The following is a 242,635-nucleotide window of genomic DNA, read 5'->3' as shown; positions in this document are numbered from 1 at the left end:
TCCATTTGCAGCACGATGGAAAGGTTTATAACTACCGGAGGGGTCAATAGGACCCTGATCAATGTACAAAGGAAATGAGTCGGGAGTACAAAGCATTCTGCTATTGCTGCTGGTGCAGTATTGATCACACTGCAGCTCAGCAAACCCTCCCTGTTGTATCCAGCAGAACCAAATGAGCACCATTTCAGAGAAGTCCTATTTCATTCCTGAAGCAAGGCATAGCTAAGCTTATTGGATTTGACCTTTTCCTTGAACGTAAAGCTTTGTTTATACCTGGTGCTAACGTGTCATTTGTCCTGATCTTGTCCACATTGATTGCCCACATTTTCAGAAATATGTCTACACGTCATTAAAATGTGTTTAATATCCATCCTTTGTGTCTGCATTGTGACCAGAGTTCCAGGTCCCTCCCTATATGCAAATTATTTGACAGCTATTTTTTCAAAATAATATTGATTTGTTTTAAGACACATATTGATGCCATAATTCAATAGTGCCACCTGTCAGTGATTTTAGAAGGGATAATGATTTAAATGGTTTCACTGTCCAGAACTATCTACACTTGTAAGATATACTACCTCCGGAGGTGGTCAGAAAGATCTGATTACATTGAGTCTTTTAATCGTTTACACTGTCTGAAAATGTGGGCGCTATCAGAATGTGAACAAAATCAGGACAAGGATGGATGTTGGAACCAGGTATAAACGGGGGCAACATTTTGCAATGTTCAGAAGCAATCAGGACTCAACTGAAACTGTTCTTCTGAAGATGGAAACTCTGCTGAATAACCCAGTCCTTGTAAAACCCAAGGATGTAAGACCCCACAGTGCTTTGTACACTTGGCTCATACATGCAGGGGAGAAGCCAACAAAGAGTTGACATAAGTGTGACAATGAAGACAAAAAACAAAGGAGAATTGGAGACTTTTACCAGCACAATATTATATGTACAAAAATATCCATTGCCACCACGATACAAACCAATTACCTCTTTGGGTGAACTCACATCAATTAGGCTTGGCATCAAACTTCAGAAAACCTTCTTGTCATAGAAGACATCTACACCCATATTAACACAAAGAAAGTGAGAAAAAAAACACACAAAATAAAACAAACATAAAAGCACCTTGCGCAAAGGAAAAGGCCTGGTTTTTGCTAGCTTTAAAAATTGCATTTAGGGCTCGATTCAATCCATACCGCTGAAGTTGAACTCTATAGCGTGATTGAAATGTAAAGGTCATTTTTTCGATTGAGCCGACATATGCAGTGTTTACCGTGAACACAGTCTCTGTTAACGCGGGCACGTTAACTTTACACTTCTATCGCGCAGTGGCGCTGAACCTCCGTGACTTGGAACGTAATCGAGCCCTTTACGTTGTACTTAAATCGTACCTAATCATCTACAGACAACTTTCACTCCTGGTTCATTTCCATTAACTGAATTGTACAGTTTGTTACATAGTTTTTTTTTTAAATGGTAGAATATGAAAACAATTCTTATATGTAATACTTATAATGCCACACTTTGCTGCCAGTCAAATAGGGTAAGACAACTTCGCTCGGGTACAATTAAATTTCTTAGCATGTCTATCATTGCTTTCAGGTGGAGTACCACAGAGTTGAGTAATCGACTGGCGCAGTAGGTCCTCCGCTCTGCTGCCAAGGCCAAGTCAGCCCAGTACTGACTGGCTGTAGTGCATCTAACCAGTGCCCAACGTTCAGTGCAGCTACTCCAAACAAAACGCTGGATAGTAGCTACATCTTTTCACGTCCATTTAAAACATTACACATACAATTTCCTTTTCTTGTCTTCTTCTCCTATGACAACTTGATGAAACATCAATGCCCTTTCATAGGTGACCCCTTTCTGGTGTCCAGCCAATGGGGTTAAAGGTCAGGGAAGCGGCTGGGGTCCTCGTTGTACTCATTGGGGAGGGTGAAGATGGACTCCTCAAACTCGTCGTAGCGCAACTCTTGAAATGTCACCGTGGCCGTAATGGTTGGAAAGACGGGGATATCTTTGTGGAGAGACGACAAATGTAAACGTGTTATAACATCAGGGAATATAGCTGGTCAGCCAGTCTGCAGGCGTCCAACTGGATCTCTTATATTTTAGAATATGTTTCCCACTAAGCAGTATACTATACATAGTACTTACCCAGTTTGACAGGGAAACCAGGAGGGAGTTTCATTTGAACAAACTCTCTGAGTTTATTAAAGTGCTTGAAGGGTGCTATCACCTCCAGGACGTTTAATAACCTGAAAATAAACAACAAAAAAGAACAGTCTTTCGTTCTTACTCAATGAAGAATGGATTGGATGCATCACTTCATGCCAGAGAGTACAGCAGGTTACAGTCACTAGCACATTCAATTAGCGATGGGGATAATCGCGAGAAAATGAGGCCTCTGCACACCACAAAAGTGAGGGTTAACATTTTTGTTGTTGGTGTGATTACTGATCAATTCATTGATACATTTATAATTAGCAGGTGTTGTTTGTTTTAACAAACCTTTTTTATTTCTGTACTTATGTCTTGTATATTGTTTCCGTTGTGGTGTGGTTTTCATGTCAGCCCTTGGGCTTCCAACCACACCGCACACCGTTTTCTTTTAGTATTAATTTGTTTTTTTGATCTGTATTGTTGTCTATCGTGTGTTTTCTTTGGTGCAAATAAATAAATGCAACGTGCTCTTAAGCCCATTCATTCACACAAACGTCATCTCAGATTTCAATACATTATGAAGAAGAAAGAAAATACATTATTAAAATGTATCCCGCCTGGCAACTACTTGTGTCAGTCTAGACTTCCATGTTCATCTGGGCGTAATAGAAGAGGATGCTTACGATTCAATGCTCAGAGGGAAGTCTTGACTCATGGCTACGGTCGCTTTGAAGTTCTTCTTGCTCTCTTTGCATACCAGGTCTCTTCCTAGATGAGGCGCTCTGAAGGAGGGGAAGAGGGAGAATGCCCAGTCACAAAATGAGGTGAAATTACTTTTTTGACAGAAAAGAAAGGAAAGAAAGAATCCCCCCTGGGGAGGAGAGCAAGGTAGAGCAAAGTAGAGCAAGGTAGAGCAAGGTAGAGCAAAGTAGAGCAAGGTAGAGCAAAGTAGAGCAAGGTAGAGCAAGGTAGAGCAAGGTAGAGCAAAGTAGAGCAATGTAGAGCAAAGTAGAGCAAGGTAGAGCAAGGTAGAGCAAAGTAGAGCAAGATAAAGCAAGGTAGAGCAAAGTAGAGCAAGGTAGAGCAAAGTAGAGCAAGGTAGAGCAAAGTAGAGCAAGGTAGAGCAAAGTAGAGCAAGGTAGAGCAAGGTAGAGCAAAGTAGAGCAAGGTAGAGCAAGGTAGAGCAAAGTAGAGCAATGTAGAGCAAAGTAGAGCAAGGTAGAGCAAGGTAGAGCAAAGTAGAGCAAGATAAAGCAAGGTAGAGCAAAGTAGAGCAAGGTAGAGCAAAGTAGAGCAAAGTAGAGCAAGGTAGAGCAAAGTAGAGCAAGGTAGAGCAAGGTAGAGCAAAGTAGAGCAAGGTAGAGCAAAGTAGAGCAAGGTAGAGCACGGTAGAGCAAGGTAGAGCAAGGTAGAGCAAAGTAGAGCAAGGTAGAGCAAAGTAGAGCAAGGTAGAGCAAGGTAGAGCAAAGTAGAGCAAGGTAGAGCAAGGTAGAGCAAAGTAGAGCAAGGTAGAGCAAAGTAGAGCAAGGTAGAGCAAGGTAGAGCAAAGTAGAGCAAGGTAGAGCAAAGTAGAGCAAGGTAGAGCAAAGTAGAGCAAGGTAGAGCAAAGTAGAGCAAGGTAGAGCAAGGTAGAGCAAAGTAGAGCAGGGTAGAGCAAAGTAGAGCAAGGTAGAGCAAAGTAGAGCAAGGTAGAGCAAGGTAGAGCAAGATAGAGCAAGGTAGAGCAAGGTAGAGCAAAGTAGAGCAAGGTAGAGCAAGGTAGAGCAAGGTCTGACTAACTGTGATCCTGAAAGTAAATAACTGATGGGAGAGAGTGAATAGATAGTGGATGATAGGGAGAATATGGCAGATCACACAATTTTGAAAATAAAAAAACAGGAAGTAGAACAGCTCTCCACAGCTTTAATTGATGAGGTAAGAGGGAATAGCCTTAAATGGCACTATCCACCCTGTCACAACTGTACATAAGTGATCTATTAGTCTGTCCATCAATCCCCCTGGCAAGATGGCACTGCAGTGGATAGCAGCTGTCTTACGGGCTCCTGACCTATTTTGTGTGTTTTTTTTACGCTGATCATAACTTTTTTGTACATGTTTCCAGCATCATTTCCTATGACCGAAAACAGCTTCAGGGCATCAGAATGGATGAACATTCCAACTTAAACGAGATGGCACCTCTGGACATTCTGCTTCCTCCGGACCAGGAACTAATCCCCGGGACTCGAAAGCAGAAGCGGCAGCGAAAGAGAGACAGGCGAGGCGGCAACCTGACGAGAGTACATTGGCGAGCAAATAGACCACCATTGCCCTCCGTTGTATTGACGAACATGCAGTCACTCGAGAACAAACTGGAAGAGCTCCGTATCCTCTCAACGGTACCTGAAAAACTGTAATATCCTATGTTTCTCAGAGTCTTAGCTGAACAGGGGGAGGAGAGGTGTGTCTCTTTGTGAACAACAGTCGGTGCGCAATCTCCAATGTTAAGGAAGTCTCAAGTTAGAATACCTCATGATAAGCTGAAGACCATACTAATTTATCTAAATTTTTCGTAGCTGTCTAGTTACCACCACAAACCAATGCTGGCACTAAGACCGCCCTGCCTTTGGAAAATCAGACTTTGACTAAACTCAGCAAAAAAAGAAATGTCCTCTCTCTGTCAACTGCGATTCTTTTCAGCAAACTTAACATGTGTTTGCATGAACAAATATTTGTATGAACATAACAAGATTCAACAACTGAGACATAAACTGAACAAGTTCCACAGACATGAGACTAACAGAAATGGAATAATGTGTCCCTGAACAAAGGGGGGGGGGGTCAAAATCAAAAGGAACAGTCAGTATCTGGTGTGGCCACCAGCTGCATTAAGTATTGCAGTGCATCTCTTCCTCATGGACTGCACCATTTGCCAGTTCTTGCTGTGAGATGTTACCCCACTCTTCCACCAGGGCACCTGCAAGTTCCCGGACATTTCTGGGGGGGGGGGGGGCAGTGAGAGGATGTTTCTTTTTTTGCTGAGTTTATCTGTGACCAACAGATGCATATCTGTATTCCCAGTCATGTGAAACACATAGATTAGGGCACAATGCATTTATTTAAATTGACAGATTTTCTTTTCAAACTGTTGCATGTTGTGTTTATATTTTAGTTCAGTGTAAAAGAGCATATTTTCCATAACCGGTAGGTAGGTAGGTAGGTAAGAAGGCAGGAAGGAAGTGAGGTCTGGGGTCTGAACATAACCTGTAGGGAATACAATATATGATCTATACCTGGCATGTAGGTTTGTCACTATACGGAGGAGGGGAATGGGCAAGGTATATGCAAATTAAATACTGTAGTATTTACGACAGTTTTTTGTAAATGTATTTTTTTGTGGACTGTAGAGTTTTTACGGACATTATTGTAGCATTTACTACAGTTATTTTGTGGATAATACTATAGTATTTACTATAGTAATCTACAGTACGATACAGTTTACTACATAATTCTATAGTAAGTACTGTAGTATTCTACAGTAAACCATAGTCTTTTTTCATGTGGACTGTGACATGCTTAATAGTTGTCAGATGAAGCGGATGCTAAGATACAGGACAGTTTCGTTCCAGCACAGACTGGAATATGTTCTGGGATTCATAGGATATTATGGAGGAGTTTACCACCGTCTTCATTGTTAAGTATATTGACGATGTCCTCCCCACAGTGGCCGTACGTACATACCCCAACCAGAATCCATGGATTACAGGCAACAACCCAATGAACTAAAGGCTATAGCTGCCACTTTCAAGTAGCAGGATACTAATTTAAGGGATGCTTATAAAAAACCCGCCACGACCTCTGACGAGCCATCAAACAGCCAAAGCATCAATAGAGGACTAAGATCAAATTTTACTATGCTGACGCTTGACAGATGTATCAAGGCTTGCAAACTATCACAGATTACATAGGGAAACGCAGCCGCGAGCTTCCCAGAAATGCAAGCCTACCAGACGAGCTAAATGACCTCTATGCTCGCTTCATGGCAAGCAACACTGAACCATGCATGAGAGCAACCAGACAACTATGTGATCTCACTCTCCGTAGCCGATGTAAGACCTTTAAACAGGTTATTAACATTTGCAAGGCCACAGGGCCAGACGGAATACCAGGATGCATACTCACAGCATGCCCTGACAGCTTGCAAGTTTCTTCACCGACATTTTCAACCTATCCCTGAACCGGTCTGTAATACCAACTTGCTTCAACCACCATAGTCACCGTGCCCAAGAACGGCAGTAGCACTCACATCTACAGTATAGCCATGAAATGCTTTGAAAGTCTGATCGTGGCTCACATCAACACCATCATCCCAGACCTACTCCAGTTCGCATACCACTCCAAAAGAACCACATATGACGTATTGTATGAATGCTGTTAATTGACGACAGCTCATTATTCAACACCATATTCCCCTCCAAGCTCATCACCAAGCTCAGGACCCTAGGACTGAACACCTCTGCAACTGGATCCTGGACTTCCTGACGGGCTGGCCCTAGGCGGTGACTTTAGCAACAAAACATCTGCAATGCTGACCATCAGCATTGTGTGCTTAATCCCTTACTGTATTCCCTGTTCACCCATGACTGCATGGCCACACACGACTCCAACACCATCATCAAGTTAGTGTTCAACCTTCCCAAGTTCTCTCACGTCACCCCGCTCCTCCGCTCTCTCCACTGGCTTCCAGTTGAAGCTCGCATCTGCTACAAGACCATGGTGCTTGCCTACGGAGCTGTGAGGGGAACGGCACCTCAGTACCTCCAGGCTCTGATCAGGCCCTACACCCAAACAAGGGCACTGCGTTCATCCACCTCTGGCCTGCTCGCCTCCCTACCACTGAGGAAGTACAGTTCCCGCTCAGCCCAGTCAAAACTGTTCGCTGCTCTGGCTCCCCAATGGTGGAACAAACTCCCTCACGACGCCAGGACAGCGGAGTCAATCACCACCTTCCGGAGACACCTGAAACCCCACCTCTTTAAGGAATACCTAGGATAGGATAAAGTAATCCTTCTCACCCCCCTTAAAATATTTAGATGCACTATTGTAAAGTGGCTGTTCCACTGGATGTCATAAGGTGAATGCACCAATTTGTAAGTCGCTCTGGATAAGAGCGTCTGCTAAATGACTTAAATGTAAATGTAAAAAAGTTTGCTGACAACACGACGGTGGTAGGACTGATCACCGACTACGATGAAGTAGTCTATAGGGAAGAGGTCAGAGACCTGGCAGTGTGGTGCCAGGACAACAACCTTCCCTGAACGTCAGCCAGATAAAGGAGCTGTTCGTGGACTACAGGAAACGGAGGGGTGAGCACGCCCCCATCTACATCGATAGGGCTGGCTGTAGTGGAGTGGGTTGAGAGCTTCAAGTTCCTCGGTGTCCACATCACTAAGGAATTAACATGATCTACGCACACCCACACAGTTGTGAAGAGGGGATGACAGTGCCACTTCCCCCTCAGGAGGCTGAAAAGATTTGGCATAGGCCTCAGATTCTCAAAACTTTTCACAGCTTGGTACGGCAACTACAAGGCACCTGATCGCAAGGCGCCACAGAGGGTGGTGAGTACGACCCAATACATCACTGGGGCCGAGCTCCCTGCCATCCAGGACCTCTATACCAGGCTGTGTCAGAGGAAGGCCCAAAACATTTTCACAGACTCCAGCCACCCAAGCCATAGACTGTTCTTCCTGCTACCGCACGGCAAGCAGTGCTACTTACACTGACAACCCAACTCACACATACACACACACACACTGTATACGCCCACACACACATAACACGAGCACACATGCATACTGACGCCACACACACACACACACTCTTTCACAGTCACCACATACGCTGCTGCTGCTACTGTCTTATCTATTCTGTTACCTAGTCACTAGTCACCCCTACCTATATGTACATAGGTACCTCAATTACCTCATAATATATCTTCCTTGTTCACATGCATTGACTCCCGATTCGCCAGTCTCTAATTAACTATGTCCGCTTCTTAAGTAGGTGTCTTCTTCATTTGTTTGTACGGCACAGATGAAGGCATAAGTTCCTTGTTTTTATATAGCACCTTGCACTTCTTTCGAGCGTGGATTCAATTAATGATATTATTTCTGCATCTCGGGCCCCCTTGGGGTTTTCCTCTTCGTGGTTTTGAGTGCGTTGAGTACTTTTTCCGAACACTACATATATTTTCTCTCCCACACACCAGCCGCGGTTCATTCTAGCCTGAGCGCTAACCCTCATACTGGCTTCCCCCCCCCCCCCTGTCTATACCCATGTTGTTTTGACTCTTTATTGTTATTCACTGTGTATTTATTCCCTGTGTCACTATATCACATTTGTAACTCTGCACTGTTGGACCTTAACGTGTGCATTTCACTGTTTGTCTACACCTGTTGTTTACGAAGCGTGTGGCAAATAACATTGGATTTGATTCGATTTAACCCCGTATGTAGACATTTGAGACTAACAATGAGGAAGAGGGCACTCGTGAAAGGAAGCGTGTAAGAAGTGTACTTGTGAGAAGGTGATGGGTCACACTTACTTTCCGTTTTCTGCGTTAATGTATTCCTCCCAGGAGATATTGTTGGGTGAAGGGGCAGTTAATGACTGTCGCCTCACAGGCTAAAAAGAGAGTGGACATACATATGAGTGGCAAGAACAGACACCTGGCAATAGAGTTCTACACCGAGCAAAGTCCGACATCGAACTGAGCACAGAGTACACAAATCTCATAAACAAAGTCACAAGAAAAACAAAAACACATTCAGATATAACAAACAGCACACTAAAAGCATAAAAATCCCAAGCTAATCACTTCAATATAGATTATTTTTAATGAGCTTCTCAAAGTGGCTTTATTTTTTTGCTGAGTTGTTTGTAAGATTTTGCCTACAGTTGTGGCCAAAAGTTTTGAGAATGACACAAATATTAATTTCCACAAAGTTTTCTGCTTCAGTGTCTTTAGATATTTTTGTCAGATGTTACTATGGAATACTGAAGTATAATTACAAGCATTTCATAAGTGTCAAAGGCTTTTATTGACAATTACATGAAGTTGATGCAAAGAGTCAATATTTGCAGTGTTGACCCTTCTTTTTCAAGACCTCTGCAATCCGCCCTGGACTGCTGTCAATTTACTTCTGGGCCAAATCCTGACTGATGGCAGCCCATTCTTGCATAATCAATGCTTGGAGTTTGCCAGAATTTGTGGGGTTTTGTTTGTCCACCCGCCTCTTGAGGATTGACCACAAGTTCTCAATGGGATTAAGGCCTGGGGAGTTTCCTGGCCATAGACCCAAAATATTGATGTTTTGTTCCCCAAGCCACTTAGTTATCACTTTTGCCTTATGGAAAGGTTCTCCATCATGCTGGAAAAGACATTGTTTGTCCCCAAACTGTTCCTGGATGGTTGGGAGAAGTTGCCTGTGAAGCCCTTTTTTTGCAAAGCAATGATGACGGCCAGTGTTTCCTTGCAGGTAACCATGGTTGACAGAGGAAGAACAATGATTCCAAGCACCACCCTCCTTTTGAAGCTTCCAGTCTGTTATTCAAACTCAATCAGCATGACAGAGTGATCTCCAGCCTTGTCCTTGTCAACACTCACACCTGTGTTAACGAGAGAATCACTGACATGATGTCAGCTGGTCCTTTTGTGGCAAAGAGGGACTTTGCAATTAATCTGATCATGCTTCATAACATTCTGGCAAATTGCCATCATACAAACTTAGGCAGCAGACTTTGTGAAAATTTATATTTGTGTAATTCTCAAAACTTTTGGCCACGACGACTGTATATCCACCTGAGGTGAATGAAATGTAGGATGCACAACCGCGTTTGGGTCACAAGAGGGCCCAAATACATCAGTAATGCTGAGAGCGCGATTGACACCATAAACAACACAGTGCCCGTGTTAAAACCAACTTGATGATTTTACAGCTGCACACAAACTGCATGAATGAAAAGGGGTCATTTCAATATAGCACAGACTCAGTCGTTAATTCACGACACCTCGTTACCAACACCTTGACCTTAGGTTATCATCTCTCTGGACATCAAAGTAGCAACGGCCACCGAAATTGTTAAAAGGTTTTAATAAACGCAACAGTCAGACAATGGACAAAGATCCTCCAAACGTTTTGAATTTGTATAATCCATCAGATATTGACTGAGTTATAGCACATAAAACATTTTACTGGCACGGACAAATAACAAATGGAATTCAGGGACTTTGGTGGGATCTATTGAAACATTCATATTTTTTTCTCTTAGAATACACTCATATATACATTTTCTTACTGTATCAGCAAATCATTTTTATTCTCTGTTAAAAGAAAGAAAATGACATGTCCCTCATTTGCATAATCATACCAGGTGTGTTTGTATATATGCATACATTAACATAAAGGGGAGGAACAGAGCTGCAACCACCAAATACTTTCTCTGTCTACCCTACCTGCACTAACCTGCTCTGTCGACCCTACCTGCACTCACCAGGGCTGTCTACCTTACCTGCACTAACCTGCTCTGTCGACCCTACATGCACTCACCAGGGTAGTCTACCCTACCTGCACTCACCAGGGCTGTCTACCCTACCTGCACTCACCAGGGTTGTATACCCTACCTGTACTCACCAGGGCTGTCTACCCTACCTGCACTCACCAGGGCTGTATACCCTACCTGCACTCACCAGGGTTGTATACCCTACCTGTACTCACCAGGGCTGTCTACCCTACCTGTACTCACCTGCTCTGTCTACCCTACCTGTACTCACCAGCTGTCTACTCTACCTGCACTCACCTGTTCTGTCTACCCTACCTGCACTCACCTGCTCTGTCTACCCTACCTGTACTCACCAGCTGTCTACCCTACCTGCACTCACCTGTTTGGTCTACCCTACCTGCACTCACCTGCTCTGTCTACCCTACCTGTACTCACCAGCTGTCTACCCTACCTGCACTCACCTGTTCTGTCTACCCTACCTGCACTCACCTGCTCTGTCTACCCTACCTGTACTCACCAGGGCTGTCTACCCTGCCTGCACTCACCTGTTCTGTCTAACCTGACTGCACTCACCTGTTCTGTCTACCCTACCTGCACTCACCAGCTCTGGCTACCCTACCTGCACTCACCTGTTCTGTCTACCCTACCTGCACTCCCCTGCTCTGTCTACCCTACCTGCACTCACCTGTTCTGTCTACCCTACCTGCACTCCCCTGCTCTGTCTACCCTACCTGCACATACCTGCTCTGTCTACCCTACCTGTACTCACCAGGGCTGTCTACCCTACCTGCACTCACCTGTTCTGTCTACCCTACCTGTACTCACCTGTTCTGTCTACCCTACCTGCACTCACCTGTTCTGTCTACCCTACCTGTACTCACCTGTTCTGTCTACCCTACCTGCACTCACCAGGGCTGCATTCTGTAAGTTTTTACGTTCTGTAACGTTGAATTGAACGGTGGGTTGGAAAACGCTGTCAGCATGGCCACTGCCCTTAAAAAACGTCACTCATTGCTTCAAGCAAGAGTATGAACGAGTCACAGGAGTCAAATGAAAGCAATCAATCCAGCCAGATTTATTAAGTGACAAGTGGATTTTACGCGTTGCTAGCGACTGACCCACCACACAGGCTTACTCCCTCACATTGGCCAGGACAACTGGCTACTCAACAGTAGGCTACTGCCAATACTGAAGACTTGGCAAAATTGAGAATACCAACCGACGCACGTTCACAAATACGCACGTATGCACAAAAACACAAGCACACCCACACCAATACTGAACTCTCTCTAACTGACCCGTCACTATGAATGGCTGTGTTTTCTGAAATGTGGATTAAGAAGCATCCACTATAATGTACTGTGGGATCCTGTGTTTTACATTACAGCCAGTACCATATATATATGATTAAATATTATCTAATGTTGGCTGTGTGAAGTATCTGCATTTGTGCACTTGAGCATACTCATGAGAGTAAACAACTGCTTGCTACTTGCCTGTTTGTGTGTGACAAGAACTGAGTAACATGGTGTGACCTGCATGTTACAAAACTGTAGATAACAACCCAGCAGATGCTTTGTCCTTGTGTTTGTATGTAATAATATTGAGCACATGGTGTGACTTGCTGTATCTTACAAAGTTGTGGTTAAGCAGGCATAGGGAGGGGTGGTCATCACGAAGTTGAACTGAGATGGAAAAATACTGAACAACACAATAGCAGGAACTGAGCAACTGTTCTAACTAGGCTGCGATACCAGAACAGTAAGAATCTATACATCGACGGAGGGAAAACTCCAAGAAGCGCCAAGAGGCGGGGACCCGCCTGAGCGCCTGCAATAGGCTGAGCAAGTTTAAACCACGTCCAGCCTCTACTGTGATAGGCCAACAGACGGGTTGGAACTGTCTATCACAGTATAAAGAACACTGTTTACATACATCTCGTCAGTTCTCTGTTCTGCCCTGCGTGGCATTACAGTGAGCCCGTATATACGAAAGTTGCATTTGCCATTTATTACTGATCTAATAAAAAAATACATAGTATAAAATCGGTGACTCATTGTTATATTTATCCTGATACCAGATTCGAATTTACTCAAACTCTAACAGTACCTACGGCCTACTTCAAGAGAAGAAGGACGGAACTGGCACCGATGATACCGTCAGTGCCTCATCATTCAAACGTTCCCTTTACATCAAACTGGACAATGTTATTATCCCTATGTGACCCTGAGCGGTGGTGGATCACAGTGTTTTGATGCATTTGCCGCCGCCTCTGTTGTTGTGACGGGGGGGGGGGGGGGGGGGCAGAGTACACACAGCCTCCAGCCAGTGATCTCCTGGTATGCCAGTCCGTCTGTCGGCCAGTGCCACCCGTCGCTCCGTGGCACCAGGGGTTTTAGCCTTCATCCACCCAATCAATAGTACAGAGCCCTGCTTTAAACCCCCTGCTATCTGTGTCCCCAGGCGCCGCGCTGGCCCGCTCTGCTATGCCACCGCCGCCGGGAGTAAACAGAGGGGGACGTCAGTGCTGGGACGAACTTGGAATGTTATTTTTCCCCTCAACCTACTTCTGCGAAACAGTTTACACCGAGCAGGGAAGCACTTGTACAAACATGGATGGATGGGATGCACAGCGGACGGTGTAAGCAGTTTGTCCCGTTCAATACTGTGCTGACCTGACCTTGACCTATATGCTCACAGGTTTTAATACCGGTTAAATGCACAGTAAAAAATCTACTTTGGGCAACAGATGAAAAATGCTTAAAAGCATTTACCGTCACAGTACAAGGACAACAATACCACAAGAAGTAAATACCATAGGACACATCGACAACACAAAACCCAGTTCCTGACAGGACAGGACTAACGAAAACAACAGAGCCGTTAAAGAGCATTGTGAGGCAGTGACTTCCCTGTGTGGCAGCTTTATGCACAGTGCATAGACAGGGGCTCCCAAAGCAAACTCTCGAACGAGCTCGAGGCCGAAAGAGAGGGAAAGCACAGTATACTGTGTGTAAAGTTCAGCTGTGAGCTTCCATCACTAGAGGGGGGTGTTGTGCCTGGTATATATGCGCAAAGGTGGAGGAAAGGGGTAGGAATGCCACAGACGAGGATCAGTAGGGCGGTTTTCATTCCGACAGACGGTATGTCCATATAAAACTACAAAGAAACCCAAGAAGGGTGTGGAGTCCAATTGAAGTGTTTCCAAATAAACCATGCAGACGTGTTTCACATCAAAAGAGCCCGATGCTAAGGGGACAAATATGGCGCTCTCGTGGTCCATGTAGCATTGACATGTTTTGGTAGGAGTGACTGGAGGTGAGAGGAGATCCCATAGGATGGTGATAGGAGAGTGGCAAGCATTGAGGTCAGAGGGCGTACCCCGAGGGTCTAGCAGGAGAGGAGAGTTTCCGGACTGGACTCGCACTTAGGCTGCAGGTACAAGCAAACAGTATCTTCACTTAACACATAGCAGCCAGCTCACAACCGCAACAGGTGACATCATACCAGTAGGCCCCAGCAGAACGTTCTGGATATGAAAATATGGTTAAGAGTTGGGTGCATGTTTACATTGTGGCCATATTCCCGTCCTCTGCAGCCAGAGGACCTCAACAGCAGAGCTCACCTCATAGTTCTGCTCAATGAGGTTCCCTCCTTTGCTCAGGCTCTCCATGATGGCCTTGTTTCTTAGGATGTCCTCCTCGCTCAGGTGCTCCCGACGCTTCCGTGACTCCAGCACCAGCCCGTTCACCGAGTAGAAATCCGCCAGGAAATTTCCCACGCGCTCCTGGAGCCACAAAGGACAAGAAAATAAAACTTCTGAGTCACCAATTTCCCTTCAATACACCTCAAAGGACCGAGACAGACAGCAATACCCCCCCCACACACACATGAACTCTCCCCTCGGGTGAACACCTGTGGCTCTCCCAGGAGGCTTATCAAACACAACCACTATGTTTTGGTTACTCTGTTGCCCCTGAACTTTGTGGTGGAGAGATACGACGCGGTCAATGTGAGAAGGACATGGGCGTCCTGTACTGCATGGAATAACAAGGCCGTACTGTAGATCAGCAAAGGTCACATTTAGAGACGTAGAGGTAGTATTCGACAAAAGAGACGTATAAAATCCAACCGTTTTGTCCTCTCGGAACAGCCAGCCGGTCTGGGCTCTGGAGAAGGTGATGGACTTGGTGGAGAGAGTGGCAGAGTAAACATCGCTGCTCATTAGGATGTCCACCTCTTCCTCAGTCTCCATCTCTGACTCCTGCAACACAGGGAACACAGCCCTCTGGCACACACACACTCTTCACAGACACCGGGGATCATTTTGAAAGGCAAAATAGGAGACATCGAGCGTCACTAGCTCGACTTCTGCAAGCAGAAATGCACAACGGTATGTTTGCGTGCGCGCGCGCACGTATTTGTGCATCTGCGAGCGTGGGTGTATGCGCAAGTGTGTTTGTGTGTGCATGTGTCTCACCTCGTGGTGTATCCGCTGGTACACCTTCTGTTCATTGTCCAGCACCGCAAAGGACTCAGAGGGGATGGCGTCGCCATTAAAGATGAAACTAAGGTCACCACGCTGGCACTTCATATCTGTGAAGTCTATTAGGGTGGTGTCCAGTCTATGACCAATCAGAAAGAAAGGGAAGGAGGGATAGAATTTAAATTCAAACCACTTCATGGGCCAACATAATGTCAATAGCATCAGCAACAGCACATTAAAACAGCACATATTGCCTCTGGTTAATTTCTACACTAATTGCTTCATCACATCTACATAACCCCTCCACACCCATCAAAAACCAAAAGAAGACTGAAAGAAGCAAGGAGAAATGGAGAAAGAGAGAGACACAGTGAGGGACACACACACACACACACACGGAGTATAAGTACACGTTCTTGTTACCAAGCAACATACAGCGTAAAGGTAAAGCTTGTTTCAATAAAACTAAAGACCTCAAACTTGGTCTCTAAAAGCTCGGAGACAGCTTTTGTGTTAATAGTTGCCGTGGGCGACAACCCATTTCTATGTTTTCCGACAAAAGCTAGTTCATTGGAGTCGTGGAGGAATGGGGTGTGACAACAAAGAATATAACGGAACTACTTTATGGGCTGCACATAGACACAAAGTGGAGAGTGAGAGGTATGACAGAGCTGAGAATTTCAACCATTGGAATGTAAAATTAAGTTATGCCTAGGTCGGTTTCTTTCCCCACCTCAGGAATATCAAATAGACATTATGAAAGTCTATTAGACAGCTTTCAACCCTGGTAAATAAATGACAACCTACGCCCTCCCTTCACCACTTTCTCACCACCACACACACACACACAGTTTGATGTGCCTGAGAATGATTTGCCCTGAATCTCCAGTGTTGGATAGATTCAGAGAATGGTAGAGGGGGTGGGGAGGAGGGGGGCAATTTGTGAGGCAGGTAACCTAGCAACACTTTAAAACTCTTTCATTTGTCTGTGTGTGTGTGTGTGTCATTGCTGAGTGGGGTAAAATACAGGCCCTTTGAAGAACAAAACAGCCTAAACCTCGCTTCTCACTGAACACTGAAACTCAGTAGATCAACATACATTAACCAGGCTGCTAGCACATCAAAGCCAGACAAGCAAATTGTTTTTCGTTCTTGTTTTTTTTCTGTTTGTATTTGACCCTCTTGCCTCATCACTGCAACTCCCCAACGGACTCGGGAGGTGAAAGTCGAGTCATGCGTCCTCCAAAACATGACCCGCCAAACCACACTTCTTAACACCCGCCCGCTTAACCCAGAAGCCAGCCACACCAATGTGTCGGCAGAAACAACGTTCAACTGACGACCAGGGTCAGCCTGCAGGTACCCGGCCCGCCACAAGGAGTCGCTATAGCGCGATAAGCCAAGTGAAGCCCTTTCCTGCCAAACCCTCCCCTAACCCGGACAACGCTCGGCCAATTGTGCGCCGCCCTATGTGACCCCCGATCAGGGCCGGTTGTGATACAGCCTGTGATCGAACCCGGGTCTGTAGTGATGCCTCTAGCACTCAGACAAGCAATTCTAACCACACTGTGTATTCAAACGGTGAATCTTGTTTTGTTACTGGATGGGACTACTCGGCGCTGGTTCAATTATAATGGAGCCGGTAGGGGGGTAAATTTAAGGCAAACATACGTGCTGATTCTCTCTATCTACGTGTAATTATTTGGAGAGGGACGCAGAGGTACTAGATCTGCAAACAGATGCCGTGTTACTCAGTCACAGCAGTGCGAGAACGGATTTCACACTCTAGTTAACCAAGCTTGTCGTTAGCCGCCGTGCTGGGGCTGGCACTACAGCTTCCCATAAGCTGGGAGAGGGTGTAGTGTTCAAAGCCAGGGTTTTCTAATCAACTGAAAAAGGGCCCTAAAAGCCTGAAAGTGCTTCAAAAAAGGGCTTTGTCGAGGCATATTGACTTTTATTATCGTGGGTTTTTACCATATCACATTGTCCTTTTCAGTATAATACGGAAGGCTGTGGATATCACTCCGTAAAGGCGCCTGTCTAGTAAATGTTGTTGGCATGTCAATAGGGCAAGGATCAGTACCTGACACTTTTCCCATCCAATAAGACTGCATCTCTGCTCTGCCAAGACTCAGAACCAGATGGCTGGGGCAGAAACAGACTGGCACACAACCAGGACTAAAGATTGGTGATGATCAGTGTATCAACTCAGCTGAGGAGAACAAGCAACATTGTGTACTGTGTGTGTGTGTGTGTGTGTGTGTGTGTGTGTGTGTGTGTGTGTGTGTGTGTGTGTGTGTGTGTGTGTGTGTGTGTGTGTGTGTGTGTGTGTGTGTGTGTGTGTGTGTGTGTGTGTGTGTGTGTGTGTGTGTGTGTGTGTGTGTGTGCAAGCTGTACATAGGCTGTAACAGCTGAGAGAAGTCCAGACTGAATGATCTGTCCAAGGCATAGCCAAGGGGTCCATCAGTGATACGGTGTTGATACTTACGTGTGTGGTTATCTCGCTGACATGCTTATTTCTTACAATGATCTCACCTTACCGGCTTCGCGCTAATTATCGCTTGTTACAACTTCATGGAAAACAAGGGATTATTAAAAAGGATTACTTGACATACCTGATGTTGATGCCCTGTTTGTAGATCTTACACACGTCAGAGGGCAGGATTCGGGAGAGCAAAGGCACTGCAACATGGGGGGGAAAAGACATGGGGATAATCGATAGGCCAAGGCATTGAAACTCCACTTAGAATGAAAATCACCAACCACTTCAGAGCCCATGCCAGCAACAGAATATGTGGTTCTGCAGTTGAATATGTAATGCTCTTTTTACAAGTACGGTATGAGGCCAATTCAAACCCTTGGAGGGCACCATCCATGTTCCAATCACCACACTAACATACTATAATATATTGCTAAATTCTAATGTACAGTATATGTCGGTATGCTAGTGTGGATATTGGAACAGAGCCTGTGAATGCCATGTGTGCACTCAGTGCACCTCTCTGATAGGAAAACTAGTACAGACTGGACAATGTGTCTGTTTTGAGACTGTTCTACCCCCAGCATATTGAATAGGGCTGGTGGAGCCCTGGCTTCTCTCAATGTGTGTGCAGTGCATAACACTTGGGTTGTATTCTGGGAGGTGAAACGTTCAGAACATTGCAGATAGAAATGGAATGAATAGAGCTGGCACAATTCCCTATTATATCTGCTCTGCACTATACATTTCTATGTGAACGTTCTGTAACGTTTCACCCTCCCGAACAGTCCTAATAGAAAGGCATGTCCCAATACAATCTTTGGATTTGAGCCCTTGCCACTCAGGGGCCCTACAACCCCTGTCAAATACTACCAAACTAACACTTACACAATCAGCAACCCTTTCTTTACTGGGAAATGTTGACACACTGTTAGCATGCTCTCTGGAGTACACTAGACATTTAGCCAAAGAAATGTGGGACATTTGTAACAGCATTTCTTCTCTAATTAATTCAGTGAAATGGTAAGAAGTTCAATGGATCTAAAAGATAAGCTTAATTGAAGTAGGCATTCATGGGCCTTATTAATGCTGGTGGTGTGACGTTGTAATGATGTATAGCCACCACCAGGGGGAGGGTCTGCCTGTGTGGGGAGGCGAGGCCACTCCCTACAGAGGATTACCTCAGTGTTGTAAACAATCTCTCAGTATCACTCTGTCCCCAACCAGCCGGGCAGAGAGCCCTTACTGACACCCACATAATTGGGCTCTCAGAGATGCTACCACCTCTCTCTCTCTCTCTCTCTCTCTCTCTCTCTCTCTCTCTCTCTCTCTCTCTCTCTCTCTCTCTCACACACACACAACACCAACCATTCTGGTACTTCTAAGTAAACTTTCATCTGGTTAAATGCACTTTGTGTAGATGAAAATTGCAAAGAAACTGAACCGTTGTAGTGAGTTGACCTGCTCATATACTCATTGTATACCTGTATAGATGCAGAGCAAACTCACCCCAACTTTGAAAGTCCCAGTGAAGCTCAAGATAAAAGTCTCCCAGCTGAAAAAAAGAAAGAATTACAATATGATTAGCAAAATATACCAGAGAGAGTAAACGGGTGGAACAGGACATAAACATCTCTGTATCAAACATAGATTTTCTTGAATGAGTTTAGGATCCAATATGTAGTTCAAATGCTCTGAAATTACACAGCTGGCCCACCTAATCCCAGGGTACTACTGACCGGAAACAAAAACCCTCCAGTGACGTAATATGAATGATTGCGCATCTCTGAGGAGATATAATCCCCTCGAGTCAGGAGAAAAACTATTGGGGACATCGACGCCTGCTTCGTCACAAGAGTTACAGTTATGAATTCTCGTTGTCTAACACACGACAGGATCCAAGGCCTCAAGCGGATCTTGTATCCCTTTCATCTCCTTCCTCTTATCGCTCCCCTCGGGGAGTCAAAGTTAACCTGGCTGTGGCCTATGCCCAGAGCACCAGATGTTTATGCCCACAGAGAACCCTCAATAACATCATGCCGGCTGCAGCACTGCAATGCTCCCCAAAGCCCAGACTATCAACTGTGTGCGCACATGCGTTCGTGCGCATGCGTGTGTATGTGTGTGGAGTGGAAAGCATCTGCCTTCCCCGGTGTCATGCCATCCAGGGAGGTTTGTGAGAATGTCACCGCTCCTGCAGGTTGACCCTCCCTCCCTCCACCCCCGGGGCCCATGTTGCTGTCTGTTTGCATATTCGTTGAGCGTAGGCCTGGGGGAATGCTTACTGCATGCCGAGGGCTGTGCTATGGTTCCGCTCCACCAAGTCCATGTATGTGTCTGTGTGCGTGCCGGAGAGTGGCATTTCTGACTGGGAGGACTCTGCTGGCAGATGTGGAGTGAGTACACAGCCTGCCCCGCAGCGCATTGGATCATGCTTCATTTTGGGAGAGGAGTAAGATAGGGAGGGGAGAGGGTAGAGACGAGGTGGGAATACACAATATATCAGCCTTCATATCGGTTTCAGATATGAGGGATCAGGGATATTAAACTAGAGGAAGGTGGGAGAGAGAGAGAATGTACCGTACCTCTTTGAGGGCGTTCAGTAGCTTTGGCCTCTTGTCCTCCACACTCTCTCTGGACTGCTGTTTGAGCTTCCTTAGCAGCGCTGTGACTGACAGAGAGAAGAGAGGAGGGAGGGAGGGGTGAGACCACAACAACTACATACAGTAACATCAAGCATCATTACTGGAATCTCTACACTCTTAGGAAAAAAGGTATGGTAAGGGTACAGTATTGTTCTTGGGGGTACACAAAATGGAAAATGCACATAATGTACCATCCGATGTACACATGGTTAATATATACACTAAACTGACAGGGGGTGCTGCTTTGAAGCCACCGCAAATCCATCTTGGTACTCCCCCATCATTGTAAAACATATTTTGTAAGCTAGAGAAACACACTTTAAAAATATATACAATTATTTTCCAAAAATAATGAAATACATGTAATTTTGTCCTTCAAACATTTAATTGAAATACTGTAGAATTCCATTCATTCCTATTGAGAACTGCTTCTTCTGAGGAGTGCCTATATGGCCAACCGGTGGCTTCAAAGGCTCTTATTGGCCAATAGATAGCATTAGCAAAGGTTTATAGACATCATTGCACAATACTGTTTGGTACCTTTAAGGGTGTGGATAATGTAGTATAATGGTATATGTTTGTACCCAATTTTTTAAATATAAATGTACAACCATCACAATCTCATACCTCTTCATTATCATATTTCCCAGCATGCCCTATTGCAGGTAGATTTTTAAAAAATAGTTTGTTTCAATATGTGTGTTTTTGCATATACATTGATTAATTGATCTTATGCTACACAAATATAAATAACATACATCTTTCTAAACTAATACAATCTGTTAGTAGTTGGATTTATTGCACCCATTACTGAGATGGTTGTTCCCATTTAGATAGTTTAGGTGGTCTCATTTATCAACTCTCCCTACCTTGGCAATCATTCTAAGTATAGGTTGCATATGGCCCACCCTCACGTGCCTGAAGGAAGCACTGTGGTCCTCCCGTAACAAAGCGTAGAGACCACCCCCCAGGCAGTGGCCATGGTAGCCACGGAAGCCCTGGGGTGGTACGAACGGAAGGGGGCCTCGACCCCAGGCGAAGGGTCCCCCACAACACCCTAGGTCCCGGCGGCCACGGCCTGACAGAGCTGCGGCGCCTAGGGCGATGCGCCTAGGGGAGGGATCTCCTCTGGGCCCCGAAGGACGGGACGATGGTCTATTCGGGAGAGCAGGATGAGGCGAGTTTGATAAGGACTCACCCCGCTCCTGTACAAGCGATTGAAGACAGCCTTTTAACAAAGTGACTTTTTAACATGTTTCTAACGTCTTAAAAATGTTTTACCTTTGTTAGATCATCAGCACACATTTTAAATGGCTTTTACAGATTTGATGTTTTTACAAAGAAAGTACTTTTATTCATGGTTGTTTTCATTGATTTTAACAACATGTACTTTAACAAATTTAAATGTAATTGTCAAATGCTGTGTTTTATGCTTTGTTGCCGTTTTTATGTGTGTAAATGATGTAAAAAATGTATGAGCTGTTTTTTAAAGGAATTGTGTCAATAAAACTTTTCCAAAAGAAAAGAAAAAATGATTATAGTCCTTTTTCTTTCTTATTTGATTTAAAGTTCAGTTTTCCCCTTGTTTGTCCCGTTTTGTACCTCTCCTCCCCTTTGTATCCTACCCTCCCCCCCCCTTCAATTATTCCTACTGTTTTGAGTTTTGTGTTGCCTGCTGGCCGGAGGGGCTTTCTGGCTTGTCGGAACGCTAGCCTCCTGGCCCTTTAGGCGTGGCAGGCATCGCATTGTTGCGTGTTTGTCTGACTGTACTTTCCTTGTTCCCATCCACCTTGTACTCGTTAGTTCACCCCCTAAAATTGCCTTTTGTCTCTGTTTCTTGTTTTGTGTTGCCAACCGGGGGGACCTTTGCTGGCCGGCTTGCTAGCTGGTTGGCTTGGCCTGGTCTGCTGGCGAGGTTCGCTAGCTGGTTAGCTTGGCCTGGTCTGCTGGCGAGGCTCGCCAGCTGGTTGGCTTGGCCTGGTCTGCTGGTGAGGCTTGCTAGCTCACTCGGCCCTCAAGTTTGGCAGGTGTTGTGCTGGTCGGTGTTCCTTTTTGTTTTCCCCTTAATTCCCCTTACCTAAATTTGTTTGTTAGTTTGCCACCGCTACGAGGAGTGCTCAAACGGAAGGTCGTGCAACCTCTGTAGCGAGCGGTCCCACCATATCCGCGACTGCCCCTCCTCCTGGGCCAACAGGGCCAAGGCTGGAAGGAGGGAGTGGACGGCCGCGGACCTGGCTTTCGAGCGCCGGAGGGCTGGAACGGCAGTTGCCGAGGTGGTGGTGGAGGAGGAGGCAGTAGTGGAGCCGGTAGTGGTGGTGGAGGAGACAGTTGTGGAGCCGGTGGTGGTGGCTGTAGTGGAGGGCGCGGAAGGTGCAGTGGTGGAAGAAGCGGGAGGAGAGGACAAAACCCTCCCCACCCCAATCCCCCTGCCCCAGACTAATATGACCCCTGAAGGAGAAAGTGCCGAGAAAGACGGCTCCGGAGAGATGTTCAGCGAAAGCTCCCCAAGTGGGTCAAATATTATAGGGTCGGTGTCGGAAAGCACCATGGAGACGGTGTCAGAAGGTACTGGAGAAGAGGGGGAGATTCTGAAGGAGCACCTTTATGGCTTTTAAAATCACCACTATAAATGTGAGGAGTGTAAGAACAGCAACAAGAGCACAGTCGGTTTTATCCTTTTTAGAAAGGTTTAACTCTGTGTTTTTACTACAGGAGTGTGGTCTACCCTTTTTATCCTCTTACAGGAAATGGGAGGATAAGTGGCAGCACGGGCCCTCCATTTGGAGTGGTTCCAATTTTAACAAGAACGACGGTGTTGCCATTTTAATCAAGACCCCACAGGTGGTGGTGAAGGGGAGCACGTGGTGGTAGGCGGGCGTGCTCTTTTAGCCAATTGTACTTTTATGGGGAGGGATTGTAACATGTTAAATGTGTATGGTTTTAATGATAAACATGACCGGTGCACACTTTTAGAAGACCTGCAGTCCCACATGCTAGGGAGGGATCCTCTAGTGGTGGGGGGGGGGGGGGGTTAACTGTGTTTTAAGTAGAGCAGACAGGAGAGGGGCAGGAGGGGATTTTAAGGTGGTCAGGTCAAGTGTTTTATTGCAAGGGCTGTGCAGGGATTTTAAACTGACTGACTGTTTTAAAACCCTGCATCCAAGAGAGGAGGGCTTCACCTGGACCAGTGGTGATGGCACCAGAGCCTCTCGCATTGATTATCTGTTTACCCGGGACTGTCCCCCAACTGATGCTAGAATAACCCCTGCTTTCTTCTCAGACCACGTAATGCTGACATGCACCCTTTCACTAACTTCAGGTGTGACTGTGGGAAGAGGGCCCTGGAAATTGAACTGCTCCCTTTTAGAAGATGATAGAGTAGTTAGTCAGTACAGAGAGCAGTTCAGCCAGTGGCAGACGCTACAGGACTTCTTTGACACACGAGCACAGTGGTGGGAAATGGTGAAGGGAAGGACGAGGACCTTCTTTAGAGAGATAGGAAAGGAAAAAAGCAAAGAAAAAGAGACGCATGGTGGGACTGCAAAAGCGACTGGAAAGGTATTTTAACCTATGCCAACAGGGCCTTGATTTTAACCAAGAAATTAAAGAAGTAAAAAAGGAAATGGCATTTTTAGCAGAACAGAGAAGCAAGGGGGTTATTTTAAGAAGCAAGGAAAGGGAATTAGAAGAGGGGGAGAAGTGCACAAGGTACTTTTTAAAGAAAATAGTAAGGGTAGGTTAATGACTCGTTTAAAAAATAAAGATGGGGTTTTAAAAACAGATACAGAAGGAATAAAATAAGTAGATGAGGATTTTTATGGGGAACTGTTTGGGGTAAAAGATGTGTGCGAAGAAACAATGGGGGACCTTTTAACATACATCGACAAGACCCTACCCAATACAGACGACCTGACAAAAGACCTGACGAGGACAGAAATAGAACAAGGACTGAAACATTTTAAGAGGGGTAAATCACCGGGGGAGGACGGCCTCCCTTTGGAGTTTTAATTGACCTTTTGGGATGTTTTAGTAGACGAACTTCTGACTGTTTTTACCGACTTTGAACATCTTGACAGAATACCTGACAGTTTTAGAGTGGGGATCGTGACTCTTTTATATAAGAAAAACGACAGGACGGACTTCAAGAACTGGAGACCGATAACCCTTTTAAACTTTGATTGTAAACTTTTTACCAAGGTTTTAACATTCAAAATGTCTTCTGTTTTAGGGGAGGTGATCCACCCGGACCAAACCTGTGCCGTGCCCGGAAGGAAGATTACGGACAGCCTGATACTTATCCGAGATGCCATCTGTTATGCGAGAGACAGAAACATGCGGCTTGTAGTCCTAAATTTAGATTTTGAAAAAGCCTGTGATCGGGTCTCGCACCAGTACCTCTTTAAGGTACTGCAAAAAATGGGTTTCCCGGACAGGTTCTTAGCTTGGGTGGGACTGCTGTACGGGGACATCACCAGCAAAATCCTTGTAAATGGGCATCTGTCAAAAGTAGTGGGAGTATACTGCGGCGTCCGTCAGGGCTGTCCGTTATCTCCTCTTCTGTTTGTGGCCTGTATTGAACCACTGGCACAGGTCTTGAGAAGGGACCAAGGGATCAGTGGGGTGGGTATCCCGGGGAGTGAGGGGATGACCGCCAAGTGCGTCTTTTACATGGACGACGTCAACATTTTATGTACCGACCTTTTATCCGTCGACAGGACTCTGGACAGGACTCTGGACAGGACTGACTGGTACGGACGAGCCTCTGGGGCGAGACTGAACAGAGACAAGACAGAGGCCCAATTCTTCGGACCGTGGGCAGACCCAGACTTGACCAGACTACCTCTGACAGTTAAACTGACGGACATAAGGGTACTGGGGGTAAAGTTTGACCGGGGGGAGGAGGGAGCGGTAACTGGAGTGGAATCCTGGGGACTGTAAGACAGAGACTGGGTTTTTGGGGACTACGACAGCTGACTTTTGAGGGCAAGGTTTTAATCATTAAAGCTGTGATTTTACCTGTTCTTTTATTAATCAGTTCTGTTTTTATCCCCCCTCGAAGGAGTATTTTAGACCTGGAGCGAATGCTTTTTTACTTCCTGTGGGGAGGCAAGTGGGAGAGGCTGAGGAGGGAGGTGGTCAAGAGGCCCAGGTCCAAGGGGGGGAAAGGCTTGCCTGACCTCTACTTGTTCATGGGCAGCCGCTACACAACGTTACACCTGACTCTTGCCACCTCCCCGGTCAACAACAAGACTCAGGCCCTCGCACGGTTCTGGCTGGGATCTTACCTCAGGACTCTGAGGCTGATCCCAGTTGACCTGCGAGCCCCAGTCTCTTTCCTGCTACCCCCGCCCTACGTCCAGCTCAAGAAGTTTTTAAGACATTTTAAACTGGAAAAAGAAACAGTCACAGTCTTAACAAAACACTGCTCTCTTCTCTCTCTTGTGCAGGATCGGGAACCAGTATGTCCAGTGCGCGGGCTCGCTATAGGTGAGCCCACAACGGTTTGGCGCAACGTGGCCCATCCTGCTCTCCTGAATCGGCATCGGGACCTGTCCTGGATGGTCGCCCACGAGATCCTCCCGGTCAGGGCCGTTATGCACTCACGGGGCATGGCGAGGACATCCGCGTGCCCCCGACCAGGCTGCGGCCAAGAAGAGTCGGCGAGGCACATGCTCTGGGCGTGCAAAGCCGCCAGGGACCTGTGGAAGGAAGCAGGCCCCCTGATTACCTCGTGTCTGCCAGCAGGGGAGGACCTAACACCTCAGCTCGTGCTGTATGGGGTGGGCCGAAGGCCCATTCCATCGAAGACCTTCACCAAGCTCTGGCCCACCCTCACGTGTCTGAAGGAAGCACTGTGGTCCTCCAGTAACCTGCTGGTAGCGAAAAACATAGAGACCACCCCCCAGGCAGTGGCCATGGTAGCCACGGAAGCCCTGGGGTGGTACGAAAGGAAGGGGGCCTCGACCCCAGGCCAAGGGTCCCCCACAACACCCTAGGTCCCGGCGGCCACGGCCTGACAGCGCTGCGGCGCCTAGGGCGATGCCCCTAGGGGAGGGATCTCCTCTGGGCCCCGAAGGACGGGACGATGATCTATTCAGAAGAGCAGGATGAGGTGAGCTTGATAAAGACTCACCCCGCTCCTGTACAAGGGACTGAAGACAGCTTTTTAACAAAGTGGCTTCTTAACATGTTTTTTCATGTCTTAAAAATGTTTTACCTTTGTTAGATCATTAGTACACATTTTAAATGGCTTTTACAGATTTGATGTTTTTACAAGGAAAGTACTTTTATTCATGGTTGTTTTCAATGGTTTTAACAACATGTCATTTTAACAAATTTAAATGTAACTTTCAAATGCTGTATTTTATGCTTTGTTTTGCCGTTTTTATGTGTGTAAATGATGTAAAAAATGTATGAGCTGTTTAAAGGAATTGTGCAAATAACTTTTCCAAAAGAAAAAAAATGATTAAAAGTAGGATTTACTGTACATATCACTTTGCAAGCCAGCTTAATGTTACTTGCCTGATGTGACCTGCAAACTAGGAGTTTCAGACCACTGTGTTGGGGTAAAAACTAGGCTGTCAAAGTAGTAGCTTATGATATACAGTGGGGTCTGAAATGATAGACACCCTTGATAAAGATGAGCAAGCATTACTGTATAAAATAAATAAATCAAATACTGAGCTATATTGTATATGGAAATTGTATGGGGAAATTATATTATTTTATGCTAGTACAATTGCTCGGACAAAGATTTTGTGTTTAAAAAGTCATTTAAAAAAAATCTCAAATAGGTAGGATTCAAAATTATTGACAAACCTATTTTCAATACTTTTCATTACCTCACATTGTGAGGATAACGGCACTGCGCCTTTTTCTTGAATGTTTTATGAGTTTGAGAAAACATTGAGAGAGATCTTAGACAATTCCTCCATACAGAATCCTTACAGATCCTTGATGTCCTTCGTCTGCTCTTATCGACTGCCCTCGTCAATTCAAACCACGTTTTCAATGGGGTTCAAGTCCAGAGACTGAGATGGCCATTGCAAAATTATGATTTTGCAACCAATTAACAATTTCTTTGTGGATTTTGATGTGTGCTTGGGGTTACTGTCTTGCTGGAAGATCCACTTGCGGCCAAGTTTCAGCCTTCTGGCAGAGTCAACCAGGTTTTTGGGCTAAAATGTCCTGTTGACCTTAACAAAGGGTCTCAGGACTAGTGTAAGCAAAATAAAGATCAACCACAATTATTTTACAGAAGGTATGGGTTTATTTTCGGCAAATGCATCTTGATGGAAGAAATAAATGAAAGAGTATAATTTCGATAATAAAATATTCACTTCGGCACTCACTTGGTTTAGGCTACAGGACTGAAAGCCTTTGAATGCAACAACCAACTAGCAAACACAGTCATGGATGGTATTGGTAACTCAAATCACTTGAAAGGCACCCTGGGAAAAATGCAAACAAGGTTTTACACCCTACAGTGTTAAAACAACATCCAAAAACCTTTTTAGAGATACATTTCTGCCACTTAAAGGGAACAAACGGCTTTCTCACGGCGGTGGTCCCCTAAAAAGGCAATTTTTGACCTTTTCCAAAGGTCAGCTTTGTACCTGTACTATCTTGTCCCCTAAGGTACACTATTGGCTCTTTTAAGGTACGAACTGCAAGGGTACAATTACGTACCTATAACTAAAAGGTACAAAGGACTAAAGGGTACCACTACAGTAAGTAGTTTGTACCCATTTAAGAACAAATCTAAACCTTTATTTCTGAGAGTGTAGGTAAAAGTAATCCAGATAAAGTATCCAATCAACAGCATTGCCTATATTGCTAAACAGAGGACCACATTTCACCATGCAAACCCCACCTTATACTTTACGTGTGGAAGCTTAGTTGAGATGACTGAATCATTTGGCCGCCGTGTTACTAAATATCACATCATGCAAGACTTGATCACACAGTAGAGTATTCTGCAATATTAAAGCACATACAGGACTGTCGGTGAATTTCAATAATGGGAGAGGCTCGCCTAGCGTGGTGAGACTGGTATTTCTAGTTCCTGAGGTACACTATGTTGGCTTCCCGTGGTGAAATGGCATAACAGGACCCGCCCTCTACACCACCGCTAGGATCACATATTTATCAGGAAGTTCAAAGAGGGGAAGAGTCTGGGAGTAAACAACAAAGTTGACCGTTAATGAGATATGTCTGTAAGCGCTGACGGCCCAGCTTTCCTGACTGGCTGGCTAAAACGAGCTCGCTTTTTTCAAACAAATAAGACCGAGCTCAAACAGCCACGGCTGACTAACGTTTACCCAGGTTTTTTTGAGAGAGGTGGGAACAACAGCTAATTGCAGTTTTGGAGGTGCCGGGGGAATAAACGACAATGGGGTGATCCGCCTGTAATATGCTTTTAGAAGAAAACACAGCATTTCATTACATCAAAACAACAAATGTGTAATACAAGGTATGGAATTATGACTGATTGTCACAGATCAATTCTAGTGTTTGATATGGTCACTTCAAATGCAGGGGCTGAAGTAGGCCTAACCTACTGTAGCTATTCAATCATACAGGATGTTTTCCTATCACACATACATGCACAATACATCCCACAATAATGAGCTAACTGTAGGCCTACACTGGTACCCTTAATCCTGTGTACCCCCCAGTCCACGAACCCAAAGAGGCACACAAAGGGAGCTGGGACCTTGGTGCTGCTAATGAAACTAGGCCAAGGAGGACCAGGCTGGGACCAAACACACACAAATACACAAACAAGCGCTGGGCTCCACTCCTTACACACGCTGAGCTATGTTTTGGTGTTTTGGGGGCCAGGCGTCTCTCTCCCTCTCAGGCCTGGTTGTCTAATGAGATTTGACAGCCTCCTGATCCTTACCACCCATCGGCGGGGGAGACCAGAGGGGGAGAGGAGGGAGGACTAACTCACCATCTGCCCACGGACCACCCACCATATACGGGTGGCCCATCCACCGGACCTCCCCTCGCTACTTAGACTTGGGCCTATTCACCCTCATTCACACATCATGGCTATTTTGCTGCCATAACTTTCAGAAAGTGGTCTGAGGAGGCACATACAGTGCATTCTGAAAGTATTCAGACCCCTTGACTTTTTCCACATTTTGTTACTTTACAGCATTATTCTAAAATGTATTAAATAGCTTTTTTCCATCATCAATCTACACATCGTTACCCCATAATAACAAAGCAAAAACATGTTTTTAGACATTTTTGCAAATGTATTAAAAACCTAAACTGATATATTACATTGACATAAGTATTCAGACCCTTTACTCAGTACTTTGTTAAAGCACCTTTGGCAGCGATTACAGCCTTGAGTCTTCTTGGGTATGACGCTACAAGCTTGGCACACTTGTATTTGGCGAGTTTCTCCAATTCTTCTCTGCAGATCCTCTCAAGCTCTGTCAGGTTGGATGGGGAGCGTAGCTGTACAGCTATTTTCAGGTCTCTCCAGAGATGTTCAATTGGGTTCAAGTCCGGGCTCTGGCTGGTTCACTCAAGGACATTCAGAGACTTGTCCCGAAGCCACTCCTGCGTTGTCTTGGCTGTGTGCTTAGGGTTGTTGTCCTGTTGGAAGGTGAACCTTCACCCCAGTCTGAGATCCTGAGCGCTCTGGAGCAGGTTTTCATCCAGGATCTCTCTGTGCTTTGCTCCGTTCATCGTTCCCTTGATCTTGACTGGTCCTGCCACTGAAAAACATGATGCTGCCAACACCATGCTTCACCGTAGGGATGGTGCCAGGTTTCTTCCAGACGTGACACTCAGCACTCAGGCCAAAGAGTTTAATCTTGGTTTCATCAGACCATGTTTCTCAAAATATAAATTTGCAAAAATGTCTAAAATCCTGTTTTAGCTTTGTCATTATGGGATATTGCGTGTAGACTGATGATTAAAAAAAAGTATTTAATCAATTTTAGAATAAGGCTGTGACATAACAAAATGTGGAACAAGTCAAGGGGTCTGAATACTTTCCGAAGGCACTGTAGATGTAATAGAAGCAATAGAATAGCAACATGTCCTGTCTGAAAGGGGTCTGGAGTGTTAATAATATTAAATCATGTATAATTAATGCTAAATAATCACCCACATAACCAAGACATGAAATAGGCAAAAGACCTGAGGCAACCCCCCACTGGTGAAAATGTACTACAGCTAAATATTGACACAGTGTAGGCAGCACCAGGCTTCACTGCGGGCCATGGGCCTACTCATTATTGGTTACACAACTGCTAAAATGACAGCTAGCTAGATTACCTCCCAGACCAAGCTAAACTAGCAGTCAGTCACAGACAGAGCAGGCCAAGGCAGGCCAGGGTACTCCAGTTTTCCAATTCAGCTGCCACATCAGAGGCTATGGGACAAATCCCTTCCATCTCTACTGGGCTTTGATGGATAAAGTCCCCTGTTAGTCTCATCAAAGCACCCAGCAGGGCACCCAGCAGGACACTGGACAGTAAAAGCCCTATAGACAATTAGCCACCATAGACCCTCACCCCGGGGACCAGAGGCTGCTTTTGAACTATTTCATAGGCTACATGGCGATTGATGTGAGCACAATGTGAGTCATTAACTAATGACTTTCATGCAATTATCATGAGCGAGAACATTATGTTTTGTTAATTATAGATTTTTTTCACTTATTAGCAGGACGAACGGGGCATTTGAAATCAGCAAGGGGGGCACAATTAATTTGAGGACATAGGCTACAAGATAGATAGGGTAATTAACCTATTACAAACAGCCTATGGGAATGCGGCCGCTCACACAGCTGTCTTACCAAAATAATGCAAACTAAATGCTGAAGTTAGTTATGATGAAATATTATGAAACGTACCGATACATGGCTATAGCCATGGGCATCATTTGAGTTCCTGCATTGGAATTAGATTGAATTCTGCGTACATCACACTATACCAGAATAAACATAAAATGTCCAATGCTGAGACCATTTAGGGCTTTTGAAGAGACAGGTTGGCGCTAAATCTGTATCTCGGCTTGGTTGTATCAGCACCATAGAAAGGGTGTAGTACTGCCTACTCTACTGCCCATAGGCAGGGTGTAGTACTGTCTACTAGAGGTCGACTGATTAATCGGATGGACACACAGATGGACATACTTCTCACCCTGGACCAGGCCCTGATCCCCGAGACTCGGAGGAGGAAAAGACGATGTACAACACTCCGTTCTATTGGTGAACATACAATCACTGGAGAACAAACTGGACAAGCTCCGTTCAAGACTATCAGGCCTCCCGGGTGGCGCAGTGGTCTAAGGCATCGCAGTGCTAGCTGAATCAGGCCTTCACTACTAAAGGACAGCAATAATAAGAAGAGACTTGCTTGGGCCAAGAAACACGAGCAATGGACATTAGACCGGTGAAAATCTGTCCTTTGGTCTGATGAGTCTAAATGTGAAATGTTTGGTTCTAACCTCGGTGTCTTTGTGAGACGCAGAGTAGGCGAACATATTTTTTATTTTTTTATTTTACCAGGCAAGTCAGTTAAGAACAAATTCTTATTTTCAATGACGGCCTAGGAACAGTGGGTTAACTGCCTGTTCAGGGGCAGAACGACAGATTTGTACCTTGTCAGCTCTGGGATTTGAACTTGCAACCTTCCGGTTACTAGTCCAACGCTCTAACCACTAGGCTACCCTGCCGCCCCATGATCTCCGCATCTGTGGTTCCCACAGTGAAGCATGGAGGAGGTGTGATGGTGCTTTGCTGCTGACACGGTCTGTGATATATTTAGAATTCAAGGCACACTTAACCAGTATGGCTACCACAGCATTCTGCAGCAATACTCCATCCCATCTGGTTTGTGCTTTGTGATAATATATATTTGTTTCAAACAGGACAATGACCAAACACACCTCCAGGCTGTGAAAAGGCTATTTGACCAAGAAGGAGAGTGATGGGAGTGCTGCATCAGATGACCTGGCCTCCACAATCATCTGACCAAAACCCAATTGAGATGATTTGGGATGAGTTGGAGAGTGAAGGAAAAGCAGCCAACAAGTGCTCAGCATATGTGGGAACTCCTTCAAGACTGTTGGTAAAGCATTCCAGGTGAAGCTGGTTGAGAGAATTCCAAGAGTGTGCAATGCTGTCATCAACTCAAATGGTGGTTACTTTGAAGAATCTCAAATATAAAATGTATTTTGATTTGTTTAACACTTTTTTTGGTTACTACATGATTCCATATGTGTTATTTCATCATTTGATGTCTTCACTATTATTCTACAATGTAATAAAAATAGTAAAATAAGGAAAAACTCTTGAATGAGTAGGTGTGTCCAAACTTTTGACTGCTATTGTAAATACTTCTAGTTAAGGCCTATCCAATTGAACTATTGCTGTACATAGTTAATATACTACATATTATATCCATATACTGTCCATGTTGTCTATTCACCCCATTACATATATATTTATACTCCTAATATTTCTACACTTCTTAATTCCATTCTTTTACTTTTTAGATTTGTGTGTACAATGCGTGCACAATCATTAGGCAAGTGAGTATTCTGATCTTCTCATTATTTCTATGCACATTTTCCAACTCCAAACCATATAAACTTGAATGCTTATTGGATTTAATCATTTTCAGGTGATATGTATTTGTGTAATGAGTAATGAGGGAGGGTGTGGCGAAAGTGAATAACACCTTATATCAAGGTGTGCATAATTATTAGGCAGCTTCATGACCTCAGGTAAAATGGGCTAAAAAAGAGATTTAACTGACACTGTAAAGACAAAAATTGTAAAATGCCTTTCAGACGGATGCAACACTCTTGAAATAGCCAAACTATTGACGTGTGACCACTGGACAATCAAACGTTTTGTTGCGAATAGTCAACTGGGGCGCAAAAAAACGCATAGAGAAGGGCGCAAATTAACTGCAAAAGACTTGAGAATAATTAAACATCAAGCTACCAGGATCCCATTATCCTCCAGTGCCACCATATTCCAGAATTGAGAATAATTAAACGTCAAGCTACCAGGATCCCATTATCCTCCAGTGCCACCATATTCCAGAACTGAGAAGAATTCAACGTCAAGCTACCAGGAACCCATTGTCCTCCAGTGCCACCATATTCCAGAACTGAGAAGAATTAAACATCAAGCTACCAGGATCCCATTATCCTCCAGTGCCACCATATTCCAGAATTGAGAATAATTAAACGTCAAGCTACCAGGATCCCATTATCCTCCAGTGCCACCATATTCCAGAACTGAGAAGAATTCAACGTCAAGCTACCAGGAACCCATTGTCCTCCAGTGCCACCATATTCCAGAACTGAGAAGAATTAAACTTCAAGCTACCAGGATCCCATTATCCTCCAGTGCCACCATATTCCAGAACTGAGAAGAATTAAACATCAAGCTACCAGGATCCCATTATCCTCCAGTGCCACCATATTCCAGAACTGAGAAGAATTAAACGTCAAGCTACCAGGAACCCATTATCCTCCAGTGCCACCATATTCCAGAACTGAGAAGAATTAAACGTCAAGCTACCAGGATCCCATTATCCTCCAGTGCCACCATATTCCAGAACTGAGAAGAATTAAACGTCAAGCTACCAGGATCCCATTATCCTTCAGTGCCACCATATTCCAGAACTGAGAAGAATTAAACGTCAAGCTACCAGGATCCCATTATCCTCCAGTGCCACCATATTCCAGAACTGAGAAGAATTAAACGTCAAGCTACCAGGATCCCATTATCCTCCAGTACCACCATATTCCAGAACTGAGAAGAATTAAACGTCAAGCTACCAGGAACCCATTATCCTCCAGTACCACCATATTCCAGAACTGAGAAGAATTAAACATCAAGCTACCAGGATCCCATTATCCTCCAGTACCACCAGATTCCAGAACTGAGAAGAATTAAACGTCAAGCTACCAGGAACCCATTATCCTCCAGTACCACCATATTCCAGAACTGAGAAGAATTAAACGTCAAGCTACCAGGATCCCATTATCCTCCAGTGCCACCAGATTCCAGAACTGAGAAGAATTAAACGTCAAGCTACCAGGAACCCATTATCCTCCAGTACCACCATATTCCAGAACTGAGAAGAATTAAACATCAAGCTACCAGGATCCCATTATCCTCCAGTACCACCATATTCCAGAACTGAGAAGAATTAAACGTCAAGCTACCAGGAACCCATTATCCTCCAGTACCACCATATTCCAGAACTGAGAAGAATTAAACATCAAGCTACCAGGATCCCATTATCCTCCAGTACCACCAGATTCCAGAACTGAGAAGAATTAAACGTCAAGCTACCAGGAACCCATTATCCTCCAGTACCACCATATTCCAGAACTGAGAAGAATTAAACATCAAGCTACCAGGATCCCATTATCCTCCAGTACCACCAGATTCCAGAACTGAGAAAAATTTAATGTCAAGCTACCAGGAACTCATTATCCTCCAGTGCCACCATATTCCAGAACTGAGAAGAATTAAACGTCAAGCTACCTGGAACCCATTATCCTCCAGTGCCACCATATTCCAGAACTGCAACTTACCGGAGAGTCCAGAAGTACAAGGTGTCAAGTGCTCAGAGACATGGCCAAGGTCAAGAAGGCTGAGACACGACCACCACTGGATAAGATTCACAAGTTGAAGCGTCAAGATTGGGCAAAGAAACACCTGAAGACAGATTTTTCAAAGGTTTTATGGACAGATGAAATGAGAGTGACTCTTCATGGTCCAGATGGATGGGACCGTGGCTGGATCAGTAATGGACACAGGGCACCACTTCGAGTCAGGAGCTAGCAAGGTGGAGGAGGGGTACTGGTATAGGCTGCTACCATTAAGGATGAGGTAGTTGGTCCTTTTCGGGTTGAAGATTTACATTTACATTTAAGTCATTTAGCAGACGCTCTTATCCAGAGCGACTTACAAATTGGTGCATTCACCTTATGACATCCAAGTAGACACCCTTTGCCTTGATAACAGCTTTGCACACTCTTGAAGATGGACTGAAACTCAATTCCCAATCCTACTGCCAGTATCTGGAAGATACTTTCTTCAAGCAGTGGTACAGGAAGAAGTCCTCAGCATTCAAGAAGGCCATGATCTTTATGCAGGACAATGCTCAATAAAATGGATCCAAGTACTCCACTGCTTGGCTAGCCAGCAAGGACCTCAAAGATGCCCGAATAATGACCTGTCCCTCTTCCTCACCTGACTTAAATCCTATTGAGAATTTGTGGGCCCTTCTCAAACTTGAGATTTAGAGCAAGGGTAGACAATACACCCATTTGAACAGCATTTAGGAGGCTGTGGTTTCTGCTTCAGCGAAAGTTGATAGTGAACAGATTAATAAACTGACAGACCCCATGGATGGAAGGCTCATGGCAGTTATTGAAAAGAAGTGTGGCGTATTGGCCCAAAATGTTATTTAACTGTCATTTTGAGTTACATATTTGTTACTTACTCTAAAAATTGAGAATAAACAAGTGAGTTGGGAGAAATTATTTCTGTAATGTAGTTGCCTAATTATTCTGCACACTAATAGTTGCCTAATAATTGTGCTCACTTATATATTCTGGGACGGCAGCATAGCCTAGTGGTTAGAGCGTTGGACTAATAACAAAAAGGTTGCAAGATCAAATCCCCGAGCTGACAAGGTACAGAATCTGTCGTTCTACCCCTGAACAAAGCAGTTTACCCACTGCTCCTAGGCTGTCATTGAAAATAAGAATTTGTTTTTAACTGACTTGCCTAGTAAAATAAATGAAAAAGACAAAACTCACTTTTCCTTTGTTAAAAATTCAGTTTGGAGGTTCAATAACATTTTGTTTTGGATTGCATTGTGTTTGTCCAACATTAAAAAATAATCCTGATTAATACAATTTGCCTAATAATTGTGCACGCTCCACTATAATTGAGAATTTCAATAAGCATTTCTCTACGGCTGGCCATGCTTTCCACTTGGCTACCGTACCCAGGTCAACTGCCCGGCACCCTCCACAGCAACCCGCTAAAGCCCCCACCATTTCTTCTTTACCCAACTCCAGATAGCTGATGTTCTGAAAGAGCTGCAAAATCTGGACCCCTACAAATCAGCCGGGCTAGACAATCTGGACCCTCTCTTTCTAAAATGATCTGCCGAAATTGTTGCAACCCCTATTACTAGCCTGTTCAACCTCTCTTTCGTATCGTCTGAGATTCCCAAAGATTGGAAAGCTGCCGCGGTCATCCCCCTCTTCAAAGGGGGTGACACTCTAGACCCAAACTGCTACAGACCTATATCTATCCTACCCTGTCTTTCTGAGGTCTTCGAAAGCCAAGTTAACAAACAGATTACTGACCATTTCGAATCCCACCATACTTTCTCCGCTATGCAATCTGGTTTCAGAGCTGGTCATGGGTGCACCTCAGCCATGCTCAAGGTTCTAAACGACATCATAACCGCCATCGATAAGAGACATTACTGTGCAGCCGTATTCATCAACCTCGCCAAAGATTTCGACTCTGTCAATCACAACATTCTTATTGGCAGATTCGACAGCCTTGGTTTCTCAAATGATTGCCTCGCCTGGTTTATCAACTACTTCTCTGATAGAGTTCAGTGTGTCAAATCGGAGGGACTATTGTCCGGACCTCTGACAGTCTCTATGGGTGTGCCACAGGGTTCAATTCTTGGACCGACTCTCTTTTCTGTATACATCAATGATGTTGCTCTTGCTGCTGGTGATTCTCTGATCCACCTCTACGCAGACGACAGCATTCTGTATACTTCTGTCCCTTCCTTGGACACTGTGTTAACTAACCTCCAGACGAGCTTCAATGCCATTACAACTCTCCTTTCGTGGCCTCCAACTGCTCTTAAACGCAAGTAAAACTAAATGCATGCTATTCAATCGATCACTGCCCGCACCTGCTCGCCCGTCCAGCATCACAACTCTGGACAATTCTGACTTAGAATACGTGGACAACTACAAATACACGGGTGTCTGGTTAGACTGTAAACTCTCCTTCCAGACTCACATTAAGCATCTCCAATCCAAAATTAAATCTAGAATCGGCTTCCTATATCGCAACAAAGCATCCTTCACTCATGCTGCCAAACATACCCTCATAAAACTGACCATCCTACCGATCCTCGACTTTGGTGATGTCATCTATAAAATACCCTCCAACACTCTACTCAACAAACTGGATGCAGTCTATCACAGTGCCATACATTTTGTCACCAAAGCCCCATACACTACCCACCATTGCGACCTGTACGCTCTCGTTGTTTGGCCCTCGCTTCATACTCGTCGCCAAATCCGTCGCCAAAAATAAAATGTGTGTATTGTTGCTGCTGTGCATTGTGCACTGTTGGAGCTAGGAACACAAGCATATGGGTATGCAACCAATAACATTTTATTTGATGGCAAAATGCAGTAACTACGCCAACAGTGAAACTGAGAAAAATGGCGTTACATCTTTGGGGTTAGCCAAACAAATATGTTGTAGGTAGACAAGTGATAATTCACTGATGTATCATCTTATTATAAAGTCATTTGTATGCATATAAACCATAACCACTGATTTAATCTATGGCCCCTAAAATGCAAATACTGCACCTTTGTATGACCTTAAACAACTATATGGGTAATACAAAGACAAAGTGCAGTATCTACAATCTAAATGTGTTTTTTCAACTGTCTTGTTGTTTTTCTGTTTGACAGTTCTAACTATATTCCAACTGTATTTAATGGTTTTATGTAGTTATGTTTTCAAGTTTTTATGTTGTATTGTAGTAACCCTTAAGCATTTTTCGCCATAAGGTAAGGACTATTTCATGATGAATGAATGTTTATACTTATACTACTTTGTGCAGTATTTACAATCTTAATATGTTTTCCCAATTTTCTTGTGTTTTTCTGTTTGACTTATTTTTATTTTTTTTTACCTTTATTTAACTAGGCAAATCAGTTAAAGAACAAATTCTTATTAACAATGATGGCCTAACCCGGCCAAACACTAATCCAGACGACGCGGGGCCAATTGTACACCGCCCTATGGGATTCCCAATCACGGCCGGTTGTGATACAGCCTGGAATGGTAATGTATTATCTTAGAGGTCATAGGTCAAATCAGTAGTCATTGTTGATATGCATGAAAATGTACTTCATAATAAGATAATACATCAGTGCATTATCACTTATCTACCTACACCATATTTGGCTGGACAGCTAGTAAACTTTAAATACATTTTTCTCAGTTTCACTGTTTGTGTAGTTACTGCTTGTTGCCTTTGTATGGCAGAGCGGATAACGGATTACTTGGATTTTGAAGCTACTGCACATTTTACACTATATTTTCACTGGAACTGAGCATAATTGAACAAGGACACTTTATCACAAGATAAAACATATACTATAAAGCCTGATATCAGTCTGAAAAATGTAGTTACTGCGTTTTGCCTTTGTAGGGCAGAGTACTGGTCTTGTCTTTTTAGAAATCAGAAAGGGCACTTTGAATACGGGATTTTAGAACCTCTATAAAGACCAGACCAGTACTTCCTGGAAAAGTGTGATATCAGCATCTTTCAGCGGCCTCATTCACTCAGATGTTTCCATCCTCACACAGACAGCTCCCACTTCCCTACCAGATCCAGAAAAGTGCTGAACCTGCTAATGTTTCAGAAACACTGGGCAATGCTTTCTTGGCGAACCATGTTAACTACCGACTCCATTTTATATTCCTGAATAGGGAAAGCAGCCACTGTTTCCTTCAGTGCTACTCTCCTACCAGGTCATATCACAGGGCCAGGATTATGAGCTACTGTAATCATTTACAATGTGTAACATTCCCAGGAGTCATCTGCCAGGAATGAAAGTGATTCATTTAAGCGAGGATATCAGTGTGATAACAATACCCCATGATGCCTTGAAAATAGACCGATAGTGAGTCAGAAGGTAGGTACCAGTGGTGTAAATGAACTAAGTAAAAAATACTTTGAAGTACTACTTAAGTAGTTTTATTTATCTATACTTATATTTATCTACTCTATATTTATCTATACTTTACTATTTATATTTTTTACAACTTTTACTCCACTACATTTCTAAAGAAAATATGTACTTTTTACTCACATACATTCTTCCTGACACCCAAAAGTACTAGTTAAACTTTGAATGCCTAGGCAGGACAGCAATATCGTCAGAAATACGCACCTATCAATATAACGTGTTGTCATCCCGACTGCCTCTGATCTCACTAAACACAAATACTGTGTTTGTAAATGATATCTGAGTGTAGGAGTGTGCCCTGGATGTCCGTAAATAAAAATATCCTGCCATCTGGTTTGCTTAACATATAGAATTTGATGTATAGCATTTACTTTGACTTCTCACTTCTACTCAAGTATGACAATGGATGACTTTTTCCACCACTCCACTTAAGTACATTTAAAACCAGATACTTTTAGACTTTTACTCAGGTAGTATTTTACTGGGGCACCTTAACTTTTACTTGAGTCACTTTCTATTAAGGTATCTTTACTTTTACTTTTAAGTATGACAATTGAGTACTTTTTCCACCACTGGTAGGTGCGTGCATCGACCAACACAAGTCAAAGTGTAGCCGAACATCATAGTAATTTCGAAAAAGATGTGCAATTTTTGCTCCTTTCAAAACTGGTGGACCTAGTTGATTATTTAATTCTAGAATTTATTAAAAAATTATCCGTTTTTAAAATGAATGAGAGTGCCTCTCCTTTGAAACAGTTACTAAGTCACACAGACCAAATGGATGCTGGGTAGCCATGTTAAGTACAGACTACAGAGGTCAGCCATGGTGTACCCTGGTTCATACCACAGGGCATTGTCTGCAGCGCAACCAAAGACCCAAATAAATCCATAAAAGCACACTCCTCCTCTCATAGTTGTACAGTCAGGATCCATGTGGAAAAAAGAGGGAGAAGTATACAAAACCTCTGGCTTCTTACACACCCAAAAGACATCAAAGCCGGCCATAGAGGGTGTGTTCTTGAAGAGTTAGAAAGGTCAGTCAGAGAGTAAATTGATGCTTCTGCTAACTCAGCTATCATTATTCTGACAAGCAAAAGTTCACAAGGCTAGAGAGACAGTGATGGACAGCCAAATGAAATAAGGGGAAGAAAGAGGAACACCTTTCAAAATATACGTCATTCTAGTCCCTTTTTGAGTGCAATGTTCCATTATGGACACCTGCCTCTGTCTCTCACTCGCTTTAACACTTCAAAAGCTCCCTTTGTGCTGAGTACGGTCCATAACAGTGTCTGGCGGTTGGCCTCGGTCAGAGTGACAGAATAAAGTCAAAATGACAGAATGCAGTCCCAATCGGTGTCACCCGTGTGAAGCTGAATCAGTTTGGAGAAAGAAAAAAACACTAGTTTTCCCCAGTTTTCCTATTCCCGCAGCCAACATGACCAAGGGTGTCAAAAGACCTCTTCAAAATGGAAGACCAGTTCAGTTCCTCTCCCCATATAAAGGAATCTACTTTGATTCACAAGCCAAGAGTAGGACCAGGGTGACAACATAGGCACTTCACTGCTTTGCAACCGGACAGAGGTTGGAAATAAAAATACAAATATGGGGTCAGGATGATGAGACAGAAATATCTCTACAAGCTTGGGGGGATTGGCATACAGTGCCTTTAGAAAGTATTCACACCCCTTGACTTTTTTGAAACGCTGTCGGTTTACAACCTGAATTTTAAAATGTATAAAATTGGGACTTTTGGTCACTGGCCTACCCATAATACCCCATTATGTCAAAGTGGAAATATGTTAAGAAATGAAAAGCGGAAATGTCTCGATTAAATTATTCAACCCCTTTGAAAATATGCAAGCCTAAACAAGTTCAGGAGTAAAAATGTGCAATTACAAACCACAAAATAAGTTGTATGGACTCACTCTATGTGCAATAATAGTGTTTAGCATGATTTTTGAATGACTACCTCATCTCTGTACCCCACACATACAATTACAGTATGTATAAGAACCCTCAACCGAGCAGTGAATTTCAAAAACAGATTCAACCACAAAGACCAGAGAGGTTTCCCAATGCCTCGTAAAGAAAGGCACCTATTGGTAGATGGGTTAAAAGAAAAACATACATTGAATATCCCTTTGAGCATGGTGAAGTTATTAATTACACTTTGGAGGGTGTAGCCATACATTTTTACATTTAAGTCATTTAGCAGACGCTCTTATCCAGAGCGACTTACAAATTGGTGCATTCACCTTATGACATCCAGTGGAACAACCACTTTACAATAGTGCATCTAAATATTTTAAGGGGGGAGGGGGTGAGAAGGATTACTTTATCCTATCCTAGGTGTTCCTTAAAGAGGTGGGGTTTCAGGTGTCTCCGGAAGGTGGTGATTGACTCCGCTGTCCTGGCGTCGTGAGGGAGTTTGTTCCACCATTGGGGAGCCAGAGCAGCGAACAGTTTTGACTGAGCTGAGCGGGAACTGTACTTCCTCAGTGGTAGGGAGGCGAGCAGGCCAGAGGTGGATGAACGCAGTGCCCTTATTTGGGTGTAGGGCCTGATCAGAGCCTGGAGGTACTGAGGTGCCGTTCCCCTCACAGCTCCGTAGGCAAGCACCATGGTCTTGTAGCGGATGCGAGCTTCAACTGGAAGCCAGTGGAGAGAGCGGAGGAGCGGGGTGACGTGAGAGAACTTGGGAAGGTTGAACACTAGACGGGCTGCGGCGTTCTGGATGAGTTGTAGGGGTTTAATGGCACAGGCAGGGAGCCCAGCCAACAGCGAGTTGCAGTAATCCAGACGGGAGATGACAAGTGCCTGGATTAGGACCTGCGCCGCTTCCTGTGTGAGGCAGGGTCGTACTCTGCGGATGTTGTAGAGCATGAATCTACAGGAACGGGCCACCGCCTTGATGTTAGTTGAGAACGACAGTTTGTTGTCCAGGATCACGCCAAGGTTCTTAGCGCTCTGGGAGGAGGACACAATGGAGTTGTCAACCGTGATGGCGAGATCATGGAACGGGCAGTCCTTCCCCGGGAGGAAGAGCAGCTCCGTCTTGCCGAAGTTCAGCTTGAGGTGGTGATCCGTCATCCACACTGATATGTCTGCCAGACATGCAGAGATGCGATTCGCCACCTGGTCATCAGAAGGGGGAAAGGAGAAGATTAATTGTGTGTCGTCTGCATAGCAATGATAGGAGAGACCATGTGAGGTTATGACAGAGCCAAGTGACTTGGTGTATAGCGAGAATAGGAGAGGGCCTAGAACAGAGCCCTGGGGGACACCAGTGGTGAGAGCGCGTGGTGAGGAGACAGATTCTCGCCACGCCACCTGGTAGGAGCGACCTGTCAGGTAGGACGCAATCCAAGCGTGGGCCGCGCCGGAGATGCCCAACTCGGAGAGGGTGGAGAGGAGGATCTGATGGTTCACAGTATCGAAGGCAGCCGATAGGTCTAGAAGGATGAGAGCAGAGGAGAGAGAGTTAGCTTTAGCGGTGCGGAGCGCCTCCGTGATACAGAGAAGAGCAGTCTCAGTTGAATGACTAGTCTTGAAACCTGACTGATTTGGATCAAGAAGGTCATTCTGAGAGAGATAGCGGGAGAGCTGACCAAGGACGGCACATTCAAGAGTTTTGGAGAGAAAAGAAAGAAGGGATACTGGTCTGTAGTTGTTGACATCGGAGGGATCGAGTGTAGGTTTTTTCAGAAGGGGTGCAACTCTCGCTCTCTTGAAGACGGAAGGGACGTAGCCAGCGGTCAGGGATAAGTTGATGAGCGAGGTGAGGTAAGGGAGAAGGTCTCCGGAAATGGTCTGGAGAAGAGAGGAGGGGATAGGGTCGAGCGGGCAGGTTGTTGGGCGGCCGGCCGTCACAAGACGCGAGATTTCATCTGGAGAGAGAGGGAGAAAGAGGTCAGAGCACAGGGTAGGGCAGTGTGAGCAGAACCAGCGGTGTTGTTTGACTTAGCAAACGAGGATCGGATGTCGTCGATCTTCTTTTCAAAATGGTTGACGAAGTCATCTGCAGAGAGGGAAGGGGGGGGGGGGAGGAGGATTCAGGAGGGAGGAGAATGTGGCAAAGAGCTTCCTAGGGTTAGAGGCAGATGCTTGGAATTTAGAGTGGTAGAAAGTGGCTTTAGCAGCAGAGACAGAGGAGGAAAATGTAGAGAGGAGGGAGTGAAAGGATGCCAGGTCCGCAGGGAGGCGAGTTTTCCTCCATTTCCGCTCGGCCTTCCGGAGCCCTGTTCTGTGAGCTCGCATTGAGTCGTCAAGCCACGGAGCGGGAGGGAGGACCGAGCCGGCCTGGAAGATAGGGGACATAGAGAGTCAAAGGATGCAGAAAGGGAGGAGAGGAGGGTTGAGGAGGCAGAATCAGGAGATAGGTTGGAGAAGGTTTGAGCAGAGGGAAGAGATGATAGGATGGAAGAGGAGAGAGTAGCGGGGGAGAGAGAGCGAAGGTTGGGACGGCGCGATACCATCCGAGTAGGGGCAGTGTGGGAAGTGTTGGATGAGAGCGAGAGGGAAAAGGATACAAGGTAGTGGTCGGAGACTTGGAGGGGAGTTGCAATGAGGTTAGTGGAAGAACAGCATCTAGTAAAGATGAGGTCGAGCGTATTGTCTGCCTTGTGAGTAGGGGGGGAAGGTGAGAGGGTGAGGTCAAAAGAGGAGAGGAGTGGAAAGAAGGAGGCAGAGAGGAATGAGTCAAAGGTAGACGTGGGGAGGTTAAAGTCGCCCAGAACTGTATACATACACCCAGTCACTACGACGATACAGGCGTCCTACCTAACTCAGTTGCCGGAGAGGAAGGAAACCGCTTAGGGATTTCACCATGAGGCCAATGGTGACTTTAAAACATTTACAGAGTTTAATGGCTGTGATAGGAGAAAACTAAGAACTGATCAAAAACATTGTAATTACTCCACAATACTAGCCTTTTCGACAGAGTGAAAAGAAGGAAGCCTATGGAGAATAGAAAAGTCCCAAAACATGTATCCTGTTTGCAACAAGGCACTAAAGTAGTACTACAAAAAATATGGCAAAGCAATTAACTTTTAGTCCTGAATACAAAGTGTTGTGTTTGGAGCAAATCCAATACAACACATTACTGAGTACCACGCTCCATATTTTCTAGCCTAGTGGTGGCTGCATCATGTTATGGATATGCTTATAATTGTTAAGGACAGGGGAGATTTTCTGGATAAAAAATAAATGGAATGGAGCTAAGCACAGGCAAAAACCCAGAGGAAAACCTGGTTCAGTCTGCTTTCCACCAGACACTGGGAGATGAATTGACCTTTCAGCAGTACAATAACCTAATACACAAGGCTAAATCTACACTGGAGTTGCTTACCAATAAGACAGTACCTTTTCCTGAGTGGCCAAGTTACAGTTTTGACTTAAATTTACTTGAAAATCTAAGGCAAGACCTGAAAAGTGTTGTCTAGCAATAATCAACAGCCAATTTGACAGAGCTGGAAGAATTTTGAAAATAATAATGGACAAATGTTGCACAATCCAGGTGTGGAAAGGTCTTAGAGACTTACCCAGAAAGACTCAGACTCAGATGGCTGATAAAAATTCAGGCTGTAACACAACCAAATGTGGAATAAGTCAAGGTGTACGAATACTTTCTGCAGGCACTGTAACACTGCCAGGTCATGCCTGTGGGACACACAGGGCAGAGAGAGTGGCTTGTATTTTCTAATGTATTCTTTTTTTCATCTGAACACAAAAGCCTGAGATCCTTGAGGAATTTCCACCTCTCTGACAGACAAAGAGGACGGCTTGGTGCCCACTCTGAGAGCCATGTGGAGGAAAGCACAAAGCATCTGTTGATCGGAAGTGGCACAGTGTTTCCCCCTACTTGTTGTTTTCTCTCCCACACAGGTGGGGCCCTCAAGAAAAGATGCACTTCTGATACCAAAATCCTTCATGGAAACCAACTGAGGCCAAATACTTTTCATTAGGAAGGCAATAGACATTGGTGTGTTGGCTAGGCCCACCCACCCCCTTCTATAATAGGGGGAACAATTCTGGTCAGGATTTATGGTCTCAGTACAGTGACAATAGTGCCAGTATATGAGTCGGGGAGTAGTTGCTTACTCATTTGTCGCTCTCCGTAGCTGATGGCTTCGGCGAGGGGACTCCATCCCTGAGCGTTCTTCACCTTCACTGGTGCATTGTGGGCCAGCAGCAGATGGGCACACTCTGTGGGAAAAAGAGACAAGAGGAACCAGTCATTTACTTATTTCAGAGAGAGAGACAGAGCTAGTGGGAGAGAGCACTGCCTTGTTGGTTAACTGACAATTTGTCAATGGTTAATCTGATTTGCGCTGCTACATGACCCAGTGTAGACCGACTAGAGGAGACAAGGGTCAATCAAGCATGGAAAATACACTAAATTATTGACCTCCAAAATCTTTAACAACTGTGTTCTTTGTAACGGTTTCTTCATAGCCTGAAGCCTGAAACGAGCAAAGAATGACAAATCAACAGTACACCATGTTTCCCACCAAAAACGTTCCACCAGCCCTCTGCTGTGAAGTATTTCATTCAAACTCCACTGAGCTTTCCCATCAAACAGACAAAAGAGGCCCTGGAAGCTATTTTATCTCCAACCTGACACTAAGCCCATGTCGGAACAGGCTCTAATTTAGACTTTTAACTTCCCTTCTCCAGGGAAAGCTTCCAGAAATGGAATTTTGCAATAAAGTGAGACATTGTGTATGCTTCACTTCAAATAGAATTATCTTCAAATTCATATATTTACTTACAAAATGCAACATTTTGGTCACATAGACCTACGAAAAGGCCTCATAGGATTGTATCCCAATCCGACTATTTCATTCTGATTTTATAAAGGGGGATGTACTGTCATACATTCCACTGTGAGGCTCTCTCTTTCTGTGTACCAGTTTTCATGTTGAATAATAAAGGAGACAAATGCTTTTTAGCAGTCCAGAATCATTCATCTAAACCTAAGAATAGTGGAGGGTCAGATAGGGAGTAAGAATGGGATGGAAATAGAAGGGTCGTTCCACGAAATGAGTCCGTTTTGAGTCCCTTTGGTATTTTAAGTAGAGATTGTGCACCAATATTGAATTTTAAAAGCCTGTATATTTAATGAAGTGCTATTTAATGTAGAGACCGCATTGACAATTCAATACATCATGTTTATATTAATAAAGACTTGGTAATGTGTCAGAATTCAGCATGTCCCTCTGTGCAGTCTTTGTAACTTCTTGGAAGAGTTTAACCCACTTAACCCCAAAGTTTCTCCAGGTTTTCACCATCCCTGTAAAGCCCTAGTTATTTTGTTGCTTCGACAAAGTCATTTCTGAAGATCGAAATAGATGCTCTACACATACAGAGACAGAGAGGTGCTGTTTTGCTCGCTCGGATGCTGTCTCCGGTGAGATACATTCAGCCTATTGCGAATTGAATGAAATTTATGAAACACTGAGAGACGAAAGATAAATTATTTCAAATGTTTAAAAAACGTTTTTCCTGCTAAAAAATTTTTGGGGGGGAAGTCCGGCTTCCCTTGGCATCCATGAATACACGCCACCGGTGAAACTATTCATTTTTATTATAATGATCAAAATAAACATTGCACATCTAATAGTTAAATCATAGCGTAAAAGCAGGTGAGTTGGTTCTACTCTTTTTGGCAATTTTCTGGTGTTTTGTGGTGGAAAATTGAGTGGGTCGAACAGAACACCTCAATCCTGTTACCCATAGATAGCAGAACACCTCAATCCTGTTACCCATAGATAGCTGGAAATGTTTTAACATTTTTGTGAAGCTTGCATTCAATTGCCCTTCCCTGTTGCATACAACAAAGGTCCACTCCCCCTATCACAAGGGGATTTATGGCTGATTTAAGATGAACTTGTCAACCCTGTTACAGTCAACCCTGCTACTTTATTTGGCACTTAAAGAGGAATAATTGCATATTTTGGAAATTTGTCTAAGTGCCCTAAACCTTCTTGACTTACCATTGGACGGTCTATCACAGTACGCACCTCTGTCACCTCCCCTTATAGCTTTTGAGCAATATATTCAAATATTAGAACAAAAAACAGCAACACCACTTAGGAGATAAAGACTGCGAGTACAATGTTTCTGATTAGATTCGACAATTATCATTTAATGTATTTGTGTGTCTACAATGCCATCTTTAGCGCACAGCATATCTGCTTGGTTTCCAGATAAATGCATTGGAAAGAGAGAAATGAAATAGGCTTCTACCAACATTCTGATGGTGCTTCTGACAATATAGTAAAAGGCGTGTTGTGTTGGGTGATGTGCTAAAGTCTGATGCATTTTGAACACTTCCTAGTGTGTTGTGTTTATGAGGAGTTCCCTCGTGTGTGTGTTGTCCCATGAGCAGTAAGCTGCTGTGGGCTGCTGTTTCCTCCGTGTTAGGCACAGATCTCACAAAAGTTCAAAATTGTGACATTTATCACATAAAATGCATATGCCATATCTCACAACCGATTGGGCTTCCAGAATTTAGTATGATCGCTGTGACAACATTTTCCCGTAGATTTGCATTATTCCACAAAGTTCTACCTAGCGTTGCAGTAACATAACCTTGTGACATAGCAGGCTCTAGCTCTGCCTCCACTCTCCCTGAGTGAGAGAGGTGCGCACTGTGACAGACAGGCACATAGACAAATTTCCGGAATTTATTCCCCTTTAATAGGCACTTACTATAATCCATTCTTTATTTAAGCTCTTAAAATGGGAAAACATGTTTTTTTTCATTAAGTAGAACGTGTTCGTCGTGAAAAATGTTAAAATGAAGTGAATGTTTTTTTTTTTTACCAAGTTGAACTACCCTAAAGGGACTCATTTTGTGGGATGACCCAGAACTGTTCCGTTAAACCACATGACCTCATGCATTCATACAGACTTAGAACTTTAAAGCTAGGATCCCTTCCGATGAGCCATACACAAACAACATATACAACGTCAAACAACCATCCCACTGGGCACAGACGTCAGTTCAGCGTCTAGTTTTGATTTTGCATTTGCTTGGGTTTACAACTAATGAATTCAACGTGAAATCAACAACAAAAAAGCTCTCCTTGTCACTGCATTTAGGTTCAACGTTAGGCGGAATAAAGACGAGATCCCTTACACGAATGACTTTTTGCAAATCCAGTCAGTTTCCCATGTTGATTCAACATCATCACATAGATTTTTTGGCATCGAAATAACATGGAAACAATGTTGATTCAACCAGTTTTTGCCCAGCGGGATGAAGTCTGTAGGAAATTTGATTTTTGATCTCTGGCTTGACCAGAACATATCCTAGGACAGGAAATAAACAGACATCAATTAATGTGTACTCTGATGGGACGATACAACAGCCCAAACCCCCAGGCCTTGCCTATATTTATACAGGAAGCAGCACAGCAGTATGTGAATAACATAAGTTCTCTACTTCCTGGGTTGGGCAACTTGTCAACAACAATAGAGAGAGAAAATGGAGCCCGTTGTTCCGACTGTCAATATAGCAGTGGCATCTCTAATTAGAATGGTGGCTTCTATGCAACTATGTTTTTTGGCTAATGCCATTTATAGCACCAAACAAGCAGGTCAAATGCGGAAATTGTCAACAATCCGCTGAATGTAAAATATATAGGCCAGGTGTTTCATGGGCAGGAACTGGGTCTTTCATCACTCCTTGGTTGGCAACCTGCTACAATGGATGACTCTAATAATTGAAGAAAGGTCACATGGATGCTCTTCTGTGTGGAACAATAATATCCTGGGCACGTGTGTCAACCAGACAAACCTGTTACTCAACAAATTGAACCCAAGTTTAATCTCTTTCAATCAACTCTGCCTTCTGTCTTGTTACTCTGCCAAACGTCACAGAAAATGCCCAAGACATTCCTCCCTTAGTCATGAGAATGGGAAATTCTCCTCCTCGGCACATCCGTCAAAAACACAGTTTGTATTTTTAGAGGTTGTGTCTTCCACACAATTTTTATATATATTTTTTATTTAAATGTTTTTTTTAAACTAAGCAAGTCAGTTAAGAACAAATTCCTATTTACAATGACGGCCTACCCCGGCCAAACCCAGACGATGAGAAAGCCGTACTGATGCACTCACAGCGAATGCCTCTGATTTACAGTTAATTGCCAAAGTAAAGGAAACGGCAACATAAAGTGTCTTAATAGCATGTTGGGCCACAACCCAGAACAAATTAAATGCGCCTTGTCACAGATTCTACAAGTGTCTGGAACTCTACTGGGGGGATGCAACACCATTCTTCCACAAGAAATTCCACAATTTGGTGTTTTGTTGATGGTGGTGGAAAACACCGTCTCAGGCACCACTCCAGAATCTCCCATATAAGTGTTCAATTGGGTTGAGATCTGGTGATGGCCATGGCATATGGTTCACATTGTTTTCATGCTCATCAAACCATTCAGGGATCACTCATGCTCTGTGGATGGAGGCATTGTCATCCAATCCTTGCCACTCCTTGTCATTGCCAACATTCTATAAATAATGAGATCGAGGTAAACAGAGGGGTTGATCCTAATTCGATAAGCCTCACAACGTATCCTCCAATCACAACAATTATCCAAATATTGGAACTCTATAACTTTTTTTCTCTCCACAGAACAGTTGGTATCTGGTTGCTAAGCACACATTAAGCACATGTTTTTTGTTTTTCCCGACAAAACCAGTCAGTCAAAAGATGCTAGCGGAAGTTTAAATTAGTGGTGCACGACTCCTGTGGTTGGAGTTGCTAGCTCTCTCTTTCTTTGCTGTGAAAGATGTGAGAGTTTGTGTTCTCGAAGTAGACTACAGCAACTAGTCTCCTCCATTGCAAAAATACTGAATCTCAGGAGAAGGTTGACACCCAGAAATGGGAGTTGAAGGGCAAGGAGTCGCGGAATCGAATATTTTGAAGTAGACTCCCCACCACTAGTCTACATTCTCAAACAAAATACATACTGCAATTCCAACCACAAAACCTCCTTTGCTTTGATTTTAAGTCTCAAAATACAATAGCTTGCCTAGCTAATAGCTACATTTTTGTTTTTGAGGCTCCACATGTTGTAATTCAAAATATTAATGATATTTTCAACAACCATTGAGCAACTCCACTGTAAATCCAGCTGCATATTAATCATTGAGATTGCCGAAAGGCCAGTCTCTTTGGCAATGACATAGAGTGGCAAGGAGTGGAATGTTAGCCAAAAAAACTGGTACCCAGACTAGAGAAATTCAAACCCCTGCTAGATCAAGATCCCTGTTCCCTAAATTGTTTGGTGCATTAAAAATAAAAAGAGATGGACGCCTCGCTTCGCGTTCTTAGAAAAATGTGCAGTATTTTGTTTTTTTACGGATTATTTCTTACACTGTTACCCCAGGAAATCTTAAGTCTTATTACATACAGCCTGGAGGAACTATTGGATATAAGAGCAACATCAACTTACCAACATTACGACCAGGAATACAACTTTCCCGAAGCGGATCCTCTGTTTGGAACACCACCCAGGACAATGGATCGGATCCCAGTAGGCGACCCAAAACAACGACGCCGCAGAAGAGGCAGACGGAGCGGTCTTCCGCCCACCGCTCCCAAGTATACTATTCACCAATGTCCAGTCTCTTGACAACAAAGGTATACGAAATTGGAGCAAGGGTTGCCTTCCAGAGAGACATCAGATATTGTAACATTCTTTGCTTCATGGAAACATGGCTCACTCGGGATACGTTATCAGAGTTGGTACAGCCACCAGGTTTCTTCTGAAAACAAGGCTCCCTAAATTTTATCAGCATATCGAATGCGTGACCCGGGCTGGCAACACTCTGGATCATTGCTACTCTAATTTATGCAACACATACAAACCCTCTCTCGCCCTCCTTTCGGTAAATCTGACCACGACTCCATTTTGTTGCTCCCAGCCTATAGATAGAAACTAAAACAGGAAACGCCCAGCTCAGGTCTGTTCAATGCTGGTCCGACCAATCTGATTCCACGCTTCAAGATTGCTTCGATCACGTGGACTGGGATATGTTCCGGATAGCATCGGACAATAACATTGATGTATACGCTGATTCGGTGAGCGAGTTTATTAGCAAGTGCATCGGTGATGTGGTACCCACGGTGACTATTAAATCCTTCCCCAACCAGAAACCGTGGATTGATAGCAGCATTTGTGCAAAACTGAAAACGCGAACCACTGCTTTTAATCTTGGCAAGGCGACCGGAAACATGACCGAATACAAACAGTATAGCTATTCCCTCCGCAAGGCAATCGAGCAAGCTAAGTGTCAGTATAGAGACAAAGTAGAGTCGCAATTCAACGGCTCAGACGCGAGACATATGTGGCAGGTTCTACAGTCAATCACGGACTACAAAAAGAAAACCAGCCCCGTCGCGTACACCGATGTCTTGCTCCCAGACAAACTAAACAACGTCTTTGCTTGCTGTGAGGACAATACAGTGCCACTGACACGGCCCACTACCAAAACATGCGGGCTCTCCTTCACCGCAGCCAAAGTGAGTAAAACATTTAAACGTGTTAACCCTCGCAAGGTTGCTGGCCCAGACGGCATCCCTAGCCGCGTCCTCAGAGCATGCACTGACCAGCTGGTTGGTATGTTTACGGACATATTCAATCAATCCCTATTCCAGTCTACTGTTCCCACATGCTTCAAGAGGGCCACCATTGTTCCTGTTCCCAAGATAGCTAAGGTAACTTAGCTAAATGACTATCGCCCCGTAGCACTCACTTCCGTCATCATGAAGTGCTTTGAGAAACTAGTCAAGGATCACATCACCTCCACCCTACCTGACACCCTAGACCCACTCCAATTTGTAGTGAGGATTGCACAACGCATCACCGGGGGCAAACTACCTGCCCTCCAGGACACCTACACCACCCGATGTCACAGGAAGGCCAAAAAGTTCATCAAGGACAACCACCCGAGCCACTGCCTGCTCACCCCGCTATCATCCAGAAGGCGAGATCAGTACAGGTGCATCAAAGCTGGGACCGAGAGACTGAAAAACAGCTTCTATCTCAAGGCCATCAGACTGTTAAACAGCCATCACTAACATTGAGTGGTTTCTGCCAACATATAGACTCAATCTCTAGCCCCTTTTATAATTAACATTTGGATGTAATAAATGTATCACTAGTCACTTAAACAATGCAACTTTATATAATGTTCACATACCCTACATTACTCATCTCATATGTATATACTGTACTCTTACCATCTACTGCATCTTGCCTATGCCATTCGGCCATCGCTCATCCATATATTTATATGTACATATTCTTAATCATTCCTTTACACTTTTGTGTATAAGGTAGTTGTTGTGAAATTGTTAGATTACTTGTTTGATATTACTGCATGGTCGGAACTAGAAGCACAAACATTTCGTTACACTCGCATTAACATCTGCTACATTTACATTTACTAACCATGTATATGTGACCAATTCAATTTAATCTGATTTTATTTGAAAACAAATAGTGGCGATTGAGTGCACTTCCAGTAATACCGTATACCCTGGTAAGGTACCGCCCAACCCTATTTCTGGGTCAGCCTATAACAGCTTTGCACACCTGGATTGTGCAACATGTGCCATTATTATTTTCAACATTCTTCAAGCTCTGTCAAATTGCGCATTCCTTTTCTTTTGTATCATGACCCCCCCCCCCAAGTCCTTAACAATTACAAGCATAACCATAACATGATGCAGCCACCACTATGCTTGAAAATATGTAGAGTGGTACTCAGTAATGTGTTGTATTGGATTTGCCCCAAACATAACACTTTGAATTCAGGACAAAAAGTAAATTGCTTTGACATATTTTTGCAGTATTAATTTAGTGCCTTGTGCATGTCTTAGAATATATATATATATATATTTTTTTTTTACCTTTATTTAACCAGTCAGTTAAGAACATATTCTTATTTTCAATGGCGGCCTGGGAACAGTGGGTTAACTGCCTGTTCAGGGGCAGAACGACAGATTTGTACCTTGTCAGCTCGGGGGTTTGAACTCACAACCTTCCGGTTACTAGTCCAACGCTCTAACCACTAGGCTACGCTGCCGCCCCTTATACTGTACATGCTTCCTTCTTTTCACATTGTCAATTAGGTTAGTATTGTGGAGTAACTACCATGTTTTTGATCCAGCCTCAGTTTTTCTCCTATCGCAGCCATTAAACGTTGTAACTATTTAAAGTCACCATTGGCCTCCTGGTGATATCCCTGAGCGGTTTAGTTCCTCTCCTGCAACTGAATCTGTATCTTTGTAGTGACTGGGTGTATTGATACACCCTCCAAAGTGTAATTAATAACTTTTACCGTGCTCAAAGGGATATTCAATGTCTGCTTTCCTTCTTTTTACCCATCTACCAATAGGTGCCCATCTTTGTGAGGCATTGGAAAACTTCCCTGGTCTTTGTTGTTGAATCTGTGTTTGAAATTCACTGCTTGACTGAGGAACGTTTGGATAATTGTATGTGTGGGGTACAGAGGTGAGGTAGTCATTAAAAAATTATGTTAAACACTATTATTGCACACAGAGTGAGTCCATGCAACTTGTGACTTGTTAAGCACACCAACAGAATGCTCTCAATGGTGCATCTACAGAAGTTTGCGAGAGTCTTAGGGGCCATGCCAAATTTCTTCAGCCGCCTGAGGTTGTAGAGGCGCTGTTGCGCCTTCTTCACCACAGTGTTGGTGTGGTGGAACCATTTCAGGTCCTCAGTGATGTGCATGCCAAGAAACATTAAGCTTTTGACCCTCTCCACTGCAACGCCGTCGTTGTGGATGGGGTCGTGCAGCCTCCTCTGTCTCCTGTAGTCCTCCCTTGTTTTTTGATGTTGAGGGACAGGTTATTTTCCTGGCATCACTCCGCCAGGGCTCTAACCTCCTCCCTTTAGGCTGTCTCGTCATTATTGGTAATCAGGCCTACCAATGTCGTGTCTTCAGCTAACTTGATGATTGAGTTGGGAGTAGTGCGTAGCCACACAGTAATGGGTAAACAGGGAGTACAGGAGGGGGCTGAGCACACACCCCTTGGGGGGTTCCGTGTTGAGGATCAGCATAGCAGAGATGTTGTTGCCTACCCTCACCACTTGGGGTTAACCCATCAGGAAGTCTAGGACCCAGTTGCACAGCGAAGGGTTCAGAACACTGAGCTTAGAAACAAGCTTGGTGGGCACTATGGTGTTGAAAGCAGAGCTCTAGTTGATGAACAGCATCCTCACATAGGTATTCCTATTGTCTAGTTGGAATAGGGTAATGTGCAGTGCAATGGCGAATGTGTCGCCCTTGGACTTGTTGGGGAGGTATGCAAAATGTAGTGGGTCTAACATGTCGGGCAAGGTAGAGGTGATATGGTCCTTGACCAGCCTCTCAAAGCACTTCATGATAACAGAGGTAAGTGCTACGGGGCGATTTAAATCAAAAATGTTATTAGTCACATGCGCCGAATACAGACCTTACAGTGAAATGCTTACTTACGAGCGCCTAACCAACAATGCAGTTTCAAAAATACGGATAAGAAAAAGAGATAAAGGTAACAAGTAATTAAAGAGCAGCAGTAAAATAACAATAGCGAGACTATATACAGGGGGGGTACCGATACAGAGTCAATGTGCGGGGGCACCTGTTATTTGAGTTAGTATGTACATGTAGGTATTAAAGTGTAGAGGGGTTGGGGGGGTTACACTGCAAACAGTCTGGGTAGCCATTTGACTAGATGTTCAGGAGTCTTATGGCTTGGAGGTAGAAGCTGTTTAGAAGCCTCTTGGACCTAGACTTGGTGCTCCTGTACCGCTTGTAGCAGAGAGGTAAATCAAATCAAATCAAATATTATTTGTCACATACACATGGTTAGCAGATGTTAAATGCGAGTGTAGCGAAATGCTTGTGCTTCTGGTTCCGACAATGCAGTGATAACCAACAAGTAATCTAACTAACAATTCCAAAACTACTGTCTTATACACAGTGTAAGGGGATAAGGAACATGTACATAAGGATATATGGATGAGTGATGGTACAGAGCAGCATACAGTAGATGGTATCGAGTACAGTATATACATATGAGATGAGTGTGTAGACAAAGTAAACAAAGTGGCATAGTTAAAGTGGCTAGTGATACATGTGTTACATAAGGATGCAGTCAATGATGTAGAGTACAGTATATACATATGCATATGAGATGAATAATGTAGGGTAAGTAACATTATATAAGGTAGCATTGTTTAAAGTGGCTAGTGATATATTTACATCATTTCCCATCAATTCCCATTATTAAAATGGCTGGAGTTGGGTCAGTGTCAATGACAGTGTGTTGGCAGCAGCCACTCAATGTTAGTGGTGGCTGTTTAACAGTCTGATGGCCTTGAGATAGAAGCTGTTTTTCAGTCTCTCGGTCCCAGCTTTGATGCACCTGTACTGACCTCGCCTTCTGGATGATAGTGGGGTGAACAGGCAGTGGTTCGGGTGGTTGATGTTCTTGATGATCTTTATGGCCTTCCTGTAACAACGGGTGGTGTAGGTGTCCTGGAGGGCAGGTAGTTTGCCCCCGGTGATGCGTTGTGCAGTCCTCACTACCCTCTGGAGAGCCTTACGGTTGAGGGCGGAGCAGTTGGCGTACCAGGCGGTGATACAGCCCACCAGGATGCTCTCGATTGTGCATCTGTAGAAGTTTGTGAGTGCTTTTGGCGACAAGCCAAATTTCTTCAGCCTCCTGAGGTTGAATAGGCGCTGCTGCGCCTTCTTCACGACGCTGTCAGTGTGAGTGGACCAATTCAGTTTGTCTGTGATGTGTATGCCGAGGAACTTAAAACTAGCTACCCTCTCCACTACTGTTCCATCGATGTGGATAGGGGGGTGTTCCCTCTGCTGTTTCCTGAAGTCCACAATCATCTCCTTAGTTTTGTTGACGTTGAGTGTGAGGTTATTTTCCTGACACCACACTCCGAGGGCCCTCACCTCCTCCCTGTAGGCCGTCTCGTCGTTGTTGGTAATCAAGCCTACCACTGTTGTGTCGTCCGCAAACTTGATGATTGAGTTGGAGGCGTGCGTGGCCACGCAGTCGTGGGTGAACAGGGAGTACAGGAGAGGGCTCAGAACGCACCCTTGTGGGGCCCCGTGTTGAGGATCAGCGGGGAGGAGATGTTGTTGCCTACCCTCACCACCTAGGGGCGGCCCGTCAGGAAGTCCAGTACCCAGTTGCACAGGGCGGGGTCGAGACCCAGGGTCTCGAGCTTGATGACGAGCTTGGAGGGTACTATGGTGTTGAATGCCGAGCTGTAGTCGATGAACAGCATTCTCACATAGGTATTCCTCTTGTCCATGTGGGTTAGGGCAGTGTGCAGTGTGGTTGAGATTGCATCGTCTGTGGACCTATTTGGGCGGTAAGCAAATTGGAGTGGGTCTAGGGTGTCAGGTAGGGTGGAGGTGATATGGTCCTTGACTAGTCTCTCAAAGCACTTCATGATGACGGAAGTGAGTGCTACGGGGCGGTAGTCGTTTAGCTCAGTTACCTTAGCTTTCTTGGGAACAGGAACAATGGTGGCCCTCTTGAAGCATGTGGGAACAGCAGACTGGTATAGGGATTGATTGAATATGTCCGTAAACACACCGGCCAGCTAATCTGCGCATGCTCTGAGGGCGCGGCTGGGGTTGCCGTCTGGGCCTGCAGCCTTGCGAGGGTTAACACGTTTAAATGTCTTACTCACCTCGGCTGCAGTGAAGGAGAGACCGCATGTTTCCATTGCAGGCCGTGTCAGTGGCACTGTATTGTCCTCAAAGCGGGCAAAAAAGTTATTTAGTCTGCCTGGGAGCAAGACATCCTGGTCCGTGACTGGGCTGGATTTCATCTTGTAGTCCGTGATTGACTGTAGACCCTGCCACATGCCTCGTGTCTGAGCCATTGAATTGAGAATCCACTTTGTCTCTGTACTGACGCTTAGCTTGTTTAATAGCCTTGCGGAGGAAATAGCTGCACTGTTTGTATTCAGTCATGTTGCCAGACACCTTGCCCTGATTAAAAGCAGTGGTTCGCGCTTTCAGTTTCACGCGAATGCTGCCATCAATCCACGGTTTCTGGTTAGGGAATGTTTTTATCGTTGCTATGGGAACAGAGAGAACAGTCTATGACTAGGGTGGCTGGAGTCTTTGACCCCTTTTAGGGCCTTCCTCTGAAACTGCCTGGTATAGAGGTCCTGCATGGCAGGAAGCTTGGCCCCAGTGATGTACTGGGCCGTTCTCACTACCCTTTGTAGTGCCTTGCGGTCGGAGGCCGAGCAGTTGCCATACCAGGCAGTGATGCAACCAGTCAGAATTCTCTCAATGGTGCAGCTGTATAAACTTTTGAGGATCTGAGGACCCATGACAAATCTTTTCAGTCTCCTGGGGGGAATAGGTTTTGTCGTACCCTCTTCACGACTGTCTTGGTGTGCTTGGACCATGTTAGTTTGTTGGTGATGTAAACACTAAGGAACTTGAAGTTCCCAACTTGCTCCACTGCAGCCCCGTCGATGGGAATGGGGGTGTGCTCGGTCATCTTTTTGCTGTAGTCCACAATCATCTCCTTTGTCTTGATCACGTTGAGAGAGAGGTTGTTGTCCTGGCACCACAGGGCCAGGTCTCTGACCTTCTCCATATAGGCTGACTCATTGTTGACAGTGATCAGGCCTACCACTGCGGTGTCATTGGCAAATGATGGTATTGGAGTCGTGTCTGGCCGTGCAGTCATGAGTGAACAGGGAATACAGGAGGGGACTGAGCACGCACCCGAGGGGCCCCTGTGTTGAGGATCAGCGTGGCGGGTATGTTGTCACCTACCCTTACCACCTGGGGGCGGCCCATCAGGAAGTCCAGGATCCAGTTGCAGAGGGAGGTGTTTAGTCCCAGGGTCCTTAGCTTATTGATGAGCTTTGAGGGCACTATGGTGTTGAACACTGAGCTGTAGTCAATGAATAGCATTCTCACATAGTTTAGTTACCTTAGCTTGCTTGGGTACATGAAAAATGCTGGACATCTTGAAGTAAGAGGGGACAACAGACTGATATAGGGATAGGTTGAATATGTCCGTAAACACTCCAGCCAGCTAGCCTGCATTATGCACTGGGGACACAGTTTGGTATGCCGTCCGGGCTGGCAGCCATGCTTGAAAGTCCTATAATCGGGAAGTCGTAGTCCTCTTGAGCAGTGGGGGCCCACGATGGTGGCTCTGTGTTGTTTTCCTTGAAGCTGGCAAAGAATGTGTTAAGTTTGTCTGGGAGTGAGGCATCGGTGTCTGCGACATAGCTGGTTTCCTCTTCATAGTCTGTTATAGTCCCTGCCACATGTATTGTGTCTGAGCCACTGAATTGTGACTGCACATTGCCCCGTTAATATATTTTTGCTGCTTTGATTGACTTACAGAGGTTGTAGCTGGTCTGTTTGTACTCGTCCATGTTCCAAGTCACCTTGTCCTGGTTAAATGGGGTGGTAACGCTTTTATTTTTGCTCGAAAGCTGCCAATTACCACGTTTTTTTTGGTTTGGACATGCTTTAATCGTCACTGTAGGAACAACATCCTCTATGCACTTGATGATGAAACCAGTGACAGAGATAGTGAAGACGTCAATGATATTCCAGAGGCGCCTCGGAACATATCCCAGGAGTGATCTGATTTGCTGTAGGGCAGGCGGGGGTGGGCCTTGTAACCACCACAGAATAGGCAGAATAACATTGTTCAAGCGTCTTCTCTCCCCATGTGGCACAGGAGATTTCAGGAAAACTTTCCTAAGATTTCCTTTATTAATAATATCCCCAGCTACAACAAATGTGGCCTCAGGATGTGCGGTTTCCAGTTTGCTCAAAGTCCCGTAAAATCACTGTGAAATATATTTTATAGCTGTTTGAAGCTGGTTGACCAAAACAAAAGTTTGGTTTTGCTCCACCAGCTTCAAACAGCTAGCAATGTTATAATGTTTACAGAACGTTATTGAATTACCTCCAAATAACCTATAATTTCCAAATATGCACATTATCGAACAAAACATACATGTATTGTGTAACATGAAGTCCTATGAGTGCCATCTGATGAAGATCATCAAAGGTTAGTGATTCATTTTATCTCTATTTCTGCTTTTTGTGACTCCTCTCTTTGGCTGGAAAATGGCTGTATCTTTTTTTGTGACTAGGCTCTGACCCAACATAATCATATGGTGTGCTTTCGTTGTAAAGCCTTTTTGAAATCGGACACGATGGGTAGATGTAAAAAAAGTTACGCTTTAATTTGGTGTATTGCCCTTGTGAATGTATGAAAGTTAAATATTTCAAAAAAATACCCCTAGCCTCAAGAAGTTTTTAACCGACTCTTTGGAATTACTTCAATAGCAACAGTGAATCTATTAAGTGGAGATTTCAGTGACAAATATCAAAGCTATGCAGGGCTTGATTAAAACCATGGATGGGAGACCGAAGAGATAGCTGTAGCTATATCAACTCTACAGTAGGATGTGAGGTGCTGCCCAGTCTATTGTTTTTTTATAGTGGATATTATGTTGAAAATCCGACGTTGTTTCAAAGGCAAAAATTGAACATATTTTATACAAATGTGGTCTTTTGTTGAAAATTGGTTACCATAATGATGATGATTTTACCTTCAAAACAACAGTTGCTTTGACTTTTTCAAATCCAATGTGTTTTCCACAGTGATTCAATGTCACAACATATTGACAGATCAAGTTGAAACAACATTGATTTAATCAGTTTGTGCCCAGTGGGTTGGGTGTCCCCCTTGAGTGCAATTACAACCTAATAACGCAATAAGATGGGTTGGATGACTACTGAATGTAGGCTAGAGTGTGGAAGAAGGAAAATGGACATGATAAATTCAGAATAATTGGACAAATGGGAGGTATTAGGTACAGAGGACAGTTGGGAGCTCATCTTCCACATACTTAGAGAGAATTAGATCAGCATTTCTAGTCAATTCCTCTTGAAGAGGTCTGGAACTGTGAAGAAAGAGCAGAAAATGAGAACGGAAGAAAACATTTTAATGAGAAGGGGAACATACTACCCGTTTCCGAATACCCATACTAGCGTACTACATACTTAAACTGCATACTATTTACCCATCGTCAAATACTATTTAGCACATACTGTTTAGTAAACAGTATGCAGTATGCCACGGTCGTGACGCATTAGAAGCTTCTGGTTGGCTGAGTAGGTTGGGCGGGGCCCAGTGCTGGTGGATTCTTCCAAATTCAACAGACTGGCAAATCATTAACCAACCTGATAATAGCTCATTTTCATTTCCAAATCTGAACATGGTTTAGTATTTAGTTAAAAGGCTATGACGAAGCCCATGAGAACAAGAAACACTTTTCAATGAGATAACAGAAATCCACTTTGGGTAAAACATTCTTTTTTTAAGACTGTTTTCAGAAATGATTTTCGAAATGTTGCATACTATTAAAAATTATATTTTCGCATGCTGAGAACGGGTCACTCGTGATTCCGTTGCTTCCCGCTATTTGTTGATCGAACTGATTAGCTGTTGTCAAAGCAGAAGTTAGTATTTTTTTTATTTTTTTACCTTTATTTAACCAGGCAAGTCAGTTAAGAACACATTCTTATTTTCAATGACGGCCTGGGAACAGTGGGTTAACTGCCTGTTCAGGGGCAGAACGACAGATTTGTACCTTGTCAGCTCGGGGGTTTGAACTCGCAACTTTCCGGTTACTAGTCCAACGCTCTAACCACTAGGCTACCCTGCCGCATTTAAACTATACTTGATTTTCGAAATGTCGCATACTTTTAAACTTGATTTATTCCGCATACTCAAACAACCTACTATTTAGGATACAAATATAGGTATTCGGACAGGGCCAGTGTTTATATGAAAGTGGGTAATATAGCCTATTGCATGCAGTCATTTCAGTCGCTTGTAGTAGCTGACGTGTATAGTGAACTGAAAAGCAAAATGCTCACATGTCGGTGAGTGTTGCATCAGCATGATCTGTGCTTAGCCTCTTCTTGGCCCAGCGCCAGCTAATAAGACTGGTTAATGTAGAGCACGTGTCAAACTCATTCCACGGAGGGCCAACTGTCTGCGGGTTTTCGCTCCACCCCTGTAATTGATTGATGAATTAAAGTCACTAATTAGTAAGGAACTCCCCTCACCTGGTTATCTAGGTCTTAATTGAATGGAAAAAAACGAAAACCCGCAGACATTCAGCCCTCCGTGGAATGAGTTTGACACCCCCGATGTAGAGGAAACAGAGTTCCCCTGTCCGGCCACCGTGGTCCAGGCGGTTGAGTGCACGACTAGCATCCTCCCAGGTGACATAAGCCAGCCAGCACTCACCCCCCCTGGCCTATATTTCCCTGCCTATTCCCTGGTTGTGTAATAAGCACAGCATTTAGCAGAAATGCTTTATGTAAGCCTGAGCAAGCAAGCAGACCGGCTAGGCTAGGCAGGACAGGGCACGGCAGGGCATGTCTCTCTGGCAAGGCCCCAAGAGCAGGGCTTGGCATTTCAGGGAATAGGAGCACGAGGCTAGGGTGGGTTAGTCCTAATGAGTGGACCGATGCTGTACAACCTCATTGGTAAGATAAGTTATCTTATCGCAATCTCTACAGCACAGGTGTCAAAATCAATCCACATAGGGCCGAGTGTCAGCGGGTTTTTGCTCCTCCCTTGTACTTGATTGATGAATAAAGGTCACTAATTAGTAAGGAACTCCCCACACCTGGTTGTCTAGGGCTTAACTGAAGGGAAAAAACAAAAACCTGCAGACACTAGGCCCTCCACGTTTGTCACCCCTACTCTACAACATTTAATCAAGAATGAAATATATATGGCTTTCTCATTCATTCTCTTCTGTCTTATTTTCATTTTTTCCATAATCTCTAACAGAAGTGAGATGCTGCAACAGTCACTGGTTAGGGACAGGAGCAAATAAATATCTCAATTTATTGGTTGCACTCCTCAATAATTAGCCTAACTTATACGTATTTGGGCTTTCGGCCTTCTCATCTATCTTCTAAATAGATACTGTCCTTCCTGATGTTGAAGGCATTTCTCTGATTTGTGAAAAGTGTCCTTTTTATTGTGCCAACTGCCTATGATTTGATGCACTTGAATGTCAGATTCTGCTGTCTGTCGACAAGTTCCATCTCGTACCTTGGTGCCAAACACGCAACTCGTTATCCTGGATCTTATGAATCCATTTGAGATGGCCTATCATTTTGTCTCTCTGTGCAAGCACTACAGGACATGAGGCACAACAGGACATGAGGCACAACAGGACATGAGGCACAACAGGACATGAGGCACTACAGGACATGAGGCACTACAGGACATGAGGCACTACAGGACATGAGGCACTACAGGACATGAGGCACTACAGGACATGAGGCACAACAGGACATGAGGCACAACAGGACATGAGGCACAACAGGACATGAGGCACAACAGGACATGAAGCACTACAGGACATGAGGCACAACAGGACATGAGGCACAACAGGACATGAGGCACACCAGGACATGAGGCACACCAGGACATGAGGCACAACAGGACATGAGGCACTACAGGACATGAGGGACTACAGGACATATGGCACAACAGGACATGAGACACAACAGAACATGAGGCACTACAGGACATGAGGCACAACAGGACATGAGGCACTACAGGACATGAGGCACTACAGGACATGAGGCACTACAGGACATGAGGCACAACAGGACATGAAGCACTACAGGACATGAGGGACTACAGGACATATGGCACAACAGGACATGAGACACAACAGAACATGAGGCACTACAGGACATGAGGGACTACAGGACATGAGGCACAACAGGACATGAGACACAACAGAACATGAGGCACTACAGGACATGAGGGACTACAGGACATGAGGCCAAAGAAACACCATCCTAACAACTATGTCAGATATAGGCAGCTCAGTGATGTTCTGTTACTATACGCCAAATACTGGAATCCTCTAACACTTCCAGTATAATACTGCATTCAGCCCATAGCATTGTGCTGAGTGGATATGCACTTAAATGATCTGACTCCCCAGATAATACAGCATCTTCAGTACTAAACGTGTCTCCTACAGTCCCTCTCACCCACTGACTTTCATTAGTATTCATTATGATTTTACCGTGCAGGGAGAAGAGAGGTCAGGGCAATTCCACATTAACGGAATTCACTTAATGTATGCCAAACAAAAGCTTTCAAAAAGTAACAAACCACACCCCAGCGAGCACATTTGGTTCTTTGGAAGTTGTGGGAATGTGTCACACCCTGACCATAGTTTGCTTTGTATGTTTCTATGTTTTGGTTGGTCACGGTGTGTGCTGGGTGGGCATTCTATGTTACATATCTAGTTTGTCTAGTTCTATGTTTGGCCTGATATGGTTCTCAATCAGAGGCAGGTGTTCGTCATTGTCAATGATTGGGAACCATATTTAGGTAGCCTGTTTGGTGTTGGGTTTTGTGGGTGATTGTCCTTGTTCCTGTCTTTGTACCAGATGGGACTGTTTTAGGTTTTCGCACGTTTGTTGTTTTTGTAAGTTATCTCATGTGTAGTTTCTTTATAAAATAAAGAACATGAATAACCACCACGCTGCATTTTGGTCCGCCTCTACTTCACCTAAGGAAAACCCTTACAGAATGTATGTTTTGGTTTCTGTTGAAGGATTTTTATCAATAATGACTAAATGTATACATTTGGCGTAGAGTTATAACTCTGAGTTATCTGCTGTCTGTTGAAGAATATGTTGGCACATAAAGCCAAGAGGAAGGGTCAACAGACAACTCGTGATCACAGTGAAACTAACAACAGGAAAGATGTCTGGTCCCCAACCAGGGAGGGGAGAAACCATTGGGCGTGCAGTAGATAGTGTAACATATGGTAGCAGAAGATTTGTAAGTCGCTCTGGATAAGAGCGTCTGCTAAATGACTTAAATGTAATGTAAATGTATAAGCAATGTGTATGTGTTAGAATTGAATTGAAGAGCAGCTTTGTCATTGTCCAAGAGGAGGAGGGACATTTCATACGACATGACGCTATCTGTGATATATAAACTAATGTACATGTGATTATGTTCCGAGCTCTTGGGAATAAATGATATTGATTCATTTTGAGACTGATCTTTGTCTATTTTATGCAAATAAGAACCTTACAAATTCTTAGAAACAGACAGTTGTTTTGCTTTGTTATAAATTAATTGGTTAATGAACATATAGGAGTTAAATTCCTCTAACAGGTTCCCATTAGCTCTGGGAACGAAGCCATAAGTTTCCTGGCCGGTGGAATGCTCTAACAGAAGTGAACATTTAGCCTGTTCTGGGAACCTACATTTTTAGATTGCATGGAGGTTATATTAACTTTCTGAGAATGGAAATTATAGGTTATTTGAAGGTAATTAAATAACATTCTGAGAACATTTTCTAAATGCTGTGAATGTTTTGATTGCAATGTAAGGTTATTTGGAGGTTTTTTAATAACTTTTTACAACTTTCACAACATTTTTAATAAGACTTTTAATAACACTGCAAGCTTAGTTTTGGGTTGATGACACTGAACAAAAATATAAACCCAACATGTAACAATTTCAAAGATTTTACTGAGTTACAGTTCATATAAGAAAATCTGTCAATTTAAATGAATGCATTGGGCCCTAATCTATGGTTTTCAAATGACTGGGAATACAGATATGAATCTGTGGGTCACAGATATCTTATTAAAAAAAGAGGTACGGTAGGGGCGTGGATAAGACAACCAATCAGTATCTGGTGTGACCACCATTTTCCTCATGCAGCGCGGCACATCTCCTTCGCATAGAGTTGATCAGGCTGATTGTGGCATTTGGAATGTTGTCCCACTCCTTTTCAATGGTTGTTTGAAGTTGCTGCATATTGGCGGGAACTGGAACACACTGCCATACACGTCAATCCAGAGCATCCCACACATGCTCAATGGGTGACATGTTTGGTGAGTATGCAGGCCATGGAATAACTGGGACATTTTCAGCTACCAGGAATTGAGTACAGATCCTTGCGACATGGGGCCATGCATTATCATGCTGAAACTTGATATGATGGTGGCGGATAAATGGCATGACAGTAGGCTCCAGGATCTCATCACAGTATCTCTGTGCATTCAAATTGCAATCAATAAAATGCAATTGTGTTGTCCATGGCTTGTGCCGCCCATACCATAACCTCACCACCATCATGGGGCACTGTTCACAAAGTTCATGGGGCAAACCGCTTACCCACACAACGCCATACATGCTGTATGCCATCTACCCGGTACAGTTGAAACCGGGATTTATCCATTAACTTCTTTGGGATAGGGGGAAGCATTTTCACTTTTGGATGAATAGCAATTAGAAATTCTTCAGTTGCAAACCCCCAGTTTTATCAGCTGTCAAGGTGGCTGGTCTCATATGATCCCACAGGTGAAGAGGCCGGATGTTAGAGATCCTGGGCTGGCGTGGTTATATGTGGTCTGTGGTTGGGATGCTGGTTGGACAAACTGCCAATTTCTCTAAAATTATCTTATGGTAGAGAGATTAACATTCAATTCTCTGACAACAGCTCTGGTGGACATTCCTGTAGTCAGCATGCCAATTTCAGGCTCCCTCAAAACTTGAGACATCTGTGGCATTGCGTAGTGTGACAAAACTGCACATTTTTTGTGTTTTTTTTATTGACCCCAACACAAGGTGCATCTGTAATGATCATGCTGTTTAATCAGCTTATTGATATGCCACAACTGTCAGGTGAATGGATGAGCAAAGGAGAAATGCTCACTAACAGGGATTAAAGAAATGTGTGCACAAGCTTTTTGTGCGTATGGAACATTTCTGGGATCTTTTTATTTCAGCTCATGAAACCAACACTTTATATCTATATTTTTGTTTAGTGGTTTTTGAACTCCAAGCACAAAAAGGACACGTAGAAATACATTTTCTTCTGCATTAATCATGCAAACACATATTTTTAATTGTGCACAGCATCAGTGAGATTCAAACCTATGATCTTCTGTTTGCTATCCATGGAATTAGTCCACTGTGCCACCAGGATGGGGCTAGCATGCTGTGTTTTTTTTAAACTCATACAAAACTGTTCATTTTAGTCTATTCAAACAGACCCTACTTCAAAGGAAACAAGTACTCATTAAGATCAGGTGTGGTCAATTAGTGGCTGTGGACAAAACACCTGAACACACTTAACAAATAGAGGAGCTTTGATGAAGTTGAGAACGGAATGTATGTTTTGAAATAATGTATGTTCTTTAAATGTCACAGTGCTAAAGCACTGAAATTCCTAAAAAGCAAAGTGAGGAAACCTGAAGGAAATGTTATGCTGAAGTATTGAAATTCCCACAGAAGAATGTTGTTAGTTAACACTCTCTGAACAATTTGAGAACATGACTTTAAATAGAACAATGACGAAACATGTAGGAAACGTTATGTTGAAGTAATGAAATTCCCAAAGAAGAATGTTGTTTCTTAATGTTCTCCGAACAATTTGAGAACATGACTTTAAATAGAACAATGACGAAACATGTAGGAAACGTTATGTTGAAGTAATGAAATTCCCAAAGAAGAACGTTGTTTCTTAATGTTCTCCGAACAATTTGAGAACATGACTTTAAATAGAACAATGAGGAAACCTGTAAGAAACGTTATGCTGAAGGACCAAATCTGAACCAATCATAGATGTCTATATTTTACATCATAGATGTCTAAGTTTGGACATCAAAGTACGGCACAGCACTGTAGAGTATGGTAGAGCAGAGTACAGTAATGTACAGTATTGTACAGTACAGTACAGTACAATACAGTACATTATAGTGTACTCATCTTCAGTGTGCTCTACTGTGTACTGTACTTAAGCAATAAGGCACAAAAGGCATGAATACAGTTACAGATAAATGGCATTGTTCAGCCCGACGCCATAAAATTTTTAATATAAATTATTTATTTTTATATCAACCGAGAAATGTGTGCTTTAGTATTGTATTCTTTGGCAACTGTGGTATAAGCAGGATAAACACCTCCATTCTGTACATTACCTTAGAAAAATTAACTCCACAAAGGAACTCAGCTCTGCTTCATCCATTATTTCCAAGGTAAAGTACAGAACTTCTGTGTTTTCTTTTTACTTGACTTTACTGTATGTACTCTACTGTACTGTACTGTGCTCTACATACTTGTAAAACATAGACGTCTATGATTGGTTCAGATTCGGACTGGACCAAATCTGAAACAATCATGGATGTCTATGTTTGGGCCAAGTCAAGGCCGGTCCGGACTAGGGCTGTTGCAATGACCATATTACCACAACACTGGAGGTCACGAGTCGAGAAGGCAGTAAACTTCCATGTAACCGTTTAGTCACAGTAATTAGGCTTCTCCAAGCACTGATGCTGCTGCTGGTCATTAGTAGTCTACCAAACTTGCTAAATGCTCAGTACTCAGCACTCAATTGTACCTCTAATCACTCTGACATCAATGTAAATGTCTTCGAAAATCGAATCAAACACTTCATGAGAGCCCATGAGCTCATTTTGCGCAATATTTCTATAGGCTATGCAATTGCGCGAGAAAACAGAGTGATGGCCTCTACCAAAAAGAGGAGGATCCCATCAGCTTTCTATAGGCTAGGCCTGCTATATTTATTTCTCAACTTGCCTAATATTAAGCTCATTGCTTATATTTACAACAGGAGTATAGCCTACCTGGCTGGCATGAAAATAAACCACGGGGAAAAGCGTCCTCCATTCGCTATTTAAGTGCTATTTAGTATATGTAAAGACAAGATTCAATCAGGAATAGTCTGATGGGGGACAATATTAGCCTATCACTTGTGAATAATGCCCAGCATAAGAAAATATGCCTTATTTCCCCCCTTATTCCTAGCCTAGTCCAAAGGCCTGTATGCTTTAATAAGGTTTGTATCACAACTAAAGTGGCCAAATAACTTCTTAAAATTAAGCACGTTAATCCACTTTACAAGGGGTGTAGAGACTAACTGGCATACATAAGCAGCGCATGAGTTTCACGTTTGGGGAAGATCATTTTCACCATAAAAAATGCATCTTTATAATAAAAGCATTAAATGCATAATTACATTTACAGTCACTTATGATAATGGTGTTTTCCGCTAATGGAACATTCACACTTATAGCCTACTGCCATGTGCGCATTGCCAGATCAGGACCTAACATAAGGACAACTCAGATTATGCTATTCTGTTCTTCTGAAATAGACTACATTTTCTTCATTTCATGCTTCTTTAGACCGGTCTAAACTAAATAACAGATTTATTATGAAGGTGTAGGCTATATTAAATTGATTTATTAGACTTGTAGGCTATGTGGGGAAGCCAGGAGATGCTAAATGTGTTTATGTTAATTAGAGAGAGAGAGAGAGAGAGAGAGAGAGAGAGAGAGAGAGAGAGAGAGAGAGAGAGGGAGAGGGAGGGGCAGAGAGAGGGAGAGATAGGGAGAGAGGCAGAGAGAGGGAGACAGAGGGAGGGAGTGAGGCAGAGGGAGAGAGGGAGGGAGACAGAGGGAGAGGGGGAGACCGAGGGAGGGAGGGAGAGAGGCAGAGACAGAGAGAGGGAGACAGAGAGGGATGGAGGGAGGCAGAGACAGAGAGAGGGAGACAGAGGGAGGGAGGCAGAGAGAGGGGGGGAGACAGAGGAAGAGGGAGACAGACAGAGAGGGAGACAGAGGGAGGGGTTGTTCAGACTGTTTTCACACTTGCTTTGACCACCAGATGACAAAAAGAAAAATAACAGTACACCAGTGGAAGGGAGACGCCAGCGGAAGGGAGGCGCCAGCGGAAGGGAGGCACCAGCGGAAGGGAGACGCCAGCGGAAGGGAGGCGCCAGCGGAAGGGAGGCGCCAGCGGAAGGGAGACGCCAGCGGAAGGGAGACGCCAGCGGAAGGGAGGCGCCAGCGGAAGGGAGGCGCCAGCGGAAGGGAGGCGCCAGCGGAAGGGAGGCGCCAGCGGAAGGGAGACGCCAGCGGAAGGGAGGCGCCAGCGGAAGGGAGGCGCCAGCGGAAGGGAGGCGCCAGCGGAAGGGAGACGCCAGCGGAAGGGAGACGCCAGCGGAAGGGAGACGCCAGCGGAAGGGAGACGCCAGCGGAAGGGAGGCGCCAGCGGAAGGGAGGCGCCAGCGGAAGGGAGGCGCCAGCGGAAGGGAGGCGCCAGCGGAAGGGAGACGCCAGCGGAAGGGAGGCGCCAGCGGACGGGAGACGCCAGCGGAAGGGAGGCGCCAGCGGAAGGGAGGCGCCAGCGGAAGGGAGACGCCAGCGGAAGGGAGACGCCAGCGGAAGGGAGGCGCCAGCGGAAGGGAGGCGCCAGCGGAAGGGAGGCGCCAGCGGAAGGGAGACGCCAGCGGAAGGGAGACGCCAGCGGAAGGGAGGCGCCAGCGGAAGGGAGGCGCCAGCGGAAGGGAGGCGCCAGCGGAAGGGAGGCGCCAGCGGAAGGGAGGCGCCAGCGGAAGGGAGCACTGTAGCAGGTGACCCAACTGTGGTTTGTGACTATTATGATTTCTCATTGTAGCCAACTCAATTGCAGTAAATCCATTACAGATTTTTCTGAAATTCTATTACCAATTTGACTTTAATCATTCATTCATAAACCAAATAGATATCAGTCAAAATAATCTAACTATTTGTATGTCTACCTTTACTTGTTACTTCTGTGAACTTTCATTATCCTTAAATATATGTGGGTTTTTGGTAATGGAATTAATTCCAAGGCACAGGGCAATGTTTCTTAAACTTCCAAAAGGAAAAGTATTTAAATATAAGTTGTAATATTAGTTGGCATTTGTCTTTACTTCAAAATGATTGTGTTTTGATGTATTTCTAATTCCTTTTAAAACCCTTTCCATCTGTTTAACCAGAAATCAAAGCATGCAAAGAAATGGTTGAAAAATGTATATGCCTTCATTTCAACAACAAAAATATAGACTCTTAGCTTTCATTTCACACCAAATTTGACATGCTCCTATGAACTTCACATGTTGGTGCTCATGGGTCCTTTACATGGAAATGCCCATTACTCATTAGCTGCTATCAAGGCAGCAGCTACTCTTCCTGGGGTCCAGCAATATTAAGGCAATTTTACATTCAGCTAAAACATTACACTTCAAAACACATTATCACATACTTCTACATATGTACGTGTGTGTAGAGTGTGTGTATTAGTGTCAGTATCCAGCACCTAATCACAAACGAGACACATCCCTCACTGTATGCTACAGGGGCAATCATACATTACACACATACACACAAAGCAGTGCAGTGTCTCCTTCCAAACAGAAATCCCAATAGGAGGACCACACCCACAACATGAGATGTTGTTGCCGTCGCCTGACTAGCCAGGGAATCTCCAGAGGAATCTCCAGAGGAATCTCCAGAGAATGGGGTAGTGTCATTAGCTTGGGCTAGGGGGCTCATTACAACAATCAATTCAACCACTATACACACGTATTTGGCTAGAAAGCACTAAGCAATAACTAACGTGCCTTCAGAAAGTATTCACTATCCTTGACTTTTTACACATTTTGTTGTGTTAGTCTGAATTTAACATGGATTACACTGAGATTTTGTGTCACTGACCTACACACAATACCCCATAATGTAAAAGTGGAAATCAATTTAAAAAAATGAATAGCTGAAATGTCTTGAGACAATGAGTATTCATCCATTGTTATGGCAAGCCTAAATAAGTTCAGGAGTAGACATTTGCTTAACAAGTCATATAATAAGTTGTGTCATGACGTTGGCCTTGGGCCCTTTTTCCTCTCTCTACCCTACTGAGGTTACATTTGCAAAACCCTTGGTTAACATAGAGATTCTGGGAACGTCAGAAGGTGGGGGGAAATCAATATATTCTGGTAATCCAACCAATTGAACATATGCAGTGGTACTTAATGAATATGCTGTCAGTTTCGTTGTCATCTGAGACATTCTCATCAATGATAAGATGACGTAAACTCTACAGTGGAAAGTCTACACATCAGAGTTATCGGATTCACATGGAATTGTTGTTCAATTTAAATGTTTGAATATGAAATTATTCGTGATGGGATGAAATGAAATGTGATTTTAGCTTCTAAAATGTGAGATTTGGGTTTCCACAAGATAGGTCTCTGCTCAATCAGTGGCCCGCCCCTGTGAAGGGACATGGGCTATAAAACTTTTCAAAAAAGCCCTCCTCTCCCTTCCTATATAAGCCCTTGACGACAATATAACCTCCTGTTCCGAGGATGTAGGACGACGGTCCTCTGTCAGAATGGTTCAGATAATAACTACAGAACGAAGCCAACATCAGCATGAGCTTTGGGTGCGAATGGTGTGAACGTTGAACTCTTATTCACTACAGAAGTGATACCTCCTAGCCGTTGAGTTAGCAACAGCAGATGCAACGAGGGTTAGGAAGGAACAGACAGAGTATCCCGTCTATCACCCAACGACATTACTACAACGTATTCAATTGACAACCAGAGACATTCTTCAAAGGACTCGGTTGGGCAACACGGCCTTCCATCTACCACCAACCTACCGAAGCGCAGCTCAGAGTAAATATTTATTGCATTTTCCTTTTCCAAATGGGCGGTAATTTTGAATGCATAAGATACTGTATTTAGGATAGCACAGCTTCGCCTTTGTTCCTCAGTCTTCCCGCTCCTTCACTCAAACCCAACCCCTTTTCTTTTGTGTAACAAGCTGTCGTATTTGTTCCGCCCGCTAGGGACGTTTTCCTTTATGACGTAATTTGTAATCAAGTTATGATTTAATTATGTGTATGTGTGACTAGTTAGGTATTTAGTAAATAAATAATTAAACCCAATTTTGTATTGCTGATTCAACTTGTGAGCCAGGGTTCGTGCAGATAACCAAGAATTTACAACTTTCAGATGAGACTGAATTAAGATGATGATTAATATTGACTGATATTGATGTAAAATATTACTAGGTCTTTAAGAGTTTATTCGGAAATATAACAGCTCTATAAACATTATTTTGTGGTGCCCGACTCTCTAGTTAATTACATTTACATGATTAGCTCAATCAGGTGATATTAATTACGGATAAATTATTTTATAGAATAGCATGTCATATCACTTAATCCGGCATAGCCAAAGACACGACAGTTGCATGGACTCTGTGTGCAATAATAGTGTTTAACATGATTTTTTTTATGTCTAGCTCATCTCTGTACCCCACACATACAATTATCTGTAAGGTCCGTCAGTCGAGCAGTGAATTTCAAACACAGATTCAACCACAAAGACCAGGGAGGTTTTCCAATGCCTTGCAAAGAGGGGTAGCACCTAGTGGAAGATCAGTAAAAATACAAATAAATATCCCTTTGAGCATAGTGACATAATTAATTACACTTTGGATGGTGTATCAATACACCCAGTCAGTACAAAGATAAAAGCGTCCTTTCTAACTCAGTTGCCGGAGAGGAACGAAACCGCTCAAGGATTTCCCCATGTTGCCAATGGTGACCTTAAAACAGTTAGAGTTTAATGGCTGTGATAGGAGAAAACTGAGGATGGATCAATACATTGTATTCCAAAACATGCATCAAGTTTGCAACAAGGCACTAAATTAATACTGCAAAAAATGTGGCAAAGCAATTCACTTTTGGTCCTGAATACAAAGTGTTATGTTGGGGGCAGATACAAGACATTACTAAGTACCACTCTCCATATTTTCAATCCTAGTTGTGGCTGCATCATGTTATGGATATGCTTATAATTGTTAAGGACAGGTGATATTTTCTGGATAAAAAATAAATGTAATGGAGCTAAGCACAGGCAAAATCCTAGAGGAAAACCTGGTTTGGTCTGCTTTCCAACAGACACTGGGAGACGAATTTACCTTTCAGCAGGACAATAGCCTAAAAGACAAGCCCAAATCTACACTGGAGTTGCTTACCAAGATGACAGTGAATGTTCCTTTAAGTTTTTTACTTAAATCTGCTTGAAAATCTATGGCAAGACTTGAAAATGTTGTCTAGCAATGATCAACAACCAATTTCACAGAGCTTGAAGAATTTTGAAAAGAATAATGGGAAAATGTTGCACAATCCAGGTGTGGAATATTCTTAGAGATTTATAGCCTATTTCTGCTTATTCTGGAAAGGCTATCTGGAGGCACCATATGGAGGGTGTGACGCAATTGCGGAGGCCCCGGAGGCACACAATGGCCAAATCGAGCTCCTACCGCATTGCTGTGTGCCTCTCAAGTTTTTTAACAATGGGGAGAGCGCCATATACAGTTGAAGTCAGAAGTTTACATTCACCTTAGCCAAATACATTTAACTCAGTTTTTCACAATTCCTGACATTTAATCCTAGAAAAAATTCCCTGTCTTTGGTCAGTTAGGATCACCACTTCATTTTAAGAATGTAAGAATAATAATAGAGAATTATTTCTCTATTTCACATTCCCAGTGGGTCAGAAGTTTACATACACTTAATTAGTATTTGGTAGTATTGTCTTTGAATTGTTCAACTTGGGTCAAATGTTTCAGGTAGCCTTCCACAAGCTTCCCACAATAAGTTGGGTGAATTTTGGCTCATTCCTCCTGACAGAGCGGGTGTAATTGAGTCAGGTTTGTCGGCCTCCTTGCTCGCACATGCTTTTTCAGTTCTGCCCACACATTTTTTATAGGATTGAGGTCAGGGCTTTGTGATGGCAATTCCAATACCTTGACTTTGTTGTCCTGAAGCCATTTTTCCCCAACATTGGAAGTATGCTTGGGGTCATTGTCCAGTTGGAAGAGATATTTGCGACCAAGCTTTAACATCTTGACTGATGTCTTGAGATGTTGCTTCAATATGTCCACATAATTTTCCTTCCTCGTGAAGTCTATTTTGTGAAGTGCACCAGTCCCTGCTGCAGCAAAGCACCCCCACAACATGATGCTGCCACCCCCGTGCTTCACGTGTTCTTCGACTTGCAAGCATCCGCCGTTTTCCTCCAAACATAACGATGGTCATTATGGCCAAACAGTTATATTTTTGTTTTATCAAACCAGAGGACATTTCTCCAAAAAGTATGATCTGTGTCCCCATGTGCAGTTGCAAACCGTAGTCTGGCTTATTATATGGCGGTTTTGGAGCAATGGCTTCTTCCTTGCTGAGCTGCCTTTTAGGTTATGTCGATATAGGACTCGTTTTACTGTTGCTATAGATACTTTTGTTCCTCCAGTATCTTCACAAGGTTTTTTGCTGTTGTTCTGGGATTGATTTGCACTTTTCGCACCAAAGTACTTCATCTCTAGGAGACCGAATGCGTCTCCTTCCTGAGCGGTACGACGGCTGCGTGGTCCCATGATGTTAATACTTGCGCACTATTGTTTGTACAGATGCACCGGAAGGCAACGTATTCCCATTTTGAACCATTTATTGTGTCTGAAGGTGGAACTCCGCCTACCCGGCAGGCCCGGAGAGCAATTTAAGTGCACCTATAGGCCTACTGCTGGCCAATCAGAGAGCTCAGATCACCGTGTCTGCACAGTTTCCTCAAGTCATAGACTGTAAAAAGAAACCTCGAACTCAAAGCAAAGTTGATAATGGGAGATTTCAAAACTTTCAAAACCATGACTAGAGAGACTCAACGAATACAGCACAGGGCTGATGTTTCTATGAGTAAGTTCATGTTTAAGTTGTTATTCAGCACTGTCAACACTTTGTTCAACACTTCTATAAGCCATAAAATGTACATTCTGCCTACAGCCAGCACTGCAGCTGCAATTAATGAGTATAGCAAAGGGTTCCGATAAGCTTGCGTTGTTATTATTTGCAGCATGAATCCTTTTAATATCAAGGAATATTTCACTTTCTCTGGTCATAGGAGTAACAACATGAATTGGTGTATGAGGCAGAAATAATGCAGTGCGACTTGAGTTTCTCCATCAGCTGGAAGACTGTGTCCCATTTTCTCAGTGGAGGCACGGAGGGAGAGTGGAGGGATGGTGTCAGCCTCGGCGTTGCACCCTCTCTCCCCTCAGACTGACCATCAGATGCAGGTCATCAGTCCAGTAAATAAAATAAAAACTCATGATTACGCTCACGCAGCTGTGTCTCAAGTAATACAACAAATGATGTATTACCATTGTGGTCATATACTGGGGTGGCAGGTAGCCTAGTGGTTAGAGCGTTTGGCCAGTAATCGAAAGGTTGCTAGATCGAATCCCTGAGCTGACAAGCTGAGCGGCCTTTTAGACCATCATTGTAAATAAGAATTTGTTCTTAACTGACTTGCCAAGTTAAATAAAAACTTTGTTTTTAAAAATCTACCTAATTAAAAATATATATATTTCAAAATGGTCTGAGAGGAACAACATTGGTAGGGTAATTCAAGCATATCCAATATGCAGTGATAATTTATTTGGCCTAGAGCCTACTGCACAAACCTCATTGCTACAGAATTATTTTAAATTGGTTAACATTTTTTAAGTAAATCAAAGAAATTAATCTGAGCGGTAGAACTCAGCTAGTTCTACCACTCAGTGACCACTGTTGTACGGCCACTGCAGATGCCAGATTGACCATGCAGAGCCTTTTGCCCAGAAAGACTCATAGCTGATTCTATCATCATCGGGTTGAATACTTATCTAATATAAATATTTATTTGTGTTTTATTTTTCATTAATTCTCAGAGTATTTTGTGTTGACTGTTGACAAGAAAATGACAACTAAATCAATTTTAAATCACACTCTGTAGCACAACAAAGTGTGGAAAAAGTCAGGGAGTGTGAATACTATCTGAAGGCACTGTATACTGTAATGGGAATGAGAGTTCCATGTTAATTCAATCCAGTTGTGTTTAGATCTGACAAACACAAAGCAGTGAACAAGGAACATAATGTCATGCCCTGATCTGTTTCACCTGTCTTTGTGATTGTCTCCACCCACCTCCAGGTGTCTCTTGTTTTCCCCGGTGTTTCCTGTCTCTCTGTGCCAGTTTGTCTTGTTTTGCCAAGTCAACCAGCGGTTTGCCGAGGTCTTATTTTTCCCAGTTTCTGTTTTTTTCCTAGGCTTCCTGGTTTTGACTCTTGCCTGTCCTGACGCCATATCCGCCTGCCTGACCACTTTGCCTGTTATGACCTCGAACCTGCCTATCGCCTGGTACTGTTTGGACTCTGACCTGGTTTATGAACTCTTGCCTGTCACTGACCTGCTTTTATTTTACCCCTTTTGGTATTATAAATATCGGAGCTCAACCATCTGCCTCCTGTGTCTGCATTTGGGTCTCACCTTGTGCCCTTGAGAATTTCAATAAGCATTTTTCTACGGCTTGCCATGCTTTCCACCTGGCTATCCAAACCCCAGTCAACTGCCTGGCATCCCACAGCAACTGGCCCAAGCCTCCCCATGTCTCCTTCACCCAAGTCCAGACAGCTGATGTTCTGAAAGAGCTGCAAAATCTGGACCCCTACAAATCAGCCGGGCTAGACAATCTGGAACCTCTCTTTCTAAAATTATTTGCCGAAATTGTTGCAACCCCTATTACTAGCCTGTTCAACCTCTCTTTCGTATCGTCTGAGATTCCCAAAGATTGGAAAGCTGCCGCGATAATCCCCCTCTTCAAAGGGGGAGACACACTAGACCCAAACTGCTACAGACCTATATCTATCCTACCCTGCCTTTTTAAGGTCTTCGAAAGCCAGGTTAACAGATTACCGACCATTTCGAATCCCACCATACCTTCTCCGCTATGCAATCTGGTTTCAGAGCTGGTCCTGGGTGCACCTCAGCCATGCTCAAGGTCCTAAACGATATCATAACTGCCATCGATAAGAGACATTACTGTGCAGCTGTATTCATCGACCTGGCCAAGGCTTTCGACTCTGTCAATCACCACATTCTATCAGCAGATTAAACAACCTTGGTTTCTCAAATGACTGCCTTGCCTGGTTCACCAACTACTTCTCAGATAGAGTTCAGTGTGTCACTGTTGTCTGGACCTCTGGCAGTCTCTATAGGGGTGCCACAGGGTTCAATTCTCGGGCCGACTCTCTTCTCTGTATACAACAATGATGTCGCTCTTGCTGCTGGTGATTCTCTGATCCACCTCTACGCAGACGACACCATTCTGTATACTTCTGGCTCCTCTTTGGACTCTGTTAACTAACCTCCAGACGAGCTTCAATGCCATACAACTCTCCTGCCGTTGCCTCCAACTGCTCTCAAATGCAAGTAAAACTAAATGCATACTCTTCAACCGATCGCTGCCAGCACCTGCCCACCCGACCAGCATCACTACTCTGGACGGTTCTGACTTAGATTATGTGGACAACTACAAATACCTAGGTGTCTGGTTAGACTAAACTCTCCTTCCAGACTCACATTAAGAATCTCCAATCCAAAATTAAATCTAGAATCAGCTTCCTATTTCGCAACAAAGCATCCTTCACTCATGCTGCCAAACATACCCTCGTAAAACTGACCATCCTACCGATCCTCAACTTCGGCGATGTCATTTAAAAAATAGCCTCCAACACACAAATTGGATGCAGTCTATCACAGTGCAATCCGTTTTGTCACCAAAGCCCCATATACTACCCACCATTGTGACCTGTACGCTCTCGTTGGTTGGCCCTCACTTCATACTCTTCGCCAAACTCACTGGCTCCAGGTCATCTACAAGTCTCTGCTAGGTAAAGCCCCGGCTTATCTCAGCTCACTGGTCACCATAGCAGCACCCACCCGTAGCACGCACTCCAGCAGGTATATCTCACTAGTCACCCCCAAAGCCAATTCCTCCTTTGGCCGCCTTTCCTTCCAGTTCTCTGCTGCCAATGACTGGAACGAACTGCAAAAATCACTGAAGCTGGAGACTCATATCTCCCTCACTAGCTTTAAGCACCAGCTGTCAGAGCAGCTCACAGATCACTGCACCTGTACATAGCCCATCTGTAATATAGCCCATCCAACTACCTCATCCCCATGCGGTATTTATTTATTGATCTTGCTCCTTTGCACCCCAGTATCTCAACTTGCACATTCATCTTCTGCACATCAATCACTCCAGTGTTTAATTGGTATATTGTAATTACTTCGCCACCATGGCCTATTTATTGCCTTATCTCCCTTATCTTACCTCATTTGCACACACTGTATATATATTTCTTTCTACTGTATTATTGACTGTATGTTTGTTTATTCCATGTGTAACTCTGTGTTGTATGTGTCGAACTGCTTTACTTTATTCTTGGCCAGGTCGCAGTTGTAAATGAGAACTTGTTCTCAACTAGCCTACCTGGTTAAATAAAGGTGAAATATATATATATATATATATATACTTTAAAAAAATACATAAGCCTAGATCGTGCACTGAAGGTCCCCTGCAAAAATGCATAAATCTTTCAATAGCAGGTACTTTAGTCTCCCAGTGAAATTACATGTTGGCATCTAGTAAAGGGGTATTCCATTAATATTTTACTTAGAAGTATGTTTCCGGTCGAGCCAATATAACTCAACACAAAAATGTATGTACTAATGGATTCCAAAGCCTTTTAGCAGTTGTGGGTATAGTTATTTGTGTCAAACTACCCACATAGGCTATATATTATTCCACTGTATAAATAAAATAAATATAATATGTAACATGGCAGAACCGATGAGACAGGGTATGGTCTCTGCCTAGATATTTCTGGGATGAGAACAATGACGTGTATATACTGTATAAACCATTGGCTGAGACTAGCTACCTTTTTGAACAGTCAGACTTTGAACAAAATCCCTTTATCAAACCATCTCGGTATCTTCCTTGATCCAGAGAGATGATCACTAACATGAATGATCTGCAACAGTCATAGCAGAGTACATTTAGGAGATACAAATCTCTAGTCATTTGTACAGCTAGGCTCATCATCATCACTGCCAAGTTCCATCAGTATGTGTATGCCAAATGTGCCACATTTACCAATCTCAATCATAGACAAGCGGCAATGGAGAGTATCTGTTTTGTGCAGCCTTAGATTCAATATCAGGCTAGTTATGCAATCTTCACTATTCTCGAGACAGTCCGTTCTTGCACGGGAGTCCACTCTAGGGGTTTTAGTCTGTTGGCAAGTCCATTAAAAAGGGGTTGCCAGTGCAAACTTATTTTGGTCAGTTATAAATCCATAAGATCAACCTGTTGAGCATCCTGCCTTTTAGAGTTTGCCTCGGAGAGCTGTGATCTGTGACACAAGTCTGGCCCTTTACCCCTCCGCATATGGACATACCAGGCACACACATGCCAGACACAACACACACACACACACCCTCAGAAACACACACCCGCAGACACAAACACACACACACACACACACACAGAGGCACACACACACACGGAGACACACACACACACACGGAGACACACACACACGGAGACACACACACACAAACATCCTAATGAACTCAGTGCACTACTCACCTTTGTGACCCATCATGACAGCGAGGTGTAGAGGTGTGTTTCCTGAAGAGGATAAATACAATAGAGAGTTTAGACTGTGCATTACAGTTAGGCCTGCATACAGACACAAAAACTGCCGCACTGACATTATCCAGCACTAACGCAGTGTTCGGCAATGTACCTGTCTAACATCAGCACGCTTGTGTTCAGATGGGAGGGGTGGAAATAATTGAGGTATGTTTAAAAACATTATCCAAAGTGCTAATTTTAGGCAGTGCTGGTAGGGATATTTAAGACTAACCAAAAGCTGATTTTAGTGGTAAGGCAGTTGGTTATGGCATGAATTTTGACAGTGGAAATGCAGCCTATATAGCGGTGGTGCACACTGCCGATATGTGCATGGGACAAGATGTGACATCCCATTTTTATCTATGTATTGTAGGCAGGCCTACATTATTTTAGCCATGCTTTGGACGTGCATAAAACCCCCTCCGTGATGTAGGCTACGTGTCCATGCACATCATGAAACGAGAGATGAGAACCTCTGTGAACTTCGTATTTAGAAGTTTTTTTCCTGTAACTATGGTTTGTTTTACATGTCATATTTTCTTTTTAAAATCAAGCCCCCCATAGGCTACCCTTACCCTAAGCCTACTACAGTTGAAGTCAGAAGTTTATATACACCTTAGACAAATACATTTACATTTTTCACAATTCCTGACATTTAATCCTAGTAAATATTCTGTTTTAGGCCAGTTCGGATCACCACTTTATTTTAAGAATGTGAAAAGTCAGAATAACAGTAGAGATAATGATTTATTTCAACTTGTATTTCTTTCTCACATTCCCAGTGGGTCAGACGTTTACATACACTCAGTTAGTATTTGGTAGCATTGCCTTTAAACTGTTCAACGTTTCGGGTAGCCTTCCACAAGCTTCCCACAAAAAGTTTGGTGAATATTGGCCCATTCCTCCTGACAGAGCGGGTGTAACTGAGTCAGGTTTGTAGGCCTCCTAGCTCGCACACGCTTTTTCAGTTCTGCCCACAAATATTCTATAGGATTGAGGTCAGGGCTTTGCGATGGCCACTCCAATACCTAGACTTAGTTGTCCTTAAGCAATTTTGCCACAACTTTGGATGTATGCTTGGGGTCATTGTCCATTTGGAAGACCCATTTGCGACCAAGCTTTAACTTCTTGACTGATGTCTTGAGATGTTGCTTCAATATATCCACATCATTTTACTACCTCATGATGCCATCTATTTTGTGAAGTGCACCAGTCCCTCTTGCAGCACAGCACCCCCACAACATGATGCTGCCACCCCCGTGCTTCACAGTTGGGATGGCGTTCTTCGGCTTGCAAGCCACCCCTTTTTCCTCCAAACACAACGATGGTCATTATGGCCAAACAATTCTATTTTTGTTTCATCAGACCAGAGGACATTTCTCAAAAAAGTACGATCTGTCTCCCCATGTGCAGTTGCAAACCATAGTCTGGCTTTTTTATGGCGGTTTTGGGGCAGTGGCTTCTTCCTTGCTGAGCAACCTTTCAGGTTATGTCAATATAGGACTCGTTTTACGGTGGATATACTGTAGATACTTTTGTACCTGTTTCCTCCAGCATCTTCACAAGGTTCTTTGCTCCTGTTCTGGGATTGATTTGATTTCACAGGTACACCTCCAATTGACTCAAATGATGTCAATTAGCCTATCAGAAGCTTCTAAAGCCATGACATCATTTTCTGGAATTTTCCAAGCTGTTTAAAGGCACAGTTAACTTCTGACCCACTCGAATTGCGATACAGTGAAATAATCTGTCTGTAAACAGTTGTTGCAAAAATTACTTGTATCATGCACAAAGTAGATGTCCTAACTGACTTGCCAAAACTATAGTTTGTTTACAAGACATTTGTGGATTGGTTGAAAAACAAGTTTTAATGAGTCCAACCTAGGTGTATGTAAAGTTCCCACTTCAACTGTAACGAAGGCTGGTTCAACAGCAATTCGTCAAGTCATTTTTTTATACTGCTGATTTTATGATGTTTATACTGTTGATTTTATGATGTTTATACTGCTGATTTTATGATGTTTATACTGCTGATTGTATGATGTTTATACTGCTGATTTTATGATGTTTATACTGCTGATTTTTATACTGCTGATTTTATGATGTCATTAGATTTGACATGTATTTGTTGTTTAAAAAACAAATAGATTGCTTGTTTTTGATTTAATTTGATTAAAACCAAACGTATTAGAATGATTCACTGTCCTGGGTTTCTGGTGAAAATGTCCATGGCACGCATGCAATGCAACTTCTGGAGAAGTGTAAATGCGATCTGTAAGATGGTTCCAATGTGTATATAAAACATAGGCCTATCATAACAGTGAGTGGACATTCTCCTCTTCTCTTTATATTGGATTTTGTCCAGCTAATGTGAAAAGTTTGGATGTGCATAAAACCATCCAGTTTGTGTTGTTGCAATATTATATGCCCACTGAAAGCAATTATGGTGCCTGTCAGTCTGTTTAGCCTATTTAAAACAAGTTGTTGTTAGAATTTTATTAAAAAACAGTCCGTATCTGGTGTGACCACCATTTCCCTCATGCAGCTCAAACACATCTCCTTCGCATAGAGTTGATCAGGCTGTTGATTGTGGCCTGTGGAATGTTTTGGCGGGAACTGGAACATGCTGACATACACGTCGATCCAGAGCATCCCAAACATGGTCAACAGGTGACCTGTCTGGTGAGTATGCAGGCCATGGAAGAAGTGTGCTATTTTCAGCCTCCAGGAATTGTGTACAGACCTGTGCGACATGGGGCCGTGCATTATCATGCTGAAACATGAGGTGATGGCAGCGGATGAATGGCATGACAATGGGCCTCAGAATCTCGTCACGGTATCTCTGTTTGATGACCTTCTATTTGCTCTGTTCCGGACATTATTATGAGCCGTTCTCCCATCAGCAGCCTCCACTGCTGTGTATTCAAATTGTTATCGATGAAATGTAATTGTGTTCGTGGACTGCCGATACCATAACCCCAACGCCACCATGGGGCACTCTGTTCACAACGTCGACATCCACCAACCGCTCGCCCCACACAACGCCATACATTCATCCATGAAGAACACACTACTCCATCATGCCAGTGGCCATCGAGCGTTAGCATTTGCCCACCGAAGTCAGTTACAAAGCAAACCTGCAGTGAGGTCAAGACCCTGGTGAGGACGAAGAGCATGCAGATGATCTTCCCTGAGACGGTTTCTGACAAACCCACAGTTTCATTAGCTGTCCGGGAGGCACGTCTCAGACCATCCCGCAGGTGAAGAGACCGGATGTGGAGGTCCTGGGCTGGCATGGTTACACATGGTCTGCGGTTCTGAGGCTGGTTGGACGTACTGCCAAATTCTCTAAAATGATGTTGGAGGCTGCTTATGGCAGAGAAATGAACATTCAATTATCTGGAAATGGCTCTGGTGGACATTCCTGCAGTCAGCATGCCAATTGCACATGCCCTCAAAATGTGTGAGGTCTGTGGCATTGTGTTGTGTGACAAAACTGTACATTTTAGAGTTGCCTTTTTATTGTCCCCAGCACAAGGTGCACCTGTATAATAATCATGCTGTAATCAGCTTCTTGATATGTCACACCTGTCAAGTGGATGGATTATCTGGGCAAAGGAGAAATGCTCACTGACAGGGATGTAAACAAATTTGTACACAACATTTGAGAGAAATAATGTTTTTATGAGTATGGAACATTTCTGGGATCTTTTATTTCAGCTCATGAAACATGGGACCAACACTTTACCTGTTGCGTTTTATATTTGAATATGTTTCTTACTTATTTTTTCTCTGATTGAAAAGTTCTGTTACAGAAATCTTTCATTTGTTAAGGAAAAGCATTCCTGATACCATCAGCCCTCATTCTTATTACGTGACACTTATGCATCACATGCACGTGACTAATAAGGCCTGACCTATAGCATATCATAATCACATTAATAACAAATTATGAACACAGTAAAACATGTGAAATGTGAAAAATGGTGCCGATAGATAGGGCAGCCGAGCTTCTAGCCCCTAGGCAACTTTGCAGTATTTTGTTTTTATAATGTGTTATTTCTTACATTATTAGACCAGACATTTTTTGATGTTATTACATATAGCCGGGAAGAACATTTGGATATCAGAGCAGCGGTAACTCACCAGCATTTCCTGAATTGGATCCCTTGTTCGTACCCCCCAGGGAAATTGAACTGATTACAGAGGCTGACCCAAAACATCGCCGGTGGAGAAGAGGTACCCGGAGGCGCACACACCACCCATTGCTTCTGAGTATATTACTCTCTAGTGTTCAATCTCTGGATAATAAAGTTGATGAGCTGAAGGTGAGGATTTCCTTCCAGAGGGACATCCGGGGATTTAACATACTCTGTTTCACGGAAACATGGCACTCTCAGGATATACTGTCTGAGTCCATACAGCCAGTTAGGTTCTAAGTTCATCGCGCAAAAAGGAATAAATATCTCTCCAGGAAGAAGAAGGGCGGTGGTGTATGTTTCATGATTAACTACTTATGGTGTGATTGTGATAACATACAAGTCCTTTTGTTCACACGACCTAGAATACCTCACAATCAAATGCCGACCGTATTACCTCCCAAGAGAATTCTCTTCGGTTATAGTCACAGCCGTGTATATTCCCCCTCAAGCCGATACCATGACGGCCCTCAAAGAACTTCACTGGACTTTATGAAAACTGTAAATCACATATCCTGATTCCGCATTTATTGTAGCCGGGGATTTTAACAAAGCAAATTTGAGAAAACACTACCGAAGTTCTACCAACATATTGACTGCAGTAATCGCGCTGCTAAAACACTCGACCACTGCTACACCAACTTCCGGGATGCCTCAAACAGGAAGTACATGTGCTAAGGACTATTCAGCGCTGGTTTGACCAATCAGAATCCAGGCTTCAAGATTGTTTTGATCACGCGGACTGGGATATGTTCCAGGTAGCTGGAATAACATTGACAAATTTACTGATACGGTGACTGAGTATATTAGGAAGTGTATACCCGCTGTGACTATTAAAACCTACCCTAACCTAACCAGAAACCGTGGATAGATGGCAGCATTCACTCAAAACTGAAAGCGTGAACCATCGCATTTAACCATGGCAGGGTTACTGGGAATATGGCAGAATACAAACAGTGTAGTTATTCCCTCCGTAAGACAATCACACAGGAAAAACATCAGTACAGAGACAAAGTGGAGTTGCAAATCAATGACTCAGACACAAGACTAATGTGGCAGGGTCTACAGAAAATCACGGACTACAAAAGGAAAACCAGCCACGTCGCGGATACCGATGTCTTGCTTACCGACAAGCTAAACACCTTCTTCGCCCGCTTTGAGGATAACACAATGCCACTGTCGCGGCCCACTACCAAGGACTGTGGGCTCTCCTTCTCCGTAGCCGAAGTGAGTAAGACATTAAAGCTTATTAACCCTTACAAGGCTGCCGACCCAGATGGCATCCTTAGCCATGTCCTCAGAGCATGCGCAGACCAGCTGGCCGGTGTGTTTACGGACATATTCAATCTCTCCCTATCACAGTCTGCTGTCCCCACATGCTTCAAGATGGCCACCATTGTTCCTGTACCCAAGAAAGCAAAGGTAACTGAACTAAGTGACTATCTCCCCATAGCACTCACTTCTGTCATCATCAATTGCTTTGAGAGACTAGTCAAGGATCATATCACCTCTACCTTACCTGACATCTTAGACCCACTTCAATTTGCTTACTGCATCAATAGATCCACAGACGATGCAATCACCATCGCAATGCGCACTGCCCTATTCCATCTGGACAAGAGAAATACCTATGTAAGAATCCTGTTCATTGACTATAGCTCAGCATTCAACACCATAGTACCCTCCAAGCTCATCATTAAATTCGAAGCCCTGGGTCTGAACCCCGCCCTATGCAAGTGGGTCCTGGACTTCCTCACAGCCACACCCAGGTGGTAGGAAGCAACACCTCCACTTCACTGATCCTCAACACTGGGGCCCTTGCTCAGCCCCCTCCTGTAGTCCCTGTTCACCCATGACTGCCGGGCCATGCACGCCTCCAACTCAATCATCAAATTTGCAGACAACACTAGTAGGCTTGATTACCAACAATGAAGCGACAGCCTACAGGAAGGATGTGAGGTCTCTGGGAGTGTGGTGCCAGGAACGTCAACAAAACAAAGGAGATGATAGTGGACTTCAGGAAACATCAGAGGGAGCAGTCCCCTATCCACATTGACGGGACCACAGTGGAGAAGTTGGAAATCTTTAAGTTCCTCTGCGTACACATCACTGACAAACTGAAATGGTCCACCCACCTCTCCTTTAACCTAAGGAGGCTGAAGAAATTTGGCTTGGCACATAAAACCCTCACAAGCTTTTACAGATGCACAATTGAGAGAATCCTGTCGGGCTGTATCACCGCCATGTACGGAAATTGCACCGCCCGCAACCGCAGGGCTCTCCAGAGGGTGGTGCGGTCTGCCCAACGCATCACCAGGGGAAAACAACCTGCCACCCAGGTCACCTACAGCACCTGATGTCAAAGGAAGGCCAAAAAGATCATCAAGGACAACAACCAACCGAGCCACTGCCTGTTCATCCCGCTATCATCCAGAAGGCGAGGTCAGTACAGGTGCATCAAATAAGCACTATTGTCACAATGAATGGTGTATGGAGGGCAGGATGAACCGTTAGACTGGTAGGCTATACTGACCTGTGGTATAGTTAAGCAATAAGGTCAGAGGGGATGTGGTATATGCCCAACATACCACTGCTAAAGGTTGTTCTTAGGCACGACACAACGTGGACTAGCCTGGATACAGCCCTTAGTCGTGGTATTTTGGCAACATCACGGCACTCTATACTCTTCTGTAAGCGGATCATCTCTGTATGCCCATCACAAGACCCACTGGTTGCTACTTATTTATAAAACCCTCTTAGGCCTCACTTCCTCCTACCTGAGATATCTACTGCAGCCCTCATCCTCCACATACAACACCCGTTCTGCAAGTCACATTCTGTTAAAGGTCCTCAAAGCACACACATCCCTGGGTCACTCGTCTTTTCAGCTTGCTGCAGCTAGCGACTGGAATGAGCTGCAATAAACACTCAAACTGGACAGTTTTATCTCACTCTCTTCATTCAAAGACTCAATCATGGACACTCTTACTGACAGTTGTGGCTGCTTTGCGTGATGTAATGTATTGCTGTATCTACCTTCTTGCCCTTTGTGCTATTGTCTTTGCCCAATAATGTTTGTACCCTGTTTTGTGCTGCTATCATGTTGTGCTGCTGCCATGTTGTGTTGCTGCCATGTTGTTGTCATGTGTTGCTGCCATGCTATTTGTTGTCTTAGGTCTCTCTTTATGTAGTGTTGTGTTGTCTTTCTTCTCGTGATGTGTGTTTTGTCCTATATTTTTATTTTATTTATTTAATCCCAGCCTACGTCCCCTTTTTCCTTTTGGTAGGCCGTCATTGTAAATAAGAATTTGTTCTTAACTGACTTGCCTAGTTAAATAAATATTATTATATTCCACAAACCCATGAGGTGCCTTGTTTCTATTATAAACTGGTTACCTATGTAATTATAGCTGTATAAATAAATGTTTTGTCATACTCGTGGTATATGGTCTGATATACCACGGCTTTCAGACAATCAGCATTCAGGGCTCAAACCACCCAGTTTACAATAAAAGTTAGCACACTGAAAAGGAAAAGCATAGTGCATATGGGAAGTACCAAAACACCTTAATTTAGGGGAGGCGCATGCAAGCAGATTAAGAAATTTGGCTAGGATGGAAGAAATTATATAATAAAACCTGCAACTAGCGAATGTAACTAGGGGGAAAATACACTACCCTTCCCTGTGCCCAATAAAAAAACACACAACCCTCCCCAAAGCAACAAAAAAAAGTCTGCCAAACCCACCTTCCCCAGTAAATTGTGATGTGTCCCTAAATTCCCTGTTGAAAAAAGATTGCCGTCTGAGTGCAGTACACTGTAGTATAACTGTGGTTAGAATGCCGTAAAACTGCAGTATGCTGCAAATACTGCATCCAAAATAACAGTTATTTTTACTGCAGACATTTAGCATTGTAACAGCAGTTACAGAGTCGTATAACTGCATCTCAACTGCAGTACACAGCTGAAAAGTTCAAACAAAACGATATTAGCGACGGTATCGGTATCAACCGGGTCAAGTATCCTAGTTTGGAACATGGAGATAAAGAGCAATTCGATTCTTACCATGGATATCTTTCTGAGCGATATTCTGAGTTCGAATGAGCGAGGACAAGCGTCGGACATCCCCCTTGAATACACATTCATGGACTGGAAAGTCTTCGCGGGTTCGTATGATAGGGTTTTTGTTGTTATCATCGATTACGTCCGCCGTTGATAATGTGTTAGTGTTTGCATTTATCTGCGATTGCTGATTCTGATGTTGTTGCTGTGCCGATGGAGATTTGACCAACTTGTGATTGCTAAAGATTTTACTTGCTTTGCCTTTATTATTAGTCTTGGTTAAAGTAAATGTCCCAGTTGCAGCCTCCTCGTCCGGTTCCAGTAAATCCTCTTCTTTGCTCGGTTTATGATCCTTGCGCAGGGAGCGGATCTTTTCTCCGGTCATTTTCTAAACAATTGACAGCAGAACGAAGGGTGCCGTTGACGATGACCCTCTGGGCAAATAGATGTATTTCGTTGGCAAGAATGCAAATGGTAGTTCACCCAAAAACCGTAGATTGCATAACATGAAAACCACAAATTATTCAATGAAATAACAATGCAATTTAAATCGGTAGCAAATACTCCACAATAACTAAGTAACTATCAGAACTCTGTCCCCTTCTTCTCATTGACGAAACTGTCCCTGCATAAGCGGCTCCTACAGAGCGCATCTGCCATCTTCCGCCAGTAGTATCGCGAGAGTTTACAACGGATACAGATTTTACATGATTTATTATCTGGTGGTTATCACACCGTGACCATAGTTTGCTTTGTATGTTTCTATGTTTTGGTTGGTCAGGGTGTGAGCTGAGTGGGCATTCTATGTTACATGTCTAGTTTGTCTAGTTCTATGTTTGGCCTGATATGGTTCTCAATCAGAGGCAGGTGTTAGTCATTGTCTCTGATTGGGAACCATATTTAGGTAGCCTGTTTGGTGTTGGGTTTTGTGTGTGATTGTTCCTGTCTCTGTGTTTGCACCAAACAGGGCTGTTTGGTTTTTTCCACATTTCTTGTTTTGTTAGTTTATTCATGTCTAGTGTCTATATTAAAGAACTATGAATAACCACCACGTTGCGTTTTGGTCTGCCTCTCCTTCACCACAAGAAAACCCTTACAGTTACATTATATCAGGGGATATTACGAACCACTGTGGTTACAATATTACAACCCAATAGCTACAGTGTTCAGGCCTACTCATAATGAAATGCATTGGCTACTATTATGCACACTAAGCATCAATAAGTTATTAATATTAGTTAAAAATATATATATGTTGCAAAGCAAACTAGGACACTAGCAACTACAAGTTAAATTCTAGTGTTCTCAAAAAAGTGAATGGTTACAACACTTGACTGACGGACACGCACAGTCAGTGGAATTCTATGCATTGTATGTACGCTTTGACAATAACATTGTGTTGGTTGTGAGGGCCACCACCGACCCAGAAGATTGGGTGATTTCGCTCTTCAAGGATAATGTCAGTAAAGTCTTTAATCGGGTCAATACCGCAAGGCCGCGGTGCCTGATGGTATTCCAGGGTGCATTCTCAGAGCATGTGCAGAACAGCTGGAAGGTATGCTCACGGTAATTTTCAACCTCTCCTTGTCCCAGTCTGCAATTCCCACGTTTTAAGATGACCACCATCATTCCTGTTCCCAAGAAAATGACACACTGCTCAACTCATCCCAACCATAGACCGATATAGCATCCACAGTTACAACTCATAGATGACACTTAAGCCTTGTTCACACTGAAGGCCTTAATGCTTGTTTTTCAAATCTGTTTTGGAATGATGATGGTCCAAACAGCATGTTACAAGTAACTAAATCAGATTTATGTTCAGACAGCAGTCATTTGCATCTGGGTCATACCTGAAGTTGTGATAGTACGAACTGGCCATGACTGACCCAGCAGACTCAGACCAGCTCTGCCACGTCAACTCCTCTCAAGGAGCCACAGTTGGAAGGCACGAGGAGTTTCTTCGCGGTCTCATGGAAGGGTTCCAGAACTTGGCCGAACGCCACGACCAAGCATTGAACACATTGCTAGAGCAATTCCGTGGGTTGTCCACTATGCAGCCTACCACGACGGTAACCTCCCAGCCCCTCAGTTACCCGGCTGGTAGCAGCACAGTCACCATTGTTTCCCGGGAAACCCCACTTACCTCCCCCGGGGGAGCACTTAGATGGAGAGTTGTGGGCACCTGTTGAGCTCTTCTCGCTCAGTGTTCACTCATCATCGAGCTGCAGCCCTCATTCTTTCCCTCAGACTGCTAAGATAGCATACCTCATCACGCTGATGTCTGGGAGGGCTCTCACCTGGGCTACAGCAATATGGGAACAACAGTCGGCCGTATGCTTCCATCTGGAGGAGTTTGTGGCAGAGGTAAAGAAGGTTTTTGATGCTCCGTTGTATGGGAGAGAGGCTGCCTGGAAGTTACTCCAGCTTCGGCAAGGCTCCCACATTGTAGCAGACTATGCAGTGGATATATGCACGTTGGCAGCTGAGATTGCCTGGATTCCAGAAGCACTGTTCGACATGTTCCTGCACAGAGTTTCGGAGTAAGTAAGGGACAAGCTTGCTGCCCAGGAACTACCGACAGATCTCAACTCGCTCATCGCCTTGACCATTCGGATCAATGGGCGACTACGAGAACGAAGGAAGGAGATTCGATTTCACTCACCTCTTCCCCAAACCCATGCAACTAGGCAGAGCTAGGCTGTCTCCAGCTGAACAGCTATAAAAGGATTCACAATACGAGCTATCTGTATTGCAGGACTACTGGTAATTTTGTCTCCACCTGTCCACTAAAAGACCAGGCTCACTGGTAGTAACGGGTACTTTGGTGGGCCATACAGAGATTTTTTCCTCTCCCCTTACTCGCATCCCTTTTCATGCCATGTTGCTGTGGGGGAACCAGTCGCAATCTCTCCGGGTACTCATTGACTCTGGGGCCGATGAGAGCTTTATGGATGCTACCCTGGACATTAGAGCACTGGACGGGCGCTCTATAGGCCAGGTCACCCACAATTACCACCCATCAATCTACGTGCGTCAGGGAACCACAGCAAGACGATCCAGCTCCTGCTCTTTAAGTCTCCTCAGGTTCACGTGGTATTGGGATTCTCCTTGCTCCAGCGACACAATCCCTTATTCACTGGTCTGCCGGTGCTATCATGGGCTGGAGCCCGTTCTGCCTCGCCCATTGCCTGAAGTTAGTGCAGCCTGCCCCGGGAATCTCCCTGGGGCCTCAGAAGTTGCCCCGGACCTCTCCACCATTCCCGCGGAGTACCAAGACCTATGGGAGGTGTTCTGTAAGGCCCAGACCACTTCGTTGCCGCAACACCAACCATATGACAGGATTGTTCTTCTTCCAGGCATCACTCCGCTACGGGGACAACTGTACTCTCTGCCAGAGACCAAGGCTATGGAGACCTACATAGAGGACTCCCTAGCTGCTGGGTTCATCCGTCTGCGCCTGTGCATCCACTACTGATGTCTTAACGACATCACGGTGAAGAATCACTAACCGCTACCTCTCATCTCCTCAGCCTTCGAGCCGCTCCAGGTGGCCACAGTGTTATCCAAGCTGGGCCTACGGAACACCTACTACTTGGTGCGGATACGGAAAGGGGACGAGTGGAAGACTGCCTTCAACACGGCCAGCTGCTACTACGAGAACCTGGTCATGCCCTTTGGCCTTACCAACGGACCTGCTGTGTTCCAGGCTCTGGTTAATGATGTTCTCCGTGACATGTTGAACCGGTTCGTCTTCATTTACCTCGATGACACCCTCGTCTTCTCCCGCTCCACCCAAGAACATGCGCTCCGACAGATTCTCCAATGCCTCCTGAAGAACCAAATTCCATCACTCCACCAACCCTTTTCTGGGTTACATCATCACTCCAGGGAGTGTACAGATGGATCCCCGGGAAGGTAAGAGTGGTGGTGGATTGGCCCAAGCCTACTTCCAGAGTACAGCTGCAGCGTTTCCTGGGTTTCGCCAACTTTTATCACTGCTTTATCTGGGGCTGCAGCACACTGGCTTTCCCCCTGTCTGCACACACCTCTCCCAAGGTTCCGTTCATGTGGTCCCCAGCTGCTGACTGGGCATTCCGGGATCTCAAACACCGCTTCACCACAGCTCTCATCTTGGTTCATCCTGACCCGTCCCGCCAGTTTGTAGTGGAGACCGATGCTTCGGAAGTTGGAGTGGGGGCTGTTCTGTCCCAGCGGTCTGCCCTGGACCTCAAGTTGCATCCCTGCACCTTCTTCTCCCACCGCCTCAACACCACGGAGAGGAAATACGATGTGGGGAATCGTGAGCTTCTTGCAGTGAAGATGGCATTGGAGAAGTGGAGGAGGAACTGGCTGGAGGGGGCAGAACATCCATTCATTGTGTGGACCGACCACAAGAACCTGGAGGGCCTCAATTCCAGGCAGGCTAGGTGGAACCTACTGTTCATCCGGTTCAACTTCTCCCTCTCCTATCGGCCGGGATCCAAGAATGTCAAGCAGAATGCACTATTACACGGCTATAGCCCCACGACTACTACCCCGGAACCTGAGACCATCCTTCCCGCCTCTTGCCTGGCGATGGCACTCAGCTGGGGAATAGGGAACCATGTTATGGAGGCGCAATGTTCCCAGCCAAACCCCGGGGGGGGAGTCCAGATAACCAGATGTCTGTGCCTGACGTGGGCCCACTCCTCTAGGCTAGCCTGCCACCCAGGCTCCCGTTGGACCCTGGCTTTTGTGCGACAACGCTTTTGGTGGACTACCATGGTTTCTGACGTCTCCGTATTCGTTGTCGCTTGCATGGTCTGTGCACAGAACAAGACTCCTCAGCAAGCTCCGGCTGGAATCTTCCAACCTCTGCCTGTCCTTCACCATCCCTGGACTTTGCCACCTTGACTGTTGTGGATCGGTTTTCCACTTCATTCCTATTCCCAAGTTACCCTCTGCCAAAGTGATGGCCCAGCCCATGGTGCAGCATGGCTTCCGGATCCATGGACTGCCAGCCGACATGGTCTCCGACCGGGGTCCTCAGTTCTAGTCCCGGTTCTGGAAGGCGTTCTGTACCCTCATTGGGTCGTTGGCTAGCCTGTCCTCCGGGTTCCACCCCCAGTCCAACGCCCAGTTGGAGCGAGCCAACCAGGACCTTGAGACTACTCAATGTCTGCCATGACCCCCCAGAGGGCAAATCTTTGGTGGCTCTCTAGCTAATTACCTGCCCTTCTGTGTGGAATCCCTCAAACTCTTCCCCTGGTTTACTGGCCCGTTTCCAATCTCAAAAATCATTAGCACCTCTGCTGTTCATCTTCTGTTGCCCCGTACCCTTCATATACTTCCCACCTTTCATGTGTCCAGAGTTAAACTCATGTCTCACAGCCCTTTGTCTCCTGTTGGTTCAACCTTGGGGCAAGGGGGTTCCAGTACCTTGTTGACTAAGAGGGTTATGGCCCGGAGGAGAGGTGCTGGGTCCCCACCGGAGACATTCTGGACCCGGGCCTCATTGCAGATTTCCAACACCGGCACCCCGGTCAACCATGTATGCACCCAGGTAGGATGCCAGGTGGCGCCCCTAGAGGGGTGGTACTGTCACACCCTGATCTGTTTCACCTGTCTTTGTGCTTGTCTCCACCCCCCTCCAGGTGTTGCCCATCTTCCCCGTTATCCCCTGTGTAATTATACCTGTGTTCTCTGTTTATCTGTTGCCAGTTTGTTTAGTGAAACCTTCCAGCGTTTGTCCCCATACTCCTGTCTGTTTGTTGCTCCTGTCTCCTAGTCCTTCCCGGTTTTGACCCTTCTGTTTGCCCTGACCCTGAGACTGCCTGCCATTCTGGAACCTTTGCACGTTCTCTGGATTACTGCCCTCTGCCTGCCTTTGACCTGTCGTTTGCCTGCCCCTGTATTCAAAATAAACTTTTGTTTTTTCGACACTGTCTGCATCTGGGTCATACCTGAAACGTGATAATTGGACATGATTTGGAAAGGCACACACCTGTCTACATAAGGTCCCACAGTTGACGGTGCATGTCCGAGCAAAAACCAAGCAATGAGATCGAAGGAATTATCTATGGAGCTCCGATACAGGATTGTGTCGAGGCACAGGTCTTGGGAATATTGAGTTTGGGTGGTGGACCATTCTTGATACACACGGGAATCTGTTGAGTGTGAAAAACCCAGCAGCTTGCAGTTCTTGACACAAAGCGGTGCACCTGGCACCTACTACCATACCCCGTTCAAAAACACTTAAATATTTTGCCAATCTGAGGCTGGTAACTCTAATGAACTTATCCTCTGCAGCAGAGGTAACTCTGGGTTTTCCTTTCCTGTGGTGGTCCTCATGAGAGCCAGTTTCATTGTAGAGGGTAATGGTTTTTGTGACTGCACTTGAAGAAACTTTCAAAGTTCTTGAAATATTCTGTATTGACTGACCTTCTTGTCAGTAATGATGGACTGTCATTTCTCTTTGCTTATTTGAGCTGTTCTTGCCCTAATTTGGACTTTGTCTTTTACCAAATAGGGCTATCTTCATATATACCAACCCGGGTGCTGCTCTACCTTGTCACAACACAACTGATTGGCTCAAATGCATTAAGAAGAAAATAAATTCCACAAATGTACTTTTAACAAGGCACACCTGTTAATTGAAATGCATTCCAGGTGACTACCTCAGGAAGCTGGTTATTGGGGTCAAAGGCATTTTGTAACACGGCGTCTACGGCCCCCAAGGGCCAAATCTGTGGTGGTGCCGTCTCTCCATTTTGCATACATCTACCTCTGTGCCAGATGTGACTATCTCAAAATAGTCCTTCTGAATTGTACAACTGTGTTAGCACTGGAGCAGCACCGGAGCAGCACTGCAGCAGCACTGGAGCAGCACCGGACAGCAATGGAGCAGCACTGGAGCAGCGGAGACGCCATCACGTCATCAAGAAACATGACAGAAATTGGATGAATATAAAATATGAATATCTGCAGTGTGAGTGATGGAGAAAAAAATTGGCCTCGAAGACGAAAAGTGTAATTTTAGGACTTTTCTAAATGGACTTCTCTGTGGCCATCTATGGGAAATGTATTTTTGGGCTCGACTTTAGCTAAACTGCAATAACGAAATTGTCCTATGAGCACATTGAAAAGTGTACGTCTAGAACGGAACACTGGGGTCCTAGCTACAGCCCCCAAGGGCAAAATCTGTGGTGGCTCCATAATGAAACCTTTCCAAGGTATATAAATGTGCCTCTCTGACAAATGTGGTACTTTTAATATAAAAATAGTCCTTCTGAATTGTAAAACAGTTTTACCGTTGGGGGGCATTTTGAAAAATGTCTGCCATGACCCCCCAGGGGGAAAATCTATGGTGGCTCTATAGCTAATTATTTTCAGGGTACATGAACCTACCCCCGTACCAAATGTAGGTGCTGTTATCTCAAAACGGTCCTTCTGAATTGTAAAAGTGATACATTTTTTATTGATGGATAGCCAGGGGCACGCTTCAACACTCAGACATAATTTATAAACAATGTATTTGTGTTTCGTAAGTCCGCCAGATCAGAGGAGATAGGGATGACCAGGGATGTTCTCTTGATAAGTGTGTGAATTGGACCATTTTCCTGTCAAAATGTAACAAGCACTTTTGGGTGTCAGAGAAAATGTATGGAGTAAAAAGTACATTATTTTATTTAGGAATGTAGTGAAGTAAAAGTAAAAGTTGGCAAACATATAAATAGTAAAGTACAGATACCAAAAAAAAACAAGTTGTACTGTATTTTTACACCACTGTATAACTCCGATAAAGAAATATTCTGCCAGGTGCATAGTCTGTGGTTATAGAGTAAGACCCCAGAAGGACTGTCGATGTATAAACTTTAAAATTTTACTTTACAGACAAACTGTCTTCTGCCGGAAACACTCAACAAATGTGTTATAATAACTCTCTGTGTATATGTTTATGAATGTGGAAAAAATACACAAAACAAATTAGTGGTATAAATGTGTCTCAGATTACTTTGAAACTAAGAACAATATGATCTGTATGTAATCAGGGGCGGACTGGGACCAGAAAACTGCACTGGCATTGCTAACACACCGGCCCATTTTTCCCTTCCCTTGAGGCCCCCCCCCCCAGGGCTCCAAAACCGGGCCATTTTTTTCTGGAGGCCCCCATTGCTAACCAGATAATTAAAATCTTGCTTTAAAAAAAAAACAAGTTGGACAGGCCCACTGGGCTAAAAATGGACCAGCCTACCAAAATGCCAGATAGCCAGTCCGCCCCGGCGCGGATGTAAATATATAATGCCGCATACTCTTCCTCCTATTGGCTTAAACCATGCATCATACCATCATTGCAGTGGGAAATTAAACCATGCAAGCAAGCATAGCAAACAAGCCACGAGCTAACTCGGGTTACGGGAGGTCTGAAATACCAATCGGTACCATCCTCCCCTTGTAGAGAAGTGGTGATTGGGTTAGAAAGGATTTGGGCGTTACTCGTCGCTGTTAAATTCACAATTTACTTTTCATTATGAGTATTCAACGGAAAAACATAGCGACACATCACTCTCAGGGAACCGGACTGGATTTGCAACACATGGCTTCTTCACACCATCAAAACGACTTGTCCACCGGTTTCCACCCGCAGTTCAAATCTTTCGCAACAGAGGCGATCCACGTTGGGCAAGAACCGGAGCAATGGAAATCTATGGCCGTGGTACCACCTATTTCTCTGTCCACCACGTTCAAGCAGTATAGACCTGGAGATCATGCTGTAAGTTGCCTGATGCAATAACCTTGGTGTCTGGTGTCGAAGGCTGTTAGTTCCGTATAGGGTATCGAAGGCTGTTAGTTCCGTATAGGGTGTCTTTATACCAATCCGGTATACTGCACCGGTCCCGTTCAACGAATTTTCAGGGGAAATGTTGATGTTAATATTCTTATGTATGAAAGTATGGTTGCTAGTCTTCCCTGCCTAGCACATCCGTTACCCATTTTATTACACAGTCAGAATGTTGTCTGCGCAACCTCTGACAGTGATGGGGAAATGAGCTTTTTTTTTGTTTTTTTGTGACGAATATGGAAGAGTGAAGGTGAACAATTTATTAGATTTTACCGGATCATTAATGAGCAGGTGATCATCAGTACCAGCATCTGTTTATCTATAGAAGCTGTCGCAAATGTGTGCTCTCTACATGTAATGTATCTTCTCTTCAGGGTTTTGAGTACAGTCGGAGTGGAAACCCGACCAGAAACTGCCTGGAGAAAGCTGTTGCTGCTCTGGATGGAGCGAAACACTGTATGTGTTTATGTCAGACACCATTACCTTCGTGAATTTGTATCTAATCAAATTGAACAAGTTAGAGAATGTATAGTCTAAAAGGTCGAAAATGGACTTAACTAGCCTCGTGACGACGTGTTCTTTGAACTATCGTTAACTGAATTTCCTGTGTAGGTCTTGCTCTCGCCTCTGGGCTGGCTGCGACTATGACCATCTCTCACATGCTGAAAGCTGGAGATGGCATTGTCTGCATGAACGATGTGTATGGAGGTAAGACATGGCCCACAGTGTCTAAAACTGTCTAGAGAACCACCGAAATGGTAGACAACGTTGTGGGTGAAAGACCACACACATCTAAGTTTTTATATTTGATGCATATGACCATGAAGCAGTACTAGGTTATGATTTTTCTCTCCCAAGGTACCAATCGTTATTTCCGAAAGATTGCTGCAGAAGTTGGCTTGGTTGTGTCCTTTGCTGATTGCACCAAAATCGATTTGCTCCAGGCTGCTCTTAAGCCAAACACAAAAGTGAGTGGAATTCTAAGTTTACTTAATGACCTTATTTCACTATTTATTTTGTTGCCTAAATCAACCCAGGTTTCTTATTCATACAAGAATAGACGTCATCCAGCATCAGAGCTATTCCCCCCCCTCTTTTGTTCTTTATGTTAAGTGCTCCATCCTGAGCTTTGCCGTGAGTCATCGGACTCCATTTGAGAACTCAATAAGAGGCGCTTCACTCTCCCTGTGACTTTCACTCTCCACATGACTATAGTTTATGACCTACATGTTATAGCTGCAAGTTTTTGGTTGGGAGCCATACTATGAAACTCAAACACCTGTTGAACTTCTATTTAAAAACAAATATGCTCTTTTATTTTCTCTTTATGTAGTTGGTATGGATCGAGACCCCCACCAACCCCACCATGAAAGTGGTGGATATCCAGGCCTGTGCAGATGTGGTCCACCAACACAACCCTAATACCGTGGTGGTTGTGGACAACACTTTCATGTCAGCCTACTTCCAGGTTTGTTTATACAGTACCAGTCAAAAGTTTGGACACTTACTCATTCCAGCGTTTTTCTTTTATTTTGTACTATTTTCTACAAACTATGAAATAATACATGGAATCATGTAGTAAACAAAAATGTTTTAGGTTCTTCAAAGTAGCCACCCTTTGCCTTGATGACACCGTTGCACACTCTGAGATATTCTCCTGGAATGCATTTCAGTTAAAAGGTGTGCCTTCTTAATTTGTGGAATTTCTTTCCTTAATGATTTTGAGCCAATCAGTTGTGTTGTGACAAGGTAGGGGTGGTAAAATACTATTTTGGCAAGAACAGCTCAAATAAGCGATGAGAAACAATAGTCCATCATTACTTTAAGACACGAAGGTCAGTCAATCTGGAAAATTTCAAGAACTTTAAGTGTCTTCAAGTGCAGTCGCAAAAACCATCAAGCGCTATGATTAAGATGGAGCTCATGATGGCCGCCACAGGATTTGCCACAGGATGTGATTTTAATAGTTTGTTACAATGTAGAAAATAGTCAAAATAAATAACCCTCTAATGAGTGGAAGTTTTCCAAACTTTTGACAGGTACTGTTATGTTTGTTATGCATTGCTCCATTCAGCCAAGTGGCCGTTGGAGATGAATTAAGCCTAATGATTTGAAGTTGATGTTCCTTCATTTCACGCTCTCTTAAGCTTCCTAACACACCCAGTCATTTCCTCTCCTCACAGACCGGCTCAAACAGTCATTGATTAACCCAAATGTACTCTGCTTGTCTCTTGCTCTTTTAGCGCCCCCTGGCCCTCGGCGCGGACATATGCATGTATTCCGCTACTAAGTACATGAATGGTAGGTACAGTTTGTACATCGATGTTGACTGAAGAGAATTCCCATTGGGTTTGATCAAATGAGTTTAAATATTTGATTGACAGGTCACAGTGACGTTGTAATGGGCCTGGTGTCTGTGAACCGGGAGGACCTGTATGACCGACTGAGGTTTCTACAGAACGGTGAGATGAATGACTAGCAACTGGCAAAGACATGCATGTTTAGGTGATAAACAGTCACATTTTTACCCTACTATGATTCGAAGCACTCATCGGCGCAGTTGATCAACTCTTGTGACCTACTTTCGCTCAAACATCCGCACATGCTCGTGATGCCAGGGCTTTCCACCAATTCTAAACCGCCGATAAAGAAGGCTTTGTGTAGCACTCTTGTTGGTTGTTTGTCTGAGGGGCTGATTGGTAGGTTTTGTAAGACTTTGTTCTTCCTTATTGTGCCTTAATCCTGATCCTAAAGCCCTCGGAGCGGTGCCGTCCCCCTTTGACTGCTACCTGTGTAACCGCGGCCTGAAAACCCTGCACCTGCGCATGAGGCAGCACTTCAAGAACGCCCTGGCAGCGGCCAAGTTCCTGGAGGCCGACCCCAGGGTGGACCGAGTCATCTTCCCAGGTGACGGGGGTGGGGTCTCTGGGTATCAAACTAGTATTTCTGTATGTTGTATAAAACACATGTAACATATTTTGACATGACCTGCTTTCTGGATGATATAAATATCAATGTAGTCACTCTGGTAATTCCCTGGGCTAGTATATACACAGTTCAGTCATACAGCACATGCATCTCCAGTTACCCTCATATTTTCTGATTGAATGGACCGCACCTTGTGGTCATTGAATCTAACAGTTGTCCGATTTGGTTTTCCTCTTATTCCCTCTCTACTCTACAGGCTTGCCCTCCCACCCCCAGCACGAGCTGATGAAGAAACAGTGCACAGGCTGCCCAGGGATGATCACCTTCTACATAAAGGGAAAACTGGAGAACGCCACCATGTTCCTCAGCAACTTAAAGGTAATTACAAAATTGCGATGCTCATGTGTGATTGACACGACAATGCCAAGACGAGCTGTACTGGGCTGATATGGTTATGCATACAACGTAGTTGCTGGAAGTGACTGCAAGGATCGGCTCTATAGTATGAATCGGGCATTATTGTATTTTACTACAGTATGTGTTGATTCAATCACAGATGGACACTGCAATAACATTGTGCTGTTTTTTTTATTTCAAGTTATTTGCACTTGCCGAGAGCCTCGGTGGTTATGAAAGCTTGGCAGAGCATCCGTAAGTATACACATATCATCAATAAACATTAACATTAAACTGCTACAATATTACTATTCCACTAGTCTTGTTAATTACAATGTTTCAGCTGAACCAATTAATATGCTGTAGTATGAAAATGTTCAGTTTTTTAATTGCTTGACTTTCAATGCCATAAGGGGGCAGCAGCGGTTAAGATAATTGTATTTATTTTGAACCAACTTGAATCAGACAAAATACATTTAACCTGTTTTAATAGTAGAAGAAATGGAGACCTGCACACTGTCAAAAATAAATGGATCCAAAACTGAGGCTTGAATGCAAAATAAAGAGATGTTTAATGGAAACATCACGGTGCCCAAAGAATATCAATGCAAGAAAGGGAATAAATAAAAGGTGAAAACAAACGTTGTGGCCTCACGCCATCAGTGTAAATTGTTGGTGCACACACCTGCTTAGATTGCATCCTACCTGGCAGGCCACTCCTGCCTGGTGACGTGGAGAAGATCTGTGTCTGCACCACGTACACTCATTACTGGTGTCCCCCAGGGCTTGGTTCTAGTCCCTCTTCTCTCGATAAACCAAGTCACACAGGAGACCATGTGAGGATTTGACTGAGCTATCATTGCTATACAGATGACACTCAAACATTCAACCTCCAGCTGCGTACCCCCTCAGGGTCAGCGCACTCTAAAATGTTGTCTTTTGACATCATTGTAAGCCTGCCACACACTACATTTTATTAAAACAAGAATGGGTGAGTTGTCACAACCCAGCTTGTGGGAAGTGACAAAGCTCTTACAGGACCAGGGCACGAAAAATATCATATAAAATTATTTTGCCATCTTACATATCAAACCGTATTTGTGAATAACTCCCCACAGGTTAAGCCCAGTCCAAGCTCTTCTGACACCCCAATAGTGGAACCAGCTGTCTCCCCCCCCACCCCAGGACAGCAGAGGCCTTACCCATCTTCTGAAAACATCAAACCCTACCTCTTCAAAAAGTATCTTAAATAATCCCCCTTCTAGCCCTCTCTACTGATGATAGCTACAATATTGATGAATAATGTACTTTCTATGCCTGTGTAATGTGGTTGTCCCACCTGGCACTCTTAAGATGAATTTCCAAAGTCGATCTGGATAAGAGTCTCCTAAATGATGTAAATGTATTTGGCATTCAAGCCTCAGTTTTGTATCTACACCCTTTGACAGTGTGCAGGTCTCCTTCCAGTATTCTTATTTTGACTCCTATGCACCTGGAACAGACATTCCAGTAGTGAGGACCTTTTTAAAAGAGCGCCGACGGCCTCTGATCATACCTGTTCAATAGTCATGATAAAATGTTTAAGTGCTTTCAAGATGCTCTAATTGAGGCACAACATTACACACCCCTGCATAACTTGGCCTTTAATCAGAAATGTACTTTTTTTTTTGGTTTGAATAGTTAGCTATTTATTACCCTCTTCGTTCCCTCTCAGGGCGATAATGACCCATGCGTCTGTTCCTGAGAGTGATAGGGCGGCCCTTGGGATCAGTGACACAATGGTCCGTCTGTCTGTGGGGCTGGAAGACGAGCAGGACATCATTGAGGACCTGGAACAAGCCCTGAACGCCGCTGTAAGTACACTACACTCCCTAAAAACAGGTCTCAATTCAGCTAGCCTAACACCAAGAACCACAGATTTCTGCCCAGCGCGAAGTACAGTATCTATACCAAGTCCAGACAAATGGGTCCTGGTCGAGAAGTGATAATTATCCCTGGAATATTTTTGCCCCACACATCTGTAGCAGATCTACTGAATATCCTGACCACACACACAGTTGTTTCCATCTGTTGATTTATTCCCTCCTTATTTTGAGCAGCATCCAAAGAAGTAATATCTTCAGCACATGCCATGATCAGAGGTGGTCTGTCGTCAGCGGGACGGAGCGGCGCTTTAGCACAACGCACACAATGATGACATCATCAGGGAACAACCTGCTATTTAAACATGACTCCTTTAATTATTTAATTGATTCTTTGGATACTGTTTATCTGCACTTCCAAGGACTTTTTAATCCATTTGGCTGCTTTTGCATTTTAATGTTATCTTTTGTTTAGAGGGTGTTGACAGGGCATTGTGAATTTGAATAAGAACCTATCTAAACTAGTATCCGGGACACTAGAGTAAGGCAAAAACATGAGTTACTTTCTGCTTCATTTAGTTAACTTGAACTAATGAACCAGAAGATCTTGCTCTGGAAATGTCTGGATAGTATGCCTAGATGGATAATGTATGCCTAGTAAAGGGAGCGTAGGGAAGCTTTGTCCCCCAGAGTTTGTCTTAAAGTTGGCCAGTTTGTCCTTGCCGAGCAGTTTTATATTTTTAATGGAATGACAAACTAGTGCTGTGGTAGGATTATTTTTTGAGCTATGTGGTGTTGCTGAACTCGACTCAGTTCACTAACGGGCTTGTTCTCTGATCAAAACAGTGACATCAGGGTTTTCTATCTGAGGAGAACCAACCCCACATGTTGGAGCTCTCATCTGACGGTGTAATCTATCACATATACTGCATCTGCCTGCTACTCAATGTGCTTTGTTTGGGAAAGATCTCGTTTGATAATGTGACCATTACCAAACTCAATAAAATCAGTTTGCAATACATTAACCTGTGCCTTTCACTTCCTGAAACATACTGTAGAATGTGGCCTAGCCGGCAACTTTGTCTTAATATAAACAATGGAGTAAAATAACCTTGTTTTAGCAGCTACGCAACATCCGTGTCTAGCATTAGCCACTAGCAGGACCAGGGTTGGTTACAACAAAAACCCACAGCAAGGTAGCTCTCCAGGACCAGGGTTGGAGAGCCCTACTCTAGTGCCACCTGGTAACTTTATGCAGACTCAAGACATGGATAATCTTTTAGCCATAGTGTACTTATGTCACCTGATTTGTACATTTCTCAATACTACTGCATATGATTTTACAATTAAAGACCCTTGTAAAATCTGTCCTCAATTATTTACACATTCAAGCTTCTACAGTAGGGCTGTTTGATGTACCCCCTCCCTAGGTTTGAAGCACTTCCAAATACACACTGCTATCTATCAGTGGTTCCCTGGCTCACTTTTTGAAAACACATGAATGGGTTTGTTAAGGTTCAAAATGCCTGCCAGGGTGGATACCTTTTCAGATCAATAATAATAATATGCCATTTAGCAGACGCTTTTATCCAAAGCGACTTAGTCATGTGTGCATACATTTTACTGTCACACTGCTGTATGGTCCAAGTGTAGGAGTTAAATGCTTTGACACCCTCTGTCAGATGTGCTCCGCCCAAATGTTTTGATTTCCACAATTTGAACTGTGACTTGTTTGAGTGGTGGTGGTAATGTCCTTTGGCACAATGCTCCCAAGTCTGTTCCTTTGCTGCAGCAGATAAGACTATAGGTAAAAATCAAAGCACCCTCAATGTGTGCATCAATACATGTGCAATTGTATTAAATGCATCTTTTTTGGGGCCTTGGCAGATCTTGTCCATGTGTTTAGTACATATTCTCTATATTCGAAGCCTAACAGCAGTTGGTACTTCTTACAGTGATCACCAACCTTTGAGTCAAAAAGCAAGCCAGGATCTACATTCTTTTTAAACATGACTTAAATGTAACAATAAAAACAGTTTGTGCAGTAGCCTAATACATTCACACCATTGGCTATATGCCTGGCATACCAATATTGTTCTTCTCAGACCGTATATTTCAAAACAAGCTTTGATAAAATAGATCAGTTGGTGTAGCACTTGAGGCACAGCTGAGCATAAATTTAAATAGTAACTGCATCTGATGGTCATGGTGCTTTCAAGACAAAAGTGAACTCCAAAAGAAACTGTGTCAAATGACGTCAGTGATCTTCAGGTCAGAAAGTTGGAGCTCTAGAAAGATGCCCGAGTTACGAACTTTGAATTCCAAAGTGGATGATCGTTCAAAACTAATTTTTCCCAGTCAGATCTCATTTTTTGTCAGTTGTCTAGAACGCACTGAAGTCTTAATCTCAGTTTTGAACACTGCATTAGTCTCAGTGGAGGGAGAGAGCAGCAGAGAGTCCGCCTCTCTTTCCTCCAGAGGGGACACCTCTTAACTGAAGTCGCACCGCTTCCACATCTGCCTCATGCACAAATATTGTTCCTATGACCAGAGATTGAAATATTCCATGATATTAAAACAAACAAGATGCTAATAAATAATAAAATGCAGGGCTATCGATACACTTGGCTATTCATTCATTGCAGCTGCAGTGCGAGTGAAAGTAGGGAGAAGTGCATTGTTTTGTAATAGTGTTGAATAAAAACTTATTTACAAAAACAGCACTCTTGCTGGTCATGGTTTTATAAAAGTTACGAAATCTCACGTACGCTAGTATCAAAGTTTGCTGTGGGCAGTGTTGTGGAAACTATATACAGCGCAATACGGGGAAAAGGGAGTGCAAGCCTTTATCGTTGGGAGTAAATGATTAACAGTCCCTGTTGTCATCTTAGTTCACTTTGATAACTTCCTCATACTGTAAGGACAGACAAAAACAAAATGTGCCACTGTCTTGTGACACAAGATTCTGCTTTTAGTTTAGAGAGAATAATCACAAGTAGGATTCCTTACATACACTTTGAGTCACTTGTATTGGATGCTTACATCATTAGCTGCCTCACTACATGGGTTGACCTCTCAATAATGAACATCCAGATTCACTACACTGGTCTCTTATTTTGTCTCCGCCTAGTGGTGAATCAATGGTAAATCCCCAAAATTAAAAGACCACAGCATGGGATACAAGCATGTACTGTATTGTCCTGTTAATATTCATTACAGCTCACATCATTCAATTCACACCATTCAATCCCAGACATTCCAAATTGGCATTCTCAGTATGCAGGCACAGACATACAACATCAAACAGCAGTCAGAAGGACAGTGATTCCTCACAAAACCCAGACATCACCCCCCCCCCCCCACAAAATGTAATCCATTGGAAGAAGTATTACCGGGATATTTCTGACATTTTGTCTTTATTCCTTTAACACTCCATAATGTTGAATCTGTAGATGCTGCAAAGCAACAATTAGTGTCATATGAAGCTTTAACGCTTTGCTCTGGGGTCCTACTAATAACCCCAGACAGGTACCCAAAATGATCAGTTCAGGTTCACATTTTGAACACGTCAACAATGGCTTGGTCGATTGTGTTGGTTCTCCTCTACATGCTAGGAGGCATTTGATAATGCATTAGACTCGTAATACAGGTCCCTCAAGAGTCTATTAGCTCAAGCAATAGCTCGAGCGATGCAGAAGGAGCTAGGCTATCGTCCTGTGCTAACACATGGACTGTTTCCTACCCAGAGCAATAGCTCAAAGGTCTAAAAAAAACATACGAACAAGACTTTTTAAAAATGAGATGTTTCAGGTGTTATGTCCAATAGAGCAGTGATTATTAAAGCAATGATAGATGAGAATCATTGCTATCGATACATATATTGTTGAACATAATATACTCTGCGGGCATATCAAAGTTCCAGACTGGGGTGTCTGTTACTTTTAGCGTTATGATCCAATTTAAGCATTACCAACAGAGTGAAAGTGAAAATGGATTCCTGCTGGTGATTTTCAGGATGTGCAATGATACAAGTAAAAGGAGGGTTGTGATTGGCTACAATGCCTACTACTATGTCAATTTCTCTGGATAAAAATGGGCCATAACTTAAACTAACAGAGATCCCACTCTTGAACTTTGATATGCACGTAGACTAAAGTATGTTCAACAATATATTGATAAATAGGCCAAATCAGTCAAATCTATATTTTCAATATTCATCAATTAATGTAAAACATGTCTTATTGAAATTAAAATACTACTCATATTACAGAGCAAGAGGTAGAGCTTCATATGACACCAATCTTTACTTTCGCATCTACAGATGAAACATCATGGAGCTTTAAAAGGAGGCCTAGGTGAGGTCCAGAATGACATACATATGCCAACTTTGATGAATTATTTCTCAAATTATGCGTTTAGATACAAAATGTCAAATATATGACAATCCTTCCTCCAAAGGACTATTCCATAGATTACATTTTGTGAAAACCAAAAGCATGTTTTTGGGGGTCTGGTTCCGTGAGGAATCACACATTAGTATTACATGTCAAACAACTTTTGAAGAGGGGGTCCTCTGTAGTCGATAGTGATCCTGACCCTCCGATTGACATAGTGGCAGGTACAGTACAGTTGACTGAAGCCATATGTATGTAGCTGCAGAAACATTACAGAAAGTAGAATCTAAAAAAAAAAAGGTCCATTTATAAGACATGGCATGCAGACCTTGACCAGGGTTTAGCGGGTTTTCATCCAGGAGGAAAGTGGCTAGAGTGCTGCTCCCATTTCCCCTTTGACAAGTGAAAGCAGTTCCTATACAGGGAGGAAATGGTGGGAGAGGGAAGAACGTGGCGTCAATCCATTTCCCACGAGAAGGCTGTTCAAGGCCCCATAACTGGATCACAAGTGTTTTGGTCCTCGTTCGAGCATGTCTCGAGTTGGTACAATTTCTTTGAATCAGCACAAGAGTATCATACAAAGATACATACCCCTCTCACCCTCATCGAATATTAAAAGTAGAAATTACCAACGAATTTGTACACTGACAATGTGCAAATCAAGGCACTATTGACTTTACACTGAGCAAACTGTTTGAGTCTTCTCATAAGGAGACCGTGGAATGGAAATGTGCAATTGCCTGCAGTTTTTCCTCATGAAAACTAAGTATTTAAAAAAGAAAACATTTGTCCATAGAATCCATGTGGCCGCGCAAACTTGATTTAATTTGTCTCTTAAAAAACTACAACAATATATTAAGTGTAGAAAAAGTGCTTGGTGACACATCCTGTTATTACCAGGCATAAGTCACAAGTATATAAACACACATCCATGATCCGTGTCCATGGCAACAGCGACAATAACAGACTCCATACTGTATCCTCAAGACCGAGGGGGGCCCACCATAGATATCCAGTTCCTTATCGAGTTCTATTCTGCCTCCTGTCTGTGTCAAGCTGGGTCACTATAGGGGATGTCGGGGTCCGAGAAGCGTCTGAGGGCCTTGCTGGTGGCCTGGAGACTTTGTGGTGTGGAGCTAGAGAGGGAGGAGATGGAGGAGGTGGGAGAGGGGAACAGGCCTTTGTCTGGACTGATGTACAGGGACTAGGTGCCGTCTTTGCGTCGGGCGGGCTGTTTCCGCCTCTTGATCAGGCTGAAGCCACGGCTGGCAGGAGGGTTTGAGGGCCGCAGTGGGGGGTTGCGAGCGGATGCCCGGCGGCAGCTTTACCGTGCCGAGGATGATGGGGTGATGGCGTTGTGGCCGGGAGGTGGAGCCAGAGGAGACTAGGTTGCAGAGAGAGGAATGCCCCCTGGGGCCTTAGGTCTCTGGGCAAGGTCAGCTTGGCCTAATTCAGCAGGAGAGAACGAGGATGAGAAAGTACATGTTAAGAGGGGAAAAAACAGCATCATCCACTCAGAGTTCGAGAGTAACAGCAATCCTGAAAGGGCTCAATATCACCACAAATAAACACCGTGTTAGTTCGGTCAATATCTCTGTGTGCCACACAGACACACAAAACATTGCTTGTGAAACTGGGAGCCTCCAACATGCTAGAGACCAGACCTCCGCCACCCTCTTTAAATGCACCACCAGTTTCACCACAGCTTGTCTAGACCTACATCAGAGACAACATGGACAGACGGGGCCGGGTAGGCCGATGAGAAACACGTGTGTGAATAGGTAGGAAAGGGGGGGGTGAGACAGTACCTTTAATACTGACCTTCGGGCTCAGAGTTGTGGCAGCGCTCGTCCAGCAGGCTCTCAGAGCTCACCGACGCCTCAGAATCCAGGTTCTCCTGGTCTGAACCAGGCTGCTCCAGCTCTGGCAGTCTGTAGGCTAGTTCCTCCCTGGAAAATAGGGGGAAGGGAGAGACAGAGAACAGAGGGGTCACAAAAGTAAACAAGGGTTGGTGGATCTCCGCAACCCAAGACTATATCAGATATAACACGTGTATAAATCACAGTATTAAAATGTGCTGAATTCAGTGGTGAATCTAGGCGTGACTCAGAGGCTCTGCTCGGTTCTTACTTCTCCTGTTTGATGGACTTGATGCGCGCCATCAGGTTCTTCTCAGCCTCCGTATCGGAGTCCAGCGGAACATCGTTCCCAGGGACCACAGTCGGGTCAGAGCACTCTTTCTCATGCACCTGGGAGAGAACACAGTTATTCAGGACACCTCAACGATTGGGCTGTCGCAATGGCAAGTCTCCACCACACCGGTTAAGAGGATGAATGGAGGGGAATGGTGGTGGTGTGGGGGTTAGGGGGCTGTGTTAAGTAATCATGCATAGTGTTGCATAAGGTACCAGGGAACCATGATACCCTAAGGCAGGCAGGAGGTTGTGTCACGATCAGTAGGGAGAAACAGGCACTATGTTATTCAACCACACAACATGTAGGAAAACGTCGGTATCAGATGGGAAGGGTTTGATGCACTATTGAACGCAGCTTGAGACTGCAAATCTGAGCAGAAGTCATGTCATACAAGCTTATTTTACACTAGGAGAAAAAAGTATATCATCAAGACAGACAAGTCATTCCCATGTCAAGCATTCCCCATTTCCCTGAGTTCCAATTCTTGGTACCGGTGAACAGGAAGAATCCACAAACCATGCCTCTAAAACCGTGGTTGTGCTGTGTGGAATCATGTATGTTCCACAAAGCACAAGTGAGTTATGATCAAGAGTGAAATGTCACTAAATACTAGTCAACCATACAAAAGTCAAACCATACACAAAATCCTATGTAGAAAAGACCAACAACACCAACCCAACACCATCACCCCGAAGAACCTTCCCATCACAGACGCTGGGGACTGAAACAAATATGCAGTATCACAGGGGTCTAACAAGTTCCCAGAGAGCTACTAAGAGCAGGTAAGGTACGCAGGCATTTGCTACAGTGCAGCACTAACAACTCTACTGATCCTGTTCTTTACTCGGGTCCACCATTCGTTGACTTAGTTGTGTTAACGCTGGGCTGGAACAAAAGCCTGCATGCCCTGTAGTTCTCCGAAACCATAGTTGGGTGACCACTGCAATATTGTATACTACCAGTTAGTATGAAAAGGAGGGGAAGGGGGGGGGGGGCATCGACTACTACACGTCATGCAGACTGGTAGACATGGCAAACTGCATCTAGCTACCAGGAGAACTGGAGCTAAGTGGATACGTACCACCACTCCTTTGTACGGAGCAGAAAACCTGAGGGGCAAATGCCAGTGCAGCTGAAGGGAGAACCACAAAACAATGAGCAGTAACCCACGATGGACATGGGACAGTAGAACACTGCCCAACAGTACATCAAGTCCGTGACTATGGTTGGTTTGCCTAGTGAGTCTACGGACCTGGTAAGTGTTAGGGTCAATCCATTTCAACTCAGGAAGTAAACAGAAATTCCAATTCCAGATGTTTCTCACAGAGAGGCATTGAGAAAAACAAATTGAAATGTCAGTTAACTTCCTGTATTGACATGAGATTGACCCCAACCCTGGGTATTGTTCAGACAGACCAAGGCATGTAGCATTGTGCGTACCGTGTTCTGCCTCTTGAGTTTGAGCTGGTTGACTGCCAGAGCCTCGGCATACTCCAGCTGTTCAATCTCTTCCATCTTCTCGTTGTAGCTTCGGATCTGCTCGTTGATCAGCATCTCCACACACCTGGGACACAGACATTACATCTTAGTCATCCAATTCTATTGTGTTAAAGGCACTGCATTGTTCTTCATAGAGTGAGTGTCCTACCTAGTTGCCTGAACAAAATCATCACTTGATAACAGCAAAGACTAGGGTTGAGATCAATCAAATTCATTCTAAAATTGACCATTTATCTTATTGTATTTCTTTCCCCTTTCTTTTTTATTTCACCTGTATTTAATCTAGGTGGGCTAGTTGAGAACCAGGTAGGCTAGTTCATTTACAACTGCAACCTGGCCAAGATAAAGCACAGCAGTGTGACACAAACAGAGTTACACATGGAATAAACAAACACACAGTCAATAATACAATAGAAAAAGTCTATATACAGTGTGTGCAAATGAGGTAGGATAAGGGAGGTACGGCAATAAATAGGCCATAGTGGCGAAATAATAACAATATAGCAATTAAACACTGGAGTGATAGATGTGCAGAAGATGAGTGTGCAAGTAGATATACTGGGGTGCAAAGGAGCAAATAAATAACAGGATGGGGATGAGGTAGTTTGACGGGCGATTTACAGATGGGCTATGTACAGTTACAGTGATCTGCTCTGACAGCTTGTGCTTAAAGCTAGTGAGAGATATGAGTCTCCAGCTTCAGTTATTTTTGCAGTTTGTTCCAGTCATTAGCAGCAGAGAATTGGAAGGAAAGGTGGCTGAAGGAGGAAGTGGCTTTGGGGGTGACCAGTAAAATATACCTGCGGGAGCACGTGCTACGGGTGGGTGCTGCTATGGTGACCAGTGAGCTGAGATAAGGCAGAGCTTCACCCATCAAAGACTTATAGATGACCTGGAGCCAGTGGGTTTGGCAATGAATATGAAGCGAGGGCCAGCCAATGAGAACATACAGGGCACAGTGGTGGGTAGTATTTGGGGCTTTGGTGACAAAACGGATGGCACTGTAGTGAGTGTTGAGTGTTGGAGGCTATTTTGTCAATGACATCAGAGTCAAGGATCGGTAGGATAGTCAGTTTTACGAGGGTACGTTTGGCAGCATGAGTGAAGGATGCTTTGTTGCGAAATAGGAAGCCAATTCTAATTTAATTTTAGATTGGAGATGCTTAATGTGTCATTTTAAATGATTTAAACATTTGTTCCATATATATAAAGTAACAGTGGTTCCAGCCTATGCAGTGATCAGAGACTTACGTGGTGGTCTTGGCCACGTCCCTCATGCTCATGAGCGGGTCGGCGCTGTCGGGACAGCGGAGGATGCAGGGGGCAAACACGATGGCCAGGGAGTTGGGAGACATGCGGTTGTGAGACTCCTCCTTAGACACTCTGGGAAAGGAAATAAACGTTACTCATGTTTGAGGGGAAAAATGTGTCCTTTCAAATTGTATTCGTCCAGCAACATAAACTGAGCATGATGTTTTTTGTCATTAATCCTTTATTCAACCAATCGAGAGCCCCGGCCATGAGTATCGCACCTGACTAGATGGAAGACGAGCCTTTCCAAGGTGTTGAAGCATGCGGTGGGGAGTTCTTCCAACACTTTGTAGATGGCATGTAGCTGTTCTTGCTTTTCAGGATGTTCTGAAGGAGAAAAGTACCAACATTTTGGATTAACAACAAATGTAACGCAATGACACTCGACAATATTACACCACATTTCAACATGCAGTAGAATAGCTCAGTAGAATATACAAAGGAGAGCATAACCCACATGGGCTGATATAGGGGCTGAAGAAGAAAAGAAGAGTAGCCATCTCTCTCTCAATCCTGGAGAAGAGCCATGGTCTATAGCGGGGCAGAGTTTTGTCTAAACCTAGCGTTATAACAGGACTCACCTACGGCCCGAAGGAAGTCATTGTAATGAATGAAGGTCATGAGGGGGTCAGGCAGTTCCCTCAGCCACTGTTTGACCAGCCCCGTCACTGTGTGGATGGGGTAGTCCTCCAGGCACACAGCGTGGGGGTCTGCCACACAACATCAACCATTACACAAGTCATGGAATGGGAACATGAAGAGGCATTCTTACGTCATACATACGATCTTTAGGCATTATGAAATAAAACAAACACGCTGGTGCTTAAATGTTAAGTACATCTTACGTAGAACCCTTCAAGTGTTAGCCTTCAATATCTTTGTAGCTCTCTTGAAAGCGCTGCTATACAGTTTATGCTATGGCTGGTCCTTACCAGTCTCCATTAGCTGGTGGAGCTCCTTCATGCGGTTGGCAGAGCCAGACTTGCGGTAGATCCCCTCCGTGTACAGGCCGTTCATCTCCACGTGCTCCAGCATTATCTCCAGCACCATGGGAACAGTGTTTTTGTCGCTGGTCAGGTGACAGACTCGCACCCCAAAGTGCAGGCCTCCAGACTCCTCATCACTCTGCATACAGACGTCAACCGTCAGTGGCAGGTTAGTCACATAGGAGTAACATAGGGACCAATCCTGACTTGACATCAGCCAAATCATGGTCCAAGAATGAGGTTAAAAAGTATACCTTTTTGACACAAAACGTGGAGCAGTCTGTGACAATTTTGCAGAGGCACTTCTTGTGGCACACCATCTTGCAATCTGGAGGAATACAAATATTATCTTAGCATTTGAGTTCACGGTGGGGCTCAGAAGAATGTAAAAACTATTCTCAACATTCACATCAATCATTTGGAGTGTCGTACTTGTTACTTAAATATTGTACGAATATTTGTGTGTGTGGTACTCACAGCTACACATGCAGGCTTTCTCCATGCCCCAGATATAGGAGCTGCACTGGTCACAGGACTGCATGATGTTAACCTGGTACGTGCTGAACACATGGTCCAAAGGGTTCTCCATCTAAACCATAACCACAGGACCATTGATATAAATCTTTAGAGTCGTTTCTTTGAATACATACAGGTACCTGCCAAAAATAATGGAAACACTTGAGTAAATTAGCAGTTGCTTCCACACAGGTGTGGTTCCTGAGTTAATTAAGCAATTAACATCGCGCTTAGCGTCATGTATAAAAATTCTGGGCAGGCCATTGTTTTGGCTACCATGGCAATGCTCCTATAGGATGACAATGCCCCCATCCACGGGGCCCGAATGGTCCCTGAATGGTTTGATGAGCATGAAAACAATGTAAACCATATGCCATGGCCATCTCAGTCACCAGATCTCAACCCAATTTAACACTTACGGGAGATTCTGAAGCGGTGCCTGAGACAGCGTTTTCCCATCAACAATACACCACATTTTAGATGGAAGAATGGTGTCGCATCCCTCCAATAGAGTTCCAGACACTTGTACAATCTATGCCATGGTGCATTGAAGGTGTTCTTGCTTGTGGTGCCCTAACGCCCTATTGAGTCACTATGTTGGTGTTTCCTTTATTTTGGCAGTTACCTGTTTCGTGCCATATTGAGAACAAGAGTGGAAAGATTTTAGGGCTGATCCTTTGTACTTACACTCTTGTATTTTTTGCGCCTCTTCTTCCGAGTTTTATCAGGCTGAAATACAGACAAACACATCAATACCCAATTTATTTAACCCATATATCAAATCAATGCTGTGTTTATCATACAGCGAGGCACTGGTTTTACAAATGCCTTAAATGGTTTTGATTTTGTCTTTCTATTTGAGCAAAAGAACACAGCATTAGCCATAGCAGAATGCAGGAAATTAGCTTTAAAACTGCAAAATGTTCTCTCCGCTCCATGGCAAAATGTGAAGAATTGCAGGAAATTGCCTTAAAAAAAAGATGGTGGCCTTTAAAATGTTCAACCGCGCTGATGGGTAGACTGCCACACCCCTATCACACCCACCACCTAAGTCAAGCCTCTTTTTGACGCAGAAAAAACATTGATAATAGCCCTATGATAAAATAAGCAAGTTCACCTTAGCTGGTTCTGCCTCCTCCTTCTTGATCTCTCCCCGTATGAAGCCATCCAGGACAGACTGAAAGAGGTTGACCACCAGCTGCACCTCACCCTTCTGCTTGTCTCCGGCCAGGCTGATCACCTTGTTCTGGTAGCCACGCATCAGACCGTTGTAGCCAATGTGGGGTTTCTGTCCACCACGGGAGAGAAAGAAAGAGTCAGAAATGCATAAAGCATCAACCATTCATAATCCATAGTGTGTGTGTGTCCACATACTGGGAGAGAGTACATTCCCTTGATGGTCTCTCTGAACTGCATGGTGGCTGTGACGAAGATGTGCTCGGTTGCCGACAACTGCTTCCCCCTGGAGCGGAAGTCATTCACCTACAGAGAGATTAAACACGTGGTCAATTGAAAATATCACGGAGCATACAATAAGTGTATTTTAGCTCTATGCATCTGGAAACTACACAAGGTGTGTCACGGAGAACAACCCTCATAACAGTTAGGCTTTAGCTGTATGAAGAAGCAGAAAAGTGGTCCGACCTGATTCCCCAGGAACTCATCCAGATGTCGGAGCTCGTTGGCGTTGGTAATCTCCCGGTCCAGTGAGGCGTTCCACTGCTCTGAGACCCGTGTGGCCCGGCTGATCTTGATGGTGGGGTTCCGGCTCACTGCCCGACCTCCACTAGCCGGGTCTGGGTGGGAGCGGGATGTGTGAGAGAGGTGGTGTTGTGTGGGAGACACAGAGAGCAGTGTTGTCAATATGTACAAATAACATAATACATTATTTGAAAACAAACAATGCTTGGAATAAAGATTTCTAACTTTTCTGTAGAATCTGACAGCCATCAAAGCTCTAAAACTAGGAAGTACAACAAGCTGTAAAATGTAGATTGATGGGACCTGGGCGCATTTTATATATAGTGAACAAAAATATAAATGCAACATGTAAGAATTAACAATTTCACTGAGTTACAGTGCCTTGCAAAAGTATTCATCCCCCTTGGCATTTTTCCTATTTTGTTGCATTACAAACTGCAATTTAAATTGATTTTGATTTCATGTAATGGACATACACAAAATAGTCCAAATTGGTGAAGTAAAATAAAATAAAAACGGCTTGTTTCAACAAACAAAAAAAATCAAACTGAAAAGTGGTGCGTGCATATGTATTCACCCCTTTGCTATGAAGTCCCTAAATAAGATCTGGTGTAACCAATTACCTTCAGAAGTCACATTATTAGTTAAATACAGTCCACCTGTGTGCAATCTAAGTGTCTAAGTGTACACACGCGTGTGTGTACGCACACCTGTTCTGAAAGACCCAAAGTCTGCAACACCACTAAGCGGCACCATGAAGACCATGGAACTCTCCAAACTGGTCAGGGACAAAGTTGTGGAGAAGTAGTGATCAGGGTTGGGTTATAAAACAAAAGTTCTGAAACTTTGAACATCCCACGGAGCCATTATTATTAAGCACCACAACAAACCTGCCAAGAGAGGGCCGCCCACCAAAACTCGCAGACCAGGCTAGGAGGGCATTAATCAGAGGCAACAAAGAAAACCCTGCAGGAGCTGCAAAGCTCCACAGCGGAGATTGGAGTATCTGTCCATAGGACCACGAAGCAGTACACTCCACAGAGCTGGGCTTTACGGAAGAGTGGACAGAAAAAGCCATAGGTGAACACATATGGCGTTCGCCAAAAGGGGCATGTGGGAGACTCCCCAAACAAATGAAAAAAGGTACTCTGGTTAGATGAGATTAAATGTTGCTTTTTGGCCATCAAGGAAAACGCTATGTCTGCCGCAAACCCAACACCTCTCATCACCCCGAGAATACCATCCCACAGTGAATCATGGTGGTGGCAGCATCATGCTGTGGGGATGTTTTCCATCAGGGGGAACTGGTCAGAATTTAAGGATGACGCTAAATACAGGGAAATTCTTGGGGGAAACCTGTTTCAGTCTTCCAGAGATTTGAGACTGGGACAGAGTACTTTCCAGTAGGACAATGACCCTAAGCATACTGCTTAAGCAACACTCACGTTTAAAGGGAAACATTTACATGTCTTGGAATGCTCTAGTCAAAGCCCAGACCTCAATCCAATTGAGAATCTGTGGTATGACTTAAAGATTGCTGTACACCAGCGGAACCCATCCAACTTGAAGGAGCTGGAGCAGTTTTGCCTTGAAGAATAGCCAAAAATTCCAGTGGCTAGATGTGCCAAACTTATAGAGACATACCCCAAGAGACTTGCAGCTGTAATTGCTGCAAAAGGTGACTCTACAAACTATTGACTTTGGGGGGGTGAATAGTTATGCACGCTCAAGTTCTGTTTTTTTGTCTTATTTCTTGTTTGTTTCACAAAAAAAAGTATTTTGCATCTTCAAAGTAGTAGGTATGTTGTGTAAATCAAATGATACAACAACACCCCCCCCAGGCTGTAAGGCAACAAAGTAGGAAAAATGCCAAGAGGGGTGAATATATTTTGCAAGCCACTGTACAGTTACAGGAAAATCAGTCAAATTCATTAGGCCCTATTCTATGGATTTCACATGACTGGGCAGGGGCACAACCATGGGTGGGGGCCTGGGAGGGCATATGCCCACCTGCTGGGGAGCCAGGCCCAGCCAATCAGAATACGTTTTTTACCCACAAAAGGGCTTTATTACAGACAGAAATACTCCTCAGTTTCATCAGCTTTCTGGGTGGCTGGTCTCAGACAATTACGCAGGTGTAGGAGCCGGATGTGTAGGTCCTGGGCTGATGTGGTTATACGTAGTCTCCGGTTGTGAGGCCAGTTGGAAGTACTGCCAAATTCTCTAAAACTATATTGGAGGCGGGCTATGTTAGATAAAGGAGCATTCAGTTCTCTGACAACAGCTCTGGTGGACATTCCTACAGACAGCATGTCAATTGCGCACTCGCTCAAAACTTGAGACATCTATGGCATTGTGTTGTGTGACAAAACGGCACATTTTAGAGTGACCTTTTGTCCCCAGCACAAGGAGCACCTATGTAATGATCATGCTGTTTAATCAGCTTCTTGATATGCCACATCTGTCAGGTGGATGGATTATCTTGGCAAAGGAGAAATGCCCACAAACAAGGAGGTAAACAAATTTAGCATCAACATTTAAGTAATATATTTGTGTGTATGGAACATTTCTGGTATCTTTTATTTTAGCCCATGAAACATGGGACCAATACTTTACATGTTGCGTTTATATTTTTGTTCAATACATTTTGTTTTGTCCATGAAATGAAAGCTTTTAACTTCATTCCAAATTAGTTTCTTTTACAGGGTTCTTCATATCACTGTAGATATAACATCCCTTTTTACCCCTCTTAAACACCAAACTCTCATGCACTGCCATAGCAAGAGGCTAGAGCCAAATTCATGAAAAGTCCAAACTATCTTGTTTTGATAAAATCTTAATCCTACTTGCCTCATTATTTACCCTGAAAGCAAACACCTGGATTTTCTCTCTGGGTCCCATGTTCAGGAAGTGGCTGACCCTGTATCACTCCTACCTACATCACTGCACTTTTTCAGCACCTTCACATGATTAAAACCACTGACAATTCCAGACCAGATCAGCACAAATAATGTGAGCCTTATTGTATAACCTATTGTAGAACTATGACACAGAGTTTTTCCTGGTCAGGTCACATATTTGGTGTCCCTCAAGGCTGCGACCAGGTGCCTCTTACCTTCTCGTTCGATCAGGGCCTGGGCCATGGTCAGTTCTACATCGTCAGGGGTCTGAGGCTCCTTATGGGGACGTTTCTTCAGGATCTTCCTCAGGAACCCTGAGGGTCTACAGCGCAATCAAACTGTAACCGCACTCAGTCAACGCAAATGCACTGCAAGTCTAACATATTAACGTGTATTATGGTTTTTAATGGGTTTGACTAATTCTTGGCGCAAGACTGCACTATAGTAAATAGGCACAGGTGAGTAATGTATCTGATCCTAATAACATGTATAACAATTACAAGAGTACCTGTTGTTCAGACATAGATCACATCTGCCACCATGCATGAGAATTGGATAGAACATGCTTTGTTTTAGTGAACAGATGTGTGAGATGTGAATGCTGAATGTTTATGAAAGGTGAATATCAAGAGGCAGACCTGTGAGGGTTTATGTATGCAAGACTACAGTACTACATTTTCTCATCGGTACAGTCCAGCACCACATATTTTCAGGGTTTACAACTCCGCTCACTGAGAACCATGGTAACAATCCAAAGCTAAATCAAAACAAAGCGCAATATTTGATCTTCCAATCCGATAACTTTGTCATGGCACATTCAAAAAAGTGAATTAATGAAAGAGTAAATGAAGTTAAGGAATTTATCCCATCCAATAATCTGTCTCTATAGCTATATATGGGAAACTCTAGTTTGTGCAGCAAGCCACATGAAGCTGGACAGTTTGATTACACAAGAAAGAGTGTTTTCCCATGGGCCATCTGACTCAGACCGCCTGGGTGGACAAAATCGTCTGCTGAAGTGTTTTCCTCCACTGTTACTATATTAGCCTCTTTCCATCACCATCACACAAGCATTGGGGTTATCCAGAAGACCCTTAGGACATAAGTATACGATTTGACATCCAAAACCCAAGGCATCAAACCATAATATTGGCCAAGTATGGTTCTAATCTACACCACTAGTTCCCAAACCATTTTATGCTGTGACCTGCCAAAAGCTCTTATGACTCATCAAATAAACAAAACCAATATTTCTAGGTCCAGCAGTCTCTTTTCACAACCCAAAAGGAATCAGCCATGAATCAAGGCAGGACTATTCTGTTCCCCATCCTGCTGTACAATATCTCCCATTAGTTTCCCTGAAGCAGCGTACTTCTCTGGGGTGGAAGGATGAGTATGGACAGTGTCCTGGTGGCCTGATGTGTCATGGGTCCTCCTCTTCATGCTGCCCTTTGACCCATCCTCTGTAGGAGACTGGTGATACAGGGAGAAAAAATAAGAACAATGTGAGGAATCAAACTAATTCCCTTCCCATTGAGCAGGTGTTCAAAAGCAGTTTGAGAAGATAAGGCCTTGTTAGAAACTCAATGGTGATAGATCATTTGTTTCAGTTGTGATAGGAAAGAAATGACATTTCCAGCATTCAAGAATGGCCCCAAACAAATAGCAACCAATAAACTTCCATGAGAACCCCACCTACACAACTTCCAGAAACACCCAATCTTGGCGACAATTACTTTAAAAGTTCACCACTTCTCATAATTGATACACAAATTATGGATGACGTTCTCATTTTATTACCTGAAAAATACACCCATGTTTATTCCCATCAGCACATTGACCTTTTTTTGTGGTGGATTTGGGGAAAGCCAAATTATTGAGTCCACAAATAATCTAGGACCACTTGTTATTTAAATAACAAATGAATCATTCAATTGAAAAATGAGTTGCGTTAGGAATCCACAGGAAAGTCATTGCCTAATAACACACTTACAGTAAGAGCCTGGTAAAATGATAGCTACGTTACAACTACTTCTTTTTTTGCTGCCATGGACATGACATTTGATAAAATAAGATTAACTGCTGGGTGAAATAACCCATGACGACACCCATGGCTTGCCGAAACAGCTAAATCATGACGGTCGACCAGAAAGGTTTTCATTGTGGAGTTGACCAACCCTGAAGTGTATTCACTCCTAAGCCTCTTTATTATGTTCTGTGTTACATCTAAGGAAGTGTATGATGATGGGGTTAAACACTATGGCAGAAAAGGTCAGAAAATGGAGTCCAGAGATAGAGCCAAAGGTGTGCGAGGAGGCACCAGGTTTGCTTTGGCTGGCAGGGCTCAGTTTCTCTGAGATGGCAAGCTGTGCTCTGGCTTTGTGATTATACCTTATCCATGGACTTTGAGTGCAAGGGCCTGCTTGGGCCCACAGGGGACAAAGGGAAGCAGGTCCAATAGTCCACTTCTGCACTTTTCTTAAAAGGCGAGCGTCTACGAGCTAGCCGACGTTTGTGTTTGGCACGTTTACGGTAACGTGACCTGACCTAGCCAGAAAAGCACAACGACACTTTGAGCTTCCATTCAGATGCCTTGCAGGAAGGATGTGATGGGCTAGCTTCAGCCTGTTCAGATCTGATGTGCTGCCCTCATATTTGATGAAAAGAAAAACAGTTAATAAGAAAAGGCAAGGCACACATTATGGTGGGTATAATACTAGAGCAACAAGCATGTTACCTCTCTGTTTGACGTAGCACCAGCCGATCCAGGGGACATAGCATCAAAAGATGACGAGTTTCCAACACTCCTGGAAATAAAGTAAGTACGATACAGAGATGAGGGAAATTCATGCTCATAACTGGGGGAATCATCAGTCCTTCCTCATGTTGCAAAAACAATGACATCAAAAAATGATATGACATGATATAGTGTAGATATCAGAAGGATATGAAATGTCGTACTGTGAATATTTTTTTATCCTGTCCTTGCTGTGGGCCTCAGGAGGACTGGTACTCTCTGGTTGTTGTACATCAATCTTTCCCTCCTTCCATTTCTCTGCCTTCTCCTTCATAGCGTCCTGTTGGCTGTAACGAGTCAGGTTGCCTGGACCCAGGACCTCATGGCCGTTCCTGTTAGCCATTGGCTCAGGGGGGTTCAGGGGTAAGGTGCTGGGGCGTATAGGAGCAGGAGTGGTGGGTTTGGCTTCCTTCTTCCCCTTGTCGTCCTTCTTCCAGGCTACAAAGGTGTACTGGTCCATCTCCTTGCTATCCGTCCGGCCTTTTGGCTTTTCCTCGGCTCGGCTGGCTGTCTCCTGATCTATGACCTTAGGGGATGGCTCCTCCTTGGTGGCTGCCGAGGCGACCCGCTTACTCTCTCTTTGGCTGTGCTCCAGGCCCCGCTGGCGCCGAAGCTCCCTCTTCTCCTGGCTCCTGGAGGCTGTGACCTTGTGGAGGGGGGGAGGACGTAGCTTCTTCTGCCCTGACTGGGGGTCTGCGGAGGGGGTAGCCTCCGCAGCCGCCTGAGCCCCCTTGTGTCTCTCTGGTGAGTGGGGGGCAGCTGCCTCTGTGGTCCCCCCCTCTGGCTCCTCGGAGTGGGCTTGCTCCTGTTCCTCCACAGCCTGGCTCTCCTCCTCCAGCTGGGGCCCAGCCTCAGCCTGTGTACTGTTGCCCTTATCAGGCTGGGAGACTGCAGAGGCATTCCCCTTTTCCACCTTCTCAGAAGGTGAACTAGCTGCAGCTTCTCCATCTTCCACTTCCTCCCTCTGCTCCTCCTTGTCCTGGACAGGCACTTTGTCCCAATGCCGGCTCTCATCTAGAGTCCTTTCAGCTACCACCTGTGCCTCTAGTTCCTCCTGTGTCTCAGGTTCCTCATTGACGCTTTCTGCCTGCCTCAGCCTTGCCTCTTCATTCTCCCTCGCCCTCCTCTCTGCGGACTCCCACTCTGCCTCTTTCTTTCTCCTGAACGCCTCTTCCTCTGCATCCATTTCCAGTCGGGTTGCCTCCTCTGCCTCTCTCACTAGCCTAGCTGCAGCTTCCTCCCTCCTGGCCTCCTCTTCCTCATCCTCCTTTTTCCTCCTGTCCTCCCGTATTGAATGGCACCTGTAAAGTCCAACATGATTCAGAGGTTGTTCAACATCCAAATCACAATGTTAGGCATCTCTTAGAATTTTCTAAGTATTTATAACAAATAACTGTGGGGATTCTGGCAACACCAGTACCGGAATTCATGAGATGTTGTTAATAATAACTTAGTCGCTGTTTACCAGTATCTCGAGGCATTTCAAACGTATAAATACTACATTAAGTATTTCAGTGGTGTGGCCTGGTGCTGTACCTCCTCCGTGCTGAGTGTCCTCTGGCCAGAGCCTGTATCTTCTTGATGCTGGTCCGCCTGCGGAGGTACTGTGATCTCTGTCTAGAGCCCCTCCAAACGGCCTGAATCAGCGTGGCCGCCTGACGCCGTCTCTCCTTGTGTTGCCTACGCCATGCACGCTGGAAGGGACGAACAGGGGCAAGAACACATTATTAGCCTGTCTGCAGAAATATGATTGTCTCATATAGGAAGATTATTGGACAATTTATATGTATTTCTTGGGAAGAAATAGACACAGAAAATGATCGTATTCAAGGCATTCCATACAGGGAAAAGTAATATCTTTGAACTGACATCAGTGCCTTTTCTGTACAGACAGTTTTATGGTGGAACACATAAAGGAAGGGTTATCACACAGCTTACCTGGATCAAGATGGCCGCCTGTCTCATCTCCAAGAAGTACCTCCTCTCCAGGCGCGCCCTGAACCAGAGCTGCAGGAAGATGATCTTACGCATCACGTCCTTGTGCAGCATGTCCTGCAGCTGCTGACGCTCTAGTTCCTTCAGGTAAACCTGAAGATCACAATTGAAGAGATACAAGAGACACATAAGTGGAAAACTCTTATTATACATCTTTGGGGAACATAGGCTACCTGTTAATTTTCCTTATGCTAATAGTTTAGAAAGTAACACCACGATAGCCTATATCTTTAACTTATCATAGGAAAGTGAGGTTTGAGTAAAAAGAGTGAAGGAGCGCTTGTCTAACCTTGGTTTTGCCTATCTGGTAGGTGGTGTGGTCTAGATTCATCCTCTGGAACAAGGCTGAGATGTCCTCTGGCTTGGAGGGTGTGGCGTTTTTGGGCAGCAGCACTCGGAATTGCTCGATGAATTCCTATTTATGGAAGGTACTTAGTTCATTGACCAACACAATCACAGATTTTCGTGAAATAGATAAACTACTTATTTGCAATTCATAACAGACAAAAAACATTTTTTTTTACTTTGACCACACAATATTTTTCATAACACATTCTTGTCCAGTACATGATTTTCTTCATAATGAATTCCAATTTGTTGTTAGGGTCTTGGAATTATATGTCACGGTAATTGGCCACGCCAATATACACGATCAGACATCACCATTGGAGGGGAGAGGGGGATTAGCGCATATCAGACAACTTTTTTTTTTTTATTATGTGATTTGCACACATGGGTTTGGGTTGCTAGACCTTCACGTTATACACACATCCTCCCAGACCAAACTCCCTCCTATCATTTCTGTATAAAGTAACCTACTGCCTTTATCTGTGATTGAAGTGCACTGTATACAAAATAGTGTGGTGGACAATTATTTTTGTACTTGTGTCCGCCATGAATTTCTACACAATAATTTATGATAGTGGGTTACATTAAGACAGACAATGCCCAATAAATATGTTCCTTCTTATACTGAACAAAAATATAAACACAACATGTAACAATTTCAACGTTAGAGTTCATATAAATCAGTCAATTGAAATAAATTAAGCCCTAATTTATGGATTTCACATGACTGGGAATAGTAATCTGCATCGGTTGGTCACAGACACCTTAAAAAAAAATACCAGTCAGCATCTGGTGTGACCATTTGTTTACCTCATGCAGCATGACATTTCTCAGAGTTGATCAGGCTGTTGATTGTGGCCTGTGGAATGTTGCCCCACTCTTCAATGGCTGTGCGAAGACGCTGAATTTTGGTGGGAACTGGAACACTGTCGTACACGTCGATCCAGAACATAGCAAATTTGCTTAAGGGGTGACATGTCTGGTGAGTGTGCAGGCCATGGAAGAACTGAGACATTTTCAGCTTCCAGTAATTGTGTACAGATCCTTGCGACATGGGGCTGTGCATTATCATGCTGAAACATGAGGTGATGGCAGCGGATGAATGGCATGAAAATAGGCATCTGGATCTTGTCACGGTATATCTGTGCATTCAAATTGCCATCAATCAATTGCCATTGTTTGCTTTCTGTAGCTTTGCCTGACCATGCCATGCCACCATGGGGCACTCTATTCACACACCGCCATACACTGTCTGTCATCTGCCCGGTACAGTTGAAACCAAGATTCATCCATGAAGAGCACACTTCTCCAGCATGCCAATGGCCATTGAAGGTGAGAATACCAAACTGTAGTCAGGTCAAGACCCTGGTGAGTATGACAAGCAAGCAGGTGAGCTTTCCTGAGACGGTTTGAAAGTTTGTGCAGAAATTCTTCAGTTGTGCAAACCCACAATTTATCAGCTGTCAGGGTGGCTGGTCTCAGGTGATCCTGGAAGTGAAGAAGCCGGATGTGGAGGATCTGGGCTGGCATGGTTACACATGGTCTGCAGTTGTGAGGCCGGTTGGACTTACTGCCAAATTATCTAAAACAATGTTGGAGGTGGCTTATGGTAGAGAAATGCACATTCAATTATGTAGCAACAGCTCTGATCGACATTACTGCAGTCCGCATGCCAATTGCACGCTCCCTCAAAACTTGGGACATCTGTGTTAGTGTGTTGTGTGACAAAAACTGCACATTTTAGAGTAGCCTTTTATTGTTCCCAACACAAGGTGTACCTGTGTAATGATCATGCTATTTAATCAGCTTCTTGATGCAAGACACCTGTCAGGTGAATGGATAATCTTTGCAAGGGAGAAATGCTCACTAACACAGATGTAAACAAATATGTGCCCAAAATGTGAGAGAAATAAGCTTTTTGTGAGTATGGGACATGTTGCGTATATACTTTTGTTCAGTATATATATATATATATATATATATGTCAGAGTTACACAGTTAGCTATTGGTAAATAATCAACAGATATTGCTTCTTCCCGGTGTCTGCTGGCTATCTGAGTCAGTGAACAGGTGCAGCGTACCTGGAAAGTGTACTTGGCTCCATAGCCAGACCTTCGGATGCGAACAGTCTCCAGCATGCCTGTGTAGCGCAGCTGCTGCAGCACCAGGGTCTCATTCAGACACATCTCCTTCTGTACACACACACACACACACACACACACACACACACACACACACACACACACACACACACACACACACACACACACACACACACACACACACACACACACACACACACACACACACACACACACACACACAGAATGTCATTAGAGGAACGAACGCAATCATTTTCCTCATATTGGTTGTAAGTAGTAGACTCAATGTTCTTTATTTATGCATACCTATGTACGAATAACGTAACGTATAACAACTGATACCAATAATGTATAGATGCTCATGTGTTATAGATGACTCCTAATGGAACTGTACCATGTTTTACTATAACTGCTTTTAGTGTCACAAAACTATGAGTCGTCCACAACGTGGTTTTTAAAATCTGTATTTTGTATTGTCAACTACCGTATCATTATGGATGGACACTTGTAAAATACGAAACTCCATTAAAACATGTTTTTAGTGAAGTGACTTTACCTTCTCAGAGTTGGAGCGAATACAGCGGACGAAGAAGGGCTCTGCTCTGCCCAGATTCTCCAGCAGCTTTGTCAGAGACGTCTGTCAATGTAAAAGAGGTTTCATGTCAATTAAGACTTACCTCAACAAACATTTCCCATGTTCTGCATCTGCATTGTATGAAGTTTGCATTGTGTGAAGTGTGGCTATGTATTTTCAGGTGTATGTATGTTAGTGACTGCCTGGCTGCAGTATTTGCTGGTGAGATCAGCTGACCTGGAACTGAGCACTGATGCTGGGGGTCTTCTTCTTCTTGTTGAGGTGATGCAGAGACTTGGTGGAGCGGTCGTGGATGGTCCGACCGACGATGAACTTCAGGGAGCGAGAGTCCAGCAGGCTCTAAGGAACAGCATCAACACCACAAAGTTCTAAACGTCTGCAGATAGCACAACAGTCTCATTGATACTCTCGGAGTTAAATGAAATGTTTTGAAGGAACAAGACCCTCACTGGCCAGTTTATTAGGTACACTCCACTACATTTTTAGTAAATACCTGTAGTCAACTTGTGCAATATGTTAGGAGATAAAGCAGATTGGGTTCTTCATTAAATCGGTCAGATTAGTTTACAATATTAAGCTTACTGTAGTTTCCAAGAACAGTTGAGCCAGTCACGTAGCTTATGCCTGCCCATATCATAAGCCCACCATGGGGCACTCTGTTCACAACGTTGAGATCAACAATCCACTCATCCACACAATGCCATACACATGGTCTGTAGTTGTGAGGCCGGTTGGATGTACTGCCAAATTCTCTGAAACAACGTTGAGGTGGCTAATGGTAGAGAAATTAACATGACATTTTCTGGCAACAGTTGACACAAAACTGCACATTTTAGAGTGGCCTTTTATTGTCCCTAGCACAAGGTGCACCTGTGTAATGACCATGTCTTGATATGCCACACCTGTCAGGTGGATGGATTATCTTGGCAAATGAGAAATACTCACTATAAGGGATGTAAACTAATTTGAGAAAATATGAGAGAAATATGCTTTTTGTGCATATGGAAAATGTCTGATATTTTATTTCAGCTCATGAAACACGGGACCAACACTTTACGTTTATATTTTTTTTCAGTGTTCATTAGTGAAACACATTCGGCAGAAAAAAGCTTCATTTTGATCACATTAGAAGTGCAACACAATTTGGCTGGCAGAGCTACCAATGAAAAAGCAATATATTTTTTGCAAAAACAATGCATGGCAATCATATTTTATAATGTAGCAGATACATTCCCTAATGTTTTGCTTAAAGCTAATCTTGCATTTTACCAGAGAAAGGTAGGATGGCTACACCGAGTCAGAGCGCTGTCTGTTGATAGATTGCCCGTTTTGCACTTCTCCACTCGGATGAGAATTCACACAAGCACAAAATCAGTCTGATGCCAAGCAGATATTACAATAATAAGCATTTTAGATCTGTTCACAAAACGCAGCAAGCTATTCCTTATGCGTTTTATATTTTGCTGTGTAAAAAACCCTAAGAATTCTGCATTAACGCGACCCCTAAGTTACCTTGCTTGTTATCCAAATAAGTGGTTTAATTAATAAGGTGAAGGGGCATCATATTGTGTTAGCTTTCTGCCGTGCTTGAGTCAAAGCCCTTTGGGTGAGTTCTGTACAGATGCCACTGCCATCTTTTGATATCCTTGCGTTTTTTTGTCCTCAGTTCTTGACCCGTCTGCTCCTCCCCCATCTTCTCAGAGCAGGCAGGCCCGTTGCCCGAGCGACTCCTGACTCCACACAGACACAGCATGTACACATGCTGCTCCAGAGCCAGAGTACCGTTTTCCTTCTGACAAGCATGTCAAAACTTTTTTCATTTGCACAATGCAGCTCATTTACTTGTATTATGTCCAAAGTCAACAAAAATTACATTTGGTAGCTCCTACCTATATATTTATAATTTTATGAGCTGGATTGCCTGTCTTTGCAATTAGTTTATTCTCATTTGCGCTTGTTAACATATCTAGCTAGCAGCCTCCATGGAAATTCGCTATTACTTGTGCAAATTTGGTTAGCATTCTGGCAATAGACAGACAAATCTGGATAGCACCCAACCTTAGCGCGACAAACACACATCCAGTCAGTGGCAGTCCTGTGGGTGAAAACTGCTTGTTGATGAGGTCGAAGGAGAATGGCACGAATCGTGCACCCTAACAGGCGGGTACAACAGTGGTGTTGAAAACTGCATCTTGGAACGTACAACTCGTCGATCCTCGTCGCGGATGGGCTATTGCAGCAGATTCTCGGATTGTATATTATATTTATTTTTCAAATGACATTAATATAGGCGTGCACATAGCTGGCGTATGTATGATGTATGATGTATGAAGATTACCTTGGGTATGATCTGTTTCTGCTTCGCGTTCTTGTTTTTCCTGTGGGGAAGGGATAGGTTAGTGAGAGTGGCTCAGCTCAGAGACGTCGCTGAAAAGGTCTACGGGTGAGCATGGGGGCGAGCCGTGTTAGTATGGTGAGTCATGCTCAGTCAGTGAGGCGTGAGGGCTGGCACCTGGAGTATGGGTGGGATGACAAGGGCTGATGGAGGAAGGTTGCGGGATGGAGGAAGGGGGAACCTGGCCAACCAAAATCAGCCAGCCCGGCCGAGACCCATACGACCTATAGGATTACGAGACGTGTTCCCCCAGCTATCTTGTTTTCATCACTACATATAGAGCATTATATAAACCTTCGGTTTATAGTGGAACTGTTGCTATGTCCTGACTACACTGCTTGACAGTGTGTTATTTGTGAGGTCAACACTCAACTTTTGTTTTGTTTGACTGTTGAAAATACTTGCACAGACTATACCCAACAACTATAGTTTTATATAAGTTAAAAGAAACAATAATTTGTAACACACTTTTACGTTCTTTTTGACTTCACAGTCATACAGTTTCATCTAGAAGCCAATGCATTCAGGTGAGTAATGTCCTTGTTCATGCAGCAGCTGATATTCAAGCCATCAGTGCATCCTCAGCTTTTATCAAGGCCTCTGCATTTCCATTAAAACCCATAACGGCAAAAGCCTTGTTGCACTACAACATCAGCCTCATGCTAATCAACATCATATTGGGACCCAGTCTATCTGGGCCTTGCATTTCACTATCACGAGCAGCCTTGTGTTGTTGGGCATCGTTCTGCAAATAATTAGGATTCCTGTGAGGAGGTCTTTGTTCGTAGGTGCATTTTTCATGAGGTGTGGTCTCAAACAGCTAATTACCTAGCCTGTGTCTTTAACTGTCTGTCACGGGTTGAGAGCTTTAACAACCATGTGAGGTGAAGACATTTTTTTATGGTCAAATCAGGTGTGCTCGTGCTGGAACAAAATGTGCAACTAAGGGGAAGCCTCAAGAGTACTAAGGTTGAACACTGTTCGAGCTGGGTTGGACTTGCTAGGCCAAGCTGGGCTGGACTGAGCTGGAAGGGGCCAGGGCTACAGACTCACTGAAGGAGGTGTCGAGGGAACCGCAGGCGACCCCAGGACTGCAGCAGCTTGCGAGGGTCCTCACCATCCAGCTGCAAGTCCTTAATGGAGCTGATTATCTGGGCATGCATGTCCCTGATTCAACCCAGCAAGGGCCACAGTGGGTGAAGAGGATGGTGGGGAGGAGACGGGATGAGGGAGGGGTTGGGCACGGGGCATAAGGGGAGGGCAGGGGATGTAGGAACACCGCTGTTAGGACACCTCAAACGACAGAAAACCCCCCACCACCAAAGAACCCACTTCCAAAGAGAAACACACACAGAACCATTAGAGGTCTGAAGTCGAGAGCAAGTAAAACTTCTGGTTAACATGTGGGACAATGCCACTTCAGTTCAGACCACCCAACCATTGCTGCAGTAGAAAGTGAGAGGTTGTGCACGGTGTGGATGTTCGCACACACCATACTCCTGTAAGTAAGTATTGTGAGCATGCATTCCTGAATCAAAGCTTCAGTGGTTGACATCTTTTCTCCATGCTGGTGTTACACTGCTGGCGACTGGGATTGGTTTTATACTGGTGGTAAACTGGGGTGGACTGGTGTTGTTAAGATGGCTGTTCCTCTGGATCCATGCATTACTGTACTTACCACTCTGATCAATAAACCAAGGGAGGTCAGGCAGGAAGGGACGGGCCCATAAGGTACCATAGAAAAAACGGCCCTTAGACATGACGTTGTTCAAATTTTCAGGTCTGAAGGGACCAGATAGGGGGAAGCAGTATGGTGGAAACTCCCCCAAGCTAATCGAAAGCTTAGGTGGAGCTATACCCATCTTACTAACACCTATCATCTTTGCAAACACACAAGGGGTAGGGCCCTAAGGAAGGAGCTAGGGGTGGTTTAAACACAACTGCTCAGTTCCTCTCAGAGAATGCTCATATTAGAACGGGGGCTTTTGGTCCATTTAGAAACTACAATGATACATTTCACTTTCTCCGTCGGCAATTGTTTATTACATTTCCGACCTCATCACTAGTACTCCAGGACCTGAGATGTATAGCACTTGCCCTGACCTGTTTCATTAACTAAACTTTACTACTACTGTTTACAGTGTGCACACGTTCTTAAATGCTGTACTAACCACATGTTAGTGTGCCCAGCCTTTCCAGTTGTTTCCTCCCAGTAAATCAGTAGATTATCAGAGCAGGGCAGCACTAAGACCTTCCTGTGTTCTACATTAACAATAATAAACTAGGGTGTTGAGAGGTTACCGTGGCCGAGAGATGAAGAGCGAAAGAAAGGGAGACAGTAACAAGAGCAATGTGGTGGAAAATAGAGAGCTAGAATGGGGGGGAAGAGAATAAGAACAAGACGCAGCCTGTTGATTATAAAGGAAAATGTTTACAGTGTTTGATGTTTATATGAAGTATTTTTCTGTTGTCTGACTCTGCATGTTTCATATTAGGACTTCCCTTTCCAAACTAAAGAAACCTATGCCTGCTGCAAACCTTCATGACGTAGAGTCTCTTGTGTATCTCTGACATGATGAATATGAGCAAACTCAGAGCGGGAATGAGCCATAGGCTAACTGCCCGTAAAAACAACACTGTCCCTTCCTCCTGCTTGACCTCCCTCCATCCTTCTTCCTGCTCTCCTCCAGTCCACTTACTTCTTACTCTCATAGCTAGCAAAGATGTCTTCGAAGGCCTCTAGTGGGCGCTCGTCAGAGTGATCAAAGTAGAAATCGAGCATAGAAGCCCGTCTGTGGAGGGGAGAGAACAGCACACGGGGTCACCCAGGGGCAGGGGAGAAAACGCAGGGGCCAGGATGACATGAAGGAGGATTCATTCCACAATAGAGATATTATGGATTTGATTCATGGATTTGACAGAGCTTGCGTCATACAAGCGACCAGGAAGCACACATGGGAGCCAACTGTTTCATTCAGTTCCATTTACCGGGGGACTAGTGGGAGTTCTATTTGGCTCCCAGTACAGATACACTTCCTGAACAATCTTGTGATTCATAATCATGATAACACTGTCTGATCCTGCTTCATGTAATCCTAGGCGCTGGGACACGGATCCAACAGTACGGGTGCTCACCCTTTCATTTGTCATCTTTGTGACAAATGGATTTCTTAAAAATACTTTTACAAATAAAATGGGGATTGATGACCAAATCACAACATGTTCTCTGTGAGAGGCCCCCCAATCAGGGACTAGTAAGGGGCTTGTTATTGTAAGGCAAACTGATTTAACCAACAAATCTTTTGTCTGTATAGTATAGATTCAGTGAGATGACTTGGTCTTGGATCAAGGTAGTCGGGTTTGTGCATTTAAGTGGATTTCTGATGGAAGACTGAGGCATTGCCCATGGGCTTTAACGCCACAGGCACACTGGTAGATTGTAATCACTGTGAACACCTGCCGTTGTGCCTCAGAGAGAGAGAGAGAGAGAGAGAGAGAGAGAGAGAGAGAGAGAGAGAGAGAGAGAAAGAGAAAGAGAAAGAGAAAGAGAAAGAGAAAGAGAAAGAGAAAGAGAAAGAGAAAGAGAAAGAGAAAGAGAAAGAGAAAGAGAAAGAGAGAGAGAGAGAGAGAGAGAGAGACCCATCTGTCAACCATGACATCACACCCAAAACAGTAGAGGAAGATGGCCCATTTCACAACGCTACCAGAGTATGTCTCAATTTCCACATTAACATACTATCTAGTACGCATGGCGAGGGCCAGCCATTTTTTGTGACCATGTGACCTAACAGGAAAAACACACAAGGGCCCTATGCATGGGCAATACATCACTTCTTTCTAAGTGGCACAGAAATGTGGATACTGGGACAAATGTTTCCCTTCTTCCCTGTGTGTCCCTCTCTGTCAGAGGTCTGTGCCTTACCGGTACATCCTTTCTACAGGCGTGTTGGACCTCTGCAGCTCCCCCAAAGGAGTCCTGGAAGTGGGGCGCTGCACACCTGTTAAACACAAACCGACATCAGACACACATATAGGTTCTAAAGAGACGAACAGACTGCACCGCATGACCCCTGCCTGTCAGAAATCAGAATAGTCCAGTTGAGTCCTTCCAGGGGCCATTTCCCTGCTTTGTTTTTCCTTGATTCAATTTAATACCATTAATCCCTTTAAAAATACCCTCTTACGTCAATGGGCCACTTTTCTCATCTAGTCAACACAACAAAACTTCTCTGGCGGATAATGACTGAAGCTTGCAGGGAAAAACCTGACATTTCAAAAGCCTCATGTTTCCCCCCCAAGCCCTGCTAAACTAATTAAGCTAACACAAGTAAGCATACTGCAATTATTGGTTACTGTGCATGTTACAGTTCAGGTAGTACAGTTCTAACTCTGAGACATGGCTGTAGACTCCTATAGTGTCTAAAGCATGTGTACACCTATACAATCAGCCGCCCACTGCACCACGGCTCCCAGCTGTACACGTACTGCACCACGGCTCCCAGCTGTACACGTACTGCACCACGGCTCCCAGCTGTACACGTACTGCACCACGGCTCCCAGCTCCCAGCTCCCAGCTGTACACGTACTGCACCACGGCTCCCAGCTGTACACGTACTGCACCACGGCTCCCAGCTGTACACGTACTGCACCACGGCTCCCAGCTGTACACGTACTGCACCACGGCTCCCAGCTGTACACGTACTGCACCACGGCTCCCAGCTGTACACGTACTGCACCACGGCTCCCAGCTGTACACGTACTGCACCACGGCTCCCAGCTGTACACGTACTGCACCACGGCTCCCAGCTGTACACGTACTGCACCACGGCTCCCAGCTGTACACCACCACGGCTCCCAGCTGTACACGTACTGCACCACGGCTGTACCCAGCACCACTGCTCCAGCTGTACGTACTGCACCACTGCTCCAGCTGTACACGTACTGCACCACTGCTCCAGCTGTACACGTACTGCACCACTGCTCCAGCTGTACACGTACTGCACCACTGCTCCAGCTGTACACGTATTGTACCACTGCTCCAGCTGTACACGTATTGTACCACTGCTCCAGCTGTACACGTATTGTACCACTGCTCCAGCTGTACACGTATTGTACCACTGCTCCAGCTGCTCCAGCTGTACACGTATTGTACCACTGCTCCAGCTGTACACGTATTGTACCACTGCTCCAGCTGTACACGTATTGTACCACTGCTCCAGCTGTACACGTATTGTACTACTGCTCCAGCTGTACACGTATTGTACTACTGCTCCAGCTGTACACGTATTGTACTACTGCTCCAGCTGTACACGTATTGTACTACTGCTCCAGCTGTACACGTACCTGCGGTCTTGGCGGCCCAGCGGCGTCCAGCCTCGTTGAAGGCAGCCATCCCCCTGATGGTGGCTCGCAGGATGCCCCAGCGGAACATGGCCACAGGGTCCATCCCGATCAGCTGACGCACGTAGGCCCGGTCACTGCTGCGCAGTAGAGCCACAATGTCTGGACGCATGTGGTCCGTATTCTTCTCCCGGAAGTCCTGCCAGGAGAGTCACAAGGAGACGTTTAAGGATGTTGAGGCCATTTTAGAGTCGCTGCTAAGATTATTAACGCACTGAACAACAATTAGATGTCAGTAACAATGAACAGTTACACAAATACAAGAAGCCTCGCCCAACCCCCTAGACATTACATGATAGTAAACACGGAGTCTGACTATGTTGGTGGGTGGTTGTCCATCCCTACCTTGATCTGGTATTTGACTTTCCCAGCGAAGTGGTGGATGACAAAGGCAGGCTCCATCACAGGCGTGGGCACAAAGTACTTATTCTCCTGGTGCTGCTGCTTAAACTTGGCCAGCAGGGTCTTATCAGTGGCATGGGGGAAGCTGAAGAGCAGGAGAGAAAATAGAGGGCGTGAGAGAAGGAGGGGGGAGACGAGACGTATACCGTTTGAACCTGCATCTCATCTAAAATGTAATTTATTGCCGCTTACAGGCAACTATGGAGCAAAGCAAATCTTTAGGCTGCAGTCACTTCTGGCACATGAAGATCAACACATGGGGGGGATGTCCTTACTTGCTCTCCTCGTCCAGTAGGTACAGGAGACCAGTGGGCTTCTTGCTGATGAGGTGGATGCAGCCCACGTTGTCAGTGTAGTCTATGTTGTGCCAGGTGATGCCCTCCGCCTGGTACTCCTCCTGTAATGGACCAATAACACGGTCAGAGCTAAAGACATAGGATCAGCTCTGTTATACTGTCCTTATGGCACCATAGAGTCTGTTATTCTATTTCAATAAGGCGCACCCAGGCCCAACTCACCTGCTCAAGTTTGAAGATGTGCTGGTTGAAGTAATACTGAAGCTGCTCGTTAGCATAGTTGATACAGAACTGCTCAAAGCTGTTGGTCTCAAAGTCCTCAAAGCCAAATATGTCCAGGACCCCTATTGACAAACACTGGAACAGAACAAATACATACAGTAGATCAGTTCGAAATGTAGGTAAGATGGCCTAATAATGTCACCAATATCATACTAGAGCTCTGGTTAGTTCATTCTTTTTTTTAGTCATTTGCATAGAAATATACTTTTTTCTAGTTATTTCTGGGGAACTGCCGACATGTCTGGCCTTGACAATGATGAAACATGGAGAGGGGAACTCTAAGCTGCATTCCTAGGTCTGTGCTGTTGTGTGTGTATGTTCTCTTACCGGGACAGATTCCTCCATGTCTTTCTTGTTGAGCAGTGCATGATTGATGCGCAGGACAATCCAGTTGAACAGTGCACTGTACAGAGACTTGGCCATGGAGTCTCTCGCAGTGATGGCCTGAGAGACAGAATGGGAGAGAGACAGAGAGAAGGGTGAATGGGAGTAGACCGACACACAGGGAAAAGGAGACCAACGACGACACACAATGATCCCGGGGAAGAAATCCAGCAAGATAATGATAGACTGATATTCAGGGCTTATGGTTGCCTACCTCACTGTGGCTGTAGGGCAGAATCAGCTTGTCATTGACTGTCACCGTTTTCCTCTTAGTTAATGCCTCGACCAGCAACTCCTCTTCCACCTGGGAGGTCACACAGAGATGACATTACACTCACAATTCTCAAAGCTTGCGACACTACTAGGGACAGACCAAAAATACATACATTTAGTGGAGAGGAGGCTTCCTGTATAATCATTGGGTAGAACCAGGCTTCGTCAGTGGACAATAATAGAACACACTTACTGTTTGGGGATGAAACGGATAACCAGCCACATGTTCAGATTTTTACAATGCTCTAAACTCAACTACATTTGTCTCAGTGGACCATTAAGACAAATGTAGTTGGGCCCATTTTAGTCTCCCTATAGCAGGGATAAGTTTGTCATTTTAGATCATAATAAATTAACATGGGGCCTGATCCTAGATCAGTACTCCTACACTGAGACGCTTAGTGCGCAGGCCCCATTTCAAAAACATATTTTTTTATTTTGCTGAATCAGTGTTGAATCAGTGTTCCCACAGATACTGCATCCCTCCAGGACCCAGAGTAAAGACTACTCGCTCATTGATGTGTAGACAAGAGCAGCAGAGCCATTGTTACCTTGAGCAGGTCTGAGAGGGTAGCCAGGACTTCCGGTGGTCCCACGTCCAGTCCCTCGTCTCGGCCTGTTGACGTCTGCCTGTACGTCACGTTGCCCAGGTACAAGATGGCCGACAGCACAGAGAAGATCCTGCAGCAGACAGGTGTCATTATCATAGAACCACAATGAATAGAACAGGCCTTCCTTCTACAGTATTTCTATTTTTCTGCCAAATTGGATGCACATGACTGCCAACTACTGGAACAACTGCATCAGAGGAAAGGGTTGTCTGGCTACGTTTGGGCAGGAGATTCAAGTGGATCCAAGTAACGCCAACAGACTACAGCATACGCAAATCTATATGACCCATTTGCATTAGACAGCCATTTAATGGATCAAATGGGGTGTGGTGCCCTTGAAGTAGTGGAGATTGACTGCCCATTGGCATGTTCACTCACTGTTTCTTAGTGGCAGACAGGAAGCCCACCATCTCCATGGCCTGCTGCAGCCTCTCAAAATCATGACGCAGGTCTTCTTCATCTTCGATCTTAAAGTTTTGCTGCACAGAGACAGGAGAATGGGGAGAGCGGTTCATTAACATGCAGCGCACATATGGGCAAGAAACTAGGAGAACAGAGCACATGCAGGCCATTCACTGCATAACAATGACACCGCATACCAGGTTTACTACCAACTGAATCAGATGGGGAATGTTACCTTGAGCCAGTTCAAGTACAGGGAAAGAGATTATTAAGACATGCGGAACCCAGGAATAGAATGAGAATCAGGGTACAAAGGATTATACAGTTTAAGTCGGAAGTTTACATACACCTTGGCCAAATACATTTAAAATCAGTTTTTCACAATTCCTTGCATTTAATCTGAGTACACATTTCCTGACTAAGGTCAGCTAGGATCACCACTATTTTAAGTATGTGATGAAATGTCAGAATAATAGTAGAGAATTATTTATTTCAGCTTTTATTTCGTTCCTCACATTCCCAGTGGGTCAGAAGTTCACAGACACTCAATTAGTATTTGGTAGCATTGCCTTTAAATTGTTTAACCTGGGTCAAACGTTTCAGGTAGCCTTCCACAAGCTTCCCACAATAAGTTGGGTGAATTTTGGCACATTCCTCCTAAAACAGAGTCAGGTTTGTAGGCCTCCTTGCTCGCACACGCTTTTTCATGTTCTATAGGATTAAGGTCAGGGCTTTGTGATGGCCACTCCAATACCTAGACTTTGTTGTCCTTAAGCCATTTTGCCACAACTTTGGAAGTATTCTTGGGGTCATTGTCCATTTGGAAGACCAATATGCAACCAAGATGTTGCATATGTTGAAGCAACATCAAGACAATTCCCGCCTCATGATGCCATCTATTTTGTGATTTGCACCAGTCCCTCCTGCAGCAAAGCACCCCCACAACATGATGCTGCCACCCCCGTGCTTCACGGTTGGGATGGTGTTTCTTCAGCTCGCAAGCCCCCCCCTTTTCCTCCAAACATAACAATGGTCATTATGGCCAAACAGTTATATTTTTGTTTCATCAGACCAGAGGACATTTCTCCATAAAGTACGATCTTCGTCCCCATGTGCAGTTGCAAACTGTAGTCTGGCTTTTTTATGGTAGTTTTGGAGCAATGGCTTCATACTTGCTGAGCTGCCTTTCAGGTTATGTCGATATAGTACTCATTTTACTGTGGATATAGATACTTTTGTACCCGTTTCCTCCAGCATCTTCACAAGGTCCTTTGCTGTTCTTCTAGGATTGATTTGCACTTTTCGCACCAAAGTACGTTCACCTCTAGGAGACAGAACGCTTCTCCTTCCTGAGCGGTATGATGGTTGCGTGGTCCCATGGTGTTTATACTTGCGTACAGTTGTTTGTACAGAGGAGCGTGGTACCTTCAGGCATTTGGAAATTGCGCCCAAGGATGAACCAGACTTGTGGAGGTCTAGAGTAGAGTAGATGTCCTAACCGACTTGTCAAAACTATCGTATGTTAACAAGAAATTTGTGGAGTGGTTGAAAAACAAGTTTTAATGCCTCCAACCTAATTGTATGTAAACTTCTGAATGTAGTTAAGGGACGATAATAAAAAGGTACTGTACAGAAGAGAACACCGCAGAAAATCAGATCAGTACCTAGGGAACTAACTAATGGGGATGTGGCTCTAGATTTAGTAGTGGTGTATACAGTAATTGGATATATACTGCTTGAGGTAGAGAAATACATGTACTGTGCTAAGAAAAACATTACTAGTGTAGTGTAACTACGTAAAACCAGTGTGTGTGTGTCATTGCTGAGGGGAGGATGGCTCATAATAATGTCTGGAACGGAGCGAAAAACACATGGAAACCATGTGTTTGATGTTGATACCTTTCCACTCCAGCCATTACCACTTGCCCATCCTCCCAAATGAAGGTACCACCAACCTGTGTGTGTGTGTGTGTGTGTGTGTGTGTGTGTGTGTGTGTGTGTGTGTGTGTGTGTGTGTGTGTGTGTGTGTGTGTGTGTGTGTGTGTGTGTGTGTGTGTGTGTGATACCTGCTTGAGGTAGAGGTAATCTTCAGGCTGCAGGAGTTTGAACTCCTTGCGCTCCTCCTCGGACGCTCCCACCAGTAGATAGTAAAACACATGGTAGTTCCTACAGGAACACAAAACCATGTTTAGTGCGTTCCGTAAAATGTGTTTTGTGTGTGGATAGTGTGGTTTTCGGCTTTTATTATTTGTTTGCTTTCGTTATTTGGTGAAGGTGATATATTTTAAGGTGGCAATAAATAAATCATTCATTTAATTTTAATAAACGTACTTCTTATATTGAGAAATAAATAACTTTTTATTGGTACACATACACATATTTAGCAGATGTCACTGTGGGTGTAGCGAATCACTTGTGTTCCTAGCACTCAGAAGTCAACACTGCGGTAGTATTAGTTTCCACCACCCAACATTGACTCTGTGTCTAAGGTGCAAGACTAGTAATGAGCGGGAATGCTGCTATCAGTTGTTCCAGTCTTGCCATCAGGTGGCCGGTCAGCTTGCATTGTTGTAAAACCACACGGGCATAATGAGTTTCCATGTTTACTACTGAGTCTCGCTGACATCAGACACAGGCAGACGTGATCAAAACAAAAGCTCATTTCAACAGACGTGTTGGCATATGAGTAACATGAGTAGTGCATGATACTATAATACTACAACTCCTGTAATACTACAACTCAGACACATCTAGTGAGAACAAGGGTTCATTCTGTTTATAGGCTATACCAACCCCAACCAAAGCATTTGTAGTAGAAATAGTAGCACTTTTTATTTTACCTTTATTTAACTAGGCAAGTCAGTTAAGATCAAATTCTTATTTTCAATGACGGCCTAGGAACAGTGGGTTAACTGCCTGTTCAGGGGGCAGAACGACAGATTTGTACCATGTCAGCTCAGGGATCCGAACTTGCAACCTTTCGGTTACTAGTCCAACGCTCTAACCACTAGACTACGCTGCCGCCCCACTACGGTGCTAGTCATGGGTAAAAAAATTATTCTTTTCATTTTTATTCCTCAAAAAAAAAATAGTCTGTTCACATATTGATGCAACTCTTTGGCACATATAAGTTAGCTCTGTGTCTAGGCCCGAAAGTCACCCTTGGACATGGCATGTTAACTGAATATGAAAAAGGCACCCAGGGGATCGTCCCTCTGTTTGTACAGAGGGCCTCCACAGGTCAATAGGGTTCAAAGATCATGACCTCTGCTGTTGCCCTTTACCTCTCATTCTTTTCTCTGGAGACCAGGCGAGACTTCTCCAGGAGATACTTCTCCACGATTGCCCTGAGAATGAGAGAGAGAGGAGAGGGGCAAGGTGAAAGGGGAGGGGGGAGAGAGAATGAAAACATCAATCAAGTCACACTGGAGTTAGTCTGGTCCTTTCACTTGGCTCTGTGTCTCGTGTTCGTGTGGCGGGCGAGTTCATGTGTAAGGGTCATAAAAGCGGGATGGTATTGACTGAGGAGGAGGGGAAGCAACGGCAGATGGTCAGTGGAACAATAAAGACTTGAACAAAGAGTCCAGATATGGACAGCCTTAGCGGGGTGCATAGTGGCATGGTCATGTTAACGTGCATCAAAATAGCCACTACAAGCAAGAGTTTGAAACTGCTCTAATTAAATTTCAGGCATATGGAAAACATGAAGCTAATCTTCCTGTTTATTGACAAACTAAAAATAGAGTGTCAGGGCGATGGCTGAGTGGTGTGTGTATATTAACCCCTTACATTTGTGGAAATTGGCCTACATGGATAGGGCCAAATTGAAATGTTTCTAGCAGAATAACTATAAAAAGCATACATACCACGGGAGCAATTGAAAGGGAAACACTTGATGGAGAAAATGATCAGAGCAACAGTTCACCTGACAAGACTGAATCTGAAGTATTACACTTGATTTTGTGCATTTTTACATATCCTGTACATTTCACAGCATTTGTCAGTATAAGAGTTGTCATTGAAATTGGGGTAGGTGGTACAAGATAATAAAAAACTAGGGTTTGAGTGAGGTCTAACTAGTGTCTCCAAGTGGCCACACACCTCTCCAAACTGGGCACAGTTCCTAAGTCATTTCAGTACACTTATGATTCAAGGAGAGAGCCTTCAACTATAAGGTGCTTTTAGCTCTTCTAGACTTGCCGTTGAGGAAGTGAAGCAAGCACAGTTTTGTTTGGAACACAGCCCTGCGTCCCCACCGGCACACAATTACTGTCGTTGTTTACGCAATCCAAAAAACATTTCATTATAAATCTCAATCTGGGTCCGGTGGGCATCATGGCTAGCTAAGTTATAAAATACGATCTTGCTTTCAAAAAAAGGCACTTCAGACCGATTGTAAATTTTGGTCCGCACAGAATGGAGTCGTGAGTGCATTCACGTGCGTGTTCCACGGCTACTTTTCTGCACAATACAAACACAGGCTCATTGTATTCAGGACAACCCAGGCTATAATGCATGTCATCCTCGCAACTGTGATCATCAAGGTTGATACTGTAAATGACATGAGTTTTCAAAACATGGAAATGAGAAGTACACATTTGGACTTCTAGGTGTGTGGTTTTGCTTGTACGACGTCAAGCGGTATTCATTATAATCCTCAACATCTCATCTTTCGGAACAGACTCCTCTCGACGTAGAGAATTTCCCCACACTTGGTTAACAAATGAATGAAAAGTAGTGCAATTAGCAGGCCTTTCCCTCATTTGTGGCATCTTCCTGTTACGCGTGCGGTGCTCAAGTTTATAACGTCCGTTAGTCAAAACCCATACAGGGCTATGGAGCGGAAAACCTGAGCTCTGACATGAATAGCATGTTATCGTACAGCCACTGTGTTCCAATGTAGGCACTTCTCAAAGACAATCTGGCATTTTCAACTGTTTACAGGATGACAGGTGCTGTGAGTGGCAAGGGTTAACACTCGTAGCTCAGGCAGGCAGAATGCCCAGTGCTGGGCATGGAAACTTCACTAACTGGCCCGCTGTCTCTTTATAGAGCTGATCTAATAAAAAGCAATGCCAGGCCAGAATGTGCACTAATGCATTACCACAACCAAGCTAAGGGGCTACTGCCTATGATATATTATCTTCATCATTAAGGTCCATATGCAATGCAGACACACTATGACCGATACAGACAGACACACAGTTCAAGACCAGACTATGGATATTGGATAGATCCTCAAACTAAGAAGAAACTCCAGGTATCACAGTGAGAGTTTAATCTCCAAATCCCAGGCAGTGAAAGCTAGTGAGATCCAGTGAGCCAGCTAGACTAATGCGGCACTGAGCGATAGAACCAGCGTTTCCATTTGAATCATTTAGCAGAGGCCCTTGTGAAGAACGACTTACAGGAGCAATTAGGGTTAAGTGCCATGCTCAAGGGCACAGATTTTTCACCTACGTGGATCACGATTCCAACCAGTTACTGGCCCAACACTCTTAAAGCACTACGCTACAGTACATGCTTTCCTCTGCTGCTCCATCCACTGCTGCTCAGCAAGCCATTGTTCAGCAGAATGTCAGCACTGTCTAGCTGTAATCAATGGCTTCGGAATGACAGACCGAGACCCTCAACTACAAGCATAACATGCTCAACCAGCACTACTACAGCTCAGCCTCTGAAGTCTCAATGGCAACATTTCAGCCATCGATATTCAATTACTTTGACCCCTCTCAAGCTAAACAATTCAATAAAAAGTCATGTGTCCCTGTTTTAAGTTGCCTGACAACTCCAACTAAATTATTCCGCTGCTCTATGTTCGCTACATACTTCAGTTTGACACTGCCATCGTTGAAGTCGTTTGTGGTGCTGCAGGATTGTTTTGAGAATACAGATTATTTATGTTGAAAAGATTAATCCTGACTCCTCCATCTACATTGAGGAATATAGATGGTCAATCACAGGCTTCATTAGGAAATGTATTGATGTTTTACCCACAACAACAATCCGGACATGCCACAACCAAAAACCCTAGATGAACGGAGATATCCGTACAATGGTGATAGCCCGTACTGCAGCATTCAATGTCAGCAAAATGAACCCTGATGACTTGGTGGCGCGCGACATGTACAAGGAAAGCAGGTATGAGCTTTGCAAATCCATTAGGGATGCATAAAGACCATACAGATTCTTGAATTGATGTTCGAGAACTCAGACCCGCGTCACATATGGCAAGGACTACAAGGGCAAATCCAGCCGTGCGGTGCCTACCGAAGCACTTAACACTTTCTATGCTCACTCCTTGCTCCAGACGACCAGGTGCTTTTGCTCTCAGAGGCCGACATGAGGAAAACTCAAGACTTGAATGCTCACATAGCCGCTGGCCCAGGTGGCATCCCTGGCCAAAAAAAGTGACATGCCCAAATGACTATCACCCCTCAGTGTGTGCTGACCAGCTGGCGGGCATTTTTCAGACATCTTGAACCTGTCCCAGGCTATAGTCCAACTGCTTCAAGACCACCACCATTGTCCCAGTGACCAAGAAAAAAAAAATATCACCCAGTCACACTCACCTCTGTCATTATGGAGTGCTTCAAAAGGCTGGTCATGGCACACAAGGCCAGCGTGCTAGGCACACTGGACCCAATAATTTGCCTACAGAGCGCCAACAGATTCACGGAAAATGCCATTTTTATCACTATTCACACAGCCATAACACAATAACTCCTGTGTGAGAATGCTTTTCATTGACTACAGTTCAGCATTCAACATTATTGTTAACTCCAAGCTCGACACCAAGCTCAGAACCCCACCCTCTGCAACTGGATCCTGGACTTCCTGATGGGTAGACCACAGGCAGAGAGGACTCGCAACACCCCCTCCACACCCTCTTAACACAGGGGCCCCCCAGGGGTGTGTCCTCAGTCCTCTGCTGTACAATGTACACCAACGACTGCGTGACATTTCACAAAATTTGGCATGCCGCCCCAGGGTCCTCTCCAAATACTACCGCCGTGCCATGACCATTTGCATCATTGCCTGGTACGGGATTTGCTTGGTCCACGAACGCAAGGCCCAGTACATCACTGGCACGCAGCATCAAGGACCCCATACACAAGCTGTTCTCTCACTTACCGGCAGGCTGACTGTATAGGAGCAAGAGGTCTGAAACCGTCTCAGGGCCTGTTGGTTTCTACAAGCCATCAGACTGCTGAACACTTGAACTGACCACCTGCTTCGATTCTCCTCACCTTAGCACACATGCACTCACTCATGCACACATCTACTTGGACATACATTCATGCCACACACACCTGGCTGCTACCAGACTCTTATTATACTGCTCAGTTTATGCACTGCCCCCATTCACCCCCTTCCCCAATACAAGTGTAAATATTGGACTATAAAATGGTATGTATTATATTTATGCTAAAATCTTTATTCTATTCTACTGAGCTAATGACTGTGTTCCTATTCTTATCTTTTATCATTTCTTATTGGTGTTGCATTGTCAAGGAGGAACATGCAAGTGAGCATTTAGTTGGATCATCCACTATGACGAATAAAACTAGGTGACGTCAAAATGAGTGGCGTTGTACAAAACAAAGTCATCAGTGATTGGATCATCTCTAACCAATCACTGTATCAAAGCCAATGACGCATTTTCAAAACATCGCTTTACCAACGTGTTTTCTGGCTCTAGCCTAACCCATTGGTCTCAAGCGCCAATCAGAATGGTTAGAATGTGTTTCTGTTCTGAAAATCGTTGGGAGACTCAGACGCATTGCGGAGAAGAAAGTAACGTCTATTGGCATGGTGTAGCGTTTGTAATATCTTCACTGAAACGTTTGGGAGCAGCACCTCTGTTAGAGAGGAAATGACAGAGCAGAGCAGTGTGTGACGCAGGCGGTAACCAGAGAGACTGCAGGCAGAGAGGGGAAGGAGGCTCTGCTTTAACTTGGGCCAGCAGGCTTCAAACAGAAACAACTAATACACTTCTCACTAGCCTTGTATGGTATGATGGAAGTAACAGCCGCTGTCTGCTGTCACGGAGGTTTCTGCTAGTCACATTACAGTTCTACTGAATTTCAACGGTAACTGCCTTGTGGCTGCCTTTGAGAGCCGGTGTGCGAGTGTGCTGATGAAGATGTTGTTCATGTTGAAGGGGCAGAGTACGGTGTGGGTGTGTGTTATAAAGTTTTACAAACATACTCAGGAACATCCACACAGGAGGAATGTAGTGTGTGTGTTTACAGGGTTACTCAGACAGACAGAGACAAGAGGATTGACTGTGTCATCACAACACACCGTGTGGGCCAACGGTCAGTACTTACCCTCTCACCACCCCACTCTCCAAGTAGTTGACCTGGATGAACTTCCCAAAACGGCTGGAGTTGTTGTTGTGGGCCGTCTTGGCATTCCCAAATGCCTGGTAGAAAGAGACCGAGAGAGAGGTCGAGATGGTTACGTTCACTGTGTGGACCATAAAATGAGTCTAGTTAAGAAATAGGAATAACTACACTTATGCTAATACTGGGGCTATTAGAAGCTGCCAATGTTACCAACAACAGTCTGCTCAGAATGACAACACACGGGCCTCAGAGTCCAGAAGTCAACACTAAATGAAAACAGCAGCTGAAGAGAGGGGGGGGGGGACGACTCCTCACTTTCCCTCCCTGCCCCCTCTCTTGCAGAAGTCCAGGGGGATGACACTAGGCCAGTGAGACTGCTGAGGGTATGGGGAGACTTAGGTCTAGAAGCCTCCTCCCAGCCAGGGACACAAACCCAGCCCTGCCACCAGTCTGAATGGGGAGCCCTGTTCGCGCACACAGGCAACAAAAGGCAGCCACAGGGGAAGTTGAGTCAGTGCATTTTAAATAGGAGCCACATTGTACAGGGAGCAGTCTGAATTTGATACAGTGGTGGTTGAATAGATTTAGAGGGGAGGGGGTCCTCAAAGAGGGGGTAAGATTCCTTACAGTGAACCGTTGACCCATTTCCACTGTTCCAATAGACTGGCTGCCTGGGTATTATGCAGTCTTTACCTATTGCTCAATTTATGAGCAGAAATACACTCACTATATCAACTTAAGCTCCAGGATGAGTGCTGCTGGAAGAATAATAAACTACATTTTTTGAGGGCACAGAAAAAGAGTTGGAACTTTATGAAAATAACTAAAACTTGAAGCAAATAGAGTGTAGACGCAGGAGTTGACAGTGGGGAGACGAAAAGTCTGTCTGAAATGTCGTCATCCATGGCCAGGATTATGTGGTTTAACATGAACCTGTTGGACTCCTCTTTCCCAGGAGACTGTATCCTCATGCTAGTGTGTCAATGTATGGTTGTGTGTGTTACTGAGGGGGCGATCACATTGACACAGGGCCAGGTTAATTAAGGCACTGTCAGCTGGCATTGACCGCCCATCCGTCTGAATGGTGCCTAGTGTTGTCAAACGGTTGTCCCAGGGTGAAGGCTAGCAGACCCTGGGAACGCTCCCCTGTGCTCAGCCTCTCTGCCATGGAAGGAATGCTAAAATGTGTCACAGCACCATTCACATTCAAACAGCCCTCTATGCAGCCTTTGTGATTGGTTGAGAGGCACATCAGTTAAGAGGAAGTAGCTCAACGGCTTGGCTACCCAAGCAAAGCGAAATAAAGGCTGACCCCCCCCTTTTTGTTAAATGGAGAAAGAGGGAGTTAAGAGAAAGCAGATGGAGAGAGAGCAAGGGGATTGGGGAACAGAGCGAGGAAAAGCAAAGGTAGAAGATCGAAAGAGGAAGAAAAAGGGTGAGGGGGGTGATTTTAAGATTCCACAGTGTTTAGCGAGAGTGTACACACACATTTAATATACGACGCCTGACTGTCTTGACTGGCTCCTTTTTCTAGCGTTCCCTGGCAGCCGGCCCCCCTGTATATTTCCACTACAGAAGCCCAAGGCTCAGTTCCCCATTCAGTCCCTTAGCGGGCCACCTCAGACTCTTACCACTTCTCCTTACTAATCACAGCCTTACACGCTAATCGTCATTGTACGGACAGGCTTCTCAGAAGAAAGATCCTTGGTTTAAATGACTGATATTCGTTTCCCAGTATCACCGCCAGGCTCTGACCTCACAACCACTTGGCTACATGCACAATAGATTCCTAAGCTGATTATTTATTACGACGAAAATTTCCACATTCATAGGAAATGCATTGACACTAAGAATCAGGCTCTATCTGCATAACCTATAACTGGAGGCTGATGTGATAGCACCAATACGGTAACACCACAACAACCAAAATGGTACTTACAAGAATAATGACAAAACACTAAATTACAAGGCCAATAAATAAATATATATACACACACACACACAGTGCCTTGGGAAAGTATTCAGACCCATTGACTTTTTCCACATTATGTGAGACATATTCTAAAATGGACTAAATAAAACATCTCAGCCATCTACACACAACACCCCATAATGATAAAGCGAAAACAGGTTTGATTATTTGTAATAAATTTGCAAAAATGAACAAATACCTTATTTACATAAGTATTGAGGCCCTTTGCAATGAGACTCAAAATTGAGCTCAAGTGCATCCTGTTTCCATTGCTCAACCATGAGATGTTTCTACAACATTTCCACCAGAGGTAAATTCAATTCATTGGCCTCGTTTTGGAAAGGCACACACCTGTCTATATAAGGTCCCACAGATGTGCATGTCAGAGCAAAAACCAAGCCATGAGGTTAAACAAATTGGCCGTTGAGCTCTGAGACAGGATTGTGTTGAGGTACAGATCTGAAGAATGGTAGAAAAAAAACATCTATGCAGCATTGAAGGTCCCCAAGAACACAGTGGCCTCCATCATTCTTAAATGAAAGAAGTTTGTAAACACCAAGACACTTCCTAGAGCTGGCTGCCCGGCCAAGCCGAGCAATCGGGGGAGAAGGGCCTTGGTCAGGGAGGTGACCAAGAACCCGATGCTCACTCTGACAGAGCAAGATGGGAGAACCTAACAGAAGGTCAAACATCTCATCAGCACTCCACCAATCAGGCCTTTATGGTAGAGTGGCCAGACGGAAGCCACTCCTCACTAAAAGGCACATGACACACCCTCACTTGGAGTTTGCCAAAAGGCAGCTAAAGGACTCAGACCATGAGAAACAAGATTTTCTGGTCTGATGACACCAAGATGGAACTCTTTCCGGAATGTCAAGCGTCATGTCTGGAGGAAACCTGGCACCATGGGTGGCAGCATCATGCTGTGGGGATGTTTTTCAGCGGCATGGACTGGGAGACTTCAGGATTGCGGGAAAGATGAATGGAGAAAAGTAGAGATATTTGATGAAGTCCTGAGCACTCTGGAGCAGGTTCTTAGACTGGGACGAAGGTTCCCCATCCAACAGGAAATGACCCTGAGCACACAGCCAAGACAACACAGGAGTAGCTTCGGGACCAGTCTCTGAAAGTCCTTGAGTGGGCCAGCCAGAGCGGGGAATTCAACCTGATCGAACATCCCTGGAAAAACCTGAAAATAGCTGTGCAGCAACACTCCCCAGTCAACCTGACAGAGCTTGGGAGGATCTGCAGAGAAGAACGGGAGAAACTCCCCAAATACAGGTGTGCCAAGCTTGTAGCATCATACCCAAGAATATGAGAGGCTGCAATTTCTGCCAAAGGTGCTTCAACAAAGTACTGCGTAAAGGGTCTGAATACTTATGTAAATGTGATATTTCAGTATTACATTTTAATAAATTTGCAAAAATATTTATTTAAAAAATGAATAACAAGTTTTTGTTTTGTGTGTAGATTGTTTTATGCCCCCCTCATCAATTTCATCCATTTTAGAAAAGGCTGTAACTTAGCAAAAATGTGAATGGATAAGAGCGTCTGCTAAATGACTTAAATGTAAATGTAAAAAAGTCAAGGGGTCAGAATGCCTGCATGCCGGCTACCCACACACTCAACCAGTCCAAAGTTGACACCTACTCAGTCAAAAATAAAGAAAAACCCTTGAATATGTTCTACATTGTAGAATAATAGTGAAGACATCAACATTATGAAATGCATATGGAATCATGTAGTAACCAAATAAGTGTTAAATCAAAAGATAGTATATTTGAGATTCTTCAAAGTAGCCACCCTTTGCCTTGATGACACCTTTGCACACACTTTGCATTCTCTCAACCAGCTTCATGAGGTAGTCACCTGGAAAGCCTTTCAATTAACAGGTGTGCCTTGTTAAATGGTCTTTTACCAAATAGGGCAAACTCCACATTATGGCAAGAACAGCTCAAATAAGCAGAGAAACAACAGTCCATCATTACTTTAAGACATGAAGGTCAGTCAATCTAGAGAATTTAAAAGAACTTTGAAAGTTTCCTCAAGTTCAGTTCATCTCCTAATTGTCCCTAGAATTTCTAAGCAAACAGCTGGAGGCAGGGCTTTCTCCTATAGAGCTCCATTTTTATGGAACGGTCTGCCTACCCATGTCAGAGACGCAAACTCGGTCTCAACCTTTAAGTCTTTACTGAAGACTCATCTCTTCAGTGGGTCATATGATTGAGTGTAGTCTGGCCCAGGAGTGGGAAGGTGAACGGAAAGGCTCTGGAGCAACGAACCGCCCTTGCTGTCTCTGCCTGGCCGGTTCCCCTTTTTCCACTGGGATTCTCTGCCTCTAACCCTGTTACGGGGCTGAGTCACTGGCTTGCTGGGGCTCTCTCGTGCCGTCCCTGGGGGTGCGTCACCTGGGTGGGTTGATTCACTGTTGTGGTCGGCCTGTCTGGGTTTCCTCCCCCCTTGGGTTGTACCGTGTCGGAGATCTTTGTGGGCTATACTCGGCCTTGTCTCAGGATGGTAAGTTGGTGGTTGAAGATTTCCCTCTAGTGGTGTGGGGGCTGTGCTTTGGCAAAGTGGGTGGGGTTATATCCTTCCTGTTTGGCCCTGTCCGGGGTGTCCTCGGATGGGGCCACAGTGTCTCCTGACCCCTCCTGTCTCAGCCTCCAGTATTTATGCTGCAGTAGTTTATGTGTCGGGGGCTAGGGTCAGTTTGTTTATCTGGAGTACTTCTCCTGTCCTATTCGGTGTCCTGTGTAAATCTAAGTGTGCGTTCTCTAATTCTCTCCTCTCTCTCTTTCTTTCTCTCTCGGAGGACCTGAGCCCTAGGACCATGCCCCAGTACTACCTGACATGATGACTCCTTGCTGTCCCCAGTCCACCTGGCCATGCTGCTGCTCCAGTTTCAACTGGCCTGGGCCCTAGGACCATGTCCCAGGACTACCTGACATGAGGACTCCTTGCTGTCCCCAGTCCACCTGGCCATGCTCCTGCTCCAGTTTCAACTGTTCTGCCTTACTATTATTCAACCATGCTGGTCATTTATGAACATTTGAACATCTTGGCCACGTTCTGTTATAATCTCCACCCGGCACAGCCAGAAGAGGACTAGCCACCCCACATATGCTCTCTCTAATTCTCTTTCTTTCTCTCTCTCGGAGGACCTGAGCCCTAGGACCGTACCCCAGGACTACCTGACATGATGGCTCCTTGCTGTCCCCAGTCCACCTGACTGTGCTGCTGCTCCAGTTTCAACTGTTCTGCCTTATTATTATTTGACCATGCTGGTCATTTATGAACATTTGAACATCTTGGTCATGTTCTGTTATAATCTCTACCCGGCACAGCCAGAAGAGGACTGGCCACCCCACATAGCCCGGTTCCTCTCTAGGTTTCTTCCTAGGTTTTGGCCTTTCTAGGGAGTTTTTCCTAGCCACCGTGCTTTTACACCTGCATTGTTTGCTGTTTGGGGTTTTAGGCTGGGCTTCTGTACAGCACTTTGAGATATCAGCTGATGTACGAAGGGCTATATAAATAAATTTGATTTGATTTGATCTCTGCTGCAGACGATAAATTCATTACTCGCCAGCCTCAGAAAACGCAGCCCAAATAAATGCTTCAGAGTTCAAGTAACAGACGCATCAGAGACTGCGTGAATCAGGCCTTCATGGTCAAATTACTGCAACACCAATAGATACTTGCTTGGGCCAAGAAGCACGAGCTATGAAACACAAGCAGTCCTTTGGTCTGATGAGTCCAAATTTTTGGTTCCAACCACCGTGTATTTGTGAGACTCAAGAGTAGGTGAACGGATGATCTCCGCATGTGTGGTTCCCACTGTGAAACAGAGGTGGTGGTGTGATGGTGCTTTGCTGGTGCCATGGTCTGATTTATTTAAAATTCAAGGCACACTTAACCAGCATGGCTACCACAGCATTCTGCAGCGATACACCATCCCATCTGGTTTGTGCTTAGTGGGAGTATCATTTGTTTTCAACAGGACAATGTCCCAACACACCTCCTGGTTGTGTAAGGGCTATTTGACCAAGAAGGAGAGTGGTGAGTGCTGCATCAGATGACCTGGCCTCCACAAATCACCCGACCTCAACCCAATTGAGATGGTTTGGGAGGACCGCAGAGTGAAGGAAAAGCATTCCAGGTGGAGCTGGTTGAGACAATGCCAAGAGTGTGCAACGCTGTCATCAAGGCAAAGGGTGGCTACTTTGAAGAATCTCAAAATAGATTTTGAAATGTTTAACACTTTTGGTTACTAAATGATTCCATATGCGTTATATCATAATGCTGATATCTTCACTATTATTCTACAATGTAGAAAACAGTAAAAATAGAAACACTTGAATGAGTAGATGTGTCCAACTGGTAGTGTGCACACACACACGGCAAGGCACCGCCCTAGGCCCAAAGGGATTTTCCAAGGGCGGGAAAAACCAAGTATGGAAGCGAGCGCACTCTTAACTACCAGGACCAGCACACACTACTCACGGCATGAAACCAAAATCACAAAACAGAATTGAAAAACAAAATATTAAATCATCCCTTCCCCACCCTCACCCCTGATTGGAGGACCTCAAACATTTATACTGTACATCATTTTTCCAACACTCATTCCACCCTTCAGACAGTCAGATCAACCCATCTTTCCCAATAAATCCTAATTCTACAATTTCCTCTCGCAATGCATCTCCCCATTGAGTCTCACTAGGGACTTGAACCTCCATCTGCAACATTTCTGCCCAAATTGCCCCAAAAATAAACATTTTACCAAAAACCACAATATTTCCTACTGACTGGTCCTTTAAGTCTCCCAGCAATACAGTTTGCAGATCCAACCGCACCCGGATATTATGGCAAGCACAATTCTTGGACCAGACTCCAAAAACAAGCCACCGGTGGACAGTACCAAAAGATTCTGTTTCCGCATGGCAGTCTGCACCGGTCTGACAGTTGAATACCCCATTTACTGAGCATTCTTTCAAGGCAAGAATTGTTGTTTTGTATATCAATTCATAAAGCCGATGCCATGATTTTGGGACATTGAAAATATGTTCAACTATTTGTAATTTTATGTGGCATAGTTGCCAATCCTCATGACCGTATGTGAAACTAATCCATTTTACGATTTATTAAAAAAGTGATTGACATTTTTTTATGTGGCAGACAAATTAATTCCTTTTGTTTGTAGGACATTCAGATGCTAGTTAAATATAACTGCGCAACTTATCTTGTAGGTTTGGCCGTGCTACAGGTCATCTCTATGGCTAACCAGACAAAGGTATCCAGGCACAGGTCAACTGAGCATCCAATCATTCATTTTGTTATGCGACGATGTGTAGTGTTAGGCAGTGTTAATGCTTAGAGAACATTGATGGGGATTCAGTACTGAAAGTGGCATGTGACAAGGGTCCCCCTGTGTGAATCACATCAAATTAGAATGATCAATTCTAACGGTGTGAATCACTATACATTGTGGGATATGGAAAAGAACCGCCCTATCTCAGATAAACACGTTAACAGACCTTAGTAATCTTCCAGACAAACTGCACTCATTTGCCTTGAGTAGAAAATAAACACAAAAAAAGGGGTTGAATGCCAGGTCAGTGGAAATAAGAAAGAATTTTGATTGGAGAGGTCTCCGGTTAAATTGCTTCAATATGAATCTTCTCTACTGCAGTCAGAGGATGGCTAGCCACATATTAGCACAGGACCCAGTGTACTGGAGCCAGGCAGGGCTGCAGGGAGTCTCGCTCCAATGCCATGGTTCACCAGACTGGTCCCATTTCCAGGAGCCACACCCAGGGCACCATATCAAGAAAGTCTGTGGTCAATGCCATGAAAACTGTACAGCTGGCCTGTTACATGAGAACCTGTGCTGGTAACTTGGAAAATATGACACAGCCATTTATGTTCCTAACCGGTGAACAGAGTCAACTAGTATGGTGTGCAAGAATACAAATATGACCTACAATATGAGCAAACAATCACATCCCTTGAGAGCTAGGCTAATTTGACGCAGCTGAGCTCACAGTAGATGACTGACAAATTGCTACGTAGCTGCTGATGAATGGCCAAAACAAAAGAACTGGTCTTACAGGAGCTGAGGCCATTGTGTGTCATGCCAGGGAGCCAGTTTCCCACACCACCAACCCACTGTAGTGCCACCGGGCATCCAGCCTAGCCAAATATAGCCAGGGAAGAGTGAAAACGCAGGCAGGCTGGGAGATAAACAATAGGCACCCAGAATGGCCGCGACTCCTCTATACTTCCTGAGCAACAATGCGGCGTCTGTCGACACGCCTAGTGGGCCGGTTGGCCAATGGCGAGGGAAGGCTCCTGCAGCTAGCTCTTCCTGTAGCATAAAACTGCTGCTTCCTGTTAGAGTCTGCAGTTTTAGCCCACTAATAAGAGGTTCCTGTCTCTGGGCTTGGAGACAGTGTGTGGCATGGGGTGGGTATGGTTGATTAGACTGGCCCAGAGTCTGGTAGAGGTTAAAACCTGGCTTAACTCTGGGCTTTCTGCTAGGCTGGCCCATCAGCCAATCAAATCAATGAAGCAACTAATTTGTATTATCCAAAAAGAGGTCACATTTGAGTTCTACCAATTCAATACATCAGATTTTGTAAATGAATAAAGACTTGCCAAAGTACCAACATTCAGCCTTTTGTCCATCTGTGCAACCTCTGACATCTAGGAAGATTTTCTCCCACTTAACCCAAACATGTCTCCAGGTGTTCACCATCATTGTAAAGCCCTAGTTATTTTGTTGCTATAACAGTCAGTTATGAAGATATTGTTGTTCTGTTTAATAAAATGCAACACGTAAAGCGTTGGTCCCATGTTTCATGAGATGAAATAACATTTCCCAGAAATATTCCAGGCACAAAAAAATAGTTTCTCAACAAAAACAATAGCACAAATTTGAATACATCCCTGTTAGTGAGCATTTCTCCTTTATCAAGATAATCCATCCACCTGACAGGTGTGGCATATCAAGCCGATTAAACAGCTTGATCAGTACACGTGTACCTTGTGCTCGGGAAAATAAAAGTCCACTAAAATGTGCAGTTTTTCACACAAGACAATGCCACAGATGTCTCAAGTTTAGGGAGCGTGCATATGGCATGCTGACTGCAGGATTGTCCACCATAGCTGTTGCTAGAGAATTGAATGTTAATTTCTCTACCATAAGTCGCCTCTCACATGTTTTAGAAAATGTGGCAGTACGTCCATCCTGCCTCACAACCGCAGACCACGTACATGGTGACGTGTGGGTGAGTTTTGCTAATGTAAATGTACCCTATTGTGGCTGTGGGGTTATGGCATGTGCAGGTATAAGCTACGGACAACAAACAGTTCCATTTTTTAAATGGCAATTTGAATGCACAGAAAAACTGTGACAAGATCATGAGGCCCATTGTCATGCCATTCATCCGCCGCCATCAACAATGTTTCAGCATGATAAAACACTGCCCCATGTCACAAGGATCTGTAAAAAATTCCCGGAAGCTGAAAGTGTCCCAGTTCTTCCATGACCTGCATACTCCCTAGACATGTCACCCATTGATTTTTTTTTTTTTAAGTATCTGTAGCCAACAAATGCTTATCTGTATTCCAAGTCATGTGAAATCAATAGATTAGGGCCAAATTAATTTATTTTTCGATTGACTGATTTCCTTATATGAACTAATTCAGGAAAATCTTTGAAATTGTTACATGTTGCTTTTAAATTAATTAATTTGATTAGTGACTCATTTAATTTATGATTATATGAAAACAAGCTTATATCTGAAATGTCAACAGAGCACTAAGCGTACCGCAAGCATTATTTTATTAAAGCCTTTCCCTTTTAATTTAGCTTGTGTCATGCCAATTTTTGCTTTATAACTGTCGCAGATGACCACCACATGTAAAATTCTCAAAGGTTACTGCGAGAAAGTGGCAGTGATCTTAACAGAGCTCGATACTTATTATGGGATGTGTTATATTAGGAAACCTGAGATTTTGGATATAATCTTAATGCTATGTTAGAGAAATATCCCGCTGAACGATTCAGAACATGAATAATTATATTTGTCTTGGTAAAAAGCCTTATAACGTAAGTGACATTTCCTCACAAAAGCATATTTTCAGACACCCTATAAACCAAACATTCGCTAGCTAGCTAACCAACAACCATAAGGTATTTGAAAGACAAAAAAGGTGCTCATTGTGCAAATGTTTGTTTTTAATAAACTTTGAGACAAAATATAGTTTACATGTTGTCAACAATATAAGCCAACTCAGTTGGTTTGCCCCATAGTTACTGCACGAGTCAGTTTTGTTGCTAAGTTCATTAAGTTGAACTTCTGCGCCTGATGACAGAATGTTAATTAGGTGAAATCAAAAGTTATTCTAACCAAAAAGGGACTAATTTCATGGAACGGCATATACACTAAGCCATAGAAATGTTTTTATGCAAAAACTTCACTCACAGAGAGTAAAGATAAAGAAATGGGCAACAGTCTGGCTGGCTACGGCTAGGTCTCAGACTGGAGGCTGAGGGGAGGAGCGGTGGTGGGTAGATGGCTAGCATCCTGAGCCCAGGGCAGAATTCACACAGTGCTATTTGAGCCACAATGATGTCATACAGTGTGACCAGCCCTGAGCAAAACCTGCAGTACTACAAACTCTCCTGCAGAAGGATAGGAACTTTTGCTGCACGTGACAAAAAACAATAAGTGTGCTCTTGCATGTTATATTACAAGAATAACTGAGTTTATCTGAAAGTCTAAGCTAATAATACAGGCGTGGCATGAGAACACTGTCAGCACACAGTATACTGTTTAGACTTGACTTGCAGATCTAGAAATGGTGTGTACTGATAATCACCCAGTGGTTATTCGCAGTAAAACAAACCTTCAACCTACTTCTCAGTGTCAAAAGTATGCAAGCCAAAATGACCAAGAGTTAAACGTTCTACTGCAATTGTTTATAATTAATTCTTAGCCCTGCAGTGAGAATACGACACATGAATAAAAGAACAGGAGCAGTGACATCTTCCTGTATCAGGCTCTCTGTACATGGGACCAGTCTAAAACAACTCTTCAAAGCACATGAGAGAACACACAGGTGAAACAGAGGTACCTGTATAACCAGTTGTGTGAACAAATCAGGTTTTACAGCAGGCTTTCAGTTTGTGCACATTGGACTGAGGCAGGAGACTGCAAGCTCCTACAGAGGGTAGTGCGTACAGCCCAGTACGCAGTACCCAGGACCTGTCAGAGGAAGGCCCTAAAAATTGTCAAAAGAAGCCAGCCACCAATGTCAGTCTGTTGCCGCACAGAAACCAGAGTGCCAAGTTTGGGACCAAAAAGGCCCTGAACAGCGGCTACCCCAAAGCCATAAGATTGCTGAACAGTTCATGAAACAGCTACCCGGACTTTTTCCTTTTCACCTACATGTACATAGTACTTCAAATCAATTACCTAACCGAAATGTAGATATTACCTAAATTACCCCAACTACCTCGTACTCCAGTACAGGGGTCCCCAAACCTTTTCACTCAAGGCCCCCCTTCCAGCATTAGGGAACAGCCACCCCCACGCGCCTATATTTCTATACGCACAAGAACTGTTCATGACAAACTATTCACACCCCTCTTGTTGGTGGAGAGAATTTTGCAGCTAATTTTCTATAAAAATGTTTCCATGTTTAGTGTGTATACATATATGTGTGACAAAAAAAAATCTAAATCTACCGGCAAATTATTTTTTGCCTCCGGCTGTTGGCAGTAGGTGCACTCGATTCAACTGCCCTGCGCCAGGTAGGCCATTTTGAACCATAAAAACGCTACCTCCCAGGAGGGCCCAGAGAGCAAATCAAGTGCACTATAGGCCTACCGCTGGCCAATCAGATGGCTCAGATGACCGTGTCTGCAGTAATGTGGAAGGCATAAAAGAAAGCTACATCAAAGTTGATACTGTGAGATTTCAAAACATTAAAACCATGACTAGAGAGAGACTGTCAACAAATACAGCAAAGAGATGCTGATTTATGATTGAGTTCTTTGAATTCAACACTTTTATAAGCCATAAAATGTGCCTTCTTCCCATTTCCACTTAGTGCTACAACATGCACTGCAGCAGTAACGAATGAATAGGAAAGTACATCTATATGCTTGTGTTGTTGTTAGCGGCTTGGGTCTTTCTTAATAGCAAGGAATATTTCACTTTCTCTGTTCATAGGAGTAACATGAATTTGTGCATGAGGCAGAAATAATGCAGTGCGACTTGAGTTTGGCCATCAGCTGGAAGGCCGTGTCCCTTTTTGGTCAGAGTCAGTGTAGGAAAGCGAAGGGATGTTGAGAGGCAGACCACTGCTGCCCTCTCCCTCTGCGGAGACTGTTCCTGCAATAAAAAGCTAATTATTTAAAATGTATGCTCCCTCAGCTGTGCTTCACAAGTAATACAACAGATCTATTACCGGTGTGATTATAGCCTACCTCAAATTTTGAAATATATCATTTTAAAAAATGTCCCGAACAATGCATTGGCAGAGAAATTCAAGCAAAGCCAATCTGCGGTGATAATGCATTTGGCCAATAGCTCACTGCACAAACCTAATTGCTAAAAAATCAAAACACATTTCCCTTTACTGTGGTAATTGTGTGCAAGTCAATGCAATATTTGCCAGTTTCAATGCAACATACCAAAACAAACTGCAAGAGTTTTTGTTGTAGGCAGTACGCATAGGAGTAGGACTTTATTGCATTGACACACTACTCTATACAAACCGGTGCAGCAAAAACAGTCAGCGCTACAGTAGGATTACATGCAAATAGACCATTGCCATATATCGATGTGCCATTTACTTTACTTTGAACTGGACTGTGTTTAAAGCATGAGCGGTCATGAGTAGATGTGCTTGTTTGGAGATCAAAGCAAGAGCTGCATGTAGCCACGTGTACACATTGTTTATATCCTTTGCTAGTTAGTGAGTTATTAGCCCAGTTATAGAGCGTTTTTTGTTGTCAGCAATAGGGAAGGATTGCTTCCTGCAAGAGCACAAAACATGTACATTTCTAGACATCTTTGAAAAGTAGCCAGTAGGCAGAGGGTAGCATAATTTGTCTGATTCTCTGTAATAAGGGTATGGAAATAATAGTTTTTATTGTAAAGTGTTCTTGCATCACACAACACAACCTTTTCATTCACCTCCTTGTCTGAAGGACAAGTAGATAAACAGGTTAATGTCAAGCCCTGCATGTTTTTCTTCAATTGTCTCATGGAATGTAGGCCTACATTTAACACCACACATTGGCTGCTACTGTAGACTGAATGATGGAAATAGAACTACTATGTTAAAATGTTATGGGATGCATTTTCTCCATTGTTTTTGATGGCAGCCAATCAGGTAGGCCTACATTACGATCAAATAGCCACATTAGCCTACATAACCACTTAAAACTAACTTAGAGGGTACAGCGTCAATGTTCACAGAAAACACACGCTGGCAGTTGCCCAGAATTTTCACAACGTTCAAGTTTACGCTAAGCAGACCTGAAATCTTCTCAGTGCCGGAGAAAATTAGAGGGAGCATTGTTTCACGGTAAAATCTAAAGATGTATTCGGCTTAACTGACAAATCCATTTTTTTTTTTTTTTAAAGTTCAGATACTCAGAGGCGATTGCGTAATCGTTCAAATCCAACTTTAATTGTCACATGCGTCATACCCAACAGGTGTATACTAACCGTGATATGCTTACGGGACCTTCCCAACCATGCAGAAAAAAAAAGAGAAGGTTGATTTTCCTTTTCAAAGAACAAAAGGAATAAATACACAATGAGTAACGCTAAATTGGCTATATACACAGGGTACCAGTACGGAGTCGATGTGCTGGGGGACGAGGTAGTTGAGGTAGATATGTACATATAGGGAGGGATAAAGTGACTGGGCAACGGGATAACGGTAAATGATTGAGTTGTTTAAGAGGTAAATGTTGAATGCTGTCTGAAAGCTAAGCTAGTCCACAAAGCACACTGTAATTTAAAGAGTCACGCTACACGCCAATGATCTCACCTCATCAAAATGCGACCAAAGCTGAAGAGATTCCGCACAGCTTCAGACAGACAGAGCGGAAACAGTTTACCTTTTATCCAGTCTAACTTTGACTGCCTCCAAGAAAAAGGAGCCAATGCAACCAAATGCCAAAATGTAAAGATTGAAAGCAACCTCATTTAAGTCATTAGTTGGAATTGGACTTGTTGGAAGAGGAAACGGTAAGACTTGTCTGAAAAACAGGAACACAGAACTTCTTAGAAGATATTACTTCCTCTGTAAAAATTCAATTTCATGTCAGCCATCATGTGGGCTTGTTGCAGAACATTTGCTATGCCTTCTAAAAAACCTTGCAGAGCCTTCTGCAAGAGCAAGAGGAAACGGTGTGTGTAGGTGCTTGCACAGGTCTGTGCACTTTACCGAAGGGCTGGTAAGGCTGTTACAGAGGAGCCAGGATGGAGCATCTGGTCCTGGCTGAGTCCTGCAGGAATTGGGTCTCGATTGTTTCAAGGGCCAGTCTAAGTCTGCCCGTCAGACCACAGGCCTGGGGAAGCAGTCTGGAGCAGAACCAGCCTCATCCAGCCTGCCAAAGTGACAAGGACTGCTGATTGAGGGGGGGGGGCACTCTGCAGTGCAGTAAGTTGACATTTATACAGAAATGCTGCCATTCTAGTGTGAAACCAGAATGAACACCGTTAGAATTCAAAGGGGTCTGAGAATTTAATACCGATAAGTTACAATGCTGCATTTATTTCCAATAAACTGCATTCCTCCTGAGGCCTTTGACAGTTTATGACCTATTTTTAGCCACATTACTGAGGAATAAAACAGAAGTATGTGAGAGAGATTTGATACCATATTAGAGCTGGGGCCCATTAGTTAAACACCAAAGCAGCACTTGCTCCACACTCGTTTACAATCAATGACCAGTGTGTGTGATATCTGGGTTAGACATTTGGCAATTCTGCTGAGTTGTGTCTCTCTGATCTAACCCAGAACCCTATACCAACTGAGCCACACAGGACCATTGATCTGAGCGTGTGTTAAACGCAGGGAGTTCTGCTAGCTGGTATGTGGGGCTCCCGGGGGGCGTAGCAGTCTAAAGCACTGCATCTCAGTGCTAGAGGCGTCACTACAGACCCTGGTTTGATTCCAGGCTGTATCACAACCGGACGTGATTGGGAGTCCCATAGGGCGGCTCACAATTGGCCCAGTGTCGTCTGGTTTAGGGTTTGGCCGTCATTGTAAATAAGAATTCTTAACTTAACTGACTTGCATAGTTAAATACAAATGTGTGTTGGGATGTCCATGCGGACTCAGATGTGACATGATGCCTGGGGCCCAGAGAAGAGCATGCCTGTCCTCCTGTGATCACTGACTGACTCAGTCCGATGACCACCTCTAACAGGAAGTGCTTCATAACGTCACATGACCAAGGGCCCAGAGTTCACTGACAACACATTACTCACATGGAACCCAAACCGGCTGCGCTCGTGCGCCATTGTGCATACATTTTGTCCCCCCACACCAAGCGCGATCATGACACGCAGGTTAAAATACAAAAACAAACTGAACACATTACATTAATTTGGGGACAGGTCGAAAAGTATTAAAACATGTACGGCAATTTAGCTAGCTAGCTTGCTGTTGCTATCTAATTTGTCCTGGGATATAAAACATTGAGTTGTTATTTTACCTGAAATGCACAAGGTCCTCTACTCCGACAATTAATCCACACATAACGGTCAACCGAATCGTTTCTAGTCATCTCCCCTCCTTCCAGGCTTCTTCTTCATTGAACTTATATGGTGATTGGCATCTAAACGTTCATAGTATTACCACGACGACCGACAAAACAGTTCATCTTTCAATCACGCACGTGGGTATAACCAATGAGGAAATTGCAAGTGGGTACCTGCTTCTATAAACCAATGAGGAGATGGGAGAGGCATGACTTGCAGCACGATCTTCGTCACAAATAGAACAGACTTCTATTTTAGCCCATGGCAACGCAGACACTCATTGGCACGTGCGAGCAGTGTGGGTACAATGATTGAATAATAGATTTCTACATTTATTTTGCAACGCTCGCGCACACGACACGAGCAGTGTAGTCAGCCTGTCAGGCCACGGGTCAAATAGGCTACATCCCAGTGTTAAGATCATAACTACAATCCTATTTGTAAAAGGGTCATGATGAGACACCTCTGTGTGTAAACTACTCAGTCACCTGATACAAAACACTGATGATGCACAGGCACACACAATTTGCTCTATGCGGCTAGTTGTTCCCTTATTACAGTAGGCCTAAACTGGGATAGATTCAAATTTTTCCAATTATAGGTAATGAATGGTAGCCATTGTTCTGCAATAACATGTGTGATCCAATGAGAATGTACAATTTCATTTCGCTCTAGACCACAAGCTGGGACATTATAATGAACCACATGGGAGCTCTAGAGTTAATCAGAGATATTCTAAAGCTTGTGTCTAGAAAGTATTTCCATGAGCTTTCCTTTAGTTTGCACAGCTGTTCAACATAACTGACGATGACTCTTGGTCGTCACTCTATTCTCACATAACATTTATATATAAAAAATTAAAAGTTTTTCCTTTATTTAACTAGGCAAGTCAGTTAAGAACAAATTCTTATTTTCAATGACGGCCTAGGAACAGTGGGTTAACTGCCTGCAGGCAGGCAGAACGACAGATCGGTTACGAGTCCAACGTTCTAACCATTAGGCTACCCTGCCACCCCAATATGGATATGGAACAGAGGGGGTATATCACAAAGCAGGATCGTTGAGCAAAAACATTCAGATATAGCAGCTTGTCATCTGCCAGAAAGCCAAAGTTGTGTTTTAAGTAAATCTTTCTTCAGGACCCAGAAAATTTGGAGTGGTTTGAGAATATTTACAAACATTTTCTAAAGGGTTAAACTGATGCCTGGGACAATATCTCCACATCTTCTTTCATTTCTTCCTTTTGCACACATCTACATCAGCCTCAGATCCTCTTTCAGGTCACATGACAGACGACTAACAGATCTCCAACTCCTGGTTTAAGGAAAACACATTTGACAAGGGAAGCATCTCAAAAGTCCTCTTCTCTGGAAGAACTAGGTTTGATGCTCGTCATGCTTTGTGCACTTCAATATTATGCATGTGGACAGAGGGCAGGCTCATGCATCTTCCATGCATCATGACAAGAATAGTCACCTGTGAAGAGGAATCCTCTGCCTTGGGAATGAGAGATCAGCTAATGGGTTTAATGGGTTTAATTCTCGGCTAACCTTGACTGAGACTGGACAAATAATGGGGAATGAGTGTTCACATACACCAATTGACAGACAAAGTGAGTCAGAAACACACATCCTAGACGAGGTATGATATTAGGTATGAGCGCCAACTTCATTGCACATTAGTGATCAGATAAAAATAAATGTTTTAAAGATACCGTTACAGATCACAATATTTTGGGGGGACGATATATCACAATATTTTTTTTTTTACTTGCTAGGTAGTGCTAGCGCTAGTCGGCTGTACATGCACCAAAACTCTTAGCCATCTTTTTAAATAGCGAGCCAACATGTTTTCAGCCCTTTTATTTCCATGACTTATCAAAACAACATGTTCTAATGCTATCTTGTTGCTCTGCAGCAGACATAGCCTATAGTGAGCAACATTTTTGAAACATCAAATAAAAAAAATCTATCGAACCGCAATACATTTCGAATGGTGAGAATTGCAGTACAAATGTGGCAACTAACTATCACGATATCAACGTATCGTGAGGTCCCTGGCAATTCCCAGCCCTGTTGCACATGCGTACAAAAAGTCTTACCTCCAGCACAGGCCCAGCACCCAGGATGGTCCTCTCCACTCCACTGGCATAGCCCTTCTGGCTGAGGGCAGTCAGACAGTGGATGAGGAAGTTGGTGCTCTGCGTCTTTCCTGAACCGCTCTCCCCAGAGATAACGATGCACTGGTTTACCCTCTTTCTTAGCATGGCGTAGTAGGCCACGTCCGCGATGGCAAAGATGTGCGGCTCCAGTTTCCCCAGCTGATGGTTCTCGTACATCTTGACGTACTTGGGGTTGTAGATGGGTAGGAACTTGAAGGGGTTGATGGCAATGAGGATAGACCCGGCATAGGTATAGATCTTTTTCTTGTGGAAGCGGTTGCGCAGGTTATCCAGGATGCTGCTCTCATTGAGCACTGGGAGGTTGCACAGGTCATCAAAGTCCTCCTGGCGCGGGGGGAGGAAGCCTCTGGCCGCCAACCTCTGTGCCTCCTGCTCCTTGCAGAGGACGGGAAGGTGGACGTAGTGGATGGTGCCGTCGCGGTTCCTCTCCTGGAGAACAAAGTAGAAGCCCTCGCTCTGGGGGTGCTGCTCCTGGGCTTTGCGAGGCCACAGCAGGACTCTCTGGACGGGGAGGTCCCCCGACTCCAGCACCCACTCCTCCCCGCCGCACTCCTTCACCTCGGCCAGCACGTAGAGGAGTTGCGGGTCCACACCCAGGGCCGAGGCTGCGTCCTGGATGACAGAGGCAGCCGTGGCATCCTTGGGCACCTTGAGGGAACAGCAAGGTGGGCAGTCCGCTGAGAGCCGTGGGTAAACCTGCAGGCTGTAGGCCCGCCCATCTTTGCTAGCTGTTCCGCCTTCGCCATCATTGACACTCATTCTGGGGCAGGTGTAGTCGCCTCAGCATGCCGTCCACGCTGCCTTCTGTTCTCTCACCACCCAGCACCTGGGGAGCACAGGAAGACAATTGTTTTTAGAGACAGTTTTAACCCAGATATCACACACAAGCTCATATGGTGAAGAAAAAAAAACAAGCTGACAAAACAACAAGAGCTGTGGTGCAAACGGTTAGCCACATCTACGCTAAAAGTGCCAAACGACCCTATGTGGGATGAAAGACATTGAGCTATTCCAGATTGTGGAAGTTTCCCATTGCAACTTCCACAAAAGGCCTAAACATTTTGCCACAATGGCATTATGCCAGTGTTTCAAAATGCTAACAAATATGTTGGTTTTAAACGAAAGACTCACAGCCAACAGGGAAAGCTTGGATTTGAGCATTTTGAGTATGTATAAACTCCAAACTTCTGTGTGTCTTGGACTAAGCAGTTGGAATGGACATGTGACTTGCATCACAACATATAGGCAGGCAATTGAAAACTGGTTCTGAATGATTATTATTATTTTTTTTTAAATAAGTGGACTTTAAAGATCATTCAACTTTTTGAATCAAGCAATTTACACTACCATCAAGGGAACTCTAAATCCTTCCCTCCACTTAATGGAGTAATATCAGTAGAATAACTAAATTCAGAGCTAAGATTAATGTATGGGACAATATTCAAAGGTTTGAGAAAGATAATTTTAAAAAATACACCTTTGAGTAAAAATGTATTTATTAGTTCCTTTAAAATTTTGATAATAGATGAAAATGCAATGCATTTAAGGTTCTTTGTTCAAGTAAACATCTATATTTATTTTACGGTTGTCATTAGATGTTGACTAAGTATAGACTATACCAAGGGGTAGGGGTCAGTATAACCAAACTGTTGACTGACATTCAAGTTTTAGTTTTGTGCCGCTGTCCATCTGACACACTAATGTTCTGGTTTCCTGCATCTAGAACCCAGTCTCAAATCTCCCTGACCATAAAATAACATTTGATTTCCCCAATGGAATGTCCAGATTTTCCACTAGTGAGAATTTCTGTTGGCTTTGGGTTCATTGGACACAGATCAGACACCCATGCATGGTCTAAATGTGAGAAGTTAATGGGATGATAATAATAATGACTCATGTTTCAACATCACTACAGTAGCTGTCACATGAAAGGCCTACTCTAAAAATAGCATCACCACAGAAACTTTACTGTTAGCAGCAAATGTCAAATGATCTTGTCACCTCAGCATCTGCCTCCAAATTAGGGCTGACCCAATTAGTCAACAGGCCGATTGTTTGGTCATTAACCTCTCTGCGCACGGAACACGGTAACGGGATGAAATTCGAGAACATACGGTGATCGCTACATAAATAGTCATATTAAACATTCATGAAAATACAAGTGTCTCACATGTTTCGAAAGCCTAGAATCTCGCTAATCCAACTGCGTTGTCAAATTAAAAATAAAAAAGATTTCCTGCGAAAGAATACGATGCAATTATCTGAGGATAGAGCTCCATAAACAACTATTTCAACCAGCACAGGGGTAACAAAATCAAACTGCAATAAAATAAATAGTTTACCTTTGACGATCTTCCTCTGTTAGCCTAACACGAAACATTTTGTGAATCGCTTGTGTCGTGAATTCCGTCTCATTCCATTTGACAACGCATTCGAGGTAAATACACACAGTAAACGTGACTTTTCCAGTCATGTTTGGTTTCATTGCAATCAACTGTTTTGTTTGTAACACAACCGAACCTGATGGGTCATTTCGTGGGACATACTGACTGAAAGAAACCGATTTGAAGACAACAAGTAATGACATTGTGCACCAATGATTTGCCTGCCGTTTCGTTGATTGACTGTATTTTAACCCAATGACCACTCATCGTCTTGAAATCTAGCTGGGTAGATAGCCAATGAGCTGAGGTAAACGGCAATATGTAATGTTTATGTGTTGGAAGACCAACCCATGTAGTAAACTCCGGAGTAAAGAGGTTCATTCACAATTGACGATTCATACCGGAAGGACTGTTAAGTTCTTCTCATGCTAATGCAGTTGTTTGAAATTAATAATATAAAATATTATTTGTGGAATAAAATAGCCTATTTGAGGCTGTTGAGGGGAGGGCAGGCCCACAATGGCCAAATTGATAGAGACAGATATGCATATCCTTGGTTCTGTGCCTGAGCTCCAGGCAGTTAGATTTGGGTATGTCTTCAGGCGGAAATTGAAAAGAGTAGGGGGGTAGCTCTAAGAGGATTTATTAAGCGGTTGGTCATCTGAGATTATATGTTACTGCTCGACTAACATACACACAAGATATGCGCCCATGTCAGTGAACTAATCCATTGAGGCGGCATAGACCTAAAAACCAATTTATGCTTGATCCCAAAATGTGGTCAGAGGGGATGTGACGCAAAACAAGCTACATACCGCGTCACCGCGTCACCATGCTATTCCCAAAGTTTGTAAGAATGGAGGGCTCTGTATAGCTCCGCATTGACATGATTTGTTGATGGTAGGTGGATGGAGGCGGTACATCCTGTATAAACACAAACTCACTACCTTGACAACCGCTCTGCACAGGTGCGCAACCGTCACTGGGGACGGGGACAATGTCATGCTCTGATCCAATGGAAACGTCATAAAATAGGCCTACCTGTTAACTTCCTGTAAGTGCTTGACTGTCTGAAATTTGCATATGAATAACATAACTGGCACGCAGTTTGGGAGAAATGGTAAGATAAATTGGCATTCCACATGAGAAAGGTAGCCTTTTACCAGCAACTTCAGAAGAGTAATGGAAGAATCTGAGAAAGCCAGCAGGAGAATAGCTGGGGTCAGGTTTTTCTTCTTGTTATCTATATCTCCGGCGCACTCAAGGTATTTGTACCAATCGATTGGTCAAAATAACAAGACAACTTTTGGTCGACAAAAAATGTTTTTTTTACCTGTTATGGCTGCAACCCTTTGTTCTCAATTTCCGCCTGAAGACATACCCAAATCTAACTGCCTGTAGCTCAGCCCCAGAGGAAAGGATATGCATATTCTTGGTATCATTTGAATGGAAACATTCTGAAGTTTGTGGAAATGTTAATTGAATGTAGGAGAATATAACACAGTAGATCTGGTGGAAGAAAAAAGAGAGCATACGTTTCCTGTTTTTTATTGTTGTAGTATCATCTTTCACATGTACTAGAAAAGCCACACAGTCAGATAGGATGCTGGAGATAATTTTGATGGATAACACAAGAGGGCAACTGTAGGTGTGCAAAGTTTGAGACTGATAACTTCAGGAATGGGTGAGCTACATGACATTTAGCATGAAGTCACCCAGGTGTCCCACACAAGTTGCCCAAATGTACCCAAGTGGCCGAATTGGTGAAATGACCTATAACTATATACAGCAGTGTTGCAAACAGAGGAATGCACTGACACCCACCATGACTATGTAACGATTGTTTACAGGGGCGAATCACGCAGAATGCTCCGTAAAAAAATTGATAGAGATGGAATTCACTGCACAAATAGGTTTACAAAATGTTTAGATTTAGGCTATAAAAATGGATTTTAGCAAAGAAAACTGCACTCATTTGATCAATGGGATACTCAGGAAGAGAAATAAGAGCAAGATATCAGAATGTAAGTCGTAATTTTACCTTCAGATGTAAATGTGTAAAAACTGTCATGGCAGAAAATGTTTCTGTTCTTGATTGTTCTTCTCAAACAAAAGCATGGGATTTGTTCTCTGTAATAGCCATTTTAAATTGGAAAACATAGTTTGATTACCAAGATTCTAATCTTTTGAAGGGTGTAAGACACTTGCATTTTCAAGAATGTTTAATGTTACGAAATTGTATTTTTAGTTGTCACTGAAATTTCCCCTGATGTTGATCCCTGTACAGGGACAGCAGCCATAACAGCACGCAGACACCCACTCTGTTAAACACGTCGTCTTCCCATTCATGGATGATTACATTTCCACATTGGCAGAGCTCCAGTAGTACTACATTTTGAACCCTAAAAAGTCAATAAGCAGAAACAGTGGAGAAGCTGTTCAGCTGAACTCAGACATCAGTGATTTCCTGGGATAAGTGACACTAACCATCTCAAGCATTTGGCAGCAGTTTATGGTCGACCACAAGACAGCCAAAGAAACTCAAAAAGTAATATGATGAGTAACACAAGCAACATAAAAACACAATGTCGCCTAACAAAATGTACAGGAATGGTTAAGACTATGCTAATTGATAGGAAGTTAACAAGCAGACATTTTTTGAAAAGCTTTTAGTTAATGGAGCTGTAAATCTAATTGAAGAGAGTCCCTTTCACAGCCTCCTCCAACAAGCTGACAGTGGCAGACTGTGGAGAGACTGGCATGGAGCTGTGCTATACTAGTAAATGCCACGGTTCCTCCGCTCTTCGACCAGATGAGACTGGCATGCTTTGTTAAGGTGATGCCAATAGCTTTTGGCTCAAGGTCAACTTGAGACCCCAGATTTACATGTGGGCATTTGTTGCAAAAGGACCTATGAGCATCAACATGTGAAGTACATAGGAGCATGTCAAATTAAAGCTAACAGTCTATAATTGAGAAATGAAGGCATATACATTTTTCAACCATTTCCATCCAAAAAATTTGGAACAAGCAAAACCTTTGATTTCAAGTCAAACAGATAGACAACAGCTACCAAAAAAAGTATGTAGGTAATAGAAAAACACAACGTGAAGTAAAGACTCCTGCCAACTATTATCAAAATGAATATTTAGCTTTGGAGAAATAATTTGCCTTCTGTAAGTTTAAGAAACATTGCCTTGTAATTCCGCTACCAAAAACCCACACATATCTTAAAGATATCTTCTAACTGCTCTCCCTCATGGAGGATAATGTTCACTGAAGTAACAATTTTTAAAAAGGTAGACCTACCAATTAGCTAGTGCTTTTACTGATAAAGTTGATGAATTATTAAGTGACTAAAACTCATAATTCTGTTAGGAAATTGGTAACGGAATTAGTGCAATTGAATTGGCAAGAATGGGAATTCATAGTAGTCACAAACTACAGTTGGGTCACCTGTTACGGTCCTGTCCTCCATTCCCTTCCACTAGCATACTGTTATGTTGAGCTTATAACTGTTTCTCTTTCCACTATCTGGTGGTCAAAGCAAGACTAAAAGTCTGGACAACCCCTCCTTCTCACTACCTATCCAGTTGTCATCTCTCTCTGCTTTTACTGACACTAGGGTTGTGCGATATTACAATAGAATCGAAATCAACGGATGGTTGACAGCCATAGTCTACGGTGAAGACGACATGTGACAGACCATAGTTTTGCCTATTTGAACTTGAATGGCACCCTGCAGTAAAGAGTGTACAACAGAGCATGGCACATGCCTAATGGCAGAGGGAAGCATAATTTGTCTTATTCCGTGTAATAATGGTATGGGAATAATAATGCATTTTATTTTGTAAAGTGGTTTCTTGCATCAAACACCACACATTGGCTGCAGTTGCTACTGTAGGCTGATTGATAGCTGTTCCATTGCCATGTTAAAATGTTATGGGATGGATTTTCTCCATTGGCTGCCATCAAAAACAATCTGGTAGGCCTACATTACGATCAAATAGCCACAGTAGCCTACTTGGCCACTTAAACCGGATACAGCCTCAGTGTTCACAGTAAATGCACACTGGAAGTTGCACAGATTTTTCATAACTTTCAAGTTGTATCTCAGTAGACCTGAAATTTGCTCAGTGCCGAGAAAAAAAGGGAACACTGATCCTGGCTCGCAATACCATACATCCTTACCCCGTCCAATTAAAATATATATTTTTTTATGGATTTGACCGAGATGCACGCCGACACAAAACACCCATCATTGTCAGATGTAAAAATAATAATAACAATTTCACCTTTATTTAACCAGGTAGGCTAGTTGACAACAAGTTCTCATTTGCAACTGTGACCTGGCCAAGATAAAGCGTTGCAATTCGACACATACAGAGTTACACATGGAATAAACAAAACATAATGAATACAGTAGAACAAAAGAAAACAAAAAGTCTATATACAGTGAGTGCAAATGAGGTAAGATAAGGTAGTTAAGACAATAAATAGGCCATGGTGGCGAAGTAATTACAAAAAGTTATAGCAATTAAACACTAGAATGGTAGATGTACAGAAGATGAATGTGCAAGTAGAGATACTGGGGTGCAAAGGAGCAAAATAAATAAATAAATACCAGTATGGGGATGAGGTAGGTACATAGATGGGCTGTTTACAGATGGGTTATGTACAGGTGCAGTGATCTGTGAGCTGCTCTGACAGCTGGTGCTGTCATCCGATCAAGAGAAACAGCACCTCTGTCTCAGTATGTGTATCTGATGCTATCTGGACAAAGAGTATGGCATGACACTTTTGCCAGACCGCATCAGATACATGGGGCTACAAATTGTATGAAAGAAAAGCGCTGTTTCAGTACATCCGATGCCATTTTGGACTAATGTGCGAAGTTAACCTACTTTTTGAAGTGATTTGTTTCACCATCAGATGGAAACATGACTGGTTGTGTTTATGCCACATTAAAAGTTACGTGAATACATTTTTACAGTTACATTACATGTTACCATAAAACCCACAATAGAACCACTAAAGCAGTCATTTGGACTGCTCATGAAATAAAACACATATCTGCCATTTTTAAAGTCATGCCCCTTCAGTCTACTACCTTTCCTAAATAAGTCTATAATATACAATGTTGTAAGAACCTTAATATCAAAGAGAACTGGTGTTAGTTTTATGAGAGCAGTCATTTTTTATATGGTTCCACAGTTGTCCCACCTTCCGACAGCAGGGTTTGCACTTCTCCTCCAGATAGGCACAGCATCTTCAACTATTTGATAATTGCTTCGAAAGTTTGCCTAATCTATACCGGAATTAATTTAGAAACAAATAAATGAAGTAGGCAGAATAATGGATGAGTTGATGCGAAAGGAAGCAAACAATGCATAATTGATCTATTCTAATAATTTAAATGTTATGTACTCTAAGTCTTCTCTGGCCTACATGGAGTACACAGCAAGAGCGTGCATAATTTACAATAGCAAGAAGAACGTGACTAAACGATGCACTCGTTAGCATTGCTACAACATCTGAATGAAAACGACTCAGGATGTTGGGAAAGAAATTCATCATGACATCTCTGATGAGTATTCTTGTCATTCTGAGCCACACCCTGAACCTACACCTCCGAGAGCTAAGCACAGAAAAGCCATAAGTGTACGCACTGAGCAGGTGCCCACGCCACCACCAAATGAAACAGTGAGAGGACAGAACCATTTGGAATAGAACAAGCCCATGAGAATTCTACGATCTATTATTGACACAAAATGTCGTCAGATCAAAAATTGTATTTGTCAGATGCGCCGAACACAACAGGTGTAGTAGACCTTCAAGTGAAATGCTTACTTACAAGCCCTTAACCAACAATACAGTTCATCGCTGATGGGGCAGGCCCTAAAATCTCAAGCAAGAAATAGAAATCAGAAATCGCACTAAACAGCTTTTGATATTTAGGCTGTGACACACAAACTGATTCACTTTTTGACTGGTGTCATATAAACACTTACAGTATATCCAGCTCAGAGCTCCAGCTTTGCATTTGGTTTGCTAAATGGAGAATTCTGCAAAAACAGGGCAAACTGTCCATAAAATATTATTTAACACTAATGTCAGATCATAGCATGGACCTTCAGCCTAAAGCCAAAAGCTAGGATTTATTTTATAAAAACATACTCCTTAACCATATTGTGCCTAGCTGTTTAAAACTTTAGGGATAGGTGGCAGTATTTTCACATCTGGATGAAAAGCGTGCCCAAAGTAAACTGCCTGTTACTCAGGCCCAGAAGCTAGGATATGATTTGGATAGAAAACTATAAAGTTTCTAAAACTGTTAAAATAATGTCTGAGTATAACAGAACTGATTTGGCAGGCAAAACCAAGGACAAACCATCCAGGGGGGAAAAATTATTGCGGTCATAGTATTTCCCATTGGTTTTCTATTGAAAGCCCTATTTAAAGGAACCTGGTTGCAGTTCCTATGGCGTCCACTAGATGTCTTTAGAAATTGGTTGAGGTTTTTCTTTTGAGAAATTAAGAAGTACGGCTGTTGTTTTTATCCGGTATTAAACACAGTATTATTATTATTATTATTATTATTTACGTTTTACGATACCCTAGGTTGGATTTAGGAATGTTGTTTGAAATGTTTGGACCAAGTTTACAGGTAACTTGTTAGATACTTTGTAGTCATGTTGGGCGAGTTGGAACGGGTGTATTTCTGAATCAAACGCGCCAAATAAGATGGACATTTTGGGGATGTAAAGGACATTATCGAACCAAAGGACCATTTGTGATGTTTCTGGGACATTTGAGAGCCAACAGAAGATCTTCAAAGGTAATGCATTTATTATATCGTTACTTCTGACTTTTGTGTCGACACCTGCCTGATTGAAAATTATGTTCATGTGTTTGTATGCGGGGTGCTGTCCTCAGATAAGCGCATGCTCTTCTTTCACTGTAAAGCCTTTTTGAAATCTGACACTGTGGCTGGATTAACAAGTTAAGATTTATATTGATGTATTACTTCTATTTTCGGTTATTGTGAATATGGCCATTTCTGTAGTTTGAATTTGGCGCTCTGCAATTTCAGAACGCCTGGCCCGGGTATCCTGGAAGGACATTGACCTCATCCTGTCAGTTGAGGATGCCTGGTCATTCTTTAAGAGTAACTTCCTCACCATTTTAGATAAGCATGCTCCGTTCAAAAAATGCAGAACTAAGAACAGATGCAGCCCTTGGTTCACTCCAGACTTGACTGCCCTCGACCAGCACAAAAACATCCTGTGGCGGACTGCAATAGCATCGAACAGTCCCCGCGATATGAAACTGTTCAGGGAAGTCAGGAACCAATACACGCAGTCAGTCAGGAAAGCTAAGGACAGCTTTTTCAGGCAGAAGTTTGCATCCTGTAGCTCCAACTCCAAAAAGTTCTGGGACACTGAAGTCCATGGAGAACAAGAGCACCTCCTCCCAGCTGCCCACTGCACTGAGGCTAGGGAACACGGTCACCACCGACAAATCCATGATTATCGAAAACGTCAACAAGCATTTCTCAACGGCTGGCCATGCCTTCCGCCTGGCTACTCCTACCTCGGCCAACAGCCCCAGCCCCCCCGCAACTCCTCACCCAAGCCTCTCCAGGTTCTCCTTTACCCAAATCCAGATAGCAGATGTTCTGAAAGAGCTGCAAAACCTGGACCCGTATAAATCAGCTGGGCTTGACAATCTGGACCCTCTATTTCTGAAACTATCCGCCGCCATTGTCGCAACCCCTATTACCAGCCTGTTCAACCTCTCTTTCATATCGTCTGAGATCCCAAGGACTGGAAAGCTGCCGCAGTCATCCCCCTCTTCAAAGGGGGTGACACCCTGGACCCAAACTGTTACAGACCTATATCCATCCTGCCCTGCCTATCTAAGGTCATTGAAAGCCAAGTCAACAAACAGGTGACTGACCATCTCGAATCCCACCGTACCTTCTCCGCTCTGCAATCCGGTTTCCGAGCCGGTCACGGGTGCACCTCAGCCACACTCAAGGTACTAAACGACATCATAACCGCCATCGATAGAAGACAGTACTGTGCAGCAGTCTTCCTCGACCTTGCCAAGGCTTTAGACTCTGTTAATCACCATATTCTTATCGGCAGACTCAGTAGCCTCGGTTTTTCGGATGACTGCCTTGCCTGGTTCACCAATTACTTTGCAGACAGAGTTCAGTGTGTCAAATCGGAGGGCATGTTGTCCGGTCCTCTGGCAGTCTCTATGGGGGTGCCACAGGGTTCAATTCTCAGGCCGACTCTTTTCTCTGTATATATCAATGATGTTGCTCTTGCTGCGGGCGATTCCCTGATCCACCTCTACGCAGACGACACCATTGTATACACTTTCGGCCCGTCATTGGACACTGTGCTATCTAACCTCCAATCGAGCTTCAATGCCATACAACACTCCTACCGTGGCCTCCAACTGCTCTTAAACGCTAGTAAAAACCAAATGCATGCTTTTCAACCGATCGCTGCCTGCACCCGCATGCCCGACTAGCATCACCACACTGGATGGCTCCGACCTTGAATATGTGGACACCTATAAGTACCTAGGTGTCTGGCTAGACTGCAAACTCTCCTTCCAGACCCATATCAAACATCTCCAATCGAAAATCAAATCAAGAATAGTCTTTCTATTCCGCAACAAAGCCTCCTTCACTCACGCTGCCAAGCTTACCCTAGTAAAACTGACTATCCTACCGATCCTCGATGTCATCTACAAAATTGCTTCCAACACTCTACTCAGCAAACTGGATGCAGTTTATCACAGTGCCATCAGTTTTGTCACTAAAGTACCTTATACTACCCACCACTGCGACTTGTATGCTCTAGTCGGCTGGCCCTCGCTACATATTCGTCGCCAGACCCACTGGCTTCAGGTCATCTACAAGGCCATGCTAGGCAAAGCTCCGCCTTATCTCAGCTCACTGGTCACGATGGCAACACCCATCCGTAGCACGCGCTCCAGCAGGTGTATCTCATTGATCATCCCTAAAGCCAACACCTCATTCGGCCGCCTTTCGTTCCAGTACTCTGCTGCCTGTGACTGGAACGAATTGCAAAAATCGCTGAAGTTGTAGACTTTCATCTCCCTCACCAACTTCAAACATCAGCTATCTGAGCAGCTAACCGATCGCTGCAGCTGTACATAATCTATTGGTAAATAGCACACCCATTTTCACCTACCTCATCCCCACAGTTTTTATTTATTTACTTTTCTGCTCTTTTGCACACCAATATCTCTACCTGTACATGATCATCTGATCATTTATCACTCCAGTGTTAATCTGCAATATTGTAATTATTCGCCTACCTCCTCATGCCTTTTGCACACATTGTATATAGACTCCCCTTTTTTTCTCTGTGTTATTGACTTGTTAATTGTTTACTCCATGTGTAACTCTGTGTTGTCTGTTCACACTGCTATGCTTTATCTTGGCCATGTCGCAGTTGCAAATGAGAACCTGTTCTCAACTAGCCTACCTGGTTAAATAAATAAAATATATATATATATTTTTAAATCGGTCCTGCTAACGGGATTGGTGCGGGAAGGGATCACTAACAGGTAAAAAAATATATATTTTTTTTTAAAAAGGCTTTATTCCCTTCTGTCTCCATTCAATATGAATATGACTTTGGCCTAGGCCTACATCCTTATATGCATGCATGGCTTTCTCCCGATCAAACAATGAATGAATCGAACTGAAAATAATGAAATTGTGAGTCTATAGGCCTAGGAATGGGCTACTCTCAATCACAGCTTTATGAAAGATAGAACAAACAATGGCCTATTAAGAGGATGAGGCAAATAAGGCAATTCTCTAGTTCTGAAGAAAGTAGACGTTTGCTTCTATCCAGCCCATGATTTATACCATCTCACTAATGTGGTAAGACAGCCCGTTCCACATCAGTTGACTGTCACTTTGCTCCATCACGTGCGCGAGACCGACAACTGTTCCATGCTGAAGCTCCACCAGAAAGGAATATTGGAAATATTTGCCTGCCTCTGCCCAGGCTTTCAACTACCTTGTGTTTCATCAGGATTCGTCCAGTTGTAGCATGTGATTTAGCCGAACGGTGGTTTAAGCAGAGTTAATTATTATGTATTTTTTTGATTGGCCAATACCATCGTAGAGCACAATGTTTTAGGAATATATCACGATAAGGTTGGGTGACAACCTTTGTCCAAAGTGACACCTATTAGCGCCGGGACGATACCAGCATTGCGGTACTGGTTAGCATCATTATGAGGAAATAAACACGAAGTGAATTGAACTTCTTTAGGAAAACAAACATTTTCCAAGCTATAGCACACATTTTACATACAGGTGGATTTTATAGGCCCAATGAGTAGTCTGCTTCGTGTTGTTTTTTTCTGGAATGCGAAAAAATATCCTGATATCATCACAAGCCACCACCTACCCTCTTCCCATTTACTGTAATCAGCATCCTCACCCACTGAGCACTAACCTACACAGGATGTCAAAAAGCAGTTTACATTTGTTCACTCAGCCGTGGCATTGATTTCAATGTCCACAGACTTCATTCTTTGATCCGGTCCGGACTTGATTTGGCCCAAATATTGATGTGAATATGCATAAACAGAGAGTAGCAGCAGCGTAAAAATTTAAATAGTCGGGGTAGCTATTTGATTAGCTGTTCAGCAGTCTTGTGGCTTGGGTGTAGAAGCTGTTAAGCCTTTTAGACCTAGACTTTGCGCTCCAGTAATGCTTCCCGTGCGGTAGAAGAGAGAACAGTCTATGACTAGAGTGGCTGGAGTCTTTGGCAAATCTTTGGGGCCTTCCTCTGACACCGCCTGGTATAGACGTCCTAGAAGTTGGCCACAGTGAAGTACTGGGCCATACGCACTACCCTCTGTAGCGCCTTGCGGTCCAAGGCCCAGCAGTTTCCATACCAGGTGGTGATGCAACCATGCAACATGCTCTCGATGGTGCAGCTGTAGAACTTTGATGATCTGAGGACCCATGCAAAATCTCAGTCTTCTGAGGTGGAATAGGGGTTGTCGTGCACGTGTCATGACAGTCTTGGTGATAGTTTGTTGTTGATGTGGACACCAAAGAGCACCACCTTTGATGAGAATTGGGGGGGGTGTTCGGCCCTCCTTTTCCTGTAGTCCACAATAATCGCCTTGGTCTTGATCACGTTAAGGGAGAGGTTGTTGTAACTGACCTCGCTATAGGCTCTCTCATTGTTGGTGATCAGGCCTACCACCGCTGTGTCGTCGACAAACTTGATGGTGTTGGAGTCGTGCTTGGCCATGTAGTCATGGGTGAACGGGGAGTACAGGAGAAGACTAAGCACACCCCCGATAGGCCAGTGTTGAGGATCAGCATGGCAGATGTGTTGTTGCCTACCGTTACCACCTGGGGGCAGCCCATCAGGAATTTAGGATCCAGTTGCAGAGGGAGGTGCTTAGTCCCAGGGTTCTGAGAGTAGTGATGAGCTTTGAAGGCACTATGGTGTTGAATGCTGAACTGTAGTTAATGAAGAGCATTCTCACATAGGTGTTCCTTTTGTCCAGGTGGGAAAGGGCAGTGTGGAGTGCAATAGAGATGGCATCATCTGTGGATCTGTTTGAGCGAATTGGAGTGAGTCTGAGGTTTCTGGGATGATGGTGTTGATGTGAGCCATGACCAGCCTTTCAAAGCACTTTATGGCTACAGACGTGAATGCTACATGTCGGTAGTCATTTAGGCAGGTTACTTTTGCGTTCTTGGGCACAGCACTATGGTGCTCTGCTTAAAATGTTTTGGTATTACAGACTTGGGCAGGGACTGGTTGAAAATGTCAGTGAAGACACTTGCCAGTTGGTCAGCGCAGGCTATGAGTATACGTCCTGGTAATCCGTCTGGCCCTGCAGCCTTGTGAATGTTGACCTTTTTAAAAAAGGTCTTACGTCAGCTACGGAGATTGTGATTACACTGTTTATCAACATTTTAGGCTAAACAATCAGCAGCATTGCTTTTAAATGTTTTTTTTTATGCCAGTGGCTGTATTAATTATGTATGCTTGGAATATTTAATTCTTGCAGAGAAGGACAAGTTGACCAATGGAATAAGTCAACTTTTGTACTATGGGGAATAGTAGATTGGCATAGGCTAGTGCGTTCGTGGTTCGTTAGGCCTTGTTGGCTGATGAAAAGTAGGCCAAATGTGGACAGTTGTAACATCTTCAATATGCGCCTCGGAATTCAATAAGAGGGACGTGCGCAGTTGCATGCCCGATATGTCGGTCTTCATTCACTTGTAGCCTTGGCCACATCAGAGGGCCATGTGAGACATTCTTCGGAGCACGGCTGCCGGGAGAAGGGAATTATAATTAGCCTATTACATTCAGCCCAAGGGCACAATGGCTATTTTGGCCACAAAAGGCATGGATTTTTTAGGGGGCATTTACAACCACACAAGGTGGATGCCGCAAGGAAATTTGCGGCCTGGTGAGAATATTATCAACCGCTTGTCAAATTGTGAATGAGAGACTGATAACGTAAGTCGCAAGCTGCACACACATCATTAGAGTCCCATCATGCAGCCTGAGAATGTATTAAACATATAGGCCAACATTTGTATCACAACTAAAGTTGCATAAATAACTAAATTAAGCATATAGGAGGACCAGTTTCTTTGCTAACCACTCTCAAAATAGCCACATATGTGCACTTTGAAATTGTTTGGAGAAAATATCCTATTTTATTAAGCTATGTTCAATTGTATTCTTCATATTAATAAAGCCACGGAATTCCAATGATATCTTGCCTGCTAAATGAACTAGTGTAGCCCACAGCTACATGGAATAGACAGATCAGGGCCTAACACAGACAACTCAGTATGGGTCAATGGCAAAGTTTTAAAGGGAAAAAACTTGAAGGGATTTTTTTTAAATTTCAAACACTTATGTTCCCTTGAGTCTTACCCATGCACTTTTTAGAAATGTTTTCGGACCATTATTTCAAGCAAGGAAGAGTATAATATGAATATATGCACGGTCTCAAAGATTAAACATTAAAGTTAAGAGTAAAATAAATATATCCCTGTTTTTTTTATTTTTTACTTTTCACTGCATTGTCTTAACATTAAAATCTCCACATTGCATAGACAAAGTTTGTAATTCTAATATTAAAACATCATTTGTGATTAAGTTTAAGCAGAACATCGCAAGATTACAACTTTGGATTAAGTTTAATTGTGCAAACTATTCATGAGATTCAAACATTAGAAGACAAAGAAGTGATCACTTTGTAGCAAAAGTTAAACTCATTGAAGTTCCCAATAAATCAAACTTGCCTTCTTAAAACAGTGCTTTTGAGGTTGTTGCACTAGCGTGACAAGAAACCAGCCCAGTCTGTGTCAGACAGCCGAGACGCTCTTGAGCTGAAGGGCTCGGGCTCACTGATCAGACTTCACATCTCCTTTAGTGGAAGGTAATGTCTTGTACAGAAGGCCAGAAAAAAAAAAAAAAAAAAAAAAAACATTCCTCACTTCATGACCTGCACTTTCTCCCCAATCACCTTCAGCACCTGGCCTACAAAAGGGGCGGTCTTCAACGCTGACAATGAGAAAACTACCTAGACTTTCAGCAAGTGTTGACTTGGCCACAGCTTGCTTCATCTTGCTGTTCCTCCGTGATGATATTCTCCTGATGGTGTTCACTTCCACAGTACTGAAACAGGTGTTGCAGATGCTTGGTCTGCTGCAGAAGCAAGACACTCGCTTGCCACTGTGGAGGTGACCTGGTGCAATTTCGTGGTTCCTTTGACTCCAACAAGGTTGTTTGGCACAGATTCCAAATTACCATTTTGGTTGCACCATATGACTTCTCACATTTTAGAGGCAACTACTTATGCACCCATGTGAACACTTGACTTTGAAATCAAGTATGCATCTAAACTTATCGATATAAAATAAGGTTCAGATATTTCTACATTCCAATTAGTTAACGGTCGCACCGAATGATCAGATTTTTGGGGTAAAACCTGAAAGGGAGTGGAAATGTAAACTTAAAACATTTACAAGAAACTTGCTAACGTTTATTCTTAACCAAATCGTATCTTAATGATGTCACATCCTGTCATGAGTACCATCATGTGATTTGATCAAAAATAGTGACTGTAGGTCGCACCAAATGATGGTATTTTTCCAAAATTAAACTGTCTAAACTGTCTTAACCATACAGACGTATAGTGCAATAGACCCTAAATCATGCCAGAATAGTCATTTGGCAATTTTATGATTTGAGATGTTTTATTAACATATATAGATTGCATTAGTCGGACAGTCGCTCCGCTCCGTATTACTTATTTGAACTTTAGAGCACCGAAAGGGACAGGGTTATTTTCCTCTCACATTCAACCATCAACTCTTTCAGGACTCAAGATTAAGGGCATAGTTACTTAACATTGGTATAAATGGGTTGTTGATTTTGGAAAATATTCACAGCAGGTCATTGACCCGTATGCTAGTCGGTTCTTCTGAAATAGACTACATTTTCTTCATGTTTCTTTAGACCTGTCTAAAAATAAATAATGGATTTATTGTGATGGTTTAGGCTACATTAAATTGATTTATTTGAGTTTTTTTAAAGTAGATGTTCCAAAAGGTCTGCATCAGTGGCTTGTAGGCTATGCGTGGAAGCCAGTAGATGCTAAACGTGTTTATACTAATTAACAGTCACTCAATTACCGTGAGACCGGCAGTTATTTGCTTGACAATTTTTCATGACCGCCACATCCCTAGTCTCGTGTAATTCTGTTACTGTGGATCTGCCCGTATCCAAGTACATCTAAAAGGAAGAAAGCAAAGGAATATAATATAGCTATCTATAACTAATATTGGTGTAAAACAATGAGCTAAAAACAAAAAGCAGAAAACAGCAGATTATAGCCCAGTGTAACATATCATGTAACCTAACTTGGCACTGGTGGCTCTACTGAGTGAACCCCGAGAAAGAGAGACAAGAAAGACGTAAATTACTGTAGGCGCATAACCATCATTTATCACTGCTGTCGTCAAGCCAGAGTTAGTTTTTTTCAATGTGAAAAATACAAAATGTCGACCTACATGCCCAAAAACGAGTCCCTCTCCCAAAAGGAGGAATTGGTTTGTTTTGTAATCAAAACATCTTAAAAGCCATTGTTTCCTCTTGGTAAACATACAAAAAGCCTGCATTACCAAATGTAGGCCTCTTCTCCACATTCACTATAAATTGCTCCCAAACAGAACAGCAACAAAGCTGTAAAGAGACCATAGCCAGAGATGGGCATCAATAGTAAGACACTCTGGAATCATTCAGAAGGGAAATCGCTACAAAACAGCAGCCAGTGACTCAATTGTTGACCACAACCCCAGAAATCCGGCCGGTAAAATGCCAAGGCATGCAAAAATACTGGGACCACAAAAACAGCATTATCATTATCCTCCATTATGAGCTGGTCTGGTTTAAATTTGTCAATTTAACTCTTTCCACTGATACCCACACCGGCTTCAAAGCAGAGAAGCAAAGCCGTGCGAGGGGTCTCAGAACATAGTCGAAAAGGGTTACTGCGAAAGTTTTAGCCAAATGCAGAACCTCCTGGAAGCTTGGAGGATGCCCAGAATTCCAGAGATAAAAGATCATGTATTGTCTGTGTGCTGTAGGCTATCTACTGAGCCCAATATCCCTATTGAGACCAAAGTTTAGACATTTTGATCATATACTGCCCTAATTTCTAAGAAAATTAGATTAATATTTCATTCTCTCTAATGTGATGTTATGAATTTACTTGTTTTAATAAGACGTACAAATATTTAAAATATGTGACAAGTCCAGACTGTGCTTAATGGGTAGGCTACCGAATGTACCTTTAAGCACTTGGGTGTCCCAAATTAGTCCACCTCTTAAAATGATTTAAATTATTTTTCCAAATTTAAAAAAAATGTACAAAAGAATAGTTCTTATGTAAAATTACATGAATCTCACCTAAAGTTATTTAAAAAACTGATCATTACTATTCATCATGAAAAGTTGCACTCATATCCAATCAAATTTCAAATAAAATGTATTAAAAAAACAGGGGGGGGACTTGCAAAGACCATAAGTAATTGAAAGTTATCTGAAAGCTGATTCAAAAAAAGATTAAGATGGGCAAAAGAACAGACACTGGACAGAGAAACTCTGCCTAGAAGGCCAGCATCCCAGAGTCGCCTCTCTTGACGTTGAGACTGGTGTTTTGTGAGTACTATTTAATGAAGCTGCCAGTTGAGGACTTGTGAGGCGTCTGTTTCTCAAACTAGACACTAATGCAATTGTCCTCTTTCTTAGTTGCATACCAGGGCCTCCCAAACGCTATTCTGGTTAGAGTCAGTTTAAGCTGTTCTGCGAAGGGAGCTGTACACAGCGTTGTACGAGAACTTCAGTTTTGGTAATCTCTCACATGGAATAGCCTTCATTTCTCAGAACAATAATAGACTGACGAGTTTCAGAAGGTCTTTGTTTCTGGCCATTTTGAGCCTGTAATCAAACCCAGAAATGCTGATGCTCCAGATACTAAACTAGTCTAAAGGCCAGTTTTTGTATTGCTTCTTTAAAAACAGTTTTCAGCTGTGCTAACATGCTTGCAAAAGGGTTTTCAAATGATCAATTAGCCTTTTAAAATGATAAACTTGGATTAGCTAACACAACGTACCATTGGAACACAGGAGTGATGGTTGCTGAATATGGACCCCTGTAAACCTATGTAGATATTCCATACATTTTGTTTATTATATATATATATATATATAAATATATAATAAACTAAGTGTGTGTGTATATATATATATATATAAATTTTTTCAGCCGTTTCCAGCTACAATAGTCATTTACAATATCAAATGTCTACACTGTATTTCTGATCAATTTCAAGTTGGTTTAATGGACAAAAAAAAGATTTCATAAACAAGGAAGTGACCCAAACTTTTGAAAGGTAGTACACACAGTTTACATTTGTTTTACGCTTATTTGATTACAATTATTTAATTCCAAGTCAGGTCCTTCTGTAGCTCAGTTGGTAGAGCATGGCGCTTGTAACGCCAGGGTAGTGGGTTCGATCCCGGGACCACCCATACGTAGAATGTATGCACACATGACTGTAAGTCGCTTTGGATAAAAGCGTCTGCTAAATGGCATATATTATTATTATTATCTCTATTTGTCAGGTCTGAAATGGAGAGACAATCGAGAGGGATAGAGACCAGTTGCTTCACGAGGTATCTACTTGAAAATACATGCTTTAAGATTAATAGTTGGTAATCAGCAGTTGTAAAAGTATGCCTTTTTACTTTGAAGAACTACTAAAATACTTATTGTCAGACAGCATAGGCAGCAGCTCTAAGGACATATGACTTGGATTGAAATAAAGTCAAATAGGCCTAAAACAAAAAAATTAAATTAGTTTATTCAAGTGAATAAATGGTTAAGTGATAAGCAGTAATGTGGAGACACTCATGGCACAGCAGCACATTTAATGTAAAAAAAAAAAAAAAAATAGAAAAAGAAAGTATTGAGTATTTGTTAATAATCGAACCGAAACTACCTCAAAAAGCTATACTGAGTAGGTACAAAAAATATATATTTGGGAAATGTGTTTGAGGGTCACCTCCACACCAAAAGTATTTTTTGCAGCTTTGAAATTGTACATTAGTTGGAATTTACACAACAGTCCATAACTTAATAAAAACATTTGATTGGCTTAGAATAAAAATGTATGGATAGAACTACATTAAAATAAAGGATTTTTTTTTTTTTATAATCAATCTAAAATTTAAGTGACTTAATAGGTACGCTTAACCTAGGTCTGGCCTAAATCAGATTACTCTCATTACATTTTGTAAGGGTAATGAGAGTAAAGACAGCATTTCCTAACCATTTAAACAATGATGACTGTCTCAAGATTTCAATGAAAGTTCTTGTTAAAGCACCCTTAGAGCAATGTAAACTAGGCCAGTTTGTGTAAGATCACATATTTCCATCACTGGACATTTTGTTGTGGCTTTTCAATCCTATGCCTCCAAGGACCGTAACAAATATCACTTGTGATGTGACCAATATTTCAATGAGCTCCATTCTCAAAACTTAGAGTAGGCGAATAGCCCTCGAGTTCAGCTTTACTGAACCTTAATGACGTCACCAAGACGGACATAAAATGCTTGCACACAAATTATAACTGTTTTACTGGAAGCACATAAAGTATGAGAGCCAAACAAACCTTTTGTGATGGAAAATAGGAGTGTGTTTCTGGAAACACTGGTGAAACGAAATAGCAGTGCCAGCTTCAATATGGGGCAAGGAACAGAAATCTGTAAACACCACGTCGCATACACAGATTTTATCAACATAACAGATCCCACTTGGCACAGAGAGAGATAGGCAAATCACTCAAGTTGCAGCATTTCCCTGACTGCCTAGCCTGGTATGCCAACTGTGCCATGTTACTCACTCCTCCATGCCATTTAAAGCTATAAACCCCACCCAAAGTGGGGGAGCAAAGCCTGAAGTGCAATACAGTTGAGAGAGGATCCCACCCCATTCCACAATGAATGGGTCTTGCTATAGCTTTTATGAACAGTTGTTTTCAGGGTGTTTGACCAAGCTGACAGCCTTAAGATTACGAGCATTTCGCTACATTAGTCAGTGAACTGCAGACGGCTGTCAGGATTCTGCAAACACAGAGCAGCCAGTCAAAGCTGAGCAACCACTGGGTGACTGGCAGAAAGTAAATGAGCCATTACTGAGACAGACCAATGAAGGCGTTTGGTCATTAACCCCCACACAACATAGCTCTTTGGGGGTCAACCCACAGGATGTGAATTCTGAGTGGCCTGGTCTCCTAGGACATGAGCTAGGAGACAATCCTTTTGAACAAGGCAAGCGGGAGGGGCAGGATAAATGCTGTACAGGCTTCCCATGCTATGATGAATGTAAGGGTTATGCTAGGCTTCCCATTAGTGTGACACAGGATTAGCTAAAAGGCAACTATCAGTCTTAGAGGAAGAGTATATCTTCCTGCAGACCACCTAATTCTCTTTGGGGGGGAAGAGGAGACGAGGGCCATTGAGGCGGTCAGCAGCAAGCCTGATTGGGATGAGCAGTAGAGTTGGCCCGGGGCAAAACAGATTGTCCCCCCGGCACAAAAAGGGCCTGCAGTGGAAAAATCAGCCAGAGTCCCTTTTATAAAGTGCAGATGCAAACAGAGTCAGTCTGAATGAAAGAGAGCCTCCCGCTGAAGCATGTGGCTGAAACAGAAACACTGCCTTTGTTTAAGGAACACCTCAGAGATTTAACTCTTCTAGCAGACGGCCAGGGCAGAGAGAAACTCAAGGGCCAGCAGAAAAGAGCGATGCAGGCAGCCCCCTCCTCCCCACCAACACCACTTGGTTCCCTAAACCTTGCCAGTCATTAACAAAACACGAGTTCAAAAATAATCTGCTTCTTTCTTCAGGGAAAAGTAAATAGGAGAATAGAGGGATCCCTAACTGCATTCGATTTGTATATTCTCAAACTCTACACCCCGTTCTGCCACCTCCACTAGCACTGACATTGCCATTTTATTTAAGGAAAATGTACTCGCCAAGACAGCTGAGAGTGACAACCACATCAATCTTAAGATAAATGCTCTAATTGTAAGTCTTTGTAAGCAATTGTAAGTAATTGTCTGCTAAATTACTCAAATGTTAAATAAACATTTGGTAAAATATTCCATATAAAAGTAAGCTGACAGACAAGGGAAAGACTAACCATGAGCCAGCCAGACATCTGATGGGCTATTCTCCTCTGGAATAGCCCATCAGTACCAAATGGAAGAGTACTAACAGTGGGATGCCAGTGAGTATGGGCCACAGACTGCAATGTATTGATTAGGTAATGCAGAAACATGCACAAGTGATCAATAGATAAACAAATAGCCAGCTTTCGTCACAAGCTCACATCTCTTGGAAGGCAGGCATAGACCTAACACTGTGTTCATACAAGGTCTTCATGGGACACGCAGAGGGCTGATTGGCATGCATGCAGCAGCAGGGAGTACTTTTGCAAAATATATAACTGGATCATGACCCCGGGATGAGACTGTACATCGAACCTCTCCCTCTGTTCCTCAGGGAATTCAACACCAATTTTAGCTGGGCTCAATAAAACCCCTTTGTGTAATTTACACAGCAGGTCGGTAATCCGACAGGCCTGGCACGAGCTCCCAAGCTCTGCCCCCCCACAGCCTCACATGTGGCACTGCTCCAGTAACACAGTCCAGATGCCAAGTTACTTAGTTTCCCCTGCAAAGGGTGTCAGGAGAGGAGCTATGAGTGCTATAGGCCAGGCCACCGCGTGTCCACACACCAGGAAGGAAAACAACATGGTTGGTCTCCTTTTCATGGTTTTAAACAAACCTTTTCTCCGTTTGAAGTAGGCTAGGGGGGACAGGTAGCCAGTTAGTGTTGGGCCAGTAACCGAAAGGTCGCTGGTTTGAATACCAGAGTCTAGATGAAAATTCTGGTGATGGTCAAGGGCACTTCACCATAATTCACTCCAGGGTGCCGTACTACTATGGTGGACCCTGTAAACCACCACATGTTTTTAATTGAACCTTTAATTAACTAGGCAAGTCAGCTGAGAGCAAATTCTTATTTACAATGACGGCCTAGGAACATTGGGTTACCTGCCTTGTTCAGTGGCAGAACGACAGATTTTTACCTTGTCAGCTTGGGGATTTGATCTAGCAACCTTTCGGTTACTGGCCCAATGCGCTAACCACTAGGCTACATACCGCCCGTATGTGACAATGAAACATATTTTTTTAGGCCGGTTTAAAATGGCACTTCATAAATGGTTTTCATTGCGGTCATGATGGCATATTTTATAGGGGCTCATGCTTACTGTGTAGGCCTAATTGTTTTAACACTAGGTAATAAGCCTACTTGTTTTTACCTTCTCCCAGTCAACCCACCAAATTCTTCCCCTCTTTTAGAGCAGAGGGTTCTAAATCACTTTAACCCATTTTGATTTGAAAGAAACCTTTCAATACATATTTACCCATTGGAGAAGAGGTCAGAAAGTGAATTTTTGGACCAGAATGACAAATCATTCAAGAGACAAAAAGGTGCTCAAAGTTGGCCATTTTGTATACCCCACCACACCTCCCTCGCTGGAAAATATAAAACAGTTGAGAATGAATTTAAAAGCTTACAAACAGGGGTGTCAAACTTTTTTTAACACAGAAAACAATTTCAAAGACTTTACTGGGTTACAGTTCATATTGAAATACTTAATTAGGCCCGAACCTATGGCTGTCACATGATTGGGAATACAAATATGCATCTGTTGGTTCACAGAAAGCTGAAAAGAAAATGTATGGGCGTGGATGAGAAAACCAGTAAGTATCTAGTATGACCACCATTTTCCTCATGCAGCACGACACATCTCCTTCGCATAGAGTTGATCAGGCTGTTGATTTGCGGCCTGTTGTCCCACTCTTCAACGGCTGTGCGAAGTTGCTGGATATTGTCAGGAACTGGAACACTCCGTCATACACATTGATCCAGAGCATCCTAAACATGCTCAATGGGTGGCAATTCTGATAAGTATGCAGGCCATGGAAGAACAGACATTTCCAGCTTTCAGGAATTGTATACATATCCTTGCAAACTGGGGGAGTGCATTATGCTGAAACATGGGGTGGTGGCGGAGGATGAATGGCACGACAATGGGCCTCAGGATCTCGTCACGCATCTCTGTGCATTCAAAATGCCATTGTGTTTGTCGTCCATAGCTTGCGCCTATCCACACCGCAAACATGCGCCACTCTGTTCACAACGTTGACATCAGCAAACCACTCGCCACCACAAAACCCTACACGCAGTCTGCCATCTGCCGGTACAGTTGAAACCGGGATTCATCTGTGTAGAGTACACTTCTTCAGCGTGCCAGTGGCCATCGAAGGTGAGCATTTACCCACTGAAGTCGGTTACGACACCGAACTGCAGTCATATCAAGACCCTGGTGAGGAGGATGAGCTTCCGCGAGATGGTTTCTGACAATTTGTGCAGAAATTCAGTTGTGCAAACCCACAATTTATCAGCTGTCCAGGTGGCTGATCTCAGACGATCCTGTAAGTGAATAAGCCAGATGTGGAGGTCCTGGGCTGGCATGGTTAAACGTGGTCTGCAGTTGTGAGGCTGGTGAGACGTACTGCCAAATTCTCTAAAATGACATTGGAGGTGACTTATGGTAGAGAAATTAACATGAAGTAATGTAGCAACTGCTCTGGTTGACATTCCTGCAGTCAACATGCCCACTGCATTCCAATACCATAATGGCTCCCAAAAATACCGATTTCCGATTGTTATGAAAACTTGAAATCGGCCCTAATTAAATCAGCCATTCCGATTAATCGGTCGACCTCTAGTTGAGATGCAAATTTCTCAAATCCTAGCATCATGCAGGCCAATATATATCATTTGGATTTCTAAGCCATTAAGGTCTATCGTATAGGACCCGTTTCAAAGTATCACTTTTATGCTCAGAGCCACTTCATATGTGCACTCGCTCCGGAATGGGAAAAATATCCTTTCTACTTTATTCAGCTAAGTACAATTCTATTCTTCTTACTATAAAAATCATACAATATAAAATATTGTCAGATAAATGCCTACAGTTTATGTCAGGTATTCCCACAACTGGGGTACGCGCAATGCTGTCGTGGGTAATCCAAATAAGTAAGATTCCAATTTATTGATTTTTAAATACATTTCAAAAGTCCATTTATATTTCCAACAGAACTATACATTTGGGTGATGTTTTCCCCCCCTGCCTGATTAGGCTTGTTTCACTGCAAAAAATACAATTTAATTAACCATCTAGTGTTCAACGAATTAACACAATGTCAAATACAGGTAGCCTAGTCAAATAATTAACATCCAAACCTATTAACCATTACTCTCTCGCGGGAATTCCACTATGTAGCCAAACGTAGCTGCTGCTCATATTGGTAGCTGTACTGATGGTGCAAAAGCCATGACAGGGAGACACAGTCGAGTGGTAACGCGAGTGCAAGCAGTTGCACCCGACGCCACTTGGGTACACTGCAGCATCCACTGAGAGGCTCTTGCTGCCAAGGGAATGCCTGACAGCTTGAAAAACGTTTTGGACATTACAGTGAAAATGGTTAACTTTATTAAAGCAAGGCCCCTGAACTTCCGTATTTTCTGCACTTTACAAAGATATGGGCAGCGACCATGTAACACTTCTACAACATACAGAAGTGCGCTGGTTATCAAGGGGCAAAGTATAAACATGTTTTAATTGAGATGATCTTAAAGTTCTTTCACTGACCATACTTTTCACTTGTCTTAACGCTTGCATGACGACTAGTTTCTCACGACTGGCCTATCTGGGTGGGAATTTTTCCTCGCACGAATGATCTGAATCTAGGATTACAGGGACTCTCCGCAACTATATTCAATGTGCGGAACAAAAATTGCGGCTATGATTAAGAGGTTGGAGCTCTTCTCGGTCTGCATTAACAAGGACAACAGACAGGTCTTTCCATCATTGTATGATTTTATGTGCAAATTAACTCAAAGCTTACGGACAATGTCAAATGTGGCATAGCGAAGCACCCGAGTGAATTGGGTGCGCAATTACGCAGGTACTTTCCAAAATGACGACAAACAACTGGATTCGTTATACCTTTCATGCCCTGCCTCCAGTCCACGTATCAATATCTGAACAAGAGAGCCTCATCGAAATTGAACAAGCGGTTCTGTGAAAATTGAATGTAAAAGTCAGAAGCCACTGCCAGATTTCTGGTTTGGGCTGTGATCACGCTGTTAAGACACGGATGCCCTTTGCAACCACGTACCTATGGGAGAGTGGATTCTCGGACCTCACTAGCATGAACTAAATACAGGCACCGACTGTGTGGTGCGCGTTTGGCCAGTAACCGAAAGGTTGCTAGATCGAATCCCCGAGCTGACAAGGTAAAAAAATCTATCATTCTGCCACTGAACAAGGCAGTTAACCCACTGTTCCTAGGCCATCATTGTAAATATGAATTCACTCTTAAACTCTCTGGGGTAGGGGGCAGTATTTTGACATCCGGATGAAAAGTGTGCCCAGAAGGCCCAGAAGCTAGAATTTGCATATAATTGGTCGATTTGGATAGAAAACTCTAAAGTTTTTTTTAACTGTTCAAATAATGCCTGAGAGTATAACAGAACTGATATGGCAGGCAAATGCCAAGGACAAACCATCCCCCCCAAAATTAATTCAGCCTACCACTGTTTCCAATGGCTGTCATGTTTATTATTCGGCGAAATCCTCCCAGATTGCAGTTCCTAGGGCTTCCACTAGATGTCAGTCTTTAGAAAGAGTTTCAGGCTGGTTGTTGGAAAAATGAGCTAGAATTTGGATGAGAGCATAACTTTTGTTGTTTATCTCCAATAAAAACAATAACGATTCTCCACCTTAATTTTGTTTATTTATATATTAGGGTACATGAGGTTTGATTATAAACGTTGCTTGACTTGTTTGTAGAAGTTTATTGGTAACGTTTGGGAAACCGGTGGATTATTGAATCAAGCACGCCAGCTAAATTGAGTTTTTGGGGATATAAAGAAGGACATTATCGAACAAAAGGATGTAGCTGGGACCTTTTGGAGTGCCAACAGAAGAAGATCTTCAAAGGTACGGCATGTATTATATCGCTATTTCTGACGTTCATGGCACACCTGCCTGGTTGAAAAATGTTTTTCATGCTTTTGAATGCAGGGCGCTGTCCTCAGATAATTGCATGGTGTGCTTTCGCCGTAAAGCCTTTGTAAAATCTGACACAGCGGCTGGATTAACCTGTAGTGACGCCCAGCCCGTGAACGGGAACGTTATCATCATCATCATCTGACACTAATTAGCATAACGCAACAGACATACATCTTCCTAGAAAATCTTCCTATTCATGAAAATCACAAGTGAAAATCACAAGTGAAATAGTGGAACACAGCTTAGCCTTTTGTTAATCACCCTGTCATCTCAGATTTTCAAAATATGCTTTACAGCCAACACTAGACAAGCATTTGTGTAAGTTTATCATAGCATTATGCCTTACTAGCAGCAGGCAAACTTGTCACGGAAGTCAGAAAAGCAATCAAATTAAATTGTTTACCTTTGATGAACTTCGGATGTTTTCACTCACGAGACTCCCAGGTCGATAGCCAAAGTTAATTTTTTCTAAAAAATAATATTTATGTAGGCGAAATAGCTGTTTGTTCTTCACGGTTGGCTGAGAAATCGCCCGGAAATTGCGGTCACCACAACGCCGAAATATATTCCAAATTAGCTCCATAATATCGACAGAAACATGGCAAACGTTGTTTGGAATCCATCCTCAAGGTGTTTTTCTAATATCTATTCGATAATATATCCATCGGGACAATTCCTTTTTCTCTAGTACCGATTGGAGTAACGGCTACCTCTGCACTTTACGCAATAATCTCTCGGAGCCACCATGTGACCACTTACGCAATGTGTCCCCATACGGCTATTCTTCAACAGAAATGCGTAAAACTACGTCACAATGCTGTAGACACCTTGGGGAATACGTAGAAAGCGTAAGCTCGTTGATGGTACATTCACAGCCATATACGGGAACGTTTTTTCCCAAAAATGAAAATACTGCCCCCTAACACCAAGAGGTTAACAAGAAGTTAAGCTTTATTTTTATGTATGACACTTGTATTTTCATGAATGTTAAATATTTCTATAATTTGAATTTCATACACTGCAATTTCACCGGAAGTTGTTGAACACCTGCCCGTGAGAAGTTAACTGACTTGCCTAGTTAAATAAAGTTTAAATAAATAAATCAAATGTAGTGCTGAGTACCAGGCAGTTAGAAAGTTTGGTAGGCTAATAATGACCATCAGCAGCATCAGCTCTTGGAGAAGCCCAATTACGATGACTAAACAGTGAAGTGGAATTTAACTGCAGTCATGACTCGTGACCGCCGTTGTGGCGGTTATACGGTCACCTTAACAGCGCTACCCATAATTAAGCATTTCACTGTTAGTCTACACCTGTTGTTTATAATGCATGTGACAAGTAACTGTAGTGATGCATTTGAGACATCACATTTTGTTGGTTAGCAGAGAATTTTTCACATATTAGTATAGATGTGTCAGGAGTCAAAACAAGGTATCAATAACAAGATACAATGATCTGAAATAAGCCACCTACAAATTCCCAACATAAACTTCTTGTTACTGTTGCCAGTTATCTGACCGTCCAGAATCATAACACAACAGACTTCTGCCCCATCATTTGGGACGTTGTCAGCTAACAAGTCTATAAACCACATGCAGCAGACCAACGATGTTTAATCACAACTTTCAATCCAGAGGACCTGCATGCATGAGAATAGAGGAGTTCCCAGCAGAAGATTATTTTAACCAGAAGGCAGCTTGAATGGATGGGGATGACGGTGTTAAAGGGGAAATGTGCCTTCAGTCAGGTGGATGAGCCGAAACAACTCAATGCGGTCACATGAAACATTACCTTTACAATAAGGAAATCCAGAGCATTCCATGGCTCAGGACATCCTGCCTTTTGCCCTTAAAACTGCTCAGACCTGGTGGGGGTTAGGTCAGTGTGGAGCAGAATTTTGAAGAGAGAAATAAACCATAGAGCAGACTATTTACAGTTAGAGGCCTCTGGAGCTGACAACTGTTCAATCTACATCCCATCGAAACATGTCTGTACATTCTGTAATGCTGCATCCCTCCTGAATAAGCCTGAGTAAAGAGACTGGGGGGGGGGGGGGTATTCTTCTCTCAAGATGTGGGCAAGAATAGGGGGAGGCGTGGAGGGAGCAGCTGTGAGCGTCAAGTGGCAGAACTCAAGAGGTGAATGGGAAGTTGTGGCAAGGAGGCAGACAGAGGGGATATTGTGCGGGAGCACTCATGTGGGCCTCTGCTCTAAAAACACATGACTCCATTGTGGCACCAGAATAGCCACTAACTGTTCCCTCCCCCCCTTGCTAAGCCCTCCCATACTCCCTCACTCCTACTCCTAGTAGACAATGCTCTGAAGACAGGAGCTTAAGGTCAAGTACTAAACCCGGACCACACCCCATCAGACTAAACCATGTGTTCAACCGGGATTGCCATGAAACAGCATGTTGATATAAGGAGCTTGTCTGTTACCAAGGAGGGCTTGTGTAATCTCTTCCTATAGGGCAGTGGTACAGTCTTCACTGTGGCGTGCCCCTGGTGATGTTTGGGTGCCCTATCGGGTTCCTGCACTAAAAAGGTGCGACTACAACCATTTTAGAAAGGATAACTCCTTTCTCACCTTGAAAATCCACAGTTTGTCACTTTACTGACCATGATCTAAACAGCTTCAAGCACATTGTTTTGTTAAGTCAGTTAATTTTTCTGAACTACAATGCCATCTCAAAACCACAATGTTGCCCGAACCATAAAATGTGGTCTAGGCCTACAGCCTAGGCCTGCTGACAGTGCCACTTCCATATGGATCCTTTTTAAAAATGTATTTTAACTGACTTGCCTAGTTAAATAAAGGTAAGAACAAATTCTTAATGACGGCCTATGAACGAACAGTGGGATAACTGCCTTGCTCATGGGCAGAACAGATTTTTACCTTGTCAGCTCGAGGACTCGATCTTACAACTAGGCTACTGGTGGTCCCAAATGACCCTAAAATGTAAATTATATTAACATTCAGCAAGATATAGTATCTTCCACGAAAACATAACATACATAGAGACATTCAGCCGTGAACAGACAGGCTTGGACAAAGGTAAAAATAGATTACAAGCCAACGCAACCAGGTGAACCCGGGCAATCGCTAAACACTGAGTCTACGGTAGGTCTTCTGTTCTTTCCCACCCATCACTCACCATAATCGTTAAGGCATCCCTCACTACGCAGCCAGCTCGAGCTGCAGCCTGGAACATATACAGAGTTCAGTTCAGTCACACTGACTGCCGTTGCTGGACTAGCTGGCACATTCAATGGGAATCATTCGTCACTATTATTGCCTCGCCTGGCTGATTTATTTATTTTTTCAAAAATGTCCCTCCTTTGCACCTGTGCCGTCATTAATCGTCAAGTCAAAATGGTGGGTGGGAGCCCCATTATAAACGGGTCTCTTTAGCCTAGTGTTATTTTCTCTGTGTTCTCTCAAGTACACAGTGTTTATTTACTGGGCCTTGGTCTCCAGAGGAACCTTGGAACTGTGGCACTGGAACAGGCCACTGATATTCATCATCACCATCATGAGGAGCAGCGGGGGAATTCACTTCACTTCATAGATGAATTGGTTGCGATGTGAAAAGTTACAAGTAACTCAGCCATGGACATATTACAGCAATTCTGAAGTTTATGAAGCATCAATATCAGGCTAATGTTCTAAAAACAGGAAACCAAAGCGCACCCAGGACCTGTACTGCTAGTCAGAGGAAATGGAGAAAACAGGGTGACCTTGACCGATCGTTGTGATTCTGGAGTAGCCAGGTTTAAGGTGGATGCTAGGACTGGGTCTGGTGCAGGGGAGTGCCTGTCATGTCTCTGGGCCTGGCTCAATGACCACAAAGGATAGAGGGGGGAATGCATTACTTCTCACCAGGGCAAACAACCAGTCATCCTGTCCACACCACACACATGGCCAGACAGCGCTCTTCCTGAGAGAGCGAAGCTCAGGGACCGAACCGCTAGTGGGTAGGTGTAGAGCCATGGTCCAATAGTCTCTACTTGACCTGGGATACTAATTTTACAGTATATTATTTATAAATGTAGAATGGCCTAGTCTACAGGAATAGAATATTTTAAAACACTACCAGTACCTGTTTGGGTACCTCCCTCCCTGTCTGGACAAGACAACCAAGGAAAATGTCTACAGGGGCTGCCCCTAAACCTGTGATATGACTTTGAAAGTGCATATTAAGATGTTGTCTAAGCCTACGCCATCTTCTGGGATAGCTCTTTGACGTGCATGATGCGACAAGTGGCTTTTAAATGCAGTCACCTGTCCATGACTCACACACTTCACACGTCACTCTGCTAGAAAATTGCTGCATTTTGTGGATGAACATTAAGCTACACTAAAACTCCAGCTAAACACCTAGTTCAGTCTTTGATCATTCATCATCATGACGTCATTATGTTTTACTTCATTATGTGCATGTTATTTTATGATGGCTGTGGTGGCCTGAATGAAGGCTCAGTACAACAGCCCCAAACAAATATATCCCTTCAAATTGACAGTCTTGCTTTTTCACTTATACACTGCAATTGCAGCTATTTATAAACTCACAATAAATTCAGATTGCCCACATTGAGAGATCAGAGTTGCCAGCAGGATTCTGGAGTGCCGTCCAAGTTCTGTCTCCAGCTTAAGCGTTTTCCATACGTTTAAAAAGTACCAAAAAAAACCACGTCGTCGCCAAATCCGCACCACATAGCTTGGTTAGCTGCTCACTGCAGAATTCAAAGCTCTTTTTCTTCTTTCTCCCCACATAACGACACACCCAGGAGCATTCCTGTCAATATACTGCAGGCAAGGCTCCTCTGGATTAGAGGCCCACTCTGACAAAAACCTCAGCCAATCACAGACAGAGACAGAGGACCTGGCCCCAACACCTGCAAGAACAACTCCATATTCTAGCCTATATTGGACAAACTTTTCAGAAATTACCAGTTCAGGGCAACCTGCTGAGCTTATAAGAACCAATGGCTTAGTGTTCAAATAAATACAACAAATGCTGGTACAAACTCCTATACTGTACTTGGAATTAATGCAAATATAAATTGGGACAGATGTTCTTAAAGGAGTGCATTACTGTAATATGCCTACATAATGACAACTTGTCACCTTTTTTGAACACTAGCCTATGGACAGTGAATGAGTTACTTGGTGAGGGAACTGAAAGGTTTTTATTTAACCTTTATTTAAACTAGGCAAGTCATTTAAGAACAAATTATTATTCACAATGAAAGCCTAAAGGTAAACTACACTAACAAAGGATCACTCCTCCCTGCCCATCCCAGTATTCAACAGGAGACAGGAAGAAAACAGTCTCCCTGAAAAACACAAAGACAGGCCTCTACGTGTCCACGACCTTCATGCCAAGAAATGTCCTCAGCAATATTATCACATAGTAACTTAGGGCTGAATCATTCTCATTTCTCTAGTGATTTAACAGTTCCATTAGATTTCGATGTCTTTTCAAAGTAAAGTCACAACTTGGCCTAGCCTATTTATTACAGAACTGTCATTTCAAGGCAGTAGCTCCTCTCCAAGTCAGGGTTCCAAACAAACTTTTTCCAGTTGATGGCACCAGCTCTTGATCTGGTCACAGATTTTTTGACACTGTGCAACGATAATGACCTGTGTCCCAAAAATGTACCTGCATTCTATACAGAACCAGGCTAATAATGACTAGCCATCTTTTAAATTAGCATGCCCTTGCAGGGCTTGACATTCAGATAAATTTGCCAGTGCCAACTGAAAGCTACTGGGCCAAATGACAAGAATACTGGCCCGGGAAAGCATCATTTAAATGCTTCTACAAAGTATAGTGAAAGAGATCTCTATTTCATTGTTAATAAATCATCAGCATATGTGACGAGACAGAAGAGTTAGTCCGGGGGGGTCTGACCATTTTTAGGTCCTTCCTCTGAAACCGCCTGTGTGTGTGAAATATGTACATATGTAAAAAATAAAAAACAACTAGGCAAGAGATTTGAGAACAAATTCTTATTTACATTGACGGCCTACCCCGGGAAAAACCCAAACAACCCGGGGCCAAATGTGTGCCGCCCTATGGGACTCTTAATCACGTCCGGTTGCGATACAGCCTGGAATCGAACCAAGGTCTGTAGTGACGGCTACAGCACTGAGATGCAGTGCCTTAGATGACTGCGACACTCAGGAGCCCCAAACAGAGCGCTCAACGTGGAGCGCTCAACCCTGAGATTAAAAGTCTCATGCTCTACCAATTGAGCTAGCCAGGCAAAGGATGGCAGGGAGCTCGGCCCCAGTGACGTACTGGGCCGTACACACCACCTTCTGTAGCGCCTTGCAGTCGGATGCCAAGCGGAATGCAGCCAGTCAATATGTTCTCAATGGTGCAGCTGTGGAACTGAAGATCTGAAGGCCCATGCCAATTATTGTTCCAGGTAACTGAGTTTAATCAGATTCACTCTCAAAAAAAGAAAATCCCATTTTGTATAGCAATGTCACTCAGCAAAAAAAACAAAGTCAGCAAACTGAACGTGTAAATATTTGTACGAACATAAGTTTCAACAACTGAGACAAACTGAACAAGTTCCACAGACATGTGACTAACAGAAATGGAATAATGTGTCCCTGAACAAAGGAGGGGCAAAATCAAAAGTAACAGTATCTGGTGTGGCCACTAAATGCATTAAGTACTGCAGTGCATCTCCTCATGGACTGTACCAGATTTGCCCATTCTTGCTGTGAGATGTCACGGGGGGGGGGGATGGCCCTAGCCCTCACCCGCCGATCCAACAGGTCCCAGACGTGTTCAATGGGCTCTTCGCTGGCCATGGCAGAACACTGACATTCCTGTCTTGCAGGAAATCACACACAGAACAAGCAGTATGGCTTTGTCATGCTGGAGGGTCATGTCAGGATGAGCCTGCAGGAAAGGTATGAGGGAGGAGGATGTCTTCCCTGTAACACAGTGTTGAGATTGCCTGCCTGCAATGACAACAAGCGCAGTCCGATGATGCTGTGACACACCTCCCCAGACCATGACGGACCCTCCACCTCCAAATCGATCCAGAGTACAGGCCTCGGTGTAACGCTCATTCCGTCAACGATAAACGCAAATCCAACCATCACCCCTGGTGAGACAAAACCGTGACTCGTCAGTGAAGAGCACTTTTTGCCAGTCCTGTCTGGTCCAGCAACGGTGGGTTTGTGCCCATAGGCGACATTGTTGCCAGTGATGTCTGGTGAGGACCTGCCTTACAACTGGCCTACAAGCCCTCAGTCCAGCCTCTCTCAGCCTATTGCGGGCAGGCTAAGCACTGATGGAGGGATTGTGAGTTCCTGGTGTAACTTGGGCAGTTGTTGTTGCCATCCTGTACCTGTCCCGCAGTTGTGATGTTCGGATGTACCGATCCTGTGCAAGTGTTGTTACAGGTGGTCTGCAACTGCGAGGACAATCAGCTGTCCATCCTGTCTCCCTGTAGCGCTGTCTTAGGCGTCTCACAGTACGGACATTGTAATTTATTGCCCTGGCCACATCATGCCTCCGTGCAGCATGCCTAAGGCACATTCACGCAGATGAGCAGGGACCCTGGGCATCTTTCTTTTGGAGTTTTTCCAGAGTCAGTAGAAAGGCCTCTTTAGTGTCCTAAGTTTTCATAACTGTGACCTTAATTGCATACAGTCTGTAAGCTGTTAGTGTCTTAACGACCATTCCACAGGTGCATGTCCATTAATTATTTATGGTTCTTTGAAAAAGCATGGGAAACAGTTTAAACCCTTTACAATTAAGATCTGTGAAGTTATATGGATTTTTACGAATGATCTTTGAAAGACAGGGTCCTGAAAAAGGGACATTTCTTTTTTGCTCAGATATATATATATACACATATATACACACACACTGCTCAAAATAATAGAGGGAACACGTAAACAACACAATGTAACTCCAAGTCAATCACACTTATGTGAAATCAAACTGTCCACTTAGGAAGCAACACTGATTGACAATAAATTTCACATGCTGTTGTGCAAATGGAATAGACAACAGGTGGAAATTATAGGCAATTAGCAAGACACCCCCAATAAAGGAGTGGTTCTGCAGGTGGTGACCACAGACCACTTCTCAGTTCCTATGCTTCCTGGCTGATGTTTTGGTCACTTTTGAATGCTGGCGGTGCTTTCACTCTAGTGGTAGCATGAGACTGAGTCTACAACCCACACAAGTGGCTCAGGTAGTGCAGCTCATCCATGATGGAACATCAATGCGAGCTGTGGCAAGAAGGTTTGCTGTGTCTGTCAACGTAGTGTCCAGAGCATGGAGGCGCTACCAGGAGACAGGCCAATACATCAGGAGACGTGGAGGAGGCCAACAACCCAGCAGCATGACCGCTACATCCACCTTTGTGCAAGGAGGAGCAGGAGGAGCACTGCCAGAGCCCTGCAAAATGACCTCCAGCAGGCCACAAATGTGCATGTGTCTACTCAAACGGTCTGAAACAGACTCCATGAGGGTGGTATCGGGGTTGTGCTTACAGCCCAACACTGTGCAGGACGTTTGGCATTTGCCAGAGAACACCAAGATTGGCAAATTCACCACTGGCGTCCTGTGCTCTTCACAGATGAAAGCAGGTTCACACTGAGCACATGTGACAGACGTGACAATCTGAAGACGCTGTGGAGAACGTTCTGCTGCCTGCAACATCCTCCAGCATGACCGGTTTGGCGGTGGGTCAGTCATGGTGTGGGGTGGCATTTCTTTGGGGGGCCGCACAGCCCTCCATGTGCTCGCCAGAGGTAGCCTGACTGCCATTAGGTACCCGAGATGAGATCCTCAGACCCCTTGTGAGACCATATGCTGGTGCGGTTGGCCCTGGGTTCCTCCTAATGCAAGACAATGCTAGACCTCATGTGGCTGGAGTGTGTCAGCAGTTCCTGCAAGAGGAAGGCATTGATACTATGGACTGGTCCGCCCGTTCCCCAGATCTGAATCGAATTGAGCACATCATGTCTCGCTCCATCCACCAACGCCACGTTGCACCACATACTGTCCAGGAGTTGGCGGATGCTTTAGTCCAGGTCTGGGAGGAGATCTCTCAGGAGACCATCTGCCACCTCATCAGGAGCATGCCCAGGCGTTGTAGGGAGGTCATACAGGCACGTGGAGGCCACACACACTACTGAGCCTCATTTTGACTTGTTTTAAGGACATTACATTAAAGTTGGATCAGCTTGTAGTGTGGTTTTCCACTTTAATTTTGAGTGTGACTCCAAATCCAGACCTCCATGGGTTGATAAATTTGATTTCCATTGATAATTTGTGTGATTTTGTTGTCAGCACATTCAACTATGTAAAGAAAAAAGTATTTAATTAGAATACTTCATTCATTCAGATCTAGGATGTGTTATTTTAGTGTTCCCTTTATTTTTTTGAGCAGTGTATACACACACACACACACACACACACACACACTTCTTTTTACTTTCTTTTTAAGTCCATAACAACGACATCAGAAAACAACTTTTGCAGTCTGGGAGCAATCCCCCCCAATGTGGAGGGTAGAGTTTCCCATTAATTAAATTACACGCCCTACAAGAGACCTGTGTTTGACTAGCAGTGTTTCTGTACAGCACAATGTAATGGCAGAGTTTACAACATTTAATTGGGAAAGCCTTTAGAAATGTTTTTATTTAAATAGTTCATGACTGAATTGTCCATCGCCAAGATTTAAATATGACTTTGTAACAAACTTTTATACCTGGTTTGCATACCCATTACTGTTTAAATAAATCTTGATAATAAAAATAAAAAGCTAATTGTAAACTTTAAAAAATACATGTGACCAAATTAAACAATTCACTGCCACCCTAGCGACCAATTTTAAAATTGATGTCGCATCGCCATGTCAAAGGGTCTACTGTTTTGGTCGCAGTCTCGACTCCTGCAATTGTGTGAGTTTAAGTCCTTTCATCTTCTAAAATAATTTCAATGCCACTGAATAACTGCTGAGACTGTTGTATAGTATCATGCGAGGGCAGGTGGCTTTGACTACTTCTACAGGTAGACCAGGCAGCATATAAACAGACTGGGGGAGCTGGGGGACTCATTAGTGTTTCTAACAAGAGAACAACAGATCTAGGATCAGATTCCCAAATCCTATTCTTTACCATTTGGAGGATTAAAAAATATACAAAAATATTTGTAAAAATCTGACCATGGAAGTGCAGAGGGACTCTTCAGGGTTCGTTACAGAGAACACTGCAATACCAGCACTGGGCTACACATCCTTCTCCACACTCCAAGTCCAAACATGGATACCTATTAAACCAGAATGGTTTCAAATCTATGAAGTCACATACATTCACTTTTTGTATCATGCATAGGCCTACTTCATTACAAACTACGCAAAAATATAAAATGCAACAGGCAGCAATTTTACTGTGTTACAGTTCAAAAGGAAATCAGTCAATTGAAATAAATGCATTATGCTCTAGTCTATGGATTTCACATGACTGGGCAGGGGTGCAGCCATGGGTGGGCCTGTTTCCCTTGTGGGTGGGCCTATGCCCTCCCAGGCCCACCCATGGCTGCGCCCCTGCCAAGTCATGTGAAATCCATAGATTAGGGCCTAATGATTGAGGCCTGTTGGATGTACTGCCAAATTCTCTAAAATGACTTTGGAAGCAGCTTATGGTAGAGAAATTTACATTGAATACACTGGTAGCAGCTCTGGTGGACATTCTTGCAGTCAGCATGCCAATTGCACATTCCCTCAACTTGGGACATCTGTGGCATTGTGTTGTGTGACAAAACTGCTCATTTTAGAGTGGCCTTTTACTCTACCCATCACAATGTGCACCTGTGTAATGATCATGCTGTTTAATCAGCTTCTTGATATGCCACACCTGTCAGGTGGATGGATTATCTTGTCAAAGGAGAAATAATCACTAACAGGGATTTAAACAAATTTGTGCACAAAATCGGAGAGAAATAAACTTTGTGCGCATGGAATATTTCTGGGATTTTTTATTTCAGCTCATGAAACCAACACTTTCCATGTTTTGTTTATATTTTTGTTCAGTATACTTTCTCTGACCTAATTTCGCAAAGTAGCCATGAGTCATCATTGCTTAGGGCCTGCGTGGAAAAATGAGGGTGACTTCCCAAGTTATTCGAGAAACTCAGAACGACACAGTCAGGAAAAGGCTTTGGAGATAAGATCGCTAGAGATTGTTCCCAGACAGCTTTCAGCTCTTCACTAAACGCACCCACCCATATACATCACTTTGCTTAACCACTTCTGAGAGTCATCATCTAAAAATAAGAAACACATATCCGCACAATTAAAAACACAATAGGCCTACACCATACAGTCAATGGCTTACACTCAAGCCTCCGACATACACCGAGTACACCAAACATTAGGAACGCCATCCTAATATTGAGTTGCGTGCACCTCCCCCTCGGAACAGCCTCAATTCGTTGGGCCATGGACTACAGGGTGTCAAAAAAGTTCCACAGGGATGCTGGCCCATGTTGACTTCAATGCTTCCCACAGTTGTGCCTAGTTAACTGGATGGCCTTTGGGTGGTGGACCATTCTTGATACAAACAGGAAACTGTTGCGCATGAAAAACCCTGCAGTGTTGCAGTTCTTGACACAAACCACTGTCCCTAGCACCTACTACCATACCCTGTTCAAAGGCACTTAAATCTTTTGTCGTGTCCATTCACCCTCTGAATGGCACACACACACAATCAATGTCTCAATTGTCTCAAGGCTTAAATTATTTAACCTGTCGCCTTCCCTTAATTGAAGTGGATTTAACAAGTGACATAAATAAGGGGTCATAGCTGTCAGTGTCATGGAAAGAGCAGGTGTTCTTAATGTTTTGTACACTCATTGTACAGTAGCATCATTCGTTAAGGCTATTGTATGAGACTAAGAAATGTAGGGCCTAGGAAATAACCTAATTTAAAAAGTGTAAACATTTAATGCAGTTGTGTAACATGCTGTGTGCTTGATAAGACATAAACAGGGAACAACAACAGTTCCTGTATTAAAGTGCTAGACCTACAGGTTTAGTTTTGGTGAATTAATCAAACTGATGAGACTTCTCTGAAAAGAGCTTCCCATCTGCTTAGTTGCTTATGCAAAAGCAATGTTGCCTGTGCAAATAGGAAAAAGGATTGTGGATGAAGTCAACACAAGTGTGGATTTCTGTTAAGTTAGCCTATGTACTGAGACACGGAGCAAATATTTTCTATCACATTAGCCTACTATCAGAGAGAATAGACTGCTTGTAAAATGATGTATCAAAGCATTCCTTTATCAAAGTGTTGTAAATGGAGTGAATATCAAGACATATCTGGCTGATAAAGAAATTACGTTGATCATCTTTCCACCCACAGTTCCACTCAATTGCATCCGCCAGGCTGTTTAGGCCAATTAGAACTCGACTCCTAAAAATGGAACATCACCCTGAGCTTTAACCCTCCCACTTTTCCAACACCAGTAGCCTGACAACAGTAGGGCAATGGTGTATGAGCCAGGGGCCATATGGCCCTTAAGACAAAAAAAAAACTATGTGGATCCAGTGTGCTTTCTGCAGTGCATCCAGAAGAAAATTATTCAAATGAAACCCTGTCTTTCATATCTTTAACATTCCAAGGCATTTGAGTCAGCTATGAAACAAAGTCTCTATTTATTACATTGGTTTCCTGTTCCCCAATCAGGTTTACTAATCAGAGTTAGGGGTTAAAATGGTCGCTGTATCTTGTTCAGCACAGAACTCTTTCAAAGAAGTTGAAGCTGTAAGGGCCACTAAATGCAGACACATGGCAAACAGAGCAGCTTAGAGAGGGAAGTGTAAATACACCATTTCATCAGAAGGAAATGACTTGCACATTACACACCCCCACTGGAATAACACCAAATAGCAAGTTCAAGAATGACAGACTTCAGCGAAACATTACACCTAATTTCACTGTTGGGATCTTGCAGCTTAAAAAGCACAAAAAAGACGATTGGCACTCCCCATCTCAGATTGTTCTGAAATCGTTTATGTTAGAAACAGATGAGAGTAGTATTCCAGGAACATTATTTTGTTGAATTGAATTTGATCACTGAGAAATTCAGCTAATTGATTGCACACAAGTTGGGTATTTAAAAATGTATAGGATTATTATATTAAAAATATAACCTAAAATCCAAGTTGGAGTAAACATTTTCTAACAATGAGTTAGACCTGAGGAACCCAAACAAATGGTCAAGACACCCACATCCCACCCCAACAACAAGTATATAGTACCAGTTCTCTATGTTTGACAAGTAGTATGGAGCTGGGGCTCTGAGTATTGTTTCTTCATCCTACGTAATGTATTTTCAGTGAATTTGGTGATGTTTTTTCCCCCCTGTCCAGAGAAATTAGTTATTGAAGTTGTTGGGTTTATGTCCCAGCTTACATCCTGATTTTACCAGGTTCTGACCACTAAATGGTGCTGTTCCAGGTGTTTTTTTTAAAGAATCCCTCCTATTCATTGGAATTGGTCCACAAATGCAAAAAATAAAATAAAAAATTAAGTGGTACCGTGGTTGTCTTACTCATTAGAAAAAAAGTTTGGTCCAAATCATGTGTTAGGTACTATATTTATTCGAAATTATATGAATCCTAAAACATTTAAATGGCCAATATGGGTGCAATCAATTACCTTAATTTCTCAGAGATATAATTATATTTCAACAAAATAATGTTTCCAGAATGTTTATCTTATCTGCTTCTAACTGTTCTGAATTTGTTTCTGTAATAAGAGATGATGGGTGTCAGGGCTTGCTGAAATGACATGGAACGACCTTGTTCCTATTTGGTCTTTTTCTTTTTGTGATTAAGTTTTTCCACAGTAATGTAGCTACAATGCTGCGGAGGATTTTGGCAGCATGTGGTTGGGTGGAGGTGAAAGGACGTGGGACTGAATTACAGAGGAGAGTCCTCTAACTTTGAAGCTTGGCTACCCCACTCTTTTTTGCTCCAAGATGTGTCATAAAACGTATGTCAGCGACACTTGTGTGTGTAAGCTCAGACAATGAGCAAGAGCACTCGTTGTCACAATGTATAGAGGCAAATGGGTTTTGTTAAGTTCACTACCAACTTGTCTGGCTGCTTTTTTTGGGCATTGGAATGATAATCAAAGAGGAAGTAGACACTGAGGTAACTTGAATTATAGACATCAATGAACTGCAGTGAAATGTCTTATCACTATTGATTACTATAACGACACTAAGTTCACTAAGACTCCTACACCAAATGATTTGGATACGGCACAACAATTGTCTAGGGTCTGCTTCCCATATTTCATTGATTTGTTCATTGACAAACTTACGTTCAGAACAAGCATTGTAACTAGATAAACATACATTATCTTACCTTGCTCAGTTGTTTTTCTCATCGTCTAAGATGACTCCTTTCCTTATTGTGTTTCCCGCATACAACTGACGGATAATTTAAAAAGCTGCTTTTGTAGTTCCCTTGTTGATTAAATCAAGACTGGCTAACCAAATACATTCAGCTAACGTTAGCCTGTTAGCTAAGGACGTTGTCGTTCAGAATCAAGCAGTAAAATTACGCAATTAAATTATCTAACGGTCAAAAACATAAGCAACCCGCAAAGTTATGTATCTGCAAGGTGGTGTACCTGTTTGCTATTGCTATCTTACCCGAATATTAAAACCTGTCTTGTAGTAAAATACGTTGAATTGTACATCCTTTTCAAACCTACTGGCTGGCTTTTCGAGCTGACTAATAACTGCTAGCCAGCTACTCTACTTCCTTTTTCTCGCAAAGTACTATTCTGCCAGCAGCACAAACGATAACGTCACTTTAGTTATGGCAATAAAAAAAAATCTAGATAAAAGCCCGCATTTCAACACATTACAATATCATTAGTTGATTACAAATATATATTTTTTTTTTATCAGCAGCCACTTTTATTGTGCCAACAAGAAATGTTGATAAGTAATTTATGAAAACAAATCCAAAATAAGGTTGATTTTTTTTTTAAAGACCAATAATGAAAAAATACAATGTTGACGCTGGTATGTTGAGAGAATTGGGCTGTAGAGAGAACTTTTCTACCTGTCTTAGCTAAAGGGGAGTGGAAAAATACTCATTAGGGTCCCTACTAACAAAATATGGTTTGTTTTTTAGGGGGGACTGTGTCACAAGGCCTGCTGCTGGCTTTTCACTCCACCCAATCTATATCCTCCAATGAAATACTGTAATAGACTTTACATGGGAAAACCAAATATACTTGTCTCAGCTAAAGTGGGGTGGGAAATTCTCAGTAGGGTCTATACTAACCAAATAGGTGTCGTTTTTGAGGGAGACCTGTTTTGTACATATTCAGCAGCACTTCGTTCTCCACCCCCTCCATAAAGTAATTCCAATAACATATATTTGATTGTTTTTTCAAAGTGTATTTCTTTAAATTTCAGCATACCAGTATTTGTGTAAACTTCAAAAAGAAATGCTGGGATAAAATACTTCAAATTCTTAATTCATTTTGTCAAAAGTAGTTGCAGTCAGAGGTGGAAGAAGTACCTAATTGTCATCCTTGAGAAAAAAGTAACGATAACTTACTAGAAAATGAGTCAAGTAAAAGTGATAGTCACCCAGTAAAACACTACTTGTGTAAAAGTCTAAAACAATTGTTTTAAATATACTTAAGTATCAAAAGTAAATATAATTGCAAAAATATTCTCACGTATCAAAAGTAAAAGTCTAAATCATTTAAAATTCCTTATATTAAGCAAACTAGACGGCACCATGTTTTATTTATTTATTTCCGGACATCCAGGGGCACACTCCAACACTTAGACATCATTTACAAACGAAGCATGACTGTTTAGAGTGTCCGATAAACCAGAGTAAGTAGGGAACACCAGGGATGTTCTCTTAATAAGCGCGTGAATTGGACTCTTTTCCGGTCCTTCAAAATGTAACAAGTATGTTTGGGTGTCAGGGAAAATATATTGAGTAAAAATTGCATGACTTTTCTTAAGAAATGTAATTAAGTAAAAGTCGTCAAAAATATAAATAGAAAATACTTTAGTAGATACTTTAAAGTACTACTTAAGTAGTTTTGGGGGGGTATGTTTACACCACTGGTTGCAATGCTGTGAAAAACAGTAGTATTGCAGGAGATGGCTAAAAAAAATAGCTATTCTTTGTTTAGCATGTCTTTGCAGGGGGACTCTTATTTAGAAAAGATCCTTCCCGATTGTGCTTTCATCATAATATTCTGCTGCTAGGAGAACGATTCTCTCTAGCGGGCTCCGCGCGGTGGAAAAAAGTTGAGAAAAAGCTGCAAGCGATATTCCATACAAAGCACTGTTGCACCAAAAATTTAATTGCTCAGCGCCCTCTACAGATATTAGATGAGTGATGCACTTTGAGTACAGTTGTGACATCACAGACGAAAGTGGAAACCGGCTTAGTTTGATTCTTCTTTTATTTGTCTGGTAGAGATAAAATCAAATAGATGCAACTATTACACTGGTGGTTCACTTCGGTGGTCGTACCCCACCTATTTCTACAATTTCTCTTAAAATGTGATTTTTAACCTAATCCTTAACCCTGTAACCTCAATACCCAGAAAACAGAGGTCAAACAGGGAAATGGTTCCAATCGTTTTTCCATCATTCATTTTTCCCATAGGGAATTGTAGAAACACTGAAAATTAGGGATGCACAATATATTAGTAAGAATTGTCCGATATTGGCTAAAAATGCCAACATCAGCATCATCCCGATGTATAGTTTAATGCCAATGTGCAAAACCAGTGTCAAAGCTGATGTGCATACCTATATAACGTAGGTAGATGACGTAGTGATGCCACAAACAATAAGGCGCAACACGTGCAACAGCATTCCTAACCTAGCCCACAATGTCTGCCGTTGTGGATCGAGCAGTCTTTTGTCAAGACAATTCAAAGGTGAAATCCATTAACACATTAACATTGACAATCTATCTTTCTCTGTCGTAGATGATGTTGGCTTTCGCCGACTGGTCAGGCACCGGTACACACTACCAACTAGACACTATTTTTCAAATGTTGTTATACAGTATTGTTGAAACTCACATCCATGAGCTACTTGCTATGGGAGTCACTGTTATTAGCTTCACAACTGACATTTGGACCAGCGATGTCAGCCACATGAGCGTTATGAGTCTGACAGCACAGTGGGTCCATGAGGATTTCATACTGAGGAAAGCTGTATTGCATGCTCAAGAATGTGCTGGTTCTCATACCGCTGCTGCCATTTCAATTGCATTTAAAAACATGTTTGACACATGAACACTCCTAGATCCATTCGAACAACTGACTCGAGAAATAAGCTCAACTGTGTCTGCAGCAGACGTGATACCCTCTGTCATGGCATTGAAACGCCTGCTCAACAAAAATACGAACACAGACCGTCGGCTTTACTTGCAAAGGTACTCTAATAGAGGCTGTGAACAAGTGATTCGGGAGCATTCTCTCTGAGCCTCTACTGTGTTGCCACCATGCTCGATACTAGGTACAAGGACTGCTACTTCGATGCAGACAAGAAACAGGGTTTAAGTGAAATGTTAGACACAGCTGGACAAGATGGAAACGGACATACTGACAGTGCGCACCGAGGAAGAGAAGCCACAAAAAGACAGAGCTGAAACTTCACTGCTTGACATGTATGATAATATCCTGGTTGAGACTGAACAAATGAACAATGAAACAGCACAGCAAGTAAGTGAAAGAAATTGGTTTTGATTATGTTTTACTAGTAATAGGGACATACGTAAATGCCAACAAAATAACTTTTGGTCAGTGTGTGTGTTTCAACTATTTAACTGTACTAGAATGCTTAAAAGGCTGCAAAAATGTTAAATATCGGTATCATTTTTTTTGGCAAGGAAAATATCAGTATTGTCCAAAAATGTCATATAGGTGCCTCCCTACTTAAAATAAGGCTTACCCTGGCGTGACGTTTTGATAATCTAGAAGAAAAGAAACGCACACCTATTTAGGCGAGGTACTGGCTAGCGGAGTAGAAAACTTGAAAATTAAAGTGAGCCGTACACTCGAGGAGCACACTCTAGGAGCGACGTTTTGATAACCATGTAAATCTCTCTCGAACAAAGTGACTTTTATCAATATATTCGCCTCCATTTACTCAGTTTTGAAAATGCTAATTAGCTTCAAAGTAGACATCATGCAAGACGACAAATCCCTGCAAGCTCCTGCACGCCATCTCTAGCTGACACCTTTGCTAACTGGTGTTGTGTCAATTTAAAACTTCCACAAGATAGTTCACAGAATTGTCCATTTAAATGTTGCCAATTTATTCTTTACTACATTTAGCAAAAATTAGATATGTCATCCAGGTCTCTTACCATTGCCCTGATTCGCCAGTCTTGTCCAGATCATTATGGCATTTGTAATTCTTCATGATAGCCACATTAGCAGTTGATTGGCATTTTTTTGGGGGGGGGGGGGGGGGGGGGGGGGGTAAATACAGGCAAATATATACGGACAATTAAAGGCCACTATAAAATTGTCACCCAACACAATGATACAGTTGTCTCAAGTTGAGGCAGCGTGCCATTGGCATGCTGACTGCAGGAATGTCCACCAGAGCTGTTGCCAGAGAATTAAATGTTAATTTCTCTACCATAATCCGTCTCCAACGTCATTTTGGGGAATTTGGCAGTATGTCCAACCGGCCTTACAACCGTAAACCAGCCCAGGACCTCCACTTCCGGCTTCTTCACATGCGGGATCGTCTAAGACCAGTCACCCAGGCGGCTGTGGAAACTGAGGAGTATTTCTGTCCCAAGTGTGTGGGCCTATGCCCTCCCACCCATGACTGCTCCCCTGCCCAGTCATGTAAAATACATAGATTAAGGCAGTAAAATCTTTTGAATTGTTGCGTTTATATTTTTGTTCAGTATATTGATAAAAATCCCCTTGTCCTAGATAGATTTACAAAACACAGCCCTTGTGTTAAGTATTTCTAAAATCCCCTATGGGAAAATTTAATGGTGGAAAAACATTTCCTTGTTTGACCTTTAGGTTTTATGGGTATTATGACTCATACTGTTGTACTCTATACACTGAGTTGCAATTCACATAATAATAAGGAATTAATTCCCCTCGACCACACCCACAAATTGGGGGAAACAACCATTCATTCCCATTGAACTCCAGTGTAAAAGAGCCAACATGCCGAAAAGCTGTGTTGTTCAATGTACATGTAACCAGGTCAAAAATCCCGACCTGCAATGCTCCAATGTAGGGAAATATAGTCTGCAAGAAGAGCCCTGTGGCTTCAGGCAATTCAGCGTGGAAAATGAGGGGACCAAGAAAGCAACATGTAGCAATGTGTGTGAAAAACACTTAATTACAGGTGAAACATTTAACTTGTTTAGTATCCACCTCATTTTCAAAAGTTACTATGGGCACAGCCAAACAATGGAAGTGATGGATTCAAATTCACTTACGTGAGCTAGACCTACTAGTAGGCTAGTTCTGTTGTGATAATAATAATAATATAAAAATCATCCACATTAAAGGAAAGCTGATCGTTTATCATTCTAGTCCTACACCGGTCAATCAACTGATCAACGCATCCTACATTAATGTGGTAACAAAACGATTCATAAGATCCCTAACACACACTGGTACAGACCATTCAGTGCTTTCAGGGTATGTTCATTGTCAGTGACAACTGCAAGTACTACTTCAATGTACAGTACATGTAGGTCTAATGAAGAATAATATAGTAACTTGTTTTTAAATGTAGTAATTCAACAACAAACGCTGTTTAGCCTGCATATCTTTTACAGCGTGTCATTGCCTCATTGTTCAAGTGGTTTGCTTGTGATTTCTATTTTTCGAATGGTTGTCAAGTCCTTTGGGTCTTTTTCATTGAGCTCATCTCTACGTCTGTCCTGTGCAACTATTTGCAATGCATCAGCGCAACAATGTTATAACCTGACAAAAGTGATCACAACAATGCACTTTCTCTCCTCAACTTTCCCCTACATGCCTGTTCCCCTAGGCCTGTTTTACATGTTGCAATTAGGAAGAGCAAGCCTGATCCTTTCCCCAATAGGCATTGTATAACAAAAATATATCAAAATGTCCTGTAACTTTTGAAGCCTATAGCTTTTCCTGGGATTTCACGAGAAGGGGAATGGCCTATGGCGGAGAGGCTTGCATAGTCTGCTGCACACGGGAACAGCTGAAAGAGAGAGGCTAGTGATGTGTAGCCGAATTCTACCTGTCAGTGCCAGGCTACTCTGTATTCTTTTTGTCCTATTACAAATATTCTGCTAATGTCTCCAGTCATATAGTCCTAAGGCCAACATTTTTGCTGACAATGAAATGAAATGTCTCTGCCATTTTCTAAAAACATTGGAATTCTTCCATGCAGCTTTCTCGCACATTAGGGTAGGATCCCTACACATAAAGCCTCAAATAAAGCAATGTTTGCACAATTTTATATAGGCCTATCTACAGTTAATTCAAACGAATTATGAAAACAGGATCTTCGAATAGTTTCATTAATTAAGGGCCTGTGTTTGTAGCCATGTGTGCGACGCTAGGCAATATGTTTTGTACAGTTTAAAGGAACAAAGTTGTACAATCCCATGGAAATAACTCTGTTTAAGCAGGACTCTCCAACCCTGTCTCTGAACCTGTAGGTTTTTGCTCCAACCCTAATCTAGCACACCTGATTCGAATAATTAGCCGATTGATAAAATGAATCAGGTTAGTTGCAACTGGGGTTGAAATGAGAACCTACAGGAGGGGTGGCTCTCCGGGAACAGGGCTGGAGAGCCCTGGTTTAATGAATGAAACAAGAGAAGTTGAATTTGTAGCCAGCTTGCAGAAAATATCAACTCTGTTTATTTCTGTAGGCTATAGGTTGCTTGCATGAGATTAAATGTTTTGCTCGCTCTGATTTAACAAACAAAATATTGCATACACTTGTAATAAAATGTTAATCTCAATTAGACCAAACTATTGAATAAAGATACAATTCCTGGTTAAATAAAAGTCAAAATGGTCTTTGCATAAAGTAAACTTGTAGGCATATGCACTTTCATAAGCAGAAAATGTTTTGCCTTTGCATTTGCAGAGAAGTGTGAAATTAACTTTTTAAATACAATTTCTAAAGAAAAATATGTAAATGCCTTTAATATATAAAATTAAACACTTATTTTCAGGGCTGTAACCAGGGTTGGCTGCTGTAGGTTTTCACCTCAGTTGATCTACAAACAATAAACAATTGTAATGTTGTAACCCTGAAAGAGGGAAAATGTGAGAAATGATTCACAAGGACATGTAGCATCAGCGAAGAAACAAACATATGACGTTTTTAAGGACTGTATTGGTTGCATGTTAATGTATGCGTATAGGGAAGATAAGCCATGTGGAGATGTTTATTTTGACACGTTTGTTGATAAAATTAGTAAAGATTTCCTCAGAGGAGCCCACATGGGGCCAGACCACAAGTTTGGGAACCACTGTATCCTACTAACCTCGCTCTCGGTCTCCTCTGCATGCATTTCAGCCAGCCTCGCCACATCGGTCTCAGTATACTACTCTATGTAAAGCAGTTATGAGAACCTAGTAGGGTATTTTTGCTCCTGCTGAAGTAGGCTTCGTTTAACGTTTGCTTTTTATTTCATCCTTCGATTAATTCTAGCCAGAGCCCTTCAACATCACTGCAATATAAACCACTGCTGGCAGCTAGCCAACGCCCTAACATATCTAGAATCGACTATTTATTTATCAATTGTGCATTCATTCTCCGAGGGTCGGTTTTTGTTTGGGGGATGTCGGTAGACACCACAAGAGTCGCGGGACGGTTTTAAAATTGCCCTTTGTCCGGCATCTCGTAAACACAATGACTGTGAGCTAGGGAAGTTCCTTTCACGCCAGGCTCTCCGACTGTGCAACCGGAGAGCGGAGTCGGACTTTGACATAGTGAATGTGACACTAAAAAGACAAACTGGGAGGTAAATCTGGGGACCCTGGCGAACAAAGCACTGTTCATGATTCCACTCGTTCGCAATGAGGCAGCGTGATTAGAACACAATCACGCCAAAAAAATGAGTTCTGATCTTTGATCAACGGGAGCAATATTTATATTAACCCGTACAACAACAAAATACTTAAATTACCGCGCCCCCTACTTATTATCATGTCTCAGGTACGCCTACAGCCCGCGAAAGCCTAGAGGCTATGTAATGCAATAATGCATTTACTAATTTGTGGCATATTCTAATAATTATAACGTGTCAAAAATATCGCAATGGTGAAACTTTCAGGCATTCTTGAAAGTTAGGACAGTCCTTGTCCTGCAAATAAACATAATTTTTATAGTTGGGGAAAAAAATGATTTGGCAAGCAGTCGTCTTGTGGAGTGGAGTTTCTAGTTTACGTGATGACATCACGTTCCCCGCGTACCTTCAAAACGAAGCTATTCGGCAATCATCGTTTATTCGGAAAAACACACGTTTCCATCATCATTTGTCGCAATAAAGTTCGACCAAAGAAATCTCCACCACTGTCGACAAAAGAAAACTATACAGTAAATATAGTATATATTTAGAAAATCTCTCCTTTAGCTGCCGTTTCCCATTACACATGTCACAATATTTTTTGGGGGGCGACATTTGTTATGTCGAATTAACCTGCGTCAATGAAAACAAGTTGAGTGTAATCAAGCATCCTCAGCACGCATATATAATTAGGCTAATTTGCCTGCCCACAAATGCCTATTAAAAAAACTGGGATGTTTGATAGCCGAGTATTTTATTTGTCTTAACACCAACACCACCACCAATGAGCAAATCCTTTAGCCTGCCTCTTGGAACCCCACAGTTCTGCTCAGCAGCGGTGCCATGATTTTTTCACTGGGGTAGCCTGGCCATTGCATAGGAGTAGCAGGCTGCATTACCGCGGGATGCTCAACGGTCAGCATTTTTCAAGCTGCGGGTAGTCAGACATACATCTTCGCTTCGGGATGATTATTTATTTGAAAGGGGGCTTCTTTCGAGTTTTTGGTCATTATATTATAGGCTATAAAATCACCTTTGTCGCAATATTTACACATACATCTTAAATTGCTCAACTTCATTGTTCATTCATCCTCTCCCCAGTTTGGGCCATGGGTGTATGTGTGTGTTCAAAACAGATGTTATTTGTCACATGCGCCGAATAAAACCGGTGTAGTAGACCTTACTGTGAAATGCGTACGTACATGCCCTTAAACCAACAATGCAGTTTTTAGAAAATATTTACTAAATATAAAAAATATATAAAAACACAATAAAATAACGATAATGAGGCTATATACATATACTGGTACCGAGTCAATGTATGGGGTACAGGTTAGTCGAGATAATTTGTACATGTAGGTAGAGGTAAAGTGCATGGATAATAAACAGAGAGTAGCAGCAGCGTAAAAATGGGGGTGGTACCAGAGCGCCAAGTCTAGGTCCAAAAGGCTCCTTAACACCTACCCCCAAGCCATAAGACTGCTGAACAATGAATCAAATGGCCATCTGGAATATTTGCATTGACACCCCTCCCCCCTTTTGTTTTTACACTGCTGCTATTTGCTGTTTATTATCTATGTACAGCCACTTTACCCATACCGACATGTACACATACAACACATACTGACATGTACACATACAACATGTATGTATACCGACATGTACACATACAACCAACTACCTTGCTTCTGTTATTTTACTGTTGCTCCTTAATTTTTTGTTATTTTTGTTATTTTTAATATAGATTTAATATTTTTTATATTTTACTTCAGTTTATTTTAGTAAATACTTTCTCAACACTTTTTTTTCTTAAAACTGCATTGTTGGTTTAAGGGCTTGTAGTAAGTAAGCATTTCACCTGTTGTATTCGGTGCACTTGACAAAAACAAATTGATTTGGAGTCGTGCTTGGCCACACAGTCGTAGGTGAGCAGGGAGTACAGGAGGGGACTAAGCCCTGAGGGCTCCCGTGTTGAGGATTAGGGTGGCAGATGTGTTGTTTTTTTGTTGTTTTTTTTAACCTTTATTTAACCAGGCAAGTCAGTTAAGAGCAAATTCTTATTTTCAATGACGGCCTAGGAACAGTGGGTTAACTGCCTGTTCAGGGGCAGAACGACATACCTTGTCAGCTCGGGGGTTTGAACTCACAACCTTCCGGTTGCTAGTCCAACGCTCTAACCACTAGGCTACCCTGCCACCACTGTTGCCTACCCTTACCACCTGGGGGCAGCCCATCAGGAAGTCCAGGATCCAGTTGCAGAGGGATGTGCTTAGTCCCAGGGTCCTTAGCATAGTGATGAGTTTTGTAGGCACTATGATGTTGAACGCTAAGCTGTAGTCAATGAACAGCATTCTCACATAGGTGTTCCTTTTGTCCACGTGGGAAAGGGCAGTTTGGAGTGCAATTGAGATTGCATCATCTATGGATCTGTTGGGGCGGTATGCGAATTGGAGTGGGTCTAGGGTTTCCGGGATGATGGTGTCGATGTGAGCCATGACCAGCCTTTCAAAGCACTTCATGGCGACCGACGGTAGTCATTTAGGCAGGTTACCTTTGCTTTCTTGGGCAAAGGGACTATGGTGGTCTGCTTGAAACATGTAGGTATTACAGACGCTGTCAGGGAGAGATTGAAAATGTCAGTGAAGGCACTTGCCAGTTGGTCCGCGCATGCTCTGAGTACACGTCATAGTAATCCTTCTGGCCCCGCGTCCTTGTGAATATTTACCTGTTTAAAGGTCTTGCTCACATCAGCTACGGAGAATGTGATCACACAGTCACCCGGAACAGCTGGTGCCATCATGCTGTGTGTGCGGAATGGAGGCTGTCTGCACGCTCTGACAGCGAATGCGAGGCAAGCTGATTAATAAGAAGAAGAAGCATGCCGGTAACTACATATCTAACTACACATCTATTTTCTATGCAAACGTTCTAAATGTCGACAAACAAATCACTGGACAACTTAATGCATAGCTAGTGATTGAAAATACGTTTTTTTTTTGTGCCGATTATTTTGCAGGTGATTCATTGTACTGCCCAAACAATAAGTCTAAGAAACTGGACATAACTGTTGGTGCGGCTGAAAGGTTTTTGGGTCCTGCAGGAATTAACAGCCGAAGCATTGCAGGGAATGCTGAATTAAGATGTTCCCGTTTCCCAGGCCCCTGAGCCTTTGTAGAGATTTGATTTGGAATGGACTGTGACTGAAGGAGTGGGGTGTTATTTTTAAATATATATTTTTTCTTTCTATAACATCATCCCCCTAACAGTTTACTACCCGTACAGTAGGTGGCGGAATGGACATTACATTTGTGTGAACACCATTATACTCGAGATGAAGAAAGAAGATCTCTCACTTACAACTTTGTGTCTGGAGTAGTAGATGCAATTTTATTAAATGGCCAACAGGTGTTGATGCAGCTCTTCCCAGACAATAATTAGTATTGGGTTAGATATTTATAGAAGTCTGTGGGATAATAGTACTTGCCCCATATATCAACAGTAATTGACCTAAAGTAGGTGTAAATTATTATGTGATTTATTTACTGAGGTAGACCACTAGCTTCAGTGCAAGTAAAACTATATCATTGGTAACTGAATGTAGCATTGACCTTGAATGCCCTTAGTAGGTCATCAACCGATATGCATCTGTCACATAAAGGCTCAATTGAGGTAGAATTTGGTCTTAACAAAATATCTAGTATCAGATTACCCTACCTCCAAAAATATAACCATATTCTGCTTTATCTGTGGTTTAAGGGCAACTTGTCGACTCTATTTGGCATACTGCCCATACTGTATATGTTTCACATACTAAAAATAGAATCCTTAGAGTTGCTACATCCATTTTATTTCAAATTCATGCTAAATACCCATTGATTTTTGAAGACTGTAACTTATAAATGCCTCATGAGCTTAGTTCAACTGTCATACCCCATCAGAACCCAAAATATAAGCTCCAATGTTTGTAAACAATGTAAATGTAAACAAACACTGTATAGCCTCAAAACATTTTTAAAACTATAGTTTTGATATCATGGATGGTCTATGAACTTAAGAATCGCCATATTTCTCCAGGCCCATCCCTCAGCTTTGTACCAAAACAGAGGCAGTGAGACCGCTTGTTTCAATTAAGGACTCTAGCTTTAAAGGTCAAATAGAATGTTGAGGAAAGAAGGTAAACAATTTTATAGTTACAGTTTACTTGTGAGCTAACCACATTGTGGTTTTAGTGGTATTTTCAGAGACTGTCTTTTCAACAGTTCTGAGTGTGTTGTTGACACTTAAGGATGCGGTTATTTTCTATTTAATTTTTTGAGAATTTTTCTTAGGGCCACAAACAGGTACTGCCTTTGTAGCATCACTTGATTGAGGAGGTTTTCAGATTGATCATCTTTATGTGCTGGGTTTCACAAAGATCATACCCCTAACATGAATTCATTCAGGACTACCTGTAATCATGGTAGCATCCACAATCATGTAGAAGTGTTCAGAAACCTATTCTTATTTACAATAATAGTGACTTCAATATGACACTACATTATTCACCATTTTGTTCCTATTGGGCACAAAATAATCTGAAACACAACCAAAAGAAACAGGAAATGCATCCAACAAGTTTGGAGAGTGCTAGGAATATGGGACCAAAATACTAAACTTTTGACTACTTTAATACACTAAATACTTACAAAATACTTACGACACCTTCAAACGGGGGGACTAGATACATAAAGTTCTTTCATTTCTAAATGGTAAAACAGATATGTATGAAAATACCCTAAAATAAAAGGTGACATTCTGTACTGTCGCCTCATTCAAAACATCTGATCTCAAATCCAAAATGTTGGAATGTAGAGCCAGCAAATGGGATGGTGTTTCTTTTTTCTTTTTATCAGTAATGATATTTTTGACTACTGAGTGTGTGATGGTCTTTAGCCACTTATGGTAAGTGGTTGGGGACCACTGGGTAGACCAAGTAGGTCTTTATGGCAGAAGTATGGTCTGGCACGGCTGGGTGAAGTGATGTGTGAAACCATAGCTGTACCTCTGTAGTAGAGAAACCAAAGGGAGGGTCCCTTTACACATCTGATCAGAAGGTTCCTGTTTTCTTCATGTCATTATTCTTTTTCTGCTGAGAGGTCTTGCAGGCTGTAGTCATGCAGGCTCTAGTTTTATCTTAAATTGATTATTGTCCAGTCATATGGTCAAGTGTTGCAAAGAAGGACCTAGTTAAGCTGCAGCCGGCCCAGAACAGAACGGCACGTTTTGCTCTTCATTCTAATCAGAGGGCTAATATCAGTACTATGCATGCTAGTCTCTCTTGGCTAAGAGTTGAGGAAAGACTGACTGCATCACTTCTTGTTTTTATAAGAAACAATGTGTTGGAAATTCCAAATTGTTTGCATAGTCAACATTCAGACCCAGAAGGCACAGTGATGCCAAAACATTGGTAATTTACCCAATAAATTACTGGGAGTTTATATATAGAGTGTGTGACTTTATTTTTATAGCTTATTCGCCATTCGTCAGCACCTCTGCATAAAATAATTTTCTCTGGGTGTGTGCCAGCTCATGTTTTTAATAGTCAACATAAACACAGCATTGACACACACACTTACCCCACCAGACATGCCACCAGGGTCTTTTTCACAGTCCCCAGGTTCAGAACACACTTACCCCACCAGACATGCCACCAGGGTCTTTTTCACAGTCCCCAGGTTCAGAACACACTTACCCCACCAGACATGCCACCAGGGTCTTTTTCACAGTCCCCAGGTTCAGAACACACTTACCCCACCCGACATGCCACCAGGGTCTTTTTCACAGTCCCCAGGTTCAGAACACACTTACCCCACCAGACATGCCACCAGGGTCTTTTCACAGTCCCCAGGTTCAGAACAAAAAGGGAACGTACAGTATTATACAGAGCCATGAGTGCATGGAACGCCCATCTTAAATAGAGCAAGTGAACAGCAAACCTGTTTTTTTTAAACAATTAAAGCAACACCTCTCCCCATGTGACCTATTTGCTGTGTTTATGTACTGATATGGAAGTGTAACTGATACACACACACACACACACACACACACTGCATATTAATGTTATTAATGTCAATTATTTTGTCTGTGTTGTCTTTTTCGTTATGTGTCAGACCTCAGTAAGACTAGATGTTGCCATTGGAGTCGGCTTATGGGAATCCAAAAATACAGTTGAAGTGAAGTTTACATACACCTTAGCCAAATGCATTTAAACTCAGTTTCACAATTCCTGACATTTAATCCTAGTAAGAATTCCCAGTCTTAGGTCAGTTAGGATCACCACTTTATTTTAAGAATGTGAAATGTCAGAATAATAGCAGAGAGAATGATTTATTTAAGCTTTTATTTCTTTCATCACATTCCCAGTGGGTCAGAAGTTTACATACACTGTAATGGGTGCGTGTCACGGTCGTTATATGGAGGAGACCAAGGCGCAGCTTGGTAAGCGTACATTCTTACTTTATTCAATAACGAACACTGAACAAAACGAACTGTGAAGCTAATATGGCTAGGGCAGACAGGCAACTAGACATAGAATAAGAACACACAAAATACCCAAGGAATATGGATACCTAAATATGGTCCCCAATCAGAGACAACGATAAAAACTCCCTCTGATTGAGAACCAATCTAGGCAACCGTAGACATATAAACCCCTAGACTTTACAAAAACCACCCTCGTCACACCCTGACCTAACCAAAATAATAAAGAAAACAAAGATAACTAAGGTCAGGGCGTGACAGTGCGTGCTGGGAAGGGAAGTCTGACGCAGGAGAGTGAACTTGGTATAAACGGAGCAATTGAATAAATGCTCAAAAAAAAACATAGAAATCCAATATATACAACATTTTTATAAAAGGGTACAAAACCCGTCGCACACCAGAACATGACTTGCACAAAATATACAACAAACAATCACAGACAAAGACATGAGGGGAAAGAGAGTGTTAAATACACAACATGTAATTGATGGGATTGAAACCAGGTGTGATGGAAGACCAGACAAAACCAATGTAAAATGAAAAATGGATCAGCGATGGCTAGAAGGTCGGTGACGTCGACCGCCGAACAAGGAGAGGGATCAACTTCGGCGGAAGTCGTGACATACTAATTGAGTGTATTTGGTAGCATTGGCTTTAAATTGTTTAACTTGGGTCAAACATTTCGGGTAACCTTCCACAAGCTTCCCACAATAAATTGGGTGAATTTTGGCCCATTCCTCCTGACAGAGCTGGTGTAACTGAGTCAGGTTTGAAGGCCTCCTTGCTCGCACAAGCTTTTTCAGTTCTGCCCACAGATTTTCTATAGAATTAAAGTCAGGGCTTTTTGATGGCCACTCCAATACCTTGACAATGTATTTTTTTAACCTAATGAGAAGGTGATGGATGCTGGGATAAGGATCTGTACATGTGCCAGTGTAAAGGTAGCCTGACTTGTTTACGTGTTGCTGTGCGTTTTGTTGACAACCTTACTTTGCCATCTGACAACTTTACGGTTTTTACTTTTTAATTACCGTTTATATTTTTGTTTTTTCCCTCAACTTTTTATGTTCATTCAACTTTTTCACTCAGGACGCTTTATCTGGACATGGTTTGTCAGGACCTCCAACAGCCAAAGCTAAGTAGTAACATTAACATGATGCCTTCTAATTGCAGTCGCTGTACTCATAATATACAGGAAACGATCGCCTTACGGCGAGGATAGCTGTGCTACAAGCCCAGCTTCAGACGCAATCGTTAGGCAAGGGTAATTTCAGTGTAGGAAAGGATGAAACAGCGTCTGTGCCACCAGTAAGTACAGATCGTAACGTTAGTATAAATCCCCTCGCACGGTCCCCGCAGCCGGACAACTTTCTCAAGGTTTCTGGAGGGAAATGCTGTAGGAATGCTCAACCGGAATGCTCAAACTTTCAACCGGTTTCCCCATTAAGCAGCGAGTCGGAGTCAGAGGCCGAGCCTTCTCTTGTCTCTACTCCCGTTACGCGGTCTGAGACAACGAAGCTTCCCACCATTAGCTCTGACAAATTGAAAACTCTAGTCATTGGCGACTCCATTAACCGCAGTATTAGACTTAAAACGAATCATCCAGCGATCATACACTGTTTACCAGGGGGCAGGGCTACCGACGTTAAGGCTAATCTGAAGATTGTGCTGGCTAAAGCTAAAACTGGCGAGTGTAGAGAGTATAGAGATATTGTTATCCACGTCGGCACCAACGATGTTAGGATGAAACAGTCAGAGATCACCAAGCGCAACATAGCTTCAGCGTGTAAATCAGCTAGAAAGATGTGTCGGCATCGAGTAATTGTCTCTGGCCTCCTCCCAGTTAGGGGGAGTGATGAACTCTACAGCAGAGTCTCACAACTCAATCGCTAGTTGAAAACTGCCCCTCCCAAAATATAGAATGTGTAGATAATTGGCCCTCTTTCTGGGACTCACCCACAAACAGGACCAAGCCTGACCTGCTGAGGAGTGACGGACTCCATCCTAGCTGGAGGGGTGCTCTCATCTTATCTACCAACATAGACAGGGCTATAACTCCTCTCGCTCCACAATGAAATAGGGTGCAGGCCAGACAGCAGGGTGTTAACCAGCCTGCCAGCATAGTGGAGTCTGCCACTAGCACAGTCAGTGTAGTCAGCTCAGCTATCCCCATTGAGACTGTGTCTGTGCCTCGACCTAGTTTGGGCAAAACTAAACATGACGGTGTTCGCCTTAGCAATCTCACTAGAATAAAGACCTCCTCCCTTCCTGTCATTATTGAAAGAGATCATGATACCTCACATCTCAGAATAGGGCTACTTAATGTTAGATCCCTTACTTCAAAGGCGATTATAGTCAATTAACTAATCACTGATCATAATCTTGATGTGATTGACCTGACTGAAACATGGCTTAAGCCTGATGAATTTACTGTGTTAAATGAGGCCTCACCTCCTGGCTACACTAGTGACCATATCCCCGTGCATCCCGCAAAGGCGGAGGTGTTGCTAACATTTACGATAGCAAATTTCAATTTATAAAAAAAAAAAGACGTTTTCGTCTTTTGAGCTTCTAGTCATGAAATCTATGCAGCCTACTCAATCACTCATTGAGTTCCCTGAATTCCTATCGGACCTTGTAGTCATAGCAGATAATAATCTAAACTTTGGTGACTTTAATATTCACATGGAAAAGTCCACAGACCCACTCCAAAAGGCTTTCGGAGCCATCACCGACTCAGTGGGTTTTGTCCAACATGTCTCTGGACCCACTCACTGTCACAGTCATACTCTGGACCTAGTTTTGTCCCATAGAATAAATGTTGTGGATCTTAATGGTTTTCCTCATAATCCTGGAGTATCGGACCACCATTTTATTACGTTTGCAATTGCAAAAAATAATCTGCTCAGACCCCAACCAAGGAACATCAAAAGTCGTGCTATAAATTCACAGACAACACAAAGATTCCTTGATGTCCTTCCAGATTCCCTCTGTCTACCCAAGGACACCAGAGGACAAAAATCAGTTAACCACCTAACTGAGGAACTCAATTTAACCTTGCGCAATACCCTAGATGCAGTTGCACCCCTAAAAACATTTCTCATAAGAAACTAGCTCCCTGGTACACAGAAAATACCCGAGCTCTGAAGCAAGCTTCCAGAAATTTGGAACGGAAATGGCGCCACACCAAACTGGAAGTCTTCCGACTAGCTTGGAAAGACAGTACCGTGCAGTATCGAAGAACGCTTATTGCTGCCCCATCATCCTATTTTTCCAACTTAATTGAGGAAAATAAGAACAATCCGAAATTACTTTTTGATACTGTCGCAAAGCTAACTAAAAAGCAGCATTCCCCAAGAGAGGATGGCTTTCACTTCAGCAGTGATAAATTCATGAACTTCTTTGAGGAAAATATCATGATTATTAGAAAGCAAATTACAGACTCCTCTTTATATCTGCGTATTCCTCCAAAGCTCAGTTGTCCTGAGTCTGCACAACTCTGCCAGGACCTAGGATCAAGAGAGACGCTCAAGTGTTTTAGTACTATATCTCTTGACACAATGATGAAAATAATCATTGCCTCTAAACCTTCAAGCTGCCTACTGGACCCTATTCCAACTAAACTACTGAAAGAGCTGCTTCCTGTGCTTGGCCCTCCTATGTTGAACATAATAAACGGCTCTCTATCACCCGGATGTGTACCAAACTCACTAAAAGTGGCAGTAATAAAGCCTCTCTTGAAAAAGCCAAACCTTGACCCAGAAAATATAAAAAACTATCAGCCTATATCTAATCTTCCATTCATCTCAAAAAGTTTAGAAAAGGCTGTTGCACAGCAACTCACTGCCTTCCTGAAGACAAACAATGTAACCAGACGAAATGCTTCAGTCTGGTTTTAGACCCCATCATAGCACTGAGACTGCACTTGTGAAGGTGGTAAATGACCTTTTAATGGCATCAGACCGAGGCTCTGCATCTGTCCTCGTGCTCCTAGACCTTAGTGTTGCTTTTGATACCATCGATCACCACATTCTTTTGGAGAGATTGGAAACCCAAATTGGTCTACACGGACAAGTTCTGGCCTGGTTTAGATCTTATCTGTCGGAAAGATATCAGTTTGTCTCTGTGAATGGTTTGTCCTCTGACAAATCAACTGTAAATTTTGGTGTTCCTCATGGTTCCGTTTTAGGACCACTATTGTTTTCACTATATATTTTATCTCTTGGGGATGTCATTCAAAAACATAATGTTAACTTTCACTGCTATGCGGATGACACACAGCTGTACATTTCAATGAAACATGGTGAAGCCCCAAAATGGCCCTCGCTAAAGACATAGGTCTGCAAACTTTCTAAGAAACAAAAACAGAGATGCTTGTTCTAGGTCCCAAGAAACAAAGAGATCTTCTGTTGAATCTGACAATTAATCTTAATGGTTGTACAGTCGTCTCATATAAAACTGTTAAGGACCTCGGCATTACTCTGGACCCTGATCTCTCTTTTGAAGACTGTTTCAAGGACAGCTTTTTTCCATCTATGTAACATTGCATAAATCAGAAACATTCTGTCCAAAAATGATGCAGAAAAATGAATCCATGCTTTTGTCACTTCTAGGTAAGACTACTGCAATGCTCTACTTTCCGGCGACCCAGATAAAGCACTAAATAAACTTCAGTTAGTGCTAAATACGGCTGCTAGAATCCTGACTAGAACCAACACATTTGATCATATTACTCCAGTGCTAGCCTCCCTACACTGGCTTCCTGTCAATTCAAGGGCTGATTTCAAGGTTCTACTGCTAACCTACAAAGCATTACATGGGCTTGCTCCTACCTATCTCTCTGATTTGGTCCTGCCGTACATACCTACACGTACGCTACGGTCACAAGACGCAGGCCTCCTAATTGTCCCTAGAATTTCTAAGCAAACAGCTGGAGGCAGGGCTTTCTCCTATAGAGCTCCATTTTTATGGAATGGTCTGCCTACCCATGTGAGAGACGCAAACACGGTCTCAACCTTTAAGTCTTTACTGAAGACTCATCTCTTACTAGGGCTCTTTCATACCGTCCCTAGGAGGGGTGCGTTACTTGAGTGAGTTGAGTCACTGATGTGATCTTCCTGTCTGGGTTGGCGCACCCCCTTGGGTTGTGCCATGGCAGAGATCTTTGTGGGCTTTACTCGGCCTTGTCTCAGGATGGTAAGTTGGTGGTTGAAGATATCCCTCTAGTGGTGTGGGGGCTGTGCTTTGGCAAAGTGGGTGGAGTTATATCCTTCCTGTTTGGCCCTGTCCGGGGGTGTCCTCGGATGGGGCCACAGTGTCTCCTGACCCCTCCTGTCTCAGCCTCCAGTATTCATGCTGCAGTAGTTTATGTGTCGGGGGGCTAGGGTCAGTTTGTTATATCTGGAGTACTTCTCCTGTCCTATCTGGTGTCCTGTGTGAATTTAAGTATGCTCTCTCTAATTCTCTCTTTCTCTCTTTCTTTCTTTCTCTCGGAGGACCTGAGCCCTAGGACCATGCCTCAGGACTACCTGACATGATGACTCCTTGCTGTCCCCAGTCCACCTGGCCGTGCTGCTACTCCAGTTTCAACTGTTTATGAACATTTATGAACATTTGAACATCTTGGCCATGTTCTGTTATAATCTCCACCCGGCACAGCCAGAAGAGGACTGGCCACCCCACATAGCCTTGGTTCCTCTCTAGGTTTCTTCCTAGGTTTTGGCCTTTCTAGGGAGTTTTGACCTAGCCACCGTGCTTCTACACCTGCATTGCTTGATGTTTGGGGTTTTAGGCTGGGTTTCTGTACAGCACTTTGAGATATTAGCTGATGTACAAAGGGCTATATAAATTAATTTGATTTGATTTGACTTTGTTGCCCTTTAGCCATTATGTCACAACATATGCTTGCGGTCATTGTCCATTTGGAAGACCCATTTGCGACCAAGCTTTAACTTCCTGACGGATGTCTTGAGAATTTGCTTCAATATATCCACATAATTTTGCTACCTCATGATGCCATCTATTTTGTGAAGTGCACCAGTCCCTCCTGCAGCAAAGAACCCCCACAACATGATGCTGCCACCCCCGTGCTTCACGGTTGGGATGGTGTTCTTAGGCTTGCAAGCCTCCCAATTTTTCCTCCAAACATAACAATGGTTATTATGGCAAAACAGTTCTATTTTTGTTTCATCAGACCAGAGGACATTTCTCAAAAAAGTACAATCTTTGTCCCCCTGGGCATTTGAGAACTGTAGTCTGGCTTTTTTTAATGGTGGTTTTGGAGCAGTGGCTTCTTCCTTGCTGAGCGCCCTTTCAGGTTTTATGTCGATACAGGACTCGTTTTACTGTGGATATAGATACTTTTGTGCCTGATTCCTCCAGCATCTTCACAAGGTCCTTTGCTGTTGTTCTGGGATATATTTGCACTTTTCGCAACAAAGTACATTAATCTCTAGGAGACAGACATTGTCTCCTTCCTGAGCGTTATGACAGCTGCGTGGTCCAGTGGTATTTATACTTGCATACTATTGTTTGTACAGATGAACGTGGTACCTTCAGGCGTTTAGAAATTGCTCCCAAGGATGAAACAGACTTGTGGAGGTCTACAATTTTTTTCTGAGATCTTGGCTGATTTCTTTTGATTTTCCCATGATGTCAAGCAAAGAGGCACTGAGTTTGAAGGTAGGCCTTGAAATACAATACATCCACAGGTACACCTCCAATTGACTCAAATGATGTCAATTAGCCTATCAGAAGCTTCTAAAGCCATGACATTTTCTGGAATTATCCAAGCTGGTTAAAGGCACAGTCAACTTAGGTTATGTAAACTTCTGACCCACTGGAATTGTGATACAGTGAGTTGTAGTCAAATAATCTGTCTGTAAACAATTGTTTGGAAAAATGACTTGTCATGCACAAAGTAGATGTCTTAACCGACTTGCCAAAACTATAGTTTGTTAACAAGACATTTGTGGAGTGGTTGAAAAACGAGTTTTAATGACTCCAACCTAAGTGTATGTAAACTTCTAACTTCAACTGTAAACACTGGCCTGATGCCCTCCTAGTAGAAAAAGTATCTTGTGACACATCCTAGGAAACATCATGGTCTAACCACTTCGACACACATGTACCATGAAAACATTATGAAAGTCTCTTCCCGTAATCATCATGGGGCAACTTGAGCAATAGGATTCAAGTATTGCAGCGGTGCAAGTAGTGGATGGGAAAAGTGTTTACATCGGTGATATTAAGTCTGACCTTGATATGTGGATAATTACAGGGGGGGAAATGTATATAATGTATATATTTTTAAAAAAAAGTCATTGTGGTGACCTTATGCAAGCGTGGATTAGCCTATATCTATTTAGCAATTAACGCGTTGATTGGGTGGCATCCATCTATGAATAATCACGTTCTGAAGCATTTCACAATTGGTGTGTTTTCTTCTGGCCAGTGACGAAACACCCTATCAGTGTCAATAACCTCTTGCTTCTCGTGTGTGTGTGTGTGTGTGTGTGATCGCTTTGGGTGTGGTGTCATGTGAGTAACCTTCTGAGTGTAGGGCTTCCTTCCTCATCACTTCTATAGAGTGGAACACATCTGCACTACCAGCCCACATAGGGGGTGGCTGTCCACACACCGCATCACTACCAACGGCATCGCTGCACCAGTAAGTGACATTTGTTCTTCAAGTGTTTATTGTGTTAAAATCAAAAGTATACAATATTTGTCTTTTTGTGTTAGCCTATTCATATGAAATGATACAATTAGATAATGATTGGGATGGAGAGCCAGGTGTATTGTCACATTTAATTTAACTGCAGACGTAAATATGCAAGGTATTTGCGGCCATGTACAAGCTTTTGCTCCCATGCAACAAATTACAACACTAATTATGCATAAAAGAACATCTAGAAATGTAAAGGGAAATTGTATTATAAAATCAAAAAATGAACAAAAGTTATAAATGTAATATGGTACTTTTTATTTCACTCCACAGTGGAAAACAGTTAATGCTTAGCAATTTTAGGAGAGTAGGATGTTGTTTTTCAGTCATTACTACTAACAGGGATTTGGAAATAGTTGTTTTCAAACTTTGAAAGATGTTGGCTTCACATGCAGATTTAAACCCCTTCCTGGCCGCAGCTGGCTGCTCCTCTCAACTAACCACATGGTGGTTTAAACAGCACCACAGAGGTTTAAATGGCCCTAATGCCTGCTAGCGGAGGCATGCAGTTTTATGATGAGAATCCATGCCAGTCAACTGACAAAATGTCATCTCACTGTCTAAACATTTGTTGTATTTGTGGGATTTTGGGGGATTTCTTTCAGCTTTTCACAATACATTTATAAACAATGCAATTTGACCAAAAAACATTATTTTCATTACCTGCAGTTTATGCCCTACAAACAGCTTAGAACTTATTATCGCATATCAGACATCTTTTCATATCAAACATCTTCCTGTGTTTGCTAGGTGGGTTGTGAGACAGCAGAGCTCCAGTGGAGAGATTGTTTTAGCCTGAGTCTGAGCCCACATCAGGAGTTCTACACTCACCCAAGTCCTGCCTTGTCCAACCTGAACCAGCCATTTTCTCACTTGCCAAGCCCTTCACAACCCAGCCATGGATGCCCTGTCCTCCCTGAGCTCTTCAACCTCCTGCTCTCATCTGTACCTCTGGGCCAGCAACACCACCAACAGCAGCGCTATTAACATTGATGTGATCCTGGAGCACTACAACCACACAGGGCGCCTGCAGCATCGCGTGCCCCGCCAGGGTGGCCTGAGCTCGGCAGCGGTCCTCTCCCTCTTCATCAGCGTCCTCATCATCCTGGAGAACCTGCTGGTCCTAGTGGCCGTGCTCTCCCGGATCCTCCACAGCCGCCGCTGGGTCTACGTGTGCATCGCCAACATCACCCTGAGCGACCTGCTGGCCGGGGCGGCCTACGTGGTCAACATCTGGATGTCGGGCAGCCAGACGTTCAGACTGAGCCCGGCTCTGTGGCTGTTCAGGGAGGGGGTACTGTTCGTGGCCCTCGCCGCCTCCATCTTCAGCCTGCTGCTGATAGCTGTGGAGCGCTACACCACCATGATGAAGCCGCTGCACCAGAAGTCGGCCAGGAAGACGTATCGTATCTACGGCCTGGTGGCTCTGTGCTGGATTGTGGCCTTTGCCATCGGCTTCCTCCCCCTGCTGGGCTGGAACTGCGTGTGCAGCCTGGAGAGCTGCTCTACCCTGCTGCCGCTCTACTCCAAGAGCTACATCCTCTTCTCCCTTCTCATCTTCTCCCTCATCCTGCTGGCTATCGGCGTGCTCTATGGCGCCATCTACAGCCACGTGCGCAGCAGCTCCAAGGTGGGCTCCCAGCGCAGCCGCAAGCGCTCCCTGGGGCTGCTGAAGACAGTCATCTCCATCGTGGGTGTGTTCATCATATGCTGGGGGCCTCTGTTCATCCTGCTGCTGGTGGACTTCTTCTGTGTGTCGCGGCAGTGCGCACCGCTCTTCAGCGCCGACTGGGTCATCGCCCTGGCCGTGATAAACTCGGCCCTGAACCCGGTCATCTACACCCTGGGCAGCACAGAGCTGAGGAAGGCCATTGCCGGCTTGTTGTGCTGCTGCTGCCTCAGGGCAGGCCTCTGTCACCCTGACACCTTTGTGTCCAAGGAGACCAGCAGCACCGGGAGCATCAGGCACAGCAGCCTGAGGAACAGTTTCAATAAGATCAGGAGTCTCACTGTCAACCCCCCGCCTGCACCCAATGCCCCCAAGAAGAGCCGCCGCCTGAGCTCCACCACCACCTGCCTGTCTGTGTCAAGCGGTTAGACCACAACGGGCTGCCTGGGGCAGGCGTAGCTGTGTGTGTGTTTGAGAGACATAGAGAGAGAGAGAGTCAGTGGAGGTTCCTCAGAGGAGGAAGGGGGGGGGTCTTCCTACTCAGGGAGTTTCATAAAAGTAAAAATATAAAAAATACAAATATCAATTATTAATTTGTAGCATACTGCAATTAAAGCCAGACTAAGTCAATGGCACAGATGGAACTATCCAAGCAGAAGATCTCCATCAAAAATCGAAGTTAAAGAATATGACTAAATCTAATCAAATTTAAATGCAATTTAAATCAAGTTTGATTTAGTCTTACCAGTCTCATTTGATTTAGTCTTAATAGCTGTTGATGAATTTGCAATGCTATATAGACCTAAATAGTATAATTGATGATGTAAGTCGCTCTGGATAAGAGCGTCTGCTAAATGACTTAAATGTAAATGTAAATATAGGACTTATAATGTATGGTTACATTTCCTTTGCTCTGTTAAACCTACCCTTTGGAACTACTTTGATAGCAACAGTGAATATATTTAGTTATTGAGAGGTCTCTGAATAATCACTCACAATAGCACATTGGTAGTAGGTGATATAAAAACTAAGCTGGGTTTGGTTAAAACCCTGTATTGGAGACCAAATGAATAGTTGTAGATCAATTCTCCAATAGGAGGTGCTGCCCAGACACATTTTATTTCCTGATATTGGACATCCCGTTGATGATCTGACAGTTTCAAAAGGTACAAATTCAATTTACTGTATTTTAAAGAAGGGTTGTCTATGTTGAAAAGTGGTTACTATGATGACATAATCCTGTGGTTGACATTTCACCCTCAAAACAAAAGTTTATGACTTTTTTCAAATCCAATGTATTTTCCACGTAACATATACATTGTCTAATTACACTGAGACAATGTTGATTCAACCAGTTTGTGCCCAGTGGGTCAAGGTAGGTATAGGGCAAATTCTAGTATCATGTAGTAGCCTAAACCTATCGATGTTACATTGAGCTGGATGAATGGAATATGAAATGACAGTCATCCAATATGCTGAAATAGAAATAAGGCCAAGCTCATAAGAAAAAGATTGTCCTCCCAAATCTGAAAGGGCACTAACTGCCACTGGTGTGTGTGTGTGTGTGTGTGTGTGTGTGTGTGTGTGTGTGTGTGTGTGTGTGTGTGTGTGTGTGTGTGTGTGTGTGTGTGTGTGTGTGTGTGTGTGTGTGTGTGTGTGTGTGTGTGTGTGTGTGTGTGTGTGTGTGTGTGTGACCACAGAGAATGCAGTTCCTCCATTATCTAGCTCCACCCAGATGTGGCCTTGATACAACCAGGTCTACATACAACGGTTTTCTCTGTTGTTGGTTTTGTTCATTGTCATCAGCCCAGGACCTGGTACACTGACGAAAGAGCATCGTTGTGGTTCTCTGTTACTGTAGCAACACCAATCGGTTTCATTTTATGCATTCCAATTATTATTTTTTTTATTAAAAAAGGAGTTCAAACTCGTTCAAGATTTATCATAAAAGATGCACTATGGAAGCTGCTTTTGTTTCACTGTTTCAGCCTTGAAACAGATACTCTTTTACTGTGAAGATGGTTTTCATTGAAAGGGGTGCTTTCTTATTGCACCACTTAAATAGAACTGAATTAAAAACAACAAAAATATGTAGATATATTTAGAAAATGCAATATTATTTATACATACACTGAGTGGACAAAACATTAAGGACACCTGCTCTTTCCATGACTAAAACTGACCAGGTGAATCCAAGTGAAAGCTATGATCCCTTTTTGATGTCACTTGTTAAATCCACTTCAATCGGTGTAGATGAAGGGGAGGAGACGGGTTAAAGAAGGATTTTTAAGCAACTCAATATTTGGAAGGCGTCCCTAATGTTTTGTACACTCAGCAAACATTGTACAGAATGGGAGTTGAATACATTTTTTCAATTGGTTAAACTTTTATTTTGTTCAATATTGTTTTTAAGAGTATACATTTGTTGAACGCTTTACTATTGCTGTTATTCTGAAAGAGGATTATATTTCTGTTATTTTGTACATTGACAATGTATAAATAAATATTTTAACAAAATGTGTCTTGTGGAAAGAGTTTTTTTTAAACTGTTTTTCAACAGAACATTGTACGAGTGGCAGCAACATGCTAAATTACAACCTACATTTGAATATTAAAACTCAATAAACAGCAGATATAGACAATTAACTGTTAAGCAGGTAAACCTTGGCTGGGATGGCACAGCAACGGAAACGCTCAGTCCAGTTCTATTACTGGATCACTACTGGGTAAATGGAAATGAACCATTGACTCCCATAAGCAATTAGCAACATCTACCTCAAGGTGGAGACATGTTACCATGGGCTTGCGTGAAGATGTTGCTTCACCTCTAACGGCAAGTTTCATCAGTGCTGCTTGCATAGTCACAGAAACATAGAATTCAGTAAACCGTGATCTCTGAACTACTTAACTTCTGATGAGTCATGCATAGAAATGGATATCAACACGTCGCCAAAATGTCCAGACATTTAGGATTAGAAAATGTACAGATTCCTTCCATGTGAGATGTCAAATGACAAGAGTAACTATTGTTTGCAGAGAATGTATTCCTTTTAAGATCATTTTCTGGCTCCGAGCCATAGTTTTTTTGTCCAGAAAACCTTGTTGTTTTGTGACCCCAGATCTGTGAGTGAGGTGAAACGAGTTGAAACGAGAGTTGAAACGGAACCCCTAAAAGGTATTTAATTCATTCATTAAGACTTTGACATCATGTAAAGATAGGGAAGATAACTGGAAGTTACCCCTAAGCCATGTACTGAGTTGTCTGAGCTCTGGTGCGTGCAGTTTGTTTTGTCATTAGGTGAGAACAGATTAACATAGCTCCCGTGTGGCGAAGCGGTCTGAGGCACTGCATCTCAGTGCTTGAGGTGTCACTGCAGACACACTGGTGCAAATCCAGGCTGTATCACAACCGGCTGTGATTGGGAGTCCCATAGGGCGGCACAGAACTGGCCCAGCACATTTTGATCAGTCATACAGCGGTGAGGAAGGACACTGGGCACACACTGGTTGAATCAACATTGTTTCAGCTTAATATGTCAACATATTGTGACATGGAATCAACATGGAAAATACATTGGATTTGAGAAAAGTCATCAACAATTACTGTTTTCATCTCATTTCAACCAGCATTGTAAACATTGAAATTAGGGTAAAACTTCAACTTAAATACATGGACTTAACCTGACCAACAGGTTGTTACATCAATCTACACTGAACAAAAATATAAACACAACATGTAAAGTGTTGTTCCCATGTCTCATGAGCTAAAATATAAAATCCCAGAAATGTTCCATATGCACAAAAAGCTTATTTCTCTCAAATTGTGTGCACAAATTTGTTTACATCTCTTTAAATTGAGCATTTCGCCTATGCCAAGATAGGGCATGTCAAGAAGTTGATTCAACAGCATGATCATTACACAGTTGTACCTTGTGCTGGGAACAAAAGAGTCCGCTCCCTAGTGGGTTGGCTGCCAAGAGGCTGGGCCTATGCCTTCCAAAGCCAACCCATGGCTGCACCCCTGCCCAGTCCTGTAAAATCCATTGATTTATTTCAACTGAAAATTCCATGTGGAAATGAAAAAACAAATCACTAGGGGAGAACATATTAAATATACACCATGTATACTAAAAATGTGGAACATCTTCCTAATATTGAGCTATACAGTGCCTTCGGAAAGTATTCAGACCCCTTGACCTTTTCCCCAAAACATATATGTGATGTTATTCTAAAATTGATCAAATTATTTGTTTTCCTCATCAATCTATACACAATACCTCATAATCACAAAGCGAAAACAGATTTAGAAAATGTATTACAAATAAAAAACTATTTGGACCCTTTGCTATGAGACTCGAAATTGACCTAAGGTGCATCCTGTTTCCATTGAGCATCCTTGAGATGTTTTTACAACTCGATTGGAGTCCACCTGTGGTAAATTCAATTGATTGGACATAATTTGAAAAGGCACACACCTGTCTATATAAGGTCCCACAGTTTACAGTACATGTCAGAGCAAAAACTAAGCCATCAGGTCAAAGGAATTGTCCGTAGATCTCCGAGACGGGATTGTGTCGAGGCACAGACCAGGGGAAGGCTACCAAAAAAATGGCTGCAGCATTGAAGGTCCCCAAGAGTTGCCTCCATCATTCATTTTTTGCCTTCCCAATTTCATTGTATCCAATTGGAAGTTACAGTCTTTTCCCATTGCTGCAACTCCTGTACGGATTCGGGAGAGGCAAACGTTGAGAGCCCCGCTTCCTCCAAAACACGATCCATCCAAGCTGCTCTGCTTCTTGACACAATGCTTGTTAACCCGGAAGTCAGCCACACCAATGTATCGGAGGAAACACCGTACATCTGGCGACCGTGTTAGCGTGCATGCGCCCGGCCCATCACAGGTCGCTAGAGCGCAATGGGACAAAGGCAACCCGGCCGGCCAATCCCTCCCGGCCGGCCAATCCCTCCCGGACAACGCTGGGCCAATTGTGAGCCGCCCCATGGATCTCTCGGTCGCGGCCGGCAGCGACAGAGCCTGGACTCTAACTAGGATCTCTAGTAGCACAGCGAGCACTTAGACCACTCCGCCATTCGGGAGGCCCCCGGCCGCTATCATTCTTAAATGGAAGACATTTGGAACCACAACGGCTCCTCGTAGAGCTGGCTGCCTGGCCAACCTGAGCAATCGGGGGAGAAGGGCCTTGATTAAGGAGGTGACCAAGAACCGGATGGTCACTCTGACAGAGCTCCAGAGTTCCTCTGTGGAGATGGAAGAACCCTCCAGAAGGACAACCATCTCTGCAGCACTCCACAAATCAAGCCTTTATGGTAGAGTGGTCAGACGGAAGCTACTTGTCAGTAAAAGGCACATGACAGCCCGCTTGGAGTTTGCCAAAAGGTACCTAAAGACTTTCAGACCATGAGAAGCAAGATTCTCTGGTGTGATGAAACCAGGATTGAACTCTTTGGCCTGAATGCCAAGCATCACATCTGGAGGAAACCCGGCACTATCCCTACGCTGAAGAATGGAGGTGGCAGAATCATACTGTGGGGTTGTTTTTCAGCAGCAGGAAATGGGAGACTAGTCAGGATCGAGGGAAAGATGAATGGAGAAAAGTACAGAGAGATCCTTGATGAAAACCTCCTCCAGAGCGCTCAGGACCTCAGACTGGGGCAAAGATTCACCTTCACCCCAGTCAACAACCCTAAGCACACAGCCAAGACAACACAGGAGTGGCTTCGGGACAAGTCTCTGAAAGTCTTTAAGCGGCCCAGCCAGAGCCTGATCGAACATCTCTGACAATAGCTGTGCAGTGACACTCCCCATCAAACCTGACAGGGCTTGAGAGGATCTGCACAGAAGAATGGGTAAAAACTCCCCAAATACAGGTGTGCCTAGCTTGTAGCGTCGTACCCTTGAAGACCCACGGCTATAATCGCTGCCAAAGTTGCTTCAATAAAGTACTGAGTAAAAGGTCTGAAAACTTACGTAAATGTGATATTTCCGGTTTTTATTTCTAATATATTTCCAAAATATGCTTTGTCGTTATGTGGTATTGTGCGTAGATTTATGAGGGGGAAAAACAGTTGAATACATTTTAGAATAAGGCTGTAACGTTACTAAATGTTTTAAAATGTCAAGGGGTCTGAATACCTTCCGAATACACTGTATATTGGGTGGTAGAAAGTATGTTGAATTTCATATTTTATTAGACATATTTTATTTCACCTTGTTTCAAAGTTGGTAGTAAAATGGTATGTTTGAATCAACATCTTGCTTTCATCCTAAACAAAGAGGTATATTGAAATATGAACATTGACTCCTACTGGTATATGAAGGGTAATGCACTTCAGTGAGTAAATTCAACATAATTTCATGTCAATGTGTTTAAGTTGAAGTTTTACCCTAATTTCAATGTTTACAATGCTGGTTGAAATGAGGTGAAAAGAGTTCTGGTTGATTACTTTTTCAAATCAAATGTATTTTCCACATTTTCCGCACAATATGTTGCCAATTGCGTTGGAATAACATTGATTCAACCAGTGTATGCCCAGCGGGTAAAAGTAAGGATAGCTTACAAGACAATTACTAAAGTAAAATTTAGTCATCTAGTAAAATACTACTTGATTAAAAGTCTAAAAGTATTTGGTTTTAAATATCAAAGTAATTGCTAAAATATACATAAGTATCAAAAGTAAAAGTATAAATAATTTAATATTCCTTATATTAAAACAAACCTGACGGCATCATTTTCTTGTTTTCTTTTATTTACAGTTAGCCAGGGGCACTTTCCAACGCTCAGACATAATTTACAAATAAGGCATGTGTTTAGTGAGTCCGCCAGATCAGAGGCAGTAGGGAGGACAAGGGATGTTCTCTTGATAAGTGTGTGAATTAGACAATTTTCCTGTCCTGCTAATGTCACACCCTGATCTGTTTCACCTGTCTTTGTGATTGTCTCCACCCCCCTCCAGGTGTTTCCCATCTTCCCCGTTATCCCCTGTGTATTTATACCTGAGTTCTGTTTGTCAGTTCATTTTGTTTTGTCAAGCCTACCAGCGGTTTCCCCTCTACTCCTGTCTCTCGATTGTTCCTGTTTCCTAGTTTCCCCGGTGTTGACCATTCTGCCTGCCCTGACCCTGCCTGCCGTCCATTACCTTTGCCCCACCTATCTGGATTACTGACCTCTGCCTGCCCTAGAACCGTCTTTTGCCTGCCCCTGTTCGATTAATATACTGTACTTCGACTTTATCTGCATCTCGGTCTTACCTGAAACGTGATAGTATGAACTGGCCATGACTGACCCAGCACCCTCGGACCAGCTGCGCAATGCCATCTCCTCCCATGGAGCCACCATTGGTAGGCACGAGGAATTGCTTCGTGGCCTTATGGAGGGTGTCCACACCTTGGCCGAACGCCATGACCGGGCGTTGGACAACTTACTGGAGCTATTCCGTGAGTTGGATGAGAGGCATACTACTACTAGTTTTTACCCCTCAGTAACTCAGCTATTAACAACACACCCTCACTGGTCACTCTGCCTTCCCAGGAGCCCCGCTTACCTCACCGGAATGCTTTAATGGAGAGCCGGGCATCTGTCAGGCGTTTCTACCTTAGTGTGCTCTCATCTTTGAACTTCAGCCCTCCAGCTTCGGCAGGACTCCCACAGTGTGGCAGACTGTGCGGTGGATTTCTGCACGTTGGCAGCTGAGAGTGCCTGGAACCAGGAAGCGCTGTTCGACATGTTCCTACACGAAGTCCCGGAGGAGGTCAAGGACGAGCTTGCAGCCAGGTAATTACCGACAGATCTCGACTCCCTCATCGCCTTGACCATCAGGATTGATGAGCGACTATGGGAACGACAGAGGGAAAGGGGATTCGATTTTGCTCGCCCGTCCAAGGAAGTCCCTGACGGTCCCATTGTCGAGAGAACCCAAGGCTACCCGAGGTTCCCCGAGAGTAGCAGAAGACGGCCGAGTCACCGTTTCCCGAGCCTATGCAACTAGGCAGAGCTGGGTTGTCTCCAGAGGAACGGCTTTACAGGCTCAATAACAAGAGCTGCCTGCATTGCGGAGCAGACTCAGACGAGGAGACTGGGATGAAGTAACCAAGGTAATAATTGAAACACAGGGATAAGATGGAGTGCAGGTCAGGGGAAGCTCGGGTGGGTTGCAGGGAACCTGGTGTGGAGGCTGAGGCTGGAGCGAGAGGGGTTGGGACAGGGTAAGCAGATCCAGAGGGGAATCCAAGGCTGAGTAACAGGATGAGGAGAAGTGGGACAGGGACCAGAGTCAGAGTGGGAAGAACTGTAGCGGAGAGGAAAACTGTGTCAGGCAAGGAAAACAAGCACAACAGGATAACAAGATCTAAAGAGTGACAAACGGCTAGAAACGTAGACTGACTGAGCAGAGATTACGAAGTGGCAGGACTGAGTATTTGCAGAGGTCTTGATTATGGAACAGGTTGCACCTGCGGGGGACTCCAGCACACCTGTCTCCACCCACACAATCACACACACAGAGAGAGAGAGAGGGAGGGAGATGGAGAGGGAGAGAGCACTGGAGGAGCGGTGGCAGGTCAAGGAGACACAGGATGAGCAGTAGAGGGCGTGGCAGGAGCAGATGTAACAGTAATGTTCTCAAATTGTTCCGAGAATGTTAAGAAATAACATTCTTCTGTTGGAATTTCAGTACCTCAGCATAATGTTTCCTCATGTCTCTGATTAAAGTCATGTTCTCAAATTGTTCCGAGAAGATTAAGTAACACTGTTCGTCTGTGTTCTTCCCACAGAAGAATCCACACAAGTTCCCATGTGTTTCTATTTAATGTCATATTTTTACTACATTCTGGGAATGTTATAAAAAATGCGTGTGACTCAGAACATTATGGAGTATTGTGTGTACATGGGTGAGAAGAAATAATCATATTGAATCCATTTTAAATTCAGGCTGTAACGCATCAAAAGGTGAACAACTCAAGTGGTGTGAATACCTGCTGAAGGCACTGTATGTTCGAGTCTCACTGATGCCAGGTCACAATAAATAATAAATGTGTTCGTATAATTAATGCCCAAGGAAATTCATTTCCATGTGTCCTATCTGTGCTTGGAGTCATTAAAAATATAATTTTAAAAAGCTAGCAGTGTTATTCAAAGTGTTATTCAAACATTAATTGCAAGTTAAATAAGTTATTCAAAAACCTCCAAATAACCTATAATTTCCATTCTCAGAACGTTAATAAGATCTCCCAAGAAAACTTTCAAGGAACCAGAGTAAACATTTTTTAGAACCTCTATGCAACCAAAAAATTTACGTTTCCGGGAACAGGCTAAATGTTCACTTCTGTTCTGTTTTACAAGAAACTTATAGCTTCGTTCCCACAACCAATGTGAAACCAAAAACATACGTTCCGACAACATCCAAAGAACCACGTTTGCTAGCTGGGTTGTGGCTTTACAGTTGTTGTTGTTGTTGTTATATTGTTGAAGCAAACAACTGATTTCAAGTGTCGCTCTACTTCTTTATACAAACTCCTGCACTTTATAGTAATAGGGGGGAAATTCCAGGCTTTATTAGTCCAGGGCTTAGCCGTTTGTTGTATCATATTTGACATGTCAAGGGCTAATCCACTCACAGCAGCTCTCTCTCTCCCACAACTGGCCCTTCTCTGCTCCAATTGAGGTGCGATGGGTTAATGGTGGTTGCGTGCAGACACAGCCGTGCCCTCTTTAATTACCCAGCACTTTGCCTCCAGGTGTTCAGCAGACAGCCAGTGATGTACTGTCTGACATGACGATGGGCCCTGAAACCGCTCCAGTACTACACTCCTTCTGGCTTCTCTTCCCTTTCCTCTCCTCCCCCTCTCCTTTTCCACTTGCAGTTCATGAACCCGCCTTGAATGCTAGTTACCTGAGTGAGTTATAAAATGATGTGTTCTCTACACAGTAAAAATGAGGACAACAGGCCAGGAGGTGGATGTGGTCTGGAGCGTGCGAGCATTTGCATCGTTCTCCATGGTTCTGATGCAGATTTAAAGTGGGTAAAGGGGATTTGACTGTGGTGAAGGAACAGAACAGAAGCAATGAGAAAATAAGCTTCAAGGTGTTCGGAGTCTAAGGTAATGGATGACGGTGTCATGGAGGTCACTGGCTATCTGTTCTTTTTCAGTGTTCAGATGGATGATTTCATAAACTGCCGATCATAACAATATTGGAAGTGCCTCACAAACACCTCCAAGTGGTTCAGAGAACATATGTTAGGAATTTATTAATTAAGCCATTACTGAATGCTATCTAATTAGTGAGTGTTGTTGATACAATCTCATTCAATCAATCACAACACTTGCCTTTTCCTTTTCAGATCATTGACACCAGCACAGAGAACAAAGCAAGGGAAGGGCGTAGCTGCATAATGACAGCTTGTCCATACAGTACATTATTTGCATATTACACCATTGCTGCCATTGAATTTGTCTTTCGCACCTGGCAATGGGATCTTGCCTTGAGGAATTGTAGTACTTTTGGTTCAGTAGATTCAGTTGTTCTTGTGTTGTAAGTCCTGTCAGCTTTGATTTAGTTTTGATATAAGTTTTGAAATATGTACTGTAACTGTACTGAGGACACACACACGAGCTGGCCTCTGAGAAGCTGAGGTCAGCACTGACACGGTGTAGGAAAAACCATCTGGAGAGGAAAAGGGAGCATGAGAGCACGGAGGAGATGTGCTGAGGCCTTCAACTCAGCTGTTTCCCTCTCCTTGATCAGCCTCAGATCTCCCTATAGCTCCAGTCTGGCTCCCAGGTCAGAAGATGTAGGGGGGAGGACAAGACAGAGGTTATGTAGGACCAGGAATTCTCTTGTCCACATTGTCTGTCGAGGAAAAGCTACGGGCCCTAGTTGTGAGAAACTAGAGCAGGGTACTGAGAGCAGGGTACTGAGAGCAGGGTACTGAGAGCAGGGTACTGAGAGCAGGGTACTGAGAGCAGGGTACTGAGAGCAGGGTACTGAGAGCAGGGTACTGCGAGCAGGGTACTGCGAGCAGGGTACTGAGAGTTCACTCATTCATTGAGTAAAAAAAGATTATTACTCAAAATAAGTTAACGTTCCTTAAACCTGGACTTAGTCCAGCAACAATTACTTTGTCCTTAACCTTGTGAGCAAATCTGGGCAAGTTTGGACATTTATCCTCTCCTTATTCTTTTGGCTGAGCACTGTTGCCACTTAACTAATTGTGTTGGGAAAGATGTTTCAAGGGTGATGACACTGCGTACATTTTAAATGAAGACATATTTTCTCTGAAAGAAAAAAAGAATTCTTGAGGTAAAGCTCAATTGACACACCAGATGATGCATGATGACACATTAGGTGATATACGAGGACACGGGTATGACATGTGAAGAAATCCTTCTTCCTTTCCAATAGCTGCTCCCCCTCAAGTCCTGCACATGTGAACTTCATAAAGAATACTCGTAGGAAATTTGGTGTAATTTTTGCATGACTTCACACCGCATACTTTTTCAAAGAGATGTCCTTTTCTTCACTGAGAGTTGGGTTTTGGCAAGGTCGTGACCTGTGGGTGGGAGGACCGACAGGCAGTACCCCCCGATTCCGTGGTTTTTCTCCAAGCTTGTCATTTACAAGCTATGAGGCAGAGTGGACTGGGGCTTGGCTTTGTAGCACAGCTGGTACTGCTCAGCCTAAGCCAATTATCCAGCCTGCACGCTGCCACGACCAGGACCACAAGGACCCTGATTAAATAGTGGAGGGGGCAACAAAAGAGAATCAAGCCAAATAAAGCAGCCACATCGTGAAATCTGGTCAGCCTTTGAGGAGGCCGATAAAATGACTTTGACATTGCTATGGAAACTAAAATAGGAGTACTGGGGAGAGCCGATTCTTTGGTCTGGGTAACCCATTTAGGATTGTGCATATATATATATGTTTTCATTTAACCTTTATTTAACTAGGCAAGTCAGTTATGAACAAATTCTTATTTACAATGACAACCTACTCCAGCCAAACCCAGACAACGCTGGGCCAATTGTGCACCTCCCTATGGGACTCCCAATTACAGCTGGATGTGATACAGCCTGGATTTGAACCAGGTACTATAGCGATGCCTCTTGCATTGAGATGCAGTGACTTAGACCGCTGCGCCACTCGGAAGACCATATAGAGGGCTGGAGAGTGTGTATTGTCATATTATGGTTCTAGTGTGGGTTGTAGGCAGCCCACTGGGTGGATCAAGTGTAATCTTGGTGGGGATTTGAACCTGTGACCTGCAATTACATGATAAATCATTTGGGTGTCATTTAAGACCCTTTCATGTACCAAGTAAAAACCTAAACCTAAGCAATGACATTATGATGACAAAAGGCTGGTGTCGATCATCATCTGTCGCTACGCCCACATAGAAGCAAGAGAAAACCTTGGGAACCTTCAGAATGAAGAACTTCTAGAGCAGACATTGTATGAAGTAATACTTTTTTTATTCATGGATTTTGTGGTAGTATTACATGAGATTTACAGCAAAAGTGGTGACTCAGAACAGCATGAAAGAGACACTGTGACAACGAAGGAAGAGCAGCATGCCTCAGAGTTAAGGAACCACAAATGCGACATGTTAAGTAGTAGCTTGATGTTAATCCCCTGTCTGATGGATTAGGCTAGTTTTACCCCGAATAGATACAAAACAAATCTATGAATTTGGACCAATGCCCTGAGGACAAGAATCCACCAGTCTTGTCATATTACAAAACTAGGTTTCATTCAGGTAATCTCTGAAAGGTTACGGTTAAAAGTCTTTGCAAAAATGTCAAGAGGCGGCAAGTGCCGTCTACAATCCACGGCCCATTGGATGAGCTGAGATTTATCGTGTAGTTAATGAACCTCTTTTCTCCTACGAGTGAAAAATCTTGAGATAAAGAATGTTTCCAAAGTCCTGATTTATAACGTGCTACATTATCTCTGTGGCAGGGGAGCATAAAGTAAAATAGCAGACATTCCCAATCAGCTGAAAATGAGGCTCTCTAGGTAATGTCAATTACATGGACATAGCAGACATTTCACTTGGATTACCGCACAATGAACTTCAGTTTCTCCGTTTGCTCCCTGACGGCTCAGAGAGCTAGAGAGTGCGTGTGTGCTTGGTTGCGGCATTGTCAAGGGGGAAAAAGCCATACTGAAATAAACATGAAGTCTGAGGAGAATAACTGCATCAGTATGCAGCAAATTCAATGTACCTTCTCCATGCTGCCTGCCAGTTCCTAATGATAAATCTGGTTATGAAACATTCATACTTGAAGCAGGGACATTCAACTCTCACAGGCTGCAATGCCTCCGTCTGATGTCTCAGGGTTTAATGCTGACAGGAATGTTGGGTTTCATCAAGGCCAATGGCACACGCCCTTGGGGGTCTGGTGGGCAGGGCTAATGGGGTACTGGATCTCTTTCTGCATGCTGACTGGAGGGCGTAATGGCACACAGTGGGCTCCACTCCTGTTCCTGCTGAACTGAGCCAGTACTCAGAGTTCAAACTGATACCAGTTCAGTAGGCACAGGAGGGCACAGCCCCAACCATAGAGTATTTTAACCCTCCACGTCCATCCCTTTAGAAACACTCTACCACTCTATAATTGATACCGAATGGAAACCACAGAACATACTGTAGCCAATTTGATGGGTAACCCTGAGAAACTTTCAATTTAAGGCCTTACTAAGCAGTTACCACAAGAGGTCTAAACCTCTTGACAAAACGACATTGCAATAGGCCATAAGAACTCTATAATAATGATCCACAATTAACCAACTGACCAATGGACAAGGGGACAGAGATAACTACAAAATCAAATGTGCCTCACGTAAATGGGTTGACCACTGTCCCACAAGATGTTTTGCATGTATGTCAACTCATAAAGTCAATTCCACACACTCGTAATGTGGCCTCAGAGTTGCATGGTAGCTTGGTATGGTTCTATACCAAGTACCAAGCCCCCACAGCTCAGAGTGTGACAAGAGGGCAGCCTAGCCCACACACCAGCTCAGAGTGTGACAAGAGGGCAGCCTAGCCCACACACCAGCTCAGAGTGTGACAAGAGGGCAGCCTAGCCCACACACCAGCTCAGAGTGTGACAAGAGGGCAGCAAAGCCCACACACCAGCTCAGAGTGTGACAAGAGGGCAGCCTAGCCCACACACCAGCTCAGAGTGTGACAAGAGGGCAGCCTAGCCCACACACCAGCTCAGCTCTGGGGAGGAGGTGAGGTGAGCTGTGCCCCATCCTCTGCCACATAAATCAGTGCCAGTGCCAAAGCCAGGCGCTGTGCTCTGACTGACTGACTGAGATAGAGTGTGGAACTGGGCATGCCAGGGCTGGCCTGACATTCCCCCAGCAGCCTTCTTTCCTCTGCTCTTTACGGGGATCGTGCTGTATCCCGCTGTTGCCTCTGTCTCCATGCCCACGCAACACCTCACTCCTCCATCATTATCTCTCCCTCTCTTCCCACCTTCTTCCTTCGTCTTCACATCTCAGAACTCAGCCAGTACTCGTTCATCGCCACCGTTTGGAGCACATCCTGCTGCATCAACTATTTCACCGCAGGCACTGAACTTAGCCACTGTGAACAACACATAAGAGGGATCAATGCTCACCAATTAGCTAAGCTCTGTGCCTTTAGCAAGTGGCTGCTCCCTACAGGATGCACATGAGGAAAATAGACTTTCACTGGCAGTCTGGAGGAACGTTGATTGATTCCTCTAAGGCTGGAAGTACTTTGTAGACTTCTATAGAAGGTAAAACACTCTTTGCACTTTGGATCTATCCACTCCTTATGTCTATATGCAAAGGCTGCCAAAGTAGGCTCAGTTTCCCACAGTTCCCGTTTGTAAGGAGCTAATACCAGGAAGTAATCTGTAAATCCCTGTGTGAGAGCTGAAAACAGCTTTTATCTGGAGTTGAGTATTATTTTACATGATCTTGTTTCCATAGACCATAGAGGGCCAAGATCGGGAAACAGAAACGACGCACCCTGACGGGCAGAACATACCGATGCCACCTGGGTCACCTGGAGAGCTGCCTGTGTAAGGGTGGAAATCCCTGGCAATGTGATTTTCGTTTATATTTGTGCACCAAATCACTGTGCCAGGAACCCTCC

The 242,635-nt window shown here is 43.5% G+C and overlaps 4 protein-coding genes and 1 long non-coding RNA gene across 14 annotated transcripts in view; 2 read left to right on the top strand and 3 right to left on the bottom strand.

Annotated features, from left to right (window-relative positions):
* Positions 1-911: 911 nt before the first annotated feature.
* Positions 912-88,824, bottom strand: LOC123997162 (ankyrin repeat domain-containing protein 13C-like). The gene is made up of 13 exons (XM_046301276.1): positions 88,167-88,824; positions 79,855-79,896; positions 45,452-45,556; positions 20,255-20,340; positions 19,179-19,224; positions 17,806-17,872; positions 15,185-15,329; positions 14,837-14,968; positions 14,330-14,491; positions 8,747-8,826; positions 2,847-2,945; positions 2,158-2,258; positions 912-2,017 (listed from the first exon to the last, which is right to left on the bottom strand). Exons 1-13 carry the CDS (start codon positions 88,546-88,548, stop codon positions 1,887-1,889), a joined length of 1,578 nt encoding a protein of 525 aa, XP_046157232.1. The 5' UTR covers positions 88,549-88,824; the 3' UTR covers positions 912-1,886.
* Positions 88,825-96,513: 7,689 nt separating this feature from the next.
* On the top strand, positions 96,514-103,194 carry LOC123997161 (cystathionine gamma-lyase-like). 2 transcript variants are annotated; one of them, XM_046301274.1, is made up of 12 exons: positions 96,519-96,918; positions 97,362-97,443; positions 97,600-97,695; positions 97,846-97,955; positions 98,321-98,455; positions 99,231-99,288; positions 99,372-99,449; positions 99,742-99,894; positions 100,172-100,293; positions 100,514-100,566; positions 102,026-102,164; positions 102,411-103,194. In XM_046301274.1, the coding sequence occupies exons 1-12, from the start codon at positions 96,676-96,678 to the stop codon at positions 102,423-102,425; spliced, it is 1,284 nt and encodes a 427-aa protein (XP_046157230.1). In that variant the 5' UTR covers positions 96,519-96,675; the 3' UTR covers positions 102,426-103,194. The 2 variants fall into 2 exon arrangements, 1 of the variants encoding a protein (XP_046157230.1); XR_006832095.1 differs by lacking the exons at positions 102,026-102,164; positions 102,411-103,194 and adding an exon at positions 100,863-102,016 and having other exon boundaries at positions 96,514-96,918; positions 100,514-100,676.
* A 965-nt stretch (positions 103,195-104,159) lies between these two features.
* LOC123997160 (unconventional myosin-IXb-like) lies at positions 104,160-204,286 on the bottom strand. Of its 9 annotated transcripts, none has more exons than XM_046301267.1 (43): positions 203,889-204,286; positions 162,177-163,083; positions 144,293-144,387; positions 139,244-139,306; positions 138,026-138,125; positions 135,936-136,036; positions 135,498-135,627; positions 134,888-134,977; positions 134,617-134,733; positions 134,230-134,364; positions 133,987-134,108; positions 133,655-133,796; positions 133,253-133,448; positions 131,832-131,907; positions 130,609-130,701; positions 128,963-129,076; positions 127,853-127,892; positions 125,731-125,853; positions 125,476-125,556; positions 124,899-125,009; positions 122,759-122,884; positions 122,413-122,562; positions 122,011-122,168; positions 120,639-121,775; positions 120,415-120,484; positions 120,069-120,224; positions 119,050-119,150; positions 117,893-117,999; positions 114,721-114,872; positions 114,451-114,558; positions 114,194-114,364; positions 113,764-113,805; positions 113,038-113,149; positions 112,815-112,888; positions 112,507-112,699; positions 112,156-112,284; positions 111,796-111,901; positions 111,515-111,646; positions 110,204-110,327; positions 109,845-109,895; positions 108,698-108,816; positions 108,376-108,516; positions 104,160-108,013 (listed from the first exon to the last, which is right to left on the bottom strand). In XM_046301267.1, the coding sequence occupies exons 2-42, from the start codon at positions 163,014-163,016 to the stop codon at positions 108,378-108,380; spliced, it is 6,426 nt and encodes a 2,141-aa protein (XP_046157223.1). In that variant the 5' UTR covers positions 163,017-163,083; positions 203,889-204,286; the 3' UTR covers positions 104,160-108,013; positions 108,376-108,377. The 9 variants fall into 9 exon arrangements, with proteins under 9 accessions (XP_046157223.1, XP_046157220.1, XP_046157221.1 ...); XM_046301264.1 differs by having other exon boundaries at positions 108,389-108,516; positions 203,889-204,285; XM_046301265.1 differs by having other exon boundaries at positions 108,389-108,516; positions 204,179-204,225.
* A 20,738-nt stretch (positions 204,287-225,024) lies between these two features.
* Positions 225,025-229,118, top strand: LOC123996848 (sphingosine 1-phosphate receptor 4-like). The gene is made up of 2 exons (XM_046300620.1): positions 225,025-225,759; positions 226,567-229,118. The coding sequence occupies exon 2, from the start codon at positions 226,715-226,717 to the stop codon at positions 227,912-227,914; it is 1,200 nt and encodes a 399-aa protein (XP_046156576.1). The 5' UTR covers positions 225,025-225,759; positions 226,567-226,714; the 3' UTR covers positions 227,915-229,118.
* Positions 229,119-239,955: 10,837 nt separating this feature from the next.
* The window catches only part of LOC123997972, a 12,310-nt gene continuing 9,630 nt past the window's right edge, over positions 239,956-242,635 (bottom strand). The window contains exon 2 of the long non-coding RNA XR_006832207.1: positions 239,956-242,635. This exon is cut by the window's right edge and continues 135 nt beyond it. This is a non-coding gene — a long non-coding RNA (uncharacterized LOC123997972).

Source organism: Oncorhynchus gorbuscha, linkage group LG15, assembly GCF_021184085.1.
Source record: "Oncorhynchus gorbuscha isolate QuinsamMale2020 ecotype Even-year linkage group LG15, OgorEven_v1.0, whole genome shotgun sequence".
NCBI classification, from domain to species: Eukaryota; Metazoa; Chordata; class Actinopteri; order Salmoniformes; family Salmonidae; genus Oncorhynchus; species Oncorhynchus gorbuscha.
This window is presented reverse-complemented; position numbering and strand designations above follow the sequence as displayed.

What these genes read in the sequence shown, in the direction of transcription:
- LOC123996848 (XM_046300620.1), top strand. Translation starts at nt 226,715, where the DNA reads ATGGATGCCCTGTCCTCCCTGAGCTCTTCAACCTCCTGCTCTCATCTG.
- LOC123997162 (XM_046301276.1), bottom strand. Translation starts at nt 88,548, where the DNA reads ATGACCGGAGAAAAGATCCGCTCCCTGCGCAAGGATCATAAACCGAGC. An exon ending in TCATTGAGCAGAACTATGAG is followed by an intron (nt 8,827 to 14,329) that starts GTGAGCTCTGCT and finishes CTCTCTTTTTAG; the next exon opens with CCTGTGAGGCGACAGTCATT. An exon ending in TGGTTTCCCTGTCAAACTGG is followed by an intron (nt 2,018 to 2,157) that starts GTAAGTACTATG and finishes CTCTCCACAAAG; the next exon opens with ATATCCCCGTCTTTCCAACC.
- LOC123997160 (XM_046301264.1), bottom strand. Translation starts at nt 163,016, where the DNA reads ATGAGTGTCAATGATGGCGAAGGCGGAACAGCTAGCAAAGATGGGCGG. An exon ending in TGCCCTACAGCCACAGTGAG is followed by an intron (nt 134,734 to 134,887) that starts GTAGGCAACCAT and finishes TCTGTCTCTCAG; the next exon opens with GCCATCACTGCGAGAGACTC. An exon ending in ACCAGATAGGCAAAACCAAG is followed by an intron (nt 122,563 to 122,758) that starts GTTAGACAAGCG and finishes TGTGATCTTCAG; the next exon opens with GTTTACCTGAAGGAACTAGA.
- LOC123997161 (XM_046301274.1), top strand. Translation starts at nt 96,676, where the DNA reads ATGAGTATTCAACGGAAAAACATAGCGACACATCACTCTCAGGGAACC. An exon ending in CATGAACGATGTGTATGGAG is followed by an intron (nt 97,696 to 97,845) that starts GTAAGACATGGC and finishes TTCTCTCCCAAG; the next exon opens with GTACCAATCGTTATTTCCGA. An exon ending in TGTTCCTCAGCAACTTAAAG is followed by an intron (nt 100,294 to 100,513) that starts GTAATTACAAAA and finishes TTTTATTTCAAG; the next exon opens with TTATTTGCACTTGCCGAGAG.